The 288,358-nt window shown below is 39.0% G+C and overlaps 3 protein-coding genes across 6 annotated transcripts; 2 read left to right on the top strand and 1 right to left on the bottom strand.

Moving 5' to 3' along the window:
* Positions 1–18,418: 18,418 nt before the first annotated feature.
* Positions 18,419–19,850, top strand: LOC308558797 (C2 calcium-dependent domain-containing protein 4A-like). The gene is made up of 2 exons (XM_081140749.1): positions 18,419–18,469; positions 18,667–19,850. Exon 2 carries the CDS (start codon positions 18,707–18,709, stop codon positions 19,796–19,798), a length of 1,092 nt encoding a protein of 363 aa, XP_080996875.1. The 5' UTR covers positions 18,419–18,469; positions 18,667–18,706; the 3' UTR covers positions 19,799–19,850.
* A 55,548-nt stretch (positions 19,851–75,398) lies between these two features.
* On the bottom strand, positions 75,399–77,713 carry C2CD4A (C2 calcium dependent domain containing 4A). Its single transcript, XM_081141028.1, has one exon. It carries the CDS (start codon positions 77,118–77,120, stop codon positions 75,984–75,986), a length of 1,137 nt encoding a protein of 378 aa, XP_080997154.1. The 5' UTR covers positions 77,121–77,713; the 3' UTR covers positions 75,399–75,983.
* A 7,881-nt stretch (positions 77,714–85,594) lies between these two features.
* Positions 85,595–251,017, top strand: VPS13C (vacuolar protein sorting 13 homolog C). Of its 4 annotated transcripts, XM_081137882.1 has the most exons (85): positions 85,595–85,818; positions 96,258–96,301; positions 99,222–99,264; positions 103,903–103,998; positions 105,406–105,507; positions 110,201–110,263; positions 117,519–117,584; positions 117,862–117,971; positions 120,565–120,624; positions 123,088–123,147; positions 124,071–124,151; positions 125,395–125,452; positions 127,123–127,250; positions 128,721–128,827; positions 129,523–129,694; positions 131,557–131,619; positions 135,520–135,649; positions 136,228–136,322; positions 141,217–141,359; positions 142,205–142,397; positions 143,465–143,579; positions 144,201–144,337; positions 145,267–145,390; positions 146,784–146,901; positions 149,925–150,054; positions 150,817–150,895; positions 151,563–151,702; positions 154,646–154,799; positions 156,414–156,493; positions 157,632–157,691; positions 159,398–159,560; positions 160,544–160,660; positions 161,568–161,671; positions 161,876–162,043; positions 162,511–162,815; positions 164,443–164,590; positions 165,829–165,937; positions 169,488–169,624; positions 171,313–171,469; positions 173,256–173,335; positions 173,798–173,857; positions 174,520–174,676; positions 176,587–176,703; positions 177,980–178,083; positions 178,752–178,919; positions 180,363–180,667; positions 181,575–181,722; positions 185,663–185,813; positions 187,809–187,918; positions 189,481–189,650; positions 190,940–191,187; positions 192,335–192,564; positions 193,948–194,040; positions 196,800–197,165; positions 197,548–197,634; positions 200,070–200,225; positions 200,384–200,648; positions 201,773–201,933; positions 202,938–203,059; positions 203,838–204,132; positions 205,513–205,902; positions 207,622–207,726; positions 208,463–208,627; positions 210,265–210,393; positions 210,667–210,800; positions 212,139–212,265; positions 215,753–215,988; positions 220,701–220,842; positions 221,911–222,051; positions 223,120–223,201; positions 223,323–223,392; positions 223,995–224,106; positions 224,226–224,339; positions 226,258–226,397; positions 227,975–228,056; positions 229,010–229,123; positions 230,151–230,226; positions 230,812–230,975; positions 232,671–232,716; positions 235,034–235,157; positions 235,639–235,753; positions 240,535–240,623; positions 247,068–247,191; positions 248,712–248,795; positions 249,120–251,017. In XM_081137882.1, exons 1-85 carry the CDS (start codon positions 85,719–85,721, stop codon positions 249,219–249,221), a joined length of 11,259 nt encoding a protein of 3,752 aa, XP_080994008.1. In that variant the 5' UTR covers positions 85,595–85,718; the 3' UTR covers positions 249,222–251,017. The 4 variants fall into 4 exon arrangements, with proteins under 4 accessions (XP_080994008.1, XP_080994010.1, XP_080994009.1 ...); XM_081137883.1 differs by lacking the exons at positions 110,201–110,263; positions 117,519–117,584 and having other exon boundaries at positions 85,613–85,818; XM_081137884.1 differs by lacking the exons at positions 240,535–240,623; positions 247,068–247,191; positions 248,712–248,795; positions 249,120–251,017 and adding an exon at positions 236,489–238,803.
* Positions 251,018–288,358: the final 37,341 nt, after the last annotated feature.

The following is a 288,358-nucleotide window of genomic DNA, read 5'->3' as shown; positions in this document are numbered from 1 at the left end:
GTGCATTCCTCCAAGGGAGGCACCGTATCTCACTTTTCCTTCCTCTCCCAGTGCCCTGAAAACGCATTTGTTGAAATGTTGCAGCCATATGTATGTGTATATGTTTGTGTGTGTGTATATGCATATATGCACATTAGATGTATCTACAGATAGTTCTTATACATACCAGCTTTCATTTGTATGTATATATATATGTAGAGCAGTACAGGACAGGGATGGAGCTATGAGCCCTGGACTACAGATAGTACTCTGACTTTTCTGGCTACATCTGAGAAATTGTGAGTTTGGGCCATAGGCTGAACTCTAAGAGGATCCAAATAAGCTCTGAACTTTATATCTGAGCTGTGAAGTTTACATATTCTCTTAAAGGAATATGTCTGCTCTAGCAGCTGTAGCCAAAGAAAAACTACATTTCGTGGCAGATGTGATACCCCATGACCTTGCCCGTAGTTTCTGGTTTTTAAATTAATATTTGAATGTTGTCCAGCCAGGTGACATTTCTTTGTTTCTTTGCATGTTCTCCCATCCGAAAGAGGGAAATCTGAGCCGCGATGTACTTTGCAGTCCCTCTCGCTGGCTTCACCACTAAGCAGAGCCTTCAGCAGGGCCCGCTCTGCCCTGGCCTCTCAGCTGGCAGGGGCAGCTTCCTGCAGCTGGCGCTCAGAATCGCCCTCTCCATTCTGGCATAGCCGCGCCCTGGCTGAGTTGTCCCAAGGGCCTCCCTGGGCTCCTGGCCTTCGTTTTCAGAAGCTCTCTTGAAAAGCTTTATGCCACATCTCACGAGGCGAGAGTCCGCATTATAGTCTTCTTTACATGGGAAATTCTCTTAGCCATGTTGGACATTTACTCTCCCACATGAATACGAAGGCCATCTTATCTCATCTTGAAACAAACAAAAGAACTCATGATGAGTAGGCATCTTTAAACCTTATATTTGTATTTTAAAATCAAATTCTCCTTGCACGGCTAATGGCTTTTTGCCTCGATACACTTAGCTACTGTATTGCTCGCTATAGATAAATGTTTGACTTTTTGACAATGTATTCAACCTAGCTCGTAGTAATACTGCTATTTCTGCTTCCTGGCATATATATTTGCAAGCTTTTTATTTCCAAGCTCTTGGGAAGCATTTTAATACCATATAATAGTTTTAAAACACACACACACTAATCACATAGTCTCTCTCTTTCAATGGGAAAATTCAGCCCATTCACATTTCACAGTAACTGGGGGGAAGCGACAAGCAAAGTGGACTCAGACCTGAGAGCTGGACTCCAGGGGCCCCTTTCCGTCCATGGAGAGACTAGAGCTGACAGTTTCCAGTTACGGATACCTTAAATCTCGCTTATAAAACTGAAGAAGCCTCTTTTCAAGGCCTGAGTTTCATAAACCAGCACAAAAGACAACACAGATAGTGGTGAGCACTGCTTCCCATGAGCAGAATCCCTTTGGACCAGAAGCAAGAGCAGCCTAAAGGATACGCGGTGATTGAGACCTCGGAGGGGGAAAAGCAAGGACGGCCTAGAAAATGCCAGAAAGACCTAGGAGGGGGCAGACACATGGAATTGAAACCAGAACAAATGCCTCAGGATGCTTCAAACATGAGCCCACACGGGGGAGGCGGCAGGATGGCCACCTCTGCCCTGCCAGGGCCTTCTTGTCTCCAGTGAGGGCCAGAGGGGCGGCTGCGAGCAGGAGCAGGAGCAGGAGCAGGAGCAGGAGCAGGAGCAGGAGCAGGCGCAGGAGCAGGAGCAGGCGCAGGCCTGACAGCAGGGCCGCTGCCTGGAGGAGGGGAAGGGAGGCATCACTTCATTCCCCGGGAGGACTCAGGGGTGAGACGTGGGCGCCTGCCCACACCCCCTTGATGGGGAAAAGCCGGAGGCTGTCCAGCCCATTCAGGTTAGGAAAGCGAGGCTGGAGGGCTGGTGAGGGTAGAAGGGTGCCTAGGCTCCTCGCAGGGTCCCTTTCGGAGCTAATCTGCGCCCTCGCAGGGCCGTGTGGAAGCAGCCCTTGGGAGGCACAGCAACATCTGCGCCTGTGGCTGCCCCAGGCGAGAGTGACGGGCACAGCAACGTCTGCCCCGCGCAGCTCGGGGCAGCGCCCGCGAGGCCGCCGGGCCAACCGCAGGGCTCCCGCGCGCGCGGAGGCGGGGCTGGCCCCGGAGCCCCCGCCCCTCCCCCCGGCCCCGGTGCGCCCCCGCCCAGTTGCTCGGGAAACCGGCGCAGAAAGTCCCCTGGGTGCCGGTTGGAAAGCGTTGGCCGCTCCCCCCCCCCCCCCCCCCCCCCCGCCCTGGCTTCCTTCGGTTAGGCCCCCGGGCAGCCCAGGGGTGGCAAGAATCGAGGTCCAGGTGCCCTCACACTGCCGCAGGCCTGCTGGGAGGCTCTGTAGAGTTGGAGACCCCCAAACCTAAACTGTTGCCGAGGACTTGAACTGTAGCAGAGCCATATATTCTTGTGGTGACAGTAGCCTTAGGAAAAAAAAATCTGTCTCTAGGATGAATAGATCAGAGCTACACTAACCCTAAATAGTGTAACTGGCCCGTGGGGTGGCCTTTGAGGGGAGCTCTAGAAAATGTCAAACCTTGTCCTGGGAAGGGGGTGATACAGTGGATATTAAACTGGGTGACGTTTGTCGTTACACCCATAGATGCTGAGCTTGGGCTTCCAACTGGACAGATCACTAGCTCAAGGCCGAGGACTTTTAGCCAGACTTTCTGAGTACAGGAAAGGAGCCAACGTGCTTTGTGATGTTTGAGCCATCTCCCCGGGAGCCAACTTGTCAGTTCACTGAAGCCTACGGCAATTAGGGCTCCTCTCCACCGACTCCGCCTCTGCACCCAGCTCACAGATTCCTGTCAGCACCAGCAGGCCCAAAGGTTTCTACTATCCAGGACATAACTGTTCCTTCTGTGCCTTTTCTCTGTCAAAGCTGTCTCATCTCATCTCTTAGGATGCAGTGATGGTCCCCCCATGGTTCTTACTAGATAGGAGGAAATCTAATTCCCAAAATGACTTTGAAGTTACTTTGATGTTATTGGAAAAGTCACTTAACAGTTAAGAGTGCTGATAGGTTCAAGGGATTAAACAACAAAAATATTGCCTTCAGTGAGTTCCCTTTCTAGTGGAAGAATTCACTTTGCTCTCTAATTAGGGCAGGCATCTGACTAATAGTTTAAGCTGGGTATGTGAGCTGCATAAGGCTCTAAACTTTGTTAATGAGACTAATGTTTGTGGTGATCCTAAGTTGGAACCCAGAAATGATATTAGACTGAGTCTGGGTGTGTGCTCACCAGATTTGTCGGGCACCACGGGAGTGGGGGGCCTGTTACTGCAGATGCTGAAATCTCCGGAAGACCAACTGAGGTGGGGCACTCTTAAAATCTCTTTTAAAATAGAGTAAGTCTATATATGAATATCACATCCATGGTAGCAGTAGTAATCAGAGAAGACTTACCACAGTCATTAGGAATCCAAAGGAAAAGAGCGTGGGACGTCACTGGATAGACATTTCAAGGGACGTGTGTGGAATTACAAAATTCCTTCTTCCTTTCTCCTGAATTAGTGCCCTGTCTCTAAGTGGGCCTGGAAGAGAAATAGTATGGCAGAGATAACTAAACAGCTGATGTGTAATTTTAAGGGCTGTTAAGAATTTGGGATCCAGTCCCGAGATTAAATACCCTTCTTCTGTACTAAAGGTCTGGAGAGTAATGTCAGAGCAGATGAGTCTTAGGCAGGTAGTCCCTGTAAATGGCATCTCCAAGCTCTGTTTAAATGCTCTTCCTAATAGGAAAGATACTAGATATATAATGTCAGTTTTACATCTATGTTCTAAAATGCAAACATAAAAAAAAAAAAAAGCAAACATCTTTTTTTGGTGATTTGCTTCTTTTTGTAACTTAGCTCTCCCCTCCCTTTTAGCATCACCGAAGTGCCTAAAGTTAGCATGAGCAGTTTTATTCCCAAACTGAAAACCTGCCCTCTGGCTTGCTAACCTAGGTGTGCAGAGTGGTGGAATCTAGTGGGAACCGGGGCTGAATTTGTAAGTACCCAAGTTTTGTTCTTTTGAAACTCCAATTGTGAGATCATCTGAGGAGGCCCCAATCCTTTGGAATCCAGATTAGATCTGGGAAGAGGGAGCGTGCAGAGGCGAAGGCCCTGTGCGAGCCTGGATTATGGTCAGATGATGGGGAAGAGACGTGAGCAATGCGTGGTAAAGATGTGCCACAAGGACTCTTCCCCAGCCTTAGGGTGCTCGGCGGGGCCTGTGCTGTCACTCAAAACAGGCCTGGAGCTGCTGTTTTGGAGCAATGTGATGAAAGACAAAACACCCGGTGTTCCCAGGGTTGGGTAAAGATACACACCCTGGAGAGTGTCAGTTCCTATGTTGATGGTAATTGGAAGAACTTTTGGATGACCTTGGAGAAGCCAGAGAATAGGTTAGGAAACACATGAATGGATGCTGCTCATCCATTGGGATAAGACAAGGGGGAAAGGGAGTTAATTCTGTTTACTGGACCCATGGGCCCTGCCTCTAAGTGTGGTCAGATGATACTCTTCTTAGCTATTGCTTCGCCTTTCACTTAGCCTTAGGTCTGTTGATCCTCACATTAAAGGAAAAACAGGTGGGTCTCTGTCTGAGCTTTAGAAAGCCCCAGGACCTGAGAACAAATACCCTTCATGTAGGGGAAGAGACTACCAGTGCTTAAGGCTGGGTTAACAGTCTTTGCCAAGGCTGAGCATGGGACAGAACAAAAAGCTTCTAGTTTTTCAGCCTCTGATGAGAGAGCCTCTTTGGGGGGCTGGGTACTTTTGTGCAAGGTATTTAAAAACATCCATACCCTACAGGTGCAGCGAGTTCCCAGAGCGCGGGCCTTCTAAGGGAATTACGTTTTGTTATATATCTAGGTTTTGATGTTGTAAAACAGAATTTGAAGAAATAGTTGTTTTTCTCTAGAGTTTGAGGGGAACAAGGCTGATAGTTTAGGACTGGCTCTGGAAACCTTCTCTTTCATAGTTTCTTTCAAAGTCTTTTGTGACTGTTGAAGCAAGGTTGATGGGGAGAGATGGGGGAGAGGCGGGAGGCTTAAGGTTGCCTGGCCAGAGTCCAAAAGAACCTGGAACTAAGTCACTGGCTATATAGACACTCTAATCCGTAAGAGACAAAGCCAAGTGGAAGGGCACTGGCTCTATTTCTGTTGTTTTACCAAACATTCTGAAGAGTGTTGGGTTTGCTAAGGTGCTATCATGATCGACAGTGCTTTAAGTTGGATAAATATCTTGAAAACTTTGACAAAATTGCCAGAGTCCTTGGGTAGCATTTAAGTTTCGCTGATCTAGTCCAGCTCTCCCACCTCAAGCAGCAGTGGCATGAAGTCACCAAGCTTGCCCCTGTCCTTGTTCTTTGAGCAGATGGCCAAGGAGGGGCTCTGAGACACCAAGAATGTGGTCGGAAACTTTGTGGAGATTCTTAAACCGCTGGCTTACCAATGGATTAGGGGTTCTCGCCCTCCTTTCCTCTACTGGAGGTGTTTCTCTATGACTGCTTAACAAATCTCCCAGCATTTTAATCTTTTGTAAAGTTTAGAAGTTTGTTTTCTCCCTCTCGTATTTCCCTTTTGGTATATATGTTCTGCCATTTCCAAGATATTTTTGGCTCTCCTCCCAACGAACTTTCAGCTGGCTTTTTTGGACAAGGCCAGATAATTTACAACTATGGTGAAAACAACAACACGTCAACATTTTGAAAATGTGTGTATGTCTTTTTACTTTGGCATCTGGTTTGGTTGGTTTTCCTTTAAATGATGTCTAACTTCTGGACCCAAAGCCTGCAATTCTAATGATGTGCTTTCCGGTATCCTTGCCTGGGAGTGATGTTTGGAGAGCATGACTGTCAATAGCATGATGGGCTTCCATCCGTAGTCTCTCCTAGTCCCCTCACAAGAGAACTACTTGTTGAAAGGGCTTGCCATTGAGTTTCCCTTCGGTAAGCTAGCAAAGACCCTGATTCCAAAACCGAAACTATTAGGTGTTAAGATGTTTTGAAAAAGGAACAAAAGCCCTGTGTTCTAATTCTGGCACTGCCATTATTAGCTGTGTGAACTTCGGCAAATCTCCAGATTTCTTTGGGTTGTGGGTAAGATTGGGATATTAATTACCTACCTCCCAGGGTTGTTGTGAGGATTAAATATGCTCTGTAATCTGTCATGCTATATAAATGTTTGCAAATGTTGATTATTTAAGCACTATTTAAAAATATTCCCTGTCCACATAGCAGAGAATGCTGACATTTCTACCATCAGATCAAGGATTTTCACTGTCATGTACTACATAGTTAAATTGCTGGAGCAAAATTTTATGTTGCTATGTAAGTATTTTTGTGTAGAGACCCAGCTTTTATCATTTTCCTAAAAAGGGGTTGATTACCCTAAAAAAAGCTAAAAGTGCTCTGGAACTGAAAAGCTGGCTTTGGTAATAGGAGTAAATTTATTGCTTCCAGAAGGTCCCTCTTAACATGTCTGCAGTAGTAGTTTCAATGGTTTTAGGTAGTGAAATCGTTAATGTGGCCTGATGACTGCAGAACATCTGAAACTGGGACTGAGAATCTTGGACATATAGTCAGTCACAGTAGCCACTGGATTATCCAGTTGCCCACAGTGTGAATGTGGGTGCGAAATGATTAACTAGATGGTCCCATGAAAGTCACCTTGCCTCATGGAGTCCGTTACCTCATTTGTAAAGTGAGGCATTTGACCTTGAAGATTTCCAAAGTTACTAGTTGGAATTCTCTAGGAAAGTGAGATCAAAGCTGGACATAGATGGAGACTCTCTGTGGCCAAAACTGAACTAGGCTTTTTGTGCAGGAGGGAAAAGAGGGAGTGTCTGCGTGAGGAGGGACAGAGGACCCGAGCAGCTCCACCCTCCATGAAGAAGGGCACCGCCAGCTTGCCGAGGGGAAGAGCCAGGTTCATCACGGCAGGAAGACAACTGGCTGGCTCCTCCTTACGATCCGAGATGCTGATGGCCCAGACACACGACCTCGCTTTCCATCGTGGGGCTGACTTGCCGGACACACGCTGTCCCTCAGGGAGCAAACTCGTCGCCTTTCCTGTACGCACAGAACCTCCAGTGCCCGCAGGAGTGGCTCCTGCAGCCTTCCCTCTTCCCACATCAGGTGCTATGGCTCCTTCAAGAAAATGCGGCCCTGCAAGTTCCTCAAGACACAAGTAAGTTGTAGGCATGGTGAGGCTCCTTGGAGAAGTTACGAGAACCTATCTCTAGGGAATCTCCATCCTCACATGAGGAATTTTATTATATAAACTTTTTTTTCTTTTTAAAGAAAACTACTATTGACACATTATCATTAACTAAAGTCCATAGTTTACATTAAGGTTTGCTCTGTGTGTGTGTGTGTGTGTGTGTGTGTTTGAACTGGGATGAGGCTAGTAAGTGTTAAATGCCTTTGTGCATCCTCTGAGTTGGTTATGTGTTATTGTTGTTTCGAAAAAACAAACTAGCTCTGTGTACTAGAGAAAATGGGAACAGAATTAAATTGTTTAGAATAACAATAGCTTTATTTTGTGATTCTTTAGAATGGGGTCAATAAGCTTTTTCTGTAGTAAATATTTCTGTAGTAAATATTTTGGATAATATTTTAGGTCTTGCAGGACACATAGAGTGTTGCTTCTTTTTTTCTTCTTTTTATTTTTAATATTCCTTTAAAATATAAACTAGTCTTAGCTTACATTCAAAAATTTTGGTCTAGCCACCTGAGCTAAAAACGATTCTTTGTATTACAAAGTCGGCTATACAGTTGTAAAAATAAGTAGCAGCAGCAGCAACAAAAACATATGTGGCCAGCAAAGCTCAAATTATGTACTACTGGCCCTTTAAAAAAACAAAACAGAAAAACGTTACCAACCCTCTGTTCTAGAATATTGTTGCAAAACACTTTAAAAGGAGCATTATATTTTCATATACTGTATATAGCCCAGATTAAATTAAGCCAAGAGTGGCAGCTTCTCCTCATCTGTAGTACTACTCCCTAAACAGGGATTTTTTTATTATTATTGATTTGAGAGAGAGAGAGAGGAAGGTAGAGGGATAGAGAGAAACATCGATGAGAGAGAACATCATTGATCGGCTGCCTCCTGCTTGCCCCCTGCTGGAGATCAAGCCTGAAACCCGGGAATGTGCCCTGACCGGGAATCAAACCCGTGGCCTCTTGGTTCATGGGTTGACGCTCCACCACTGAGCCACGCAGGCCGGGCTAAACAGAATTTTTTTTTAAAGAGTGTAATTATTAAAATGTGGTATGAAGAAGGAGCTGAGGATGTCAATTTTATTATTAGTCTGGAAATTAATTGATGGTCACTATGCTTGATTTCTCAGAGATTGAAAGACTTGGCTCCTTGGCTTGGAAGCCGTGCTGGCTGAGACTTGGTTCTTCGGAAACAGACAAGGTATAGCCTTGACTGGTGTTGTCTTTAAGTCCCCACTTCAAGTGCATTTAACTGACACTTAGATAGCAGTAGTTATGGTCTGGGTATTATTCTAAAGGTTTTACCCTCTGGGTCCATCTCCTTGTCTATAAAATGGGGATGATATTGACATGAGTAATACCTTCTTCATGAGGTTGCTGAAGGGATTACATGTGGTTAATTAACCTATCGAAGATATTCATGGAGTGGTAGAGCCAGAATCTGGCTCTTAACTCTGTTATAATGCTAGTTTTCTTACACATTGAGCTCTCCTTTCTCAGCTTTCTCCCTTTCCCATCTGGTCATCTTCTCTAGGTCTTCTAGATTGCCACAATGATGGAAATGAGATATGAATGAACAGTCCCTTTTAGTGACCTATGAAATTTAGAGCACTTTTAAAAGTGGTGTTCCATTTTTAATTTGTGGTAGAAAACAATGTTTTATTAATCTTCATTTAAATCTTGGTTGATTTGTCTGGCTGGGCGTGGCTCAGGGGTTGAGCATTGACCTAGGATCCAGGAGATCACGGTTTGATTCCTGGTCAGGGCACGTACCTGGGCTACGGGATCGATCCCCAGTCGGGCGTGCAGGAGGCAGCCCATCAATGACGACTCTCATCACTGATGATTCTATCTCCCTCTCCCTCTCCCTTCCTCTTTGAAATCAATAAAGATATATTTAAATAAATACATAAATAAATATCTTGATTGATTTAATCTCTCTTTAAGAATTTAAAACTTTACGAGTGAGGAGGGCCAGCATGTTTTGGAGCGGCAAAGAAAGACAGGAAGTATAACACTAAAGAAACTAAGAATTAGGAAAGCTTCCACCTTTTTATTTTCCTGTGACCTGAAAACAGATTTGAAATTTAGAGGTAGCCAAAGAGCTTTCCCTAGTTTAGCTTCATTTGAGTCGATTTTAATCATTTTGTGTTTTTTTAAATGAACCTCTCTGGGGTAACCATTGACCACATATGAATTACAACACTGACCATTTTTAAAGCTCAAGAAACAAAATAACCAAAATCAAAATGTCACTCATTGTAAACTACTTGCCAGATTTATTTCTCATAATGTGCACATCACCAGGGACACTGATTTTCTTTGTAGGGAATGGGCACGGATGCGTCTGTCCAAGGCTCAGTTCCACGCAGACCCACACTACTGAGTCCCTCTGTTGGCTAGTTCTTGTGCACTGCCCTGGGCCAGGCCTGATTTTGTTCTCCCTGATTTGGTTCTCCTGGTTCTCGGTTTTCCCCTTTCTACATAAATGCATTACTTTCTTACCAAACCCCTAGTTGTATGGCTTTACATAGATACCAAGTAGTGTTGGTTTCTTTTTGTCTGGCCCAGTGCTTGACGTATAAGGTCACCAGGGAAAACTACAGTGTTACCAGGCTATATAGGCTTTTCGGTTTTTCTTGAGATTTTAGGGAACTTGTGTGCCCTGTGGGGTGTCTAAAGCCGTTTCTGTTTGCCCAGATATATCCTTTCCCAAGTACCCTGGCTCTGAAGTAGCAACTTTTTTATTTATTTAAATATATCTTTTATTGATTTCAGAGAGAGGAAGGGAGAGGGAGCGAGACAGAGAGAAACATCAGTGATGAGAGAGTCACTGACCGGCTGCCCCCCGCACGCCCCTGACTGGGGATCGAGCCCGCAACCCGGGCATGTGCCCTGACCGGGAATCGAATCCCGACCGTCTGGATCCTAGGTCGACGTTCAACTGCTGAGCCACGCCCGGCCGGGCTTAAGTAACAACTTTTAATACACTAGCTCCATTTAAAAGCTTCAACCTTGTGTCTTCATTTACTGATGACTCAAATTTATTGTCCACTTAAAGTAGCTCTAGTTCTCTCTCTCACCAGAAGTATCTATTTCTTGAAGGGGAGGTACTCTACAACAGAAATAACACATCTTCGTTTTGGTAAATCTGGAAAATACAAATAAAGATTAGAATCATGTATAATCCAACCATCTAGTCAACTTGCTGCTAACACTTTAGTGGAGAGCTTCACAGTGTTTGCCATGTATACATTTTTCTCCCCAGAAACGGAGTCACTTAGTACAATCCTGTCCTTATAAACTTTAAAATTTTTTCTGAGCTTATAGTCTTTTATAACATCAATTTTTATGATCTACACACAGGTATGCTTTAATTTATTCAATCTGCTGTTGTCCACAGATCCCATTCCAGGAGGATTTTAATGTAGGAGATGAGTGAACACCAACTAGAGACACTGAGATCAAGGGCCCCGTGATCTGATGTTTAACTGTCTCTTGATGGGAAGACAAATGTGCATTTGTGGTCAAGTATGGGATAGATGGGCTCTATCATGTGGAGACTTCTTTGAAATTGTTCATTTCCACTCATGGAACAAATAGTGCTGTTATTTGCCCAGTACCGAGGTATGTAAATGTTGCATTAAAACCTTCTTGAGGTATCTGCTGTTTCACAATATATATACTTCACAGTGATATTAGGGCATTATAATAAAATGTGCTTTTGATGACATGAACTGAGAAGGCATTTATTTCTATGAAACATCTTTCAAAAACAATACAAATTAAGTAATATTGAGTTCTATTTGTAACATAAGGATTTCTTCATGCTACCTGGGATTCAAAAATGTCATATTATTTGGAGACCTCACTTATAAAGGGAAGCAAGAAGAAGTGTTCTATATTAATCACTAGAGGGCCTTTCACTATTTAGACTATACCAAGGACCCCACGTCTTAACTCTTGACAAAGGGCTCAGGGGAGTGTGAGTAACTTTGTTGTTTAGTCTGCTGATTTTCTTTGAAGATGGAAATCGCAGCTATCCTGGTAGATCCAGAATCCATCTCTTATTCAATTTGGACAGTTCAGCCTTACAGCTTTGTTGGGTCTCTGTCACCCAGTCAAACACAGTGGTCAAGAAGGGGGTTCTTCAAGCTGGTTTGTCCCCACCTGGCTTGAAACATACAAATGGTGTCAACTTTCAAATGAGCAGGAAAATATGACTCAAGAAGAATGTCCAACTACACTCTATAAAGAAAGGGAACTTTTAAGGTGAAGTGGCCAGCGTAGCCCGGGGCGACTAGGCTTTGGGGACAGGTCCATGAAGTTGTTGGAGCTTCAAGTAACTTCTGAAAAGGGCGTTAACATCGCAGACTTTAGGCTTTTGCAGCAGTGTTTAGATCCTAGCCCTGTAGTTACAGTCCACGCATGTAACTTCAGGAGGAATGATTTAAACTCTCTGAGCCAAAATGTATCTTTAAAAGTTATGTAGTTATAACTATGCAGGATTGATGGCTTCCATAAGGGATATTTTGTAAAGGGCTTGGCTCAGAATAGGTGCCCACTATAGTTGTCTTTCTTCCATATTTTCCTTTTGAAGTTCTCATCTGTGTCTAAAAATTTTAACCTGATAGAGTAACAATGAGTGTGCTTACAAAATACTACTGTTACCTTACTACTACTAACAAAAAAATAGATAAGATTTACTAAGTAAATGCAAAACACTGTCTCATAGTGACTTTACATGGATTACTAATCAGCATAACCCTTGGATGTAGCTATAACTATTATCTTCACGGAATAGATGAATAGAAAAAAACTGAGGCTTAAATAAAGAAATTTGCCCAGGCTCACTACAGCTGGGTAGTGATGGAGCTGGAACAAGAACCCAGGCAGCCTGTGTTTTCTGTGACTAATAATGAAAAATCAAAATAAGTAATATTTAGTCCCCAGGGTCCACCATGAAATTGGAGCAGAGGTATGTTGCAAGTCAGATAACTATAGTTGTTTACTTCTGATTCTTCACCGTTAGCAACAGGTGACAAAGTTTGTCAATTTACAGCATTTGCTGACTTACCCATAACCTGAAATAATTTGGTAGAGTTGATTGTGGCTTTCAAATCAGGATCAGTAAGTCAAGTATAGCCAAGGGAGAGTAACCTCTGAGATGATATTTAAAATGTTGGATTATTTTCTAGCAACACTGTGTTGTACTTAGATGGCCAAACAGACGATATGGTTTATACATCCATATGGTCCTTGAATCTTTCTTACAGCATCCCCACCTCATGGTTGTCCAGACTGCTTGAATACCTCCAAAGATGGGGAGCACACAACTTCTTAAGGAAGCACTTTTCACCTTGAGAGAACACTGACTGAAAATTCTGCTCAGTGGTGTATTAAGGACCAAAATGTGAAGAAGAAACACTTTTAGTTTAAAATGACATAAGAAAATAGAGAAAAATATCTTTATGACCTTGGGGCAGGGAATTATTCCTTAAGCAAAATCACAAAGGAAAAATGGATACATCTGATTACATTAAAAATTTAAAACTTTTATTTCTCAAAAGATATCATAAAAATATGAAAAGCAAGTCACATGGAGATGATATAGCACTTAAAAATGACTAAGAAGCAGTGTCTAATGTGTGTGTATGTGTATAAGAGAACAAACAACACGAAAAGAGGAACAATTGGAAGAATCTAGACACTCCCCAGGGAAAAAAAATGGAGACTGTTTTGATTAATCTTGATTTTTGTTTGTTAGTTTCATAAGCATTTAATATTTTTATATGTTTTTGTTGATTTCAGAGAAAGGGAGAGAGAAACATCAATGATGAGAGAGTCATTGATCGGCTGCCTCCTGCATGCCCCTGACTGGGGATGGAGCCCACAACCCCGGCCTGTGCCCTGACCTCCTGGTTCATGTGTCGATGCTCAACCACTGAGCCACACCAGCCTGGAGCCTGATAAACATTTCATTGTAATAATATTAGTCTGCAATTCTTTGTAGCTCTTTCAATGTGGACAAGAACAAGTTTGGTGGGAGTGTTTTTTTTGAAGTTGTTTCATATGTTTTTTGTAAACTGTTTTCAAAAGCTATACCTTCAAATGTAAATACAGACTTAATGTGCTTTAGCAAACTTAAGCAAATTTGGAAATGTAACATGGGAAGCTTAAGCCAAGGAAATTATTTTAGTAATAATAAAAAAAATTTACTGAGTCCTATTATGTACCTTGTGCTTTCTAAGTCCAATCTCTAATCCTCACAAAATGGAAGTAATAGATACTGTTACTCTCACTTAATGGGTAACAGTGGAGCTCAGAGGGTTTTCCTAACTTGGCCAAGGTCACACACATAGCAAGTGAACCTAAACCTGAGGGACTCCAAAATCCACTGCCTTACTTGTGCCCTGAAGGAAGATCACACAAAAAGGGCACATGACCAAGCCTGGGCAGTCACAGAGGGCTTTCAGGAGGAAGTGATGTTTGAACGTAGTCCCAGCAGGATGAATAGGAGTCTTGAAGGCTGGTGTGTGTGTGTGTGTGTGTGTGTGTGTGTTGCAGGGCAGTGGGGGCTGGGAGGATCATATGGAAGGGATAGAAGTGAGGGAATATCTTGCTTTCAGAGAACAGCAAGTAAAGGATCAAGGGCACTTTATGACTTACAAAGTACTTGCCCGTGAACGTTCCCATGCTCTCTTCAGAAAGGAATTATCATCTTGCCCATTTTACCGATGAATATAAGGAACAATGGAGGTGACCTGCGCAAGGACACAGGAAAAGTAAATTGCTGAACTAGAGCTCAGTGTCAGCTTTTCTGACCCCAGATCCTGGGCTCCTTCTGTAGCGCTGTGGCAGTTACAAATCTTCACTGTATGATTTCAATTCTAACCTTACTTCTGGTTTTATCGCATCTTCCCTGCTATTGTTTTCCTTCTGTTCCAATTACTTCACCTACTTCTTTTTTATTTTATCTGATCATGTTGTATATATTTTTGTAAGCTGCTCAAACTAACTTTCAGTGACCCAGGACATAAATTGAAAGAAAAACCCTTCAATACCCACAAAATAGAGGTTGTTTCAATGTTTTATATTCCCTTCCATTTGGGCCTTAGGGAACCACATCATTACCCAGTCGTGATGCTGAGGCATATATAGTTTTGTACATTGCTAGTTTCATTGAATGCTCCATCAGACACACGTTTCTGTGTTGTTGAGTCTTCTTGATGATGATGTTCCAAGACTGTGTTTCTTTCTGTAAAGTGGCCCTGGCTATTCCCACACCACTGGACACTTAGACTGGTTCTTCGCTGGTTTTCCAAGGCTAGTGAAACTCCTGAAGGACTTCTCACTGTCCCAAGTTCCCACTGGAGCCTCTTTAAGGACCTTCACACCTTGTTCTTTCCATTCTATGTATCAATTTTTTTTTTAATGCGGTAACATTGGTTTATGACATTTAAGTTTCAAGTGTAGAATACATTATAAATTGTTATTTGTATACACTCACCACCAAGTCTAGTTCATTCAGAGTTCTTTACTCAGCTAATTACAAGTCTGATTTTTACCTGGTCAGGATCTAGCCTTTGATACAGTCCCTGGGTCTCTGTGATGTAATCACCTCCAATCCTGTTTTGGAACAAGGGATGGTTTAGATAAAGAGAATGAATACACTTCCTGGAGGGCAAGGATTCTGTTTACAAATGGTATTGAGACTGGCTGGGCCTCTCTTAGATGGATGGCAATGTCCTTTAGTTACTTCTTGAGCCTCTCCAAGATTAGGTTTTCCTTCCGGTACTCCCCAGATCAATGCCTCTGCACCTATGCCAGTCAATGCCAGCCCACAGCAGGAACCTGGGGAACAAATTGATCATCCACTGCGTGCCAGCTCCAGGAACAACCCCCAGCCCCTTCCCGCACCATATAAGCCAGATGCCAGAAGCAGTCTGGGGAGCCATATTCTCTGTAATTGTGTGCTCCTTGGTGCGTCAAGCTCCTTCCCTCTCCCCTTTCCTCTCACCCTGTATTTAGTAAACCTCCTCTGACTCTGTTTTGTCACCTCCCTTGATTTCTATCCTGGGGGTTGGGGGCAAGGACGCCTCTGCAGATGACAGCACAGCACTAATATAACTAGTGACCGCCTGCTTATGACAATTGCATGTTTTAATTGATTAGGTGCTTGTGTAAACAAGGTGTATAGTTTCAACTCAAAGCCTTGGAAAAAGGGTCTCTTTCTCTTTTATCTAGCTGCCTAGAGAGGAAACGGGTCTAGGATAAACAGCTTTGAAGGAGGCACTATAGGAAAGCGGTTATAAGCAGAGAAAATGAAGAGCCACGTGGATCTGGGTTTGAGTCCGTTTTGTTCTTACTGGATGTGAGCCTTTGGACAAGTTGTTTATCTTCTATGAGCCATAGTTTTTACATCCTGACCTTCTTTGGAGGGTTGTTTAGGGATTAAATAAGACCCAGTAATTATACAATGAGTGTTCAGGAAAAATTATTATTGGGATAGGCTTTTGTACTAACAACTTCAAAGCTTTGAATGTAAGGTGATAGTGGGCCTCGTGGTCATGAGGCACAAACAATGAAGCAAGTGAAGTGATGAGCATTTTTCCACTGAGGGGTTGCTTTCCACTCCTCCCAGTGTGACTTCAGAATCAGGAAGGAAGCCAAGCCTCTAACTATGGACACAGCCTGCCGCTATGAGTTTAAATGAATGAATGACTGGAGTGCATCCCTGGGTAAGTAAATTTTTTTTGTATTTTACTTTCTCTTCTGTAGAATATTGATTCGTGGAAAACTAACAGTTTTGGAAAACCCTCTAGATAGAGACCGTGTTAGTAGCCATGCTTATGTTGTTCTAGGAACATGGAAGTGCTCATAGCACAGTAACTCATATCCCATGTCCTGCTTTCAGTGGTATTTACCCACTGATGAAATATGTGTTCATGTCACAAGGACCTTCAGGGGGTCTAATTGGAAGTGAGCTGGCACATCGGTAGGACTTAATGCAGGTGGGCTCTGCTTTAGAGAAGACCATTCGCCCACTAATTTGCAGATTGGCCTGAGGAATCAAAGAAAAATGATTCCGTCAGAACCCTGGGGACTCCTCTGCTTCCAGGTGAGGCTTCAGCAGGAATGGTTACTGCTCTCTGGCTGCATATGGATTCAGGTTTGCCCCATCATGAACACATCTACTAGAGGAAAAGCATTAATTACTAACCCAGGGAAAACATTAATTCTCCTTAAGGATTTGGAAATAATAGTACTTATTCCAAAGCAAGGACAGTGGAAAGTATTTAATACTAGACTAAGTTGTTTTAAGAATTAATATTCTGGTGTAAAATGCAACACTAGCCACACACACAAATAGTTTGAATGATCCTAGACAAGTCTCTTAACTGTAGCCTCAGTTTCTCCTCTGATCAACAGAAGAAATGTCCACCTTACTGGCTTGTTGTAAGAAAGAAATGGAGCCCGGCCGGGCGTGGCTCAGTTGTTGAGCATCGACCTAGGATCCAGGTGATCGGGGTTCGATTCCCGGTCAGGGCACATGCCCGGGTTGCGGGCTCGATCAATGACTCTCTCATCATTGATGTTTCTGTCTCTCTCTCTCCCTCTCCTTTCCTCTCTCTGAAATCAATAATGATATATATATAAAAAAAAAAAAAAAAGAAAGAAATGGAATAACACAGAGAGAGACGTAGTTAAAAGCACCTCACAGTCATAAGACCTGGATTGTAGATCAGGTTCAACACAATATAATCCATCAAATGTTTACTGAGCACTTATTCTATGCCTGGCATTGTATCCCCAGGTGCTGAAATTGGATAAGAGATAAATAAGACAACCTCGCTTGTCCTTACATGGGGCAACTGGGCTGGCTGGAGGCAGACCCAGGTTCTGGATCGTAGCACTTGTATGTTTTACATATATTCATAATAGGTCCCCCAAACTCCACTCTGGTTGAGTTGCTCCAGTCCTTGCCCTCAAGAAACTGGTAGTCTATTAGGGAAGACAGATCTGTAAACCAAAAATGCTAAAGCAACATGCTAAATGCAGCAATGGTGGAACACAGAATGTGTAGAGAGGGAGCAAGGAGGGGCTGATGAGCTGTGGTGGGCCGTTGGGTAAAGGGTCCCGAGGGGATGACGTCTGGCTGAATTATGGAAAATAAACAGGAGTTCCCACAGAAAGGAAAAGCGGAGAAAGGGCATTTCAGGTAACAGGAAGCATCACACACAGCCAAATAAACAGGAAATTGCTAGTTCCTGGTTGTACCATTAGCTAGCTTTATGTAACTTTTATGGAATTTCCTCAAGTCCCTCTGGCGCTTCCAGTTTTCTCATTTTAGAAAATAAAGGTTGGGGGTGGAAAGAGGCAACCTAGATTTTCTGTAAGGCGCTTTCTAACTGGATACCTTCATTCGGGGCAGAGAGAAAAGGGCTAGCTTTGGAAAGATCAAGTGTTATTTTTAGGGCATGAGCCTGGAGCCCCATGTTTTGTGACAGTCAGGATGACAGGCGGAGCCTGCAGTCATTGGGGGAATTTGCATGCATTAATTCACCCACTTCACCGGCACCTAGGGCATTGTCCGAGCCAGGCCCCGTGCTGTTACGGAAGCAGAGACGGGTAAATAACTAATAGAGGAATTCCACGGAAACCATATTGGTCTATGGGGGTATATGGGGGGTGGGGGGCGGGGGACGACAGTAAAATAGAAGCCCCTGGGGCATGTAAGTCACCTTCAGGGCGCCAGGATTTAGCTCTTAGCAAAACGGGAATTTCCAGTTTCCTCCTCCCGCTGCACCCTCTCCAAGAGGCCGCCGCCTGGGGGCTGCGCCCCGTCCCTCGGCCGCACGGCGAGGCGCGCTCCTCACCCACAGCCTTCCACAGGCCTGCGGGGCTCCGGGCACGCAGAGCGGGTGCAGTTCCCGGGGCTGCCGGGCGGCGCCAGTTCCCGCACCCGCTTCGCTCACGTCCGAGCACCGGCCGCGGGGCCGACGCGCGGCTCCGGGAAGGGGCGGGGAGGCGGGCCGTCGGGGCTCCAGGGGGCGGGCTCCCGGCCAGGGGCGGGGCCCGGGCGCCGTATAAGAGACGCCGGCGCGCACTGTCCCGGACGCGGTGCTGAAACTGGCCTCCCAGCCAGGACCTGGAGGCGGCGGACACTGACCCTGCAAGTCGACCCAGAGTGACTGAGGAAGGAGAAAAGGTCTGATTCCTATTTTGTCGTTTATTTAGTACCAATGAATGGAAGGCGGGGCTGGTGTGTGGGTGCTCGAGAGCGCGGCTCACACTGGCCTGGGTGGCAGGCGCGTTGGCATCCTCGGAAGGCCCTGGGCAGGGGGTCCAGCCAAGCCTCCAGGGGCCCCAAGTGCCCAAACTCAACAGCTTCTCTCTCCCCCGCAGGAGCGCTTCTTCCCGCCGCTCCCCGCCGCGGACTCGGACAATGCGGCTGCTCGGGAAACTCCGCGCCTCGGCCGCGGGCAGCGCCGCCCCGGAGCCCGCCTTCTCCAACGTGCTCACCCCCGGCCGCATCCCCGAGTTCTGCATCCCGCCGCGGCTGCCCGCACCCTGCGCGCCCGATTCTCCGCCCCCGGCCGCCGCGGTGCCCCGGCGGTGCGCGGCTGAGCCCGACCTGTGGCCCCGAGGGGCCGACGACGGCGCGGGGCGCACGGACTGGGACCCGCGCTCGCAGGCCGCGCTCTCGCTGCCTCACCTGCCCCGCGCGCGCACCGCCTACGGCTTCTGCGCGCTGCTCGAGAGCCCGCACACCCGCCGCAAGGAGTCGCTCTTCCTCGGGGACCCCGGAGCCGCCGCGCTCCTGCAGCCGCCCGCCGCGGGTCCCGCGCTCCTCCGCCCGCGGGCCCGCACCTACAGCGGCAGCGGAGGAAGAGACGCCCCCGTCGAGCCCCCCAGCGGCGCCCCCGGAGACACCCTCCCACGCCGGAGCGCGCTCTCCCCGCGGCCCCGCGGCCACCGCCTCCTGCGCGCCCCCGAAGGGCTGCTGAGCCGCGCGCTGCGGGCCCGGAGGAGTCGCGGCCTGGCCCGCGCCCTCTCTGTGTCCAGCGAGGACCTCAGCGCCAGCTCGGGGTCGCCCGCCCGGACCCTCTCCGCGTCCCCTCCGTCGGCCCCCGGCCCGCGGCCCGAGCGCTTGGAGGCCGAGGGCACCGTGGCTCTGGGTCGCACCGGAGGCGCCCTGCGCCTGGCGGCCGAGTACAGTCCGGCCAGCGGGCGCCTGTGCCTCCGCCTGCTGCGCCCCGAGGGCCCCGCCGGAGGCCCGGCCCAGCCCCGCACCATCTGCTGCCGCGTCAGCCTCGTCCTGCAGCCGCCGGGCAAGACGCGCGCGCAGCGCAGCGCGGTGGTTCGGCGGAGCCGCAAGGCCGCGTTGGACCAGGACTTCTGCTTCGACGGGCTCCCGGAGGACCAGCTGCGCCGCCTGGCCGTGCGCGTCAAGGCGGAGGCCGCGGGCCGCGGGCTGGAGCGGGGCCGCCTGCTGGGCCAGGGCGAGCTGCTGCTGGGCGCGCTCCTGCTGCTCTGAGGGCGCCAGGCCTCAGCCCGCCCGGGCGCTCTGTGCCCGCCGGGGGCCCTCGGACACTCACAGCCGTTTTGTACAAAATAAACGTTATTTATTCATTTTTCTATTTATGATCTTGCTTTGTTGACATTTTATTTCTTGGATGTCTGCTTTTGTCATTGTTTGTTGGTAGGGAAGTAAAAAATAATGACGCCCTCCTCTATTCACACCTTCCAACCCCCTTTTCCAGGCTGGAAGAGAGAAAGGAATGACACCCAGCTGCATTGCTTTTTCTTCCTGCTTTATATCCATGCTGAATGGTTTATGGGTTTAAAAATAAAAGCTATTCCTTCAGAGTCATGCCCAACGCTAAGATTCATATGTAGCACACGCGCGCTCAGCGACAGACCTATAATGAGGTAACCTTAATGGGAAAAGAATTCCTTTCCAATTAAGAAAGAACAGAATTCTTTTGAAAGCGAATCTTCAAAAATTGTTGAGGAAAAGGAAAACCGAAGGCCCTAACTCTGGATGGTGATGTAGGGAATGTATACTCCTGCCCCCCCCCCCTTCCTTCCCCAGAAGGAGCCCTGGGGAATCTTGTTATTTCAGAACAGGAACCTTGCCTTCCTGAGCAAATTGATATTTTTGTGGCATTATTTCCACCTGGCTATGTGTCTAAATTGCATAGTATTTAATGGCTTTGCTATAGCACTTCCCAGATGAGTTGGAATTTAAACTGTTTTTTGAACACTGGGTTCTAAGAGAGAGTTTTTAAATCCAATTTCTTTTCATTTGTTGACTCAACAAACAGACCTGAGCCCACTAGAAACTGATTATGCCCAAGAGGGTTTGCCCTTCACGAGAGGCATCTATGTATGGTGCGGTGGAAAGCACAATAGGGGGTGTGGGGGTGAAGACACATAGGCCTCAGTATGTTTATGCCACATGCCCCTTGTTTGAAACAGGAAAAATCCGTTAATCTCCTCCAACTTCATTTCCTACATCAGTGAAATGGGGGCATTAATACCTACCTCACAGGGTTTTGTGAAAATATGCCTAATATTCCAGTAACCCTAAGTACATATGAACTATGACAGTGCTCAAGAATGTTCCAGAAAATGAACTCCTTCGCCTCTCCTTTATTTCCAATTATTTCTTCCTGTCCCTGCCGGGACCCTGGCCGAATGGTTGGCTTCTTGAGACTGATGGGGTGTGTGTGTGTGCAGGGGTGGGAATATAGAGCTCTGTAGGACCAGAGCGGTAACTGTCCTCCTAAAAGATAATCTGCATTCATTTGGCATCAGAAATGCCTTTAACAGTGTTATTACTGGAGTGAGATTCTGGTCAGAACAAGTAAAATAAAACCCTAGATTTTGAACATAATTTCAAAATGGACAAATTAGCTCTTAGAAATCATCTAATCAAACGGCTTCTGAACTTGAGAAAATACCGCGGAGGTGACTTGTCAGAAGCCATATAGCTAGTGACTGACTAAGCTCAGGCAAGAACCAGTGGTCCTGACTCTCCGAGGACCAGCCTACCCTTCGTTCTCTCAGTCGGCAGTTATTTGTCGAGCCCTCACTCTGGGACAGGCACAGCTCTAAGCCCGGGGCATGCCGCTATGAACAAGACCGACAAGGTCCCTGCTTTCCCAGGGCGTCGTTCTGGTGGCGAGAGCCAAACAACAGCCAAGCTTTGTTATCACAGATCGTGGTGACCAGCATGAAGACAATAAACTGAGGAGGGTGACAGACACTCTCTGGGTGGAGGAAGTGGCAGGCAGGATGCTCTCAGAGATCAGAAAAGGTCTCCCTAAGACCTGAGGAAGGAATATTCACTAGAGGAACTTACTCTATCCAAAGAGCCACTTAATGTGTCTGGTGAGTCCTTAATCAAAACCAGAATTCTTGATTTTCCCCTCCCAAACCTCCCCCTCCCTTGGTTTTCCTTATTTCTGTCAATGGCACCATCATTCTTCCTTTCGTGCAAACCAAGAACCTGGAATCATCCTTAACTTCTCTCTCGCACATTCCACTTTCCTCAGATGTAAATGTCACCTCTTTAGAGCATCTTCCCCTGGCCACCCTATCGAAAAACAGCATCATTGTCACTATCCCGGCTTTATTCTTCTTCATAGCACTTATCACTCCCTAATATTATATTATATACTTTTGTTTTTTCTTTGTTTATTTTCTCTTCTTTTGGAATGTGTACTTTATAAAAGCAGGAACTTTGTTTCTTTCTAGTGCCTAGAACAGAGTCTGGCATAGAGTAGACGCTCAATAAATATTGGTTGAGGGTTGAATGAGTATAAGAAGAGATGAAACAGATAAGAGCAGAGGACCTAGGACCAAGCCTTGAAACAAGCCAACATTTAGAAATTCAACAGAGGAGGAAAACTCAGCATGGAAGAAGTGGAAGCAGCAGCCAGTGAGGCAGGGGAAAGCCCAGGGGAGTGTGGAGTCATGGAAGCCAAGATAGAAAAGTATTCCAAGAAGGAGGGGATATTCAATTCATTTAAATCTTGCAGGGTTACTTTCTCCCCCTCCACCCACCCGCCCTCCTCCATCCCTCTGACATTCGTCAGTCTCATCTATGCTTCCATGTCATTGAATCTATTCTGCTCATCAGTTTATTAAGTTCTTTAGATTCCATGTATAAGCGAGATCATGTGATGTTTGTCTTTCTCTGCCTGGCTTATTTCACTTAGCATAATATTCTTCAGGTCCTTCCATACTGTCCCAAAGGGTATGAGATTCTTCTTCTGCATATATGCACAACCCAAGGACACGGACAATGGTGGGGAGAGGGACTGGGGAGGGGGAAGGGACAGGGTGGAACAGGTCATTGGGGAGAAAAAGGGACATCCGTAATATTTTAAACAAAAATAAAATTAAGCCCAGCCGGGTGTGGCTCAGCGGTTGAGCGTCGACCTAGTATCCAGACGATCGGGGGTTCGATTCCCGGTCAGGGCACATGCCCAGGTTGTGGGCTTGATCAATGACTCTCTCATCATTGATGTTTCTCTCTCTCTCTCTCCCTCTCCCTTCCTCTCTCTGGAATCAATAAAGATATGTTTAAAAAAACCAAAAAAACAAAAAACAAAAAAAGAACAAAAAAAAAATTAAAAAAAAAAAAATCTTGCGGGGAAGTCAAGAAAAATTGAGACTAGAGAAATGCCTAGTGGCATTGTCAAGATGAAGGTCAGCAATAAACTTATCAAGAGCAGCTCTATGAGAGTAAACTCAAGTAACCCTTATTTTACTTAATCATGGCCCCAAAGCACCAGAGTAGTGATGCTGGCAATTCGGATGTGCCAAAGAGAAGCCTTAAAGTACTTCCTTTAAGTGAAAAGGTATGTATAGGAAAAAAACATGATATATATAAAGTTCTATGCTATCCATGGTTTCAGGCTTCCACTGGGGATCTTGGAACATATCTCTCTGCAGATAAGGGGACTGCAATATTTTATTGACCCAAATTGGGTTGTAATCCCAATCATGAATCATTCCCTGCAAGGGGAACAGTGTTAGTCTTATAGTTATGGGGGCTCTCTCTAGCTGAGTGCAAGATCAGTGTCTACTCAGGCAGGAAGTCTGAGGTCAGAAGGCCCTAGCTTCAAATCTAGACTCTGCCTCCAGGTACTAGGGCACATGCTTAACTTCTTTGAACCTCAGTTTTGTCTTTTCTAAAACGCTGGGTGTGAAGATTGCAAGGGTTAAATAAGATCATTGCATTTAGTCACAGCAAGATCCATAGTAACAGGGGTAGGCAACCTTTTATTTTCAAATATAAATTGAACATCCCCTCTTTAGCTCATGCAGGTGAGTAGAATTTTGCTGAATGGCTTTTATATGCATCTGTGGTTCTAGTCTTAGGTCTGTACAAAGGGCACTCTACTGGGAACACGTTTGGGTGGCTGCACTAAATGACACAAACACAAGGAATTACATCTTTCCATTCTACTGGTTGTACAACTTCGGGCCCCATCTGCCATGTTCCAGAGAGAGAGGAACAACAGCTCAGCTGATGTGTGCTGCTAAAATCCAACCATCGCTGTGAGAAGCTTTCCATCACCTGTGAACGTCAAGGCCTTGATAAGATACCCTCATATGACCAGACACTAATATTTATCCTCATAGGGAAAATCCATATTTTATTTTATTTGGCAAAACAAATAGGATTCCTTTCCCAGACTGGTCACAGTTCCTGATTTTACAAAGGACCAATGTCTCCTGCCTCCGTCTGTCTGTCGGGAGGGGTGCTTCACTTGTCTGAACTGTCCATGCAGTGTCTGGATCTTTGTCTCTTCCTCCTGGTCACCTGGCCCAGAGCCAGCATAGCCTCCGCCTTTATTCACTCTGCTCCACACTGCCCCCTTCTAAATGCTTTAAATTTATTAAGATATTTCTTCCTCACGGCAACCTATTCCTGCTTTGTAGATGAGCAAATTGATTGACTGTGAAATCTAGTAACTTGCCCAAGGTCACAGGACCAGGAGGGGCAGAGCTTAGATTTGAAGCCAGGCAGGCTGGCAGGAGAGCTCGAGCTCCTGACACCAGTTCCCTCTGTGGAGCGCCAGACAGGAGGGCTGGGGTCCTGCAGGAGGCCGCGGCTGCTGGGCTGGGAGTTGAGGGACAGTGAGATGGTAAAGAGAGAGGATCTGAAAACAAACTTCATTCATCTCACAGTTTTGCAGGCACTAGCCCGAAAAGGTAAATCCTGCACAAATCAGGGCTTAGAGAGACTGTTCTAATGCAGTTTACCCTGCACCAGGAATCAAATAGAAATGTTTTCTGAACATGGATATCTTAAGGGCACTTTAACATCAAATAAGAAGTAGCTACATCCTTTGAAAGGGGACAAATAACATACCAATGAGCAGGAAAAGAGCATAAAAAACTTGAAGAGTCCCAAATGGAACATCTGATGTGGTTTTGTTTCCATGCAGATCACGTGACAGAAAACTCCAAACAGCTTAATCAGTTCTGTTCTTTGTGTTTCCATTCACCACAATGCGGTCATGGTCACAATGTCACTTTTGTTCCAATGAATAGAAATACAGAAAGGGAAAGGTGAGAAAAATAGGAGCGGTTGGAGGGAGGAGAGGAGGGGAGGTTTTCTGATGTTCTTGGCTTAAAAAGTGCGTTATAGCCCGTGCTCTGTTTTCCTTTCACAACAGGCCATTGCTGGGTTCCCCCTCTTCTAAGAAGAGAGAATGTTTATGGAACATGAGAGAAGGTTTATGGGGCACTTATTCTGTGCCGCCTTCGAGGAATTTAGAATCTTGGAGGCGAGGAGGCGTGTCTCCAGGGCAAGACACGTGGAAGCCAAGCCATCAACACAGGTGGAGGCAAGAGGAAGAAGGCGGGCTAGCTCTGACTTCCGAGGGCCCCCCAAGGGCCAGGCTGTTCTGCTTTCTCCCTCTTGGCTCCCTGAGTGGGACATAGCACCTGGGACTCGCCCCCATGGGTTTTGTCTCAGTTCACAGGGTGCTTCCCTTCTACACCCACTTAAGGTATCCCGATGAAGGTGATACAGGTAGGGAATCTGGTTTTCATAGGGGTTCACTGAGAGGTCTGGGTCCGCTCAGGGCATGGGGAGGCCTGGACTGACAGGATGGCCTGGGGTAACCTGTGTGTGCCTGGGGGGCTCGGTCCAGGCCGAGACCAAAGATGCAAAGAAAGAGGCCTGCATCTGGTCGGAAGGCTGGCTTTCCGGGGCTGGAGGAGGGACGTTCAGTGCCGGGGTGTGAGGAACAAGGGTAGAGAGCTTGGTGAGGATCCATCATAGATCCTACGTAGACGCCTAGTGTAGGATCTCTGCCTGCAGAGCAGTTGCGCCAGGCCCGCTTTCCAGTCTCCTCCCTCACCTCCTCACGATCTGTTCCCAGAATCTTATATGCGAATTGAATATTTGTAAAAGAGATTCTATTTTTATGCCTTCCTGAGATGTTTTATCATTTCTGCTTGGTCCTCAATTGTGTTTCCACAAACTTTAGCTTTAACAAACTCTCTATTTGTTTCGTTTTAACAAACTTTCTTTATTTCTCTACAAGTTTGCTTTTCTCTTCTTTTTAAATTTTGCTTTTCTTCTTATGGATTTTCCTACTATTTATTTGTAGGGAGGTAGGGTGATGCCAAACCATCTGAGTCTCATTAAGGCTCATCCACTTAATACCTGTGTGACCTCAGGTAATTTACTTAGATTATATCAGCCTCAATTTTCTCATTTGCAAAGTGGGGCTAATAATAATAACAATAACATCCACCTAATTTAGGATTGCACTGAGAATTAGAGTTAATACATACAAAAACCCTTCATGATGCCTGGCACATATTAAGCAGTTAGTAATGGATAGCTATTTATGTTGTCTTAAAAAAGGTTCTTTCTGCACTTTTTAGCACAATACTCAGAATTTTCAGAGCTTTGAGGAATGTCCTGTTTCAGGGTGGGAGCGGGGAGTTTAATATTTCATGGAGGGTTGTTTGGATATAAGAATCAAAATAAGGTCAGTTTTCACTGTGAAATGAGATCCTGTTTATTGTCTGTCTCAACACAGTAGAATCAAATTTCCACAAGATCAGGATTCATTTCTTGTCTTTCTGATTACTGTATCCCTACACCTAGAATGGTGCTTGGAACACAGTGGGCACTCAATAACTATTTCCTAATTAGTAAATGTACAGTCAGATTATTTCCAGTAAACTGTTTAAGGAAGCAAGGAAATGTGTCTATATCTATATATCCATTCTTTTTAGATCTCTGACAACATTGGTAATCACACTCAAGGTAAATAAACGAATGCCTCATCTTGGGGCCTGCATAGGAGGACAGAGTTGACTAGGGGAAAGCCCACTATGTGTGACATGCCCTGGGAGGCACAAGGAAGAATCATAGAATTCCCATGGCAGCCACAGAAGGGCTCAGAAGGAGCTGAGAGCCCACCCATCCACCCAGAAAAGGCCTGGTGTCAGAACCAGGAAGAAGCAGAGTGAGGGGACCCAGGGGCCAGAGGCCATAGTGAAGCATGACCATCCACAGTGAGGCCCGTTCGTGAAAATGATGACCAGATGAGGACCACTAAGCCACCGCTCAGCAGAGCCAGCTGCCCCTGACAATGGCTCTCGGCACAGACACCTCCTCATTGGAAAGAGAGATGAAAGGTAGAGAAAGGTGGAAAACCATGAACTGACGGAGTTTAAACTCTGAATTCACCATGCTTAAATATGGAATTACTTACTGAGTTACCTTAAACTCAACACACATATTCACACTTTATGTTAAGAATCCCTCCTGACAAAAAAACTTTCATGATATCTAAAGTCAAGTGTTTAAAATCATGTGATTTAAAAAAATAACATGGGTAACAAAACAAAATCTTAAAACATGTGCTCTCTAAAAATCTTGCGAATTGGTTTGGCCTGGCAGGTGCAAAGGCCACAGTTAATTCGATAACTAATTATTTATCAGAAATGCAGCTGTTTGTTGGAATTATAACCACATTGAACTTTGGTCTGAATTGGCAGTTTCTAGAGAAGCAGGTGGCGGAGGAGGTAAAAACTTGGGGTTGGGTTACATAAGCCAGTGTCTAGCTTTGTTTTCAATGGGGTATCAGGACTTTGAGGGCAACGACATGCAGCTGCTGCAGGTGTGGCTTAAGTAGGTTTCTGAAGGGTAACGTGAGACACCTGGGTCTCAATAGCTGCTGTGTCTTAACATTTTATTGCTCTTGTTTTTCTACAAGAGTACCACAAAATGTGTTGTTCACCTGTAGGCAGAGCATGTTGAGTGGGAATCTAGGTTTGGGGACATTCAGGAGGTCAGGAGGAAAGTTGGGTGCCATGAACAGGAGGCTGGGGATGGGGGAAATTTCTAGGCCTCAGAGTCGAATGGGAAATATAACGGAGATGAGACCTGAGCAAGAGTTGAGGTGTTCCAAATACAAGCAGCAACCCAGGTGTCAGACCTGGGGCTGAACTCGGTGCTAAGAGGCTTGATGCTGAACTCCACAATGTGCGGCTGGTCTGGTTAAGTTTTTTCAAATTGGATCAAGATAGGGCCTTGGAGCTGGGAGCAAGGATGACTCTGCTGGTGCAGATCCTGCAGCTTTGGCCTGGAAACAGGCCGTGTCCAAGAGTGTGGACCAGCCTCTGCAGCCTGGAATTGCAATGTAACAATGGGATAAAAATCCCACATGCTTGAGTGTCCTATCACTCCAAGACCGGTGGTCAGGGACCATGTTGCATACTTCTTTCTACCAAGTCTATCACTCATCTTTTTGTTGATGCTCAGGAAATGTATGTTGTGAATTGATGGGTCTTGGTTCCTTCAGGTTACAAAAAAGATTTTAAAAAATCACCTTCTAAGTAGTTTGCTAAAGTCATATGATTTTAAAAACTCGACTTTAGATATCATAAAAAAGAAGTTATTTTCCTGGTTTCCTGTATGTCAAATGACAAGAGAATAACCATGGAGCTGGAAGCTGGGTCTGGGAGGTCTCACTGGGAAAGGGAAGTATCTGAGACAGGGTGGCTTGTGGTCAAGTCAGGGAGCTTTAGGGATGCTTTGGAGATGCTCTTTCTCTTCCTGCCACAGACTCTCGATCTGGATTCCTCTGGAAGATGGATCTAAAGGCAGTGCTGGACTCCAGGCTCTGCACCACCTCTCAGGTCTCTGACAGAGTTATAGCACATGTGCCTTTCATTTTAGGTTTTGCTCGCCAAACACTCCATGTCCCTTATCTCCCAGAAATCTCATGCTCAAGGACCTCTCTCTCTACTGGAATTTCTGAATCCCACCAGCTTGAGTGCATAGGACAAGTCCCAGGAGTCCTTCTTAATTCCCCATGATTGTCATTGTGAGATCTAGACTTTGCCTTGTCATGATTCAGAGACAATGGGAGAGACGTAGAGTCTCCATTTGGGCCCAGCAAGGCCATTTGGACTCCATTTGGTGTAGTCCCCCTCTGAAGCCCCTGTAGCGGCCACAGCAGGAAATTCCAGAGCAGGGATGGGAGGTTCAGCGGAGCTGATGAATACCAAAGTGGAATCAGAGAGTGAGCATGGGTCCGAGGGAGAGCCTGGGTTCTGACTGGCATCTGGTGAGGATTGGAAAGGACGGTGGGATCGATCAGATGAGTTGGTCCAATTCAAAGGCCAAAGGGGACACCAAAGCTCTGCCTGACAAGATCATGGTTCACTTTTGAAATAGTTCTGTCTTTAGAAGGTGGAAAGAAACCGGATGAAAGTCCCTGTGCAGAATATGAAGAAATGGTTTAGATTTACACCTGCATCAGTTCTTTTACTGTTTGTAGCCTCCATGTTATTGTCATGGTAACATCTACCTATACCCAGTGTGCAACGTGGGGAACCCTAGCTGGGATTCAAGGGGCCTGGTCTCTTCACTGTAAAGCCGCTTATCTCTCGGATCCTGGGTCCACCTATCTGCAGAATAGAACAACAATGCTCTCAATGTACTGTGAGAATTGGATGAAATAAAATAAGCAAAGATATTTCTTAAGCCCAAGGGCCAAAATCATTGCAAGAGAAAGAGTTGTAATAATTTCTTTGCCCAGCTATGGAAATATGTGGATCTGGAGAGGTTGTTATGCACAGTGATCATGTACAAAATTATCTCACATGTTGTTTGGCTTTTCTCTTTTGTGTGAGAGAATAGAAGGGCCTCTGAGGTCAAGTTTTAAAAAGGTAAAAAAAAAAAAAATCAATGAAATGTCTGATAAACTGTGATCAGAACCCAGCCTTCTGATAAGATATTTACATTTCCACTGAATATTAATAAACATGTGTTTTAACAGAAAAAAAGGCTTTCAGGTCTTGATAACAAGTTACCAGAATCACATTTCTAAACCAACTATCTGCTTGCCCAGAGGAACAAGGTTTCCGTTGCTATTGATTACTCTTTTTATTTTATTCTAATTATCTTGATAATCCTATTAGAGTTGCACCACTTTTTGTATTTTGTAAACAGTATCTTTATAGGATATTTTGAATTACAAAGGTTTCAAAGAATTCTGATGATGTAGCTGTGCAGCCAGTGATTACAGTGTCGACCTGTATCAAAGGAATAGGGGCTTCAGGGGTTTGACCACAAATTGTCAAAAAGCTAAAGAGAATGAAAGATGATCTCTACTAATTAAAATAAAAATAGTTCTTCAAGAGGTGGGTTAACCTGGATGAGAAAAGTTTTTAAGTATGATGCTGGGGGGAGACCTGAAAAACCCACCAGGAATCCTGGTAAAATTTTTAAGAATAAAGATAGCAATAGTTGGAATGATATCTAGTAGAAAAGCTAAAGAAATAGGATCATAAGTCATGGGGTCCTCAGTTGTAAATTATCTGCCCCAGCTGTAAATAATATACCTAAAATAATATAATACTGTCTTATCAAAAATAACTTACTGAAGTTATTTCAATTTGAAGGTTATGCTAACATTTGAGAAAGTTTAAAATCTGAGGAGCTATCTGCCACGCTTCTACCTACCTTACTCCAACGGTTAGAATCCTTTTATATTCCCTCCCATCTTTGTCTATAAGCTTGCTTTTCTAAATTACAATTGTACATTCCATACAGTGTCATATCTTGTTACATCGAGGACAGTTTTAAAGGACATATTTTATCTTTTACTTTCATCACTGGTTTTTCTTCCCCTTGCCCTACAAACATATTTAGGTTTCTTCATTATAAAAAATAAGTCTTCTTTAGCTCTTTATTTTAAAGAAAAAGATTCAGTATATATTGCCAAGTGGAAAAAAAGCAAAGCTCAGGGGGAAAGAAAAAAACAAACAAACATGGAAGGCTGTTTGTTCCTTAGTAAAAAGTAAGACATCCTCTTTGGTTGTAGCAAGTATTGATTTTTGAGATTTCTCTACTTCGGATGGGTTATAAGTCTACCAACAGCAAAGCTTTTGTGCTCTTTTCGGCAATTCTTTGGCAGATTTCTCTTTCCCCTAGGAATTCTTGTCTTTCATAAAGTGCTTCTTAATCTAATGAAAAATTATTTCCATGTTCTGCCCTGGGAGCCAAATGTATAAAGTCATAGCCTCAAATTTCTAATTCAATATCTCCTAGGTACCCATTGTAAGAAGATAAACTGAGGCACATTAAAAATTTTATGAGTTGCAGTGGGAGAGAAAAAAAAAACAACACAAAAGGCAGGAGAGGTCTTATTTGACCAGCATTTATCTGATTTTAGTTTCCTCTGACTTGGCAAATGTTTAAGGGCGATTTTATCTTTTGTGGATTTTTTGGAGATGCTAAAAATCCTGTCCCTGCCACCCCCCTGTTGCGTGTGTGTGTGTGTGTGTGTGTGTGTGGATTTGTGTCTTCGGGCTGGTCAGTAGGTAGCTCCTCCCTCGGCCCCTGTCTCTCAGTACAGCTTCAGCCCCCCTTCTTCCAAGCCTTCTCCCTGGGGTGGACTCTCCAGGCCCCAGGCAAGCCCTCTCTGCCAGGGCCCCCGTCTGGACCTGGGCAAACACCCTTGGACCTCTGGCTCAGCCCACCCTGCTGCCCCAGCCTGCTCCCACCAGCCGCTCCTCTCTAGCTGTCTCTCCCACAGATGGAAGCCCTTTGAGCAAGCCTTTCACGCCCCTGAGGAGGCTTGAGAGGGAAAGAAAGCCCCCTTGGCCCCCACCCCTCCAGCCACCCCTTCCTCTTTGGAGTGAGGGCTGGGATTCAGCACCTGCAGTTCTTTAAAGAGATGCTCCAGTCTCCAATCTCCCTCCAGCTCTCCGGCTTGAGCTCTTAGGTTTGCAAGCGCTAACAGGGTTTCAGCCACTTCCTTTGATAACAAAATTGACACTTTGCCCTGCTGCTGTTTAAGTAACCTGTACACAATTTTTTCGCAGTGGGGTTTGGGGGAACCAAACCAGGCTGCACTGGGAGATAAGACAAAAAAGAAGCTCGCTATGTCTGGTTCCAGTCCCCCCATAAACAAAACCTTGAACTTCTCCAGTAAAGACAGGTTTCCAGCCTCCATAATCCCTTCCCCTCCCAATGGGGTGGGGGCTGTCATTTGACTTTTACTGGACTCTGACAAGAACTTGACCTTGACTTTTGCAATGCTGACACCTGGCCGTTTGTTATGACTTTGAGGCTATGCTACTCATGTGGGAAAGCCCCTGCTTTCTACCACGACGGGCTAATACAAACCAGGTAACCTTGCTAACACTGAGGTTTTGCTCCCTCCAGTAAACATCTACCATGAATTTAGCTTTATTTTTTATTTTTGCCAACCAGTCCTTCTGAAGTCTGACCCCCTTGAGCTCCTTTAAAAGTAAACTTCTTTCCTAAATGCTTTTGTCTCTGAATCTTCTCTTCTCAGATCTCACATAGGCTGTCTAGTATTTCACTTTGCAGTGTGGGAGTTATTCCACTGTCACTCCTGGCCACCAGTCAGGGGCAGGACTGGGATTCAAAGATGGATCATTTGAAGCCAGTGCATTTGCGACCACACGTTGGTTTTCCGGCTATCATGGAGTCAAAGTGCCGAGTTTCTCTTCTCTAACTGCGTTCAGACTTTCATCTCTCCTGGATCAATGGAAGGTGTCATCAACGCCTCCATTTCCCTTAGGGGGCCTCGGGGAAGGAGGCTGTGGGAGGTGGGTGTCCCAGTGTCTCTAAAATTCCATCCTGGAAGAACTTTAATTCTGGGGGAAAAGTAAGTCAACACGAACCTTATTTTACAAAGGAACTTTAGCTCAGTTTAAAATCATCCAGTACTGTCAGGTCCTACCTGGGTTCCCGTCACTGTAATTCATTCTCCTTCCATAGCTGGGGGGTCGCTTAATTCCTACACACAGGATTCACCCCCCCCCCCCACCAGTTACCTGGTCCAATCCAAATGGAGGCAGGTGATTTTCCACCAGCTTCAGTCCTGTGTTCTGGGCACGGAGACCCCCTTAATGAAAAAGTGCACTCCCCTTTCCCATATGCCCTGTTCTTACCACTGAGCTTTGACCTTGGTCTCTATACCTAAACCTCTCTCCTAGTAAACTGCCCAGAACTCTTCTCTTCAAGGGACTCTGACCCAGAACTGGAGGAGAGAGCTCTTCTGACTGCCTCAAATGTGAGCCCCGTTTGTCTCCTGGCTCCTCTCACTGGGTGGGATGCCCTGACGGTGCCATCCTCACCGCCTCCATTGCTACCATTGCCTGGGCCGTGCCAGATGAGGAACACACCTGCTGCTCACCAGCCGGAGCTTCCCTGGGCCCTCAGTTCTCAGGCTCTGCTTCGCTGGGCTCTGGGATCTGATAAGAAGCCTTTGTCTCAAGGACATTGCAAGGGCCTCCATCACTTCTCATTATCCAAGGGACTAGCAGAGGCATTTTTTCACAATGGGGGTTGGGAGAACCAAACCAGGTTGCCCTGGGAGATAAGACAAAAAGAAGCAGCTCACTGTGTCTGGTTCTAGTCTCCCCATAAACAAAGCCTTGAACTTCTCCGGTAGAGACAGGTGTCCAGCCTCTGTTATCCCTTCCCCCCAGTGGGGAGATGAAGAGAATGTCAGTGACTCCCCAGCTACCTGGTGAGGTAGAACTGGTTTCTTTTCCACTTTGTTCCCAACTGGGGATTTTTTAAAATTAATTGTTTAGTTTCCCACTTGTTGGTGCATAACTTCAATAAGGGGGTGGGACAGGCCACAATACAAAGAGCGATTTGAAGGGATTATTGAGAATTGCAGTGTCCTTTCTCTTCATCCCAGCCTCTCCTTCCACTTAACGGCCTCATCGCACACACACATTCATTCTTAGGGCTGCGTTCTTGGAGCAGAACACCTTCAAGATGATGTGAGTGAGAGGGGACCAGAGAGAACCGTCCCCTGATGGAAGGGCCATCCTTAAGTTTAGTGAATCGGGCAGACCTCCCAACTCTCCCTTTCCCAGGCCAGGTGCTGTCCCATCACTGCCCATCAGCTATGCCATTTTCAGTTTGTGCCTCTCCCCTGCTCACTCCAAGACTCCTCCCGTCTCGGTATTGCCTTGGCACCTGCACTTGGTACCTAGTGCCCAGGTCTACCTGACGCACCTCAGTGTGTCTCTGCATACCTGCTCAGCACACCCTGTCCTACTGAGTCTGACCTGAGGGGTCCTGAGCTTACTATTAGCTGTAGAGAATTAATATGAGCATAATGGCCCTCGCAAGGTGAGTGACGGGGCGGTTTATCTGTCCTCATGCCTCTCACACTCTTTTTAAAAAAAATATGCCCTAAGCATCAATGGTGTGCTGGGCACTATGGAGACCCGAATAGCTCACAGCCTAGTGAGGGGAGCAGACTTGGAACCAAATAATCACCATTCAGTGTGATAAACTGCAGTGAAGTTCATTCATAAAAACTGATGGTGATCTTAAAGTGGTCTCATTTCCAGGTGAGGCACTGTATGGTGTCAGGCTCTGTGCTAAGTGCTTTGGTTCATTCCAAATGAGTTTAAAGTGGAATAGGCACCATGATTGTTGTGTGTGTGTGTACGTTATGTGTGTATGCACTCACCCACACACATCGAGGGCTTATCAAAGCCAGTTTTCCTTTCTGCGATGCCAAGCATAGGGCCAAGCCCACAGGATTTAGTTAGAAGTGGTAAATTCCCTTGTGGACTCTGCCCGGTGGTCTGGGAAAGGCCATTTAAATTCTCTGAGTTTCGATTTCCTCATCTTTCCAACAAAAATCACATCCTGCCTCATGGATTGTTGTGAGGATGAAGAGAGGTAATAGATATGAAAATAGCTTTGTCAACCCTGAAGTGTGAACACGTGACTTGCAATGAAATGACTTCAGCCACGGGTTAACATGCGTATTAGAGCAGGCTTGCTCCCAGGCCAGCCTTGCAAATGCCTGTGGCTCTGGGAGAACTCGGAGGAACCCGCCACAGCGCCTCCTCCCACGCTTTGTGTCCTGCACACTCCCGAGTGGAACCCGCCTCCCTGCAGCTCGGGTTGCAGGCGATGTTGGCTGCTGCTGGGAAACCAAGAGGAGGCAGCGAAGAGGCGGGCCTCAGGCCAGGAAAAATAGGAAGTTGGTGCATTTGGACAATGATGGGGATTTGGGGGGGGGGGGAGGCTGGGAGATAAGAGTATTTTTGTTAGCTTAAGAGGGGCAGGGGGCTCATGGCAGTTATCTGAACAGGCCTTGTTTGTGGATGGCTCTAGACTTTGAGACCTGGCAAATGCTGGCACCAAGTGAAACTGAAGTGTTTTTAACACAGAGGAAAATCCCCAGTCTCCTGACTATAGCTATAGTGCTCAAGTCTACAGCGAGAACAAGCACCCAGGCCAGGGTGTACCCACTTGAGGAGGTCACAGGGGCACTGCACAGGCCCTGTCACTTCTGTTGGGCTTTTTGCTAAGATAAAATCTGGGGGGAACCCTGAGAGTCTCAGGGTAGAGGTCTGTTCCTCTTTCTGGTCTGCAGTGAACCATCCCCAACAAGTAATCAGGGGACAAGGTAAGGATTTGTTGTGGCCCCAAGGCTTCAAGGGTGAATTTTTAGACACAGACTCTGCCCCCTTTTTGTTGATTAGCTCTCCAATCCAGGGGCAAAGTCCTTTGTGAGCTAGCCCAGTCTAACCCTTTCTCAATCTCATGTCTGCCACGTGCCCTTCACTCTCCCCCATTCCCTGAGCTTGCAGGTGCCCTTTTATGTCTCTATCCCTTTGTCCCTGGTTGATATACCCTCCCCCTCGCCTAAGCCTGCTGACTTTCTCATTTGTGACCCACACATGCTATGAAGACTTCTCCATGCTCCCAGGTGGGATCTATTGGCTTAATATTCATATATTGAGACTCCTTTTAGAGGGTCACCAAAACAATCTAGAAGGATCTTAGTCTTAAAAATATGAACAATTATATGTTTACATGTTACATGAGGATGCAAGAGTGAACTCATGAGGATGATTGATTGACTGGGGTGAGGCGGAGAAGGAAGCCTGCTGCACACTTCTGGCAATAATCACAATTACGCCCAGATAAGCTCTTGACAAAGGAAGTGCTTACCTTAGCAATGCCCAGCTCTCCAGCTGTGCTAAGTGCTCTGTGGAGTGCTGCCAATTCTGGGAACTCGGGATGCAGATGCTCTAAGTCCCCTAGCAGGAAGAAGAGGCTCCTTCCCTTTAGGGGGCCTGCGGTCTGTCTAGCCGAGAACACAGCTAGATGGCTATATTGTGCAGATGTCTTCTGGCTCCCTTAGTCCTACTCCCAGCACTCTGGATCAAAGCTAGTGAAAGGCAATACTAAGTGCACTTGGGTTTTTCTTGAAACGCCTGGCATAAGTACGTGCTGTTTGTCATTAGGTCTAACTTGGCATAAATGAAAGCAAAATATATAGTGAAACTACAGAAGTGGGAAGACACAGGGAAAAAACCTTCAAAGGGGTGAATGAAACGAGAGGAGAAAAAGAGACAGGTGATAACCACAAGAGGGCTAAGAAAAAGGGAGATGCTTTGGTTTTGTTTGTCGGTTTTGTTTCAGAAGATGAGGGTGATTTGAGGCTGTTTATGCAAAGGGTTTAAACCTTTCAAAAGGACTTAACATAGACAGGAAACATTCTCCAGAATCTCATCTATGACCGCAATTTCAACAACCATTTAAACTATTTCTGGACCTCTCTTTCAAGATCCATATTTTCAGCTGCCTACTCGACTTTAGCCTTATCTGTAATATCTTAATTTCTTAAACAGAGAATCCATTAATGCAGTGAATGGCTACTTGGAAATTAATTTAAAACTATGATCCTCAGTATAGGAGAAAGCAAGTTCTTTTATTTATTTTTTAAAATATGTTTTTATTGATTTGAGAGAGAGAGAGAGGAAGGGAGAGGGACAGAGAGATAGAAACATCGATTGGCTGCTTCCCACCCACCCCCTACCGGGGATCCAGCCTGCAACGGGAACAAGTGCATGGGACAACGCTCAACCAACTGAGCCACACTGGCCGGGTGGAAACAAGTTCTTCTAAAGAATGAGGTTCAGAGCACAGGTGACGTGAGGATTAGTCTTGCATAGACAGGAGTGAGTGGGGTAATCACGGGTAGGAACAGAAGGAAATTAATGTACAAAAGACAGCATCTTCCTCTGTGAAGCAGCTTGCATGTCCTTCCACCTGCTGGGCATCCGCCTTTTCAAACCTTCGCAGATTGCGGGGAAGGGTGGGAGGGGGACTACTTCTCAGCCTTCATTGAATGGAAGTGTGACCAGGTCCCGTGCTCCAACGATTGGTCAGCTAAATGTGAAGAATTGGTCCCATGCACCATCTCTGCTAACTCCTCATGCTGAATTCTGATCCGAGCCTCTTCTGATCTGAGCCCAGCAACGCTGCCGGCAGTGAGGCTTGCCCGTGTGGACTGGCAGGGGCGTAGTGCCTGAGTGAGTCTACCTGGCCTAAAGGACTGGGGACAGAGTGGACGCGTGAGAGAGAAGGTCATCTGCCAAGTGTCAGGGAGTATGGAACAGACAGGGGCTGAGGGTGGCATGTCATGGGAGAACTTGCTGACCAGTTGACTATCTAGAATAATTGCCTATTTCATTGAGGCCCAACTGAAGTTCTTAACCATTCTCTCCACATGTACATGGGAGATAAGGAAAGTTTTTGGTTTCATTTTACCTAAAATATCAAAACTTCTTGAACTCATAGTACTACTGAAAAATGACTATATCTGACTGAATTTTCCAAGGGATGCATGCATTTCAAACAGCTTGCCTATGATATTAGTGACTCTGGAACAGTCAATATTTGTACTGTGGTACTTAAGCTTGCAAATCATTGGCAGTAAAATACTGAAAAACAAAGCAGTTTCCTAATCCCTGAATATGCTTATTTTTCTTCCATTGAAGCCTTTATCTTAGTCTTTTAGTCAAGAAAGAAGCCAAAGTGCAACAGGTACTTCATCACAGTGATTAAGAACACAGTTTCTGCAGAAAACTCTCAGAGTGTGAATCCTGATTTCACTATTACAGCCATGTGACCCTGCAAGCCATTCAAATTCTTTGGGTGTCAGTTTCCGCATCCTGTATAGTGTAAATAATAGTAGCATAGGTCCCACAGCAATGCTGTGAGGATGAAATGAGACAATCTATGCAAAGTATTTTGCAAGGTGCCAGGATCTAGTAAATACTGAGTGCATCCTGGCCACGTATAGCATGCATATTATACATGTTAAAAATGCTGGGTAGTCCTTGAACTACTGAAAAATAAATCAGTTTAGAACTTGAAAGGAATGCTTGAGGTTTATACCAGGATGGCAAACATCCAGCATATTTTCCATCATTCTTTCCCACCAGCACCACAGACATTACTAATCAATTCCAGAATTCTTTCCTAATGCAACACTGTTGATTAGTGTCAGAGACTGAACAAAAATAGTCTCTGGTTGCATTGATGACTATACCCATTGCTGTATAATTTATAACTTTATATAATATAAACTTTTAAAAGGAGCTAAAGGGCTCAGTTGGTTGGAGTGTTGTTCCATACTCCAAAAGTTTCAGGTTTAATTCCCAGTCAGGGCACATAACTAGGTTGCTGGTCCAATCCCCAATCGGAGCCCTGTGGGAGGCAACCGATCAATGTTTCTCTCTTTCTCTCCCCCTCCCTCCCTCCCTCCCTAAAGTAAAAACATATCCTCTTGCCCTGGCCAGTGTGGCAGTTGGTTGGCTGTCATTACTTGCAAAAGGGAGGTTTCTGGTTCGGTTCCCGTCAGGGCAGGTGCCTGGTAGAGGGTGTGTTGGAGGCAGCCCATCAAAGTTTCTCTTTCTCTCTCACACTAGTGTTTCTCTCTCTCCCTCTTTTTCCTCTTTATCTTAAAAAAAAAAAATCAATAAAAACACATAAAAAACATATACTTGGGTGAGGATTTTTAAAAAAACACCCTCAAGATGAAGGACCGCCCGGCCAGGCGTGGCTCAGCGGTTGAGCGTTGACCTAGCATCCAGGTGATCAGGGTTCGATTCCCAGTCAGGGCACATGCCCGGATTGTGGGCTTGATCAATGACTCTCTCATCATTGATGTTTCTATCTCTCTTTCTCCCTCTCCTTTCCTCTCTCTGAAATCAATAAAGATATATTTAAAAAAATACATTAAAAAAAAAAAAAAAAGATGAAGGACAGAGTGTGAGGTCTCCTCCCAGGAGCATGCCCACACCTTTCCCTCCCCTCCCCCTCCCCCCAAGCTCCTTACCTTTACCCTTCTCTCTCCTAAGTTCCAAGGGCCCATTTTTGGGGGTTTTTTTTTTGCCTCTATAACTTGTTCCCAGGGCCCATTTCTTCCAAGGACCCTTCTTTTGCCTCTGTAACTTTCTAAATAGACGTTCTCTTAAAAAGGAGCTAAAAAATAAATGGTCTTTGAAGGAAAAGGTTATTTGGAAGAAAAATTTGTGGTCTGAAGAAAATGGGAAGTTATTGTTGTCTATATTTTAACTCTTTTCAATTTGATTATTGGTCATGGTTTGGCTAATGGAAGAAATTAAGCTGACTGCAGAAACCATACATTCTGTACCTTTCCAAGGGACTTTGCTTACTTATTCAACAAACATATATTTGGTGTCAGCTTTGTACCGGGCATTATACTTAGCATTGAGAAGATAAGGTGATCATAATATGACCTTTACTCCCAATAAGCTCAAGAAACGGTAGGGGAGACAGACAGGGACAAAACTGGATGCACCAGCAACATGAGCACTTTGGATAGGGCACTGCAGGAAGCAAAGTGCTCAATTCTACCCAGTGGGGTGGGAATCAGGAAGGCTGCTTGATCTGAATCTTCAGGGAGAAAAGTAACCTCATACCCAAGAGATTTTGGAAAATGTTAGTAACCATTACTGGCAAACCAGAAGTTGCATTTTTGGGTGATGAAACATCTGTGGACTTGAATTTACTTTGTTCAAAATTGCTCTTAAAAGCCCATGTGGTTTTGTTGAGGGAAGACCATAGTAAATGCTGTTTCCTGGTATAAGACTGATGGCACAAAACAATGTTTGTCACAATCACATTTCAGGAGCAGATTATTTTATATATTTGCCTGTGGCGCAAATATACTTCCTAGTCTAACAGACTCTCCTTGTGTGTCTATAGGGCAGATGTCAGGGAGTTCACAGCCTGACACTGGCTGAACCAGTGCGGCTCAAACCTGCATGAAACCACATGCAAGACCAAACTGACGGTTTACCCTGTTTGACGTCATGGCCTTAAAATCAAATTTACTTACCCTCATTCTTTTATTGTTAAGCACACTCTGGTTATTGTTCTGCTGTTTAGGTAAAGGGGGAAAGATAAAGAGCCTCTATCCTGAAAACACTGGGTTATAAACTAACTTATGGTAGCTACAAACCAACCATCCAAGTGCCCTTTGGCAACTGGTGACCAATGAAACCCAGTGCCAAGCAGATTACCCAAATTGTTAGAGCTAATGTTGGTAGAACGACTTCTTAAAGTTATTTTCCACTCTCTTTGGCAGGGATAAAGGGAGATGTGTTTATTTAGAAAGATCAAGAAAATCAAGCTTGCCTGGATCTACCCCAATGTGCACCATGGCAAAATGTCATTGACCTAGATTCTGTGCTGAATCAAAATGATTAAGAAATGCTGACCCAGTTTCCATGATGTCTTTACTTTCTCTTTTTACCTTTGAATTGCCTGGGTTAGGGCAGGGGATAAGAAAGAGAGGTCCCATTGGGTAAAAGACTTGGTGTGAAATTGCCCAATGGCTCCGCGAAGAACCCTTGAAATGAAATTTGAGGTTGAGCCTGGGATATTCTTGGGTAGTATCAGACATAGATTGGACTTTTTTTCTATTTTGAGAAAATTTGTCTAAAACAAATGTCGTTGTACCTAGTGGTAGCTCTGAGTGCCTGAAACTATTATGGGGTTGGGAGCAAGACTGAAAGTTAAGATGGATTAGGAGGAATGGCTCATTGTGAGCTATAGCATGAGGGAAGGCGCAGGAATGGACTGAGGTGTATGAGCACCCTGGGCAGGATAACAGTTTAGGCCTCTTCAAAGAGTTGTTGAACATTCACTTAAAGAAGTAGCCTATGAAACTAATACAATTGAATAATAATATATTACTATTCAATAATATAATACAAACTAATACAATACGAACTAATTATATTGAATGTAAACTGTAATTGAAAAAAATTATTAATTTAAAAAAAAAAAAAAGCAGATTGCCTGGAAGAAGAGAAATGCGAAGCAGGTCCATCACCACCAAGTGCCTCTCCTCTCCGGCCTGGGCAAGTCAACTCTGGATCCAAGCCTGTAGACCTCACTGGCAAGCAAACATCCAAAGGCAGCCGAGGTACTTATTACCCATTGTTACCAGATCACACCCCTTGGGGTTTTACACCCTACATCAAGAGTCTTATTATTACACACAGTACTGAGGAAAGTTGCAGTAACTTTGATGTTCTCCACATCAGTGCATTTCTGGTGGGGCTTCAGTGCCCTTTATGGAGGCTGCCCTGGGGGAAAAACTGGCTGTCCCCTCCCTGCCGTGCTGAGCAGAGAGCCAGTAATGCCAGGGAAGAAAAGCTGGGCTGCCAGGAGGTCAAAGAGGCCAACTCTGGCCCTGAGGCTGGGCTCACCAAACAATGGCCCCACTGTGCTAGGTGCCATGAAGTACAACATTTTAAAATATAATAAAAATATAAATCTTAAAGACATGTGAGCCTTGACATTCAGAGTTTCTCACATTAGTGACAAACTCTTCTGTGTTAAATTTTGGCCTTTGACTTCATGCCACTTTTCTACTTTCCCGAGCCTCTCTCCCTCATTTATTCAATATTATTCATGTTTATAGAGTATCCACTGTTTCCACATAGTTCTAGGCACTGGAAGTGGGACAGTGAGGAGCTCTCTTGGACAGTATGTTCTAGTGAAGGCACAGACAAAAACAAAGATATAAATATGTATTATATACTGTGTATTATATTATATAATATATTGCACATTACAATACAGCATACAATATATAATATATTTTGCATTATATTTACATGTTTTTAAGGTGGTGCTGAGTCTTCCCTGGGGAAGAGGGGATGAGGGGCTAGAGAGAGGTGTCCCTTGTATGCTGCACCTCCTTGGGCTTAGGGCGTGGGCTAGAGAGCAAGTGTTCCCTTCAGCAGGAGCAACGCAGGATGCAGGACGTGTGGGTGAGATCAGAGGGAGACACTTGTACACTAGGTGAGGGTCACAGCAGTGTTCCTGATCCCTCACGCTGACCTTACATATCCTGAAGACCCATTTCTTTCTTTCTTTTTTTAGAGAGAGAGGGAGAGAGAGAGAGAAATATCAATTAGTTGTTCCACTTACTTATGCATTCATTGGTTGCTTCTTGTATGAGCCCTGACTGGGGATCAAACCCGCAGCCTTGGCATATCAGGACGATGCTCTAACCGACTGAACCACCCGGCCAGGGCCTGTCTGAAGGCCCATTTCTCGAGCGTGGTTGGGCTGCAGAGGCCATGCAGCAGGCGGGGGCAGCCCACTCAGGCTTCCTGTGCCTCTCCGACTGCGCACATTCCAGGGAACTCTGCCTATCGGTTGTAGCAACGTGGTGGGGCTTCTGTGTCGGGGATGAATGACATCGTGCTGGGTGGCAGAGTCTCCCTTACAGTTAGTGAAATGGCAATAACCCCAGCCTTGCGCTCAGCCAGAGGGACTTCGCCTCTGGTGACCTGGCTGGGGACAGCTGGGGGACTGAGGGGAAGGGGGACAGGGTGAGAAGGAACAAACATGCCCAGATGGGGTTGGCACATGGTGAAGGGGCCCAGGGAGGGGCTGCGCATCAGGATGGAGGTGCTTTTGGGGGTGATGAAAATGTTCGGGGGTTAGGGAGTGCTAATGATTGCACAGCTTTGGGAATATATAAAAACCATTGAATCACACCCTTTTCAAGGGTGAATTATGTGGAACTTGCATCACAATGAACAAAAACAGCTCCAAATTCAGCAGAAAGTGGTCACCTGACTTCAGCTCTTACATCCTTCCCATCTCAGCACAGAGGCTTCTTAATCATGCTGTTTGCCGCCTCATCTTCATCAGAGGGAAACGTAAACTCGAAACCGCCTGGCCAATTCTGCCCCAGGGTTTCCAGGGACTTTGGGTTCCACTTTTGCTGTAGGCTCTGTCATTTAATCCCAGTTCAAGTGAAAATAAGAGCTTTGCATAACAGGAAGTCAGGCCAGCGCCTGCACACAATAGCACAAGTGTGAATTATAATGAGAACAACACGTTTCCGAAGCATCCTTGTGATGAGTAAGTGGAAGGAAGGCGAGTGGGGGTCACAGGACTGATGAAGGCGAGAGCTGACTGTTTCCCAAGCTGCTGAGTTCTGCAGTGGCCTGAGACAGGCTGCGTGCGATTCAAGTCGGTAACCCCATATTCTAAGCGCAGCGCGGCAGAACCAGCTTGACAGGACAGAGGAGGGACGGAGGCACGTTGTGCAGAAGGAGAACCTTTTGCTGGGTCTTTTCACTGCTTCCTGCAGCCACAGGGATCTCTATAATCCAATGGGGTGTGGAGCCTCACAGCCATCACCCCTGCAATTACTGGGGAATTCAGGCTAAAGAATCTTCTGGTTAAGCCTGTTACCCCTCTAAGACCTTAGGGAAGCCCATCCCCTCCTTGAACCTCAGTTTCCTCATCTTTATAGTGGGGATATTGGTAGTTCCTTCCTGCTAAGGTTGTTCTGAGGATTAAATGAGCTACTACTGCACATGCACACTGAACATAGTAAGATGTCAAGACTATGGTAGCTCTCCTTGGCTGTGAGGTAGCTGGGGAAGTATTAGCCTTACTTAATAGAGAAACTGCAAACAGAAAAGTGATTCATGCTTTCTTAGAGACAAAACTGAAAAATTCCTGTTTTATGGCCTAGCCTAGTGGGCTGTCGATGTTGTCTTAAAGGTAATACATATAGGGAAGAGGTACACAAAGCAAAACAGAGGACAGAGCCTCCCAGAGCTGCTTTCCAGAGAGCCCATGCTACCAACTGTCTTGTCTTTTGAAATAGCAAGCCGATAGCATGTCAAGCCAGATCATGACAAACTACCCTGCTCACTAAACCTGCTGGTTCTGGAGAAATTCCTGGCTCCCTGCTGTGACATTGGAGGCTCTGCAGAGACTGGCCCAGTCCATTGCCCAGCCTTCCTTCTGCAGCAGCTTCCCTTGGTGGGCTCTCACCTTTCCCTTCATGTGCCGTGCGTGTTAGTCTACGTGCCTTAGCACAAGCCAGGGCCTTTGTTCAGATTGCCCTTTCTCCTAACCCATCATCTCCCACTTATCCTTTATTTGTTTGTTTTTTTGTTTATTTATTTATTTATTTATTTATTTATTTATTTATTTATTTATTTTAATGTGTTTTTATTGATTTTTAGAGAGAGAGAAACATGGATGCAAGAGAGAAACACCAATCAGCTGCCTCCTTCACGCTCCCTACTGGGGATCGAGCCCGCAAACCCAGGCATGCGCCCTGACCAGAAATCAAACCTGTGACCTTCTGGTGCATGGGACGACCCTCAACCAACTGAGCCATACCGGCTAGGGCCCCACTTATCTTTGAAGGTCTATTTGAAATGCTGCTGCCTGGAGAAGCAGCTTCACTCACCCAACCCTCATTAGTTTCTCCAACCACCATGCCCCCCGTGGCTCCCAGACATAGGTACATCAGTGAGTGCTTAAGCCCACAGACTAGATGCCTGAAACCCCATAGGATGGGAGAATTCTGCTGTTGAATAACTTAAAGCTTTGTGAGAAACAAAATTGCAGACACTGAGGTGTCAGGAAAAGAAACTTATTTTTCTTTTTGCACTTAAGTAAAATAATAGAAACAGTGCCATTACTAAACCATCAATAATATTTTTGTACACATTAGGTACTAATTCCTTAGAAATATTTTCGAATCTGCCTCCATTGCAGTTGCAATGATAGGCTTATGTATACATTCACTTTATAAGCATAACTAGAGGTATTTTGTTTTCCTTGTCTGATTTTATGACTTGAAGCTGGTGACTCTTGTCATCAGCACCCATCTTGTCCCAGAAGCCCACTTAAATGCATGCCTTAACTCCCTTCCTTCAAACGAATGGGGGAATGTGGTTAAAGGCCAGGGTTTACTCCCTCCCGTCATCTTTCTCTCTCCCCAGGAGGTGTTACAAATTCCTTTACTCCTGCAATGCCATCTGAGCTACCACCCTTTTCTCTACAGCAACCCTTTTGTTTTTCCCAACGAAGTCCAAAGAAATGATGTGATTCTCTGGTTGCTGAGAAGGTGTGTAGAAGCAAATGCCAAAATTTAGCAAAAGGAAAATGTATCACTAGGATGCAATTACCTTATCTTAATTGGGGACAAAATGGAGAAATGCTAATTGAATTATGAGCAAGTTAAACGTAAGACTCTCTCTCCCTGCTCTTTGAGAACAGGGCTGCAATGAATCCAGCTCTGTATTTCCAGCACAGGGCCCTGTTCATTGTAGACTTCCTGCTAGAAGTAACCCATAGGTGAATGAACAAATACAATTGTAAAATAGAGCCCGGATGACTAAAGTGCAGGGTGAACTTAGGCTTGAAGAGCTCTAATAATGACTGATGTTTTCTTTTGATTCAGAGCAGGGAGAACTGCAAAGCATGAGCCTATTGTTTGGGGTGGATGACGTAATGTTTACAGGTAGGAAAGAGAAAACACAACTGTTTTTTAACTTTGCCATTCTATCAAGATCACCTTGATAAAACCTTTAGACTGGAAAACATGAGACCAGGAAATGGAAGCCCAAGATAGATGAAAGGAATGGCAGAAAAACATGTGACTGTTTTGAATAAGTTCATATCCTGGTTCAGGCAAATTACATTTAAATGGACTCGAATGCCTGCCAATTATCTTTGAGGAATTATGGGAAAGAGGAAAGTCCTAAAAGATTGGAGACAGGAGAACACTGCCCTAATTGTCAAAAAAGGAAAGAAGTAGAGTCTAGAAACTGTGCAACTAATTATTAAATAAATGCTTTGTGAACTCAATCCAGTGAGTAGAAATTCACGAAGAGTCAGAAGTGGTTCACTGTAAGTAATGCCCAACGAACTTATTTCCTTTTTAAATAGGACTATGGGCAGGTCCTGAGAATGTTTAACTTCTAAAGGAGAAGACCTATGGGAAAATGAGAGGTATTTTCATGACTCTGAGTATGAAGGTCATGACCAGAGGAGAGCAAGAGGCAGCAGTCGGGGTCAGGGCAGGGAGAACTTGCTTGAGACACTGGGAATCTCACAGGGCAGGAAGATGGCCCGACAATTGTGACAGGACCAGGTTCCATGGCACTAGGGACTGGAGGATGAGAAGCATGGACCAAACTGAAGTCTGCAGTAGAACTAGGTCTGAACTCAGGGAGGTCAGTATAAACACCAAGTCTGCGGTGGGAGGGGGGGAAAAGGGGTTGTGGTACAGGATATAGAGCCAAGATTTGGGAGTCCAGTGGAGATGGGACCAGAGCAAAAGTGGGTGGGAGAAGCAGAGGGTGTTGGGTACAGTCTGGGCCACCGTTGGGCTGAATGGGTGGCGTGCTGGACTAAAGGACCAACAGTGGGACAGACATCCATAGGCAGAGAGTGACCACTGACCAGGAGATAGAAAGCAGGGCCTGCTCTGTGTTAATGTGTGGGGGTGACAGCAATTGAAAGGATGAGACTGGAGGGAGTTGCAAGTTAATTACTACTCAACAGTCAGGTAAGAGAAATGAGATAACCCCTGGGAAGGGAGACAGTGACTGGTGCTCACATGCTTCAAAGCCAGAGTGACTCAGGTTTGAATCCTGGCACTGCCACCAGTCAACTCCGTGTCCTCCGGCGAGTTTACTTAACTCCTTGAGCCTCTCTGCCTTCTGTGGTGTGAAGGGGACAGTGATACTGATTCTCATGTCAGGAGGAACTGTGGGTTCTCAGGCGCCTCGCTGCATAGTCTCCTGTCTTCTTTTTCATTTATTTTCTGCACTGGGCTAGGCTGGCTGCAGCGGAATGCAGGGCCAGGGGCAAACACTCCTATGGGAAGCTGACAAAGAGGGTGGGGACAGGGTTGACAGCTCTGTGGCGGCTGGCCTATCATGGCCACCAGCTGTCCTTTCAGGGCCATAATTTCAATAGGCTAGCCCCTTGTCCAAGAGATGGAATATAATCTCCAGCAACATGGTGGTTGTACCTAACAGCCCCCTCCCCCTCAGGGAAACTACGTAGAGTTCCAGGGAGTTAGTTCAAATGAGATTTGTCTGTCTTTCCTGTTCACAGGGCAAAGTGTCTCTAGGCACCAACCTTCTTCCTCTTATTAGCAACCATGCAGGCCGACGTTCTTGCCTTTCCCACATCCCCTTTCTTCTCAGACTATCCCCACATCCCACCATCCATGCATCCCACCCACCCAGCCCATAAGATGGCCCAGGTGGTACCCAACACCCTCTCCTGCTCCCACCCACTTTTGCTGTGATCCCATCTCTACCTGACTCCCAACCCTGGGCTCTATGGCCTGTACCACGACCTCTTGCCCCATCCGCTCCAGACTTGGTGTTTATACAGACCTCCCTGAGTTCAGACTGTTCTCCAGGCTTCAGGCATCTATTCTGTTCTCTTCCATTCATGAATATTCTTGGTTCATGTTTTTAGAAATGCCTTGGAAAAAATACACACCTCTTCCAAATAAATAAATATACTTTTGAAATGATGGAGAAACAAAACCGTAAATCCAATGCATATGGAGGTCACCCCTTCCCGCTTAAAGGAGCACACCACAGCAGCACCGGCAAGCACTGCATTAATGAAGCAAAGCTTCCTCCCCGTCCTGTGCAAGCTTTTGCTCTTCCATTTTGGGGGCAATATAGAGCAAGCCTACTGTACGTGAAGTCATAAAATCACCCCCAACAATGATTAGGCAAGGTTTTAAGAAATTATTTAGAAAAGCACAGAGAGAAGCTAACTGGATTCGAGGCAGTTTGGGCATTTCTGGAACCAAGAGGGTAGCCACAGTCTAACCCTGGGGAACACCTGCACAGCAGGAAGCCTGGCCCTGGGTGTCTGATTGTGAGCTTGGGGCCTGGCTGAGGGCAGGGCCTGAGGCACTGGTGTTTGACCACCGTCTCTACAAGTCACAGATCTGACCATTGGCGTGTCAGTTATGGGTGATTGTTAGGCACAGTGACCCCTATGTCACACTTTCTCTAACCTTCCAGCACAAGCCCTGTGATGCTCCCACCAATATGTCTCCTTAAATTGTTGAAAATGCAACTTTTTTTCTCCCCAGGCATGTCCTGTCTTCTCATGAGCTCAGCTTCCTAAGAGATATCCCAGTTCCCGTCCAATATAGTTGCCGGTTTTTGTGGAGCTGGTTGGGGGGGATTTCTGTGCTTTGCTCCCTGGCTAAGACCCCCACATTGCACAGGGACACAGTGACAGCATTTGCAGGAAGGAAGGGGAACCTGAGCAGAGAGCAAGGCGCAGAGCTGCTTCCTGAGCCGGGCAGTGAGAAGGTGCCTGCGGGAAGGAAGGGAAACTGATCTCACCGAGGCAGCAGAAGAAAGGCATTTTGAATAGTCGAGGTGTGAACGCAGGGCGAATTTATTTGTTAATTCAAAGTCTGATCATCGTTCCTTGGTTCCATGATGAGAAAATGTGAGCTTACCCTTAGAAAACAGTTTCACAGCCGCCACTGGAAAGGCTGTGTTTCATCCTCACGTTTACCACGTCTCCGCTCAGCAGAGAGAAGACAGAGCTCGGCGGTGACTTTAATATTAACACGTACAGAGGGGAACATGGATAGTGTTTGGTTCGGGCAGAGAACATACAGTAATGAGAAACTTGAGTAAATTATCCTGACAGTGACTCAGTAATCCTGATGCCCCAAATGAATCACTTGTAGAGGCCAAACAAATATTAATACACAGGACATTGTCCCAAACAGAGGGACAAATCTGACATTCTGTAATAGCTCTCTTTGTTATTTATGGTCAAAAACACAGGAGCCCTGGAACATGTAATTTTATTGCTGAAATCAATAAAGACTGGCCCCAGGCCAGTGGTTAGAATAGCTGCTGCAACTATCTGGCAGATGGAGAGATTATTGCCACAGCCTCCGGGGCTGGCCCTTCTCTTGGCCCAGGCTCCAACCGGCCCCCACCCGCCACTTCCCACCCCAGTCCTTCTCCTGACGGCAGGCATTGTCCTTTCCTTTCCCCACGTTTACAGAGGGGCTTCCCCAGCGCACACCCAGCGCCTCCCCACCTTGCTGGGATGTATTTTGGCTTCTGTCTTTGTCAAACACCAAACCAAACCAAAAAGACAAACAAAAAATCCACATTATTTTTCCATGCTCCACAGCACAGGCTGAGTGGCGGAGGCCTCCAGTCGCTTCTGGACTTTTCTCTCCCATGTGGGAAAGGATTTCATGCTTGGCTGCGTGCTGCTGATGCCCGCCGCTGCCTCCACTGCGGCGTGCGGGAGCCTCCTGGCACTGGGGGGCAGCGGTAAGAGCACTGACCGAGGAGTCGGAAGGTTCAGGTTCTCCTTGCGGTTCTGCCACTAATGGACTGTGTGAGCTGGGCAGGACCCTGTGCTTCTCTGGGCCTGATTTCTCCAGCTGTACTGGGCTGGGACAGGGTGGGGATCAGGGGCTTTCAAACCATTCTGCAGAGATGCTTCAGGGGATCTGCAAACTCAAGTGTCTTTAAACAGTAATGAGACAGCAAGAGTAATCAAATAGATTGTATTCTAATTTTAACCATAGGAGAGATGAGCACATTAATTCATAGCTCCATGTGAGCTTGGTCTGCAGCCTTGGAAAAAATCTTGTCTGGACATCTCCCATGCATATATTTAAATACCTTGTAGATGTGCCTGGAAGGTTGCCAGTGCTCACCGGTCTTATCTTAAAATCAGGGCTGGGCATGTGCCTAAGCAGAGCTCCTGTGTGCCGCCCTGGATCAAGGCCTTGCCAAGCTCAGATGCATCTCCCTGGAACACACACTCTCAGCACAGAGTAATTCTCACTTGTGCAATAATTAGTGAATGCCAAACGTTGCAATGTGAAAATATTATGTTACAGATAATTTAAGCAATTACTGTGATTTCTGGGTGCTTATTGCCACATATATATATAATCTTCAAGCTTTAAGGACAGATTTATCAAGGCATCTCCTAAGATTGACAGAAGATTATTAAAAGACTGGAACCATTAATGGTTACCTGTGTCGCAGGGTTTTCTTTAAACCGAGCAACCAAAACAAGTTATTGTAGATGCTAGAAAAGGTAACTTCCATCTCATGTCCCAATTCCAGAACAGTGTCTTGCTCATACGTTTTTCTAGGTTATAATCAACAGAAATGATAAATTTGAATTAAAATAAGTTTATATTAACAAAAGATATGTATATGTTTTACAAATATCAGGATCGAAGGTAAGATTTAGTTTGAAAGAAGAGAGATGTTTCCTACTAAACATGTTTGCAGTTCCCTGGGAGGATGGGCCTTTATACTTCTGCCATTCCAGCTGAGGCCACCCCTGTAAGGGAGATGCCTATTTGGTGTGATTTGGGACCGCCAGAAGGGTCCTTGATGATGATATGGTTTTCTTTTTTTTAATATGTTTTTATTGATTTTTTTTTTAGAGAGAGGAAGGGAGATCGATAGATAGAAACATCGATGAGAGAGAAACATGGATCAGCTGCCTCCTGAACACCCCCTACCGGGGGATTGAGCCCACAACCCAGGTATGTGCCCTGACCAGGAATCAAACCAGTGACCTCTTGGTTCATGGGTCTATGCTCAACCACTGAGCAACACCTGTCAAGCTATTGGTGTGGTTTTCTTTACCAAGAAGCAAAGCCTTTCTTTTCATGCCATGCTTTAGAAAGAAATGTCCAGAGAAGTAGAAATTCACATGAGGTGGGAAAGATTGACATTAGCGCTTTCCCAGAGAGTTGGTTTCGGCTGCTGTGGAGGCTCTGGGTACAAAAGTGGGATAGAAAAGGGCAATTTCAAGAACAATGGAAACTGGAATTTTCTGATATTCCTCCATGGTTTTGACAACAGAATTTCTGTTCTCATCCTAGAGATGATAATTTCTTGGTAATCTGGGTGAGGTGTGGGGCTCGGTATTTACAGAGTACCAACTATGAACTCACTGTGCTAGGGGACATTGTCACATGTGTGATCTCTTAATCCTTGTAACAACTTCGCAAGCTAGTTACTATTACTTCCAAATTACAGATGAGGAAAGTCAAGATGCTGAGAAATTAAACAATTTGCTCTAAGTGTTCTGCCTGGTAAAAGGCAAGTGGGATGGAAAGCCTGGTCTTGGCTTCCCACCCCACAGTAGGCACAGGAGAAAGCTCATAGCCTCTCTTCCTTTCACTCCCTAGAAGGAATTTGTGCTCGCCATGACACTTGAGGTTTGTGCTCACAGGCAAGAGGGACAGACACCCAATAAAAGTGGAGGTAGCAGGTTTGGCCTTTGCAGGGATCACACTGCATTCTGAGCTGATTCACATCTCTGGTTGACCCCTGGAGACATGTAGATTAAGCTCCTGGGAAGGAAAAATTGAGGGAGAAAGCAAGCTGAACCTGCACTTGTGGAACTTCATGTTTGTTACTGATTGATAACAGTCACACAGCTCTTTCTTGCATCCAGCTCATTCTAGTTACTGATTTAACCGGGGTGTGGCAATGCGATGTGGCTGCTGTTCCATACACGGGGCTTTGCAGATGTCACGTCCTTGTGGGCACAGGCTACCCCATTCAGCACCCTACCCACTTCCAGCACCTGACACACCAGAGCTCAAGCACAGTTACCCCCTGCAGAGAGGGGGCCCATAAAAGTGCACTAAAAAGCAAAATCTCCACTGGTAATTTGGTTATAATATAATCAGGATTGAAATGCATTTACGTAGTACCTAATAGGTGGTCAATTTATTTTTCTTGAGCAATTTAGTAAATAAAGATTGAACATACAGTGACCATGGAAATGTGCCACTCAGATCTCCTGCTGGTAGGAGGGTAATTAGCTGATGGCCCCAGCAGCAGCCTCTTCGGATCCACCACTGTGTTTGCACAAGACCACGCTTCCTGTGGGCTGCTCCCAGCCAGTGGCAGAACATGGGGATACTCGTGGAGGCCCTTTGCTGTGAGATGCAGGACTCCTCTGATGGGCAGCTTTGGCTTGCGGATACCTACCTGCCTGTTATAGGCTGAATTGTGTCCCCTGAAATTCACGTGTTGAAGTTGTAACTCCCAGTACCTTATTATGTGACTACAGTGAGAGATAGTGTCTGTAAAGAGGTAGCTTAGTTAAAATGAGGTCACTATGGTAGGCCCTAATCCAACAGGACTGGTTCCTTATAAAAAATGGAGATTAGGCCCTGCCGCGTGTGGCTCAGCGGTTGAGCATCGACCTAGGATCCAGGCGATCAGGGTTCGATTCCCGGTCAGGGCACAGGCCCCGGTTGCGGGCTCGCTCTCCAGCCAGGGGCGTGTGTGCAGGAGGCAGCCAATCAATGACTCTCATCATTGATATTTTTCTCTCTCTCCCTCTCCCTTCCTCTCTCTGAAATCAATAAGGATATATATTTTAAAAATTATTCAGATTTCATGTGAAGAGCACAAAACCAACTCTAAACATGGCTTTCATTCCCAAACCCTATAAATGCGAGTTAAATTTCTGATGACTTTAAAAAATGGAGAATAGGACACAGACCTCTTCAGAGGGTAAATGATGTGCGGACACAAGGAGCAGTCAGCCACCGATCAGCCAAAGGGGAAGACCTCAGGATGACACCAATCCTGTCAACATTGTGGTCTTAGACTTTTGAGTCTCCAAAACGGAGAGAATTTCTGTGTTAAGCCACCCAGTCCACAGCCCTTTGTCACGGCAGTGCTGGCAGAGTAATTTCAGCCTCAGGGAAACGCTCTGGGAACTGGGCTGCCCTGACACTCTGCGTCCCAGCCTTCCCGTGCGGCTCTCCTCTCACAGGCCCCCGCCCTGGGGCCTGAAGGCCTCCCCTCCTCTGGCTCCTCTTGCTCCTTTCCCTCGCAGGCGGTTCCTTATGCTGGTCTCTTGCATGTCTAAGTCCATCTTGGCATCTCCTTCTCAAAAGACCCAAGCTACCACAAATGTGAAGAAAAAATTTATTTGCAAATGCAATATCTTTCTGAAATTAAAAAAAGAAATTTTACTACTAGGTGATAGATATTTTTGGTGCTTTTGTAACATTTGGGAAAAGGAAATTCATGTTCCATTTTTAGACGGACAGATGCCAAGGTTACTGCCAAAGGAAAGAAGAGACTGAAAGGGAACCAAGGAAGATGAATAAAAAACTGACTTTTATTCTCTTAGAAAGAGGAAGACATCCAGCTTCTTGACCTTTAAAAGTAAATGATGGACCTAGCCAAGGGCAAAACAACACACTGTCTTATAGCCAAAAAGGTCTCTAAATATTAGCCAATGGCCCATCTATTTCAAGTCATAGAATGTTTAAGTTGGGAGGGCCCTTCTTAAAAACCAAGGTGCCCTGGCCAGTTAGGCTCAGTGATTAGAGTGTCGGCCCGTGGACTGGAGAGTCCCGGTTTGATTCCGGCCAAGGGCATGTACCTCGGTTGCAGGCTCGATCCCCTGCCCTGGTCCGGGCTCATACAGGAGGAAACCAATCAATGTGTCTCTCTCACGTCAATGTTTTTTTTCTCTCTCTCTCTCTTCTCTCTCCCTTCCACTCTCTCTGAAAAGCAATGGGGAAAATATCCTCAGGGTGAAGATTAAAAAAAAAAAAAAATTTTAAACCCCACAAACCCCCCCCCCCAAGGTTTAGAAATACTCAGATTTAATTACCAAAACATAAATTTCATTTTCAATGGGAGTCTGACTTGTAATTTTTATTAATCTTACTTATCAAACTCCCGTGCCATGGGGAATCCCCAGCTATATTTAGAGATCATGGAAACTCAAGACAGAATTAGTCATGCAGCCTTATGATCTCCCCTGGGACTTCCCACATTCCAATCATGACAGTCCTTTCCTCAGTCTCTGCTTGTCTGTTTGTGCATCTATCTTCCCCACTAGACTTCATGCTCCTTCAGAAAATCTTGCTTATATTGCGTTTTCGCCAACAATGCCTGGCACGTAATAGGCGCTCAAAGTGAGCTAGACAGACAGGTTTAGAATCACAGTTCTTTCACTGACCGACTGGATATCCTTGGACAACTTATTTTTTTAAGCTTGTTTCAATGTTATTTTATTTTAGTGAACTACATTAAACTTTTAATTTGGGAAAACCATCTCTGCAAATCATTAGTCTCTGAATCGGGTCCCCACGCTGCTAGCCATCTCTAACGGGGACTCTTCTTACACTTTACTAAAGTGGGGGGGTTTTGAGAAGGGGTCTTTCTCGTTTTCCAACTGCCTCACTTAAAAACATTTTCATATACCTCCTCTCTTTAGTCTCAGAAATGTGTCCCTCCGCCTTTCACAGGTTATCCTCTCTACCTGTGTTCTTCATCTCATTCCCTCATGGACACATTATTTTAACCTTAATGAAAGCTCCCAGCACACACTTGTTGCAGAATATACATTCTGAATGAATGAGAAAATTGACGATTTCCCCTCAAACTATTAAGGGTAGGTGTGAGAAGAATTGATATAATATGCCAATTTTTCTTCAGTGAAGAGGAAGCCATTGATGGAACTCGTCTCCCAAATCCAGCTTTCTCGTGTTGGACAGGAGAGCTGTAACCCACAGCAACTCCTAGCCATGGTGGATAGAAAGCAATACAGAAGGAACCCATGCACAGCTGATTAAATATTTGAGCAACTCATTTTATAATGTGACTTCACTAAGTGCCTACCTATTGCACCAAAGCTGTTGGCAATTAGAGAGCTCAGAAATTGCCTCAGAATGCAAAGGCACATCCTTCACTGCTTAAAATAGAAAAATCACTAATGCTCTTCCAAAGGACGCAAATAGAGATGTTGGGACATATGCCACTTTAAATGACTCAGCCAGAGACAAGTTCATGTCAATGGGACTCCTCCGAGGTTGCCCAAATGCTACATGACAAGCACTTGTAAAGCATGATTTAGAACTTGTGTTCTGGTAGTAAAACCCAATGAGTGTAAGGTTGGGGTTTTCATTATGTTAAGCTCCTGCAGAGCTTTTGAGTTGTCCACAGCTGTCTGACTTCCTCTGACGTCAATGAATTAGGCAGACTTCCTTCTAAACACATTTTTAAAAAGAATCTAATGAGTGAGAATTTTCCAGTCATGTGGAGCATATTGGGTCATGGCCAGAATTTTATTTTTTCAGGAAATGGGATAGAATGGAATAGAATAGAAGATATCAGCATCCATCACATGTAGTAAGGGTAAGGGATGTTCCGTGTAACATGTTTTCATTTCTTACATGAAATATATTATGATATAATTGCATTCCTTATTGTGGGTCATGATAAAAAAAAAAATAGAAAGCCACTGAATTTGAGGACTCTTCTGTTTTTAAGGTGGTTTAACCAAATGTTTGTCTTCATCTATTGCCACAAATATTTCAATGAAAATTAAATACTGTCACAGCTCATCTTAGTAATAATACCTACTATTTGTTGGATACCTATTATATCCTGACAGTGTGGAAGAGGCTTGATATCCTTATTACAGTATTGAGAAATCTAAGGTTTAAAACTGTTCATTGAAAAAAACCCACTGTTAATTGATATGTCCAACCTCACACCATTTGCAAATACTTCACTCTAGGCCCCATCTCCCTTTCCTTATGCATAGTATTTTAATGAAAAAATAATTAAGGCACTATTAAAATCTGTTGATTTGGGTTTGGAAGAGATAGGGAACCTTTGGACTTGGTTGTTGGAAATTTTCCCAGTACACACAAAGATATGGACCTATTGGGACAATGCTGGGAAACATAGGGGAAAGAACAGATGTACAACTGCCTAGAGACTGACTCAAATGATCTAAGGAAGATGAAAATAGAGACGATCTGCATCGACTCTGAAGCCAGAGAAAGGTGCCCCCTACATTGTATGCTTGGAGGAATTTTTGTCACATAAAATCGCGCAGGGCCAACTCATAGCTTTACTTACTGAGAAAGTAGCTCTACGTCATGGAGAATCCTAGCCTATCTCCCTTGCTAGCTCCTACATTCCTTAACTTAGAGCAGTGATTTTCAACTGGTGAGCCACAAGAATTTTTAAAACATGCAGTATCTAACTATTTAGTCAGGGGCACTGACCTCTTTTCCCTTAGATTGTCAAATAAAAAAATGACAACAGCCAACACAACAATAGCCATCTGGTGTGAATGAATAAAAATTATACCTATTTTTTTGTCAGATCCACAAAAAATGTATGTTCGGGTGTGCCACAGAATTTTAGTAATTAGTTTAGATGTGCCATGAGGTGAAAAAGGTTGAAAATTGATGATTTAGAGGGTTGATAAACTGCCATCTATAGTTCTAATCTCTCCCTCCTTCTCAACACATGTCAAGAGGCACCAGGTTGGGTTGGCCTAGCCTGGGCTTGCTTGCTTTTAGGGCGTTTTCCTTTGCTCTTCCCCTTCTTAGCACTGTGTCATTGGGGAGGAGGGCCATAGAGAGCAGAGTAGGGGGCCAGCAAAGGTACTGACCCCTGCAGGTTGTGTTTCTCAAGTTCTCACAGCAGCTGGTTGCTACCAATGGGAGGTACTGGTGGAAGAGGTTGGCGAGTAGAAGGGAGAAGTATGTCTCCATCTCGCTCTAACTCAGGGGACATCTCCAGCAGCAGCTCTGTTCCTCTGTGGCTCCAGCTCCTGCTGGACAGCCCACCACAGTTTCAGTTTCTCCTGTCTCTCGTCTAGAGGTCAGGGTGCTTGCCTGCTGCAGCTAATCTCCGAGGTGCCTCATCACACTTTATTGGTTCTTTGCTTTTACAACACCTGTGTAATTTGTTCCCTGCATTAAAGTCCCATGGTTTTAAATACTCGAGGTTTCTATTTTTCTGGCTGGTCCCTAACTGATACAGGGGCGTGGGTGGGGCATAGGCCCAGAGCCATATTTTGAATCCTAATGAAGTTCAGCTGGATCACCTTGCTACATGTTTACCTGCTATAAATAACTACAGCGGAGTGAGTGGGTAAACAATCAATAAAGTGTCTGAGAAACTACTGACATGCAGGCTCCATGGAGAATACAGGCTCTGGATCTTGGATGACCTAATTCTACAAGCAGCGTCGTAACTGCTCTCCAGGTCCAATTCCATGCAGGGAATGATGTCACTGCCTGGAGCACAGGGCTAGCTGGACCTTGCTAACAAAGGGGAGGGGAGGGAGGGAGCGCTCCACTATCACCTCCACTGCCCCATACACACTTAATTGCTGTCCAGTGACTGCAGGCTAAACAAAGGTCTTGCCTGATTGCAGGAAGGCAAGAATCCGGGAATCCCTGGGGTTTCCAGCCAAAGTGTATTCTTCACGTGGCCTTGGCAGTTTGTTTCTTTTGATTTTATAACAAATGAAACATATGCTAAAATAGAATTCATAGATAGTGAAACCTACCTATGCTTATAACTTAAAAAAAAAAAAGGAATGCAACACCACAACTATAATATAATGGAGAAATAAAATAAATGCAATAATGACATAACTTATTTTAACATGTAAATATAAGGTATGATTTCACTAGACAACATAATGAATTGGTCAGGTGGTTGCACCTGTGCATAATAAATAAGTTGGGCTTTAAGAGAAGGAACCGGATAAGATACCACTCAGTATTTAAGATGTAAAGGAGAGTGAAAGAGCAGTGAAGTACAGTGAAGTGGGAATATTATAATTATATTACATAATGTTATGTGTTATTAGGAAACCTAAGAATAGCAAACCAGAATTATTTTTCTGTGACAAGAGAAATCCGGAAGTCACCTTAATTGAAGTAGAGATAACATGCCAAGATAAAGTACGTACTGACACAGTAGAGAAAATGAGGAAGTCTCACTAATGAGCTGGACTTATTTATAGGTGTCATATCAGTTATTGCCTTGGTTATGAGATGCACTGAGAAGTGACACGGTTTCCTGGAAAGCACACTTCCTATCTTGAAGTCCTGCCATGTGTGGAGTTTATTTTTATTCCATCTCTAGTAAATGATAAAGACTTTGGGGACCATAAACTTCAATAAGTGATAGAGAATAAAAGATGGACTGTAAAAAAGAGCAGTGACTCAGGAGTAGACATTGAAGGTCATTACTAGGGTAAGATTAAAAAAAAAAGGCAACCCTAAAATAAAGGTATAATCTCAATACTAGATTTCTTATTATTGTTCTAAGTAATTATAAATAATGGTGGTAAAATTGTAAGTAGTAAACACTTTTAATGAAATGCCATGAGATTCTTGCCTTTTTTTTTGTTTAACCCTCACCTGAGGAATTTTTTTCCCCCATTACTTTTCAGAGAGAGTGGAAAGGAGATATAGATATAGATATAGATATAGATATATAGATATACATGTAAATAGATATATATAGAGAGAGAGAGAGGAACATCGATGTGAGAGAGACCCATGGGTTGGTTGCCTCCCACACGCACCCTGGCCGGGGAGGGGATGGAGCCTGCAAGCGGGATGCGTGCCCTTGGCTGGAATCAAACCCAGGACCCTTCAGGCCGTGGGCCGATGCTCTAACCACTGAGCCACGCCGGCTATGGCTCTTGCGTTTTATGTATACCCACATTTTAATAACATTTGGATGTAAGTCAGCTAAAGAAAGGAGTCTGAAGGTTCCTTCGGGACGTTCCGCGCGGGCGGCCGCAGGTGCCGGGTCCGGGGCGCGCAGCGCGGGCGGCGCGATTCCCGCGGTGATGAGCGTCTCCCGGGACGTTTCCAAAGGAAACGCAGGGCAGGTGTCCTCAGGTTTGCATAATAGTTGCATTCTTGGAAAAATCAGTGATTTTATGAAAACACAGCAGAAACAATTTCATGTTATATGTAAAATAGAGCTAGGTTCTAGGCCATGTAATTATAAAAAAGGTTTTCCGCCGTGCGAACACCCGCTGTAACATTAATAAAGGGAGCCGGGCTTGAGAAAATTCTTTGCCATGTGGCACTGCCCTGCCAACTGCAGGTCGTTAGCACTAGGACCCTCAGTCTGCCCACCAAGTGTGGACAGTGTTCCTCTAAGCACTGTGCGGACCCAGAACTCCTCTTCCAATTGCCCAGATGCTCCCGGAGATACATCACCCCACGGAGAACCCCTGCTTTCAGCCAAGAAATCATCCAGTCCGCCTGCTGCCCAGGTGCTCCAGGCGGAGCCGGTCTTCCCTCTGCTCTCGTCGCAGGGCCTGAGATGACAGCTGCTTCCCAGTGCCTGGCCCATGTGGCTTTCCTGGGATGGCACCCAGCTGCTGTGGGTGTGCCGGTGATTAAAGGCTTACTCTGTCACCTACTCCGTCCCTTTAGGAACAGTGGCACAGAGTCCCCTGACCGGGATGTGAATAAAGAGAATGGGAGCAGAGGTTTCCATCATGCGCCTCCCTGAGATAATGCAACATATTGGCGCCTAAACTTTTAAGTACAAATGTAATAACAGCTTATCCAGCAGGATTCTTTTCGCTGCCCCTCCCCCTTCCAGTGATTGAAGGGACTCTGAATGAAATTAATAAGCACTTATTACTCCCCTGTTATGTGTAAGGCTCTGTGCTCAGCGCTGAGAGGGAAATAGAAAGAGATCAAGACATGGCCCCTGGAGAAGCTCATAATTTAAGTTTGTGAAAAGAAAGTATACTGTACATTGCCTGGTGGCTGCTTTTGGTCAGCAATACGATGTCGGATAATGTGCTTACCCTCCCTGCAGATGGTTTTCTGACAGAGATTCAGCTGGTCTCCTACCAGTGTCACAGCCATTGTGTGAGACATGAGGATCTGGAGAAAGATAAGGCAACTTAGACATTTAAAAAACAAGAGCTTGCATGATTTCCTTCTACATAAACATAACTTCTTTAGAATCCTAGACTTGCCAGGAAAGTACAACCTCTTGCCTTTTACAAGGCTTAATTTTATGTTGGGGCAATGGAAAGATACATCTATCACTTTTTAGAGTGTCTACTAAGCATTTTCTTCTAGTAATTTCCTGATGAGCTTCTTTTCTTTTACAGCTGAGAGCATACACAGGCTGTGCCCCTCTCCAGGAAAACTACAGGCTTGTAATAAGAAAAAAATTGATGGCTTTAATTATAATTATTACTCCTTTGACATAAATGCAAGAATCATATTTTCCTTTATGTGCTCTGCAGCACTGCTCTCATGATTCAAGTGCACTAATAAAGTTGTCCCATCATAGGAAGACGAGCAACCTGTGCAAAAGTCCTTAGGAAGATGGGCATGGGATCCTTCACTGCACTAGTCAGGGTTCTCTTGGAAAATCAGTGTGCTCACCACCTGAAATCCAGTCTCCTGTCACCTTGTAATTGACCCCCCTTTCCCCTGTCCCTTCTCCCTCCACCCCCTTTCCCCTCTAGTAACCACCATTCTATTGTGTGTGTCTATGAGTTTGGTTTTTTGTTTCTTTTATTTGTTCATTTGTTGCTTTTGGTTTTATATCCCACATGAGTAAAATTATAAAATCCATTGCATTCCTATATACTAACAATAAAATATCAGAAAGAGAAGTGAAGAAAATAATCCCATGTGCAATTGCAACAAAAGAGATAAAATACCTAGTAATAAACTTAACTAAGGAAGGAAGTGAAGGACTTCTGTACTGAAAATTATAAGACTGTTGAAAGAAACTGAAGGCACAAAGACATGGAAAGATATTTGGTATTCATGGATTAGAAGAATTAACATTATTAAAATGGCCACCTTACCTATATAATTTTTTCCTTGCTTAAGAAGTCAAGTCCTGGGAATATTAATTGGTTCAGCCACTATGGAAAACAGCATGGAGGTTCCTCAAAAATTAAAAATAGAACTACAGTATGATCCAGCAATTCCTATTCTGGGTATACACCTGAAGGAAATGAAATACTATCTTGAAAATATATCTGCACTCCCATGTTCGTTGCAGCATTATTTATAATAGCCAAGACATGGAAACAACCTAAGTGTTCATCGATGGATACATGGATAAGGGAAATACCACACACACACACACACACACACACACACACACACAGGAATATTATCCAACTATTGAAAGAAGGACGTTCCACCCTGGCCAGTGTCGCTCAGGTTGGGTGTCAGTTGGTTGGGTGTCATCCTATGCACCAAGGGGTTGCCCATTCAATTGCCAGTCAGGGCACACGCCCTGGGTTGCGGGCTCAACCCCCAGTAGGGGGCATGCAGAAGGCAGCTAATTGACATTTCTCCCCCATCAGTGTTTCTATCTCTCTCTCCCTCTCCCTTCCTCTCCTCTAAAAATCAATTTTAAAAATCTTAAAAAAAAACACCTAGGCAACTGAAAAAAAGAAAGTTATAAATTTAACAATGATGTGATTAAAGTTTTAAAATGTTTTATATTGACAGAATATCTACTTTTTTGTTGCTTTTGGTTTTAAACTTCCAAGTTGATATACATAGTAATTTTTTTTCATCACAGACAACGATATTTGGTTATTAAAGTTATGTATCCAGGTGTGGCAAAGTAAGCTTGTTTTTATGTACTAAGGGTGGGTGTTGGAGGACTAACATCTGCTGTTTTCATCTCCCATCCATGCCTTCCCTTTCCTGGGACAGCCCCCCTTTCCTGAGATGAACTGCTCCTCCACTTCTTCATGTGCTGCTTGGTATCACTGCCAACTGCTGTACCCTTGGTCACAGTGATTAGCCCGGGGAGGTCACAGTCAAAGGCTTCCCTAGGGATTGTGTTGCTCTTCTTTCTTCTGGGGTCACTAGGCTAATTTGATATATGCCGGAAATGTTGACAGCCATGGCCTTCGCCCCCGTTCCCCACCAATCCATGGAAGAAGCCTGATCACAGTAGGAGAGGAGGCGATGGAGAGAGGGGGATGGGGGCAATAGACTGTGGTTGCTCTGGCCAAGCACCTTTTGAAGATCCAAGTTTCTGCCCTCCTTGGCAATACCCTTGTGTATCTCCTTGCCAGTGTGAGGTGACACTTATTCATACCCTGCCACCAACCATAAACAATAATAGTAAGAACAACAAGAGTGAATACTCACTGAACTTGTACGATGTATTAAACTATGCTAAGCCCTTTACCTTCAGTGTCATATTTCGTTCTCATAACTACTACAGAATTTTTACAGACTCAATCACTACTTCTAGTTTATAGTTGAGGAAACAGGCACAGAGAGGTTAAGAAATGTGTCCAAGGTCACAAAGCTAGTAAGAGGTGGAGCTGGATTCAAGTTGAGGAAGTCAGACCTCAGGGTCTCAGTCAGGTTTCTAAGCTTCCAATGGGAGAGAGATGCAGACACAGGAATTCATGCCTCCTCCTTGAAGTCTTCCAGAATTACACAAGTTACACTGAATTTCTGTGTCACAGCTTTATTTGTGCTTATAGCCACTTAACATGAAAGGCAGTACAAAGTTGTATTTAAGAGTCTTGGTTCAAATTCCAGCTTGGCCTCCTATTAGCAGTATGACCTCAGTGTCAGTTCACTCATTTTTAAAATGGCAATAAATATAGTACCTAATTCCTGATTAAACATGCGAATTAAGTATTAAATATGTTAATATATGTAAGATATTTAGAACAGGATCTGTCATATAAAAATAACTATGTAATATTAGCTCTTACCATCTAGATGTTCTCCAAATGTTTCTGGTATCCATGTTGCCTTCCCAGGTAGAGTTTAAGTTGTGTGAATTCTGGGTCCCTTGTTGCCCTGGCATCCTCTAAATATGCTGGTGTAGTAGGGATCACACAGTAGGCACTTGTGGGTTAAATGTTTGTGGGTGAATTCTACCATGTTAAACTCAGTGTCCCCTCTTGCAAGCATTATTAAAGATGCGTAAGGCAAGAAAGCTCATTTGGAATTTTTCTTTTTACTCCCTAAATTTATATTACCTATGTCAGTGGAAACCTACAATTAAATGTTTTTGTTTTATAAAGATAAAAAATGCAGACCTGCACATCAGGCATACTTTCTGGGGAACTTCCCACGCCTGGCTCACCATTTGGAAACCTGCCACTCTTCCCAGCAACCACTCCAACAGGAGGTAACTTGGGGAAGAGTGGGAAAGGGAGGGGGCCGGAAAGGAAATGTGAGTTCCGAGAAAACAGTCATCTCTTTCAAAATATCATGGCAGGGTGAGGCGAATCACGTCCAGCTGACATTTCCACTTTATTGAAGAGATGCAAACAAAAGGATCGGGTTAGGGCTTCAGCCTTTATTGAATCAGTGTTAATTGCCCTCAGGGCTTAGTGAAATCACAAAGATCACCAGGCTTAAGCTTCTAGAGTCATCTTTGAGATGAACAGCTTCATCATTTGTCAGCTGGTGACAGCCATTAGTAGGTAATTTCCCTCTGCAAGGGTCTGTGCATGACCTCACAGGGCCAATTCCAAATGTTTTATAAAAGGAAAGAGCAAAGTGTTAGAGGCAGGCAGAACTGGGTTCAGAACCTTTATCTACCTCCCATGGCTGTGTGAAATTCCAGAGTCTTCTATGGAAAATGGACATAGGTCACCCTTACTTTTCTGGATTGCAGTTAGAATTTGAGATAATATATGGAAAGCATACACTGAGTGCTCAAAAAGTAATTTTCATAGAAGACATGATGCCAAAAGGCAATAGACAAAACAGTAGGGCTAAATACTACCAGTTTTGCATCTAACAATTATTTCTAACTAAGCAGATTCGGGCCAGGTTATGTTATATTGACTTCATTACAGGTAAAGTTTTCTGTTCATGTTCATATTTTCACTGGTGCCTTCTGAATATAATGTAAGAGAAAGCTTTAAAATAGGGATAAAATGGCCCTGGCCAATGTGCTCAGTGGTTAGAGTGCCAGCCCATGCACCCATGGGTCGTGGGTTCGATTCCCGGTCAAGGGCCCTTAGCTGGGTGGCAGGTTCAATCCCCATCCCAGTCAGGCATGTGTGGGAGGCAACTAATATATGTGTCTCTCTCACATCGATGTTTCTCTCTCTCTTTCCCCCCCTTCCATTCTCTCTCTCTCCTCCCCTCTCTCTTTCACTCTCTCTAAAAATCAATGGAAAAAGTATCCTCGCCCAGCCAGGCGTGGCTCAGCGGTTGAGCATCAACCTAGGATCCAGGCGATCGGGGTTCAATTCCTGGCCAGAGCACATACCCGGTTGCGGGCTTCAGCCGATTAATGACTCTCTCATCATTGATGTTTCTATCTCTCTCTCTCCCTCTCCTTTCCTCTCCCTGAAGTCAATAAAGATATATTTTTAAAAAAGAAAAAAGAAAAAGTATCCTCAGGTGAGGATTAACAAAAACACAAAACAAAACATAGGGATAAAATGTGTAACAATATCTTCTAACCCTGTGCCCCTAGCAGACTTTACTAATCAATTACAGTTTTTTTGTTTTTGTTTTTTTTTGTAGCTGTTGAACTTGGATGTGGCATCTCTGCCCTTCTCAGTGCATTGCTACAGGTACCCTTAGTATTGATCACATTTGATATTTGAGATAAATACTATTTGACATCCTGGCTTAAATTTGGATCATTCCAGGAATAGTAGAAGCCTATGGGGTAGATAATTTAGGCATCTGGGCTCTCTGGGCCCCTCAGATCATATCACAAGGAGCTGCCTAGAAGGTCTGACTAAAGTGACAAAAACAAACATCCATCTACCTTGAATCTCTTTGCAATTTTGCTGCTTATAATATTGTTTTATTGTGGAACTATTCGCACAGATTTGAATCACAACAGCCTATTTCCTTTGAGAATGCACGATATGTAATAGACGGAGCTTTCAGAGATATGACAGGGCAGAAAGCACAGAGGCAGTCTGTGGAGGGTCTCGAGGTGACAAGTGGACGCTGAGCCCTTCATGTCATCATCCAGAGGAGAAGCAGGGCTGGAACATGGGCACCAGACACTGCTTGCCTGCAGGGATGTATATGAGGCTGTTCTCAAAGCCAGACTGCTGGTGTGGAGGTGGCACTGGGGTAGACTTTGGTGATGACTTATAAGCCCAAACATTTTTCATGATCCCTAATTTAAATGTTTAGGCTGGAAAAAAGTTAGGCCCATCGGATCACAGGCAGCTCCTTGAGCATTAGTGTTCTACCTCCCATGGAGGTGGGGACCAGAGCCAGTAGTCAGGGGGATTCAGGGAGGTGCCCCAGAAGCAGCAGTGGGACTGAGCAGGAGGCTGAGGGGTGGGGCCTGGGCATATCTTTTACCATTTCCACTGCTGCTGCCCTGGCCTGAGCTCCTTTCTGGCCTGAATTACGCAGGAGCCTCCTAACGATTCTCTTTGCTTTCGTCCCCATGCCACCTGGTCTGCTCTCACGCAGCAGCAAGAGCAAACCTATTAAAACAGAAGTCACATCAGGCCACCACTTCTTGGCTCAAAACCCTTCAGTGGCTCCCATTTTACTCTGTATAAAAGCCAGACTCCTGGCAGGGCTCTTCAAGGCCTTGCACAGTCAGGCCCCCCGTGGCCTCCGCAGTCTCCTCTCCCCCGGCTCCTCCTCGCTCGCTGCAGTGGTGCCGCCTCCCCTTCGCTCTCCCTCCGATGTGCAGGTTGATTCCACGTGGGACCTTAGCTCAGGCTGCCCTCTGCCTGGGATGCTCCTCTCCCAGCCTTGTGCTTTGTGGTTTCCTCGTGGCCTTTTCAAATCTTTGTTCAAACCTCACATTCTCACGAGGCTTTCATAACTTCTTTCTCTGCTTCCACCACACCAGTTGGGCACTCTGATGTCCCCTTCTGCTGGTTTACTTTTCCTTTTTCTGTTATATGTATCAACTCATAACATACCACACTAATTTGTTGATTTGCTAAGTTTCTTGTTTGTTTGCCCCTGCCTTGCTAAAAATTAAGTTCTATAAGGGCCAGGATATTTGTCTGATTTGTTCAGTGATGTTTCCCAGGCATTAAAACACTGCCTCGCACATAACAGGATTTCTAAAAACAGTTGCTGAATTAGTGAATGAATGAATGAATGAATGAATGAATGAATGAATGAATGAATGGGTTTCTGGATCCATAACCTCTTCATCAGCCAGAGCAACTTCATCTTTAAAATTTGCTTTGATGTTAGGCTTCTGCAAAGGATTCCATTTGAGAAAAGTTTCACCAGTTAAAAAGTCCATTCAGGAACCACCACTCTGGTCCAATCCTCCCTTTACATAGATGGGGGACATCCAGTTAGAGCAGAACTGGAAGACGACCCATCTCTCCCGATGCAGTGTCAGCCTCCCTCAGCGAGCTTCACACTCATCATTCCCACTTAAATGCCCTCCTGCCTAACTTGAATCTTTACATCTGCTCTTAGATAAACAGCATTTCTCAATTAGTCTAATCAAGAGTTCCCCTGCTAGGAAATAGTAACAGGAGCTGTGCTCTGAAAGTCCCTCTCTGATTACCACAAGTGACAGGTTTGTAAGTATGTGATAAGCTGAGTTTCCTATTTTCAGCTCAACCACCCCAGGTGTGATTAGGGTTATTGATGCTGTTATTATCAATAATTAGCTTTTTTTTCTTTCTGGCAACTCCCAGTTCCTAGAATTTTTGCAAGCATTGCTCACGTATGCAAAGGTGAATGAAGTGGTAAACACCACCATCTGTTCTACATTTTCCTCCCCCAAAGTTCCCCCCCTTCTTTTCTCCTCTGTGGCATCTTATGGGGAGGCAGGTGGCCCATCATCTAGCCACAGAATGAATGTTGTTCTGTTTCCAACTTTAAATTAAAAAAAGAAAAGAAAAGAAAAAGAAATTCCACAGAGGGGCAGCTAATGTTTATTTCAGTGAAATTTTGTTGTTTAGGAAACAGTAGGACAAGGAGGAAGTACATTATAACACTGCTCCCAGCGTTATGCTAGTGACCCTCCTCCTAGGTATCCCTATATGTAGGCTCAGATCTTACAGAGGAGAGGCCCTTTTATCTAGAGATCCATAAATTATATCGGTTTCTAGGGTGTTTGCTCAGTAAGGCTATTGGGACATCTATCTCCACATTAAGTAGTATTTTTTGAATCGGCAATTTAACACTTTTTTTTTTTCTTATTAAATCTCTCAATTCACATTTAAGCCTATTTACAAAAAGAGAGGAAAAATTTTCCCTTTTATTTCAGTATTAGGTTCATCCCAGAATACTGTTTGACATTATCTGAACTCTATTTTTTATCTTCAGTTAGTTTACCAATTTTTAAATTTTTATTTTTAATTGGGTTACAAACACATAAAATTGCATTGTTACTTTACAAATTTGAACCTAATTTAATCTAACCATTTAAAAAAGGGGTCATATGATCAACAACCCAGCAAGGATCTCAGATAAGGAACAAGCAAAGTGACTTTCTTTCGTAAATTGACAAGACCAGGAATGTCCACAAAAAGGTTTTGGAGGGGATACGAAGCAAAGCTTGACCACGAGCTTTTTCAGAAATTGGACCATGACCTAGAAGACTTCTGATCGTTGGTCCTCAGGGCTATCTTGGATTGGAGACTTATCGGGTCTATGCCTGCATCTCTTCTTTGTGGACCATGTTCTTATACATTTAACAGAAAAAGACAATCTAGAACAGAACAAAAACTCAGAACAAGGCTTTGTACATGTAGACAAAAAACAGCAAAAACAATGCAAACGACAGGAGAATAAGAAGATTTATAGTAAAAATGTTTATCAAATGATATATACTTTTGAAACGAAAAGATCTAACAACTATATACAAGGACATAAGCCTAATTATTTATCAATTGGTGCACCTCCAAACCAAGAAGTCTAATTATTCAACACAAGACCTAAGCCGAGTGATCGCAGCAAGTGACCTAGAGCAAGTGACAGACCTATTTGCTTATAATCAGCAACTATGAAACTAGTTAACACTTAGATTGTTGTTGAGACTGACTCACCTGGCAACAGATTCTGAAAGACAAACGGGGTTTGGGCAAAGGGGCTTAGTGATTGCCCATGTTGGTCTGATGGTTCCCTGGAACACTGCCAAGCCAGTTTTCAAAATGATCTTAGCAAAACCTCCAGAAACATAAAAGGGCCCTAAAAGAACCACTCAATATCTGAAATTAAAAAAAAAAAAAAAGCTGAATTAACTGTTTACTGTAGTAAGAGAGAGCTATGCTGAACAGGCACATTACCTCTGAGTACGGCAGCCTGCTAATAGGGTATAGGAGTTTGGAGAAACGTGGAGTTTAGGAACTGGAGGCCTTTTAGAAGCATAAATGTGTGGAAGTTATCTGCAGAAGCTTGGTTACTCATTTGAGAATGTTGTTGATTGGCTGTCACTCAGAGGAATGTTTATTGAAGTGATCATATGATCCACATGCTCCAGGTGAACGTGCTTTCGTGGGCCAGCCCAATCAGTGTCAACCCTCCCTGACCGGGTTGGCCTACGAAAGCATGTTCACCTGGAGCAAGTTGTTGATCGGTTAAACAGGTTTAATACCAGTTTTGGTGTCTTCTCATTACCATGGTTACACAACAGTCTTTTCCTAAATTAAGGGGAACTCTTTTTCTTTTTAATGCTCAACCCTAATTGATACACCTCCCTTAGTCTAGGTCTAGACTGTGAGTCTATTTCCCCACTACGTCCCTTATTAACTTTGTGATATTTCTTGAACAAGTTACTTATCATTACTAAACTGCAGGCTATGACTAATGATACCTACCTCTAGGATTATTGTGACGATTACATGTTATCATAATTGTGAACACTGTAAATTTTAAACATCCTGAAAATATAAAATACACTTGAAATCCTCTCAAAATCTGATCATATATGCCAAAATGGTGTGTTAATTCTAAAGTGCTAATCAAATATTTATAAATCCTTTTCAGTATTTGTATTATTATCATGCCCCGTTCCTCAAGACCCAATTTCAGTGTTCTTTCCTCCCAGAAAAATATCCTTGATTATCTAAGTTTTTATTGATTTTCTAATTCTCTGGATTTTGACACTTATCCATCTGTACCATTCAAATTAGCCCATTTGTTTGTCTTATTTTCCCAAGCTAGTTTAAAGTTACTTAGGGCAACAATCGTATCTTCATTAAAATGGAGGAATACCAGAGCCCAGGGTCAAGAAGCAGCAGCAAGCAGTACCCGCACTCCCGTGTGAACCTGCACAGACGTAGCTCATCAGTCAGAGCCTTTCCCCTCCCTCCCCGCAGCCCAAACCCGCATCCTTTTCACCGCAGCACTCCTGGCAGCCACGATGCTTTCAGGGTAGCTTACACTTCAGATAAAACCTACTTGCTGAAACTACTGTTAATCATGCAGTAAAATGTATTCAAAAGATGGGGAAAGAGTTATCCAAGAACAATGTGATATTATGAGTAAATCATACCTGTTGACATAGGATGAGCTGCTTGTCTTCTAGTTGTTGCAAGGCACAATGATATCTAAATTTTAGTGTTATGTGCTGAGAAGTCAGCAAGTCAAAGTTCTCAGCACGTGGCAATATGATCACCAAAAGTGTGCCCAGGAGCTGTTGGGGATCAGAGAAGCAGTGTTTCCAGAACACATTTTATGTATCTTGGATCCAAAACTTACTTGTTTTTCTAAAGCTACCATTCATTCTCTTTTCAGAACCAAATCCAACCCCCCTCCTGGGTACCCAAGGTCTAGCAGAGAGGCTCTGTGGTCATATGCACAAGGTTCCCAATCATTGTCTTCCCCTTTACCAGCTATGTGACCATGAACCTTCTCTGAGCATCAGCATTTACTTATAAAGTCCTTCCTCACACACTGTGGAACAAAGAGATCTAATCCTTAATGTGTCTCTAGTACAGTGTTAGGAATACGGTGAGTATGAAATCAATGTCAGAACATTTCTCATTTCCCAGTTCCACCTTTTTAAGAATCCTTGTCTATCGCACTGTTGTTTGTACCAAACAGAATCTGGTACTTTGTAATGTTCCTAAAATAGTTCATACATGTATAACTCATCTACTAAACCTCTTAGATATAGGATCCCAGCTACAGCATATGCGCTTATTGAACGTGCTGGAAGCTTGGGGGGAAAGTTCATTAACATCATCCATTATGAAGAAGCCCAAAATAGAACTAATATTTATTGAGTGGTTCTACATAACACGGACTGTGCTGAGGACTTTGAACACATTATCTCCTTTAATCCTTACAAAAAATCCCATGAGGTAGGTAATATTACTGCCTCTCTACTAATGAATAAGTGACATCTAGAAAGGCCGTTTAACATGACCCAGAGACACAGGAATGATAGCTGAGATCTAGAACTCACGTCCCTCTAAATTTGAAAATAAACTCTTCTTAAAAAATAAATTTACTATCAACAACCAACACTTGTAGAGTTGCTACAGAGTACCCGGGACCCATTATTCAATACCAGATTTATAGATGACATGGCTTTCTGACTAATGACTAATAGAAACTGGCTCTGCAGCACTGTTCTAGCTCTGATGTCACTAAAGAGCTCATATTTCTGCTACACCAACTGCAGGGTGACACAGAGAGGAAAGGAGGGATTGTTGACTCCTTAACAAAAGTGACCTTTATTAACCTACAGAGAAGAAAAGCAAGTGTCTACAAGCTCTATCTCCATTCAGACTTTTCTCTAATGATATAATCATTATTTTCTTTAATTGGCTCTCACAAAATTTGATCCTGCTCAAAGATAGATCTCTGTAACCTGTATTGGTTTTCAATGACAAAGTTAATGACTTTGAGAAAGAAACTCAGTGACTCTTACTGAATTTTAAAGTTATTTAATAGACACTGGAGTTGTGTGGGTGCAGGTAGTATACTTTTATGGGTTTTACCTCCAGGAACTCCACCAGGCTCTAATGGTGAAGAGCTAAGCAAAAACCTTAGTAGTACCATTTTGAAAAACTCCCAGTGCATTCTCCATAACAAAAGCCTTACTCTATAGTGGAAAAGATTTTACCAAAACCTTACTGACTTGGGGAGAAGAGCAATTCTCTCCTATCTATCCTTCCCATCTCATCTAGAGAGGAAAAAGTAAAAACCAAAACACAAAAATTAAAAAAAAAAAATTTGTGGCCCTGCTGGGTGTGGCTCAGTGGTTGAGCATCGACCTAGGATCCAGGAGATCAAGGTTCGATTCCCGGTCAGGGCACATGCCCGGGTTGCGGGGCTCGATCCCCAGTCGGGGGTGTGCAGGAGGCAGCCGATCAACAATGACTCTCTCAGCATTGATGTTTCTATCTTTCTCTCTCCCTCCCCCTTCCTTTCTCTGAAATCAATAAAGATACATTTAAATAAAAAATTTGTGAAGGTCACAACCCAGGGACAAAGGCTCATGAAAAGACTGAGATTTAATAATGGGATTATAGACTGCCTCCTCCACACCAACAGGGCTCCAATATTATATCAGTGGATAAAGCCTGGAAAAGCTGCAAGGCAGATACTCTATCTAAGAAGGTATTCTTAGGGAAACCCAAAGACTACAGATCAGACAGAAACAAGGACACTAAAAGGGAACTGAAGCCTCAGAGACCCACAGCTACAACAAATAGTAAACACAACATACTCTGCCAGATAAATATAATCTGAATGCTGAATGCTGATTTACCTCAGTTACTATTATCCAATATGTCATGTCCAGCTTTCAATATAAAATTATAAGGCACACTAAAAGCAAGAAAAATTAGTCTGAAGAGACAAAACATACCTTTAGAACCAGACTCAGATATGACACAGATTTTGGAATGATAAGACAGGGAATTTATAATAACTATGATTAATATGTTAAGGGTTCCAATGGAAAAAATAGAAAACATGCAAGAACAAGCAGAGGGATGGGAAAAAATCAAAAGGAAATGATAGAAATGAAAACCTTTTAACAGAAATGAAGGAAGCTTCTGATGGGTTCATCAGTAGACTGGATACAGCCAAATAAAGAAACGGTGAGCAATATGATGTATTCATAGAAACTTCCCAAATTGAAATGCAAGGAGAAAACAAAAAAAAAAAAAAAGGAAGAAAACCTCCCAGAATTGAATATCCAGGAACTGTGGGATGATTTCAAAGGTGTAGCTTACGAGTAATTGGAATACCAGAAGGAGAAAAAATGGAAGAAATGAAATATTTGAAATAAAAATAGATGCAATTTTCCGAAATGAATGATGGATAGCAAAGAATTGATCTAGGAAACTGAGAGAACACCAAGCAGGATAAATACAAAAAAAATCTAACGTAGGCATATCACATTCAAACTGAAAACCATCTCAACTAAATGAAGAGCAAGCTAATGCAAGAACCCAATGACCTTGAAGATGTGTGCTAATATCAGATTATATTATACCCATATACCGTATATTATTGCTTTAATATTACAGGGGTCACTTGGTACCCACTTTTTGCTCTGTCTTTTAAACATCTTTACCAAAAATAGTATTTTGACTAAATTCTGGGGGAAATGCTTATTACTTGTTCAAGTGTGTGTAAAAGAAAATTAGATTCTAAAGAAAGAATCTCCTAGCTCATGTTTGAGCCATATTAAAGCTAGTATTTTAGGTGTAGAATGCATTATCTTTGTAAAACCAAGTAACAAAGCTGTTGACTTGATTTTTAAATTTATATTTAACAAATTCCTTTTTCAACTGGTATATTGCCAGTCTGTTGTGTGGGGTTTTTCTTTGAATATGTTCATATATTTAAACCACAAAGAGGCAAGATTTTGCCATATCATTTGTGGAAAAGGTGTGCATACCTGGAGCCTGATGAGAAACATGACAACTCTTAAAACAGTTTTCTGCTACCAATATGCCATTGTCACACACTCCCAGCTTCATTATTACTGAGAAAAGTTTTTCTTCTTGTTTTTTAATATAAAATATTTTTTGGCACCTTCTATACTCAGGTAGCTGTATTTAGTTATTTTGTGATGTGAATCTTCATTATAACCTGGTATATGAATCTTCATTATAATCCGGTATTAGCCCGCAACTTCAAGACAGACCCACTTACAAAACACATGAAGCATCCACTAGAGGGCAGCAAACACAAACCAAATTTAAATTTGCCCCCCAAAAGGCTGATATTATCACAAGAAATTTAAATTGCAAATACGATTTCTTAAATGCAAATAGTTCAAATTAGTTCAGTGATGCAAAATAATTTATGTGCAAATGTCTCTCCTTTTTTGGAACTAGTGGTCCAAGATTGAAGAGCAAAATGGGAAGAGAGTTGATTATTCTAGTCCCAGCTCTTTTACTAATTGTGATTCATGCAATCTACAATTTGCTTCTCTGGTCTTTTTTTATAACATGGATTTGCACAAAATGATTCTTACTGTTCTTTCAATTTTAAAATTCGATGGTTTTGTGACTTCTGATTCTATTTCAGTCATGTTAAAATTATGTTGATTAGGTTTTTACATTATTTGACCGACCATAACTTGACATTAGTGGAAATCTGGAAATGCCCACCATTATTTCATGGAAAATTTAGGACCCTGAAAGGCATTGATTTATGGGTTTTTTTTTTTGTTGGTCTTAAAAAATATATCTTTATTGATTTGAGAGAGAGGAAAGGAGAAGGAGAGAGAGAGAAACATCTATGATGAGAGAGTCATTGATCGGCTGCCTAGCCCACAACCTAGGCATGTGCCCTGACCGGGAATCGAACCCCGATCGCCTGGATCCTAGGCCTGAGCCACGCCCGGCCAGGCTGATTTATGTTTTTAATAAAATGACACTTCTGACTTCAAATTATTACCTGTATATAATCTTGTGACAATAGTGATTGCAATGTTTTCTGGAGTAAGATTTTACTATTTAACCCATCAAAGTGATCTGCTACTTGGGGGGAAAATCCCAGAAAAATAAAAACCCATAATAATCTTGTATGTAGCCAAATGTTTTTCACTCTTCATTTATTTTCCTTTTAAAGTGCTACAAATGTAAAGTCAATATTAGTTACTCTACCAAATTTCTAAAACCATGAAGGTTAATTATTTAAAAAAATGTTGTCATGAAGGCCAAAAAATTGTGACTTAGAGAGAAGAGCACATGATCGATCTGAATTACTGTTATGTCATCATTTATTTGGTCAATCATTTCTAGCTTCTGATTGTGGATGATTTTGACAGTTAATGAAATCACATTCTTCACATTTATTCAATGATTGTCATTGTAAATACCCATCACAATAACCCATTTTCATTTTATACCTGAGTTGTGACTGAAATAGGAAGTCTTTTCTAAATAGCATTTTTCATGAGCACCAATGGATAAAACTGTCAACAGTTTGCCCAGCGGGCGTGGCCCAGCGGTTGAGCATCAACCTATGATCCAGATCTCGGTTCCATTCTCCATCAGGGCACGTGCTCGAGTTTGGGGCTTGATCCCCAGTCGGGGGCGTGCAGGAGGCAGCTGATCAATGACTCTCATCATTGATGTTTCTATCTCTTTCTCCCTCTCCCTTCCTCTCTCTGAAAGCAATACAGACATATTTTAAAAAATACACCTGTCAACGGTTTAATGAAAGCAGAAACCGATTCTAAGTCAAGACTGATTATGTAGTTATACTTAACACACCACACATTTAAATATTTTCAACCCTCACCTAGGGCACATTTCCCTCCTATATGCATAAGAAAGGAAGAAATATGGCTGGCTGGCAGTGAATGTGATGGATGAAGGAAAATCACTCTTTAAAACATAGCAAACTTATTATCAAAAGTTAGAGGTAGAACAATGTTATCCATACTCTTAACTCCCTGCCCCGGCCCATTAGTGTACATTGTGCCATTCTGGCTGCCACCCCTTTGTCTTCAGAGGCTTAGACTCAGCTCATCTCAATGCCTGAAGTCATTAGCATGAGATAAATTACTCATTTAACTGACTTGCTCTTCCACTAGAGGGTGAGGAATGCGAGGAGACCCCAATCTCAGAGTCCGCAATTTTAGATATAAGCTGCATTCTCACACTAGTAAGATGAGCTATTGAGATTCTGTGGTGTTACAGAAAGTAATGACTACAATACTGATTGCCCAGGGCAAATCTTGAATCTGCTCTTTATTCCGTGCCTCAATACCCTCATCTATAAAGTGAGATTGCAATGCCAATTTCTTAAGGGTGGTTTTAAGAATCAGAAATTAATAATTGTAAAACTATTATAGTATTAAGCTGAGAAGACAAAAACGGTTTTAATTCCTCCAATGCTTTTCCAACAAGATATTGCCAAGAATATCACCTTGGAATTCCTACTAATTCTCTGTTGACTTTGGAGAAGTCACTTCACCCCTCTTGGCCTCAATTTCTTTTCCAGGGTCTTAACAATGTTTCAAATGTAATAAATCCTTGCCCAGCCGGTGTGGCTTGGTTGGTTGAGCAGCCTCCCACGCATGAGTTGCGAGCTGGATTCCCGGTGAGAGGTAAGCGGGAGGCAGCTGATCAATGTTTCTCTCTCTCTCCTCCCTCTCTCTGAAATCAATAAAAGACTTAAAAAAAAAAACTTTATTGATTTCAGAGAGAGGAAGGGAGAGGGGGAGAGAGAGAGAAACATCAATGATGAGAATCACTGATTGGCTGCCTCCTGCACGCCCCCTACTGGGGACTGAGCCCGCAACCCAGGCATGTGCCCTGACCGGGAATCGAACCTTGATCTCCTGGATCCTAGGTCCATGCTCAACCGCTGAGCCACGCCCGGCTGGGCAAAAAAGACATATATTTTTTAAAAAACTAATAAATCCTCTAAGATGGTTTCAGTGGATGTTGTGGAATGAACAAATTGCAAAAGAAGGAGCACATCGATCGCCAAGAAGCCCTCTGGTTTTAATGCTCTATGTAATTCATTATCTCCCAATGATTGATTGTGCGGAACAAATGGAATGCACTTAATCGGCTCTCTGTACTGGGAAACCCTACTGCAGAACGTCATACTATTTGCTAAAAAGAATTTTGAAGGTATATACATAAAATATCACATCCTTTACTGTTATAATTAATCCAGTATCATCTCAGCCAATATTGGACTTAAAGGCTTCAGTAGAAGAATAAATAACGTTTATTTTGTACAAAACGGCTGTGAGGGTCCGAGGGCCCCCGGCGGGCACAGAGCGCCCGGGCGGGCTGAGGCCTGGCGCCCTCAGAGCAGCAGGAGCGCGCCCAGCAGCAGCTCGCCCTGGCCCAGCAGGCGGCCCCGCTCCAGCCCGCGGCCCGCGGCCTCCGCCTTGACGCGCACGGCCAGGCGGCGCAGCTGGTCCTCCGGGAGCCCGTCGAAGCAGAAGTCCTGGTCCAACGCGGCCTTGCGGCTCCGCCGAACCACCGCGCTGCGCTGCGCGCGCGTCTTGCCCGGCGGCTGCAGGACGAGGCTGACGCGGCAGCAGATGGTGCGGGGCTGGGCCGGGCCTCCGGCGGGGCCCTCGGGGCGCAGCAGGCGGAGGCACAGGCGCCCGCTGGCCGGACTGTACTCGGCCGCCAGGCGCAGGGCGCCTCCGGTGCGACCCAGAGCCACGGTGCCCTCGGCCTCCAAGCGCTCGGGCCGCGGGCCGGGGGTCGACGGAGGGGACGCGGAGAGGGTCCGGGGGGGCGACCCCGAGCTGGCGCTGCGACCCTCGTTCACGTCCCCGGCGGACAGAGAGCGGGCGCGGGCCAGGCCGCGACTCCTCCGGGCCCACAGCGCGCGGCTCAGCAGCCCTTCGGGGGCGCGCAGGAGGCGGGGGCCGCGGGGCCGCGGGGAGAGCGCGCTCCGGGGCGGGCGTGGGCCGCCGGATGCCTCGGTGGGGGTAGCGGGGGCTCCGCCAGGGGGCCCGAGGTGGGCGTCTCCTCCTCCGCCGCCGGCGTAGGTGCGGGCCCGCGGGCGGAGCGCAGGCGGGGCGGCGTCCGGCTGCAGGAGCGCGGCGGCTCCGGGGTCCCCGAGGAAGAGCGACTCCTTGCGGCGGGTGTGCGGGCTCTCGAGCAGCGCGCAGAAGCCGTAGGCGGTGCGCGCGCGGGGCAGGTGAGGCAGCGAGAGCGCGGCCTGCGAGCGCGGGTCGCAGTCGGTGCGCCCGGAGCCGTCGTCAGTTTCTGCTTTTTTGACCCAGGAGTCCCGGAGTGAAGCCAGGGAGCGGCAGGGCGCGAATCGCGGGGGGATGCAGAACTCGGGGATGCGGTCTGGGGTGAGCACGTTTGCACACGTGGCGGGCGTGATGGCAGCGGATCCAGCGGACCGACCCCGGAGACGTCCGTTGCCGCCCCGCAGGAGGCGCTGGGGACCTAAGCCGAGCCGTTCCAGGCACCACATCAAGGAGGCAGGGGCGGGCTCTGGGCGACCCTCCGCTGGAGCGGGTCAGCCAGCAATGCACAAGTGCGCACGTGCCGTCCGAGTGAGCCCCGCAGGGCACAGCAATTCCTATCTCCTTTCTTCTACTTTGGGGGTGCTTTCTCCTGCCTCCTTTGGGACGAGGCAAACTGCCCCCCCCCCAGCCCCCGCCGCTATTGCAAACTAAGTTCTGTCCAAGATCGTATCAGCTATGACTGACAACCATTCTTCATTTGTCCTGGCTCCATTCCTTAGTCACGAACACTTGAGGGCTTAATGGCTTTCATTTCGATCCGCCCCAGCTGGCCTAAGACGGAGATTGTCAAAATGTTGGCCTCACGCCGTCCTCGATGCTTGTGCAATGGTTTCCTGCATCCCTGGATTAGTACACTAGTCCTCAGCGAGAATTAAAATAATTACCCCTCCAGGACATTCAGCTTGGTCTCCCTTTATAGGCGCAAAGCGCCTCAGACGAGTGGCGTCGGGGTGAGGTCAGCAAGGCTTCGGGTCCCACCGAATGCGCCTGAGGTCCGGCGCCCGTGGCTCTCGCGCCGCTCTGCCTGGGGCACGGCCCGGGCGCGGCGCAGGGCGCGCAGCCTCCGCGAATTCAAAGCCCGGGGCCCGCCGCCTGCGCTTTTATACCCGCGGCCCAGAGCCTGCGGCTGGGCGGGCGGGAGCCGCGCCGCCTGGTAACCTGACTCCCGGCCTCCCCCCACCAGCGTTTCCTCTGCGACGTGGCGCGATCCGCCGCGCAAATTCAAGAGATCCAGTCCCTTTTCTCTCCTGCTTTGGGGTGGGGATGTTATCCTCAGGAACCCTGACCAAGTTTCTCTTTCCTCACGTGCAAAAGAGGGTTAAGTCTTCACTATGTCGCAGAGTCATTGTGAGGATCTAGGGACACAATGTGAATGCACAGCATTCTGCGTCTGCATCCACCACTAAGGGAAGACAAAAGTCAGGTTTGTCTAATTCTTACTTAATACCCTCTACCAAATTCGGACTTTCCGTGCCCAGCTTTCGAAGTTCCTTAACTTGCTTTATGGGTTTCTGTCCTAAGTGTTTTCTCTTTGTGGATCACTCTGGGTACAGGGAACCTTATGGGGTGCTGAAAATATTCCATATCTTGATCCGTGTGTGGTTACAGGGGTGTATCCATATGTAAAAAAATCATCTAGCATACATTAATGATTACATAGAAGATTATATGTATCATATACCTCTATATAAAAAATCTTACAACCCATTTTTTAAGCCATGTTGTGCTGATTTTTTTTTTTTTTTGGTAGTGCTAATTTTTTTTAGTTTTTTTTCTTTTTAAAATATGTCTTCATTGATTTCAGAGGGAGGAAGGGATGGGGAGAGAGAGAGAAACATCAGTGATGAGAGTCATTGATCAGCTGCCTCCTGCATGCATCCTACTGGGGACTGAGCCCTCAACCCCAGGCATGTGCCCTGACCAGATAGCGAACCTCGATCTCCTGGATCATAGGTCGATGCTCAACCTCTGAGCCACACCCGTCTGGGCAAGTTTTTTTGTGTTTTTTTTTAATCCTCACCTGAGGATATGTGTGGGATTATTATTATTATTATTATTGATTTGTGAGAAAGGGAGAGAGAAACATCAATGTGAGAGAGGAACATGGATCTGTTGCCTTCCATAGGCACCCAGACCAGGAATTGAACCCCCAATCTGGGTATGTGCCCTGACCAGGAATCAAACCTGCCACCTTTTGGTGTAAAGGATGACACTCCAACCAATGGAGCCACACCATCCAGGTCGGTGTGTGCTGATTTTTCATTGGGAAATATATTCCTGAATACAACTGGGCTGTCAGAGTCATCCTTTGGAGGGACCCTGACTACATCTGGCTGTTATAGGCTGTGCCCACCTGAGATCCTTTTCATTCCTTATGAAACTTACATGTGTTAATTCTGTAAGAGAGCTGCTTCCAGCTAGCTTAGGTTAAAAGATCTGAGGCATTTCGTTCAGTGTTTGGGTGTATGCTAACCAGTTCTCTCTAAGATTCTGCCTTGTAAATGAATTGCTTCTCCAAATAATTTTTCATAAATTAAATTGAATTCATGCATAGAAGCAGTGATCATTATTTTTAATAAAAATAGAAAGGAGGTTGTAGAATATAGTGATTAAGAAAACTGGGTCTGAAATTAGATCTGGTTCTGATGCTAGAATGGTGACTCCCTATTTGACTTTAAGCAAGCTGCTTAACTTTTGTAAGCCACAGAATCAAAGGTAAAATTAGAAGGTGGAGCCTTTGTGAGGTAATGGGATTAGTGACTTTTTAAGAGAGACCTATAATAATAATAGTATCTACCTGTAGAGTTGTGTGAGTATACAATGAGACAGTGCATATAAAGAGTTTGGCATAGAGCCTGACATACACAGTGCCAGACATCATGTTTATTATTGTAACCGAAAAGAACAAATGTTCATTCATTCATTTATTCATTCAACACAGTATTTACTGAATGCTTCCTGGTTTCCAGCCACAATGCTAGGCAGGTGCATCCGGGCTGTATGCGATCATATCAGCCATGTACGTCTTTCAGAGGAGGAATAAAATGATGAGGGTGGAATATTTGAATTCCATACGGCAAAAGCAGGAATGAGAAGAGACTATAGCACATTATTTATATATTTAGTCTGGAGGGCAGGGGCTGTAGGTCCCTGGGTTTGCCATGACCTTGACTAACTACTTAAGGTCTTTGTATAATCTCCACTCCCGGTTAAAATTCTGGAGCCAGTGCTAAACACGTGGGAGAATAATTACCAAGTTGACTTGTGGGTCACATCCATGTGTTTTGACTTAACTTTTCTCAGGAGACAAGATGCTGTTAGCTTCCCAAGTAAGAGCCCAGAGAGCCCTTAGTTAAAATGCTGAGACTCACAATCTGAGAAGCTGGCTGAGAAGTTAAGAAAGCTATGTTGTGGTGGGAGAAAGGAAAAAAAGCACCAGGGCATGAGAAATGATGTAGGGGTGAAGAAATCTATACTTTGGAGTGAATCTGTCCTAGGTTCAAATCTATTATGCAACTTTTTAGCTATAGGACTGTGGATGAGTTAATTAATCTCTTTGAGCCCACGTTCTATAATGGAGGTAATAATACCTATCACATGAGATTGTTGTGAGAGTTAAAAATGTATGAAATGCCTCTCACACAGTAAGTGCTAGCTAACAGTTCTGGTTGTTTATTACAAAGGTTTGCTTGGCCAGGGATTAGCTGATTCACACATAGATTCCTTTAAAAAACAATTTTCTTCTTGGCCAAGCAAAGCAGATCTGCTTTGTTTTTGTTAACAATGCACCTTCTTCAATAACATTTTAGAAGCATTTCCTGTATAAGATTTCTTGAAAACAGCAGAGATGTGCCCTTGCATGGCTGGTCCCTTATGACCACATTAAGCCCTATGTTTAACTTACTTTGGAAGTACGAGCCATTCGGTACTTGGGAGGATGGTGTAACAGGGTGAGGCCCTGTGCCTGGAACACACAAATCTATTCAGAGGAAGACTGTGGTCATTCTGAGCTCACAGCTATCGCCATAGGCACATCCATGGAGCTGGCAAACAATTCTCTGAAGTGATCATAAATAGGTCACCAATCATGGAGGCCAGAGGTGCTCTTAGAGTAGAATGAAACTGAACAATTTAAAGCAGACTTTAACAAAATAATATATAGGAGGCTGGATCACAAGGAAAGCAAGAAAAAGAGAGTTTACAACCAAGTAAAATGCTGCTATTCTGATTTGTCCGTCTCATTCAACAGAACTAGAGTATGGTAATGGAAAGAATGCAGAACAGAAGTCAGGACACTTGGGTTTTATATCCGACAGTCACTAACTTGTGGGACTTTGGCAAGTCCCTCAATTCTCTCTTGCACTTAGTGTTCCCATATGTCAAATAAGAAGGTGAATCAGACGATATTTGCTTTCTCCTGGCTCTAACACTTGCAGTCCACTCCCATGCTTTCTCCTACTTAACCTTCCTAACTTTTCTGACTCTCCATGGTGTTATGCTGATTCTCTAGCGTTCTCCTGTCTTTCTGTGTGTTCCCCCCCCCCCCAAATCCCTTTTGCTCTTCTTAACAAACAGTGGGTTTGGGGAATGGGGTGTGGGTAAGCAGTAGTGTGAAGTTAGAATTCCTTATTTTTCTATTTTCAAGCAAAGTTGTTATTTTTTATTTTTATTTATTTTTATTTTTAAAATGCCATTGATTTCTGGATATTGATTTTGTATACTGTAACTTTGCCGAATTCATTTATTAGACCTAGTAGTTTTTTTGGTGGAGTCTTTAGGCTTTTCTATATACAATCTCATGGCATCTGCAAATAATGACAGTTTTATTTTCTCCATTTCTTCTTCTTGTCTGATCACTGTGGCTAGAACTTCCAGTACTATGTTGAAAAGAGTGGTGAAAGCAGACATATCTATCTTGTTCCTGATCTTAAGGGAAATGCTTTTAGTTTTTGCCCATTGAGTATGATGTTGGCTGTAGGTTTTTCATATATAGCCTTTATTATGCTGAGGTATGAACCCTCTATTTCCACTTTGCTGAGAGTTTTTATCATAAATGGGTGCTGGATTTTATCAAATGCTTTTATACATGTATTGATGTGATCATGTGATTTTTATCTTTCATTTTATTTATATAATGTATTACATTTATTGATTTGCAAATATTGTACCAACCTTCTATCCCTGGAATAAATCCCACTTGATCATGGTGTATGGTTTTTTTTTAATGTATTGCTGGATCTGATTTGCTAATATTTTGTCGAGGATTTTAGCATCTATGTTCATCAGGGATATTGGCCTGTAATTTTCTTTCTTTGTTGTGTCTTTACCTGGTTTTGGTATAGGATAATGTTGCCCCCGTAAAAAGAGCTTGGAAGTCTCCCTCCTCTTGAAATTTTTGGAATAGTTTGAGGGGGATAGGTGTTAGTTCTTCTTTGAATGTTTAATAAAATTCACCTGTTGAAGCCATCAGGGCCAGGGCTTTTTTTTTTGCTGGGAATTTTTTGATTACTGCTTCAATTTTTTTTTTTTTTTTAAATATATATCTTTATTGATTTCAGAGAGAGGAAAGGGGAGGGAGAAACAGAGATAGAAACATCAATGATGAGAGAGTCATTGATCGGCTGCAGCCCGCAACCCGGGCATATGCCCTGACCGGGAATTGAACCCTGATCGCCTGGATCCTAGGTCGACACTCAACCGCTGAGCCACGCCCGGCAGGGCTGCTTCGATTTCTTTAGTTGTTATTGGTCTATTCAGGTATTATGCTTCTTCCTGATTCAGTTTTGGAAGATTGTGTGTTTCTAGAAATTTGTACATTTTGCGCAGGTTGTCTATTTTGTTGGCATATAGTTTTTTGTAATATTTTCTTACAATCATTTGTATTTCTTGTGATGTCAGTTGTTACCTCTCCTCTTTCATTTCTGATTTTATTTATTTGGGTCCTCTCTCTTTCTTTCTTGAAGAGTCTGGTTAAAGGTTCATTAATTTTGTTTATCCTTTCAAAGAACCAGCTTTTGGTTTCATTGATTTTGTATTGCTGTTTTAGTTTCTATAAGAGTTGTCATTTTTTAAAGTGTCACTAATTTTGACTTTTGTTTTTAACAGAAAAAAATAATTTGCTCACCTGTGTTTATTGCTTAATCTTTCATTGCCGTTTCGTTTCGTAATTGCCTTTTTTGTCCTCATTGTTCTTAGCCAGAATTAATTTAAGAACTATAATTACTACAATGTTCTTTTTCTTTAGATAACCTCTGTATCTAAATTCCTTTGGGTACTATTCTATACATTAAAGTGCTAGTGGTGTTTCTTGACATTATAGTTTGTTTTGGATAAGGGCTGTAATTTTTTTTTTCCAGAAGTATGGAAGATTTGCGGCATTACTGTGTGGATAAAACATACTTAAAAAGGAAAATATTAAAATTTAAAAGCTTTTATTACTATATGGTAATAGCATTATCTGTACTGACAATTTTTAGCTGAATTTTCCACCCTGAGGTTTTCTATTCTATCATTAATCTTTCAAAGTAAGATCTCTGAGTACTAGTGGTGATTTAACTGTAATTATTGAAAAAGATAAGGGTGGCAATGCTCAGGGAACTGGAGGAAATGAATACCTGCTGTGTAACTTTGGATAAATCACTTAATATTCCTGACCTTAATTTTCCTGTAAGATGGGGACAATCCTACCACCTGCATTACGTATCTTACAAATCTTTTGTGATGATTACATGAAAGTGCATACCTTGGCATAGTAATGGCATGATAGCTCATGAGGTATAACTGAAGTATTAATAAAATGGAATAATGCATATAAAAGCACCCATATGCATTATTTGTTCAAAACTATTAAGTATCATAGAAACACAAGGAATTATTATTACAGAAGGCTTAGTATTGCCCACTTCTCCAACCAGATCACACCTCTGTTCCATTTTCTTGACCCTGCTATTCTGCCTGTGGCATCTTTCATCTTTGTTATTCATACATTGTTTCTAAACTTTTTATGATGCATGAGGCTATTCCAACCAGAACTTTATATATATATGGCATTCCCCTCAGTGCATAGTTAGTGGGAGTGTACAAGGAGAGAGGGATTGTTGGAGGAGGGCACGTGGACTGGAACTGCCTGGGGACAGATTGAGGAGGGCTTTCTGAACACTGTAAAGTTATTGGGTGTTTTTGATCAGGTGACTAACCTGAGCTCCCCTGTGCCTTGGGAAAATAGCTTCCGGGCAGTGTGCAGAAAGATGAAGAAGGGAAAAACTGGACGCCAGGAAGCCAGTTAGAAGGTGATTGCATAGTCCAGGTGAGACATAAAAAGAATTTAGGAAATATGGCAAAAGCAAAATGGGCAGGTTTGGCTATTAATTGGTTGTGGATGGTGAAGGAAAGAAGTGCAAAGTGCTCCTAGGTGTTTTGTCAGGGCGATTGAGCTATGAAAAACAAATGGTTAAGAATTCACTGTCTGTGTGCTGGAATGGAGGAGGAAGGTGGGTATTGACAGTACTAGTTAGTATTGGTTTTTTCTTTGATATCCATTTTACATAAAACCAATTATAGACATTTGACTTTTTTCCCCCTTCTCCAGTAGACTTTGAACTTAAGAAATGTTTTCTTTTTGATCCTGTCTTAGTCCTTTCAAGCTGCTATAACAAAGTGTGGACCGGATGGTTTAAAAACAATGGAAATTTCTCTCTCACAGTTCTGGAGGCTGGAAGGACCAAGATCCAGGGGCCAGTCAGTTCCGTCTGGTGAGGGCCCGCTTCCCGGCTTACAGATGGTGGTCTTCTTGCTCTCTCTTCACATGGCAGATGGGGGAAGAAGGTCCCTGGGGTCTGTTTATTAGAGTACCTTCCATTCATAAGGGCTCAATTACTTCCCAAAGGCCCACCCCCTAATACCACCATACTGTGGGGTGGAACTTCAACATACGAATCCTGGGAGGACGCATTCAGTCTGTAGCCATTGTTTAAGAACAATTCACACATGGTTTTTCAGATGTAAGGTGTAGCAAAACATTTAATAAATGCTAAGGACTACAAATAGCCTATCACTTCTGAGGTTCATTCCTTCACTGTATCTCCACAGCTTTCTGAAATATATTTTTAGAAAAAACGTCCAGGTCTCTAAAGAGAATTGGCTTGTCAATGGGTAAATTTCACTAACGTAAAAAGTCCTTGAATTATAAAAGCCCCACTCTCAATGTCTTGCTACATCAGAGACAGTTCAATGATAGCATGGAAGAAAGTGATATATAAATAAGTTGTAAGCCACATATAAACTTAAAAAAAAGAAGTGCCACGTTTTTGTTATTTTCTTAATGAGGTAGTTACCTAAGAAGTGGCTCTGCGTTAATTAAAAACGAATCCAACAGAGAAGGGAGTCAAAGAGTGAGTTAAGAACAAAATGCACATTCAGTTCCCATTCCATCTGCCGTCGTTTGATGCGGTTCCGGCCCTACACCTCCCACTTCTAAATTATTAAAGCGTGTTTTCAGGAAGCAGAAAGGGCAGGGCCTTTGCCGCAGGCAGAGTCCATGTGTCTGCAGCAGAGCAAGGGTGCAGAGCCTCCGACTGCCCGCCCGCCCGCAGGGGCGGCTGCTTAGGGGGTGCTGGGGCGGGCTCCGGGCGCGGGGCCGGCGGGCTCCCCCCCGAGGCGGCTGCGCTCCCCGGCCCCGAGGGCAACGGAAGGCCGCGGGGGGCGAGCGGGCGGCCACACACGGGGCCCGGCGCTCGGTTAGCTCCTGCCCCCCTAAGGTCCTCCGCCGCGCCCGGGGCGGCTGCCGAGGCAGGCCCAGGGCCAGCTTCCCCTCCGCTGCGGGCCGTACGCTGCGCGGCGAGGAGGCGCAGGGGCCTGGGCCGCGCGCCTCGGGTCCCGGCGGCGGCGGCGGCGGCGGCGGCGGCGGCGCGCCTGCGCACACGCCCGGTCACGCGCCGCGCGGGGTGGGCCGGCGCCGGAGGGACTGTCATTCGCCGAGCCGCTCGCCGCCCAGGGCCGCGCCGGGCCGTCCCGGCTCCTCCCTCTCCCGCCGCCGCAGCCCCACCATGGTGCTGGAGTCGGTGGTCGCGGACCTGCTGAACCGCTTCCTGGGGGACTATGTGGAGAACCTGAACAAGTCCCAGCTGAAGCTGGGCATCTGGGGCGGTAAGCGAGCGGGCGCGGCCGGCGCGTGGCGGCGCGGGCGGAGGGGCCCGTGCTGCGGCTCCAGCCCGGGCCGGCTTCCTTTCGCCGCCCGAGACTCCGCCTCCGGGGACGGCGCTCTGCGGGGCCCCCACGCCCTGGGCGGCGGGTGCGAGGCCCCGAGAGGCCTGGGTTCGCCTCCGCCTCCCCTCAGTCCCGGGGACCGGCCCGGGCTGGGGACATGCGGCAGGTCGCGCTCGCGCCGCCCGGGTCCCGGAGGCTCAAGCCCCTGCCCTGCCTACTTTGGGGGGCGCCCCTTGCAGCCCTCAAGAGTGGCCCCTTTGGCTCCCCAGCATAAAAAAAACAACCTTTTCCGCTCCCGCACCGCGTGGAGTGAGGATGGTTGCGTGCTCGCACACGCTCAAATAAAGTGGCATCAGGGAAAAAAGAAAAGGGAAATTGCGTCTCGCAGCTATCTTTGGCATTTGATAGCGACCAGGAGCTGGCTTCTTTCTCTGGGATTGCAGGGTTTGGGAAGGACTGGCAGGCGAGGACCATTGCGAAAGGCGTGTCCGCAGTGTCAGTTTCAGAGAAACTGATTGCTTCCCTTCGCATTTACTTCGCCCCCCAATAAGAGGAAGACTTTCAGTTTTGTTTCGGAGCGATACGAAGGAATGCAGGCTAGCATCCCCACTAATTAGCTGCATGCCCGAGCGTTTACTCCAGTGTTTCTATCGTAGGGGTTAAGTGTATAGAAGTGGACAGTAACTACTATGCTTGCACCCTCTTCAGAAAGCTTAATTATTTGCATTAATGATGCGTCAGGCTTTGGGGGCACTGAGGATACTTTCTAAGTCTACAAAAGACTTGAGAATTTTTGTCAGGTTTGGAGGGAAATCAAAGAATTACTCAAAAGGATGGGGCTGCTTTTAATTCGGTCAGCAGAGATTGGCTATTGAGCCCTTGAAATGTGGTTAGTGCCAATTGAGACGTGCTGTAAGTGTAAAGTATACACCAAGTTTGGGAAAACACACAGGAGGAAGAATGTCATATCTCAATTTTTATGTTGATTATGTGTTGAAATGATATTTTATTATATAGCATTACATACAATACATTAAAATTTATTCCTTGTTTCTTTTTACTGAAAAAAACCCCAAAACCAAAACCAACCAACCAACCAAAAAACACCTGGCCCTTGAATATGTTTGAATTCTGTGGATCCACTTATACTCAGATTTTTTTAAACCTGCCTTGTTCAAGGGTTACTGTAATTACGTATGTGAGCCATATATTTATATTGGGCAGTGTTGTTAATAGAACCATGGAGTGCTGCCCTGAAATAAAATTTATGGATACATTGGAAGATTTCCTTTTTTTTTTCCTTTAAAATTAGGGATTGGAGTAGGTAACATTTAAGGGTCCTTCCAGTGCCAGTACTCCGTAATTCTAATGTAAACGTTTTTACTGTGCAAATTGGAACTGTACTGCCTGAGCATTTTGAACTTTTTCACAACTGATATTAAAATCCCATAATTTTATTTCTTTTGCTCCTCTTTTTGGGCAAACTATTAGAAAAGAGAGGTTCTTTTCTTTCATCTCAGTTTCTTCCTTTTAGAATAGGGTATTCTGCCAGTAGCCAACATCAACTTTATAACAGACCTGAGCAAATAAATCCCCTCCTCCCCACTTTTTTTTTCAGGCATTATATCCAGTGGTAGTCCAATTAGGGTTTCCCTCAGCTTTATCAGCCCACTTCTGTAATGTTTTGCTGCCTTTTATTTTTGTGGTTGTTATAAAGGAAAGTAGAAGTCATGGGCTTTTACAGCTATTGCTTAGAATATTTTATTTATAACACTAATTCCCCCATTAAAATAGAAAGGCAAAATATATGAGTTGATTATTTCTTGTCTTTGAAAATATTCTCGAAGAAATTTATCTTAAACTTTTTATGGTAAACAAATGGGAATATTATGTCAGTTTAATGAAATAACTAATCTTATATATCCATGGTGTAGACAAGTTTTATAAAGAATTGAAATTTTTATGTAATCTTATTTAAAAACTATATGCTTTAGCAAATAAAGTTTATATGCCATAAAGTTTGACTTTTTCAGTTTTTTTCTTTTTAAATTTTAACTTCTTGGGAAAGGGAAGAATTCAGCCTGGAAAACTTCACACAGGTAGCCAAGGCAGCGATTTTCAACCAGGGATGGCTTTGCTCCCAAGAGTGAACTAGGCAATGTCTAAGACATTTTTGGCTGTCACAATAAGGGGGGGAAGTGTGCTACTGGTATCTAGTGGGTAGACCCTAGGACAAAGATTTATCCAGTCCAAAATGTTTGTTGAGAAACCCTAGTCTAAGGAAAATATTGAGATTGTCTTCTGCATTTATAGGAGAACTTCAGGGCACTGGACAAATTGTACAAAGAAGTAAAAAAGGACTTAGAGGAAGAGTATGTCTCATGAAATTTATAACCAAGAAACATGCCTTAATTAAGAAGTGACTGAAAGATGTATTAAAAAGGCATAATCTTTGCTTGGATGATATCAGGAAGTAGTTTTATGAATCAAAATGTTGTGTTAACATAATTTGGAAAAAGATTGTGTTGTATGTACATTCATACACGTATAGGCATGTGGATTAAACAAGAAGTTGTAGAGTAATAAGGATGGGGAAATTTGTTTGAATGTTTAGAATCAGGAAGTAGTATGTGGATATTGTCTTTAAATTGGAGAAGCATTCTTTAAGTCTCAGTTTCCTTGTCTGTGAAATGGAGAAATAACACTGTGAGATAGTGTGAAAATCCTTTGTAATTTTAATTTTTTTCCAAAATGTTTTGTGTAAAGGAGGGATTTTTAAAAAAATATGTTTTTATCGATTTCAGAGAGAGGAAGGGAGAGGGAGAGAGAGATAGAAGCGTCTATGATGAGAGTCACCAATCGGCGGCCTCCCGGGGACAGGCCCTAAAGCCAGGCATGTGCCCTCACTGGGAATCAAACCACATGACCTCCCAGTTCATAGGTGGACACTCAACCACTGAGCTAAGCTGGCTGGGCTGTAATTAGAATTTTTAAGTTGTTAATACTGATAGGAATAGTGATGATAAGCAGACCTAGCTGAGTCGTGGAAAACAGCTAGGTTTTCATGAGTATGTTTCTTCTAGACTTCAGACTTGTGAGTTTCCATATTTTATAGCGTGATGATTTTGTGTAAAGCTAACTCCACATAGATAAACATTTCTTATTTTCCAAACAAACTTCTTAAAAGAAACAAAACCTACTTGCATTTGAATGCACACTTACATTATTTATACTACCTGCCAGTTAGCTTGTAAATCAGGTTTTCAGAGGTTCAGAAAAGTGCCTGGTGGGCATATTGCTGCTTAGGCTGGTAGGAAGGTTTATCTCGGTTTTGTTTCTCGCAAACTGCTACCAGGAGATAAACTGCACAGCCCCTGGGTATTTGAGCTGTGTCCAGGATAATTGTTTTAAGAATAACAAATATTTGACAAGGTATGTTGAAACGACAGATATTTTGCAATTTTACTTACGTAGTATTGCTTAGTATGTAGAACCTTTGTCAATTTGAATTTTCAAATAGATTTACTATGGAAATTCAGGAAAATCCTCCATTCAGAGTTCTGCTGCTCTCATTTCCACTTGACACATAGAACATACTTAGAGGCTGTGATGTGTTGGATGTAAGGTGTGGCTCCAGTGACCAGGAGCTGGTAGCTCAGCAAACCAGGCTGCGCCTTTGCTGGTTACTGGACTGTTCTTCACCTCACCCCTGACACTTTTCCATCAGCTGCCAGATATTGTTGGAGCAGAGCAGCATAAGGAAGGAGGAAACCTGGGATAATATTCCACCTTTGATACTGCCTAGGTTTGTGGCTTTTGGCAAGTTAATGAACAGCAACCACTAGTTTCTTATCTGTAAATGAGAGGTTATTCAGGGTCATCTTTTCCGACTTTAAACTTCTGTGATTTGAACAAGGCCAGAGCAGTGTGCTTCTTCATTAGATAAGTCATACTGGTCCTTGCTCTGCCTTTATGGTAAGAAATGGTAGTCAAATAATGTATGTTTCCCTTTTGTTCTTTACTCAATACTGGTGAGCAAAGGCCACAGTCATGAAATATGACAAGACAAATGAAGATAAATACCAGCCTTTTGTTGATGTTTGTAAATCCAAATCTAATATGTTATATTGTCTTGATAGGTAGCTGTAGGGAACTTGAGAATGCAAGAAAAAGCAGGCATCTTTGCTTCTTTTTACCTCGACACATAAAACATAGCATATCTAGATACTTCTAAACTTATAGAAGAATTTTTTATAGTCCTCTCTTCCCAGCCAACACTTGGCGTAATGAAGGCCATGTTTCTTACTAGCTTGTCTGTAGTACGTAAAATAAACAACAGAAAGTTCAGTATTGTAATATAAAATATGTTTAGGCTCAGTTATCATCAATTAAAGCAATGCCTAAAAATTTAAGTCAAAAACACCTTTCTACATATTTAAATAGCATCAAAAATTTAAAATTTATCCGTTTTAGAAATAAAACTGTAAGTTGGTACTTTGGCAACCTTTCTGCTAGGAAGCTCTGCCTGCCGCACTATTCACGACTAAGATCCCTAAAGTGTACTTGAAAGGGAGAAAGTTCAGTGGTAATGGCAGATTTCCAGCTTTCTTTGCCAAGACTTCCTGCTTCAATAGGGAAATGGAAAGAGTGTTAATTGTTTCCTACCCCCCTCTTCCACTTTCCCCTCCTAAGACAATTCACTGTGTACTCCTATTAAAAGGCATCTAGATTGGTTAATTTGGGTTGAATAGCTACAGTATTTTATTCAGTATTTACTAAAACATTAGGTATTAAAATAATTTGATTTATGCTTTAAAATAACTGATCAGTCATTTACTCTAGCTCACTTCTTTGGAAAGTGAATGTATGAATATTTTCATATACTTTAAAATAAATGAGTGTTTATATTATAGATACATAAAGGAAATCTTAAATAAAACACAAATACCAAGCACTACATATTCTTTTTTCATTATTTTACAATATGCAAATCTTGGTTCATGGAGTAAGAGATGGGATTTTTGTGTGTTGGTTCATTTTTTGTTTTTAATCACAGTTTTGGATTAATTTCTATGTTTTATATCAGGAACATTGACCAGGGAGTCAGGAGACGTAGATTCTTATTCTTAGCACTGCCACAAATTAATTGTATAACTTTAGGCTTTAATTTCTTCATGTGTAAGTGACAGGAGATTAGGTTTTAAAGATCTTTAGTGGTCCTAAATAGTTGTAGATCATAACCTGTGAATTTCTCTGTCTTTTGTTTTTGGAAAAGTGTAGATTTTGGAAAAGTGTAGATTTTAAAAAAGTACTAAAATGACCATTTTGTGTTGTCATCTCCTGCTTGTATGTTTTCTACTATGGCACTGTCCTTTTTTCTGGTAATCATCCTTATATGAACCTTGACTGTACATCGTCTCTGGCATGGTCTTGTTTGTTGTACTGATTTTAGTTACTCTTTTTGTTCTTGAATTTCTTCACATTCTTATGCAATGCCCAGATGTGGATCTACCAACTACACATGGCCTCTTAATGCTGAGTCTAATTCTTGTATGGCATTTCCCCCCCAAGGGAGATAGAATTATCTTCTGAATTAAAATCCTTTACCTTTTCTGCTCTTTTTATTTTTTTATTGTTTGTTTTTTGGTGGGGGAAGAGGGATAGTGTGATGTTCTGAACACAGCATTGGGCATCAGATTTGAGCCCTGGCTCTACCACTTAGTAGGTTGACATAGTATTCTTAGATGAGTCATTTACCTCTCTAAGCCTCAGTTTCTTTTGCTAAATATACATGTCCTGCCTCCTTTACCAGGAGGCTGTGAGGATCAAGTAATGTGATAGATTTGAGAGTGTTTTCTAAAATATAAAGGTTTATATTCTTATAGTTGTTTATATCCCGGCATAATATGCATTCTAAATCCATAAAGTCAGTATTTATTGAGCACCTACTATGAGGAGAATCAGTAAGGAGTTTGTAAATCAGGTTGGGGATTTATATAGTTAAGTGCCATAAGAAAGGTATAGCTAAACCTCTGAAAGTTCAGATAGATTATTTCTGACTGGAGGTACTTAACATCAGCACTGTATTTCTTACATTTATTTTGTAGGCTGTTACGTGTTTTAAAAGTTATTCTTGGACCTAGACAGGCTTATTCCATATTATTCCAGTACTGTTTGATTTTTTATTCATAAGTGTACTAATTTGGTTGTTTTCTATAATTTAGCAACCATTTCTTTTCCTATTATATTTTTTGAGATAATTTTAACTCTGCTTATCTTGGTATTATTTGCTAATTTAATGGATTTACTTTCATTTCCACCTTCTGGTTCATTGTAAAGATTATTAGATAAATTTTCATGCAGTATTTCCACCTTTAAAGTGTTTAAAATATTCTTCAAGAGTAGCTTTGAAACTTTATGTTTGATTCTCTAGCCATGTATGCTCATCCCAAAATGTTTCTAGTATATTACTGAGAATCATACAGGTTCAAAATCAGAAACCTTCTTTTCTGAAGCACAGACTACATTTATTGCTTACACTCAACCTTTAGGCCTTCAGTCCATCATAAAAAGAAATTACTTCATAGAACTTCCTTACTTGTTTGTTACTTTGGTCTCTTCCAGACCTCATGGAATTAGACACTTGATGGAGAGTTGGCTTTAGTGGCTGTCAGTTAAGTTTATCCATTTCCAGTTATTAGTCATTCTCCCTGCCCCCTGCCCCCCCTCCCCCCATGTTTAAAGATTAGACACAAATATTTACCCTTACTCCAGGTTTTCAGGAACTTCCCATTGCCTTTATGTATTCTTAATCCCAGGTAAAGTGGCTTGCATGTGTATGAAATTATGTTATCTTGATGTAGAAATGGAAAGCTAATCTTAATCTTTTCCTCAGAATTCAGTTAAATGAAAAATAGTTAATATTTAGGAATGGTATTTAATTTTAAGTTTATAAATTATTTTTATTTTAACAGAATTTCTGACATTCATAGGATAAACAGTGAAATTCCTACATTTGTATCTGCAGAAAACCATATACTTTAGTGGAAGAATACTTGTTAGTGCAGTGCCTTACCTAGATAAGGCACTCAACTACTGGTTGAAAGAATGAATGCACTTTTAACCTGGTGTTAATCTGAAATATGCTGCTATTCCTCCCCTTTTCTTTGTGTTAAGACTAGTGGCTCCTCCTTCAGTGCAAATAATTTTTCCAATATATCATTCTTATTTCATTGTTATATTTACAGTTTGTTAGATAACATTCACATTTTTCAGAGAGGAAGTATACATTTGCTTGCTAGGTGCTAAGTAGAAGAAATAGATTTTTTTATGTCTGTAGATAAGGTAGATATCAGATATAGAAGCAATTTATATAAAACATATTGAGGTCATATTGACATTAGAATTTACCTTTGTTTTTGTTTCCCCATTTCTTATAATTTGTATAATATTTTAACATGAGAAGTATCTGATTATTATTAAAATTAGAAAATACTGGAAAACATTAATTAAAAAAATCCTTAAATCCTCTCTAGCAGTATTATCTTTTTGTTTGACTTTCTAAATATACTTGTTTCCATATTGGTAGTTTTCAGCATTTCACATCTTAAGTACTATCTATTTATTAAAGAACCAAAGTGCCACAGCAGTAGAAGCAGCTGTCATTTTATAAGGACATTATTATTTTCATATAAATTATGTTAGTGCCTTAACAATTGTTTAAAAAATACTTCATATGTAATGCAGATTATTTCTGAGCACTCCTGGTGACACTTGACCCACTAGTTGAGTATTACTGGGTAGAACAGTAAAAATTTATGAGCAAGTTTGCAAATCTCTATATGGGTCTTAGACCTTGTTAAACTAGTTTGGATTGCTTCAAATGTGCACTAGCATCGGTGCAGATCCCTTCTTTTGATTGGAATAGAGTTCCCAACTGTAATTTTTTTGTAATTCACCATCTGAAAGAATTAAATCCAGGAATATTTTTTTATTCTATGTAGTTTTTGTACATATGATACTTCTTAAGGATTTCCCCCCCCAATTCCCAAACACGTCAGTTTTCAACAGTTACTTTATTATACCTACATTCGGTGAGTGATGACATCTTAGTCAGTTCTACTTCCAAAATAACATTTTACTCTGCCTCTGCCTCTTCAACCCTGAAGTTACTGCCTTTTTCAGGTTTTAATTTCTCTGCAGTGTATTGTAGAAGCTATCTGACTGCCTGTATTCTTTCCCTTTCCTCTTATTAGACTGCTGTAGTATTTTCTTCCCATTTCTTACTTCCTTCTGTCCTTTTTTTTGAAGTTTTCAACAATTTTAGAAAAATTTAAATATACATATACACAGAAAATGAACTTTATTGTATGGAAACAATCACTGTGATCATTATGGTGTTTAGTCTTACGTTGTTTGTTTTCTGTGTGTACATATATAATTTTTAAATTGGATTAATGTGGGCATTGTTTAACCTTTTTAAAAAACCAATATTTTGTGAACATTTTTCCATGTCTGCCTCTCTTTCTATATTATGGATTTATGATAATATATGCCTTCTTCCTGGACATTTAGTTCTTTAGGTCCTCCCTCCCTCCTCCTTATCCATCCCTCCATCCCTCATCCCATCCATCCCATCCATCCCATCCATCCCATCCATCCCATCTATCCCATCCATCCCATCCATCCCATCCATCCCATCCATCCCTCCATCCCTCTATCCCATCCATCCTTCCATCCCTCCATCTCTCCATCCCTCCATCCCATCCCTCCATCCCATCCCTCCCTCCCTCCCTCCCTCCCTCCCTCCCTCCCTCCCTCCCTCCCTCCCTCCCTCCCTCCCTCCATCCCTCCATCCCTCCATCCCTCCATCCCTCCATCCCTCCATCCCTCCATCCCTTCCTCCATCCATCCATCCTGCTTTTATAACCAATATTGCAGTATCCTTGTAGCTAAATTGTTTGGACAGTTTCTTGGTTATTTCTGAGGAGACGAGAGCTAAAACAGCTCTGATTTTATCATCTCTTTTATACATATTTCATCTCTCTGTTGTTACCTATGTGAACTTTTCATCCTAAAAATTCTGTTAGCCTGTCCTCTGCTAGCCCTTTATCTCGTATTATTTTCTCACACCCTCCAGCTACACCAAACCTTTACTTGTGGTTTCTAAAATGTGTTTTACTCATGGATGTCTGTTTGCTCGCTTTTCTTACCCACCTGGTAAATATTTCTTCAGCTTTCTAGCCTAAACTTTCTTGTGAAGTTCATGATCTCCCTAGGCAGAGTGAGGGTGCTCCTCCTTTGCATCCCGTAAACTCTTTTGTTGGAATGCGAATAGAATATTTCCAAAATTTTAGAAATGTAATCTCCTTTGTTAGGCTGTGAGCTCCTCAATAGAAGGGATGTTGTTCTAGTTACCGCTCTCTTTCTGGCATCTAACTCAGAGTACATGCTTAATAAATGTTTGTTTTGAGTAAATAAGAGGCCTGGGGAAAAGCAAATCTCTAACAATGGAATAATAAAATTAAGTATACTTTTAATTCACTCCAAAATAACTATGAGGAAAAATTACTCGATTGAAAAATATTTATGGAGAACATAGGAAGCATAGTAGTTTTAAAAAAATAAATGTGTCATAAGTGATTAAGAAAAGGTATAACTGAAGAATTTATGATTGCATTTCATCAACCCTTAGAGATTTAAATGAAATGAAAACTTTTTCTTTTGCTTAAGTTTCTATGTAAGCAAGAATATTTAAGTATCATATATGGACAAATACAGATACAGTGTTTAAAATTTGAGTAATGTAACAGTATCATTATGGCTTTAGTTTTTGTAACTTAACAGATTTAAGAAAAATTGGATTAATTAAAGTATGTTAGAACCATAAGCAATAATCATTGAAAAGGTAGGATGTTTGGAGTTTTAAAAGACTAAAACCATATTCCTGTAGAAAATATTTGTTGACAACATAATTAAAGGAAGAATCCTGAGTTACAGGATAATTGCTCTGTTCTAGTAGTTACCTCTTTATGTCCTTATTTTGAGATTTTGGCTTAATTATTTAAAATGATGGATACTTTCTTTTGTTCTAAATTTCTTCAGGCTGAAAATTTTCAAATTCTTTCTCATTGTCTATTTAAATATTAGGCAGTTTAAATATTTTGTAATTTCTTTTGCATTGGGCTAATCTAAAACTTGCTACAACTAATAATCCTTGTCCACATACAGCAAATCTTTTGTGCCAATAGTTTTTTAAGTTCTTGAATTTGCTTTGCTCACCATTGTCTTCTTAGCACTTAGTGTAGTGTTTAGTACTGCCATATGACAGGTTTTACTTCCTGGTATATTAACTTTATATTTTTCTTCTTTTTTTAAAGGTAATGTGGCTTTAGATAATCTAAAGATAAAAGAAAATGCTCTGGTAAGTTTTTTTTAACTATGTTAATTACTCATTTAATTTGGTAAGCTCTTAGAAGCCCTTGGTTAGTAAGTATCTGGTACCAGGTACCAGATAAAGTAGTTGCGTCACTCAGAGAAGGAATACTTGTTTAATTATTTGCTGTGGGAAAATCTGAGATTAAAGATTTAGAAATTTTCTTCCTGATGATCAAAATAGTATCTCTTGGAAATGGAATGTTTTTCCTTGACCCGATTTGACTATACTTTGTAGTAGGCCTTTGTCTTGGTGAAAAACTTTTCTTCAGAATTATCTTTACATATTTTTCAGGCAAATACAGGCTTGATCTTAACAGTTTATGTAATGAATAATTGTATTTTTGGAAATATATTCAAAGTCCAGCCATATAATATTATGGTAATATTAAGAGTTAAAATAGCTCTGGCCAGTGGGTTCAGTGGGTTGGAGAGTCATCCTGTACATCAAAAGGTGGTGGGTTTGATTCTTGGTCAGGGCACATGCCCAGGTGCGGGTTTGGTCCCCAGTTGGGGTGCATGCAGAAGGCAACCAATCAATGTTTCTCTCTCTCTTTTTTTTTCTCTCTCTCTCTCCTCCTCCCTCCCTCCCTCCCTCCTTCAACCTCCCTCCCTCCTTTCTTCCCTCTTTCCCCACCTTCCCTCCCTCCCTTCAAGCTCTCTCTAAGATCATTAAAAAAAAAAAGAGGTAAAATAGAATTTTTTCTGACTCTGGCTTCAGAGAGTAGTTTTTATTATTTATTATTGTGCTGAAAACCAAACAACACTCTCCCCATTCTCCCAACCCTCCACCACTTGTTAAGCTTTAGCTAACATATTAGACTTAATTTGAGTTTATGAAATCACTTAAGAATGATTTTATCCTTTAATTAATAGGTCATATTTCTAATTCATCTACCATATATTTTAAAATCCCGTCTTTGACTTCTGGTTGGATTTCTACATGATGAACTGTGTTATTAGGGAGGGCTTTAAACATAAAATGCTCCCATGACTCGTCTCAGGGAAGCCAATTTGGGATATTGAAGATCCTAGGAGTAGAACTTTCTCACAAGGAATAACATTAAATCTTGTTTAAAAGTTTGGCATAGTGGAAAGGGCATGGACCTTGAAGTCTGGAAGATCTAGATTTGAGTGTTAGCTCTGCCTTTTACCAGCTGTGTATCTTTTGGCAAGTTTCTCAGTTTTTTTGAACATTAGTTTAATCATCTTTTAAGTGGAGTTAATAATACAAAACAGTATAATATCTCTCTGCCTTTGTGGCTTGAATAAGATGGAAAGTAGAGCCTGGCAAGTAGTGGGCATTCAAAATATTTAAACTTTCTTTTCTTCCCTTTATGTAGGGTGCTATAACTCTTTAAATTTATCCCAAGATTTAGAACTTACGGTTCTATTGTTAGTGATTGGAGTAAAGCTTATTTTTCTCTATTTATTTTAGATGGAAATAAGTATAAATAGAGTTGCGGTGACAGAATATGTATTTAACATACATAGAATTGATAGGAACTCTGTGTTAGCCTAATATGAATTTTGGTTATAATGAAATATAAAGTATATTGTAATTTATATTGTTGATTATTTTAAATTGCAATTGAACCATAATGGTGAGGTTTTACTTTAATATGGGTTCTTTTTACTTATTTTGTGTGAGAAATCATTTCAGGAAGATCAATATGAGCACGAGACCACAGTTTTAGAAGTGTATATTTTACAGTTTGTATCCTGTATAATGTGAATTTGTATGAATTTATTTCCCCCTTTCCCTCTGAGGGTAGAGCTGCTCTCTTATCAGTGAGGAGTCTTTTTTTAGGGTCTAAAGAAAGACTTTTTATCAAAAGCTGTTGGTATTTTGTACAATTCCTGTTAACCTAGAATGCTTGAGCAGAGATCGGGTAAGTTGATTATTTTAGTTAGTTATCTAAAGTACTGTATTTCATCGCCAGATTTCGATAGTATTGGTATATACCAAGGTACACCTAACAGGCTACTCTGGTTCAATTTTTAATAATTTTAAGAACTCAAGTGGTCATTGTGACTCAAGTTATGTACTCTGTGCATAAAAATGTTATTTGTACTTCCTAGTGGTGTGGAGTATAGAAAATGAAAGATTATTATGGATTGGTAATCGTCAGTATTCTAAAGTAAATGCTAATTTGGCAAATAATATGTTGGGAATCTGCCTTTTAAGATTGTTTTGTTTATTCATTTACTAAGTATTTTATTTGAGAGAGAACTATTTAAGAATTATTTCAGTTTTCTTACGTGAAAGAACTCTTCCTATTCTAGTATTTCAGATAAATAGTGTTCATCTATTTTGAAAGTTTATGGGCCCTGGCTGATTTGGCTCAGTGGTTAGAATGTTGGCCTTTGGACTGAAGTGTCCTGGGTTTGATTCTGGCCAAGGGCACGTACCTAGGTTGCAGGCTTGATCCCAGCCCCAGTCGGGGCTGACCGGGGCTGGCCGGGGCTGTGCAGGAGGCAGCCAATTGATGTGTCACTCACATTGACGTTTCTTGCTCTCTCTCCCTTCCACTCTCTGAAAAGCAATGGGAAAAATATCCTGGGGTGAGGATTAAAAAAATAAAAATTAAAAAAAAATTTAGAAGTTTATGCAATTTCCATCTGGCTTGGTTTGGTTTATTAAAACAACCAGATTACCCAGTTACTTTCTTTATCTACAAATTTTTTTTCTATTGTTTCTATTTATAGTTTTTCTTTAAAGTCAAAGTTTAAGTTCATAAAAACTTTGTTTCAGCCATAAAACATCCTTTTATGAGTTATTTAAATACAGAAAATGTTTCAAGTTTTTCCTTAGAGATGATTGTGTATTTAAGTGATGATACAGAGGTGACTTTTTGGAGGGCTTACTAATTTAAGATGTCCTTTAAATTTTTTTCTTCCTTCTGCAGAGTGAATTGGATGTTCCTTTCAAAGTCAAGGCTGGCCAAATTGGTAAGTACTTCACTCTTCATTTGAGTTATCTTTAGTCATTTTAGTTTTTATTTTTCCTGTGTTATTTAATCTAAAACATCTTTTTTATCTTGAATAAAAATGTGAGAGGCTTTTGGCTTATGTTGATTAGCACTTTTGTAGTACTTAACCTAAAGTATATTATGTATAAAACATATATACTTCAAAGATTTTTTTTATTCACTCATCTCTTGATTTGGGCTGCTTTCGTATCTTGGCTATTGTAAATAATGCTGCAGTGAACATAGGGGTGCATATATTCTTTTGAATTAGTGTTTCAGTTTTCTTCAGATAAATTCCCAGAAGTGGAATTGCTGGGTCATAAGGCAGTTCCATTTTGAGTTTTTCGAGGAAACTCCATACTGTTTTCCATAGTGGCTGCCCCAGTCTGTATTTCCAACAACAGTGCACTATGGTTCCCTTGTCTCCACGTCCTCACCAACCCTTGTTGTTTGTTGATTTATTGATGGCAGCCATTCTGGCAGGTGTGAGGTGATGTCTCATTGTGGTTTTAATTTGCATCTCTCTGATGATTAGTGACATTGAGCATCTTTTCATATGTCTGTTGGTCATCTGTATGTCCTCTTTGGAGAAGTGTCTATTCAGGTCCTTTGCCCGTTTTTAAAATTGGATTGTTTGATTTTTTTTGGTGTTGAGTTGTAAAAGTTCTTTACAGATTTTGGATATTAACCCCTTATCAGATGTATCATTGGCAGAAATGTTCTTTCGTGCATTGGGTTGTTTCGTTTTGTTGATGGTTTCCTTTGCTGTGCAAAAACTTTTTAGTTTGATATAGTCCCATTTGTTTATTTTTCCTTTTGTTTCCTTTGCCTGAGGAAATATATCAGAAAAAATATTGCTATGAGAAATGTCCGAGATTTTACTGCCTATGTTTTCTTCTAGAATTTTTATGGTTTTGCGTCTAACACATAAGTCTTTAATCCATTTTGAGTTTAATCTTGTGTATGGTATAAGAAGGTGGTCTAATTTCATTTTTTTGCACTTATCTGTCACAATTTTCCCAACGGCTAAAATGGAAGGACATTTTAACTGCAATGACACTTTTCAGGCTTTGGCTCCACCACACAAATAATTTTCAGAATTAGTATCCAAATGTTGTGCTCTTTCTGTACATATGAAAGTAGTGTAATTTGTATATTCTAGTAAATAAAATTTAAATGTAGCTTATTTCCCTCATGTGTTTTTTTTTTAAATATGTTTTTTATTGATTTTAGAGAGAGGAAGGGAGAGGGAGAGAGAGATAGAAACATCAATGGTGAGAGTCATTGGTTGGCTGCCTCCTACATGCCTTCTACTGGGAATCGAGCCCACAACCTGGGCATGTGCCCTGACTGGGAATCCAACCATAATATCCTGGTTCAAAGGTCAATGCTCAACCATTGAGCCATGCTCATGTTTTGTACAACCATTTCACTTGATATATTATGTAGCAGTGTTGTATGGAAGATGTTTGGGTAAGTAGAAAGTCTTTCTTTGCAGCTAAGCCCTTCTACTAAGATCATCCATAAGTAAGCATACATCTTTGTTGAAGAAATTTTTCAATAGGAAGTTTAATCTATTAAGTTCTCTCAACTTGTTTGTACTACCTGATTTTTACTTTTAATAAAATATAAATTACAACCCTAAATGACACACTCTTACTTTAGAATTTTCACTTAAGCCACCATCCTTTCCACCTTGATCACCCTGCTACTTCATGGTATCACTTTCCTTTGTCATTTATTATTTTGTATTCAAGGAAGGTTTGGCATTCACTATTCTAACATTTCTTAGTACTTACTCAAATACTTCCGTTCGAGTCCATTTTATATCACTTATTTGTGTTCAATTAATTTTTTTACTTTATTTATTTTTAAATATGTCTATTGATTTCAGAGAGAGGAAGGGAGAGGGGGAGAGAGAGATAGAAACATCAATGATGACAGTCATTGATTGGGTGCCTCCTGCATGTCCCCTACTGGGGGTTGAGCCCACAACCTGGGCATGTGCCCTGACCAGAAATCAAACCAGGATCTCCTGGATCATAGGTTGATGCTCAACCGCTGAGCCACACCTGATGGGCTGTGTGTTCATTTTAATATGAAGTTACGTTTTCTCTTGAAAAAGGAAACACTCCCTTAGATTGAAAGCATCCCTAGGGCACATATCATGTTTAAAAAAATTTTTTTTTTATATGGAGCCTTGTGCTGTGTGAAGTGGTAATGTTTAGCAGTGTTTCAGAAGTATTGTTATAGCTCTACATGCTTAATTGAAATCCTAGAGTGAAGTTATAGCCATTCATTCATTCTTTTACCTTTGAGATATTTATGCACACATGCTATGTATGAGGGTATGCAAGTAGCTGTGGAAAGGCAGGGATAAATATATCTTTGTTCTCAAGGGAGTTAGAGAGATCTAAAATTATGACAGTATTGAAATCACATTTTCAGGGTATTGGATGAGTTATATTTGACTAAAGAATTTTGACATTATTCTTTATATTATTACAACTAGACTTAGATTTTGGAAGAGGTTTCTTAATGTTTTAAATTTTCTTTTTCTTTTCAAAGTATTACAAGAACTTAATGAATTCCTTAAGGGTTACTCATTGAATTATGAGAGCTCCTTTACATGTAAGGGTGCAAAACATACTTTCTTTATATCTTTTAAAAATTTACATAGCATTTATATTAATTATTAAATTTCTGTTAGGTTAAAATATTACACCTAACCCTAGAGTCAGTGTGGCTAAGTAAGTTCAAGGATGTTTTGTTTTTTTAAGATCTAGACATATTTGTTGGTGCTCCTGGATTATCTTTTTACTTAAAAATTAAAAAAAAATTTCCTGATCTATAAAAGGGAAGTAGTAATATAACTAGCTGAATTCCAGTGGGATTCAGGATAATGAAGGATGGGAGAATAATGGGTTAGGATGAACAGAAGAATAGGGAACAGATAGTCCCTTTTGGTATGCTAATTAAAGAGGCATTTTCCACTTTTTCAGTCTCTTGCTCACCTAGAAGGTAATCAAATCAATTTTTAGGAGTTTATGAGATAATTATAAATATAATAGTATCTGTTATAAATATAGTTGGTACTCACTATAAAATCATCAGACTTAGAAATGATCCTTAAATATATGGATCATAGAGGTAATTGGTATTATCTCTAGACTCCCTAACATGGGAGCCATTTAAGAAATTCAGCAGGTTTACAATCTGAAGAAAAATAAAATTTAAATGGAGAAGTAATTTGAGATTTTAACCCTAGGAATAGATTCCTAGGTAATACTGGCCTGCTGCCTACATAGCCATTCAGGCTAATCGAAAATATCCTCCCTTACACTGAATTATTTCCCCTTAAGCTTGTTCTACTGTTTGACGGTTGTTTGAACTTTGAGCATTTAAAAGTGCCAGTGACCCTGGTGGTGTGAGTAGCTTAGTCACTCACATGCTGGCCTGATTTAGTTGAATCAGATTCATTTCCCTGAAGAATCTTGATCAGCAACACTGGACAATTAGAGCTTTTTTAGGGTTGTTATTTTACAAATTGTGATGAGAGAAGGTATTTTATTTTGAACATGGAAAACTTTGGGGATTAGAGGTTTGGACAGACTTGCTCTGGCACTGTTGAGGGCAGATTGGGACATTGGCTGCCTGGAGACCTGGAAAGAGGGTATACTAGAGATTGGGGAAAGAGTAAAGAAAGAATTGTGGAAAGATACCAAAGACAGATTTTGCTCATTTCAAAACTTGGGTAACTATGCCCTTTTTGCCTTCTGTCTCCTGCTCTGCATAGCTTTCTCCCATAAAACCCCAAATTTGGCTTAGTGACAATTAGGGCCATAGTTCATCTATATTATGAGTTGAAAATATTTTGCAAGCTAATTTCTAAAGAACCTGATAAGAATACCATTGTTTCTGAGAGAAAAAAATGTGTTTTTTCTAGTGATTTGTAAGTAGAAATTTGGAGTATAATTTGCTTTCACTGCCTGTAACTCAATACTAATCATAAAAGGGCATACCTGGCCTTTAGAACTGGCCTCTTCCAGTTGTAGCAGCTGACATACTGTCAGAGTTCTTTTCCTTTGGTACTCTTCTCTGTGTTGCTGCTTCAGTTTCTGGGATCTTGTACAGATGATATTTTATAATTGAGCTGTAGAGATGTAGTTGTTTGTATGCGCCGCATTCAGACCATTAGCTAACTGTTGGATCAGGAAGAGTGCCAATTCTGGTTCCAGCATCCTCACTGATGACTTCAGTGGTCTTAGGCAATTAATAATTTAACCTCTCTGGGACTGAGTTTTCTTTTTTTTTAAAGAATTGAAATAATGGCTGCTTCATTCTTCTTATAATTTGGTAATATTAAATGAAATAATAGTTCTAAAAAAGTTTGAAATATATAAGTCACAATTGAATAGTCACTTCTAATAGTAATATAATATGGAAAAGATCTTTGTAAACTTTAGTGTTGAAATTTTTTCATTTTTTTTCTGAGTGATATACATTTACTACATGCATGAATTGTTTTGTTATACTTTTTCTCTTAATGGAAAGTGAGAAATGTGTATCTTTTTGAGCAGCCAAATAAGAATTTAAGGTTGAAATTATATTTCTTCAGATAAACTAACTTTGAAGATTCCTTGGAAGAATCTTTATGGAGAAGCAGTTGTTGCAACTCTGGAAGGATTATACCTGCTGGTTGTTCCTGGAGCAAGTACGTTATTTTAGGCTGTAAGCATCCAGTAATATCACAGTGAAATTGAATGGTATTTGGGTTAACTATTTTATATGTTTAGTTTACTTAAGTGATTTTCTATTTTACTAAACATATACATACATATGCACGTATCTTCATACATTTTTCATATATGCCTACATATATATTACCATATTTGTATATAAAATATTTTTATGTTGTTAGAAAGAATAATTTCAACCATTTTTTAAATTGATTGTATTCTGTATGAATAATTATTTTGCAGCTAAGGCTTTCTATTAAGTTAAGATGCATTAAGCTGATTTACCTTGGGGGAATTAAATGAAATAAGTTTTAAAAATGTACTGATGTGTTAATCTACAGATTTCAGTATTGGAAATTTACCCCCTATTTTGTTGCTTTTGATTTTGAGTGCATATCCTCTCAAAAATGTATGTAAAATAGGTAATTTTTAAATTATGAATTATAGTATTTTAATTTTTAATGAATGTTTTAAAGCAGTGATGTTCATTCAGGTAATACCTTTCCTTACTAATGTTTTTTCAGTTATAAGAACAATGTAATGTTAAGGAAAGTTTGGCTATTTTAGGGAAAATTTATTATATTTTCTCAACTATAAAACACAATTTTTCTTTTCTTCTTTTGCTTTCCAGTCTTTACCATATACATGGTTGATTTGATATAGCATTTATCACATTATATATACAACATGGATCTGTTGTTTTTACTTTATGTATTTTGATATGTTTCAGTTTTCATGGTGATAGTGACAGTTTTGAAAGGCTGTGTGATATTTTATTGTGGGCTTCCTACTGTTTTTGCTATTACAGTGAATATTATAACTACCTCATTCTTAGAGAGATATCTTTTTTATTCTTTGGTGTTATTTCCTTAGGATATATTATCAGAAATGAGATTACTAGATAAAAAGGATATATATATCTATTCGTGATTGTTGATGTTAATACATATTCTTAAATTATTTTCTAAAAGTCTTTTTTATCAATCTGTACTGATATCAGCTGATATTGGATATTACTTGTTTTTTTATAATTGCAATTTTACTGCTCAGATATAATAACTGGACATTTTCTGATGTATTTTTGGCCTTCCTGCTGTTTCTCCCTTTTACTTTTCTACTCACTTTTTTTTCCACTTAACCTTTTTCATATCTTTTTTTATCCCTTTTCATTTCATTCTTCTCTCCTTCCCTTTTTGATGGAAGCTTTGTAAATAAATAGAAATCATTTATGTTTAAACTTTTTGTAAAACTAATCTAAAGAACGCAACTGTCTTTTTCTTTACAAAAAAATGACACATTACACACACACACAATCATGAGGCTGGACTTTTCCTATTTATTTATTGATTGTATTTCTTTATTTGTGAATTAACTGTTTTTAGGTATTAAATATGATGCTGAAAAAGAAGAAAAGTGTTTGCAAGATATTAAACAGAAAGAGCTGTGCCGAATTGAGGAAGCCCTTCAAAAAGCAGCAGAGAAAGGTACAATAAGTTTATGTTTTAGATAAACTAAGGTATACCTATATTTTAGATATATTCAGTGCAATGTAAATAGGAAGCTTTCATAAACTTGCATAAACTGTAGTTTCAAAGAAAGAATCTTCTTTTAAAAACATCTCTCAAAATATTGATTATAAATATTTTAATGACACATTTTTCTGTGATTGTTTTATCTCACTTTGCTAAGGCATTTTTCTTTGGTCTGTTTTAAAAGGTATGACAAGTGTTGAGTTAGAAATAACAGAAATATTCACATGTAAAAAGATTCCTTTTCCTAGCTTAAGCTGTTGACATCTAATTGAATCATTAAGAAATCTGTCTTTAAAATAGCTTGCTCATGAAAATTATTTTTATCAATGATTCTAATTCTTTTTGCCTGAAGTGTTTTCTCTTATGCAGAATTATTGATTCTTTACACAAAACTACTAAAATATGTAAAATATAGAGGCAACCTTAATAGAAGAAATAAAAAAGCCTAAAATTTTTTCCCTTTCTTTTTTATACTTAAGCATATTTTGTATTTCTGCTAACCTTGAGAATCTGTATTTTTATGAAAGTTTTTTTTATTCCTATTACTTTTATGTGCCAGATAAAGCAAGGTGGGGATGGTTTTGTTTTATGACAATTCAGTGTGATTATTTTTATTCACTTTTTGTTAATTAGTATGTGGAAATAATGTTATAAAAAATGAGGAGAAAGACTTGAAGAGCAGTAGAATTTCACTTTTTTCCTTAATACAGTTCAAATTAAGTATATATTTTTGGATACATATTTATTTATCAATAAGTACATCAACATATACTTAGATATACTGATATAATGTAATTTATAATATATATTATTAAGTTATATTTTCTCCTTTTAGAAAGAAACAATAAAATCCTCTTTTTTATTTTTATGGAAAGAAGAGATTGCTTAAAAAATATTTTAGTGTCTCCAGTAACCTGTAAGAAAAAGCATGATATAGTAGTCTCCTATTTTAGTAGCTGACAGCTTAATTGACAAAAGGATACCTGCGATTCATTTTGTATTGAGTGCCTATGAGATTTTTACTCCTGGGTCTTCCGTACTTAGGGAACTTATATGTTTGGGTCTGCCAGAGAGGCTATTAAGGATGCTTTGATATTGCTATAGGAGATGAACATCTGTAGTGTTAAAGTTTGTGTAAATAGAATTTAGCACTGTGAGGCTTGTATAATATATAATAATTATATGATAGCTTCTTGGATGTTAAAATTTAGGTTTTATTGGGATAGAACTGAAATTTAGAAAGTGAAACTCAGTTTTAACACTATTATATTAGATTTGTCAGAGATGTTCTGAGTAGATAAGAGAGATGAGTTTAGAATTGAGGAAATATGTTGATAGAGATTGTTTTTCCTTCATGTCAAGAAATACATTTAATTAGCTTGATTGCATGTAAATATTTTTGTCTAGTTTGTATGAATATTGGTCACATCTTCTTTTATAAAGAAGATATTATTCATGTGAATGATAAAAGACAACCTGGCCCCTTGAGATGCCTTGCATTTCACCATTATTAATTATTATTACTTAATTACCATACTTTATTTTTCAGACTTATTATTGTCCCAGTTACTTCTTGATTTTAAAAGCACAAAAGCACCATCCCGTATGTATAGATACTCAGGGGAGAAGAGGAAGTGATTCAGTTCTGAACAGCAGATGATAAAAATGAAAACAAAGTGCTCATGCTGATATGCTCTGAAAAAGATTTTTACTTGATTTGTTTCATTTGGTAAAATAGAATGCTGCTCACTATCATGTGGGAAAAAAGAAAATTGAACTATAACTCTGAGTTTATTTCTGGAGAATTTGTAATTAGAGCAGGAGCCCGTGGCCAGTCACACACCTGTAGGCATGGATTCGGAGAAGCAGAGCCAGGCGACAGCAGCACCGGCTCTCCGGGGCAGTGGCGGCAGGACCAGCGTTAGGGTTTGTGGTGGCAATTTATGTCATTGTGAAAGTAAACTCCTTGATGTTTTTCTTCTTTTATTTCATTGTAGTGAGTTTATTTTCCCTGAAGGGCTGTTATAAAGTAAAGGAAAATATTATTTTCTGTATTTAAAATGTTAAATATATCAAAGTAATATATACACACACTTTATAATCTAATAGTTTTGCCAAAAAGACTTCTGATGAAAAATGTCAGTCTCCATTTCCACCCTTCTCTTCCCCTCAGACACACTCCTTAGAGGGAACTATCATTTTAGAAATGTTAACATTCTGCCATTATCTATTTTATTAATGTAAGGCATTACCTAGGACTTTGTATTATGGTAATCAAGGAATTCATGCCTCTCACCATCTCCTTTCACCCTAAATTCGCTTCCCTGTTTTTTCATAATATGGTTAGATCATAATTTTGGGGCAATTACTAGTTAAAAATTTACATTACTGTGACAGTATAATTATTGTTCACCGAATAGGTCAAATGATGTCCTATGATTATATTTTCATTTTTATTTAACTTTTTGTTTTTTCTTGAATTTGTAAGTGTTTTTTCTATTTGCTTAGCCTTTTATGTAAACTTGCGTTTAATTTTTTTCACATGCTCTTTGAAATCCGTTATATGACTGTCGTTATTTCTAATTGCCCAGACCCATCTGTTGGTTCCCTCCCTGTTCCCCTTTTTCTCATGGAGATCTTCAGTTGAACTGTTTTTTTTTTTTTTCAGTCCTGCTACACAGTTGTCCTCTTGGGACTGGTCTTCATTGCTCTTCTGTGTTTTAATTCATTGTTTCCTGGGTCTCTTGCCTTTTGTTTTTCTATTACTTTGTTTTCTTGGATCCTATTTAATAGATTTTAAGAAAGGATGCACAGGATGTAATCTTTAAAATCCTTTCAAGCCTGAAAGTCTTTGTCTTTTACTTCCACACTGGTTTGATTTGGCAGGAGATAGAAGCCCAGGTTTAAAATTAGAATTTTGAAAGCAGTACCTTTTAGCTTACAGGTACTTTTGAGAAATCTGTTGCTAATCTGCTTGACACGTTGTTGGAAACACAAAAATTAGAAAATCCTTGGATCCTACTGTCCCCAACCTTACATTTTAGTTGGGAAAATAAGACATGCATAATAGTCCCATCAAAGAAATACAGATAGAGTCTTAAGGGTGTTCAGAATGGGCATATGTTTAGCCAAAGAGATCAGGACAGACACTGAAGGTATATATTTCAGCTGGGTCTAAAGCAGGGGTGGGGAATGCCCGGCCCACAGGCTGTCAACAGCCCGTGATATCATTTGGTCTGGCCCTGCTGAGGCCTCTCCAAGGGGAAGCAGTTCCAGACATCATGTTAGGGGTGAGTAATTAAATGTTTGACCAAATATAGCAGGCTAATTTTTAAGTTGATAATTTTGTAAGACCTGAGAATGATGTTATAAATATCCATACTGCCCTTGGCAGAAAAAAGTTTCCCACCCCTGGTCTAAAGGATGAGTATGCAGAAAGGCGAGGGCGTTCTAGTAAGAGGGACAGTGATGGTGGAGAGGTCTAGAGCATGTATGGGAACAGCTAAGAATTTGAGAGTTTGATAGAGATAAGTTAGAAAGCTATGTTTAGGTAAATTTTAAGATATCTGAATGTTATGATTATAATGACAATGATGGCAGCTAACATTTAGTGAGCATTTACTGTTTGCTAGTCACAAAAACGCTTTCTAGGAATTGACTCATTTAATAGTCATAACTCTGTGATACAAAAGCCGTTATTATTCCCATTTAATATTTGAAAAAGCTGCCCGGCCGGGCGTGGCTCAGCGGTTGAGCGTCGACCTAGGATCCAGGCGATCTGGGTTTGATTCCCGGTCAGGGCACATGCCCGGTTGCAGGCTTGATCAATGACTCTCTCATCATTGATGTTTCTATCTCTCTCTCTCCCTCTCCTTTCCTCTCTCTGAAATCAATAAAGATATATTTGAAAAAAAGAAAAAGAAAAAAAGAAAAAGCTGAAAGTTAAATAACTGATAGAGCTAGAATTTGAATTCAGTCTGGCTCTAGCTCCTATATGTTTAATTATGAGTAATGGACATTCATCTAGCCAGTGGGAGAGTCAGTAACTTTTACCTTTTCTTCTTTAAAAATCCGGGCATTGACTTGATCAGAGCTGCTTTAGGAAGGATAAACTTGCTGTGTCTAGGCTGGAATTGGGGGTGAATGGAAGATGGTACTATCTAGCTATCATAGCCCAAATGGATAGAAAGGATTCAGACAGTATATCTAAAGGGAACAGATCAGACTAAAGTAAGGCGACTTCATTTTAGCTGACTCTAAAATTAGTATAAATATGAAAATATTCTGAAAATGGACAAAATGGTAGTCAAAAGGGACCAAAATAAGACTTGCTCTGTTTAAAGATTTGTCAAGTAATTTAATGAGACACTAGCCATAATTGATACTTGTCTGCCTTGCTTAATTTGAAATTATTGTTATAATTTTAATTATTAGGAATTTTTGTTTTAATATTATGAAAATAACTTGTATGTTGAAATAATTAAAATGGTGTCATTGATTTTTCCCTTAGAAATATCGTTTTGGTGTCACTGAATTTTACTTGTTCTGTTACACGACTTCTAATTCTTTGAATTAAGTTTAGACTTATTTTACATGTGAAATCAAAGGTGTTTGCATTTTGGTTATTGCTGCCATGCGGATGCAGGCGCACATTCAGGGGAGTTCATATATGGCTTGGAAAACTTTGTTTACAAGGACATCAAGCCTGGTGGGTATGCATGGTTAATTATATTCAGCTATATAAAATTATATTCTTATCCATGCATGTGCTTTTATTGGAGTCCATTTGATGATGTGCCATCCTTTTAGGAAATATGGAAATGTAATTCATGTTTTTCCCCTTTATCATCATTTCATTTTCCCTACCTTCTATAGTCATGCTGAATGTTCATGGGGTAAAACAAACACAATCCACTGCTCTTGTGAAGCTTACAGTTTGATCTATAGATAACTTAAAAAATTTTTTTCTGACTTTTTAAAAATTGAAATATAATTGAAATACAACATTCTATTAGTTTCAGGTGTACAATGTAGTAACTCAACATTTGTATACACTGCAAAGTTATCACCACAGTAAGTCTAGCCATCATCCGTTACCATACGAAGTTACAAAAATTTTATTTTTCTTGTGAAGAGAACTTTTAAGATTTACTTTCTTTGCAACTTTTAAATTTGCTGTATAGCGCTATTGACTGTGTCACCATGCTGTACATTACATCCCATGACTTACTTGTTTTACACCTGGAAGTTGGTACCTCTTGATCCACTTCATCCATTTCATCCCCAAAGCCCCCTTCCCTATGGCAACCATCAGTATATTCTCTGTATCTATGGTTTTTTTATTCTTTTATCTTTGTAAGATTCTACATATAAGTGAAATCATATTGTATTTGTCTTCCTTTGTTTGAATTTTTTCACTTAGCAAAATACCCACAAGATCTGTTCATGTGGTTGCAAATGGCAAGATTTCATTCTTTTTTTTTTTTTTTTGGTCTGAGTAGTATCCCATTGTGTCTATATACCACATTTTCTCTATCCATTCATCCAGGACATCCAGGACATTTCCTATCCATTCACCATGGATATTTAGGTTGTTCCCATATGTTGGCTATTGTAAATAATGCTACAGTGAGCATATATTGCTTCAAATTAGTGTTGCCTACCCCCCCCCCCCCCCAATAATATCCAGAAGTGGAATTGCTGGGTCTTAATGGTAGTTCTAGTTTTACTTTTTCAAGGAACCTTAATATTGTTTTTTATGTGGTTGCACCAATTTATATTCCAGCCAACTGTGCACAAGGGTTCCCTTTTTTCCACACCTTGTTATTTTTCCACAAAACTTGTTATTTCTTGTCCTTTTGATAATAGCCATTCTGACAGGTGTGAGATACCTCATTGTGGTTTTGCTTTGCATTTTCCTGTTGATTAGTGATGTTGAACATTTTTGCATATGCCTGTTGGCCATCTGTATGTTTTCTTTGGAAAAATGCCTATTCAGATTCTCTGCCCATTTTTTAATTGGATTGTTTATTTTTTTATTATTATTGAGCTGTATGAGTTCTTTAAATATTTTAGATATTAATCCCTTATCAGATAAATGATTTGCAAATGCCTTCTCCCATTTAGTAGGTTGCCTTTTTATTTTGTTGATGGTTTCCTTTGCTCTGTAGAAGCTTTTAAGTTTGATGTAGTCCCATTTATTTATTTTTGCTTTTGTTGCTATTGCCTTTGAAATCAGATTAAAAAAAAAAAAATTGTGAAGAGCAATGTCAAGGAGCTTACCACCTACATTTTCTTCAATGAGTTTTATGGTTTTTGTCTTACATTTAAGTCATTAATCCATTTTGAGATAATTTTTATATCTCAGTGTAAGATAGTGGTCTAGTTTCATTTTTTTGGCATGTGTCTGCCCAGTTTTCCCAGCAAAATTTATTGAAGAGACTGTTTTCTCCCATTGTATATTCTTGCCTTCTTTGTCATAAATTAATTGACCACATAGGTGTGGGTTTATTTCTGGGCTCTCTATTCTGTTTCATTAATCTATGTGTCTGTTTTTATGCCAATACCATATATTTTTACTATATGGCTTTGTAATACAGTTTTAAAGCAGGGAGCATGATGCCTGCAATTTTGTTTTTCTTTCTCAAGATTTCTTTGACTATTTGGGATCTTTTTTGTTTTCATTAAAATTTTAGTAGTGTTTGTTCTATTTCTGTGAAAAATGGCTTTGGAATTTTGATGGGGATTGCATGAAATCTGTAGATTGTGTTGGGTAATATGGACAGTTTTATAATACTAATTTTTCCAGTCCATGATCATGGAATATCTTTTCATTATTTATGTCTACTTCAGTTTCTTTCATCAGTGTCTTATAGTTTTCAGTGCACAGGTCTTTCACTTCCTTGGTTAAATTTATTGCTAGGTATTTTTTTCTTTTTGATGCACTTATAAATGAGATTGTTTAATATCTCTTTTTGGTAGTTCATTGTTAGTGTATAAAAGCACAATAGATTTTTACGTAATGATTTTGTATTCTGCAGCTTTACTGAAGTTGTTTATTCTAATAGTTCTTTAGGTGGAGCCATTGTTTTCTATATGTAAAAACATATCATTGCCAATTAGTGAGTTTTTCTTTTCTTTTTTACAATTTTTTATTTTATGTTATTTTATTTTATTGAATTTATTGGGTTGACACTGGTTAATAAAATTATATGGGTTTCAGGTGTACAATTCTATAATGTATCAACTGTATATTATATTGTGTGTTCACCACCGCAAGTCAAGTCCCCTTCTATCCCCATTTATCCCCCCTATGCCCTCTTCTACCTCCCCCAACCCCCTTCCCCTCTGGTCATCACCATGCTGCTGTCTGTGTCTATGAGTTTTGTTTTTTGCTTAATCCCTTCACCTTTTTCACCCAGCCCGACAACCCCCCTCCCCTCTGACAGCTGTCAGTCTGTTGTCTGTGAGTCTGTTTCTATTTTGTTCGTTAGTTTATTTTGTTCATTAGAGTCTTTATTTTCAGTGTGGATGCCTTTTATTTCTTTGTCATGCCTAATTGCTCTGACTAGGACTTCCAACACTATGCTGAATAAGAGTGAAAGTGGGCATCTTTGTCATGTCCTGGTCTCAGGGAAAAGCTTTCAGCTTTTCACCATTGAGTATGATGTTAGCTGTGGGTTTGTTATATACGGCCTTTATTATGTTGAGGTATATTCTGGCTATACTCAGTTTACTGAGAGTTTTTAAAATCATAAATGGGTGTGGAATTTTGTCGAATGCGTTTTCTGCATCTATTGAAATGATCACACGATTTTTCTCCATTTTGTTAATGTGATGGAACACGTTGATCGACTTGTGGATGTTGAACCGTCCTTTCATGTGTGTATAAATCCCGCTCAGTATGGTGTATTCTTTTAATATATCACTGAAAATGGTTTGTTAATATTTTTTTGAGGATTTTTGCATCTGTGTTCATCAGGGATATTGGTCTGTAATTTTCTTTTTTTGTGTTTGGTGTCTTTGTCTGGTGTTGGTATCAGGGTAATGCTGGCTTTGTAAAATGAGTTTGGGAGCATACGCTCCTTTAAAAATATTTTTTAAAAGAGTTCGAGCAGGATAGGTATTAAATCTTCTTTGAATATTTGGCAGAATTCACCAGTGAAGCAGTCTGGTCTTGGATTTTTGTTTGTTGGGAGTGTTTTGATTACTGATTCAATTTCCTTACAAGTAATTGGTCGATTCAGATTTTCTATTTCTTCATGATACAGTCTTGGAAGATTGTATGTTTTAGCATGAAGATATTATGACTCATTGCCTAATTTTATTGGTTATAATTGGACCATCTTTCTGTGGTCTGCCATGGGCAGTGATATCTAATCCTACTAGGAGTAGCCTGCCTCCAAGGTACAAGTGAATTCCAGTGATTCATTTAAATATATAATAAAATCATTGGACAGTATTGTTTAAAAAAACAACAAAAAACTGACAGAGGTTGCTATAAAAGAAAAGGTACATTAGCCTGGGTAAAAAACTAGACATGGAATATTGATGATTCTGAAATGGGAATAATTTTGTTGATGATGTCTTCACTCACTTGGCTAGTACACATTAGTACTTTATGATCCTTTCATCTTTTACTTTCTAAATATATATTCCTTCTTATTAGATGTCATTTTTAAAATTTTAGAACCATGGTTCTCAAAAAGCCAAAACAATTTCCGTAATAATACTAAGGCATGTTTGCTTTTTCACTGCGCTGACTGGTGCTGATGGTGCAGAGGTAATGCTGAGTAAAATTGCTGTCTGTCTTAGCATGAATCTAGGCAGTGGAACCAAACAGGCCTAGTAGCTATTGTATCGTTGATTCTGTGCACTCACAGTAAAAAACAAAATAAAACTAAACAACCCCCCCCCACCAACTTTACTTAAAAATGCCCTTGATGAAGTAGGAAAATTTTAATAAACTTTAGCTCTTGAGTACATGTGTTTTTAATATTTCATGTGACAAAAGGGGATGTATGCATATACAAACTGAAGTAGGATAATAGTTTCAAGGAAAAGTACTCGTGCAGTTGTTTGTATTGCTAGCTGAACTAGTTTCATTTTTCAAGGAAAACCAATTTACTTGGAAGAATGACTGACCGACTCTTCAGATTTGAGTGTTTGGTAGATACCTCAGTAAAACCAGTTAAAGGAAAACAACTGATAGTGTTCGTTGTCAATCAGAGCTTTGAGCAAAAATTAGAATTGTTGGGAAACTCATACTTGCTACCTTGAGCTTGACAGCTTCCTAGTACTTAAAGACTTTTCTGATGAGATTGTTAGTGATATTAACAAATGTGATTTTTGATATTAAATAATGATTTAATAATGATTTAATATTCAACATTTTGAAGATCTGCATAATTCAATGAAGTATTATTTCCATATTACCAATGCATGATAAAAAATCAGGAATGTGTAAAAGTCCATTAAAAGTGCGAAGTAGACCCTTTGATTTTAATTGGGGTGAAAAATTTATTGATAGAGTTTCAGAATCTAAGGTGAAACTAACCTTTAAGAAACTACCACTTGAGTTTGGGTGTAGTACTTGTAATTACATGAAAAGATGTTTCTTCCTTTTATTATTACATATCAGTAGTTAGATCATATTTTCTTCAAATGCTTCAAGCTAAACAATGTATTTCACCAGATCAGAGACAGAGGCATAATATCTTCTACTAAGCCAGACATTAAAGAGATTTGTAAGAATGTAAAAGCATGTCATTTTTCTCACTACAGCTTTTTGTTTGGCAAATATAGTTATTTTTGATAAATATATGTTACCCATACTGTCACATAATGGTTTTAAAAAATGAGTCAATAATGTTTTTAAAATTTCTCAGTTTTGATTTCCATTATGGAAATATCAAGAGTTATAATCCACACCAATAAAAATATCTTTAAGGTTCTCAAATTTTATGTGTGTTAAAGGGGCCCTGAAACCAAAATATTTGAGACCTGCTTTAGGGAGTGGTTGAGAATCATAAATTTATTATTCATCTGATTAAATAGAACGTTTCTCTAAAGTACTATGTAGCACTCAGACTTTTGAAACTATTCGGAGAGGTTTAAACATGGTGCATTTAAGACTGAGATCAAAGGCGGAACATGGTGCTAGAAAAATGTGAAATCAGAAATATAACAGGGAGGTCAGGTGAGAGGAACGAGTTATGGGAGAATCTAAACCCAGTCAGCTGACCCTCTATCTCTGAAAGCTGTTCTGGCCAAGTGGGATGTTTTCAGGGCTACTCTGACTTTCCTTCTTGTTCCTCTTCAAATGGTTTATCTTCGGGAACTCAGTCTCTTTCTAAATGTTTTATTTATGAATGAAAAAGATTTAGGGACCATCACTATGGCAAAAAATACTGGTAATAGCAAGTCCAGATTCTGTTATATATTTATTAAATGTTTTCTTCTTGAAATTCAGGATTTTATTCTTGTAATCCAGGATTTGGTTCTTAGCTTCTGTAATGGAAGAACAGTTTGCTTTGAAGGCCTGGGGAGCTGGGTGGAGGGGAGCAATGAGGGAAAAAAGGGGAACATCTGTAATACTCTCAACAGTAAAGATAAATTTTAAAAAATATCAAAAAAACAAATTTAAAATTTCAAGCTTAATTTCATGTATTTTTTTTTCAAATATACATAACATTAAAGGGGCTTATGTATTTCATTATAATGTTCAGATGTGCATTTTTGATTCATTTGAACAGTTATATGCTCTGTGCCCAGATATTAGGATAATTCCTATACTAATGAAGCCTGGTGGCAAGACAGTTGTAGAAACACCGCAAACACAGTGTCATCAGTACTTACTGGAAGTCTGATGCAGGGGTTTGGGCCTGGAGCTGCTTGAAATAGCTACAGAAGGCTTCACGTAGGCAGTAGCAGTGGACCTGAGGTTTGGAAGCCTCTTGGGAGTTTGCCTCGTGAAGAAGTTCAGGGAGGGCATGGGAGTTACACATGTAGAGGCATTAGGCATTAGAAAGTCTTGTCTTGGGAAGTATAAATAATATTTCTAAAGTATCCAGTGCAAGGATGAATGTCAGGAGATAGAACAGGATAGGGAGATGGGGTCAGGTCATGAAAGGACCGTTGTGTCATGAAAACACATTTTATTCCAAGGCTGCAGAGAGCTGTTAGAAGAACTTTGAGCAGGGGATTAGCAAGCTGTGTAGTGTTTTAGGAGATAGCAGTGTGGGAGTAGTATAGGACGCGTAGGAGTAGAGTGCAAACTAGAGGCCGGAGACCGTACAGAGACTGCCTCAAGCACAGACTAGAGCTCATGTCTGGTTGCATGTAAAGATTTCTAATTTGGATTATAATTTGGATAGGTTGGGTAATGGCATAAAGCGAGGCAGTGCCAAGTAAGAGGGTTAGATTTCAAAGAAAGTATTAAGCCAGTTTCAATGTATAGTTCAATGTACATTTTATGCCCTTTTTGTTTTATATCCTTAAGTCATTTTTGAGGGAGGCATTTCATCCAGAGGAAGTCATTGTCGGCAACCTGCGCATTCATTACATTTGTGTTCCTTTGTCCCTACTACATGTTCATCAAAAACTTTATCTGAAAGTTTTATATTCTGTCATTATTACATTTCCAATATTTTGGTAACATTGAAATTAAAATTAAACTTTGTGTTGTTGTGAAAAGTCATAACTATTATAAAGGGCATTGTATACAGGTATTTTTACCCAATTTTTGTATAATTGTACCTGCCAGGATATTTTCTAGATTTAAGAAGGTTATTCGTGGACTAAGGGAGGTTTGTTAATTTCCGTTTACACTGAACTAGCAGGTCAGCTTAGAGGGAACGGGGCGAGCCGCGCGGAAGTTGGATGCTCGGAGCCTCTTCTCTCTGCCCTCTTGCCTGCTAACCTGAATCTTATCCTTTTCTCACCAAAATGCTTCCACTGAGAAGGACGCAAGCGCAAAAAGCACAAAAAACATTTTAAGAAACCTTTTAAAGGTCTTGATCGCTCAAAAGGTAGGTAAAAGCGGTTTTTATGCCATGTGTTATTTATACACATTGCCACTTAATTTCTGTCTTCGAAGGTAAAATGAATGTTAGATTATAGTGTAACTTCAAAAATAAGTTTTAAGTTGGAAATGCAGATTAAAATCTAAAGTAAATCTAAAATAAAACAAGGACACTAGAAAAGGCTGTAGTTTTTATGGAGTAGTGCCTTACTATCCTTTGGTCATTGATTATGAGGTCTTTGAGAATTTCACCTCTTAATCTTGTATTTTTCTATTTTTTATAGATAAAGCAAAAGAAGCCAAAAAGGATACATTTTTGGAAAAATTGGCAGCTCAAGTAATTAAAAATGTACAAGTAAAAATCACAGATATTCACATTAAATATGAAGATGATGTAAGTAATTTTAGGTTCCTTAGCTTAGGTTTATATTTAAATGTGTATTTTATATTAATATTGATTTGTCTATATATTGATTATCTATTCCCTGTTTTAAATCCAAGATTGATTTTTTTCTGATGAGTACATTACCATTTTTCCTCTCCTGTGTTAGGCTTTTTTCATGGGACACTTATGAGTGTAAATATATCATAAACCACAATATGCCCCTTTCTACAGCTAACATAAGAGATTTTCGGGTTGTCTTCTGCATTTATTTTGAATTTTGTTTAAGACTTGTACTACTATAACTTTCAGGAACTAATTTTGTTTTTATACTGACAAAAAATTATTCCAAGAGGTGATGAATTATCGATTATAATGGTAGTTGGTAGAGAGGGGACTAAAACCCACGTCACTTGACTGCTTAGTCCCATTGTCTTTATGCTCCATCAGTTTGGATTGAACACCCACCACTACTCATGTGCATGTGCAAGAATATATTTAAAAAACCAAACTTCATTTATAACCAACAGTTTAATATTAGTTGATTAAGAACTATTTTACTGATTTTTATTAATTGATTACTTGATTTTATTAATTTTAGTAAATGTAATAAATACTGCTTTGTTTTAAAGTTTGAAACATATGTAGGAAACCTTGAATTTTTTTATTTACCTAAGAAATTGGAAATATTATTTGGTCTCGTAAAATTGAGTTTACATTCTTTTTGTTTTTAATTTGCTTTAAGTTTCAATCGAATTAAAGCAAAATTGACCTATATAGAATTTAATTCCTTTTTCTGATATGTTTGTTTTGTATCAATGTTCAGTAAAACACACATGTAGTTTTTCTGTTTTAAAATTTTTTTGTTTTTAGTTTTTCAGTATATACCATCTCTAACTTATACTGACTTCATCTTTTGCTTTTATGTAGTAATTAAACTGAATTTTGTTACCAAATAAATGTTTAAAAAACCTAACCACTCATCAGTGCCCTTGTTTAAAACAAACTTAGGAAAATAAAATCTAGTCAACCTTTCATAGAAATGAGAGAATTATTCTTGAAACTAATGGCGTATCCATGAATAAGAACCTCAGTTTGAACTTAAACTAAGCTTTTTTGCTGAGCAAGTACAATTAGAAAAGTACATTATTTCTCTCTGTACTGAAAAGAATACAGAGATGCACAGGAGTGGGATAAATAACATTTATGTTTAAATTGATGTCAGTGACAAAATATACTAAAATCTAAAAGGAAAAGAATTTAAAAATGCAAAGGAATCTCCAGCGTAGTATTCATCTTTTAATGTGATTACCTTAATTGTATCTAGGATAATGGAAAATATAGTATAGGAAGTGGGGGTAGGGAGAGTATAATAATTTATCACAAAGATGCTCATTGGATGATAATAGTTTGTGGGTAGTACATTGGCAACTGAGGGATTGTGTTTTATTGAAGTTCCTTGTGATTAGCTGCAAGTAATTTTGAGCTTGTTATCTGTAGGTATAAAAAGATGAGTGCGGGAATAAAGGAAAATATGTTGCCATAATCACAATATCTCTGATATTTAAAAAAAAGCTCAAAAAGCTATTTGTGCTTGACGGCTGTACCAGATCATGCATATTTCCTATTTGAGAAGGGTTTATGTGACTTAAACTCTGGAGTCGCTATTGGATGATTTAGAACATTGTTTTTTCTCCGTTCTCTTAGTTTCCCTAGTTTTTGTCACAACCAAAAAACTGTGACTTTTGAACATCTTTAAGATGTCTAAAACAATAACCTGGTACACATTGTGGTACAGTTTAAATATTGTGTGTAAATTTAACTTAGGTATTGAAGATCAGAAATAGAACAAAAATTTAACATTGGCAGATTTGGGGTTAAGTGACTAGGGAAAATAAATATTAAGAATCTTGGGCATTGCCTCACCAGGCATGGCTCAGCCGTTGAGTGTCGACCTAGGATCCAGGAGATCGAGGTTCGATTCGTGGTCAGGGCACATGCCCGGGTTGCAGGCTCGATCCCTGGTGGGGGGCGTGCAGGAGGCAGCCGATCAGTGACTCTCTCATCATTGATGTTTCTCTCTCTCTCCCCCCCTCTCCCTTCCTCTCTCTGAAATCAGTAAAGATATATTTAAAAAAAAAAAATGAATCTTGGGCATTTCCTAACAAAGGAAATTTTTGAAGTGTGTAAGAAATTAAAGCTTAAGGAGACAGTTCACATTTCTGTAAAAATCTTAACTGTTTAAAAATAATTTAGTGGCAGTGTTTTTATCTGTGACGCTTTGTTTTATTTATGTATGAAGACCACCTATAATGTTATACAGAAAGAGACTCTTGGTAACTAGACAAGAATCTGTTTAATTGTAGTTAGTGAGTCTTCTTTCTTCTAGTAAGAAAAGAGATTTACTGAGAAAGTATATGAGTTTAATTACTACAAAATATGAATAATCCCAGTCATGTTATTGGCTTTCTTCTCTTTCTTTTCCAGAAACCCATTTGGTTTGTTTGACTTATTTGTAAACTAACTTCCTGTGTTGCTTCTTGTAAAGAGGAACATGGATTCACTCTCACCATCATATTTTAATATCACCTTTCTTCCTTGATAGGTTACTGATCCAAAGAGGCCTCTTTCATTTGGTGTCACACTGGGAGAACTTAGTCTGTTGGTAATGTTGGACTTATTTTAAATATTTGTGGAACCTATAAAATATTATTTCCGAATCACAGGGAGAATTGCCTAAAACCAACTGTTGCTACAAATAGCTGTTTTATTTTTTTGTATAATCTTTCTACAGCTTTTCTAGAAGTTCAAAATTGTTAGTGATGCTATTACTTTCTTTAATTAATTTTGATTTGTCTTTGAATTTAACAAATATCCAATTATCAGTATCAAACATTCTGAAAGAATTAAAAGCTGTCTCTTAACATGTGAAAAAGTAGGGGAAGATAAATTTCTATAGTCATGTTTTCATTCTTGGTTAGGTAAATGGAATTTCCAAATAGTATGTGTCTATATGTATGTGTGTGTATATCACAATGATATATATATATATATATATATATATATATATATATGTAATTTATTTTGATTAAGTATTTTATAAAGCAGTTTGGTTTTTCTCTTCAAGATTTTTAAAGATAGAGAGTGTATATATCCAGGTTAGACTTTTTCCCCCCTATTATGGACGACTAAGTGGTAGGAAACATGTTTTAAAGTTAAGGACAGTGAACAGAAAATTATACTGGGTACATGTTTGCCTTATGATTAGTTATATGTAGGGCCTTAGTAGAGAGAGAAGAGAAAAAAAATGAAAGAGAAGTAGACTGCCAGAGAAACAGAGAAAGGATATGTTGCCATGGAGGCCTTAAGAACGATACATGCATGCAGAGAAGTAGAGATACATAGAGTTGGAGACCAAAGCAGAAACATTAAAGAGCTAGAGGAACAGGAAGGGGAGTCAGGAAGCTAGTGTTTAATACTAGCTTGTCCTCTGCATGTTTCCAAAATGAATTCGAAGTAGCTTTCGATAAAGAATACCTAACCTTTAAAGAGACCAGAATCTGTGTTCTGAAAGGTAGAGAGATAATTGTTCCAGAAATTTTACACTAACAGTCATAAGTGAGCACAGTATTTAACACTGAGCTTCTAGCAGACAAAACAAAAAATATGAAATAGTCCAGTACCTACCATTGACTGATAACAGGCAGGCGCACCGGAGCCTCAGAGCGATGCCTAACTTTCTTAGCATGTGCTCTTGGATTCGCTGTATCTTTGCTCAGAATCTTTATACTGTTTTCTTTGTATTATGCTCTTCCCTTTGTCTGTCTGGCAGTTTATTCAGGTTTTAGTACTTGTACGAGATGTTACTTTGTCGTCTTTCTCATTCCTTTCTTACCTTCCTCTTAGAATTTATCATTCCTTCTTTTATGCTCCTTGTTATATGTGATCAAGGCACCTGTAACGTATTACTGTACTGATTACCATGTTGGTCTCCTGCTATCTAACATTCATTCATTCACTGATGCATTATAAAATAAAATGTGGTACTGATAATATATAGTCCTATATTTTAGTGTTTTTGTGACGATTAAATAAGATAGTTTGTGTAAAGCATTTGGCACATTGGCCGGCTCAGTTGTTTCCTGCTTCAACTACTGCGTTGACTGCTATAACAACAACAAACTTACCTCTTTATGTATCCATACCGTTCCTTTCTTCCATCTTTATGGTAATCTTCCCACCTCAGATCTGGAGCCTGTTTTTCCCTATGTCCTCAGGAGCCGTCCCCCACCCCCTCTTTCCCTCTTCCTTTTTTCTTTCTATCAGTTTCGTTCTTTCCTAAATCTTCAGCTCCTCTCCCTCTTGTCCCTTCCTCCTTCTTCCACCCCACTCCTTTTTGTACGCATTTAAATACATTCAAGTATCTCCTTTACAACAAAATTAAAAAGCCTGTTTTTAACCTTCTCCCACTCCACCAAGGCCCCATCTAACTACCTGCCTTCTCTTCCTCTTCTTTCTAAGGAAACTTTTTGAGAGAATTTTCCACCTTTGCTATCTTTCTTTCCCTGCCTCCTGCTGACTCCCTACCCATTGTACTCTGACTGTTTCTCCACTGAAACTGTCCTTAACAAGTTCGTCAGTAATTCCCTGGCTACCAAATAAGTTTAATTTAGTTTATTTCGTGCCAGCATTTGGTATTGCTGACCATGCTGATTTTCTGGAAACATGGTCATGTTATGATTTCTATATTCTCCAGGTTTTCTTCCTGCTTTGAAATAATTATTTATTTGATTTTTTTTAAAGAATGTGGACCTTTTTCAATAGCTTATAAGTGAGCTCTCTGTTTTTATTCATATCCAATTCCTTCCACACTTTAGACAGATGGTAGGTCAATAATTATTTTCTGGGTGAATTAACTCATTTAAATTAGAACCTCCTCAATTCTATTTTCACTGTTCCTCCTTTGATTTCATCATAAAGATATGTAAAGAAACAGAGTGCTAACAGTAGCCAGCATTAGCTATATATGTGTTTTCTTCCTAAGGTATTTTGTTATATTTACAAATGTTAGAGTACTATTTTGAAATATATATACTTCATTTCACAGTTAATTCTTTTTTTCTTTTAGACTGCAAATGAACACTGGACTCCGTGTATATTAAATGAAGCAGAAAAAATTATATACAAGGTATTAGACTAGATTAAAAATGTCTTGATTTTCCTAGGTACAAACACTTAATGTATTTTTTTTTTAAATTTATCTTTATTGTTGAAAGTATTACAGTGTCTCCCCTGCCACTGATCCCCTCCACCCCACTCCCACCTTAATGTATTTTCTTAAAGAAACTTTGATGGAGCAGAATGTGCCATTGGCGTGTGAGTTAAATGTTTGGGGTCTAGTTTTGGCATTGCTACTTACTGTGACCTTCTAGAACCACTTACCTATTTTGAGGTTTAGATTCTTCACCTAACATGTAAAGAAACTGGATGAAATGAACACATCCCAGATTGTATTTTATGGAGCATTAAATAATTTAGATACTATTCAATTTGTAGAAAAATATTCTGTAGTCAAGTAAGGTTACTGACTAAAGTATTAAGCTATACATAGTTAAACAGGTATGTTTAATTTTGTTTTAAACTACAGAACTTCACAATACTTTAAATATACTAATAAACATTGTGAACATCCAAGAGGGATACTTAGTATGCAGCTTTCCCCACTTCGTTGGTTATAGAATCCTGTCCCCTCACTCCTCCCACAAAACGGCCATTCCTACCTACCAGAGGAATCATATTTTTTTTTTTATATAGCAGAACATATACAGGGTCTGTTAAATACCAAATTCTCAATAAATATTTGATGATTGAATGAATGAATTCCCTTGGAAATAGTGTTCCTGGAAGCAAATTTAGCAAATGCTGGGTTAATAATAAAGTCTGTGAATAACATGCATATATTTTCCCCCATTTTTGCATTATTTTCTTTCCTTTATCAGTTCAAAATGGCAATTGGATAATTTTGGGATATTGAACATGAGAATAATCTTTTAATATTGATTCATAATTTCACTCTTAGTTGCTTGACCTCTTTCAAACTTTCTTTTATAGCTTATCCGACTTGATAGCCTTAGTGCCTACTGGAATGTAAACTGCAGCATGTCTTACCAGAAATCACGGGAACAGATCTTGGTAATTTTTTTTTATCTGGAAGAGCTGACTACACCTACTATATTTGTTTAACATAAGAGATCCCTAATGAGAACAGGATGTCAGTCTTTTGTTAAAGTTGTATATAATTAAATCAGAAGTGTAAAACACAGTTTTTGGTATCCACTCTGTCTTTTAAAAAAGTACTTTTGTTTTTGAAGATCTTTGTGAACTCATTCGGTTAGTGAGATGAGAACCTATACTATTGAATCAAAACTGCACTTAGGGTTTTTTGACACTCTCATTTTGATAGCATCTGGTTACATCATGGTGTTTTATATGAGAATGATTACTTGAAGAGTACTGTAAAGAAAGATGATATCTTTCAGATCTAAAGAATATATTCTTAGCCCTGGCCAGTGTGGCTCAGTTGGTTGGGTGTTGTCCTGTGAACTGAAAGGTTACTGGTTCAATTCCCCGTCTGGGCACATGCCAATAGGGGGTGTGGGAGGCAGCCATAGGATGGATGTTTCACTCTCATATTGATGTTTCTATCTCTCTCTTCCCCTCTCTCCCCCTCTCTCCCTCTCGCCTTCTCCCTCTTCAAAGAAAATCTTAAAAAGAAATTCTTAGCTAATGTTTTAGGCATTTGTGATAATAATTTCCTGAATAGTGAAAGATTAATTTACAACTTCAGTGTGCTAAGCCAGTCTTAGTCTTGTTTACTTACTTAGAGGAGAAAAGAAGAACAGTTGAATTTTGGAACTGAATTAATTCTAAGGTTCTATCTATTATTTCTCATATGCTGTAGCACAAATAATTTGCCTTTGTCTAGAAATTGTTTGAGATCCCAGTTCATGGATGTTTATATAGATATATGTATATTTTAAAGTCACAATGTTATAATGTTTCTAGATATTTAGAATTAACAATTTTTTTCTTCTGTGTTTTATTGTAAAGGAATATATCTGGCGATAATGTTTAGTGTTTTTTTAATGGATTACTATGGAGAACACAATGTTTTAATGTTTCTAGATATTTAGAGTTTAAAAAATTATCTGCTTCTCTATTTTAGTTTAAAGAAATATAGCTGTAAATAATGTTCAGGTTTTTTTGTTGTTTTTTTTTAATGCATTAGTAATCACAAAGAGGGAAATAAAGATACTGATTTAAGACCAAGTATTTTTTTTTTTGGTATGTGTGTACAGATTTTGTACTGATTTTTTTGGCTGAATATGTGTGTATTTCATTTTTAATTTTCATATAATTCAAATTTTTTGTTTAGGATCATCTGAAAAGTGAAATTCTTACTAGTAATGATATACTCCCAAAACATCAATATAGTAAGTAATGGTTAAAGTTTATTTCATGTAATAGGAAGCCTGGAATTAAATACTTCATTGATAAAATTACTTTGACAAAGTATTAATTTTATGATATGGCATATTTGGATTATAATTATTTAGGAATAGATTATAACATGCACACTGCTGGTGAGTAAGAGAGAGAAGGACAGTGTGGCTGTAGTTCACCCCCAACAGCTAACCCCTTTTGACCTCCATATTTCCTTCTTACCTTGTTACTTTCTGTGTTTTAGGAATTAGGTTTGCTTTGCTTTGCTCTGCTTACTAACTAGCTCTCTGAGATCTTGGTTTTCAGGTCACCCCTAGCATGTCACTCATTGTTGCAGTGTTAAGACAAATCAACCACGTTAGAGACTTTTTTATATGAGTTTTTCTTGGTAGCCTTGTCTTTCTTTATTTAAAAATCGATCTCTAACAAATCTGCCTGCTTATCTATTTATCTCATCTGTTTTCTCCATTTTTGCTTAATTGTAAAGAAGCCGTTAGTTTGTTTGTACCCTTTATGTTCATCCTCAGCTGCGATGCCGTGTTCTTTGCACTCCCTGTCACCCTGGCTCACATTGGTTTCTTCTCATTCTTTTATAGCTGTTGCTGCTGTCAGAGAGTTGATACTTTCTCTTTACGTTCATTGGCCTCTCTATTCAATGCCAACAGAGTTTTCACATGCTGCTCCTTGTGAAAGAATTTTTCTCATGAAAGAACTAGTTCAGAAAGTTCTACAACTTCATTTTTAGGCATCTTTCGCTTATAAATAACCTCTAAATTAGTTGAAATTTTATATTATCATGCAAACTGTAAATACTATATAAGGTATTACAATTAATATAATTTTAATACTATTCATAGTTAAAATTTGTCACTTTACTTTGCTCTATTATCTTCCCTAATACACCTTTTCATACTGCTTCTCAACTTCACATATTTTCTTTAGTTTATTCTAAGAATATATGTAATGATGGTTTTGAAAATTGTAAAAGAATAAGCAATTTTTTTTGGGTAGTATGAATTTTATTCATGGTTCTGTTCCTAAATTCTGCCAGTGATTAAATAAGACAGAAATTAACCAAATTTTATTTCCTACCGCCCAGCCCGAGTAGCTCAGTTGGTTGTGCACCAAAAGGTTGCCAGTTTGATCCCTGGTCGGGGCATGTACAGAAGGCAACTGATTGATGTTTCTTTCTCACATCGTTTTCTCTCTCTCTCTCTCTCTCTCTCTCTCTCTCAATTTCTCTCCTCCTTCCCCTCTCTAAGCATGTCCTCAGGTGAGGATTAAACAAAATATTTGTTTCCTACCTTGTATTAGTATTTTAAATGAGTAATAAAATCATTAACTATCTTGTAGCAAGGAAGAGAAGCCTAATTTTACACAGAGTGTGACTGACCAAGAGCAGATTGTCTGTATTTTGTACATTTCTTACTTAGAAGCATAGGAACCCAATTTCCTTTTTGGGGATTCCACTTTAACCATTGAGCTTGACAATTGATATTATGCAGATAAATAGATGCTTAAATATTTCTTGGTAGTTCTTTTTAACATATTTTTAACCATTTTTCTTTACTTTCAGAGTAACAGTGTTCTTATAATTATTTACAGTTGTTCATATGTAGGAGCATATAAAGGCATCTTACTACTTCTCCTGTGTTCTCAGTTTTCCAGCCAATATCAGCTTCTGCAAAACTTTACATGAATCCTTATGCAGAAACAGAGCTCAAAACACCCAAACTTGATTGGAACATAGAAGTACAAAATATTGCTATTGAACTGAGCAAACCTCAGGTAAGATTCATTTGGACGTTTCTAACTTTGATGTACCTTGAACCTGACTGCTTTTGTCCGTTGCGATTATTTCTTTCCAGTGTTCTGATGGTGTGTTTCGTTTGTTATGTGAGATTTAACTCCTAAAACTAGATGGACTATACATGTTTTTTAGAAAGAAAGTATATATCAAATTTAAGAAATAGTTTCATTTTATCTGATTTTTTGTCTTATTGGTGGAGAATCTTACCAAATTATAGTAAATGACATTATTTCCACTTAATTCCCAATTGTTGATAGAGATTTTAATATTTTTTTCCTTCCTCAGGTTGTAATAGCAGACACTTATATTCAATATTGTTTACTTATTTTTTAGAACAGCTATGTTGGCAGCTTTTATTTTTTTACTTGTTTTCTCAAGTTTGGTTATATGCCCAGGGAGTTTGGATAACAGACCTAGAAAATTGGAAGTGAAAGGAGTACAGGGATTTATTTATAACTAATTGAGCGTTTAGCCAGTGTAGTGTATTAAAAATACAATGCAAGTTATATGTGTAACTTTAAATTTTCTAGTAGCTACATTAGCTAAGTAAGAAGAAAAGACGAAATGATTTAGCCCGGCCGGGCGTGGCTCAGCGGTTGAGCGTCGACCTAGGATCCAGGCGATCGGGGTTCGATTCCCGGTCAGGGCACATGACCGGTTGCGGGCTTGATCAATGACTCTCTCATCATTGATGTTTCTGTCTCTCTCTCTCTCTCCCTCTCCTCTCCTCTCCTCTCCTCTCTCTGAAATCAATAAAGATATATTTTTAAAAAAAAAGATGAAATGATTTAAAATTATTAACATTTTATTTAACCTATCTAGAATATTAAATTTTTTTAAAAAAACATTGTCTTTGTTGATTTTAGAGAGAGGAAGGGAGAGGCGGGGAGAGAGAGAGAGAAACATCAATGATGAGAGTCATTGATCGACTGGCTCCTGCACGCCCCCTACTGGGGATCAAGCCCGCAACCTGGGCATGTGCCTTGATAGGAATCGAACTGTGATCTCCTGTATCCTAGGTAGATGCTCAACTGCTGAGCCGCACAGGTTGGGCAAGAATATTATCGTTTTAACAGGTATTCAATATAAAAAATTGTTAAGATACTTTACATCCTTTTTTTTCCTAAGTCTTTGAAATCTGAGGTATATTTTACACTTACAATACATTTAAGTTCAGACTATCCACATTTTATTTGCTTACTAGCCATATGGTAACCCTTGGGCAGAAATGCATTGTGAAAAATAAAGAGGAAGAAGCTAGACTTCCCCCTTTCTTTATCTTACCTACAGCCATGTTACGTGTGTGGGTTTTCCTCTATTTGAGCTATAGCCAGATGCACTGATTTGTTGTATTGGTGATCAGAAGGGAGATTGAGTAGCTTTATCTTACTTTAGTGTTTATTCATGTGTGCAGTCTAATCAGTGTAACTTTGCTTTTGTCTTAATAGTACTTAAGTATGATTGACTTTTTGGAGTCAGTGGATTACATGGTTAGAAATGCCCCTTACAGGAAATATAAACCTTGTTTGCCACTTCATACCAATGGTCGACAATGGTAAGTTAGAATTTGTGTCTTGTTTTGTTTTGTTTTCAATAAGACACATCCTGCTGGATTAATTTACCTTCCTCCTGACAGTGAAAATATTTAAAGGCATGAACAACTGTCTTTTTAAATTGTAACAGTATTCTTAAAGGGAAAATATAATAATACTTTCAATAAAAAGAAACATTATTTTTTTAAAAAAGGAACATAATCATATAGTTAGGGACTGTCAGAGTTATGGTACCTTTAAAACCATGTAATGAAGCCACTTTTTTATATAAATGAGAGGGGTATCTTTTATATTATGTCCTTGTTACTTTTTTTTCAAAAACACATTCTGTTGTACTAATCCCAGATTATTTCCAAATTCTTAATTTAGTATTCAAGACTTTGAACATTTTTTGGTCTTAATGCCCTTTAGTCATCCACATGGACTCAATGTTATAACCATATTGGATGCTATTAATTTTGCACAACATGTCATTTTGTGTCTTTATGATTTTGCTTTGGTAAAGTGGTTTGTTTGTTTCATAACCTATTTAAGTCAGAGAATTATACTGGGGAATTGAAACATTATTGCTGAGCTCTTACGGGAAAACGGTTAATAACAGAAAGTGTAACAGGTTAGGTCTAAAAGTCAAAGCTATCTTCCTGCTTTTTCTTAAACCTTTATTTTCAGATGTGCATTAAAAAAAATTGATTTGCAGGTGGAAATATGCAATTGATTCTGTTCTTGAAGTCCATATAAGAAGGCATACACAGATGTGGTCATGGAGTAACATTAAAAAGCACAGGCAGTTGCTCAAGAGTTATAAAAGTGTCTACAAAAACAAGCTAACCCAGACTAAAGTCCCAGAAGAAATACAGAAACAAATTCAGGTATATCTTGCATATATTGGTGAAAGGTATTATTTGTTAAATCATCCTTTAATGTTAATTCTTCTAAATTAATTTGAATTAAAATATAATTTTAGAAAGAATAGTGCTGATCTCTTTCTGAGAGAATTTTATGGGGAAATGCACAGTACTTTTTTCCAGTTTTTTTCTTCTTTAAAAACTTTTCCCACTCATCCTAATATCAGATAAAATGAGTTTACTGTAAATTATTTGGAGAGATATGTTTGGTATTTATAATAATGTTTAGAAAATCAATATTAGAGCTGTTTATTATTAGCTAGATGTATATTATTAGGTTTGCTAGTGGCTTCTTAAAAAGAGTTCAAATTATTATCTATAAAAAACAGTTCTTATTCTCAAGATAGGAAGAGTCTTATTTATCCCCTTTTGAAATGTAGAAAACACCATACTGAATATATAATTTGCTTAATATCATCTGATCTTGATTATATAACTTTCTCCCACAAATTCATAATGTAAAGAATTGAATTCCTGTTGTTATGAAGTATAGGACAATCACCAGTATTGTATATTAGAAAGCGCATTAGGTTTCTTAACATTTCGTCTTATGTTGTCCTGTGTAAACTGGAAACAGTATCTGTTTTATGGAGTTGTGAGGTATGCATGAGACAGCTCACAGAGCACCTGCCGCAAGGGCTAGTGGGACATACTAGATTCCTCTTACATACTTTTTGTTTTTAATCCTTACCCAAGGATATATATTTTTTAAATTATGTTTTATTTTTATTGTTGATATTACAGCCGTCCCCCATTCTCTCCCTTTGCCCCCTCCACCCAGACCTGCCCTCCCCCCTCTCTGGCCCTCACCACACTGCTGTCTGGGTTCATGGTCAGTGCATGTGTGCTCTTCGGCTGTCCTCTCCACCCTCTTTCATCCTGTGCGCCCCCCCCATGTCCCCTCTGACAGCTGTCAGGCCCTGGTTCCGTTTTGTTTGGACTACTCTGCGGCTGTAAAAAGGAAGGAACTCTCACCTTTTATGACAGCATGGATGGGCCTGGAGAGTATTATGCTAAGTGGAATAAACCAGTCAGAGAAAGACTAGTACCATGTGATCTCACTTATATGTGGAATCTAATGAATCTGAGGTTATGCTTTTATTGATTTTAGAGAGCGAGGAAGGGGAAGAGAGAGAGATGGGGGAGGGGGGCGGAGGTAGAGAGGGAGGGAGGAAAAGGAAGTCAAGGGAAAGCCAAACATGGGTGTGAGAGAAACATCGATCGGTTGCCTCCCAGACTCGTCCCAGCGGATTGAACTCGAAACCTAGGTATGTGCCCTGACTGGTAATTGAACTCGTAACCTTTTTAGTGAATGGGACGATGCTCCAGCCAACTGAGCCATCCAGGCTCCTCTTACATACTTTTATGTAAATTCCCCAAATCAGCTTCTTCTTTAGATTACTTGTGATTTGCAGAGTTTTACATTTAAAAATTTTGTGTTTTATAATGGTGCCTTTAGTACAATGGTTATAAAATAATATAGATTAGAGGGAGTCAGAAGTAAGACCTATAGGATAATACATAATACAAGTCCCCTTTCTAGATAGTCTTGTTTCCATTTGCATATATGACTACCTGTGTATTGTAATGGTCTCATTAAAATTCTTATTTCCATATTTAATGATGATTCACTTTCTTGGAAAACTTATTTCTTATTTTGAAAACGTTAAAAATGTAAAAGTCAAGTGCATGTTGAAATTTATACTTAAACTTTAATTAGATCACAAATACTGTTTGTTCATGGACTAACAAGTAAGCGTGGATGTCATAGAAGAAAAAAATACTCTTTCTCTCTAGTGATCATTTTCCTTGTCTTTATTTTATAGGATTTGGAGAAGACTCTAGATGTTTTTAACATTGTTTTAGCAAGGCAGCAAGCACAAGTTGAGGTAATTATTTTTATTAGCTGATTTTATGTTTTGAACATGTTATTACTACTCCTTTAAACCTAGGATCAAGAAATCTAAGTTTCATGGGGTGTTGTTGAGATTTGTTCAGTTGAGTGAGAATAAAGGTTGAGTTTTAACAGCTTCATTTTGTCTCAGGAAAATAATTGAAATACGGGGGGTGGGGAAAGGTGACATTAAGGAGAAAAATTTTAAAATAGAAAATTTGAACTCCCCCCAAAAGAAGGTAAATAAAAGTCACCCTTTATTCTCGCAACACAGAATGCTGTTAACATTCTACCTACAGACTCCTAGGGTTTCTCCCATGCCTGTGCGCCGACCTCCTTTTGCTGCTTCTCTCCCATTTCTTTCACTTTATCTTTGCTTTGTTTTCTCTTCCCTCCATTCCTTCCTCCTTGGCTTCACTGATCTTTTTTCTTCCCTTTCTCCCTCCTCTCTCTCTCTCTTCTTCTCTTCCTTCCTTTCTTTTCTTTTTTCCAAAATGGGAATCAATCTGTTTATAATGTTTCATAATTGCTGTCTTATCCCACTTGGCACCTTGTTTGCACTGTTCCTTGTTACTTCTGTTATTCTGTAACATGACTTTGTTTTGGTATTTAAAAAACGAATTACAAGTGTAATACAACTCATTATACAAAAGTTTGAGGATATAGGTCCACAGAAAAAGAAAATAGAAATACCCATTATGTCACACAGCAAAGATAACCATCGTTAATACATTTCTGTATATTGTTTTAGACTTTTTTTATGCTGATAGAACTCTGTACACATGCTTATGTTTCTAAATGGGATTGAAGCATATATGCTTGTTAGTTCATTTACTTAGCAAAGGCTCATTGAGACCCTGTTGTACTAGCGCAGCGGTTTTCAGGTTTTTATGTTATGGCACACATAAACTAGTTACTACAATTCTGTGGCACACCAAAAAAGTACATTTTTTGCAAATCTGACAGTTTTGATTTATTCACACCCACCAGCTCTTATTGTGTATTCTGTCGTCATTTTTAATTTGACGGTCTGAGGGTAAAGAGGTCAGTTCCCCTGACAAAGTAGTTAGGTATGGCATGTTGTTTTAGAAATTCTTGCGGCTCACCAGTGTGCCATGGGACACGGGTTGAAAATCACTGTACACTAGTGTTATGGTTAAGAGTGTGGACTTGGGAGTCACGTGGTCTGGATTCTAATCCCAACTTTGCCAACTAATACTTGTTGTGCCTCAGTTTCCTCATTTGTAAAATAGGATGAATTCAAAGTACCTACATCATAGAGTTGCTATGAGAAGTATATGATATCTGATGTAAACGACTTAGACTATTATGTGCCTGGCATATAGTAATTACTAAAGAAGTGACCTTTTTTTCTTTATCATCATCATTATCAAAAACCCTTTATATTATAATTGAAGAATGATAATAAACAAAAAATAAAAATAAAGTAGAAAGTAATATAGAGAGTGCGGAGGCTAGGCTGTGATCATAATAGTGTTGCAGTTTTAAATAAGATGGTAAGGGACAGTCTCACTAAGAAGGATACATTTGAGCAAAGACCTGAAGAAAGTAAGGGAGCCCATCAGAAATATACCTGAGGGAAAGTGTACCAGTCAGAATAGAGCAAGTTGAAAGGTTTGGGGGTGGGAGCATATCTGGCTTATTGAGGGAATAATTAAGTAGTGTGGTGAGAGAGAGGAGAGACGGTGGTTAATGCGGTCAGAGAAGTAAGGTAGTGGGAGGAGTAGGAGGGGTGATTGTTGGAGTCGGGTAGGATTCTGTAGGGTATTAAAAACAATTGTGTGGATTTTGGCTTTTACTCTGAATTAGGGAGCCATTTTATAAATAGAATAATATAATATGACTTAGGTTTTAAAACTTCCTCTGGCTGCTATTTTGAAAACAGACCACGTGAAGGAGGGCAAAACCGAAAACAGATTCGTTAGGATGCTCTTGAAATATTTGAGAAATAATGTTAGCATGGCTGAGAGTGGTTGCAGTGGAGTGATCACTAAGAGTCAGATTCTGGATATGTTTTGAAGGTAGAGCCAACATTTCCCAACTGATTAGAATGGATTGTAAGTGAGAGAAATCAGAGATGACTAAGGATTTTGTCTTGGAGCAGTTGGGAAGATGGAGTTGCTATGAAATGTGATGGGAAAGATGGAACAAGCTTGGGTGAGATGGGAGATCGGGAGTTCACTTTTGGACCTATAAAGTTTTAGCCCTTTTAGACATTAATGTGGATATATTGGAGTAGGCAATTGGATACAGGAATGTGGAGTTTAGAAGAGAAGTCTGTGTTGGAGATATACATTTAGCAGGGGTCAGCACACAGGTGGCATTTAAACCTATGACATTAGATGAAATCACCTAAAAAGTTAGAGTTGCTAGGGAAGAGGTGGGCTCTAAAGACCTGCAGCAATCTATTGTTTATAGGTCAGAGAGATGGGAACTAGCAGAGATCACCATGAGGAGTTGCCAGAGATGTAGGTGGCATGGTCTATGAACATAATATCCTCAAAGCCAAGTGAAGAAAGAATTTCAAGGAAGAGGGGGGTGATCAACTGTGACAGGTGCATCTGATTGGTCAACTGACCTGAGGACTGAGACCTGACCATTAGGTTTCCCAAATATGAGATGTTTCAGCTATTATTTCTTAAAATGATTTTATGAACCCACACATAATATGTATTTTTAAAAATGATTTTATGAACACACATAAGTAAGTACATATGTATACATATATGTATATATAGATATATGTATGACTTTTTTGATATTATACCACAAGTCCCTGAGGCTTTGTTCAGACTGGAAAATTTCTATTGCTGTGTGTTCAATTTACTCTTCCCTCTATCATTTCCATTTTACTATTGAGCCCATACTAGGAGTTTCTTTTTTACCTCAGATACTGTGTTTTTCAGGTCTGAAATTCCTATTGAGTTCCTCTAAAGTTTTCATTTTATCATGTTAGTAACTTTAAGTGCATTTTCTTTTATCTCATGTAACAGGTTACAGTTTCTATGATACTTTCAACATCTAGGTTATCTAATTATTGGCATCTGCTGATTATCTTTTTCTTTGAGAATTGGTCATATTTTCCTGGGTTTTTGTTTGTTTGTTTGTTTTGTTTTTCAATACATCAGATAATTTTGGATTGTATCATGGACATGTGAATATTCTATTGTATAGTCTCTAGGTCCTGTTATCTAGAAACTTGATATTTTTGTCTCAGCAAGTGACCTAGTTAGGTTCTGATCTTAGGTTCTGTTTTGCCTTCTGTGGATAGTGGTTCAGACGCCAATTCAGTTGTTTCAACCTTTTGTATGTTGGTTTGGGCCTGTTTTGCGCATGAACAGTATAGGAGTTTGAGACTTGTGCAGATGGTTCATATCTCAGTTGAGGTCTCTGAACCTTTGTTACTTTCATTGATGTCAGGTTCATACATGCAAAGCTTAGGTTCGACTGAAATTTGTGCAGATTTATACCCAGGTATCCCGTTTTCTGGCTCTTCCCCCTCTAGGATTCTGCTCTGTACACTCTGGCTTTCATGAACTCCTTTTGCTCGTTCTGTGGCCAGACTTTCGAATGTGGAAGCATTATCCTTTCAGTTCTAGTGACTCCTTAACTTAAAAATTTGGAAGATATTGCTCAGAAAAACTTCACTTGAACCCTTGACTATATTCCCAACAAAATGCTATTAATAGGTGTAGAAAGTAAATTAATAGACAACATTAACCACGTGCTGAACACCATTTCAGAAGGAACTTTCTCTACTGTTTTTAACCCAATGTAGTGTTTAAAAGTATTAACCATTGTTCTTACCTGGCTACACCTGAAAATGAAGAGGACATTTACTCTTCAATTAAATTTTTTTATTTTTATTTTTCAGGTGATTCGGTCTGGGCAAAAATTAAGGAACAAGTCTACTGACGCAGGCGAGAAACGTGGAGGCTGGTTTAGTGGGTTTTGGAGTAAGAAGGAATGTAAGAAAAAAGATGAAGAATCTTTGATTCCCGAAAGTAAGTTCCAAGTCAAGTAATTTATTGTACACTGATAAGATAAACTATATAAATTATATTTTAGCCAGTCAGTTGAATTTTATTTCATAATACTTTTGAAATAAAAGTAGCTCAGTGTAGTTAACATAAAAACAGATACATCAGGCTGGCACATTTCTGTGTTTATCAAGTTGGAACGAAACTTTGATTTTTTTTTTGAGAAAAATTATTTGTGAAATTTAAAAAGTTGAAATTCAGAAATCACCACATTTTGCATTTCTAATTGTTACTTTTTACATGGATATTTAATTAAAAGTTTCACTTAATTTTGAAAATACTTAGAGAATTCTAAAATCCTTGTAGGAGATCTGAATTCCCTTAATGGTATTTGTTTTTTCTTGATCTAAAAAAACAGACGTGATTTTTAAAAACTAGTCAAAGTAATGTATTAGAGGAAATTATCTGGCTGCTTCTGCTTTAGCATTTGTTTCTGTTGATTTTATGGCACTTGTTAGTTTGGTTTGATTTCTTTTATTTTATTGTATCTGTAAAACTGAAGCAGTTGATTTCTTAAAATATTCTCTTTTTCTTTTTTGTAGCTATTGATGACCTTATGACTCCAGAGGAAAAAGATAAGTTCTTCACGGCTATTGGTTATAGTGAGAGCACCCACAACCTAACTTTACCCAAACAGGTAATTATTTAGGTAGTCTAAGAGGTATTTTGTTTCATTTTACTGTATTATCTTATAGTATCAAATTAATTTTTGTGAGTGGTCTAAATAGGGGTCCAGTTAATATCCAGTTTTTCTAGAATCATTTATTAAAGATACTGTCTTTTCTCCATGAGTATTCTTTGCTCTCTTGTCAAACATTAGTTGACCGCATACGCATCTGTTTATTTCTGGGTTTTTGATTCTGTTTCATTGATCTATGTATCTGTTTTTATGCCAGGACTATACTGTTTTGATTACTGTGGTTTTGTAATATTGTTAGAAATCAGGAAATGTGATGCCTCTAGCTTTGTTCTTCTTCAAGATTACTTTGGTTATTTGAGTTCTTTTGTAGTTCCATACGAATTTTAGGATTTTTTTTCTGTTTTCATAAAAAATACCATTGTAATCTTCATAGGGATTGCATTGAATCTATAGAATACTTTGAGTAGTATTGACATTTTAACAATATTAATTCTTCTAATCCATAGTTTTTCATTTATTTGTCGTCTGCAACTTTTTTTCATGAGTATTTTATAGTTTTCAGTATACATATCTTTCACCTCCTTGGTTAAATTTATTTCTAAGTATTTTATTATTTTTGATGCTATTGTAAGTGGATTGTTTTATTCATTTTTTCAGATAATTCATTTTTAGTATATGGAAACAATTGATTTTTGTATATGGATTTTGTATCCTGTAACTTTACTGAATTTATTCATTATCCTAACATTTTTCTGGTGGAGTCTAGTATTTTCTATATATAAGACCATATCATCTGCAAGCAGAGGCATTTTTACTTTTTTCTTTCTTATTTGGATCCCTTACTGCTCTGGTAAGAACTTCCAATGCTATATTGAATAGAAGTGCTGAGAGTGAGCACCCTTGTCTTGTTCCTGGTCTTAGAGGCAACGCTTTCGACCATTCACCAATTGAGTATGATGCTAGCTATGGCTTGTCAGATATGGCGATTATTATGTTGAGGTATAGTCCTTCTATACTCAATTTATTCAGAAAGGTTTTATCTTGAATGGATGTTGTATTTTGTCAAATGATTTTTCTACATCTCGAGATGATCATGTGATTTTTATCTTTCATTCTATTCATGTGATGTATCACATTTATTGATTCATATACATTGAACCATTCTTGCATCCTAGAGATGAATCCCACTTGATTATGGTGTATGACCCTTTTAATGTGCTTGTGAATTCAGTTTGCTAGTATTTTGCAGAGAACTTTTGCATCTATATTCATCAGTGGTGCTGGCCCTTAATTTTTGTTTTTGCTAGTGTCCTTTTCTAGCTTTGGTATGAGGATAATGCTGGCCTTGTAAAATGAGTTTGAGAGTGTTCCCTTCAATTCAAATTTTTGGAAGAGTATAAGAAGGATTAGAAGAATAAATTCTTCTTTAATGGTAGAATTCACCAGTGGATGCATCTGGTTGTGGGCTTTTCTTTGTTGGGAGGTTTTTGATTATTTATTGAATCTCCTTACTCATTATAGTCTGTTCAGATTTTTTATTTCTTCATGATAAAGTCTTGGTAGATTTTTTGTGTCTAGGATTTATCCATTTTTTCTAGGTTGTCCAATTTGTTTGTAAAGAGTTGTTCATAGTAGTCTCTTGTGGTATCAGTTGTAATGTCTCCTCTCTCATTTTTAAATTGTACTCATGTGTTTTCTCTCTTTTTTTCCCTTGGTCTAGCTAAAGGTTTGTCAATTTTGTTTATCTTTTCAAAGAACCAATTCACTTTTGTTAATTTTTTCTGTTGTTTTCCTGTTCTCTATTTCATTTATTTCTGCTCTAATCTTTATTAATTCCTTTTTTTTCTAACTTCAGGCTGTTTGTTTTTTTATAGTTTCTTGAGATGTAAAGTTAGGTTGTTTGTTTGAGATCTTTCTTTTTTCTTGATGTAGGTGTTTATTCCTATAAACTTTCCTGATAGAACTGCTTTTGCTGCATCCCATAAGTTTTTGGTAATTTGTGTTTTCATTTTTTTGTGTGCTCATGATATTTTTCTTTTTTGGTTTCTTCTTCCATTGATTGTTTGGGGGTGTGTTTAATTTCCACGTGTTTGTGAATTTTGTAGCTTTCTTCTATTATTGATTTCTAGTTTCATTAAATGTGGTTAGAAAAGATATTTGATATAATTTGTATCTTCTTGAATTTTTTGAGACTTGTTTCATGGCCTAATACGTGATATATTCTAGAAAGTATTTTGTGTTAGCTTGAGAAGAATGTTTATTCTGGTGCGGTTGGAGGGAATGTTCTGTCTATTAGTTTCCTTTGGCTTATAGCATTGTCCAAATCCACTGTTTATTTATTGATTTTCTGTCCAGATGATCTATCTGTTATTGAGAGTGGGCTATTAAAGTCTCCAACTAATATTGTATTACTGTCTATCTCTCCTTTTATTTTTTTTTTAATTTTTAAAAATATTCATTGAATTTATTGGGGTGACATTTTCAAATAAAATTATATAGGCTTCAGGTATACAGTTCTATAATACATGATCTATAAATTATATTGTGTGATCACACCCAAAGTCAAAACTCCTTCCGCCACCTTTTATTCCCCTTATCATCTTCTGCCGCTGCCACCCAGCTTCACTCTGGTAGGCACCCTACTGTGGTCTGAATCTATGTTGTTTTTTCTTAATCCCCTCACCTTTTTCACCCAGCCCCCGAACACCTCTCCCCTCTGACAGCTGTCAGTTCTGTTTTCTGTATCTATGAGTCTATTTCTGTTTTGTTAGCTTATTTTGTTCGTTAGATTTCACATATAAGTGAAATCATATAGCATTTGTTTTTCTCCGACTGGCTTATTTCACTTAGCTTAGTACACTCCAGTCCATCCATGCTGTCACAAAAATAAGATTTCCTTCTTTTTTTATGGCTGAGTAGTATTACATTGTGTTAATATACCAGTTTTTTTAATCCACTCATCTACTGATTTGGGCTTCTCCCATTCTTAGCTATTATAAATAATGCTGCAATGAATGTAGGGGTGCATATATTCTTTCAAATCAGTGTTTTCGGTTTTTTCGGATATAGTCCCAGAAGTGAAATCTCTGGGTCATAAAGTAATTCCATTTTTAATTTTTTGAGGAACCTCCATGCTGTTTTCCGCAGTGGCTGCATCACTCTGCATTCCCACCAACAGTGCACTATGGTTCCCTTTTCTCCACATCCTCTCCAGCACTTGTTGTTTGTTGATTTATTGATGATAGCCATTCTGACAGGTGTGAGGTGATATCTCATTGTGGTTTTAATTTGTATTTCTCTGATGATTAGTGACACTGAGGATCTTTTCATATGTCTATTGGTCATCTATATGTCCTCTTTGGAGAAGTGTCTATTCAGGTCCTTTGCCCATTTTTTAAGTTGGATTGTTTTTTTGGTGTTGAGTTGTAAAAGTTCTTTACAGATTTTGGATATTAACCCTTTATCAGATGTATTATTGGCACATATGTTCTCCCATTCAGTGGGTTGTTGTTTCGTTTTGTTGATGTTTTCCTTTGTTGTTCAAAAAGTTTTTAGTTTGATGTCCCATTTGTTTATTTTTTCTCTTGTTTCCTTTTCCTGAGGATGTATATCAGAAAAAATATTGCAGTGAGAAATATCTGAGATTTTACTCCCTTTTTTTTCCCTCTAGTATTTTTATGGTTTTGAGTCTTATATGTAATTTAAGCCTTTAATCCATTTTGAGTTTTTTCTTGTGTATGGTTTAGTTCTGTTAGTATATTTATAGATGCTCTATGGATGCCTAAGTATTTATAATTGTTATATCTTCTTGATGGATAGAATAATGACTGTCTCTTTGGAGATAAGTTAATTTTTAAGTTAAAGTCTATTTTTTTCTGATACAAATATAGCTACCCCACTGTGTTTTGTGTTTTGTTTTTTTTTGTTACTGTTTGTTTGAAATATATTTTTCTTCTCTTCACTTTTAGTTTATATATGGCCTTAAAGCTCATGGAGTCTCTTATATAGGCAGCATATTGTTGGATATTATTTTTTAATCCATTCTACCATTCTGTGTGTTTTTATTAGATAATTTAATCCATTTACATTTAAAATAATTATTGATAGGTAAGGTCTTACTATTGCCATTTTATTAGTTTTTTTCTGACTATTTCATAGGTACTTTGTTTCTTGCTTCCTCTTTTGCTGTCTTCCTGTGTAGTTTGATGAGAATCATCTCCATTTTTCTGTCCTACCTTTAGTCTTATACATTTTTGGGTCCGGATTTTTTTCTCAATGTCTTATTAACTCTCCAAAGCCATCAAGCAAATGTTCCTTATATTTTGTCCAGTTTTTTATCCCAAGGATTATTGATCTGAATTAGTTTGCTTTAGTGAAAGCTGCTGCATTAAATATTTATGCCACAAAATATTTTATTAAGTTCATTTTCATTACCCTTAAGAGAAATTAGTTTTGGATTTTGTGTCCTATTTGAGCAAGCAATTTGTATTGAATTTCCATGTATGTGTGTATACATATATACATATTTATAATATGTTTTTATTGATTTCAGAGAGAGTAAGGGAGAGGGAGAGAGAGAGAGAAACATCAGTGATGAGAGAGTCATTGATTGGCTACCTCCTACACCCTCTCCACTAGGGATCAAGCCCACAACCTGGTTATGTGCCCTGATTGGGAATCGAACAGCAATCTCCTGGATCATAGGTTGATGCTCAAGTGCTGAGCCGTGCCGGTCAGGCTCCAATATATATATATTTTTATAGTTAGCATATTGATACAGAAACCTACCATAATATTTTATAGATCACTGTATTTCAACAAATTTAAATAAGTAAATTATTAAGTAACGGTCATTTAAACTTTAACAATTTTCATTCATTCTTTTATTTAGTATGTTGCTCATATAATGACACTGAAATTAGTAAGCACCTCTGTTACATTAAGAGAAAACGCAAATATTCCAGAAATACTAAAAATTCAGATAATTGGCCTGGGCACCAAAGTATCCCAGCGACCAGGAGCACAAGCACTTAAGTAAGTATTAAAAATCTTATTTTTATTTTTTGTATGACTTTAGGCCCCCCAAATGTAGTGTTATTTAGCATTAAAAACTGATTAATAGTCGTCGTCCTCTAATTTTATTTTGTGTGTGTGTGTGTGAAGATGGTCATTGTATATTTGAGTTTGTTTTATGGAGTTATATGAGGAGCTCATCATTTGTTCTATTCCTGTTTCCTTTATTTATAAATATTTATTGGATACTATTCAATTTATAGATTTGATACTGTGAAGGCTGTAGGAACAATAAGTTTCCATTTTTAAGAACTTTATGGTGTAATATAAGAGGGGATATTTTAAAAGTTAATTTAAGATCTGTTTAGCATATTAGAGAGCTTATAAGTGAGAAGATACTGTAAAATTAAATACCTTATTGTTAATGCTGTACAAGTTAAGTTGTGGAAGAGAAAAGCTTGGCCCAGTAGAGCTCGGGCTTAAGCTAGTTGAATGGAAAGGAGTAGGAGAAGCAGGGATGAGGTAGGAGTGTTTAGGATCGAACAAAATAGGGATATGAGTCCCATGAGTGTTAAGTATGGGTTGTGTTCATGCCACAATGATAGGAACTTCTGCAGTGTTCTGGAGTTGGCTAAAGTTGGTTTTTATGGGATGACAAGAACAAAAGCCAAGCCAACAAAGGAAAAAAAAAAACCCACCTCAAGCTGAGGGTTATTGAATGCTAGGCTAAGAAGCTTGGACTTCAACTTTGAGTAATGGGCTCAGTCATGGCTCTCAGTGGAGTTATTTTAAAGAAAAATTTGTATTTTAAACCATTGTATTACAAAGAATTTTGTTTGTATCCCCTTTTCTTCATTGGATTGTAGAGTGGAAGCAAAATTAGAACACTGGTATATCACAGGTCTGAGACAGCAGGATACTGTACCATCCCTTGTGGCTTCAATTGGTGATACTGCGTCATCCTTGCTTAAAGTTGAATTTGAAACCAATCCAGAGACTAGCACTGCTGACCAGACTCTGGTTGTTCAGTCTCAGCCTGTGGAGGTCATCTATGATGCTGTAAGTGCAAAGAGAAAGTGAATTTTTATTAAACCCATCTTATACATCTGACATATGGTTTTCTTATTTTTTCTCTCTCATATTTAACATTTATATATTTAGCAGCCAAGTTTACCAGCACTTTCATTCTTACTTTAAAAGCAGTATATGATTATCAGTTTTGATTTTTTTATGTGCTACATATTTTTTTTTCTACTGTAAGGTGTATTTGTCTCTGCTTGTGTCAAATTTTAAAAAATCGAATCTAATATTTGAAAAGTCTGATCACACCAGCTACTCCCAGCCGTGACATCCCGACTGGCTGCTCCCGTGTAGTTTGCTTATTCTCTTCCCCCAGTGCTTGGAACCAACTCAGAGCCTTAGAAGTAATTGAGAGAATTTAATATATTGTTCACATGGGGCAAAGAACAGTGGCATTTAGATGTTATTGAAAGTGCTGGCTCAAGTTCTGCATCAATAGCTTCATCTAGTATTAGACTCTCAACTCATTTCAAGCTAGCCAATAGGATAGGCATGGTTCGCTACTCACCACATCACTTCAGGTCGGCTCCACCCTGTTGTGGACGTCCTCAACTTAGGTTTACTTTATAGTTTAGAGTGGATTCACATTGTGGGTGCATTCACATTGTTGTACATCCAGTCTCCAGAACTCATTCTGTCTTGCAAAATGTCTGATTTTTTATGTTCAAGTTTTGGATGTAAGTAAGGGCTCAACAGCTTCCTTATTTCCTCTCTAAATTTCAAAGCCTAGGGGAATTCAATTTCAATATAAAGAAGTGGAGTTTTACCTTCTGGCTAGTTGAAGGCGAAAACTAGAGACACCTCAGGACATATTTAAGGTTACTTAAATGATATGCACACATTTGTTGCCTCTTCAGTAAGCTTGCTTGGGCTATTGCCTGCTTTAGGTTCTCTTTCACTCTAGAGGGAGATGCAGTAGGGCAGAATATCTTTGGAGGTACCTCCTCAGTTCAAAGCCCAGTTGTTTAGAATTAAGCAAAAACTTTAAAATTTATAATGTAGAAAGTACTGTGTATGATTTATTTATATTTTAAATTGTTTTACAGAAAACCATTAATGCAGTGGTTGAATTCTTTCAATCAAGTAAAGGATTAGATCTTGAGCAAATAACATCAGCTACATTGATGAAGCTGGAAGAAATTAAAGAGAGAACAGCTACAGGTAAAGAATTTGCCTTTCTGCATAAGCATCAATTAAACACTCAAAATTTTGTGTATTCTAATGTAAATATTGTATTAAAAATAGTTTAGGTTGCTTTCTTTCTTTGTCTTAAATTCAGGCTATATTAATCAGTGGAATAGCATTGTGTATACATGGCTTACCCAAAGTCAAATACACCAGCTAAATTAGGTGAGAAAGAGAATAATAATATGGGACACAAATGAATCTGTGTGCCATTACCTGTAAGAACCTGCCCTCACAATGAGCTTGAGGTGGAAGACATCCCTCTGGCTCAGCTCTTAAGAAAACTGTATGATATGGAAAATACATATTTTTGTGCAACATTGCCTCTGAACTGAAACTAACTACTTTATCTGCTTACTTAACTAAAGAAATAATGAATTATTCTCTATCTCGATAAAGTGCTAGCTACGTTGGATTTATTGTACTGTAGGAATATATGATTGATTGTTTCCCATTGACCATATATAGTTTCACTTTACCTGCTGAATTGAAAATCCTTCATAAGACTTTTCAACTGATATTCTTGTTAATAATATGATTACACATTTCAACTTGACCCTCTGATCTTTCATTCTGTTTTTTTGTTTGTTTTTTTAGGACTTACACATATTATTGAAACTCGAAAAGTCCTTGATTTAAAGATAAATCTGAAACCTTCTTATCTAATAGTTCCACAGACTGGCTTCTATCATAAAAAGTCAGATCTTCTCATTTTAGATTTTGGTACATTTCAGGTAGGTACATATGCATTTCTGTCTGAGCATTCTTGCTCACCTTGGTACCTAGCTATGTGATAGTTTACTTTTCCCCTCTTAAAATTTTCTTAAACCTAGACTTATTTCTTCTTAGTATTTTGTCAAGCCTAGCTTAGATAGACTATTTTATATATATTTTATGGCTATTAAAAAAAACAAAGAAAAACTTAAAATTTTTTGTAATGGTAGATGATTTGACCTTGAGGACTGGATTACTGTTTTCTTTTTATAATTGGAGAGAAGCACTCTTAGGTTTCCAGAGTCTAATTTCACAGCGTTATTTGTTAATTTTTATATTTTGACAATAGGAAATGATACACAATTGAATATATGTTTGATAGAATAAGATAACTTAAAGTTTTGTTTGGGTATTTAACCTTGTAGAAATCCAAGCCTCTGAGAAAATGTGAAAATTTAAAAATGCATAGTCCTGAATTAATCCTTTCTTCTTTGAAGGATGGAAAAGGAAGTAGAAATTGGAGCTGAATTCTAATGGACTAGTTATTTTATGTATGTAGTGGGGAGAAGAAGGAATAAAATTTGCTATTTCATCTTGAAGAATTTAGGATAGGTAGTAGGGGAGCTGAGCCATAAGTGGCGATAATTCCTGAGAGCCAGGAAAAGTTGCATGTGTAGACAAGTTAATTGAGATAGACAGCTGTGTAACTGACTAGCTAGTTAGTGCAGATGTACTGAGTAATGTATTACCCAAACATAATAGAGACATATGCTGAAATGTTACATTTCTAATAAAATATTTGCAAATAATTATCAGAAAACTAAGCAAAATGTGAATTTATTCAGGGCAGTGTTTTCATTTTAGTTAGGTTTTAAGAAAACACAACTGAATTATGTTGATTTATATACTTTTCTGTTAAAAAAATGAAGTTTTTTCTTCTCCATTTTAGCTCAACAGTAAAGATCAAGGTTTGCAGAAGACTAGTAATTCATCTCTGGAGGAAATAATGGATAAGGCATATGACAAGTTTGATGTTGAAATAAAAAGCGTACAACTACTCTTTGCAAGAGCAGGTAATAGATTGCTCAGTTTTTAGAATCTTGAAATTATGTTGAGTAGTAGCTTTGGTAAATATATGTGTAAGTGTGCATGTGTATCAACTTGTAACATTTTGAACACATATCCTCTTGGTCTCTTAAGAAAACCAAACAGAAACTCATCGGTGCAAATCCTTACAGTTACAAATAGAGAAGAAAAATTTGGGTATTCATCGTAGGGTACTGGACTTAGAACCATTTTAATCTAAGTGTTGTTTTTTTTGTTTGTTTGTTTTGTTTGGTAATATGACTGTGAAACTGCCCAAAACACAAAATAGAAGTTGCTATTGGCTCAATTCCTCTGTCCCAGTGCTTTTGGGATGTCTCAATGTTGTTTTCCTTTGCTGCCTTTATTTTAAAATATTTTACTATATTAGCCTAGTTTTTATTTCAGTAGTATTACATCTTTTACTTTTGTGGATAGATATAGCCTTAAAACCTAAAAGTAATTAATTTATTTTCCAAAAGCTTTGGTGTTTTCTACTGCTTACGTAAAGATTGCTGGTTCTCTATACTTCTTTAGTTTCTAGAAGCAATAAGTATTTGCCAAATAGTCTTGAGTATATCACTTTGTAGTAGGTCATTGAAGGAAATTACAGTCTTTTTGTGTAGAATGTATACTTCTAGCATGAGTACTGAAATTTATTAAAATGTAAATATATAATGCTCTACTTAGCTTTTCTATATTAGGATTCTATTAATCCCTTAATGGGAAGTACCTATGCAGGCCATTAAAATGGCCTTTTTTGTTGCATGTACTTAATAATGATTGCTTGAATTATAAGTGATAAAAGATGTTCAGTCATTGCTTCAGTTAAGATATGTGTAGGATTCTTGTAATCATTGGGAAGTCTGTTTTTGGAACCTTCCTATTTCAAGAAAAGTGATTATTACACTTTCTCGTCATGAAAACTTTCTTGGTAAAACTTATTTTTGCTTTAGAATTGTGTGCTAAACTAGTGTAATAGCACTTAGGAATAGCAGACGCCTTTTTTCTGTTATTTATTTTTCTATTTTTCTTCTTTTTTCCCCCCTGCAACAACCACCCTGATCTCTAATTTTGTAATCAGGGCAATAAATTTCTGAGCTTTTCCCGTTGACTTTAAAAATGAAAGATGTGATATAAACATTCTCCAAATAAATATTTTGAATTATTTTTATATCACAGCCTTTAAGTCCTATCAATTTGTATTTTAAAAATAAAGGTTATTTAACTTGTATGCTAAAAGAGGTAAAAATGACATTCATTGAATATGTTTATTAACTATTTTTTAATAAGAATATTTTCCACAGAATATCTGGTGATCTAAAAATAATTATTTAATAAATTAAAAAGGTGATTTAATTTTTAAAATTATTTTTTTTAAAGAGGAAAACTGGAAAAAGTGTCGATTTCAGCATCCATCAACTATGCATATTTTGCAGCCCATGGATATTCATGTTGAGTTGGCCAAGGCAATGGTAGAAAAAGATATTAGAATGGCCAGGTAATGTATGAGTTTTCTTTATATTTTAACATCAACAAGATGAAATATATCTGTATCAGTGTCTGGATTTTAAGAAAGAAAAGCTAGATTTCTGAAGCACAGAAAAAATGATTATTTTATAGCAGAAATAAATAAGAAAATGTTTATTTGATTTATAAGTCACGTCTTTTTACATTCTGTATAAGTTGGTTATCCCTGTTTTTGAATGGATTGAATCCAAGGTCCATTATTGATGAAATAAAAATCTTTAAAAATTAAAGTTTCATTTGATTATGAAACCATATAAAATCTTGAGAATAATTTAAGGGGATGAAAAGTAGGAACTAAAATTTGAATTTAAGTAGATAATTATGAAATATGTATGTTGCCTTCTTAAAAACAGCCTTATTGGAGTATTATTGACATTCAGTAAGCTGCATCTATTTAAAGGGTACAGTTCAGTAGGTTTTGATATATTTATAAAGCCGTAAAGCCATAGAACTATCACCACAATCAAGATAATGAGCACACCCATCATCCCCTAAAGTCCTTGCGCCCCTTTGTATTTCTTCCTCCCCATTCCTACCTGCCAACTTCTCTAACCTCAATCCCTGGACAACATTGATCTATTTTCTGACACTATAAATTTGTTAATATTGTCTAGAATTTTGTATAAATTGAATCATACAATTGCAACTCTTTTGTTTGGCTTCTATCATTTATCGTAATTAATTTGAGATTCATTCATGTTGTGTATATCAGTAGTTCATTATTAGATGGATGTTAAACCAGCCTTGCATTACTGGATAAATCTCATTTGGTAATGATTATTCTTTTTTTTTTTTAATCCTCACCTGAGGATACTTTTTCCATTGCTCTTCAGAGAGAGTAGAAGGGGGGGGGGAGAAAGAAACATTCAGGGGCCGATGCTCTTAACCACTGAGCAAAACCAGCTAAGGCAGTAATGATTATTCTTTTAAAATATTGTTGACTTTAGTTTGCTAAAATTTCGTTAGGACTTTTTTTTTTTTTACTTTATCTTTATTGTTGAAAGTATTACAGATGTCCCTTTTTTCCCCCTTTACCTCTTCCACCCCGCACCCACTCCCCACCCCAGGCCTTCACCACACTATTGTCTGTGTCCATGGGTTATGCATATATGCATGTGAATTCTTTGGTTAATCTCTCCCCACCCCCACCCCCACCCCCACCCCCACCCCCCACCCCTACATTCCCCTTGAGATTCATCAGTCTGTTCCATGCTTCTATGTCATTGAATCTATTTTGTTCATCATTTTATTATGTTCTTTAGATTCCACATATAAGTGAGATTATGTGATACTTGCCTTTCTCTGCCTGACATTTTACGCCTCATTAGGGATATTGTTCTGGGCTTTTATTTACTTGTTTTGGCACCAGAGTATCCAGGTAGTCTTGGCCTCATGGAATGAGTTTTCTGGAAGAAGCTGTGTAGAATTGGCATTGTTTCTTCCAGAGAGGCCATCTGGGCCTAGAATAATTCTTTTTTGTGGGGAGGGTTTTAACTAAAAATTCCATTTCTTTAATAGATATAGAGCTATTCAGATTATCTATATTTTGAGTGATCTTCAGTAGTTGTCCTTCAAGGAAGGAATTTGTTGTTTATTGTCATAAAATTGTTCATAATATTTCTGTATTACCATTTTAATACATGTAGAATGTGTAGTGGTGCTCTCTCACTCTTGATATTAGTAATTTGTATCTTTTTCTATTTTTTTCCTGCTTAGTCTAGCTAGAGGCTTATCAGTTTTTCCCATCTTCTGAAGGAATCAGCTTTTGGTTTCAGTTGTCTGCTCTATTGTGTTTCTGTTTTTTATTTCATTGATTTCTACTCACTTTTCTTACTGCTTTTCCCCCATGCTTTCTTTGGGTTTTATTTGCTTAACTTTCTTAGTTTCTTAAGGTAGATGCTGAGACCATTGATTTGAGACCTTTTCTAATATAGGCATGTAGTGCTTTAAATTTTCCTTGAAATACTGCTTTACTGTACCCTACACATTTTGAATCTCTTCAGTCAGTAAGCTGGGGTATTTGTGGGACTTTCCTCATTTATCTCCCATCTTTTCAACTGTCCTTTGTTAACTGCTGTCCATTCTCTTTGAAATCATTGTTTGATATATTTTGTCCAGTTTTTTATGTATTTTAGTTTTAAGTAATATTTCAGAAATTATAAAGAAACATCTTACATTTTTATGGTGCTTTTCAATTTACAGAATACTTTTGTAGAAAGTTTTATCTCTTGAGGTAGGATCAGTCAGTTTGACTCTTGGAATATTAGTGATTTGTACATTGTACAGAAAAGTCATTCTTCATGTAGTAGCTGGGCATCTGTCAGCTTGAGCTGTTTGCAGCTTATTTAGGAAGTCAAAAATAAACAACATCCTGAAAGAGCTTTATGAGCAGTGAACAGTTGCCACAAAGTTATTGAGACAAACAAACCTAGGCAGTTAGGTTGAGTAGGGAAGCAGAATAGAAGTAGCTGCTGAAAAGTAAGCAACCGATGAAAGCACAGTAGTGATTCAGCAGTCAGTACAACATTTGTCCGCATGGAGCTTAAGTTTTAATCAGAGTAGACATAAAATAAACAAATATATATATTATATACCAGATGCTGAGAAATGCTATAAGAGGAAATAAAGCAAGGCAAGGATGGAGCAGATACTTTTTGATGTTTATAATGAGAAATCTTTGATATTAGAAATGTTGAAGTATATAGAGTGCTTTAGGTTTTAAAAAGTAGACAATTGTGTTTGGAAATATTTTCATAAAAACTAGTTAAGAAGGTTTGGCTACTTAAAAAGGATGCATTTAAATTATCTGGAAACAGCCTACATAGAACTCCCCATTCCCTGACAGTATTGACTAAATGAGGCATTAATGTTATTAGATTAAAACATGTCCAGAGTAACTTTGACCCCACAATGTAGGCTCTTCTCCAATCCCTTTCTCCCTCCTCATATAGAGAAACTAGACCTTAAAACCTTATCATTGAATTGTATTTTTAGATTTAAAGTATCAGGAGGGCTTCCTTTGATGCATGTGAGAATTTCTGACCAGAAGATGAAAAATGTGCAATGTTTGATTAACAGTATACCCTTGCCACAGAAATCATCTGTACAGTCTCCTGAGAAGCAGGTAAATGGATATAATAAAAATGCTAAATCTCTTTACATTTGTATTTATGATTAGTTTTTTTAGCTTTCTGTTGGTCAGTTTCATTTATTTGGTGCACTTTTGAGGATTAATTGGTTGATTCTCTACAGAACTACATATAACATTGAATAAATAAAGTTATAGCCTTTTTTCACTACTGTGTTAGAGTGGTGGTAGGAAATCAGTTTTAGGGAATAAAGAGAACAAAAATACATAAACGAAGGAAAAATGTCTTTAAAATTTATGAAATATGTTTAAAATAAACTAGATACAGCAATCTTTATAATGTTGCAAAATAAAATGATTGATGTAAAATTTACTTAAAATTTCTGGATCACAAATTGTAGTTGATCTTTACAACCTAAAATAAACGTTGTGTTTTCACTTGCTTTGAAGTGAAATTTGAGAGAGCCAACTAATGCTTATACCATTTTCCAGGAACCTGTAATAAAGATGCACAGTTTATGTTGTAATATATAGTAACTAAATGACACACAATGATAAATAGACTCATCTATTCAAGTTTGTACATTGTTCTGCCCTTATAACTGCAGGTAGTAGTCTTAATAATTGGTAAACTCAAACCAACCATTATTTAGTTGATTATATAATGTACTTTGATGGAAGAGTTGTGTAGTATGTGTCTTTCCATCTCTAGCCACTATTACTTTCTCAGTATTTGTTTATGTATTTTTAATACTGCTAAATTAGTGTGTTAAGATAACTTTTTGTATTATTTGCTAGGTATCCTCAATTCCTGTTATTTCAGATAGGACAAAAGACCTACTTGGTACATCACTGTTGCTAGATGGAGTGGAATCAGGTAAGGAAAGTATTATGTTCTTTATTAAAGCAAGCCTATAAATTAGTATGTAGAGATAAAATAGTCAGAAAATAAAGGAATTTTTTGAAAGTGTTATAGTAATTTACTGGTTTTAGTTCTAGTTGTGCTACTAACCAACAGTGCGTTTTGCGTTTTGTTTTTTTTTTAAGCCCAGTTTCTTCATTTGATTGAAAGGATTTTTGTGAATAACAATGCTGAAGATTTTAAATAAGCTCCTTTTTTTTTCTCTTCTTTTTTTGCCCCAATCACTACCTGATTTTTTTCTTTAGCTCTGGCCTGATGTCTTTTAATTTTGAAGTAGAATATAAGCTTCAAGAGGACAAGGATCATATCTGTCCTTGTCACTCTGGTGTCCTTAGTGATTGGTATAGACTGATACATGATAGATGATACCCGGTAAATATTTTATTGAATATTGAATGAGTCAACTACAGTGAAAAACATAGGGTGGTTTGATTTTATTTATGCTTATCACTTGCCAGGCTGAGTGACTTTGTAAGACTAACAAAAATAATTGAAACTATATTCTGATTCTGAAGATTATATCTAATAAATGAATTTTATTTTTGATAGATTTAAATTTGAGTGTTTTATGTAGACTTCAATGCACAGTCTCTGAAGTCAAATGAATGTCTTCTTCCTTTAGAGTCAGATGATGAGTATTTTGATGCTGAAGAGGGAGACACACAGACTGATAGAAGTATGAAAGGATCAGAACGAAAAAAAGTTGCAGAGGCCCCAAATGAGGAGCTCATTAATCTTCTACTAAAGTTTGAAATTAAAGAGGTATGCATATTTATTTCGTCTGTAAACAAATATATTCTTGTTATCACTATCCTTGTAAACTATCCAATGCTAGACCCAAACATTTAGTATATATAAAATGTAGTACTCTGTCTTCCCTAGGGCTCCCCCCTTCACATACAGCTCTAAGAAAATGGAATGTTGTTTTGTAAAATCTGATATAAGAGTGATCCATTATATATCTCATCTATTCTGGAACAGAGAGAGAGAAACATCGATTAGTTGCCTCCTGCACATGCCTTGACCCAGGGTCGAACCCGCAAACCTAGGTATGTGTTCTGACAGAGAATCGAACCCAAAACCTTTTGGTGTACAGTAGTATGCTCCAACTGAGTGACCTGGCCAGAGCTATTTAAAGTTTTTTTTTCTTCTTTTACTTTTAAGCTAAATAATATCATTCATTGTCATGTTTATAAGTTGGGAAAATGTAAAAAACCTAAATTTTCACAACGTCTTTAAAGGATTAAAAGTCATGTAATAAGAGGAAACATTGACATGGAAGATGTTCATAAGATATCTTTATTTATGGAAAAAAGGGATTATAATACAAAGGACATTATGATTCCACTTAGAAATTACACACACACTTTTTTTCTTTGACAAATGACAGTGTTCATTTTCTGTGTTGTGGGATTATAGTTTTTCATTTTTTTCCTATTTGCTTTTCCACATATTCTAGATTTTTTTACAGTGAATATGCATTGCTTTGATAATAAAACACAAAAGGTATTAAAAGATGTTTCTTATTGACGGCTCTATATTCCAACATGAGATCGTGTCCTAAAATATGTCAGAAATACCAGATTTTAATTGTTTATAAAAATCTAAGCATTATTGGCATTTATTTAAAGGAAGGTATGTTCTGAGCCTTTAGCTGCCTTTGACTTCTCTCTCTCTCTCATACTCCCCTTCAAATATAAGAAAACCCCTTGACTCTAACTTCAGAACACATTCAAGTGATTGCTCTTCTCTTGCACTGCTACTGCACTGTCCAAGTCACCATCGTCTCTTGCTTGGACTATTTCAGTAGCCTCTTAACTATTTCTCTGTGTCCCTCAGGTACTCTGCTTTCCACATAGGAGCCAGAGTAATCCTTTTTAAAAAGAAATGATTTTAGAGAGGGAGGATGGGGGCGGAGGGAGAGAAAGAGAGAGAGAGAGAGATCGATGTGAGAGAGAAGCATCAATCAGCTGCCTCTCCTACGTGACCCGACTGGATATAGAAACCAGCAACCTGGGCATGTGCCCTGACTGGGAATTGAACTGGCGACCCACTTTGGCAGGGCACAAAGCACATTCTTGGTGCATGCTGTTTTCCTTGCCTGGAATCCTCTCTTCCTGCATGACTTGATTCTTTATTTCCTTTAGATATGTACTCAGATGCCATTGTATTGGAAAGGCCTGACCACGCAACACAAGACAGCAACCTTCATTTTCCTCCACTCTCCCTAGAATATAAGAGTCGTGAAGATGAGGACTTTGTTGTTCTGGTCACTGTGATGTCTTTAGTGACATCATACATTTCTTTAGATGACCACCTCATACATGGTAGATGATGCCCAATAAATATTTTATTGAATATTGAATGAATGAACTAAAGTGATAATCAGAATCCTTTGAGAAAAAAATAGTACTGTTTAAAATATTTTCCCTAATTTGACTTTTTTTTGCCATTCTGAAGGTTTAAATGTTTCTGTAGTGAAATTTATCGAATTTCGTGTTTTTATCCCAGTTTTAGTGTATGTATAGAAAATCATTCTCCATTGCAGAAACATTTATTCATGATTTTATATTTTATGATTTCAATGCTTCATTTAAATCATCGATATATTTCAAATTTATTTTTGTATATCAGTTATATATTGAATATCTTACTGTACTATAGTTTCTGTTTCTCAGTAATGTTTCTCCTGGTTTTTCTTCAGTATATAATTTTATCACTGCCAATAATATTAATTTTTGCTTTCTTTCAGCTTTTATCGTGTTCCAGTTATTATTGCTACTTCACAGGTTACCCTAAAATATAATAGCTCAAAACAACTATTTTACTTTGCTTACAGTTCTCTGGGCTAGGAACTCTGGCAGGGTGCAGCTTAGTAATTTTTATGTATAGTCTCTCACATGCTTATAGTCAGATTTGACTGATGCTATAGTGATGTGAATTGTCAGAGGGGCTCAGAGGTGGCTCACTCCTGAGGCTGGCAGTTGATACTGGCTGTTGGCTAGGAGCTCAGCTAGGACTGTTGACTGAAATACCTACTCATTGCCTCCCAAGCCTGGCAGTCTCAGGGTACTTCACTTCTTGCATGGCAACTAGCTTCCCTCAGAGTGAGCATTCCCAGGTGGATGTTTGTGGCCTTTTTTGACATTGGAAATTATTATAGTATTACTTCTTCTGTAGTCTATTCAGGCAAATAACAAGCCTGCCCAAGTTTAAAGGGACAAAGACCTCCATCTCTTGATGAAGTGTCAAAGACTTTGCATGTTTTAAAAATTGGCACATATATGTTTTATTTTTCATTGCTAAATATATGGCTATCATTTCCAGAATAAATTTGAATAGTAGTATAATAGTGAACATCTTTATGTTACTTTTTATTTTAATGAGAATATTTTTTATATCACCCAACATGATTTCTTTTTTGAGATACAGATTTAAGAAAATCATATTAAGGAAGAATCCATACATTCTATTTTTACTAAATTGGATATAAAATTTCATCATGATTTTATATAGATATAGTTATATTCTCAGTAATAGAATTTAAGATGATAATTTGCAATCATAGTAAATAAGGGTAGTAGACAAGTGTGAGCAAAATTTCTACTGTTCTCATGATGATATGTATGAAGAAGGATTTTTTAAAAAATTTTTCAGCATGATTCAAACTACTTAACCTTTCACTGGCTCTCCTGATTCTTTTAGGTGATTTTGGAATTCACCAAACTACAGAAAGAAGAAGATACAATTCTAGTATTTAATGTTACACAGTTAGGAACAGAGGCTACAGTGAGAACATTTGACTTAACTGCAGTATCTTACCTAAAGAAAATCAGCTTGGATTACCATGAAATTCAAGGTAATAGACATAAAAATAGAAACAATAGCTAATAATAAATATGAAACCACTTTTGTATGTCTGAAATACTTTCATTTATATAATAATGTTTATAATAAAAAATAGCTAGTACTGTTTTAAGTATTTTTCAAATAACCCATTTATTTTTTACAACAGTTCTGTGAGGAAGGCAATGTCACAGTCTGTAGGTTACATATGAGGAAACTAAAGCAAAAATTGTTTATATAATTCATCCAAGGTCATTCATCCTAGTTAGTGACTGAACCCTTGAAATCTAGCCCTACAGTCTATATTCTTAAACTACTGTGGTCTACTACTTCAGAGAGTCCACGTATATCTCCTTTATAAGGGGAGTATTCTCATTTTACAAACAAAGAAAGGTTAAATAAAGAGAGATTAAGTGACTTTCTCAAGATCATACATCTTTAGAATGGCAAAACGTATAATTTTTTTCTGGGCTTAAATTATTGAAGTCCTTGTCCTTCCTATTTAATAGGGTTCATATATAAGAAGCAGCACCAAGTTATAAAAATAAAAATGGTGGGACATAAAAATTATTTTTTCAGAAGTGCTTATATTTTAGTGTACATCTGTGTCTCATGAGATATATAAAGGAATGAAAGAATGGGTGAACCCACAGTAATTAAAATTACCTAATATTTGGCTAATATTTTAGTCAAATAAAAGACCTATTTTTAATTTTTTTCAAAAATAGTTGAAACTAAAGTAAATCTCAGTTTAGGAGAAAAGTGTGTATGTGTTAATAAGTTTCTGCAAGCACTCTGTTAAGATGGAGTTTATATTACTATTTTAAGGGAAACAAATATAAATAATAAATTTGCTAGGCTATTTTTTCCTTTAGGGAAAGTTATTTCAAGAGAAAATTCTGAAATGTCTGAGAAACAGGAGTTATAGAACAAATAATAAAAGATGGATTAAGTAGTGGATAAATCACTTCTCCCTCCACAGCTTCTTGAGGCAGTTCCTTGGTACATCTATTTAAGGATATAGAAGGCATCTGGTAGTACGTGTTGTTTTTAAATGCAAAGAAATTTAATAATTCCATTTCCCTAAAAAAATCTTTTTCTATGTAAGCCTTTTCCTATTTTAAACAAAGAAAATTATTTACATTTTTTAATAAGAACGAAATATTTGTTCAAAGAATTTTAGAGTTCAACAGGATATTACATGTATTTCTAGTCCAACCTTCTTGTTATATTGTTGAGAAAACTGAAGTTAAATAGCTTTTGATAAAGGAGATGAACTAGAATTTACATTTTCCGATTCTTACAACTGTAGTTTTTCTCTTACCTTACAGATGCATAGATGGCCTTAAAATATTTAGAGAAATTTTGATGATTTTCAACATAGGTGTAAAATCAAAGAAAATAAATATGCATGTTTTTATGTTAGTTGGATGGCAGAGGTAGGGTAAGGATTTGCATTAATTTATTTCTTCACCATGATGACTTTAACATTTAATAACCATGTAAATATGTGTACATAGTCTTTTAAAACTTAATTTTTTTTTTAAAAAGAAAAAGACATCTAGACAATTCTAAATTTAAAAAAGAGCAATTTATTTGAAACACTTTTTCTTTTTCTTTAATCTAGGATCCAAAAAAAAGCCCCTTCACTTGATTAGCTCTTCTGACAAACCTGGATTAGATCTTTTAAAAGTGGAATATATTAAGGTATGGGCCATAGAATGTTTATATATTTATTGTATACTTCAAACTATCCCCTGAAAGGGAAAAGATGACAATAGATGGCTAAAGGCTCTGGATGTATATCTTAGATTTTAATAATAGGGATATCTACTGTTTCTCTTTTCATTCCTATCCCTTCTTTCATTTTCACCTAAGTACAAGACTAGACTAGGATTTTTAGCAAGCCACCAAACATCTTGTCCCTAAAGATGGAAACCTGGGTTGAAGTAGCTCCTACTCCCAGCTAATAGGGTGTTCTCACCTACCTACATTCATTGCATAGGTTGGTTGCATTTGTCTGAGTATCTTACATCAAAAGGGATAAAGTCAAATTGGATTGGGTTTAGTAGAGAACTGCCAGAACTGGGTAGAGACTCAAAAATTTACCATATGAGGAATGCTGAAGGAACTGATGATAGTTAGCTTTATTTAAGATTAGTTTGTTTAAGTATTCGACACTATTGAATGCCTTTGTGTCAGTTTCTGTTAGGTACTTGGGTTACAGAGATGAAGACTATTAGGGAAATATACAGATAAGCAACAATTAAAATATAATGCGATGATTCTCTAATAAAGAAGAGCACAAAGCGTTATGGAAGCAGGGAGGCAGGGAAACTGGCCTAACCAGTGACTTTTCACATAAGGTAAAACTTTGAATTTACTATGTATATTTCTAAGGAGTAGAACTTGAACCGATGAGTAATTATGCTGGGAAATAGATTTTTGATTTAGTGTAAAGATCTCACTAAATCAAAGTTTTCTAAAGATTGAATTTGTAAGAAAATGAGGGTTTCTCTTACTGGAGATATCGTAAAATAGACTTGCCAGAGACTTCATAAAGGGACTCAAGCATTAGGTGATAGATGGGCTAGATGTCCTTTAAACCGTCCAGCCTTCAGAGTTTATAATTCTGATCCCTAGTTGCATTTGCCACAAGAGAGTGTTGCCATGCTTTCATATGTTTGAAGAGGTAGACAAATTTTCACTATTGTAGTAAATTATTTGGATGTAACTTTACAATAATGAAAATATTAAATAAATTAACTAGAGAGCATAAATAAGTGATTTATTTACTTTGGTCTTAATTCCTTCTTCAGAACTTCTGTTTCTTTTTTTTTTTAAGGCTGATAAGAGTGGACCTAGTTTTCAAACTACTTTTGAAAAAACTGAACAAACAGTTAAGGTAAGACATTCTATTAAAAGAATATATCCTGTTTGAAAATAACCTACTCTGGAAGTTTCCAGTATCCTTGAAGGAATATTGACTGGGTAATTGATGAAATAATCAAGAACCTATAAAAGTTATGAATCAAACTCATACATACCTACCATGTTCTGTGTTCACAATTCTGCATACTAACACCTTTGGACTTACTGTATCACATCCTAATTATTTCTAAAGAAGGGAAAGCTATAGATGAGGGAACTTTGATTTATGAACAGTTTTAAATATACCTAACTAGATAACTTTTGTTTAATGCAAGGCCAAGAAAGCATGTGAATTACAAGGATAGATATTGAGTACTTGGAGCCATACTAAAGTAGTTATGTAGAGGAAGAAGAGGCAAAATGTAGTTGTAGGCTACATTGTTTTAAAGGAAATGAAAGAACTGAACTTCAGATTACACTTTTAAGAGAGATGATAATCTGTTGATTATTGTTAAGCTTTCTTTTTATAATTTTTATATCCACTTGGGTGTTTTGAAGCAGTGCAAAGAAATTTTTTTTGTAAAAGTGAAGGTTTAAAAATTTTTAAAATTTGCTATCAGAAAACCACATATTCTTGAAAACAATTTGTGTTGCCATCTTAGCTTTCTGGAGTCATTGTTTAAAAAAAAATCTAATACTTTTCTTCTATACATTATATATTCTCTGTTTCTCTCTCTTTTTTCTTTAATCCTTACCGGAGGACATTTTTTCCATTGCTTTTCAGAGAGAGTGGAAGGGAGGAGAGAGAGAGAGAGAGGGAGAGAGAGAGAAACACTGATGTGAGAGAGATACATTGTTTGGTTCCCTCCCGCATGCACCCCGACCAGGGCTTGGGATCAAGCCTGCGACAGAGGTATGTGCCCTTAGCCAGAATTGAACCACGGATCCTTCAGTCCACGGGCTGATGCTCTAACCACTGAGCAAGACTGGCTAGGGCTTTTTGTTTCTTTTTAAATATATATTTTTTCTAATATATGTTTATTGATTTCAGAGAGAGGAAAGGAGAGGGAGAGAGAAAGGTAGAAACATCAATGATGAGAGAGTCATTGATCAGCTGCCCCCTGCACACCTCCGACTGGGGATCGAGCCTGCAACCCGGGCATGTGCCCTGACTGGGAATCGAACCCCTATTGCGTGGATCCTAGGTCAACGCTCAACCGCTGAGCCACTCCGGGCTGGGCCTTCGTTTCTTTTTAAATGATAGACGCCCATTACCGTGGTTTTAAAAGATCATTTAGTGACTGAGAACTTACTTATAATTGTGCTTTTTATATTTAAATCTCATAAATGTCACATTTGAAATCATTTCTTGACTTCTGTAGTTTCATATTCTAACTTACCTGTTTTATATAATCATAATAAATAGTCAATTTCAGATCCACAAACCCATATATATGTTGCATATTGGGATGGCCGTGACAAGTAGATTATAGGCTCCATGATAATTAGGCTAGAGAAATGGAGTAAATTAGGTTACTTTGATACTCAAATGAATCCCGAAGTATGTAAATGTAATTTATTCTCCATATATCCTTGTTTAAAGAGTGTGTTGTGAATCTTCCTCTCCTATCTCTTGAAGTTTTGGAAGGCTGTGTGCAAGCTAGGAGCCTTTTGGGTGGGTCTTGGAGACTACTGGTATAATTGGCCTGGTAACTAATTTTCTCTTTTACACATTTCTAGGTGGCTTTTTCATCTTTAAATCTGTTGCTGCAAACACAGGCTCTTCTCTCTTCTATTAATTACCTGACAACCATTATTCCATCAGATGACCAAAAGATGGGTGATACCAAGGAAGTACAAATTTCAACTGAAAAGCAACAAAAAAATTCAGCTCTGCAGAAAGGTATGAAAAAGAGTTTGTTTGGTTTTTATTAGTAAGGGTTTTAGAATTCTAGAGCTACATGACGAATCTTAAGAGACCATCTAGTTCAGTCATTTACAGGTCATTTTCCTCACTTTTGTTCTTCAAACTAACTGTTTTATGGCTGGCTGATACATAAGCCAAATATAATTAATACTTTTGTTTTAAAAAATGTCTGTTTTCTTATTTTGGTGGTGGTGATAGATGATTTTGGGTGGGTAATAGAGGAAACATGTTTATTTACACTGAGCTTTACATACCCTTTTATTGTGTCCTGAAGAGGCTTCATAGAGGGTTAGCCTTCCATTCCATTTTACAAATACGGAAATCAGGATCCAGAGACATGAGGCCAGGGGTATAAGGATAGCATGTAATTGGTCAGGAGCCTAGATTTTGGACCAGAGAGAACTCAGTTCAAATCCTGCTGCTACTTAAACTATGTGACCATAGGCACATTATTGAACTTCTCTGAGTTTCAGTGTCCTTATTCAAATTCTTTCCTTTTAAATTATAAAAGTAACACATCTCACTATTAAAATTGAAAACTCTACAGAATATATAAAGCAAAAGGAAGCATTTAAAATCTTTAAGAATTTTGTTGTTGTTAAATTTATTGGAGTGACATTGGTTAATAAGATTATATAGGTTTCAAGTATACAGTTCTCTGATACATCATCTGTATATTGCATTTTGTGCCCATCACCCAAAGTCAAAATCTTTTTCCATCGCCATATATTTGACCCCCTTTTACCCTTTCTTACCCCCACTCACCTTCCCTCTGGTAACCACCATACTGGTGTCTGTGAGTTTTTGTTCGTTTTCCTTGTTTGTTCATTTGTTGCTTTCAGTTTTATATCCCACATATGAGTGAAATCATGTGGTTCTTAACTTCTGTCTAACTCTAATAAGGTTTCTCTAACTCTACTAGGATTTCACTGTGATAGAATGCTTTGTTTTATTTGTAGTGATTGTATCCCCTAAAGACAGTGACATTATTGGCTTCAGGCTGTTTGCCAAGTTGAATGCCTTCTGTGTCAATGTTTGTGAAGAGAAGAACAATATTGCTGAAATCAAGATTCAAGGTAAAGTTCTCATAGTATTAACATTTGTTCAAAAGGTAAGGTATTTTTTTGTGTGTTTTTTTTTTTTTTAATGCTAAAGAATATACAAATGGAGGGCACTGAGCTGTGAAAACTGGATACTTTTATTTTACAACATAATTAGACTGCATGCCTCCTTAACTCTTTTGGATGTAGATGTTGATCAGACTCTGACCATCAAATTGAACCACACACATTGGTCTTTTGCACCTTTCTGAGAGTTGTCTCTGAGGTGAGAAGGATTACTAATGTTAATGTAGAGATGCTACTGCCTATCTGAAATGAGTGTCAACCCAGAATTCAGGTAAAGGTCTATGAATATGCTTTATCTTGGTACATATGTAAAGAAGCTTTATCATAAAGAATAAACCTGTAAGCCCACTATGTTCTTTTAGGCAAAAGCTGCTAAAAGTAATCTAGCTTCTTTCTCTGACTCTGTCTTTATCAGCTCAGTGTGATCTGCTAAAGGTAAATATGTTTAATGAAATTCTTGAAGAATTTAAAAAGCAGAAAACGAGGATTTTTGTCTTTGTTCTTTCCAAACTGGAAGTGCATCTACTAGTCTGAATTTAATTCATGAGACTTTTATAGCTTCCATGTAAATGACTGGATATAAAGGATTAACTAAAATCCCAAGATAACCTTTTTGCACTAGATGTAGTTTTTTTTAGAAGGTGAAAAATTCAGTAATTATTTTTTAATGTTAACAGGTTCCATTGTTTATAAAACTAAAAATATCTAATATCTTGACTTGTTTATCAATTGGGAGTTCAAACATTGCTAAATTTATAAATATATCACCCCCAAAATAAAATTATGCAATGGAAAGAAGCATCTTAAGATCTTACTTTGTTAGATCTACAGCAATTATAATACTTTTTTTTTTCAGGACTCGATGCCTCTCTTCTTCTTCAGTCAAGAAAACAGTCTCTGTTTGCGAGACTGGAAAATATTATTGTCACAGATGTTGATCCTAAGACAGTTCATAAAAAAGTAGGTGACAGTAAATAGTTAATATTTTTTGATGATTGAATATGAGATGTTATTTTTAAATATATTTTATTTTTAAAATATTAATGAAATATATTTTGATCGAAAATTGTTTCTATAATGATTATAAATATAAGCCCTTTTTAAATGGGCTTTTAATTTGTTGTTATCCTCTTGGATGATTACATTCAAATCTCTGCTTTTCAGGCGGTGTCAATAATGGGAAATGAAGTTTTTCGTTTTAATTTGGATTTGTATCCAGATGCTACTGAGGGAGATTTCTATACTGACATGTCCAAAGTGGATGGTGTGGTATCACTGAATGTTGGCTGCATTCAGATTGTCTATCTTCATAAATTCCTCATGTCACTCCTGGTAAAATCACTATTTACGTATTGACTAATCAACTTAAAATTAAGTCTGATAATTATGATTGCACATATTACAAACTTTGGATTTTAGGGTATGCACTGTTTTGATAATAGATGTTATTTATGTATTAATGTAGAGGTCAGAACCTCTCTTTACAGTTGAAATCTGAATCATTTAATGATTTTTATCTAGAAGTGTAATTATTTTTACTAGAACCTACTGAAACCAAATTCTCAAGTACAAAGACTATTGCAAATATTTTTTCTCTGTTCCTCCGCCATATAAATGTAGTTATAATTACCCCTTCTCAGGTAGCTCATAAATATGGATGGATAAACTCTTGAAAAAGAGCCCTCAACTGAAAGTTATCTATTGGAAAAAAATTAGCACATAAATAAAATGAAGATGGTGTTATTAATGATGTGCTTGTCCTCCGTTTGAATTTCTCCTTTTATATTTTGTGTTCATAGAACTTCCTGAACAATTTCCAGACGGCCAAAGAGGCTCTGAGTGCTGCCACTGCCCAGGCTGCAGAAAAGGCTGCCACGAGTGTGAAAGATCTTGCCCAGAGGAGTTTTCGTGTTTCTATCACTGTTGATTTGAAAGCACCAGTTATTGTCATCCCACAGTCTTCCATTTCCACCAATGCAGTAGTGGTAGATCTTGGGTTAATCAGAGTTCAAAATCAGTTCAGTCTGGTGTCTGGTGAAGACTACTTAAACCCTCCAGTAATTGATAGAATGGATGTACAGCTAACAAAGCTTAAACTTTCTAGGTATACTCTCTCAGTAATTATGGATTTAAGTATTATTCAGTGTTTTCCATGAAATTTTATGACCATTGAAATCCATACCCAACATTGTTTACATGTGCTTTAACTTTATCTATATACATATTATTACCATTTATGACATTAAAATTTTATTTTATTTTTTTATTGAGTATAATACACATATTACATTATATGAGTTTTGGGTGTACAACATAATGATTCAGTACTTACATATAGCATAGCAAAGTGATCACCACAGTAAGTCTAGTTAACATCTTTCATCATGCATAGTTACAAAAATTTTTTTCTTATGATGAGAACTTTAAAGATCTATTCTCTTAGCATAGAGAATAGATCACCATGCTGTACATTGTGTCTTCAGGACTTACTTATTTTATAACTGAAAGTTGAAACATTTTTTGCTAAACCGCTTGAGAATAGACATCTTATATGGTGATTGCCAGAGGGAAGGGGGCAGTGGGTGGATGTAGAACAGGATAAAGGGGGGATGATAAATGGTGATGGAAGGAGGCTTGACTTGGGGTGGTGAACACACAATAAATATACAAATGATGTATTGTAGAATTGTATATCTGAAACCTATATAATTTTATTAACCAATGTCACCCCAATAAGTTCAATAAAAAGAGAAAAGAGACATCTTAAACACATTAGCATGTGTTTCCTAAGAACAAGGATATCTATCCTCTTATATAACCATAATGCAAATTCCATATTTATGCAAATAACCATAAATTCTGAAAATTTAATATTGACATAATACTGTTACCTAATATGCAGTCAGTATTCAGATTTTACTTGCTGTGCCGAGAATGTTTATTATAATTTTTCCCTGGATCCAGGATTACATATGGAATTTAATTGTATCCTATATTACTAAGGGGGATTGTGTACTAATAGACACTTATTCTGGAGTAGCTCTTCACCCTTTCTTTGTTTTTTATGATGATGACAATTCTGAAGAATAGTGTCTAGTTTTTTCATGGAATGACTCTTAATTTTATTTTGTCTGGTGATTTTTCATGATTTAATTGACCTTATACATTTTTGGCAGGAATACTGTATAAGTAGTGGTGTATTGGTGGGGCTCATACCGGAGGACACTTGAAAGTCTGTATATAATTCACTTAAAAATCATTTGCTACCCCATCCAAGGATATTTAGATATCCTGAATAAAAAAAGAATGATTACACAGCAAGTCCAGAAAATAATCCTGGTAAAGAGCTTTGTGAAACTCCTTAGGAAATGATACTTATCTTGCCATTTTTTTCTTTAATCTGTACTGATACCCATATTATTTTTTGAACAGCTGGATTTGATGATTTCCCCCCATATCTTCAACAATATGAGTTTCTTTTTAAAGTTTACTGTCACCTATCTTCTGTTTAAAGAAAAAAGTTTTCTTAATGGCTGATTATATATCATATTTTAATCTGTTCTGGCTAGTGTATTATAGATTAAGTTAATGACAGACTGAGTTTGGAAAACTCTAACAGCTCTATTTCAAAACGATGTTAGAGCAGCAACTTCTGACTTTGTATGTTTTTCACAGTATGTTGCACTTCCTCTCTCTGTTTATGCATTCATATCAATTCTATTTTTCATTAGGACAGTGATCCAGCCTGGCATTTCCCATCCTGATATTCAGCTGTTGCAGCCAATTAACTTGGAGTTTTCTATAAATCGGAATCTAGCTGCATCCTGGTACCACAAGGTGCCCGTTGTGGAAATTAAAGGACATCTTGAATCAATGAATGTAAGTTAAAAGAAATCTTTGTTACTGAAATTTTAGACTCTGAAGACTTTCTCAATGTAAATCCAAGTGAAATGTGTAATTTTTTACTGATTGATGTGAGAAAAATGTCAGCATGATGTCCAAGAAAGTCTTTATTATTCTTAGTAGAATTTAATCCTCAGTTACACGTGATTAACCTTTCCTGTTGCTTAGTCTCCATCCGAGGGTGTGTTTTCTGTGATGCTTAAGGAGAGTGGAAGGGGGAGGGAAGAAGGGGGGAGAGAGAAACACCCGCCCCAGTGGGGCTGGAATTGAACCTGCAACCCAGGCACTCGCCCTTGACTGGGAATCGAACCCTTGACCCTTTGGTGTGCGGGCTGATGCTCTAACCACTTAGGCACACTAGCCAGGGCCATCATAATTAACTTTTAAATTTGTTGTATGTACACATTAGCAGAGGTCTGTATGTATTTATTAGTAAATTATTTATATCATATTACGTGTCATTCTATATATTATATATACATATTTTTATTTTAGGGATATCTAAGTACCACTAAAGTAATTATAACATTGACAGAAATGCCTGTATTTTATATTTTAGGTGGCCTTTTTATTCCATTCAGATTGTTGTTGTTTAAAAGTTGTCTTTATGGGCCTGGATTGGGTGGCTCTGGTGCGAGCTTCAGCCCACACATTGAAGGGCTGAGGGTTCAATTGCCAGTCAAGGGCATTTTCCCAGGTTACAGGTTTGATCTCTGGCCCTGGTCAGGCACATTCAGGAGGCATGCAATCGATGTGTCTGTCTCCCATCGATGTTTCCCTCCCTCCCTCCCCCCCCTTCCCCTCTCTCCCTCATCCCTCCCTCCCTTCTACTCTCTCTAAAAAAAAAAATCAATGGGAAGAATATCCTCAGGTGAGGATTAACCAAAAAAAAAAAAATAGTGGAATTTGTTTGTTCCTTTAATTTGTCACATTTTAAAAATGATCAGATTACTTTAATCATTATTAAGTTAAGTAGATGGAACTGATATTGACTCATAAATCACATTGTTTTTCTCTAAATACTTTCCTATCTTTCAAAATAGACATTTTGACATGAAATAAGTAGTGAAATACTTGAGTGGGTAATGAATGTATAATTTTTCAGTCATTGTTAAGATTATTCTATCCTTAAAGTTTTGTTATATTCTGTATTAAATTTTTTGCATTTTAAAATGAAATATCTTTATCTCTTCTTTTAACTTCATATTTTGCAGGCTAGTCTAAATCAAGAAGATCTTAATCTTTTATTTAGAATACTAGCAGAAAATCTTGGTGAGACTACTGAAGACTTGAATAAAGTGAAACCAAGAATACAAGAGACAGGTAAGAGGCTGGCAATAGGTGGCATAATACATGTGTCTATTTATTTTACAGTTTTCCAGTGGAGACAGACAATAAAGATGAAATAAACAAGTGTATATTTACATATGCAATTTGTAGTAACAAGAAAACAAATAAGGTGGTATTGAATACAATCATAGTTTGCTTTTCAGTTAAGCAAATAGTCAGTTTTAGTTTCACACTTCTGAGTTGCGTAAGGTAGGAGAAGACCATAAATAAGGGTTTCAAATTGATAGTCAATTCTTGGAATAATTATTGTAGGAAAAAAATTTTAGGTTGGCGCTAGACTATGGCAGCATATTTGTTCTGATTTTCAAATAAGAGTAATAAAGTATCTGTAAGAATTGGAATGGTTGATACATTTCCATTCAACAAAGATACTGAAAAAATTCTTTAGTAAAAATGCAAAGAGAGTTTAGATTATTAGTTTTTAAGCTGTTTTATATGTATGTATATATACATACACACATATAATTTTTTTCAAAGAAATGGTACCATCATATATGTATGTGTGTGTGTGTGCATGTTTGTGTATTTCTATACTTTAAAAAAAATTAACAGTGTATCTTAGTGTTCATCCTATATCTGTCTATATCTATGCAATATGTATAGAAGAACTGCCGCATCCTTTTTGATGGCTTCCTGGTATTAAATTCTGTTGAAGTATTATAATTCATTTAGGAAGACCCTGTTGATGGACATTTCAGGTTGTTTTCAGTCTTTCACTTTTAACTTATTGCATTGAATATCTTTGTACATACACTTTTACAAATGCATGAATATGTGTAGGAGAAATACCAGGACTGCTGGATTAAAGGTATTTAATCGTTTTAATTTAAATTAATTTAATTAATACATTTAATAAAATAAAATTTTGACAGATCTTGCTAGTTACTTTACATAAAACTTGTACTGCCCGGCTGGGCGTGGCTCAGTGGTTGAGCATTGACCTAGGATCCAGGTGATCGGGGTTCGATTCCCGGTCAGGTCACATGGTCGGGTTGCGGGCTCGATCAGTGACTTTCTCATCATTGATGTTTCTCTCTCTCTCCCTCTTCTTTCCTCTCTTTGAAATCAATAAAGATACGTAAAAACAAAAAAAACCCTTGTACTAATTTTGCACTCCCACCAGGCTTTTTTGTATATACCTTTTCTAACAGCGCATTATCAGATTTAAAAAGTTTTGCCTGTTTCCTAAGTGAAAAAAGGTGTTTCACATTATTTTTTTCATTTTTAAAAAACTCTTTAACCTGAAAGTAATATAATGCTATATATAAATTATATCTCAAAACAAAAAACAAAAATTCCCTAAAACTAGGTAAAAAAAGCCCTTTTACTGCGTGTATATTAATACACAAAGTAAAGTGCACAAATCTTAAGTGTATAGTTCAATGAGTTTTTACACATGGCTACACCAGTATAATCACCATGATTAAGACAGAGAACATTTACAGTATAGCACCCCAGAAAGCCTCCCTATGCCCCTTCACATATAGTACCCAGTGCCCACCCTGACTTCAGATGACCCAGAATTAACTGCCATTCTAATTGGTAATGCTGTAGGTAGATTAGTTTTGTCTCCTTAAATTTCATAAGTGGAAACAGGATTACTTTGGCTTTTCACTGCCTCCATTCAGCATTTTGCTTGTGAGATGCATCCACATTGTACACAGCCGTGGCGTGTTCCTTTCTGTTCCTGTACTGTGTTCCTTATGTGAACGTGTCAGAGTTGAATTTCATCCGTCAGACATTAGTTGAACATTTGGGTTGTTTCCAGCTTTTACTGTCATGAATAAAGTTGTCATAAACGTTATTGTAAGTGCCATTTCACATAGACAAATACTTTTTTTTATTTAGATATATAGCTAGGAGTAGAATTAGTGGGTCATATGTTGTTTAGCTTGAATAATTTATGCCAGATTATACCAAATGTTTTCAAGTGGTCATACCAGTTTACTTCCCTACGAGCAGTAGGAGTATAAGAGTTACAGTTGTTTCACATTCAGGTGTTCGATATTGTCAGTCTTTCAAAATTTAGCCATGCTGATGGATATGCGTTGATATCTCTATGGATTTTTTTTGTTCCCTAATTACTAATGAAATTGAAAACCTTTTCATATGCTATTTGCTATTTGGATATCCTCTTTTGTGACATTACTATTCAAGTCTGTTGACCATTATTTTTATTAAGATGCTTGTTTTTTTTGTTTTGTTTGTTTTTTAATATATCTTTATTGATTTCAGAGAGAGGAAAGGAGAGGGAGAGAGAGAAATAGAAACATCAATGATGAGAGAGTCATTGATTGGCTGCCTCCTGCACGCCCTTGACTGGGGATCGAGCCTGCAACCTGGGCATGTGTCCTGACCGGGAATCAAACCCTGATCGCCTGGATCCTAGCTTGATGCTCAACCGCTGAGCTACGCCCGGCCGGGCAAGATGCTTGTTTTTTTCCTAATTGACATATAGAAATTTTTTATTCACTCTGGATACATGTCCTTTGCTGGTTATATGTGTTATATGTATATGTATTGGTATATGTGCAGAACTATATTCTCCCTCTCTTCGGTTTGCCTTTTCACTCTTACTGGGTCTTATTAAAAATCATCAGTGCTTTTTATTTTCTATTTAAGAAATCTTTGCTTATTCAGGAGTTGTTTTATAAAAGTAAAATAGTTGCTAGAATTATTTCCCCTGGATCACATTATGTTTGGAACAGTGCTTGGCATAGGCGATAATTAAGAAATTTTGCCCTATGCATTGCTTTCTCAAAGGTAATAATTAACAGCAGTGGTTTTTTATCTGGGTTTCTGGTACTGAATCTATAGGAACCTCAATTTTGTCACATGTGAAATGAGAGCAATGAAGTTTTATCTCATAAGGTTGTTGTAAGAACTGAATGAGATTATCCATATGTAGCCCTTATTGCAGTGTCTAGCACAGAGGTAAGCACTTAGCACAGAGATAGCTGTTACTAGTTCTGTGTATTATAGTTTAGAGAGCAATTTTATTGCATTTGAAGGTGTATAAATTTCAGGACATTATATTTACTTTACTTCTTGGTATGCATAAATGGTTCTAACCACTCCCACTTTTTTTCTAACCATATAAAACTCCATTCTGTTTGCAAAACCTATCAGGATGTTACTTCTCTATGGTTTTCCACAACCTCTTTTCTTATTCCTGGAATGTCTCCTCTGTGTGAGGAAGTCCACTTGAATGATAACTCTCCTATTAAATTTTTCTTGACCTCCCATAACAGTGTCATGCCTAGTTCTGTGCTTTCTGTGCATTTTTATACTAACATTGGCTTACTTAATGTGACTAGGTGTAGCCTGCTTATTTTGTTTGTATGTTAAAGTATATGTCTTTTCTACTACGCCATGAGTTTTCTAAGGGGTAGAGCTGTGTATTGCTAATTTATGGATTTTCAGTGCCTACACTAGGTTAAGAGTACTTATATAAGCCCTCAGTGAGTATTTGTGGAAGAAATGTGTGAATAGAAGTGAATATGTTTCTTTTAAATACCTTTAGGTGAAATTAAAGGGCCTCTTGACATCTCTTTACCACAAAAAGATGTATGTATTTCACAAGATACTTTAACAGCTGGAATGGAAGAAATTAGATCTGTAGACATCATTAATGTGCTGCTGAATTTTGAAATCAAAGAGGTATGTAATTTTCATGTGTTTTTATAAAGCAAGGTGGATAAATAATGGATATTTAGAATTACCTCTACTAAAATAAACTTGTAGATTATTGATATAAATGAAAAACTATAATTCGTATGTAGTAGTGATGTTTTAAAATTTGAGAGTTTATTTAAGATGAGTTATATTTGAGGGATATAATATTTCATAGAGAAAATGGTAGCATGCCCTCTAATGTGCTTTTCAAATGATTTTAGGATAGTTGGAAGGTGGCTTGCTTTGGATTTCATATAGGAAAGACAGGAAAGGGAAACGGTGACAGAAAAATCCTGTGCAGATTTTAGAAATCATTAATAGAATAAAACACAATATGTCTACATTTTTAAAATGTTTGATTACCACTGTCTGCTTTTCATCTGCAGATTCTTGAGGGAAGAATAACTATTTTCCTCTTCTGTATTCACACGTTTAACAAATATTCATTGCACGTGCTTAGTGCTAAGAATACAGAGGTAAAAGGCATAGACTCTGAATTCAAACGAGAAAACAAACAATTAAAATTTTGTTAGTGCTCCCATTAAAAATGTTCCAAGTGGAGCTAGTGGCAGTGATGGCAGGGAGAGGGCACCTAAGCAGTCTGGGAGGGTCAGGGAATATTTCCTGGAAGGAGTGACAGTTGAGCTGAATTTCTAAAGGAGAATAAGATATAGTCTGAGAAAAGGGGTTCAGGAAAGGGGCTAGGACAAACTAGAAAGAAAAACAGGCATAAAATTGTTAATATGTGAGACAGCATAGTGGACACAGGGACTTTTGCAAGAACTTCCTCCAAGATCCCTTCATCATTAAAGAATTGTATAGAGGTTATGTTTTTTTCTCTGAGTTAAAAATGATAAACTTTTAAACAAATCAGTTCTACTTTTTTGATCTGAAATATATGTTTTGAAACTAACTTCTTTCATGTTAAACATCTGCTGTTTTTCTGGTTAATATTTAAAGATTGTTAAGCTTTGATAATTGAAACATTGATAGATGATTCATTCTATTTCAAATGGGCTTTATTAATATATACATAGGAAATCTATAAGTCCTTTTTAGTATAATTTGTGATACATATTATTACAATTCCCTTTACTTAGGACAGTGATTGGAGTAGGGGGAAGCAGTTTGTGCACTCTCTCAGGCCGATAGCATTGTCAGAAGACATTTTTGGTTGTCACTATCTGGGGAGATGGAGCTATTGGCAACCAGTGGGTAGAGACCAGTAATGCCACTAAACATCCTACAGTGCACAGGACTGCTCCCCACTATAAAGAATTATTTAGCCTAAAATGTCAGTGGTGCCAAGTTGAAAAACCTTCCCTTAGGCGTACTATAAAAATTGACCTTTTATCTCACAGACTTTCAGATGAAAGGCCATTCATCAGACTAGGACTTCTGGGAATTAGGGAGAAATACTTTGTTGTGTTTTTTTTTTTTTATCTATACCTTGAAAACCACTAGAATATAGTGGCAGTGCTTTAAAAGTCTGAACAAGTAAATGTGCCTTCCAAAGTAAATAGCACTAGGCAATTTCCAGGCAAATAGAAGTAAACATCTTTACATTGTGTGCATTTTTGGGTTCTATCATTATGGATGGTTATTAAGTTGTTCACTTATTTTCATAGTATATTAATAAAATAGTTTGTGGTAATACTGCTACTTTTTTCTAGGTTGTGGTTACTTTGATGAAAAAAGCAGAAAAGAAAGGAAGGCCCTTACATGAACTAAATGTCCTCCATCTTGGAGTGGAAGCTCAAGTGAAAACCTATGACCTAACTGCTAAAGCTTATCTAAAAAAAATTAGTATGCAGTGCTTTGAGTTTACTGGTAAGTGTGACGTTTAGTCTGTAAATTATCCATGCAATACCTTTTTGTCAACATTAAGCGTATATATTAGTGTCATCATAAGTATTTAGTTTAAATTTATTACATTAATACAAAGGAATTTGATATTTAAAAATTTATTATCTATGTAGTTATCATAAGTAAAACTAGATCTAAATATATGTCTGTATTTACCATGAAGTAGAATATATCTAAAAGAAAAATGAAATATTTGTCTTCAGTGTCTATATGTTACACTTGAGTACTTATAAAAGGGAACATTTGTTTTTTAATCCTCATCAGAGAATATTTTTTCCACTGCTTCTCAGAGAGAGTGGAAGGGGGAGAGCGGGAGGCAGAAGGAGGAGAGAAAGAGAGAGAGAAACATCAGTGTGAGAGAGACACACTGATTGGTTGCCTCCTGCACAAGCCCCGACCAGGGCCAGGAATCGAGCCTGCCACCGAGGTGTGCCCTTGACCGGAATCAAACCTGAGACCCTTCAGTCTGCAGGCGGAAGCTCTAACCACTGAGCGAAACTGGCTGGGGCAAAGGCAGCATTTCATTATATTGCTATGAGAACTGACAAATTAGGAAATCAGAAACCAAGTACAATACCTAGGTATAGAGCACAGGGACCCTTTTTGAAAAGGGGAGTTAATTTACTAGGAAATAACTTTTTGTTTATGCTTTTATTTATTTTTAAATTATATCAGTGTTTTAAACTCATTTTTAATGACATTAACTTATAGAGGTGGGAGAAGTAGGTTTACAATTTTTTGTATGAAAAAGACATGCAGGTTATGATTATTATAATAGCTTTATTAAATAACACTGTGTTTTGCATGCTCACAACTGCAGACCTACTTTTGCCCATTCCTGTATATGTATAAAAATAAAAATTTAAAAATACAGAAATATATAGAAGAAAAACTTAACATCACTGGGTAGCCTCACTCCCTAGGGTGAGAATTTTGTTCACTATGGTTATTTGGCATAGTATTGATGGAACTGTGAAACATTTGAATTATATATTGCTCTTAGGATTAGAATAAATTTAAGAACAAGGCTAACAGCATGGCTCAGTATAGACATTGTTCACAGTCCATTTAGTGTTGATTGTCTTGGAACCCATGTGTAATGTGACTGAGGAAAAAAACAGCACATACATTTATCAAGTGTTTCTGAGAAAATGTCACACATGGTAATCATCTGATTTGAAATGAAATAAAGTAAGAAGGAAATATTAAAATACTATGGATAAGTTAACTTCCTTAAAGCCAGGATGTTAAAAAACGATAAATTCTATTTTGGGTACAAATAAAATAATTTTAAAAAATACTAAGTTATTCTTTAGTGAGTATCCTCAACCTTTCAAATTCACTTTCTAAAGTGGATCAAGCCAACTTTTAAAGTTGCTATGGGTGTTTAAAGTTTATAGTAACTCTTTGGGGTAACTTGAAGTAAAGCAAATTTACATTGAGAATAACCCCTAGTTTATGCATTTTATAGCTTTGTTTTTTAGTATATTCTGATTGGTTCAAATGAGTAATACCAGTAGTAACTAAAAAATGTTACAACATTTTTAATTGGCAGGTGCTGGTTTTTCATTTTTATGGAATTTTGTTGTTTTATTGATGTATGATTTATATACAGTAAAATTCACCCTTTTATAGTGTACAGCTTTGTGAGCTTTGGCAAACATATGTTTGTGTAACTGACTGGTCTGTTTTAACATATGTTTAAAATGTTTAAAAGACTTAATGATTTACCCCCTTTTTTCTCTTTTAGACTCTAAAGGAGAACCTCTTCATATTATTAACTCTTCTAATGTAACTGATGAACCCCTTCTGAAAATGTTATTGACAAAGGTACCTCGTTTCATTTCTAGGATTCTTTAATACATATATATGAACTTAGACATTTCCCTCATATTTAATATTTTAATTTTCTCCCTTAAAATTTTTTATCCTAGAACTGGTTGATTATAGTGAATTATGCAAGCATCTGACAACCCTGGAAATCTCAATAATCTTCTGAGTTAACCCTATGTTTTTAAATAAGTGAGAGCATATAAAGTTCCATTGTCATTTGAAGCAAAATTTGTTGTAATCTGGATATGCTAGCATTTTCCTCTAACTGTAGCATTTGACTTTTTGCTTCTGTAGAAAGCGAGAAATGCTTCCTTATGCAGTTATTTTTTTTGGCATGCTCTTTGCCTTTAAGAAATAATGTTTATAGTATTTTCACAGCATACAGTACTTTGAAAAGTAAAGAATATATCTAATTTTTAGTGTTTGCAACCCAGTGGTTTAATCCCCCACTATTTGCAGGCAGACAGTGGTGGACCGGAATTTAAAACCATTCATGACAATACCAAACAGAGACTGAAGGTAAATCTTTTCTAATTCACTATAAGGCTTAGTTACATTAATGAGTCAATCTAGCTTCATAGCCATCTTTAGTTGTGAGATTGTAAATTCTAAAGTTAAAATAGGGGTGGTAATAATAACAGCTCTAATCTTGTAGGTAAGAGAAATGCATATAGAGTTTAAATAAAATTTTTAAAAAGAGTTGATTTGATAATCTACAAGATTGTTTCCTAGATTTGAATTAATGATTACTTGTTGAGTACACAGATAGTACACTTTTTAAGGGAATTTTGTTTGCTATGGTTATTTGGCGTAGTATTGATGGAAGAGTGAAATGCTGGAATTATATATTGGTTTTAGGATTAGAATAAATTTAAGGACAAGGCTAACAGCATGACTCAGTATAGACATGGTTCACTGTCCATTTAGTGTTGACAGTCTGTCTTGGAACCAGTATGTAATGTTACTGACCTAAGTGTGTCCTGATAATACTTTCTATATCTTTACTTAAAACCCATCAAGTTCTGGTGAGGTTAGAATTATGGTAAAGACTGACATTGTAATAGTGAGAGTTTTTTTAAGGCCCTTAATTGAGTGATTCTTGTGCTACTTGTGTATGTTGAAGTGTAACATAAAAATGTTACCCTACCTGAAATCTGCCTCTCTAATGTTTATTATCGTAGGTTTCATTTTCATCCTTAGACTTAGTACTTCATTTGGAAGCTCTGTTGTCCCTCATGGGCTTTTTATCATCTGCTGTTCCATCCTCTGCACCTTCTGAGAAGGAATCTGAGCTGAAAGCACTTGTGGGGGAGTCCAGAAGTATCATTGTCAAAGCTGGTATGAACTTTTGAGTCGTAGTCTAATACTTTCTGTCTGAACTTTAATAACTTTAATAATCATATAGTAACTTACATTTTCAAGCTAAAATAAATATTTAGCACCTTAATGTTACAGTTGCTCTGACAGATTAGGTTAGTTTCAAAAGAAAGCAGCTTATGGGTAATTTAGGGAGGGATTTAAAATAAATAATATTAAAAATGTATTTATATTTGATTTCACTGTCTAGCTTTTACATAAAATAAATTTGTATATATATTTGAATTAATGTCTCTGTAGCCTTCACACCAATGAAAGTGAGAAAGGAAGAAATTAAAATATGAATATAATCATGCAGAGTAACAAAGGCCCATTTTAGTCCCTCAAGTAAATCTACTTGGTGCTCAACAGTTTTAGGTGCTTTTGCAGGACACAAAAGGAAGAATCTCATGGAAGAGTCTTACTCACTTTGGTTTCTAATCAAACTATATTTAAATCACATACTAATATGGGTACATGTTCCTCAAACATATGACTTACGCTATGAAATATTAAATATGATGTATCCTGAGTGAACACGATAATTTTAATGAGTTTTCTTTCATATCATATGATTTGAATATCTAACATCTCGCAATTTAATTTTCAGACCATTGCCAGTTTAAGTTATATGAATCTTACTGGCATCTTTCAAGTGTAAAGGTTCGGATTTTTTTTAAACCAGGGAGCAGAGCAATATTTTGCTGTAAACTAGAGTAAAAGAGTTTTACTTTAGTTGTAATTTACTTGTTACATTAACATTTGTGGACATACTTATATAAGATAGATGCATACACTGTTGAATAAATGAAAAAGCAGTGTTTATGTTCACCATAAACCACAAAAAAATTAATCCAAAGAAAGATTCTTCAGTTATGCTGTGTATTTGGTTTTTAAGGTTTGATATGGTACTTTAATTTTTTAATATATCTTTATTGATTTCAGAGAGGAAAAGAGAGGGAGAGAGAGAGAAACATCAATGATGAGAGAGTCACTGATCGGCTGCCTAGCCCACAACCTGGGCATGTGCCCTCACCGGGAATCAAACCTCGATTGCCTGGATCCTAGGTTGACGCTCAACTGCTGAGCCACGCCCGGCCGGGCGCTACTTTAAATCTTAAGTGAAAAGAGCTTATTATCTTGGTGGCTAAGAACTTATGTCCCCATGTGTTTACATTTTATAGGAAAAGGCCTGTTTCCCTCAAGCAAGACAGAGCTCCAGGAAAATATGTCCTGGATTTATCAGTCAGGACCTGGACTGAAGTGGGTTAAGGGATCCATTTGATTGTGTTCTTACACACATACAAACACTTACATCATAAAATAGTGTTTTTTTTGTATTTTTTTAAACTTCAGTCCTTTGTGTTCATTTTCATAGGATTTATTTCAGGATTTTTCATGGAGAAAAAGGATATAATGTAGAGAAATTTATCCTGTAGTGAATCACATGTATGTGTCATAGGTAACTAAATGCACTGCATCAATTATTTATTACTATTTTAATTTTTCATAAAATATTATTCTTTGATCTAACATATGATATTAAAAGGAATTCAAAATAAAAATTTAGCTTCAATAGCATTCTAGAATTTTAACATAGAGGGCTGTTTTCGCCCAGAAGAAAAATTATAGTAAAGGTTCCATTTAGCAAATTGTGCTTTCAAGGTGGTGTTAAAGGCTGCCTTTATGCTTAATTTGGAGGGCAACCTGCCAGGTTTTGTCTGATGGACATTTGGAAGTTGATTCAAAATTCATATTAATTTTATGTAATCTTAAGGCCTTTTTGGTTCTTCATAGTTCATAATGTACTTTTATTTTATTGAAGTTGAGATTATTTTGTGTTTTATTCTATGATCTTTGCACTTTGCTGATCACAAGGTTTCTATTTTCAGCATCCAGCAACACTTCTCAAGGTGATGTGTTTGACCTAAAGGTCATGGCTGAATTAAATTCGTTTAATGTCTTGGTCTGTGATCAGAAGTCTAACATTGCAGATATTAGAATACACGGTAAGTAATAATTACTTGGTGTATGTATTTCTGTTTCCTTATGTAGATCTCCAGGAAGAATGAGCATGTGCCTGGTACATTTCTCATGAGTCATCTTTTGGTTTACTTACATGGAAGACTCATGCACACTTTTCAGAGTTGTACTTTGAAATCTTAGAAGTAAATTTGTTAGATTCATGGCTGACAGATAATTCCTATGTATTTTTTTCCCCTATGTATTTTTAAAATTTCAGAATAAGTCTAAGGCTTAACCTCTTGTGTTCTGCTTGCATTTTCAGAATAATATAACTTTAAACTGTGAAATATGTATCATGATAATATCTCAGTGGGTAAAGAAAATGTCAGTATCCTTATTGTTATATTTTGTACTTATATATCATCAAAGAAAGAAGTTTTTAAAAGAAATTTTGTAACCTTTACATACCATCAGCTTGATATAGGATGAGTTCAGATTATTCCATGGGTTCTGGCGCCAGCTTGCCAAGGTTCAGTTTTGGCTGTAACACTTACTGGCTGACCTTGAGCAAATTGATTAACCTTTTTGTGCCTAACTTTCCTTTTCTATAAAATGGAGATAGCTGTGATAATTATTTATGGGGTTGTTGTAGGATTAAGTTTACATATTTAGAAAAGTACCTAATACATTATAAGCAGTTAAAAAATGGTTAAAAATCAATTTCATGAAACGAATGTTTTATGTTTGGTATGGTAATGGTTTGGGTTGATTACCGGGTCATAGCTGTAGACATTCTTTCTGTACTGAGGAACTGTTTTAGAAATCATTATGCCTTTAGAAATTATGAGGATGATAAAAAATTTTTTGGAGAGAAATCTTAGAGGATTGCATTTTAGATAGTTTATTATAGAAAGAATGGGACTTATTCATCAAATTATATTTATTTATGCATATTTATCAGACAATAGTTCTCATAATGTAATGTTTATGGAATGGCTGTTGAACAAACATCGTGTGTCTTTCTAAATGACCACTTTTGATCTTGCCAATGTACAGGGCATTTGTGTTTGGAGACCTGTAATTAATTTTCCTTGAAAAAATTTTTTTTAAATTTTCACTTTTATTTATGAGATACATGTAGCACTTAAAGATACAATCTTTCTTTGGAATCTCATACATAGAAGGAAGTTGATGCTTTTAATATGTCTAATACTAAGTAATTTTTATTCTGTATCTTGGTAGTGTATTGTTGAACTTAAATACCACTGTGTTGGTTCTCTTGGACTGGGTGAAAATTTGTAAATTTTATGTTTCCCATAGGAATGGATGCCTCTGTTTCTGTGAAGCCAAAGCAAACTGACATGTTCGCCAGACTTCAGGATATCGTAGTTACCAACGTTGATTTGATGTCCATTCACAAAAAGGTAATTTAATAAAAAAGGTTCATGTATTGAAATTTATTTTTATCCTTTGGTTTTGTGATGCCTTTATCCATTTGTTCAGTATATATTTATTGTCTGTCATGTGTTAGGTACTTTGTTAGGGGTTGGACATGAATGTGGTCATAGTCTGCTTTCACATCGTATGTGGACTAGGTGATTTGTAAAAGTTCTTTCTGACCAATTAAGTGCTTGATCTCTCCATTGATAAAACAATTTTTATAGATGTAGGAAAAAGTTATTGTCAAGTATAATGTTTTTAATTAATAATTTGTTGAAAGTTGATTTTAAATGGTGCTTCTTCGTCCTAGCCAGTTTTACTCAGTGGTTAGAGCATCGGTCCACAGACTGAAGGGTCTTGGGTGTGATTCCAGTCAAGGACAAATACCTTGGTTGCAGGCTCAATCCCTGGCCTGGGTTGTACAGGAGGCAACCAATTGATGTGTCTCGCATTGATGTTTCTCTCTCTCCCTCCTCTCCCATCCACTCTTTATGAAAAGCAATGGGAAAAAAATCTCCTCTGGTGAGGATAAATAAATAAATAAATAAATGGCGCTTCTTCATATATCAATGATTCTGTAATAAGGAAACTTATTTATAATACTGTGATACAGCTATTTTGATGTAATAACCAGTTAATTTAATACTTTTAGGCTGTCTCTATTTTGGGAGATGAAGTCTTTAGGTTCCAAATGACTCTCTATCCTGATGCCACAGAAGGAAAGTCCTATGCCGATATGTCTAAAGTAGATGGCAAACTTAGTCTCAAAGTGGGCTGTATTCAAATTGTTTATGTTCATAAATTCTTCATGTCCCTTCTGGTAAGTTTATTTTTTAATATATTTATTCCTCACTGAGGCCCAAATCTTTGCCTATATATCTGGACATAGATAGTGAACATTTTTACTAATGGGGTTGTGTGTAAACACCCAAGTGTTGAACAGAATATTATAGTTAAGGAAATCCTTTATATGATAGATAACCAAATGAATTTTTGTTATCATTGTTTTGAACATATCAACTATTATGCTTTGACATTTTCATAGTTATATATTTAAAAAGTACTTTTTAGCCCAGCTGGCGTGGCTCAGCAGTTGAGCATCGACCTCCAGGAGATTGAGGTTGGATTCCTGGTCAGGGCACATGGCCGGGTTGCGGGCTCAATCTCCAGTAGGGGGTGTGCAGGAGGCAGCCGATCAGTGACTCTCTCATCATTGATATTTCTATCTCCCTCTCTCCCTCTCCCTTCCTCTCTCTGAAATCAGTAAAAGGTGTATTAAAACAATTTTTTAAATTGTGCATGAAAAAAAAGTACTTAAAAAAAAAAATCGGGGGCTTTTAAGTGCCATTTGTTTTATGAAATACCCTTAAAGGTATTGAGCTAAAATAACTTTTTAAGGAATTCATCAGGCACTTGAAGGCCTGAAATTGGACCTTACAGCTTTTGGTTATAATTGTGATCAACAGGCCATAAAAGTCTATTTGTTTTTGAAGTTATTTATTTCCATGTAAGTTTTATAGGTTAAATCTACCTATGCCTCTTAGCAGGGCAAAAATTCAAAGCTTACAAGTTATAGATTTCTACTTAAGCCATCATGTTTTATTTTTCAGGGAAGTACTTTATTTGGCATGAGGGGTGTTTAGGTTGCTTTGTGTTATTAGTGGATGAGTGTGAAGAATATTACTTCTAGTACTGATCTTTTTTTATTGGGAAAAATCTTTGTTTTTAGTTGAAATTGAGATGAAATGCATCTTACTCTAAAAAAAGAAGTTTTGACTCTTATTAATAATAGCAAGATTGTAGACATTTAAGCATGTTTTGCCTGAATATACTTTAAAAAAATCTTCAGAAATAAGCTGACAAAACCGTAATTTCTAAGAATAACTTTATTCCTATGATTTAGAGGTATAGATTTGAACTTAATTTGGGAAAAGTAAAGTACTCTCCTTCATTTCTTTATTTAAATTTGAGTTTAAAATGATTAACATTCATGAGTATAAAGGAGATTTAAAAGAATTGTTACCAAAATTTTTCATAAGAACCAAATAACTCTGAAATACATAAATTGAAAGGACTCTACCTTCCTAGAAGTAATTATTATCTTTCTAGATTTTACTCTCTTCATAAACACAATCACAAATAACAACTCTTTTCTATTACCTTTTATTTAATTTTTCTTTTTAAAATAAATAATTTTTAAGTTTTTCCTTTTTAAAATAAATGTTGGTTTTTGGGAACTCTAAATATCAGTCTCTTCCAACAGAACTTCCTCAACAATTTCCAAACTGCCAAAGAAGCTTTGAGCGCAGCCACAATACAGGCTGCAGAGAGAGCTGCTTCCAGCATGAAAGACTTGGCTCAGAAGAGTTTCCGCCTTTTGATGGATATCAATTTGAAAGCACCAGTTATTATCATCCCTCAGTCTTCAGTATCACCTAATGCTGTGATAGCTGATCTGGGTTTAATCAGAGTTGAAAACAAATTTAGCTTAGTTCCTATGGAACATTATTCTCTTCCCCCAGTCATTGACAAAATGAACATTCAACTCACTCAGTTGAAACTCTCCAGGTATAAATATATAATCCAATTGTGTTACTTCGTATAAATAGAATTTTCATAGACTCCTTCCAGAGGTAAAATACTCTAGTTATTTGTGGTTCTCATTTCTTATTTTTTCAAATTATGAAACCTTGACTATTGGTGTTTGGTCAGTGGTTAGTAGCGGTGTACCTCATAGTATCTGCATTTTCTCAATGTGATTTTTTCCATTCTATAAAAATTTCCTAGTACCTAATAATACTTAATTCAGATTTATTTTTATTTACGTTTTTACTTTGTACATAATTATTTTCTATAGATGGGAAAAACTTCTTAAAATGTAATAAAATTTAAGATTTATTTTTCATTTCTAAACCTTGTCACATTTGGGAATTCTCAGTGAGGTTTATAAAGGATTATTGCATATAAATGGGAAAGTGTCAGCTCTGTTAAATGACAAGAGTACTTATTTGGTTGTGCAAATGGTTGTTGGCAGGCAAGCTAGAAATGACTGTTACCATATGTTTGCTTAACTTCTGGGTTTGATGAATTTCCCCTTTAGTTTGGAGAAGTACTGATAACACAAGCTGAGGGTGGAGTAACTGCTGCGTTCTTTGCCCTCCTTTTTAGGAGGGTGTAGCATTTTTTATGAAATTGCACTATTCGCTATTATTAAATAGTCCTTGCGAAAGATACTTAATAGTTCAGGAATTGTGCTCCCTGGGATTTGTGTCTTTGAAGTCAGCATAGGCTTTGTTTTAGAGAATTCTGCATGTAAGCTTGATTTATTGATTTGTGAAAAGAAACATTTTCTAAAAGAATTCTGATAGCCTTTAGTGTTTAGGAAAATGCTAGGTAGAAACATAAATAATATGATAGTCTTCATTTTAAAATATAAATTTCAAAACTATAAAATAAATTCTTGTTTATCTTTCAGAACTATCTTGCAGGCTGGCTTACCACAATATGACATTGAAATTTTAAAACCAGTCAACATGCTTTTGTCTATACAGCGAAATTTAGCAGCAGCATGGTATGTGCAGATTCCAGGGATGGAGATAAAAGGAAAACTAAAACCTATGCAGGTAAGTATATGTATAAAAATACATGAAAATTATTCTGGCCCAGTGGCTCAGTTGGTTGGAGCATCACCCCGTACACCAAAAGGATGCAGGTTTGATCCCTGGTCAGGGCCCATACAGGAAGCAACTGGTCGATGTTTCTCTCCCCTCCCCCCCCAAGTTAATAAAAAGAAAAACATATCCTTGGGTGAGGATTAAAATATTTATATACATATGTAAAAAAAAAATATATATATATATATATATGTATGAAAATTGCTAGATAGGCTTTTATCATTGATTATAGTGCAGTTCCAGTGTAATCAGAAGTGATGATACATTAAAAAGGAATACTTGAACTGCAAATGAGGTCATCCTAGTTTCCTGCACTTTTCTTTATTTCATTTTAGTCATATATTTAGTAAGGCCAGCAAGAAGTCTCAGATGTAACCTGTTGGAGTTCACTGAAAATATTACTTAGTAATTTTGGAAAATTCTATTCTAATTTTAAGGCAGTTAAATTATAAGAGTATAAAGTGATATTTAGATACTGCATTCAAAGCACCTTAGTATTTTTATGTACAAAATCACTCTTTTAGTAAGAAAAGTGGACATTTAAAACAGGTGAGTGTATTTGGTAAGCATGTAAATACAGCAATATTTTTAAAAGTGTAGTTAGCAAAACGTGTAGGCTCACGGGAAAGGATGATACTGGTCAAAGATAGTCATGGAAGTGGGAATCTTATGATTCTTGTGTGCCTGTGTGTGAAATTGTTGAAGCCCAACAGTAGGGGATAGGGTACTGGTGAGTGTGACCAAACAAATAGTGTGTGTGAAAAACAAATAAAAATTTAGTAATTTAGTGATTTCTGATATCTGTGATTATTTCAGAGTTAGTTCTAAAATCAAATAGAAAGGGTCAAAGGAGCTGAATTCTACTAAGGAAGAAATTAAAATTGAAGTTTGTTGTAGGAATGTCCTGTGTGTAGTATGAGCAGATACATTATATGAGGAACAGTGTTTAGTTATTCATAGAGAATTCTCTATTCCAAAGTGTGAGATGACTTTTTTTATTTATTTATCTTTATTGTTGAAAGTATTATAAATATCTCTCTTTTACCCCCATTGATCCCCTACACCCTGAACCCCTCCCCCAGGCCTTCATCACACTATAATCCGTATCCATGGGTTATGCATCTATGCATATAAGGTTTTAGGTTAATCTCTCTCTACTCACCCATCCACCCCTGCCTTCCCTTTAAGATTTATCAGTCTATTCCATGCTTCTATGTCTCTGGATCTGTTTTGTTCATCAGTTTATTTTGTTCATTAGATTCCACATATGGGTGAGATCATGTGATACCTGTCTTTCTCTCACTGGCTTATTTCATTTAGCATAATACTCTCCAGGTCCCATCATGCTGTCTCATAGGGTAAGGGATCCTTCATTTTTACAGCTGCATAGTATTCCACGGTGTAAATGTCTGAGAAGATGCTTGATACAATTTCATTCTTCTTGAACTTGTAAAGACTTCTTTTGTGTCGTAACATGTGGTCTATCTTTGAGAATGTCTCATGTGCACTTGAGGAAAATGCCTATGCTGCAGCTTTGGAGTGGAATGTTCTGTAAATGTCAGTTAAATCCATGTGATCTAGTGTGTCATTTGGAATCACTATTTTCTTGTTGATTTTTTTGTCTGGAAGATGTATCCAGTAAAGTCAGTGGGGTGTTAAAGTCCTCTATTATGACTGTATTGCTGTCTCCATCTCTCCTTTAAAGTCCTCCAGAAGTTGTTGGGGTTTTGTTTTGTTTTTTCAGCCTGTGTGAGTCTTTTGTTCTGAGGTGAGTCTCCTGTAGACAGCATATATTTGGGCCTTGTTTTCTTATCCATTCAGCTGCCATATGTTCTTTGATTAGAGCATTTCATCCATTTATATTTAAGGTTATTATTGACAGGTACTTATCTATTGACATTTTATTTCTTTATACTTATGTTTCTCTTTCTATTTCAACTTATTATTACAGCAGTTCCTTTAACGTTTCTTGCAATGCTGGTTTTGAGGTGATAAACTCCTTTAGCCTTTTTTGTGTGTGTCTGGGAAGCTCTTTATTTCACCATATATTTTGAATGATAGCCTTGCTGGAAAGAGTATTCTTGGTTTCAAATCCTTGTTTTACATTACCTTGAATACTTCATGCCATTCCATTCTGGCCTGTAGAGTTTCTGATGAGAAGTCAGTTGATAGCCTTATGGGAGCTCCTTTGTAGGTAACAGATTACTTTTCTCTTGCTGCCTTTAAGATTTTCTCTTTGTCATGTATTTTTGGCATTTCAATTACGATGTATCTGGGAGTACGCCTCTTTAGGTTCTTCTTGCTTAGGACTCTCTGTGCTTCCTGAACTTGTGTGATTTTTTCTTTGACTAGGTTAGGGAAGTTTTCTGCCATTATTTCTTCAAACAGGTTTTCTAATCCTTGCTTACTTTCTACCTTTTCTGGGAATCCTATGATATAAATATTGTTACACTTCAAGTTGTCCCACAGCTCCCTTAAACTGTCCTCCTGTTTTTAAATTTTTTTCTTTTTGGTTCTCTGAGTGATTTTTTTCTACCCTGTCTTCTAATTTGCTGATCCAATCTTCAGGTTCTCCTAATCTGCTGTTTATTCCTTCCAATTTTTTTTTGTTTTTGTTTTTTTCAATTTCTACTATGTCATTTTTAATTTCCTTCATAGTTCCCATTTCTTTTCTCATGCTGTTGTGTATCCTTATGATCAGTATTCTGAATGTTATATCTAATAGATTGCTTATCTCCATTTCATTTAGCTCTTCTTCTGGAAAATTCTTTTGTTCTTTCATTTGGGGCTTGTTTTTTGTCTCCCCATTTTGGCTGCCTGTTTGGATTTTTTTCTATGTATTAGGTATCTACTAGGACTCCCAGTCTTTTGGATAGTCTCTGGTACAGGCCAATGCCAGATGCTGTTTGTGACTGGCCTTGAGTATCCTGTTTGAAGCTTGTGGTTCCCTCTGCTGAGGCTGGGTGTGTTTGGACAGGACCTGGGGCGACTCTTAATTTCTCCCTTACTGTTAAGATACTAGATCTCAGGACTAATATTTGTCCAATTTCCATTTGTATGAAAGATTGAAAGCAAAAGTAAAACCTAAGTGTCTATCAGTAGGAGAATGTGGGTCAAATTATGGTATATTCATATAACGGACCTTATAAGGTAGGTAAAGTGAAGGAACTAGAACTGTACAAAGCAAAATGGGTATATCCTAAACATAAAAATGAAAAAAAGAGTTGCATTTCTATATCATTTCAAATTTTACAACAAGGAAGCCAATGGACAGTGCTCTATATTACTTATAGTGGTAAATATAAGAAAGCATAACACTTCTCAATATATTTGTACCCAGTCAGGGAGCACCGAAATATATAAAGCAACTTGTAACAGAACTAAAAGGAGACACTGACAAAAACACAATCACAGTAGTGGACCTGAATACCCCAATTAACTATAGATGGATCATCCAAACAGAAAATCAATAAAGAAATATCAGCCTTAAATGGCACATTAGACCAAATGGATGTAATTGACATTTACAGATGCTTTCTTCCCAGAACATCAGATTACACATTCTTCTCCAGTGCACATGGAACATTCTCAAGGGTAGACCATATGCTGAGACACAAAACTAGCCTCAACAAATTTAAGAAGATTGAAATTATACCAAGCATATTCTCTGACCACAGTGCTTTGAAATTAGAAATCAACTGCAAAAAGAAAGTGAAAAACCCACAAATATGTGGAGAATAAACTAACTTTATTTTTAAAGTTAAATGAAGTCAGTTAATTTGTGTAACCATAAATTAAAACAGATATGATATTCTGCTTTTTTTTATTTTAATTTTAATTTTTATTTTTTTTAACTTTATGTTAACAACAACTTATTGTTGGTTTCTAGGTTGCTCTTAGTGAAGATGATTTAACAGTTTTAATGAAAATTTTGCTGGAAAATCTTGGAGAAGCTTCTTCACAGCCAAGCCCTACACAATCTACCCAGGAGATTGTAAGAGTAAGAAAAGATGTTTTGAGTGGACCTGACCACCTCAAAGGTATAAATTGATGAAGATTTTTGCTCTGATTATGGAGAAAAATTAGCATTAATGACATATTTATATTTAGTGTTTTTTTCATTGTCTAGCATAATGTGGTATGAACGGATTCAGTATTATATTATTTACTGTGGAAAATCTCCCAGGGGAAGGAGATATGCTCAGTGTCTACTGTAAGGGAAGTAGCTACCTGTTGTTGCCTTCATGAGGTGTGTTTGCCATTTACTTGTGAAAGCTGAATTTGCTGAACTCAGAGGCACTGAGGTGGTATATCTTGAGAGAAATAGCAAATTAGGCATGCAGCATAGTAAGGTCCCTAAATAAGAGAGAAAAGGACCTTGTTATCATGTTCAGATGACTGGCCCATGAGAAAGGAAGGTATTCTTGTGTAGCAACAGCTTTATTTACCTGGCTTTATTGGAGAATGATATGGTCAGATAAATAAGGGAATTTTCCAGGTTATTAAATTGAATCTTCTAAGAGCACTGAACCTTAGTAAACTCAGCCGTTTTTAAAGGTTTATTTTTCTAAAATATAAGATTCCTTTTGCTTTATTAAATAGTTATATAGAATATAATTTCTCTCTCATCATTTTATTTTATTGATATGAACATTATGTTTTATTAGACTTTGAATGGGTTAATATTTCCATAGCTAAAAAGAGATGAAATGTTCCCTTCCCTTATCATAAATGTCCTTAGACTACTATGCTTTTATGATGCGTTTATCATCAGCTATTATACCTGTAAAACTGCCCTTTAATAATACCATACCAACACTGCTTTGGCTGTAGTTAGGACCAGTGTGTTTTGAGATAACAAAACAAAAGATTAGAACAGTGTGCAAAATAAGGTTTTTGGTTCAGGTGGAAAGGTATGAGTGCTATATGAACTTGGTGAGGTCAGCATCTTCTCCCCAGGTTGGCTTCATGCCATTGTTTAGACAAATGCTAGATGTGCAGGCTGTTGCTATGGTTAGACAAGAACTATGTACAGATGAGTAAGATATAGCAGGCAAGCGTTATGTGATTCGTGGTCTCATTATGTTCAGCTGTGGTCAGTTGTGTACAGTGTCTGTTTCTGGCTATTTGGTTAATGTACTTTGGAGAACTTGTGAGTTCAGATGAAAGCTGCAAAGATAGTGAAGATTGGAATATAAATTATTTTCAGAGAAGTAAAGGAAAAACCCCAGCGTTTTTCAACTTAGAGAAGACTTTATGTAACTAAAGTTATGCAGTGATTGCTGTTACAGTAACTTTAAGAACAGACTTTTCTATAAATGATCAAAGAATAGAATCAATCCTCAAAAGAGATTATAGAATCACTTTATAAGAGTGATTGAAAGCAATATCTAGTTGTATCTGTCTAAAAAATTTCTGCCTAAAGATGAAGGAGAAGACTAAGTTACCTCTTGAAGTCTCTTTTTGTTCCCTCAGAATTCCAATGACTCCCTGCCCCGTATTATATGTGAGCTCTTTGACTCTGCCTTTGAGTTACATTCTGTTCTCGTAAAGGTAATGGATTGGGTGATAGGCTAATTGAAGATAGTAAGAAGTGAACTATGCCAGCAGAGGATCTGTTACTATTTGTCTGTTCTAAGACAAAGTATTTTACTTTTCTATACCTCGTGTCATAATCTCTTGAAAATGGCTTGAAACCAGTTACTTGAAATGCTTTGATAATTAAAAATTACTCTATAATAAGTAGTCTTGCTCTGGAGGGGCTTTTAAAAGAATTTATCTTGATAATCTTTGCAAGACCCCTTCTTTTTTTAAAAAACAAAAAGTGGATAATCTGCCTCTGTTATTTTGCCCTGTACTAAATATAAATGGAATAAATCATAGGCATTTTTATTGTCTCACAATATGATTTAAATAATTCTAGAAAGTGTGATATAAATTTAGAATAATAAATTATCCCAGCTTTTAAAATATAATTAAAATCATACACCTACATAAAAGTTTTTTAATTTTCATATTTATGTTTGAACCATCAGAACAAGATTTGGCAAAGTCAAAGCTTTCTATGGAACAGAGTGTCACTCTGCAATTTGACTTTCACTTTGAATCTCTTTCCATTATTCTTTATAACAATGATATCAACAAGGTATGTACTGAATTTCTGTATTTAGAAACAAATCCTCAGCTCTTTATTGAATTCTAGAGTATTGGCATTTTTTGATATGTCCATTCATAAGAAAATTAGTATGTCTATGAAATTCTATTTGGACTACAGAATATACATTGGTCTTGCTGCTCTCTGACTTCACTTTGTAGTGTTTTTAATATTACTACGCAAGGGAAAATTTTTAATTTTTTTGCTAAGTAATATCAGCACTAGAACACTTAAATTTATCATTTGTAGAAGAATCTTATAGTGTCCCAAAAAAACATATACACACTTTGAAACTTTTAATAATTATTAATTCCAATGGGTTAAATCTGAAAAGAAAGAAACATCAATTGAGCTATCAAAAATTGTATGTGTATACATTTTTGGGGCATACCCTATAAATGACTAATTAATTATATGCACAATTTTATTGTATAGCTAGATACATATGCATATATAACTATTTAAGGGGAATAATTTAGTAGTGGCTTTGTAACCTTAGAGGAATATTTTTAAATTTTATGATTATTTATGATATATAAGTGTTAATTATGTTTCTATTGAGTAAATTTTATATGTAGTAGTTATGTTTTCAGGATACTCATTAATGAATTGAAGAACCAAGGTCGAGTACCATAATTATTTGAACTAAATAATGTATCAGTGGTATTTTCGAAAGCTATTTTTTTATTATGTAGTGTCTTTTAATAAGTATTTTTGGTTATGTCAATTAATTATGTCATATAATACTCATAATACATATGCTACATGATAATACCTAAAGTTTATATTGATTAATACCCATAATATGTCCTGATTATGGGTATTAAATCTGTTGTTATTGTCCATTTATATGCTATCTTACGTTTTATATTATTTTCTAAATACTATACAATATTCACATATTGTTACTGTTGAGCCTTGGCTAGTATCTATCATTTTTACAGTGAACTGCCTTAATTTCTAATGTTTAATGTTAATTAAAAGATCAAAATTACCTTCTGGAAAATGAATAGTTAAAAGTATTCTTCATTTTACTTAAGGCACCATCATTCTATTGGTTGCCCAGCTTTAGAATCTGTGTCTTCTTTTATTTGTTTTTGTTTGTTTTTTCAATTAGGGTATAAGCTCACTAACTCACTACCATGCCTTATCCTTTCCTAGTAAACCTCATAGTTCCTTTCATGGTGTTTTTTACAGAAGAGCTCATTAAACATTTATTAGTAAGAATGATTGATTGACAAAAATATTTTCTGATTATTTTTACCTGCATTGAAATGATACATTTTTATATATTAACTATTGTTGAAGATCAGCACACATATATATGTATTTATTTGTGTGTGTATATATATATATATACATATATATATATATATATATATACTCACAAACATGAATATTATTCTCTGTTCTGTTTTTTGTGTTTTAACACGCATTCTTTTAAAATTTGTGATATTGATTTGCCTTTAATTTCTTAATTAAGAAATATGTTTATAAATAATTACATAATATTTAAAGATAATTGATTCTTTTGCTTGAAAAATACACCACAGGAGTCCAAACTTTCATTTCATAATGACAGTTTCCGGCTTGGTGAACTCAGACTACATCTTATGGCCTCCTCAGGGAAGATGTTTAAGGATGGCTCCATGAATGTCGGCATTAAACTTAAGACATGCACCCTTGATGATCTCAGAGAAGGCATTGAGAGAGCAACATCAAGGTTTGTCATCTCTGAATTTTCTGTACATTATTTAAGGTTGGCGTTACACCCGACATTGCTACCAGGCATTGATTACTAGGCTTGGGGTTATCAGAAGAGGTCTTTGGTCATACTGCAATTGGAAGAGTATCAAGAGGTGGTGCTGATGTCAGATTTAATTGCTTTAAAGTTTGAATTAAAGGGCAGTTTAATAATAAAATGGAGTACTGTCTTAAAAGCAGGAACCAAGAGTATGTAAGAAATTTAATAGTAAAATCCACTGGGGTGGTCCATTGGTAATATATTTTTTAAAATTGTTCCTAGTAGGCAGAATCTTTTAAAAAAGCCTTAACATTATATGTAAATTTTCTTTGTCATATTTATTTTGTTTGTAAGTTCTGTGAAGTTTTTTTCCAAGTTTTGATAGAAATGGAATCCCTAGCATTTTCATATTATCAACCCATTTTTGAAAGATTAACTTATGTAAGCCTGCTATAAAGTGAGAAATGTGTAACTTTAATAGCTTAAGGATATTTTTATTTCTTTCCCAAATAATGAGACAGTATTTTTGTCCTTAGTTGATTTTTTTGAAAAAAAACTATGCTGTTACCTACACTCAGACTCCATTGAATACCTACTGGATTCTTCTCAGCCCTTTGTTTTTCTAAGAGATGAATAAGAAATTAATGCTATCATGCATCCAGCTTTTCTGGTTTTCACATTTTGTATTTGAGGTAGCTATCCACAGCTGTCTAGGCAACGGTGATCAAAGGCCATCATCTTTTTGGTAGTCTGCTCTTTCTAGCACATGTCCTGTGTGGGAACTGTCATTGCAGTCAATTGATGAACACTGGCTGATTTGAATTGTATTGAATACTTTTGGACCCAACTTGTCTAAGATGATCTTTGGAGATAAGGATGAGGTTTTATTTTGTAAAATAATCTAAAGAGGTGTCTCTGAAATTTTGTGGGACCACATTAATGTGTTAGTTAATTGCTGAAATTTCTTTCAACAGTTATTAATTTGTTTTTCTAGTATTGCATTATAATGATAAAATATCCTGTAATTGCCCAATAACTTGAATCTTGCTGTAGAGATAAAAAGACCATGTCTTGAATGCTAATTAGCTAATCAGACTCTAGTTAACAGTGGCCCGTTTTCTGTTCAGACTAGAAACTGTAAGGTGAAAGAAAGATTTTATATATATATACATATATATATACGTGTGTGTGTGTATATATATTTATGAAAATTTTCATCTTTTTAATTAGGTTAGCAGGAATAAAATAATGAATGCATATTTTTTCAGAATGATTGATAGGAAGAACGATCAAGATACCAACAGTTCTATGATTGATGTAAGTTACAAGCAAGGCAAAGATGGAAGAAATCATCTTGATGCTGTTCTTGACAAGCTGTATGTATGTGCCAGTGTGGAATTTCTGATGACTGTGGCAGATTTCTTTATCAAAGCTATGCCTCAAAGTCCGGAAAATATGGCAAAAGAAGTACAGATCCCACTACGACAGACTTCTGCAGCAAACAAGATAGAAAAAGGTTAGCAGAGTTTATCTGTCATAGATGACAAGTTGTATATTTTAACAAAAATTACAAGTAGGCAAAAAGAGAAGTGGAAAATTTAAGAATGTAAAATTACTCTTTCAAATTTAAACATATTTTTTAGAAAAATTTTAGTAAGCATAGATTTTTAAGAAACAGGTAAGAGCAGAAATATATATAGGATTAGGAGCCAGGAAATTTCGGCTCCCAGCTCTGCATTAACAGTTCTTTACTCATTTAGAAGTAGAGTGAGTGAATTAACTTGTGTCTGTGGTTCCCCTCATTATAAAAGGGAACTTTTATTTAAAGAAAATATTTGGAAGAATTATTGCATATTGAAGAGCAATTGAACAGATAAAAACAGAAGGTGGGGTATTGGAGAATAGCATGATGCCGCTGGACATTACCTTAGACTCCTTTAACTCAGTGAAATGTTTGCAAATGTCTGGTCTTTGTGTACAATGAAACCACTTCCTGCTGTATTCATTGTTTATTCCAGCATTACCAAGTAGATCAGTCATTTCTAAGTTACGTTATAATCATCTAAGGTCAGGCATTTTTCTTTCTAATGTGTAACTCAGTAAGATTGGAAAACTACCATTTACTGGCAGGGTCAGAATTTATTTTTCCATTTACCTTCAGTAAATAGTAATCATATCTTTGTATTCATACATACATTTAATGTATTTATGGTATAGATTGTAAGACACTATGTACTTTATGGCAAAAAACTCAATGTAAACACACATTATGTTCTGTCTGCTTTATCATAATCTCTTATCCTCTTCCTGAGATTCTTGCCTTCTGTTTTCCCCTCCTTGCCCCTGAAACATAACCTAATATACACACATATATACGTGCACACACCTTAAGTCTGACATAAAAAACTTCAAAACAAGAATATTCCTGCCAGGACAGAGTGGGAATGGTCTTCTGGTGAGAGGGATCAGCTTGCATTATTTTGCTCCATTAGCATTTGTTAATCATTTATTAGTATGCATCAGTCAATTAATTATTAATATTGTTAACTTTAGCATATCCATTAAAGTAGGATATTAGAAACAATTTAGCAACAATAAACAGTATTCAAGTGACAAGATTTACATGACTATAGCTTTTTTGGTTCCTATTGTTGTTTCTTCAGATGACTCTGTAAGACCAAATATGACTTTAAAGGCCAGGATCACAGATCCAGAAGTGGTATTTGTTGCCAACTTGACAAAGGCGGATGCTCCTGCTCTGACAACCTCATTCCAATGTGACCTCTCTCTATCAACATCCAAACTTGAACAGATAATGGAGGCTTCTGTGAGAGATCTTAAAGTGCTTGCTTGCCCTTTCCTCAGAGAAAAGAGAGGAAAAAACATTACCACAGTAAGAATTCCCTTATATTTTTAAGCTTAGATCGAAGAATGGCAGCAGTGGTTGATTCATAGAATCCTAGAATGAGAGAACTCTGTAGAACTGTGGAGATTATTGACTACAAACCTGAGATTTTACAGACAAGTATGGTAAATTCCGAAGATGTTAAATGATTTAGCCATGGCTGCTGGTGACAGAACTGGGACTACCTCCAGTCTGGTTTTCTTTTCATTATACCATCTTCTGTTGAAACTTACCTGAATTTTAGTGCAAATCGATGTTCTTTTTCAGCTGTGTCTTTTGTTCACTAAAGTAAATCCATTGAATGAATATTAAAATCTCAAAGTTTATAACAAAAAATTTCAGTTGGAGTTATGTGTGACCAGTAGAGATTATGTTTGCTGTATTAAAAGTTTTATTCAATTATATTTTCACATAATTAAAAAAATATTATTTTAGTTAATTAATTATTTTTTAATGTTAAGTTGATAATTTTATGTTAAAGAAGATTACTATATTATGTGACCCACTTACAGTGTTTTAAACTAAAACTATCTTTGGGCAAAGTGGCTTATATAAAGAAATGCAGTGCTAGGCTTAGTCTATACTTTATCATGAAACATTCTTTAGCCAGGTCATCTTCTTTTAACATGTCACAGAAAGATCTATTAATCACTCCATTAAAAGCTCATCCTAATGTTTTTAAAATGAAATTTTATGTAGTACTAATTTCCCCATTCAGTTCAGGTACAAGGCTATTTTATTTGTTTTGTTAAAGACACATGAGAAAATGGGCTTCATAGTTTTAGTAAATGAAGTTTGAAGATTTGAAATTTATTCTAGTAAAGACCTTATTATATTCAAGGCTGACCTTATATTAAGCAATCTGGAAACTGTTTACTTACCTTACCATAGTCCTTTTTTAAAGGTGTTAACAGAACTATTTGTTGAAAAAAATTTTTCAAGTGATTTAACGGTCATAAAAATTATAATGACATAATTTCATTTCCTCATGTACCTGTTTACAAATGTAAGATCTTACCATAGTCTTTAGCTCATATTTATAGATATCTTATAAGTAGCCTTTACAGTGGGCATCATTTAGAAGATATTTAAGAAAAGGAAACATTTTAATTTCTAATAGTAAATGTGCATCATTAGTTAAGAATTTATCATAAAGGAATTGATCAGAACTGCTTAAAGTTCTTTAACAATGTTCATAGACTTGCATTAGTTTAGAAGAGCTCTCATAAGAGATTCTCAGCTAATTTGCCTTTTTGCTTTTAGTAGGAGACTACAGTTAAAATCTCACATGAAGTAAGATGTTCTTGTGTGTGTTACATATATAACAGTTCTATTACTAAGAAAATGTGAATTTCATTTATTTGTTTCTAGGTATTACAGCCCTGTTCTCTATTTATGGAAAAATGTACATGGGTTTCAGGAAAACAAAATATAAATATTGTAGTTGGAGAATTTATAATTAAGGTTAGTGCCTATCATATTATTTGGGTGAAAATTAATTATTATTTTTCTAACAATATCTTTTGATGTCTCATAACTAGACCGTTATGCTAGTCATATATTCTGTAATCAATAAATATCTTTAACATTAAAATACATTTTTTGCCCTGGCCACGTGGCTCAATTGGTTGGAATAGTGTCCCATACACCAAAAGGGTTCGATTTCTGGTCAGGGCACACACCTAGGTTGAGGGTTGGATCCCCGGCCCTGGCACAGACAGGGGCAACCAATCCGTTTCTCTCATCCTCTCCCTCTCTCCCCCTCTCTTTCTCTCTCTCCCCCTCTCTTCCTCTCTCTAAACATATCCTTGGGTGAGGATTAAAAAAAAATTTAAAATAAAAAATAAAATACATTTTTCTTTAATGCAAATATTTGTTCCTACTTTCTTTGAAATAGTTTTTTCAGATATCTACAAATGATCAGGATAGTTTTTATCAATTATAGTTGATGTGTGTGTTGAGGAGATTGGGTTTGGAGGGAGAGCAGAGATGGTGTGGGACGAGAAGGGAAGGAAGGAAGGAAAAATGAGGTTTTTATTATTTTATTTGTAGTAGTTATTTTTAGGCTTTTATATATAATTTGATCGTAATAATTATGTGATTGTTTTATTTGGCTTATAAAATATTTGTAATGACAGATGTATGCTAGAAATAAATTATTAGGATTTACTTTTTTTTAAGCTCTCAAATTTAAAGCATTGGAAAAGCAATCTCTTTTCTCCATTCGCATTCATATTCTTTAAGTATGACTTCATGACCAGTTATAAATGGAAGATATAGAATAATTTCCAAAATCTATTTCTCTTTCTGTCCAAAGGACACAAAATTGAGGTGGCTAATACTAATTCTCCTAGTAATTTTGCTATATGGGTAAATAGTCAATAGTGATTAAACCAATGCTCAAACTAATGTCATTTGAATTACCATGTAAATAACAATGCAGTTTTCTCTTAATATTTTAAAATACTGGATAGTTTAGATTCTGTTTTGTTAACAGATTTACTTTTTTAAAGACTTAAAATAGTAAATGAGGGGGAAACTGAATTTGTATGCACTTTGTCTAAAATGCTAGGGGGCATTGTCTTTCCGTTTCTTTGTATATCAACTTATTTATTTAGTCAACAAACATTTTTTGAGCTCTTATTATGGTATAGAAAATCTGATAGATGGTCCCTGCCATCAAAAAGCTTAATGACAGATGAGAGAGAACGCAGTAAATCAGTGACTCCAGCTTTCAGTGCTAGAGGCATGCACAAGGAGCTGTGGGAGCACAAGTAGGGTCCTCTGACTCAGACGTGGGCATCTGGGAAAGCTGTCTGCAAGTGGGGCTACTTACCTGAGCTTTGAAAACCTGAGGGAGGTTAGATGGAGAGAGAGGGGAGGGGTTATCCATACAAAACTGACAATATACACCAAGGCAGAAGTGTGAAAAATCCTTTAAGGACTTAGAGGGGTGCCCATATGGCTAGAGAGGACGGTGTGAAGGAACTATAGGATTGAAAGCACTAGTTTTAGGTGACATTAATAAGGTATAACAACAACAAAAAAAGAATTAATTTGACAGGTAAGTTAGGGAAGCAGTACATATTAGATCCTTCTTTTGGCGAAACAGTCATATCTCTTTAGCATATTAAACAAGTAAGGGTTGTGAGAATGAACAATAAGAGAATCCACTTAACTTACTTAATCCAGTGTCCCTCAGTCTTTGGGAAATCTTGGCTAGATAATTGATTAGGTCAGCGATTTTCAGCCTTTTTCATCTCATGGCACACATAAACTAATTACTAAAATTCTACACACAGCAAAAAATGTATTTTTCACCAGTCTGACAAAAAAAACAAGTATAATTTGGTTTATTCACACTGGACAGCTATTGTTGTATTGACTGCTGTCATTTTTTTTATTTGACAATCTAAGGAAAAAGAGGTCAGTGCCCCTGACTAAATAGTCAGGTATTGCATATTTTAAAAATTCTTTCGGCACACTAGTTGAAAATTGCCAGATTAGATATAAGGTCACAAAGAACTTTGTATCCTAAGCTAAAGAGAGTTTGAATTTTATCCTGAAAGTTATGGGAAGTTATTGAAGATTTTAGGCATAGGAATGACATGCCCAGATTTGGGTTTTAGAAAAACCATGCTGATGGAAGTGTGGAGGGTGGGTTGAGAGGGTACTGGCTGGATACAGAAGACATCATTAGTGTAGAACTAAGGCACAGTGATCGGAATGAACTGGCGAGCAAATATACTATTCAAAGATAAGAGGTAGAATTTGCAAATCTTGGGGTATGGGAAAGGGGATCATGGTGATTCTCTGGCTTCCTGTTTCAATAAGACAAATGAAAACCAATTATAAATCTTGATGAGGATCACACACTTCGATTTAGTTAATGCAGCTGATTGAAAATGAAAACTTCAATTACACTTCTGCATTTTTCAGGTCACATAACACAGTTTTACTCTGAAATGATCAGTGTAACTTTAGGTTTTGACAATTGATGTATAACATTAGTTACTTAATTCCAGAGTAACGTGAGCAAAAATTATTGCTATGGGGTTAGTTGACTTGACACATGATGTTGTGTGTTCTCTCTGTTTTCTTACTAAGTTAGGAACTTAGTATATTTAAAATCTTAATTAGTTACTTTTAAACTTCTGTATTTTGTAGTAATTCTTCTTATCTTGGAGTTTATTCTAAAAATTTTTCTGTTTTCTTTTTTAAAGATTTCACCCATAATTCTTAATACCGTGATGACAATCATGGCTGCTATGTCTCCAAAGACAAAAGAAGATGAATTCAAAGATGCATCTAAGGAAACAGAAAATCTTTGGGATGTCAAATCTATTAGTGATTATAACTCTTGGTTTCTTGGTATTGACATGGCAACAGAAATAACAGAAACTTTCAAAGACGTTGACCATCCATTGATAGAGGAAAATTGTGCTGTTGCTGTAGAATCAATTCAAGTTACCTTAGAATGTGGACTTGGTCATCAAACTGTACCTTTATTATTGGCGGAATCAAAGTTTTCAGGAAATATTAAAAACTGGACTTCCCTCATGGCTGCTTCTGCTGACATGACACTAGAGGTATGACCACATCATTTAGAATCTCCAAAACCAGCTTTTCAAAAGTATAATTATGGAACTAAGATGTGAGCTTTTTTGGTTTGTGCATGGCCATAGCAAGTATATATATGAATGGATTCTAACAGTTAATTTATTGATTTGTGGTATTATTTATTTTGTCATTAGTTTTTAAAGGTGCCTTGGATAAATAATTTGTTTTTGGCAATGAAGTATTAGAGTAAAGGAAAATGCACCGTCTTTATATATATTCTTTGTGTCTTTAGGTGTGTTGTTAAAATGGTTATTGACATATAACATTGATTACTTAATATTTTTTTCTGCTGATTATAGAAGTACGAGGTTAAAGTTGAAAGACTCTCATTATAATTCTGTGCCTTTTCAGGTTCACTATTACAATGAAACCCATGCTGTTTGGGAGCCACTGATTGAGAGAGTGGAGGGGAAGAGACAATGGAATTTAAGGCTTGATGTAAGGAAAACATATCTTTGTGTAGAAAGACACTGTGTACATTTCTTTGTATGCTTTAATACAGTGATTTTCAAGATGTGCTCTAGGATCTTTGAAGTCATTTTAGGGAGTCCATGCGGGGGGTCAAAACTCTTTTCATAATTATACTCAGACATTACATACCATTGTTTTTCTCATTCTCTCATGAACATACAATGGAATTTTCCCCATACTAAATGATATCGCAACAGAATGAAAGCAGAAGGAAAAATGAGAATCCACCTGTCTTCTGGTAGGGCAGGCACTAAAGAAATTTGTCAGTGTCCTTCTTCTCACTGTATAGTTTTAATAGTTACTTTGTATTAAAATATTATTGATGTTAACTTATAATTGCTATTTTTAAGTGAATATTTAAAAATTTTCTCAGTTTTAGTTTCTATACTTGGTCTTAGCCAAAAGGTGGAGAGCAGTAAGCCTTAGTTTTTAATACAGTACATATTGATAGATATAATCCACATAAAATGAAGCTCTTTGGGATCCTAACGACTTGAGAACTGCTGTTCTAGTTCATGAAATCTTTTGTGTTATCTCCTTATGGTCCTCCTTGAGAACATTTCAGAAATCTAGAAACCAAAGTAACTTTTTCTAGATTAAGAGGATCATGAATTATTCACCCTTAAGAAATTTTACAGCACACCTCTCCAGCAGCCTGAAGTGTGAGGCACTAGAACGGACTCAACAGATTCTTATTTCATTATTTATTTATGTATTTATTTATAGTTTTATTTATTTTATTTTTATTGAATTTATTGGGATGACACTGGTTAGCAAAATTATACAGGTTTCAGGTGCACAATTCTACAACACATCATCTGTACACTGTATTATGTGTTCACCACCCCAAGTCAAGTCTCCATCCATCAGCATTTATTTCTCTTATACCCTCCTCCACCTCCCCTTCCCTGCCTCCCCCTGCAATCACCACACTATAATCTGTGTCCATGATTAAGTTTTTATTTTAATTTTATTTTTTTATTGAGTGTATAGGGGTGACATTAACAAAACCATACAGGTTTCAAGTATACAACTCAACGAAAACATCTGCACATTGCATAGTGTGTACATCATCCAAAGTAAAGCCTCTTTCTTTCTGCATTTATCCCCCCTTTACCCTCTTCCACCTCCCCCATTCCCCTTTCCCTCTGGCTGTCACCATACTGTCGTCTGTGTCTATTGGTGTTTTTTTTTTTGCTTGATTCCTTCATGTTTTTCTTAGCCCCCAAACCCTCCTCCCCTCTGACAGCTGTCAGTCTGTTCTATGTATCTATGCTTCTGTTTTTGTTTTCTTTGTTAAATTATTTTTTTCATTAGATTCCACATATAAGTGAGATCACATGGTGTTTATCTTTCCCTGACTGGCTTATTTCAGTTAGCATAACATTCTCCAGGCCCATGCATGCTGTCACAAAAGGTTATTAGCCAAGATCTGGGAACAGCCCAAGTGCCCATCAGTAGATGAGTGAATGAAAAAAAACTGTGGGCCTGCCCGGGTGTGGCTCAGTAGTTGAGCATCGATCTAGGATCCAGGAGATCACAGTTCGATTCCCAGTCAGGGCACATGCCCGGGTTGTGAGCTCGATCCCCAGTTGGGGGTGTGCAGGAGGCAGCCAGTCAATGACTCTCTCATCATTGATGTTTCTATCTCTCCCTCTCCCTTTCCCTTCCTCTCTCTGAAATCAATAAAGATATATTTAAAATAAATCAAATTTAAAAAAACCAAAAAAAACCCTGTGGTACATTTATATAATGGAATACTACTTGGCCATAAAAAAGAAGGAAATCTTACCTTTTGCAACAGATTCTTATTTTAAAGACGGGCAGTCACTTGACAGTTGTCCCAATTTCCTCTCAGTAAAGTAGAAGTAATGTTTATGACTTATCTCTCTCTGAAATAGCAGGCTAACAAAGAATGTTTTATAAGGCTTTTGAAATGCTATCAGAATAAAAGCTGTGATAAAGTCTGGTAGCTGGTTGAAAGCTTATCATATCACTTATTTGTAGGTGTTAGCGGTAAAAAAATAGAAGGAATTCCAGATATTAACTCCAAGAAGGCTGTTTAGACTTCAGGGTCATCTTAGATTGCTCAACAACCAATTAGTCAGGCAACACTGGGTAATACCTTGCTCTGGGGAGTGCACAGGAGATAAATATTGCAGCTGACTGAGTGCTTTCATGGCACAGTTCTAAACATTTCTCCCTGCACTTGACTACACACTGAAAGAAAGCAAGCTGATCTGTGCTAAGTCAAAGTGAAGCACTGAACAGTTTGAAAATGAGACTTGGGGAACCTTAATATAAAGTGATTAGTTTAGGAGAATTTAACTCTATTGAGAATATTTTAATTTTATTATTAATTGGCTAGTAACTTAAACTTGTTATGTTATTTATCCTCATAGGTAAAGAAGAATCCAGTCCAGGATAAAAGTCTGATGCCAGGAGATGATTTTATTGTTATTCCTGAGCCACAAACAGCAATTCATATTTCTTCAGGAGATACAATGAATATAACAATATCCAAAAGTTGTCTTAATGTTTTCAGTAATTTAGCAAAAGTATGTTTGTTTTTTGCTTGGAATATTTCAAGTGGAATTTTAAATTGAAATGTGGATTATTTTGTTTGTAATCAAAAGTAGTTTCTAAAGCATGTAGTCATAGTGTAATTTTTTAAAAATTTGCATCTTGCAAAAACTTTGCGTTCTTACCTTTTCAGGGTTTTTCAGAAGGCACTGCTTCTACTTTTGACTACTCTTTAAAAGACAAGGCTCCTTTTACAGTAAGAAATGCTCTGGGTGTTCTCACTCAGGTGCAGCCCAATCATAATCTCAGAGTAATGGGCTTCCCTGAGAAAAGTGGTATTTATGATGTTGATGCTGGTCAGAATTTGGAATTGGAATATGGCAGCGTGGCACCTTCACATCAAGGGAAACTATCTATATTGAGCCGTCAAGAAAGCTCCTTCTTCACTCTGACCTTTGGTATGCTGTATTTATTTATGTATTATTTTATAACTTTATTTTTATTGTTGACATTAGTACAGATGTCCCCCTTTGCCCCCCACCCTGCTTTACCCACCTCCACCCAGCCCCTGCCCCCTCTTCCCTCTGGCCATCACCACACTTGTCTGTGTCCATGGATTATGCATATATGCTCTTTGGCTAATCTCACCTTCTTTCATCCAGTCCCCCCCACCCTCTCCCCTCTGACAGCTGTCAGTCTGTTCCATGTAGCCATGCCTCTGGTTTATTCTGTTCATTAGATTCCACATTTAAGTGAGGTGATATATTAGGGGCATCTTGGAATTGTTGGTGTGGGTTTATTTTTGACAAAATATGGAAAAATTATTTTGTTGAAGATGCATTTGGAGACATTTCTAAAGGCTTGAAACAAATATTTGATAAACTTGTCTCTTGTTTTCATCCTTTAAACTTGAGAAAATTAAACTTAATTTAAAAATTACCTTAGAAACTAGATTATTTCTTGTTTTTAAACAATATAGTGTGTGGTATGTTTGAAAAAGGATGGGAGTTCAATGAGGAAAGAAAAGTGACGGTATTCAGAAGTCCTAAAATATTGATAGTGATTATCACCCTTACAAAGAAAATGCAACATAGTTTCTATATAGTTGAGGGAATTAGGAACAAACGGATTTTGTGTTTTTTTTGTTATCTTTGTTTTATATATCTTTATTGATTTCAGGGAGAGAGAGAAAGATAGAAACATCAGCGGTGAGAGTCATTATCAGCTGCCTCCTGCAGGCCCCCTCCTGGGGATTGAGCCCAAAACCCGGGCGTGTGTCCTGACCGGGAATCAAACCTCCATCTCTGGGACCATAGGTGGATGCTCAACCACTGAGCAACACCGGCTGGGTGTTGTTGGTTTAATACATTCAAAACCCCAAGAGAGATTATTTTGGGTCCAAAGTATTTATGATATCTAGTTTTCTTTCTTTGTTAGTTCCTGTGTCTTCGACAAGCATATTGCATGGTCATTTCTAGGCATGAGGGAGAATACTCGTCATTATTTTGACACTGATGATTATTCTAAGAGAAATATAGTTAAATGAATATTTGGAATGCCTCTTACTTATGCTCTGCCTTAGTACCTCATGGATACACAGAAGTTGCGAAAGTCCCTGTTGCTAGGCCTGGTCGGCAGTTGTACAATGTACGGAATCCCAGTGCCAGTCATTCTGACTCGGTCTTGGTGCAGATTGACGCGGCAGAAGGGAATAAAGTAATCACCCTTCGCTCGCCTCTTCAGGTAATGCATTAAACTGAACTGAACCATGTCCCTTCAAGTGTATTGATTAATACTAAATCATCTAGGCGAATATAGGAATATAGTAAACTTCATTAGGTTATTCCTGATTATTCAGAAGTAAACAGCAGATTAAACTGGCCGCTGTTTCCTGTCCAACTTGCTTTTGTAATAGTCTTTATTTTAAATGTCTGATGAAACAGTCTTGTTTATTTAAAGCCTATTTTCTTTGCCTTCTGGGTTTAAATGTAATGAAGCTTTTTGTCTATTCCTTTAAAGATTCAGAACTGAGCAATTTTATTTAATTTGGTTGTCAAATAGAATAACATTTCATTCTATTTGTATATCAGTTAGGATTAAATTTTTTTAAGTATGCGTCTAGGTATATTAGAATGATCTCCCTACCCCTAAAATTTCACATCTCATTCTGTATAACTGTTTATACCTTTAAAGCTTTATCCATTTTTCCATTTTCTGTAAATTATTGCAGATTTCAGCATATGGTCAGCAAAATAACTTCTTCCTACTTATGACATCAGATAAAAATGAAAGGATTTCAAAATTTGACCACTGTTAGCTTTCAGTTTGCTGTTAACTCCAGCCTAAATCATGTTGTAGTCAAGAAAAGAGAGTCGTACTCCTTTTTTCTTGTAATTCCTTTTCTGTGTAGTCACACAGTGCATTGAGAAGAGGCTTTACTGGAGGAAACATAATGGCTGAAACCTCCAGATTAATATGTATTTGAACAATAACATTATATACTAACAGTAAACATCAGCATGTAATATATAGAGTATGTGAATATCCTAATAATTTTAAACTGCCATTTAAACATCAAGTTTCATATATGTAGCACTTAAATGTTCTAAAAATTGTCAGTTACCAATAAAAATGTCTTTCAATATTGGGCTTGAAATTTTTTATATCTAAAGGTAATTGTGTGCAGTTCACATACTTCTTTTGAACTTCTGCATCTTTTTAACAGTATATGTCTTTTTATCCAACAGATTAAAAACCATTTCTCGATTGCATTCATCATCTATAAATCTGTTAAAAATGTTAAGTTATTGGAGCGCATTGGAGTAGCAAGACCTGAAGAGGAGTTCCATGTTCCTTTAGATTCATATAGGTAGATACTTTCTTGAATATATTAAGCTTTAAAAGGTTCATAATATATCTTTTTAATTCTGTGAATTGGAGACATATTTTAGAAAAGGTAACCTTATATTTTTATTATTTAAATATCTGTAAAAGTCAGCTTTAAGACATACATGGAGGTATAGAGAAATACATTTATATTATCATTGAATTTACCAGATTAAAATTTCTGTTGTATATTTGATGCTTTAGAATTTCTTAGACCTTTTTTTATTTTATTGTCTTTGTATATGAAATGAAATTTTAAAAAATTGTCATTGTTGCCCTAGCCGGTTTGGCTTAGTGGTTAGAGTGTTGGTCCGTGGACTGAACAGTCCAGGGTTCTATTCCGGCCAAGGGCATGCACCTCTGTTGCAGGGTCGATCCTCAGCCCCAGTTGAGGCGAGTGTGGGAGGCAACCAATTGATGTGTCTCTGTCACAGCAGTGTTTCTCCCTCCCCCCCCCCCTTTCTCTCTCTCTCTCCCACTCTTTCTGAAAAGCAATGGAAAAAATATCCTTGGGTGAGGATTAAAAAGAATAAGTAGTAAAAATAAAAAATTGTCATTGTTTACAGAGTATTTTTTTCCCAGAAAGTTCCTCCATCTGTTAGCATTGTGACTTGGCAAGTTTCTTAATCTTTCTTAGCCTTGGTTTTCTCACCTATAAAAAATAGGGATAATAGTGCTTACCTTGTAGAGTTAATAAGATTTAATGAGATTCTTTTTCTTACGTTCTCAATAAAAACTTTTTTCTCCACCATTTTCTGTAGATGTCAATTATTTATTCAGCCAGCTGGTATCTTAGAGAATCAGTACAGAGAATCCACCACTTACATTTCCTGGAAGGAAGAACTTCACAGGAGCAGGGAAGTCAGATGCATGCTGCAGTGCCCATCCGTAGAAGTCAACTTCTTACCTCTCATAGTCAATACCATTGCTGTGCCTGATGAATTAAGCTATATCTGTACACACGGGGAAGACTGGGATCCAGCGTACATTATTCATCTTTATCCTACCCTCACTTTGCGGAATCTTCTCCCATATTCCCTAAGATATTTACTTGAGGTATGTTTCTTGCATTTTGTTTGATTTTCATTACTGCATGGAGTGAATTCTAGTTTTTTTATAGTATTTTTAGTTGAGGTCAGTGTTTTACGTAGCATACTTATAGTGCATTAATAATATTAATAACAGCAAAAACTGATATAGTATCTGCCACTGTACTGTGTGTTGTAGATATATTAGCACATTTAATCCTTACAATAACCTCCCGAAGCAGTACTCTTATTAGACCCATTTTCCAGTCACAGTGGGGTTAGGTGACAGGCCCAGGATCCTACAGCTAATAAATTGTAGAGCTGGAATTTGAACATATGTTGTTTGGCTCCATGCTCCCTATCATCTAACTCTGCTGCATCTGTTGTAAATTAAGAACTGTAATAATCTATTTTATTTGTTTTTTATATTTATTATTTTTAAATTACAGTTGACATACAATATTATGTTTCAGGCAAACAGCATAGTGATTAGACATTTAATAGCTTACGAAGTCATCGCCCCAATAAGTCTAATTCTTATCTAACACCATTCATAGTTATTACAACATTACTGACTATAATTAAGTAAAGATCTATTAGCTAAGGGACAGAAAAAAGCCAGTGAGAAGATATTTCATCTTAATTCTAAAATTAATATGATTATTTGTTTCAAGTTTCTGTTGAACTTAAAGGTAATTACTGTCCATCTTAAATAATAGGGAACATTTTCTAGTAATGAAGTATGATAAATATTTTTAAATTTCTGCATGTCGCACATTTTAACATACAAAAGTCTGGAAAGTGTTTGGAACCTAACTTATTTGTTTTCTTTATCAGGCAATTAGCCAAACCTGATTTGTGAAGACTAAAGTTAATTAAATGAACCAAATAGTATTTATACTAGAGAAGCTTTCAATAAGAAAGCCTAATTTATTGTTATTATTCATTTTAAAAAATCCTACCTTACTTAGATACCTTGTCAGAATAGTTTGATGCCACTTTTCTTAAGACTATTTATGTGGGAACTGTTAGGCACAGTATGCGAATGGAGAGTGAAGCTGAATCCCAGGCAGTTAAATGGCTTATTCAGTGACACAGCTTTTAATGGACAGCAGCCAGCGTTCCTAAATCCAGTCTTCGATTCTTGGCCCACATCCGACTTTTCTCAAAACTTATGACCATTGGCCTACCAGTGGACAAAATACAGTTTCTGTCTTTCGCTATGGTTTAGTGTTTTCTTTTTAGTCCTTTGTGATTAGTGGATATTCATAATATGTAAACATGTTACTTTATTGAACACTTGTCAGTCTGTATCTGGTAGATTATTTAGTATTTGCATAGAATATGATGTTGCTATAGCAAGAGGGTTTTTTAAAAATCACTAAGCAAATTTTGTCTTTGTTTTTAGGGAACAGCAGAAACTCATGAGCTAGCAGAAGGCAATACTGCTGATGTTCTACATTCAAGAATCAGTGGAGAAATAATGGAACTAGTTCTGGTGAAATATCAGGGCAAAAACTGGAGTGGACATTTCCGTATATGTGATACACTTCCGGAATTCTTTCTTGTGTGTTTTTCTTCTGACTCCACAGAAGTGATGACAGTCGACCTGTCAATACATGTCAGACGAATTGGCAGTCGGATTGTGCTATCTGTCTTTAGCCCCTACTGGCTAATCAATAAGACTTCTCGGGTTCTCCAGTATCGTTCAGAAGATATTCATGTGAAACATCCAGCTGATTTTAGAGATATTATTTTATTCTCTTTCAAGAAGAAGAACATTTTTAGTAAAAATAAGGTGTGTTTTGGTTGATATAACAAGTTAAACTCCTAATTTGGAAACTAGGGAGTCATTAGCCTTCCCTAAAACCATGCTTAACCTCTTTGCTAAGTGCTGTTGGTATGAATTAGGCCCAAGGAGACTTTTAAGAAATACAGTCAAGTGGGCATTAGGAACAGCAGCCATCTCCAAGGCCGAGTTTCTCTTTTCTCTAGTGTCTCTAGAATTATTTCTGTTCTTGAAGTAGTTTTGGGTAGAAAGCTTGATTTTATGTAGTTTATCAGTGATGAAATGACATTTCAAAAGATGAACAGTTGAATTTGGTGTATATTACCCGAGTCCTATGCATGAAGATCTAAGCCAGACCTTTGGGAGAGAAACTAATTCCTAAGCCTGGTCCTTTATGCTCTGGTTCCATCTTTTTTTTTTCAGACTCATATCTTTATATATATATATATTTTATTGTTGAGGGCATTACAGATGTCCCCCCTTTCCACCCCTTACCCCTCCACTCATGACCCACTCCACGCCCCGCCTGTCCCATTGTCTGTGTCCATGGCTGTTCATATATACTTATAAGTTCTTTGGTTAATCTCTCCCCTGCCCTCCGTCCCACCTTCCCTCTTGGTATTGCTTACCATACACTTCCCAGATCCTTACCTCTAGGCCTTTGTATACTCACCCTCTGTCTAGAATACCTCTTTTCCTCTGGTTCCCTCTCTGCCTCATCTTTTCTGGTTATCTGCTCTTCATCCTTTGGCGTTCTGCTCAGGCCTGAAATATGTGAAGGATTTTCTGACCATCTAAAGTGGGCCTAGATATCCCATCCATGTTCTTAGAACAGTGGTTCTCAAATTTCAGTGTGCATTCAAATAGCCCCAGTGTGCATTTAAATAGCATTTAAAATAGATTGCTGAGCCCTCATAGTTTGATTCAGTAGGTCTGGATAGGGTCTGATAATTGCATTTCTAATACATTCTCAGGTGATGCTGATGGTGCTGGTCCATCACTACACTTTGAGAACTACTGTCTTAGAATGTTGATTAATATTAATACATGGTATTATAATAACTGTGTATGTGTCTGACCTTTGGTTGTCCTCAGGTTTTGTACATTATAGTTGGGTGGGTAGAACTTAATACAGGAACACAGTTATGTCTCTTCTATAAAACTTGATCTAAATCCCACAACCAGAAGTAAACTTTTTACTTTCTCACCTTGATAGCATTTTGTACCTTTTGTATGGCTTTTATCATATCTTGCATCATAATTATTAATATGTATTTCCTGTTTTCTCTGTTTAGTTGGAAGCTCATTGAAGATAGGAACTGTGTTTTATTGCCTTCCATTCTGCTTATCACAGTGCCTTTTACTTAAGGTTTGCTGAATGATGTTAAAGGCATAAACTCTGTGCTAAAACTTTATTTCTTAGCTCAGTATCATAAGTCTGACGCTGAAAACTATTTTACATTATAGTTCTTTTTAAAACAACACAAGGTCTCACTGGTATAAATCTTTCAAATCGCTATACTCATTGCATAGGTAAATGAGGAGGTCAGAACATTACTTTTGTATTGACCCTCAGAGTTTTGTTACCATTTGCAGTATGACTTTGATTATATTTTTCTGTTTCCCATGATACTAAGTAAATTTCTAGTGACCTAGCAACTTTTCATCAAATAAAATTAATATAGTCTTTTAGGTTTCTTATCTGATGATATGTGTTCTCTGGTGTAGGTACAATTAAAAATTTCGACTAGTGCCTGGTCCAATGGTTTTTCATTGGATACAGTGGGAAGTTATGGGTGTGTGAAGTGTCCTGCCAACAATATGGAATACCTGGTAAGATTCTGTTCACTTATTTACCTTTGACTTTATTTACATTTTCTTCAGTACAACAGCTGGATCCTAAGGGATACAGAAATTTTAATCCATAGTATTATACAAAGGACTGTTATCTCTACAAATTTCTATGGCCAGTAGTACCATAGCAAAAACAGAAGTTGTCAAACTTTATGACAGTGAGTTGAATATATCCATAAGCAACTTGGTAAATATTCAGTGTATACTAGAATTCTTCTTCCATTCCACTCCCTGCCAAACATTTCTTTAATCTTAAATTTGACTGAAAATTTGAACAATCTGATGCCAATTGAACTGTTTTAGTTCCACTTTGAAATTTTTATCTTGTTTTACTAACAACAGATAATAAATGCAGCAAAACTTGAGCCTCTACACTAATTATAAAACAGCTTATGTTTGAAATGTTAAAAAGTAAAGACTATAAATAAATTAAATCTGTTATTACAAGTCATCATTAGTTAAATTGTTAATTGATATTTCTTGAGTTGATTTCTGATGGAGCCAAACTAAGAAACCAAAATTTTTCTTAGTAGTAGATAATCATTAATGGAATATGGCTTATAGTAGTTACTTTATAGTAGTTACTTTAAGAAATAATATTTTAAAATATTTTGAGAAGTCTCTATGAAGGGGGGTGTGTGTGTGTGTGTTTGTATTTCAAAGAAGCTGTATAAAGTATTGGGAAATGATAAGCTTGTTTGTTTCCTTTCCACAGGTTGGCGTTAGCATCAAAATGAGCAGCTTTAATCTTACTCGAATAGTTACTCTGACTCCCTTTTGTACCATTGCAAATAAGTCATCATTAGAACTAGAAGTTGGTGAAATTGCATCTGATGGCTCAATGCCAACTAATAAGTGGAACTATATTGCTTCTTCAGAGGTAAATTTTCCTTTGATATAACTGGCTCCTAAAATGTACGAATAAATATAGACATATAAATAAGAATTATATATGCCTTTTTGACATACTCACTTTTCTGTCATATTTGTGTTAAAATAGGACAGCCAACTTTGAAAGACTTTTTTTTCAATGTAGTAGGAGCCCTCACGAACTTGCTCTTTTGTCCGTATGGCATGCCACTAGCATTTTTAAAAGGTTTTCTTACTGAAAGACTTTTGTTACACACTGTAAGCATATGTTAAAAAAAGTAAATTGTTGATGATATTTATCACTAGCCCAGTCTATGTGGTTAACACTAATTCTCTAGTTTTCCTATATGTGTAGAGCGTGGATATAAAGGTAATATACAGTGTATTGTCTCAGTAGTCAGTATAAAGGATTCTGTATTCAAGTCACTTATAATCTTGTTGGAGGGTTTAAAACAGATAAATTAACACATGGGGAAAAAATTTTGTATATGCCTAGTTATAGGTGGTTATAAATTTCTGAAAGGATGAGCTGGAAGTCTCCTTGAAAATTTCCTAAAATTCAACCCCCTTACTTTACAGAGAAGGAAATTTAATCTCATGCTTTTCTAAGGTTAATACAGTCATTGGAAGTTGAGATCATTGTGATTTAAATCAAAGGGGAAAATTTCATAGAAGAGGTGGGATTTGAACTAAACTTTGCAGGTGGTGAGTAAGATTTAAGGAGGTGAAGAGAATAAGGGAAAAGGGGAGGGCGGGGAGAGGACAGGTGCAAAGACAAGCTTTAGTGCTTGAATTTACCTGAGTTTTCAACCAAACCAGCTGACCTTGAAGATAGAGCCATTCTTCTATATATCTCAAAAAAATTCTAAAATCATTTTAAAAATACTTAGCAAAACTTGAAGAGGAAGGATTCCAAATATAACACAAACAGATTTAGAGCTCTAGGAGGTATGTGCCTTCCAAGGTACTTAGAATGATCTCCGCAGACTTGGCAACAAATAAATGCCCATTATCTTTTTAATCTTTTTATCTTTGATGTGAGTTTGATTAACAGTAGTATTTTTATTCAGAAGTAGAATTTACCCACTATTCTCTAACAGAGAGACATTTTGTATTAGAAGCTAAAAATGTCAGTTTTACAGATAAGAAAACTGAGGCTCAAAAAGGTATATAATTTGATTAAGGTCAGACAGCTGGGTAGGTGGTATTAGTACTTCCAGCAAGGTTTGTAGATTCTCCTCTGCCTTTATTTATCTTTCTGGTTTATTTTGGATAAGATATTCTGAAAGAATTCATAGTGCATTAGGAGTTAAAGTAAGATATGCATAAAAAGTGTTACCAAGATTTTAGTTTTTAAAGATTTGAGGTATTTGAGACATTCTTAATCATAAGCTCTTCAGTTTCTCATATTGTAATTATTTCATAAGGGTGTATGGACTAATATATCTATATTCTTCTGATAGAGTTTCTTTGATTTCATAGTCATTATATTATCAATCATCTTAATATGAGATGTGGAGGGAATATTTTAAGGAACTGAGTAGTAATTAAAACAGGATCATACTTAGAAGTGAAAACTTAATTAACCACTGTCTTATTTATAGCACAGAATTGTTTTAAGACTAATATTAACTTTTATATTTTTAGTGTCTTCCATTTTGGCCTGAAAATTTGTCAGGCAAACTTTGTGTGAGAGTAGTGGGCTGTGAAGGATCCTCCAGACCATTCTTTTATAACCGACAGGATAATGGCACTCTGTTGAGCTTAGAAGATCTGGTAGGTTTTCATGTTTTAAAATAAAATATCTTTGATTTTTAAAATTTGCTTTCAAATTACAGCATGCCTTAAAATCTACTTGTAATTATTTGAAGATACCACTGTATCAATATGTAATGCCATACATAGATTTGTAAGAGGTCAGAGACAGTGTGCTTTTCGTAAGAATTTAAGAAAACAAAGTGTTGTGTCTACATAGCTGATTAAAATTCTAAATGTAAGTACAGGTTAAAGCATTACCTCACACGTACTTTTTTCTCTCTCCTATAATAGAATGGGGGTATTTTGGTGGATGTAAACACTGCTGAACATTCAACTGTCATAACCTTCTCTGATTACCATGAGGGATCTGCACCGGCCCTAATAATAAACCATACACCATGGGACATCCTCACATATAAACAGAGGTATGAAAAAGAAGAGTTCATGCAAAATCTTATTTGCTTCAAATTTCCATCTAGGAAACACTTGAGACTAAATGTGTTCCGAGTTTAGAAGGGTAATGTGGGACACATGCTGTTTACTGCTAATACCCTCATCAGGTTTTGAGACAGTACTCTACGATCAAACACAGGAAATTGATATTTCTGCAGCAAAACTTAGGAATATTTATACTGATTGGGATAAATGAAAACTGTTAATTGTCTCACATCATTTTAGATCAGGTTTTGCTGCCAAATGACTGTCAACATCAAACTTACAGAAAAATCTTTGGACTTTTGGAGTTTTATAAATTTCAGAATTGCATCTAAGGAATTGTGAATCTGTTTAAACATTCTTCTTTTGTAACCTGATAATGCTTAGTGAACCTCTTCCTATATATTTATATCCAGGTTTTTTTTGGTAGAGGTAGTAAAAGATTAGATGGGAGGACACTGAGTATTCATGTTGAATGTATAGTACACACTGATAGGAATTTTATTGGTTTTGTTTAAAACTAATGATAGTTTTAAACCCGTACAATATATAATATTATGTATTTGCAAAGAATGATTATTATAAATCTGCAAGACATTATTATAAAATAATTCTACATATGTAACTACATATATAAATATAAAATAATGCCTTACAGATTTGTCTGTTCTTAACTCTCATGGCTTGAATCCACTGAGAGATTTAGAAGTAGAGATTGAGATAGAAACTTAATTGTGTTATTTTTTGTTGTTGTTTTTTAGTTCTCTGGAAAGTTTTTTATATTATGTGGGACAATACTTCTTAGATTTTAATTATTAATTTCAGTATCTCCTGGAAATCTTGTTAAAATGCAGATTCTGATTAGGAGGGTTTAATGGAGTCCAGGATTTCGCATTCCCGGCCCTCGCCCCAGGAAGTGCTGATGCTGCTGGTCCACGGACCACCCTTAGAGTGGCAACAGTATGGACCCAATTTTTTTCCTGCAACTCATAGTTCTTATGAATTGTATTTGATTAAAAAGTTTAAATTTAAATACTGCTACTATTCGCAGCTTTTCTACAGGTGTGTTCTCACATACCAGTCTGTTTACCTTAATGAATTCAATTGCTGTGATCTTACCTGCATCAGTTTAGAGCATACTGAAACCTCAGAAAGGGCACTGTTCTGTTACTTCAAGCTTCAAAACCATTAGTTTACTGAGCATTTTAGGGTACTTATTTTTAGGCAGAAGCAATTTTATAAGATTTTTGTGCAAATTTCTACCTCAGTAAAACACGGGTCTGGGTTTCTCAAGCTGATATTTTAATCTTCCATTGGTTGTGTTTCAGTGGGTCACAGGAAGAAGTGGTATTGCTGCCAAGACAAGCTCGACTTTTTGCCTGGGCAGATCCTACTGGTACCAGAAAACTTACATGGAGATATGCAGCAAATATTGGGGAACACGATCTGTTAAAGGTATCATTTGATGTGAATGATGGCAAAGGAAGCAAACAAGCTAGCTTCACATAGTTGTCTTCAGTTTTTGAGCTAAAAATGAATTGGAAATATTTCAAAATAAGTTACTTTTGGACTTAAGATTCCAAATAGTTCAATATTTTATCTTAGATATGTCAAAATAATTCATTTACTGGCCTACTTCATCTTGCCCAAGTGAAGATCAGCAAAGTACGTTTTTATGTACCTGTTTTTAAAAGGAAGGAATTTTAAGGCTAAGTGAAAAACAACTTTATTTTGAACATATGCATACCACTGTTGGCTGTGAGGTTTTTAGGCATGCTTTCCCAATCAAGGCCATCTTTTTTTAATTAAAGGAGTCTTATAGTATGCAAATTCTCCCATATAAATTTAATGAAATGTTTATTGAAACAATATTTAGGTAACTAAATCAAATATGTTATTTCTTAGACTCTTAGACTTTGAGAAGGGCCTAAGAATTCATCTATTAACCTTTCTCTAATATAGAAATAGCTCTTGCATAATGAGAAATCATCTAGTTTCTATAGGAATGTATTCTATTATGAACAGTTCATATAGTGTCATATTCCATTGTCTGATAATGCCAATTGTTAAAAAAAAAACTTTATTGGCTTTTGCTTTAAAATGGTAATTGGCCATCAGTGACTGAATTATCCTTTCCTATATTCCCTCTGAAATACCCGTAAAAATCAGACTGATAGTTCCCCTGTTACAAGATTCTTGGAGAGATTTTCATCATAACAATTCGTTGGAGCTCTCTTGGCTTGCTTGTGCTTTACTTTTACAACAGAGAAATTCTCAAGATTTATAAGTGGTAGAGAGAGGCTTAAATTCTCTGATACTCTTAGATACATGGCTCAGAGACATAGGACCTATACTGGGGGCCCCTGTACTCTGCGGTATTATTTCCCCTTTCCTCACATTTAGTGCCACTCAGCAACCACAACTCGCAGAAAGTAGTATACAGACATGAGAGACAGTGGGAATAGCATCCTGGAGAAGGCTGTTGAAATCTGTATATTGAGTCTGCTTCCGGAAGAATCCTGGTATAGTGTATGCAGGGGATTGCAGTTTTTAATGTTTCTCTTCTATCGGAGAACCAGGCAGTAGGAAAAGTAGCTAATTGCACCTCAGTCAAGAGGTAATCTGCCAGATTATGAAAACTGATGTAGAAGCAAGGCAGTGCCCATTTTTTTTGTCCGTTTAATTGATCTGAGAAGGGAGTTGTCAGGCCCTGGTGGACATGCCATGGGAATTCAAAGGGAATCCGTACGGTATTGGCAAGCACTAGGGCTGAGCCAGTCTTTGCTCCTCAAATATGAATAAACACAAATATTACGTGGGGCTTATGAAAAACTACTTCAGGAGCACAATGTGACATTATCCTGTATATTCTGAGGGCAGCTATACCTCTGGAAGAGTTGGTACTGCAGGAGCAGAAGAAAATTTTCAAAATATAGGCATGGCATCCTCAACTGAGTTATAAGGAAAAGACAGCTATGAAATAGGAGAAAGCCTGGTGAAATAAAAGACAAAAACAGCAAAGAAAAGTGAAAGAGTAGTGGAGAAACAGAATATTATATATTATATAATATTATATAAGTACTGTTTAACCCTACATTTCAATTTGAGAAATATAGATAAAAGATTATGGTTTTATTAAAAAACCAGTACCAATTAATAGAACTAAAATCAGTGATAAGTGAATTTTAAGACAATTGAGAAAATGAAGAAAATTTTGCCCTTAAAGTCAAAGAAGGAAACCTAAAGGAGTATATAGATGGCAAATGCCTTCTATTGATTGTATGTTATGTGTTAATGTGTTTCATATATTATCTCTAATTCTTATGATTGAAACTTATAACTGCTGGTTAGAATTCAAAACTTTCTAACTTCGTAGTAATAAGACATTTCCCACTTAAACCATGTTTCCTGTTAGTTATGTCAATAAGTGAAAATGTTTAAATTCTTTTAGTAAATGACAAAAAACACTCAGATTAAGTTAAAAAATAGTATCTAACTATAAGCTACTTGCAAGAGATCTATCTTAACCTAACTAACACAGAAAATTATAAACATGAAGAGATAGTAAAGACAACAGGCAAACAGATACAAAAAGAAATCAAAGTTGTTGAGGTTAATTTCTGAACAACTCTAATTCAAAGCAAAAACCATTAAGCAGAATATGATAATATAACATAGAAGGCCTGATAGCTGTACCTTCACACAATGAATGACATTGCATCAAAATACAAAACTTTAGGTGCGGGAAGTCAAGTGAAACACAATTACCTGAGGATATTTTAACAAACCGTGTTTAATTTTTAACAGATCCAATAGATGAAAAACAAATAGAATTAGAGAATATTGAAATAACTAAGATTGAACCAACATACATAGCAAGTTTTGTAGTTTATGAAGAAAGAATTCCTCCTCTTAATAGGTATCTTTGAAACACACAATTTGCATATTAGAGCTAAAAAATTTGATTAGGCTACTTTGAGATATGTTAAGAGCAATAGATAAATTTTATTTACTTTATTTACTTTATTTTTAATTGTTTACACTATTACAGATGTCCCCATTTCTCCCACCTTTGCCCACATCTCCCTTTCCTCACCTTGCCTCCCTTCCCTCTGGCGATCACCACACTGTTGTCTGTGTCCATGTCAGTCGTATATGTTCTTTGACTAGTCCCTTCACCTTCTTCCATCCACTGTCCCCTCCTCCCTCCCCTCTGACAGCTGTCATTCTGTTCCATGTATCCATGCCTCTGTTTCTGACAACAAAAAAATTATTTCTATACTCTTGGGGAATCCTTTATTTGTTTATTTGTGTGTGTTTTTCTAAGAAAGCATGAGATGAAAAGCACATAGGTAGGTACTTGTACTATCTGTTGAAATGAACTGTGGTTATATTTATGTTAAGCCCAGATGAAGAGGAATCATTATTTTGATCTCTGAAAAAACTAACCAAATCGAGCCTCATATTTTTTAGAGCTATATGAGACCTTCAGCCAAAAAGGCTATTCTTGGTGAAATGTAATTTATATAAATGTTTGCCCTGTTGTAAAATTTTTAAACAAAAATAAACTAGGTTAGTTTTACCTGAGGTCTAATAAGCTTCTGAACCATTCTGTTGTCCATCTTGGAGACAAGTACGCATCTTATGCATTGGTGCCATTGAAGGCTATTCTTGTTCCTGCTAAGTGCCTTTTGAGCATCAACTAGGTAACTCAAACTAAGGTATAAAAAAAAAAAAATTAAGCACTATCAATCTTTATTATTGTTTGAAAAAATTGGTGAAATGTTTTGAAATAGATTATAAGTTTATGTCATTTTGATGGTTAGAGTTTTCCAATTTATAGTCATGCTTTTTAAACTTTTCTAAACTTTCTGTTACTGTAGTTCAGATTTATGTAATAAAACTGTTTGTGGGTTTAATAGAAAGTCTCTCTTTTCCCCAGGATGAACGTGGACAGTTTCCATATGATGCAAACAACCAGATACACTGGGTGTCATTCCTGGATGGGCGCCAGAGAGTTTTGCTTTTCACTGATGATGTTGCCTTGGTTTCCAAAGCACTGCAGGCGGAAGAAATGGAGCAGGCTGATCATGAAATAACCTTTTCTCTTCTTGGTCTTGGGCTTTCACTGGTTAACAATGAAAAGAAGCAAGAAGTTTCATATATTGGGATAACCAGGTATGGAAGGAGGGAGATAAGTCATCAGAAATCTTTAAAAGACATTGAGTTCATAATATCAAATTTGATGAGTAAACATTTACCTGTTCTGAATTTGATATACTATACATTCTTTCAGGAAACTTTACGGAACAGTTGTTTTCACTGCCAGTTGGTTGAAAACCACATAGGATAGAAAGACACTGAGATAATGTCTTTGTCTTTACAATACTCATCCTCAGTTGATGGGGAAGAAAAAGGTTTGCGTCTTTCTTAGTTGTTTATATGTATTTTTATAAATGAATGATAAAAACACAGAAATGCTACAAAGAAGTATGCACACATACAATGGAAATTCAGAGGTAGAAGCAACTAATTTGTTTTGTGCATCAGAGGCTGGAGAAACTGGCAGGGGTCAGGAGAGGCCAACAACAGTGGGTCAGATAAGTTAGAAAACAGGTTCATAGAGGAGGCAGTATTTGACATGGGTACATAATTGTTAATGGGTGATTATTTAGAACTGTTTAAAAGTAATGGGACCAGTTACTTTCTCTGGTTCTGCTTATACATGTATAAGAAAAATATTTGAATTATTTATTTTTTTTCTAATCACACTAACTTTGGTAAAAGACTCGTTTTTTGGAGGCTGATGGGTGGAATGGTTAACATGTGATCATGTATAATCAGCATAAAATCTATTGGTGTTCATGTGTTTAGTGAAGTAAAAAATTTAATAAAGCCATCATGTACATAATGCACTTTGTACAACACCTGACAGATTAAGCTTTCTATAAATGCTATGACAATTAATTAATACATTATTAATGCATTTATGTATATATGAGTAATATATTCTCTTGGCTATACATTTCAGTGTATAGGGTTTTTAAGAATTTTTAATTTATTGATTTTTTTTTTTTAGAGAGAGAGGAAATGAGAGAAAGAAAAACATCCAATTATTGTTCCACTTGCTTATGCATTCGTTGGTCGTTTCTTGTAGTACCTTGACCAGAAGAAGTCCCTCTCTCTTCCTAGTTTGCTGCAGAGTTTTTACCACAAATCAGTGTTGATTTATATAATTTGAAATAGGTATTTTACTCATTACCTTCATTAACTCTTGTTCCCTAAACACATTGTATAGTGAGGACATTGTTAACACTGTCATTGTCTAATCAGTACTGACAAGCTACGTACATTAAAATACTGTGGAGTTATATTTTATCATTATGCATACTGTATAATTAGGAATTCTAACCTGCCACCTATTTTTGTGCAGCTCTTGATCTAAGAATGTTTCTTAATATTTTTAAGTGGTTGAGTAAAATCAAAAGAAAAATAATATTTTGTAACCTGAAAATTATGTGAAGTTCAAAGTTGGTCACCCCTGTGTAAAGCGTCTTTAGAACACAGCCTTGCTTATCCTTTTAAATGCCTATGCCTGTCCTTGCACTTAGTGCGCAGCAGATGTCAGTGACGTAGAACTTGAGTGTTTGAGCGCCACCATACAGTTTACACAGGAGTTAACCCTGTATCTGCAGTTTAACTTTCTGTGGCTTCAGTTACCAGTGGTTAACTGCAGTCCAAAAATATTAAATGGAAAATTCTAGGAATAAACAATTCGTAAGTTTTAAATTCCGCACCATTCTGAGCAGCTTGTTGAAATCGCTCGCCGTCCTGCTCTGCCTCACTCAGACATGAGTCACCCTTTCATCCAGAGTATCAGCGCTGGGTATGCGACCCGCCTGCTGATCACTTAGCCATCTGGGCTACCAGATCAGCTGTCACGTATTGCAGCACATGAGTTCCAGTAACCCTTATTTTACTTCATAATGGCTCCAAAATGCAAGGGTAGTGATGCCTGCAATTTGGATATGCCAAAGAGAAGCCATAAAGTGCTTCCTTTAAGTAAAAAGGTGCACGTTCTCAACTTAATAAGGAAAGAAAAGTACTGTATGTTGAGGTTGCTGAGCTCTATGGTAAGAACGAATCTTCTGTTCATGAAATTCTGAAGAAGGAAAAAGAAATCATGCTAATTTTTGCTATTGCACCTCAAACTGCAAAAGTTACAGCCACAGTATTGATAAGTGCTTAGTTAAGATGGAAAAGGCATTAAATTTGTGGGTGAGAGACATGAGCAGAAAACATGTTCTGTTGATTTTTTTGATTGACCACATTTTTCTGCAAGAAAGCATTGAGCCTATATGAAGACTTCAGCAAAATGAACCCTGAAACGAGTGATACCAAGCCATTTACTGCAAGTAAGGGATGGTTACACAGATTCAGGACTAGTTTTGGACTGAAACATATGAAATTATTGGAGAGGCTGTGTCTGCTGACGAAGAAGCTGCTGCCACATTTCCAGCAGAGCATAAGTTGATTAGGATTCATACTGTCTGTGATTTCAGGCATCCACTAAGGGTCTTGAACATTTTTCCCTGTGGATAAAGGGGGACTACTGTACTACAACTTTTGTTCATTTTTTTATTACTAATGTGTAGTCATCGTGTCAAAACAAGAAGAGAAAGATGAACTTTGAATGTCTCTGTTATAAGGTGCAGTTATCAAATGAAATGGCAAAGAGTTATGTAATGACACTATACCTGTGCTAAAAGTATACAGTATATATTGACATTTTTAAACTAAGCATGCATCACAGTATACCCAACTTCCAGGAGAGCAATGCCCAGAAAAATTAGAAAATTTAGGACTCAGTATCTAATCACAGCAGATTTTCTTTAGGAAAAAAATGAGGTTGCAACCAAAGTTAGTTTCTGAATGACTCATTTGTTAGTCAAGCAAGGAAAGCCTTTTACCATGGTGAGTTAATTGAATGATGTGATTATAACAGCTGAAGAAATGCGTCCAGAGAAAATAAACTTAGGACCATTAGCCTTTTGGTGAGAACAGTTGTTTGAGGAATTGAGGACATTCAGAGCAACATCAATAGTCAATTAAAAAACAAGGCCAGTTATTTTGAGTGTTTTTTCTTCACTCTTGATGAGTCAATGCTGCTCAGTTGTATACATATTTGAGAAGGCAGTGCTGAGTTTGAAATGACTGAAGAATTAGCCTCTGTGATAGCTGGCATAGAACAAACAGGTGAGAATATTTTCAAACAAGTTGAAGAAATATCCATTACAACCTGAAGTAGAATTTTCTAAGATACATTACAAGTGATGATGGAAAAAGTATGTGTGGAACAGAACAAGACTTAGCTGGCCTATGGTTATTCATTGTATTGTTCATCAGCAGGTACTTTGTGGAAAATATTTGAATCGATCATGTATTATCAAACCAGTAGTGTCAAATACAAGATTAACATCCTGACTTGTCTTACCACACAGCAGTTGATGGCGTAACAGCAGTGCTTTTACTGAATTCTTTTTGAGTTCTGTGCCAAGATTAAAATTTTTTTCTGAATGAAAAAAAGCACCCTCAACCACTATTATTGAAGAATGAATGGCTTTGGAAATGAGCGTTTGCTGCAGAATTGATAATGAATTCAACCTAAAAGTAGAAGACAAAACATTGTTTATGTGTAAAACTTGCATTTTAGTAAAGTCATTTTGATGACCACTAACATTTGAATCACAGGTAATGTCAGGCTGTTTTATATATATACTTCCTTTGTTGCTCAAAGTGGAAACAAGAAGTGAAATTTCCATCCCCACACCGTTTGAAGTGGGTATGTTTTATGACCTGCAACTACAGTACAGCAGCATTATTTTCTGACTTTAATGCAGGTGTAAAGGAAGTTTCCACATTTCATAATCTACTTAGCTGTGTAATAGAAGAGCTTTTGCCTAACCTTCATTTGGAAGTGATTGATCTGTAATGTACTGGCATGCTTTAAAGGCAGCTATCAAGAGAAGAATATAATAGAATAGGAAATAAAATTTTAGATTTAGAATTTTCTAATGAAAATAGAATTTTATAAATGCATTTCAAGCAATACATTTGCTCGTTTAAAATAATATTCTCATAGATCAATAGCAGTATTTTGTCAGTACCAATCTGTGGGAAAGGACAGTTTAAAAGATGCTCATTACAGATCACCATGAACAGATGACCACTTGCAGTAGATTTTGATAACAGGGAACACTAACTTGGAGCCCTAATTAAGTGAAATGTCACCCTAAAAGAGAAGTGTAAAAAATTTCTTTTGAACTGTGTATGGTGACAGATGCTAACTAGACTTATTGTGGTGATCATTTCACAGTATATACAAATATTGAATCATTAGGTTCTTTACCTTAAACTAATTTGTTTTATGTCAAGTATATTTCAGCAAATAATTAAAAAGTATAAATGTGTGTTTTTCTCATTATTAATAGACTTGTGTTTTAAAAAATTGTACACGATTGTTATTTTTATATTTTGAATTTTATCAATTAAAAAACTTGAAGAATTTTTCCCCCTTTCGTTATTTAAGTTACCTACATAATAACTTTAATTTTGTCTCAGCCCACAGCCTAAAATATTTACTATATGGTCCTTACAAAAAAGTTTGCCAGTTCTTTGATTGATGCTACTTTGTGATAGAAAAACATTTTCCATTGCCCCCTTTCCTTATGTTCTCTTATAATACAGGTATACTCTGGTGTTTAAAAAAATCTCTTGTATAAATATAATTTTCATAGAAAATTAATAGTTGTAGTAATTTTGAGTTGAATGACAGTTCCACAAACAGAAATATGTATTCCTAATTTAATTTTCTTTATGAATTAATTTAGTTCTGGTGTTGTTTGGGAGATGAAACCAAAACAGAAATGGAAGCCTTTTAGTCAAAAGCACATAATGATGCTGGAACAATCCTATAAGAAATATCAAGAAACAAGAGAACATGGCTGGATTAAACTAGACAATAATTTTGAGGTATATCAGAATTTTTTGTTTTTGTTTTTATATATGTATTTTGTTTTTGGTGGTGGTGGTGGTAAGTAAAATTTTACTGTCCAAGTAAAAATGTGGGTGTAGAAGCTAATTTATTAATAAATAAATCCTTATTTATTAGTAGGATTGGCATGGCATAATTAGTACTTATGAGTACATTTTTTATTAGTATATTTTTAATTAAAATATATTGTTATTAAGTCATATACTATGGTATATTTTTATAATTTCTTCTATTTACAAGGCAGATAGTTTCATGGAATTTGTTTTCAATAAGATTATGGAGAAATTAAGATTGCTTGAAACTTTAAAAAAATATTTTGAATAATATCAATATGTATTGCCTAATAAAGACTGTGTAAAATTATATATTTTGATCATGGGAAACCTATAGAAAACTTGTTCAATTAAATATTAATGATAGTTGGACATGGGTAGATGTTCACAAATAAAGGTATACATAGGCCCTTATAGTGTTGACTCTGGAGGTTACAAGAAGACCTCAGAATCTTGACTATAATTTCTAGCTTGTTCTGGTTTAGTCATGCAGTTTTGGTTACTCTGTCTTTGATATCCCATGGTTGAGTTTGCATTGGTTGCCAGATATGCTCCCCACCCCCAACCCCTGCCCCGTATAAATGTCAGCCATGCGAAAATGAAAATTAAAACAAAAAGTTTACAATTAGTGTCAGATATAAATAAGCTATCAACTATTCATTGTTTAACTTTGTTAAAACAGACTTTTAAAATTATCTAGGATTATCCATGACTATTGAGGTTTTTAAAAATATAAAGCATGGCTTATTTTCTAAGTACAGTTTATGTAATTGAAAAGATCCCCAGTTTTTCCCTTGTTTTCCTCATAACTTTGGTAGAAAAGTGATGATTCTGCTTCAAACATCTCAACTGTATTTCACCTTAAGGTAGATACTTTGGTGAGGGAGAGATTAAGATATTTTTTTCCCTTTCAATTTGTGAGTAAATGAATATTTAAAATTGGCGACAGTGCTAATTCCCACTTATCACAAACGCATGTTTTTTTTCTTCCAGGTCAATTTTGATAAAGTTCCAATGGAGATGCGCCTCCCTATTCGGTGCCCTATAAAGCGAGACTTTTTATCAGGAATTCAGGTTGAATTCAAGCAGTCTCCTCACCAGAGAAGTTTGCGGGCCAGGCTGTACTGGCTCCAGGTACCGTTGTCGTCCTCAGTTCAGTACCTGTACGAACAGCCCCCGACTCACGATGGCTCAGGTTACAGTCTCTCAGCTGTACAGTGGTGTGAAAGCAACAAGCATTCAGTAGGAACTGTACTCTGAATTTTGAATGCTGACATTTCCCACACTGGCGATGTGCAGTGAGTCCCCCGTGAGGCTGGGCAGAGGCCGCGGGCGCGGCTCCCAGGCGCGTGGCCACGAGGCCGCAGCTGATGCTCTGCAGTGCAGTAGTAAACGCATTTTCAATTTAATGATGTGTATCGGGTCGTAGCCCCTTCACCCCACTGTAAGTGAAGGAGCATCTGTATCTGATCACTTGGGAACCTTGGGAATGGATTTTTTTACAAAGTTCTAGCATACGTTGTAACCGATGTCTCCTTTTGTTTCTGTGCTTATTCTCCTCTCAAATATCTCGTGGATTCAGCATACTTACCAGTGAATTCCAAAGACCTTGTCCCTGCTGAGACTTTAATTTGACACGTTAGCCTGCAAGAGTGTTTCCTTGCACTGAAATTGTTATTTTTAAATACTCCTTTGAATTTGTCATCAGATCCCCCAAATAAGATTTTCTTCCATCATTCCGTGGGGATGAACAGGGCTGTCGGGGGTGCGGGGCTGCCCTTTGCTTGTCTTCTTCCTTCTCTCTCTCCCTTCCACTTATAACTGCTAGATATTATTTAGGCCATTTTATACTTTTTCTTCTTTCTGCGTATCCTTTGACTTTTATATCCAGTCTCCATTTACGTTTTATTTAAATTGTACATAAAATCTTACATGATGCATAGGTGTATTTCCATTGGTAGTGTACATGCTAAGCAACCTTGATGTAATAATGAAGATATTTATATGCTCCTTTATATAAAAAAGCTGGCCCTTGCTGAGGAATATAAGAATTTTAGATTTAAAGTGAAATTTCTGACAGTACCACATATACATACAGATACTTAATTATGATGAAATTAGTAACATCTATAATATTGTCTCTGAAACTTAAAGTTTAAATTATTTTAAATCCTGCTGAGTTCGTTTTCTGTTTTTCTTCAGGTTGATAATCAGTTACCAGGTACAATGTTCCCTGTTGTCTTTCATCCTGTGGCCCCTCCAAAATCTATTGCTTTGGATTCAGGTAAAAAACAAAAAACAAGAATTAAGTTGAGACATACTCTATTTATAAAACTTAAGTAAATATTATTTTTATCTAATATAAAGCTTGATTGCCTTTTTCTTGTTTTCTTTCTTCCTCTTAGAACCCAAACCTTTCATTGATGTGAGTGTCATCACAAGATTTAATGAGTACAGTAAAGTCTTACAGTTCAAGTAAGTAAATATTCCTCTGCCTAAAGGAATTTAAAATGAGAATCTACTTTGAAAATAAATTTTACTCTTTTGAAAGTGACTTCTACATAAAAATTATTTTCTACCTGAACATATTAATCTACCTTTGGTCAGGTAATTTTCTATGTTGAAATTTATTTTAATAATAGCCTCTATATGTTTTAAAGTACAAAATTCCTTCAACCGCCTTCTCCACTTTGTAACTCCAATTAATATATAAAATGGTCAGTGAAATATAAATGACATATGTATTAGTGAGATGTATTCTTTAAAGCAATTGCTGTGGATTCTAAAAAATGGATAGATAGTACATGCTATATCGTCTAGTTGTATTTGTCTTTTCTGTGACATGATAAATGTGGGATTTGGGACTTTAAATGCTAATTATTACCTTCGGTGAAATCGTTACTTTAATGAAAAAAAAAAATCTCAGCCTGAGTAGACTTTGATCTTGTTAACATAACACTTTTTAGGAGAGGAAGGAACAAGATCTTACTATGGCTTTTGGCCAAAATCAAAGTTTAAACATTGAAAATTACTAGGTTTGATAGAAACTCTTTCTCATTAAAATTTTTTCCCCTTAGGTATTTTATGGTCCTCATTCAGGAAATGGCCTTAAAAGTTGATCAGGGATTTCTGGGAGCTATAATTGCACTGTTTACCCCAGCAACTGACCCTGAAGCCGAAAGAAAACGGGTAACAATTTTTATTTCTTGGGAAAATTATAAAATTTGAAAAATTAAATCAGCCATTCTTTGAAATAACTGTAATAGAGAAAAAATTAAAATAGAAATTCTTGATTTAATTTTTTTCAGACAAAGTTAATCCAGCAAGATATTGATGCTCTAAACACAGAATTAATGGAGACTTCAATGACTGACATGTCAGTTCTTAGTTTCTTTGAACATTTTCATATTTCTCCTGTTAAGGTTTGTTGCAATTATTATTTTGAAAATTTGGTAGAATTGTTGTTGTACTTTTAAAGGTCTATGTATAATCATGGGCTTTAATTTGTTGTTTCAAATATTTGGTGGGAATTTCATTTGATAAATTGAAATAATTTACAGTTCTCTGTAACATGTACAACCATAATTCCCACAGAGAAATCACTAGAGCATGTTTTCTTGTCTTGAATTAATTACCCCTTTATTCAAGGAAGAAGCTGACAAAAGCATTTCTTAATTAAGCAAAGAAGTGCTCACCAACGTTTAATGTTCTGGTTGCACTTTGTAACTACTATCACTGTCTAAACAGAAAGCTATAATGGGTGCCCTCACCAGAATGTAAAAACGCTGAAGTAGGTATTACACTGTTGATGTGGTGGTTTTCACCCTTCCAACATTTGATTGTAACTAAGGGAGTAGAAAATTGGATACCTTTCACTTGTCTGATTTTGTACTTTATGAACCCATTTCCTTTTCTTCTTTTGTTGTTCTTTTTAGGTTTTATAGGGGAAGGTGACTGCTCAGGAAATTCACAAATGCTATCAACCATAATGCTCTAAACTTGTGTAATGGACCAGATTAACAATTAAGTAACTCTTTAAAATATTGATGATCCATTACATTCTCAAAAAACTGTTCACAGCACATTATTTTCAGTTGCATTCACCAATCCATTTACCTAAGTGAGGGATTTATAAAATGGAATTATTTTAAATTGATGTATTAGATTGGTGGTATCAGGCACAGCTAGTGTTGGGTTTAAAATTGATATTGTTTTATGTGGCAGTTTATACACAATTTCTTTTTCATTAATTGAAAATAAGTTATTTATGAGATTGAACAATACCTTCAAGAAATATTTATTGCATGTCTACTATCCAAGTTGCTGTGGGAGGTATAAAGTGACTTCACAGAGTTTATAATCTAGGGGATATTAAAGATTGATAATTCATGTTTTTAGACACACCGAATTATGCCATGAAGCTGAATAATTAAGATCATGAACCATAGATATTTTCTTGTTCCATCGTGACTTTGCCCTAGAGAAAGGCAGATCTCTATCCACCTAAGCTTACCTTTCCTGGATCCCAACACTGTCTTGACTCTGCAGATGGGCAAAAGTCCACATTAAAATAAAAAACCCAACAACCAGGTTTTCCTGGCCTCACCCCGTCTGCTCTATTGCACTCTATCTTGCTTAGGTACATGCCTAGGAAATGGCAGAACGAGAAAGGAGAGTCAGCTGTTCTATTTACACAGGTCTCAACTTCACCTGTGTTTCCTGACGCTGTTGCACTAATGATACATCACAAAGCAGAATAAGCTAAATGGGAATATGAAAGTCTCATGTTTAAGTCCTGAGTGGAAGGGGCCTGTGGAAGCTGAAAGCATTAATTATTACTCTTTTAAAAATTTATTCAGTGACTTGCTAGTTGTTGCCATAATTTTTACTTATTGTTATTTGTTATTGTTACTTGTAATTATAACAATTGTTATAGTTAATTGTTGCCATAAGTTATTTACCTTAATTGGATGAAAATAAATGATTCTTTTATTTTGACTGGTAGACTACTTGTGTGCCACTTGACATGTTTTCTTAAAATGAGTATGCTATTTTTGTACTTTTTTGGACCCCTCCATGTAAACACAATAGTATTTATACACTTTGAATAAAATTATAGCTCTAAATTTGGAAGAGACTATTTTATATTTTAAAAACTATGAGAATCAGGTAGGAATGAGCTATTCTATGATAATTCTATACAAAATAACAAATAATAACTTTCTTTAGGACTCTAATGAAAGATACATTTGTTTGTATCTAAAAGATCTGGTTCCTATGTATATAAATTTTTTTGTTTTGTTTTTAGCTTTTATTTATTGAGCATTATTTTTCTTTTAGTTGCATTTGAGTTTATCTTTGGGTTCTGGAGGTGAAGAATCAGACAAAGAAAAACAGGAAATGATTGCAATTCATTCCATCAATCTGCTACTGAAAAGCATAGGTGCCACTCTGACTGATGTGGATGACCTTATATTCAAGTAAGATTTATGTTAAGGTACATTGGGAGGCTTTGGTACCAAGGTTATGTTTCTGGATATTAATTTTCTTCATTTGTGCTAGAATGTTAGCTTAGAAAAACGATAATTCTTACTACTTGTACTTGAAGGGTTTGGCCCCTTTCTAATTATTCTCTTTTGGTTTGTTTATTTTACTTATAAAGATATGGTAAAAAGTCTTATGTTTTCTTCAGTTATTCATATCTTGATATAATACATTAATATAGAAAAAAATTGAATTGTTTTAACTGTATATTATATATTGACCATGTCTTAAAACAATTATATTTTAGAAATATGTAGCTACAGGATGAGATTTCAGTATAATGATAAGGCAAATTATATATAATAACTCTGTGCTACATCTAGTATTATAATACTTCCTGTGTGTCAGAGACATATATACTCAGTGAATGCTTATCCAATTGAATATTCATCAATGGTATTGAAACAAGTAGTTACCTTGGAGAAAAAAACACATAATTTATATCATTTCCACCTCACTTGTACACTATCAAATTTTGTAGGATTCAAAGAATTAAATATACAGTTCAAGTAGAAAGGATTAAGAAAAAATAGAACTTAATTGCTATCAGGTCTCTGAATAAAGGAAATCTAAGTTTAAAAGCAATGGAAACACTTTATAACAAAATCAATGAAAACAATTAAAGAATTGGGAAGATAAAATGACAAATATGACAAGTAGGATTAGGAGTCTTACTGTTTAAGGTTCATGAGAAAAAGCTAACGATTCCAGGGCCGTATTGCCAGAGGACAGTAAGCGGTAACTCACAGAAGGGAAGCTACAGCGGCTGATATAATCTGAAATACTCCATTTTATTATTTACCAAGGAATATATGAAAATTAAAGGAAATTATCAAAGACTTCAAAATATAAACAATTCTAGTAATAGGAGGGGGTGAGTCTGAGAAAAGGGTACCTTCAAAAAAAATGACTTGTATGAGTGGAAAGGGATATATATATCAAGAGTCTTAAATGTTTTTAGTCTTTCACTCAGTAATTCTTTTTGGGGGAATTCCATCAAAAAAATCTTTGAATTTAACTGAAGAGTTATATTCAGAATACACATTGCAACATTAATTATTATGCCAAAATTTGGAAATGTTCAACAGGAGAAGAATTGTTATGACACTTTCCACAAAATGATTACATAGCATTTTAAATAGCAGAGGGAAATACTTATTCACAATGTTAAGTGTAAAAATGCATACAAAATTTAAACATTTTTAAATTGCTTAAAAGAGAAAAGAAAGGTTTCAAAGTGATAATCACAAGAAGAAAGAAGGTAAAAATCTGCTGTATGGTGGGATTAGGGTTAAAACCTTTTTATTCTTTGTGTGGTTAGGAAGACTTGTATGAGAGTGGACTGTTTAGTAATAATTTTGTTACCATAATATTAAGATCTCAAGCATATATGTGGCAGATGTACAAATCTAATTGTGAAAGAATGAACATTGATTAATTTATCATTGAAATTATAATTCTCTTTTTTCAGAATATAATCGTGATACCTTTGAATCTTTCTTTCTTCCCCTAGACTTGCTTATTATGAAATTCGGTATCAGTTTTATAAAAGAGATCAGCTCATGTGGAGTGTTGTTAGACATTACAGTGAACAGGTAATTTCCTATTGTAATAATTCATAAAGAATATGCTACATAAAACGTCAAAACAAAACATTTTTGTGTGATTGTGTAGTAATTTTACCTAATTCACCTCAATTTGCAGTCTCATTACATAGTAGTTTTCCTGAATGATTAATTTCTATTTCTTTTAGTTCTTTCCCCCTAATATACCTTTTTAAAAGTTTCTTCCAGCCCCTTTTCCCTCTGCAATTTTATAGTTACTCACTTTGGGAAAGAATGGTGATTTAGGAGTCATTACACTTTATTTCTTCAACCACTACAGTTTCTAAGCATGGTCTGCTAGAAGCGCGAGAGGAATTCTGAGCCAGGTTCCTCCTCACGCCTCCGCTTCTCTGTGGGTCGGTTTGTATGCACAGACACAGTAGTTATTTCCGTGCGCGAGGGCCCTGCAGCTGTGCCGTGCTACTCCATCTCCCTCCTTCCTTTGCTGGAAGGCCCTTTCTCTGTGGTGTGTAGAGACATTGTGGCTATTGGATGTTCAAAGAAGCTTATGTTTTTACTTGTTTTCTTTTGATGATTATTCCCTATCTAGTTTCATAGTAATAGTGGTGATAATAACATTGAAATGAAGTAACAATTACTGATTTATATATTCATTTAATATGCATGCTCAGTCATGCAAGATCAGTGTAATACACCTCCCAGATGAGAAGACCGAGCCTCTAGAGACTCGGTGCTTGTCCACAGTTATGTAACCGCTAAACGCCGACGTGCCTCAGGCCTAGCTCCACCAACTTGAAAGCCCCATGTCAGGTACCAGCATGCTGCCTGCACCTTGTGAAAGATCAGTGAACATAGTGCTGCTTATTCTGAATAGTTTTCCCTCAACAACCTAATTTAATCAGTACCCCCCCTTTTTCCTATTGCATCATAATGTTTCTTCCAGCAGTTGTAAAGGACTTAAATTCCTTTTTTTTTTTTTTAAGTTCTTGAAACAGATGTATGTCCTTGTATTGGGCTTGGATGTGCTTGGAAACCCATTTGGATTACTTAGAGGTCTGTCTGAAGGAGTTGAAGCTTTGTTCTATGAGCCCTTCCAGGTATCAGTCTTTTGTTTATTTTAAGTATAGTTATGGAAAAATGGATATTCTGTTCTTTTAATGACAAATAATTTGTATTTTAACTGTATCTGAGAACTGAATAATATTCAGATAACAAAAATAAAACAGAAAGCAACAAACAAAAACTCACAGAATCCGTATGGTGGTTACCAGAGGAAAAGGAGGGAGGGAGGAGGTAGAAGAGGGTAAGATGGCCAAATATATGGTGAAAGGAGACTTGACTTGGGGTGGTAAACACGCAATAATGCAGTGTACAAATGGTGTATTATAGAATTGTACACTTGAAAACTATATAATCTTATTAACCAATGTCAACCCAATTAATTTAATAAAATTTAAAAGTATATATCAGTTTTATATTTTTTATTTAAAATTACTTGAGATAACATTAAAAGATTGTTTCAGAGTTAACTGAGCAGTTCTAGTGTCTGAGCAATAAAACATGCTCACATTTTCCAGGATTGAATTGTACCTGTGAGGAAGAGCGCTATGTGGATAGACCGTTTCAAGGCTGTTTCACCACTATGGAAGGAACTAATGGGGCATTAAAAGCTGACTTTGTTTCGTATTCAAGCTTTACTCTAGCCTGTTCTCCATTTAAAGGATCCAGGAGCCCAAACTAGTGAGGGTTTTAGAAGGACAAAGCAGAGACAATAAATAGAACAAAGGGGCCAGCACTGTGAGGGCTCTCAGTCTTGTTGCCAGCGCGGCTTGCTTTTAGTATTCTGATAGAACTCTGTGCTGAGACTGTGACTGAGCCAGAGATTTACTCCTACCCAGTTTTTGTAATCTTAAAGGGTATGCTGAGATCACAGGGGTTGAAAGTGTCTTCAAAATTAGTAGGTGTTCCCTCAATCTTTGGGTTTGAGGGCAAATATTGTGTCTTCACAACATTATGGCTCTTTGTAGATTCTGTGTTTTCATGGATACCCTGAAATACTAAATTAAAAGTCTTAAACTTGTTTAGATTTTAAATAGTTTTTTGTGTTTTTTTTTGTCCTGCCAGGGTGCTGTACAAGGCCCTGAAGAATTTGCTGAGGGATTAGTGATTGGGGTAAGAAGTCTCTTTGGACACACAGTAGGTATGCATCACATATTTTTGGATATATATTTTTTATTATTATAATATACATTGTTTATAAAAAACAAATTGTATTTTATAAAAAGTTCACTTTTCTAATAATCCCTTTTAAAAGATGTGTTTTCTTATTAAATGGGAAGTAATTTAACTTTGACTTGCTGGTTGTTTTATGTGTCTTTGTAGTGTTGAATCCATGTACTTTAGTTTTATTTCTCTTCTTGATAAATGGGAAAAATAAATGTTTGCATTCTTGTGTATGAGACAGAATTTTAACCAGCTGTTAGTTTAAAGCAGGGGTGGGGAGCATCTGGCCTGAGGACTGTATATAGCCCACAAAATCATTTGGTCTGGCCGTACCAAGGCAACTGCAGGTGGGACTCAAAATTCAATAAGTCTAGGAGCTTTTTCATAGCTAATTTTTAAGTTATTAATTTTGTATGGCCCAAGAATGATATTATAAATATCTTAATAGCCCTTGGCAGAAAAAAGGTTCCACAGCGCTGGTTTAAAGCAATCCAGTGCAATGTATAGTGGTTAATGCTCTTTGAAGAAACAGTGTGACTGACTTCTCTGGGCCTTTTAATAGGTGGTGCAGCAGGAGTTGTATCTCGAATCACTGGTTCTGTTGGAAAAGGTTTGGCAGCAATTACGTTGGACAAGGAATATCAGCAAAAAAGAAGAGAAGAGATGGGTCGACAACCTAAAGATTTTGGAGACAGCTTGGCCAGAGGAGGAAAGGGCTTCCTGCGAGTAAGTCTGCTGAGTCTTCAGGAAGCCCTCAACTTTTATATACACTTTAGAATATGTACTCTTGGAATACTACTTGTGAGTCAGGGTCTGTTAGAGTAGCAGGAGTGATAAATTGTCAACTTTTCTGTTTCCTTTTTGCTCTCCTTCCCGATTATCAACATCAGATCTATCCTCAAAATTGCAAACTTAGTTTGGCACTTGGGTTGGAGTGAAAACTCCATAATGATGGCAGGTTAGTATTAGTGTGGAAGGGGAGGAATATATAAGCAGAAAAATGTGGTAAATCATGATAACTGGGGGGAGGAGGAGCTGTTTAGGTCATCATCAATGGACCATTCTATGGAAGGGAGGTGTAGAAGTTGTGTATAAACTGGAAAGTGCCAGTCACTACTTTTCAGTACTTTAAAAATTATACAGGACCAGAGGCATGGATACAGGGAATGGACTGACAGATCTCAGAGGGAAGGAGGGGACTAGAAGAGATTAGCCAAAGAACATATGTGCATATATGCATAGCCCATGGACACAAACAATGTGGTGAAGGCCAGGTGGGAGGTAGGGTGGAGGGGGGCAAAGTGGGGGAAATGGAGGACACCTGTAATAGTGTCGTCAACAACAACAAAAAAACATGCATATCCCAAAAAACATTCACACACACACAAAAGGTGGTGGGGAGTAGTGTCTAAATACTAAGTTGAAATATAAAAAATTTTTAGGGCAAATATTAACTAAATTTTGTGATTATAGTACAATATGAATATAATTCTAATTCATAATATACTGAGAGTTAAGCAGGCCATTAATGGGAAGATGGGGGGTTATTCACATTCTGAAAGAAACAAAAAAATTATACAGGCAATATATGAATATGGTTTAATTATAGGTAACATGAATATTTTCCTTATAAGTAATTGTAAGAACTTATAACTTTTCCTTTTAATAAGTAATGAAATTATTATAGGTAAGGCTCTGAGTACTCTTTGATCACCCCTCACCTCTTTGCAAGGATATCTAATCTTTTCAATAGAGTGTATATCCTTCACTTCTTTTTCTATGTGTTTTTATAATATATAGGTAGATTTAATTATTACCACTACTTGACAATTATGAAGAATGTATAAATATGTTACTATTTTAATTTTGGAAATTTCAGGAAGTTGTAACTGCTGTGTTTGCGCCAGTGGTTTGTAATGTATGCTGTCTCCTCAAAATCTTTCAGGGGTCCCTTCATTATCAATTTTCTACACTTTCATTAAGTTGTAAAGTAATCTCATTAAAATTTATAAGTAGATATTAATTTTGCTCAACTCACTCATTTTACAGATATAGAAACTGAGATTTAACACTCAAAACTAATACAAAATAATAATTGAATGTAAACTAATTAAAAAATAAAATTAAAAAATAATAAAACAAAAAAATACCATATGAAATAACAGAAAATCTTTTCACCTGCTTTACTATTCTTTCTATTATAAAATTTTACTTCTACAAGGTGCTTTCATTTAACATTTGCTGTGATATATTTAAAAAATCAAAGTGTTCACCTCTATGTACATGTTGTTTACATTATCAAATAAGTACTTATTTTTTTCAAAAAGTTTTTTCTAGTATGTCTGTAGAGACCTCTAGTGGTTGATTTAAAATTAAGCATTTTCCATTCAAGTTTGACTTTATGATTGATTTCTCTTTCAGGGAGTTGTTGGTGGAGTGACTGGAATAATAACAAAACCTGTGGAAGGTAGGTTGAGAATCTTTCCTTCTTAATTTACTGTTTTTAAAATAGGATAAAAAAATAAGTCAGTAGCTATCAAATTTACTTACTTGATAAGTAAATTTAAATAAGTCAGCAGAAACAAGTCAGTAGCTATCAAATTTACTGTTTACCATGCAGAGGGTCTGAAGAGTTGCTGCATGGTAAACAGTAAATTTGATTGCTACTAGGTATTTGGGGGAATTTCTGACTAATTTTATGTTCATAGTCCTAAATTATTGTTTAATAAATGTGCTTTTCTCAGAAAGTAGAGAGTTAAGTAGTAGACCATAATTCAGACTTTGAATGCTATTTTCAGCAGGTCCATAAACTAGACTGCTTTGGGCCTTTGATAGCACTGACTTATTTTTTTATCCTATTTTAAAAAGCACATTACTTTATTTTGTGCAATACCTATCAAAATCCCAATTGGCTTCTTGTAGAAATTGACAAGCTGATTCCGAAATTTATACAGGAATTGTAAGGACTCCAAATAAGCAAAACAATCTTGAAAAAACAGGACAAAGTTGAGGACTTGCACCATCCAATTAAAAACTCACTACAAAGTTACAGTAGCTATGACAGTGTGGTACTAGCATATGGATAGACATATAGATAGATCCATGGGATAGAACTGAGATTCCAGAAATAAACCCTTACATTTATTGTTAATTTATTTTTGAGAAGGGTGCTAAGATATTTCCATAAAGAAAGAATAGCCTTTTCAACAAATGGACACCTGGAAATAAATATAGAGTTTATATTTTGTGACCCAGCAATTCCACTCCTACCTGTATACCCTAGAGAATTAAAAACACATGTTTGCTCAGCACCTTGTACATAAATATTCATAGAAACATTATTCATAATAGCCAGAATGTAATAGCAACCAAAATGTTCATTACCTAATGCATGGATAAATGAAATGTGGTATATTTATATAATGAGAAATTATCCAGCTATAAAAAGAAATCACATACAGATAACTCCTCAACTTATGATGTGGCTATGTCATCATAAACCCATTTTAAGTTTAAAATGTCGTAAGTCAAAGGGCATTTAATGCTACACTGTAGTATTGGTTGCTCACCCGCACGATCACATGGCTGCCTGGGGGCTGTGCCTTACTGACACTGCCCTGCATCATGAGACAGTATCATCTGCACACTGCTAGCCCAGGAAAAGATCGAAATTCGAAGCACAGTTTCTATTGAATGGGTAATGCTTTCATACCATTGTAAAGTCAAAAACAGTAATTCGAACCATTGTAAGTTGGGGACTATCTGTACTGATACAACTACAAGGTGGATGAACCTTGAAAACATGATGGCAAGTGGAAAAGACTAATTAAACATACCACATATTGTATGATTCCATTTGTAGGAAATGTCCACAATAGGCAAATCCGTAGAGATAGAAGGAAAGCAGATTAGTGTCTGCCTCTGTCTGACTGGTGGGAGGAAAGAGGTAAATTGCATAGGATTGGATGGGAAGGGCCAGGGGGAAATAGGGAATGATTGCTAATGGGCGTAGGATTTGTTTTTGAACAAATTTTTAAAAATTGATTGTGATGATGGTTACACACTCTGAATATACTAAAAACTATTTAATTTATATACATTAATGGGTAGATTATATGGTATGTGAATTATATTTCAGTAAAGTTCTTATATATATATTTTAAAGTGCACTGCTTGAAAAATTTCCTGATGGCTGACATAAAAAAGAAGATATTTTCTGGTCAGTTCTTAGACCTTTTAGTCACAAGTACTGACTAAACTTCTGAAACTAGTTATAAAAGTTGAGCATACCTCAGGGTTACCTGGAGGGTGTATTAAAACAGATTGCTGGGCCCCACTTCCAGAGTCTCTAATTCAGTAGGTCTGGGATGGGACCTAATAACTTGCATTTTTTTTTTTTTTTAATATATCTTTATTGATTTTAGAGAGAGGAAAGGAGAAGGAGAGAGAGAGATAGAAACATCAATGATGAGAGAGTCACTGATCGGCTGCCTAGCCTGCAACCCCGGCATGTGCCCTGACTGGGAATTGAACCCCGATCGCCTGGATCCTAGGTCGAGTCGATGCTCAACCACTGAGCCACGCCCAGCTGGGCTAACTTGCATTTTTAATACTCTTTGAGAAACACTGTTTATCATATTATCACTAAATTGAACTTCTTTAGAAAGCCAAATTTTAGAAACTTTTTGAGTAAAGCAGTTTAGCATTTGGCTCAGGCTTCTGTTGTGTTCAAACCTGATTATTTAAAAATATCCTTATATATTCATGTCTTTGGTTTTATGAAGGTGCCAAAAAGGAAGGAGCTGCTGGATTCTTTAAAGGAATTGGAAAAGGACTTGTGGGTGCTGTGGCTGGTCCCACTGGAGGAATCATAGATATGGCCAGCAGTACCTTCCAAGGAATTCAGAGGTAATTAAGTATATGATGTGTGCAAGGTATGCGTCTGTGTGCTAACTGTTGCTAGGAATACATAACTAGGTAAATATTTTGCCTGCTCTATGACAGGTTCACAAGGTAGAGTGCCACCAGAAAGGAGTAAGAGGAGACATTGTTTATGGCTCCATTTCTCTCTTATTCGACGAATGTTTATTGATACCTACTATGTGCTAGGCACCGTGCTACACACCAGGGACACAGAGTGGACAATCTAATCTCCGCCTTTATTTTTTGACATTTCTTTTCTTTGAAAAAAGTTGGAGGAGGTTGGAATGAGACAGACTTGGTTTTAGTGCTTGTTGAATTATTTTGGGCAGGTTATTTAAAGTTACTCTGATTGTTTTTATCAAATATTGACATAATATGGAACATAGTACAGTGTTTAATCAACATATATATTTGTATTATTTTGAAAGATTCTCACATTTTCTTATACTTATTCTGATGCCTACAGGGCAGCAGAATCAGTTGAGGAAGTGTCCAGCCTCCGTCCCCCTCGCCCGATCCATGAAGACGGCATCATTCGCCCGTATGACAGACAGGAATCCGAGGGCTATGATTTATTTGAGGTATAAATTCTGTTCTTCATGGTCATGAGTGAAATTTAATTTTAAAGATTTCTAGGATCAGAATTTCATGGGTGATTCTTAAAGTTCCTGATTCATGAACTTCTTTAGGGATTTACACAGGAAACATGGTTTGTAGAGTAGAATTTGATTATTTGTTTTATTTTAGTGTAATGCGTTAAACGGGAATAACTGATAATTTTTTTTTTCTGCACAGGAGCAAAGCTCTTTTTTACAGAAAGGATAATGTTAAAAGAAGTCGTAGGCTTTATTACTATTTGTGTGATAGCTCATTTAGTTAACATTGTTAACTTTGGTTTCCTGCTTTGTAGCTAATTATTGGAATTTTACTGCTTCCTTTTCTCCCAACCAAATTAATTTAAGTGGACTATTCTGTAAATCTAGACTTATTCAGGTAAACAGAAGCTGGAGGAGAGAATAAAAAAAGATTATATACAATTATAATATTTTCAAACCTTAAAAAACATTTAAAGGATTTTTTTGGCTTTCATTTTAGTTTTAACTTTACTGTATTATACAGGTATATTTATATATCTGTATAAATATACTTCCATGACTAGCTTTTTCCAAAAATAAATTTATTAATGTTTTTCTACTTTGACTTTAAAATAAAATCACTCCTCATTGTTATTAGCCTATGGTTTTTATTATATGTGAATATATTTTACTTATCTGCATGCTTCTAACTTTATTTTCTTTCTTTTTCTGCCTACACAGCAAGAACTGGAAATACAGGAGTAAATGTCTCCTATACTACTACTTGATTTCATCCTTAAAAATCAAAACAAACTGTGGTATTAATTGACTGTCTGATCTATTTAGATTGAGAGTCCATTTTAATGAAGTTTTCTTTATAACTCTCTATCTGAACTTTTTATTGTAATGGCTTGACTACAGATAAAAATGGTGGCATTTGTGGTAATACTGTAAAGGAGTAAGAGAGCAATATAAAAGATCAAATGATGCAGGAAATCAACTCTCTTCTCCATTTAGTTGGTGAAAGACTTTATTGAGCTCAGAAGTACACACTTGATCATTTTGAAAATTTTATCTTTTCTTATGGTATTCATGTGCATTTCAGTTAAAGTTGAAAAAAAAAGGAAATTTTGTCCAACCTTCATGTGTTCTTATGTTTGTGAGCCCTGATGATGGAATTACATAACTTTGTTTCATAAATCACCCTATACTCAGGTTATGGGAGTATTAACTGGGGCATGTTTTAATAACTGAAGTACCTGTTTCTCTGGGTCTGTCCTTAGATGTAAAGTAAGAGTTGGCACATGAATTTTGAGAATGTGTTTCCTTAATCTTGTTTTCTTTTTTAGCCTCTTGGTACTCTTGCTAGAAAAATGGGAGACATTTTATAATTATGTACATACATTCTCAGTCTTTAGCATTTATACTTTTCAAAAATTGAATCTCCTTTGTTGGTTATGCTAATTTCACAGTTATATTAGTTTTAATTAATGTAAATAGAAGTTGAACATGTAATTAGGCAAATTGCTTATGTGGCACTTGAGTTTATAGATATCTTTATTTTTAAAAACCAGTGCTTTTTGTTTTTCAGTCTTCATTATCTTAATGAGAACAAAAAATATATAAATGATGATTTTGAAAGTAATGCCCCCATAGTTAATTTTCACAGTAAGTTATCTTATCAGGCAACTACATTCTTTCCCCCAAAATTGAAACCAAGGTATAAACTTAGATTTAATGTGTTATATATTTGAAGAGAATGAAACTGCATACAGCTGGTCAGTTGGATTATATATATTTTTAAACCATAATTATCAAAAAAGTAAATGCTTTATGTTTAAAACAAGCACTTTAAAGAAAAAAGAATGCCATCTAAAGACCAGCCTAAACTATAACTGACAAACTTTTTTTGGGCCTAGATAATTGAGGGTTGGCAAAAATGTCACTGCATATAGTTTCTATAAGAATTAGGCACAATAACTAATTGAAGATGCTGTTTTACTTAAATCATCACTAATAATTACCCTTCCTTCTTAGGTAAAAGTAACGATTTTTAATTTCCCTGGATATATTGCAACTTTACTGAGACTTGACTTTTGGGAAATTGTATAACTTTGTTAAAATTATTTTTTACTTATTTACTTTTCATTTGTGTAGCTCATTATGTTATTAAACTTTTCCTTGTGATGATTCTTTTTACAGCTGTTTATGAATGACAAAACTTCAAGAAGCTTTTTATTGTTAAAGCTAAATATTGTTATCTTCTCTGATTTATTAGTTTTTGTTAAGATATCAGACAGCCTTTTAAACTTTTATATGTTATTATAGTTACTGGAAGAAATAGAATGATTGTACATTAGTGAGAGGACTTGGTAATTTTTCTCAATGAGTGTAGGCCTGGAGAATTAAGAAATTCAGGCTGTCTCATCCCTCGCCCATCTTGCTATAATCAGTTATGTACGATGTATTTATTGATTATCTAAACTGTGCTGGATATACAAAAGAAAATAGACTTCTATCCTTAAGAGACTAAGTATAACATAATGTGTAAATATTAAAGAGAACTAAAGTATAAAATTATTTCCTCCTAGCCCTTATTGTTATATAGGTACATTCTAAATAATTTATTTGGGAATATTTTGATTTTTTTCCATCTTCTTTTTCTCCTGAGTATTGCTCTGTATTCTTTAATGCTCAGCTTTGAAAGTTACTAAGTCATATACTGTGTTTTTATAGGATATATTCTTCTGCTTATTCTCTATTCTTCTAGGATAATTACTGTTTATACGTGTGTGTATGTATATGCATTTATACACATGTATATATAATATATACATATATATAGCCAGTATTTATTTAATATTCATCTTGGTTCACATACTTATGATCATATAATATTTAAAATGGTGTTTCTTGCTTTTTCATTTTAATTTTTCATGTTCATGGAAATGCTTCATTTTTAATTCTTGCATTAGCATCTCTTGGTAACCATGTATTGTGTGTTTGACCATTTCTAGCTCTTGACATTAAAGTTGGTCCTGTTATTTTAATAACAGTAATAATGAAACATTATTATATACACATTGGTTTTTCATATCTTGTATTATTTCCTTAGAATTTACTTGAAAAATAAATTGAATGCTTTTGCTAAATATTATAGATTCCTCAAGATGCATTTTGGGAAGGGAGAGTGAATATTTTATTAACTAATCTGGTATCCTGTGGCCATCAGTGACTGAATGTCTGAATCTGAATCTCAGAGTGTAGTGGATTTTAGTAGTGCTGAAAACAAGGTTTCTGTAGTGTATTATGGTGATAAATTATACTTTAAAAGCTTTCCATGGTTTAAAGATAGCAATAGATTGATAACTAATAAAAATGCATATAAGATGGAAAGTTGGTCGTATTTTTTGTATAGTGCATCTCAAATCTAAATATTTTAATATATCCTTAAATTTCAATGCTGAAAACAAATTTACTAAATTATATTTATTTTCCATTTTCTCTTTACTAAAGAAATTAAATTATAAATGTTAAAAGATTTTAGCTAATTCATACAGGCATAATGTGAAACAAGTGACTATTAAACTCCACTTTTCTGAGACTCATTCTGAAGATGAGAGCCCAGTTCTTTGGGGATTCATCTTTGTTCATGGATTTTTATAATTGTCAAAGAATGACTGGGAACAAAGGACCTTTAAAAATGTGTATTTAAGCATTGAAATAACAGCTCTGTTGTCTCTGCTTGTGATTATTATTGATTACATTATCCTTTTAATAATATTGGTGTTGTATTCTTGATTATAAAATAGTAAGGTCTTATTTATTAGGTATGTTTTGCATTTTCATATTTATTAATTATCTAATCTCTGATCATATGTTATAGATAAAATCACTAATAATATTTTATTAGCGTTCATTATAAAAAGTAACCATTTGTTGGTTTTTAATTTGTTGACTAATTCAAGTAATTTTGAGATAGTTGAAAAAGTAAATAAATGTATTTTAATGTGTTACTATTTATACTTGAATTATTTTATGTTTGTAATTGTCTTTAGCAATCAGTTGTAACAGATATTGGAAATTTTTTAATGTTTGTATTAATATTATTAAATTTTCTTCTCTATTAGGAACATAATTTGATACATATGTTTATTTCTTGTGCATACTTAATCTATAAGACTAAATACTCAAAAACATTAAATAGCAGTTATCTTGGAATTTTATTATGTGTATATCTACCTCTATGTAAAATCAGTGGTTCTTAACCTTTGAGAAGGATCACAGACATTTAAAAATCAGATGAAAAATACGAACCATCCTCTGAAAGAAGTTGCAGAACCACATTTTCAAAATGTTACATTCTATTTTAGGGAGTTTATAGCCCTCCCAGGGTGCTTCCATGAGCCCGAGATTAAGAACCCCTCTAATGTTAATGTCCCATTTTTATATTAGCATATGTGCATATTCTCGTGAATGAAAATGTGTGATTATTTCTGGTAGATATTCTAAAATTTCTAAGTTATCACAGAATGCAATGTTAATTTACCAGAAGATCACTTAGTAAGTATTTAATACATATTTGTCTTTAAAGGAACAGTGGAAGTTAATTTACAAACATGTGATAAGTATCTTTTTAGCTTCACATGTGAATATGTAGAATTGTGCTTTTGTTCCTAATAATTTTCCTAACTAGCAGTTATTAAAATTAGCTAATATACAGTAGTAGAAATACGATTTGAATGCATGTATTATCCAAATCTTGAGTCCTTTTTTTTTTCTTCCAGAATCATGTCAAGAAGTTAGAAGGAGAAACTTACCGATATCACTGTGCTATTTCTGGAAGCAAGAGGACAGTCTTTATGGTTACAAATAGGTATTAACTTCAAGTGACATTTTTCCCACTGCAAATAACATAGATCTTAAGAATTTTGAAGATGTGGAGAATTTTGTTAGAGGATGTGGAGAACTATATTCCAACTGCAAAGTGTTCATTGTCATAGAATCGTAAAGACACAGATCTGGATGGGCCGTTTGAGATAATCTGTTCAGACCCTCTCATTGTGGAAGATGCTGAAACTCACTCAGCGTGGTTTAAGGGCTTAGCCAAGTCACACACCTGAGATGGGGTCTAGAAGAGACTTCATAAGTGCTGTAGTGATACAGATATATGTGAATTACAAATCTAGTTATAGAGGCTGAATTCATGAATCGCTGCTTCTCACTAGGTTTTATTTTGGATGATTAGTATACCTTTTTTAAAGGATGGTATTATTTCTGTATGTTTATTCCAGTTTTTTCTAAGTATTTTGGGAGTTGTAAATAATTTTTCCAAATAAAAGAACTTAGACTAAACTACTGTTTATTTTCCTGAGATTTTCCCTACATCACTTATTCCAGAATGACAATTACAGATTAATAATTTTCAAAACTTTCTAAGTTATGTATTTTTGTAGGACTAAGGCAGAGTACTTATAGTAAGCAAAATCTGCATTTTGTTCCTTACTAAGACATTTAAATGTATTTGGTTGGGAAAGTCTGAAATTATGGGATTCAGACTTAAACCTACAAACTTTTTTAAAAAGAGAGTTAACCATTCATCTGATTTGCCCATTAATTAAGAAATTAAAATATTCACAAAACAATCTAAGAAGCAGTTTTGGCAGACAAGTAATCATTTATTTTTTATGCTTAAAATTTTATATCCATTAGATTAGACCAAAAACAATGTCTATTTATATTGTGTATTGTAGTTAGCTGCAACAGCTATATGTTAACTTATTTTAAAATTGTATACCAACACTGGACAATGGAAATGTTAATTTTTAAAAAAAATATATATCTTTATTGATTTCAGAGAGAGGAAGGGAGAGGGAGAGAGAGATAGAAACATCAATGATGAGAGTCATTGATCGGCTGCAGCCCGCAACCCAGACATGTGCCCTGACCAGGAATTGAACCCTGATCGCCTGGATCCTAGGTCAACGCTCAACCGCTGAGCCACGCCCGGCTGGGCTGTTTTTTGTTTTTTTTTTGGTAATACTTAGTACTTGCTTGATTAGGCATTTTGTGGGACTATTGCTGTGTATATTATTAATGAATTACACATTTAACTTCTCTTCAAGTAAATTGAAAAATCAGGGTAATTTTCAGTTTAGTCATTTACAGAACTTAGAGCTTTTCAGGAAGTAGTTCATAGTCCTCCCAACATCAGAAAAATAATATTTCTGACCAGTACAATGACTTAGTCTCCTTGTAGTAGACTCTAACAGGAATTTCTTTGATTAAGATAGTTATCATTATGCTGATTTGTTTGATCTTTAATGATTACATAAAAATAGCCTTTAATTACAAAATCATCACTTTAAAAAATAACTCTTTTTATTGCTAAAGTTATGCTTATTTATTGTAGATAATATAGATCAGGAATCAACAAAATTTCTTTAAAGGGCCAGATATTAAAAACTTAGGCTTTAAGGGCTATCTCATGTTTCCCATCTATATCCATCTCTGCCCTTCTAGTGAGAAAACAGTCATGAACAATATGAAAATGAACAGGGTGAATGTGCTCCAGTAAAATTTTATTTACTAAAACAGGCCGTGGGCTGGATTTGGCTCACAGGCCATAGTTTGCCAACTCCTGATGTAAATAATAATTAAGAAAATGAAACTAACTAAAGCTGTGATTTGCCTTGGACAGAGCTGGTTGTACTTTTTGTCCCAATTTAAGTATTAGTGGCTATCCCTTTCATTCTGAAAAGTGTCCTAATTTGAATGATAAGTTATAGGATAACCACTAAAAATAGCCTTTAACAGCAGTCCCTTCATCCAGAGATATCAGCTGGTATATCAGACTTTTGCAGTATATTTTATAAAAAACTATGTACAAAAAATGCACCGTGTACATTTAACTAACCTCGTTTTTTCACCAAAAATTATATATTGTGATCATCTTCCCAAACCATTAAATATTCTTTGACAACATGATATTTAATGGCTGCATAATGTTGTGTTTATGGATATACTATAACTTACTCAAATGCTGACTATTTGACATTCAATTTTCTCTTTCCCAGTATTTTATTATTATAAACACATCTTTGCAGCTAAGTATTTTTTTCTATGATTATTTCCTTCAGATAAATTCTTATCAGTGGGATTATTGATTTTAAAATTGTGAAGATTTTTGAGGCCCTTTCTATTTATTGCCAACTTGTTTTATCAGAAAGTCTGTATCAGTTTTTTAACACACAACTAATAGTATATGGGAATGTCCTTTCTTCTGTATTTTGCTAAGACTAGATGTTACTTAAACTTTTTTTGGTTTTGCTAATTTAATGGGTAGAAAATAATTTGTTTTATTGGCATTTCTTTGATTGCTAATGAGTATGACATTTGAATACATTCACCACCCATTTATGTTTTCTATATTATGAATTGCTTATTCATAGCCTTTCCTCATTTTTCATTAGCCTTTTTCTTACTGAATTTAAGGACATTCTATTGATTAGTGATCTTAGCCCTTTACCCAATGTCTTACTAACATTTTAATCATTACTGGAGTTTTTCAATACTTAGGGCTTTTGGTTTTTCCATATTGAAATTCGTCCAAAATTCGGTCTCAATATTTTTTTCTGATCAGTTACTAGAAACAGAGTATGAGTTCTCATGACCTGAATTTATTAGGCTGCAGTTCTATTAGTTGGTCCTAACTCCTATGTAATATTTTATATTAGAAATTACATTCAGTACAATGTCTTCATTAGGAAATTGTTCTCTGAGCAGACTTTTTTTTTTAAACCATCTGTCTTAGTCTGTTTGGGCTGCTATTGCAAAAATACCATAGACAGGTGGCTTAAACTACAAATTGTTATTTTTCACAGTTCCGGAGGCTGGGAGGTCCAAGATCAAGGGGCTGGCAGACTGTGTGTCTGGTGAGGGCCCACTTCCTGGTTCATAGATGGGTCTTCTTATTCTTTCCTCATGTAGCAGAAGGTGCAGGGGCATTTTCTCAGGCCTCTTTTATAAGGGCACTGATCCCATCCATTCCTGAGGGCTCTACCCTCATGACCTAATCACCACCCAAAGGTCCCACCTCCAGATATCATCACATTACGGGTTAGGATTCAACATACGAATTGAGGGGGGATATAAACCTTCACTCATCTCTGTATAACAGATCCAGGGACTCGGAGATGAATGCTACATCTTCTCTTCCCTCCCATCAACAGGGAGAACCTACAAATTATCAGTGACATCACAGTGTAATAGTCGCTAAGGTAAAGTGATGTACAGAGACCCTTAAGATTCTTGGTCCAGTAAGGTACTTAAGCTGAGTCTTGTAGAGTTGGAGCTGTGATACAGGGAAACGAAGCGAGCCGAGACATAAGCATTACGGCACTTTGAACAGTAAGATCGCTTTGGAATGGCTGGATAGTGGGGTGTTCGTAGGGAAGTGCTGGGCGTTGAAGTAGGAGTCATAGGTGCCTGCTCATACTGCCAGGAGGGTCGGGGCTTCATTACAGTGGTGCAAGAGTACTAATTTGTTTAAAGACTGTTATTCTATGATTCAGCATTGCAGCTTTTCATGCAGAGATATATGCACATAGGACAGGGATAAGTCTCTCTGTTCTTTCCCACTGAAGGCTTGCGAACAAGGAGTAGTGTGATGAACTTTGTAGTTTGTAAAGATGTCTGGCAGCATTTTGGATGCTGGATGGGGGAGGATCAGAATGGAGGCAAGGAGACCAGTTAGAGAGCAGTTAGAGGCTGTTCTGTTGCTGCACAACAGATTACCCTAAAATGAGAAGCTGAAAACTTCCTGCGGGTCTGGAGTACAGTGCAGCATGGCTGGTCCCTGCCAGGGTCCCTCAGGGCTGAAGTCTAGGTGTTCACTTCCTTTCTGGAAACTCCTGGGAAGAATCCCCTCCTGAGCTCATTTAATGTTGTCAGCAGAATTCAGTTTCTTGCAGTTGAAGGACCAAGATCCCTATTTCCTCAGTCTCTGTAAGGCATGGTGCTATCAGCTCCTAGAGCCTACCTGCCGTCCTTATTATGTGGTGCTCTCCATTTGCAACCAGTAATAGCTCCCTGAATCTCTGACTTCTCTGTCTCTAACCCAGATTTAAAGGGTCAGGCCCACCCAGATAAACTTTTTTCTCAAAGTCACCTGTGCCTTATAACAAACCTCATGGAGGTGAAATCCATCATATTCATAGTTCTGGGATTATACAGAGCCATATACCAGGAAGTGGGGAGCTTTGGGGACTGTCTTAGGGTTCTGTCTACCACAGAGATTGTGGTGGTTGTCCTGAGAGGAAGTGGCGAGGGGCAAAGCTAAAAGAATACAGGGGCATCCTGAAGAGACAGGGCTTGGCGACTGGTGGAATGTGGAGGAGACGGGATGCAAGGCAACGTTCTGGTTTGGGGCTTGAGAGGCGAGAGTGCTGGTCTTACCCTTTACAGTAGTTCGAGGGGAAAGATGATGACTTTTTTATTTTTGTTTTTGAATTTGACTGACTTTGATGTAGCTTTGAGATATCAAAGTGTAGATGCCTCAGTAGCAGACACACAGACCATTGAGGTTTGGATAAAGATTTGGAGTTGAGATCTTTGACTCTGAGTGTGTTGAATAGAAGATGACCGAGATTTGAGCTCTGGTAAACTCAGAGAAGGAAAATGAAGATTTAAGGTGGTAGAAAAACAGTAATATTACTGGTATGGTCAAGAGAAGAGCAAGTTTTGAGACATTCGGAATGATGGACTGCATTTGACACAGTGATTTGTAGTGATTGTCTTTAACTCTTACCTATCATCTGATCTCTACTAGGGCAGGGGGTTGGGGGAGTGGAACCCAGTTCCGAGAGACTGTTTGGAATGTGTAGGGGTATTGGAGGTTGTCACAGTGATTGGGGGGCACTTAGCAGGCTGGGGCTAAGGGTGCTGAACTCCCCAAACAAGCCCCAAATTTTAATAGCACCTCTGCTGAGAGTTATTGTACCTCCGGTCTGTTTTGGTTCCCACACTCCGTTGGTCACCAGGTTCATCTAACTCTACCTTTGTAAACATCTGGAATCTAGCTTTTGTTCCCTTCTCATGGCCACTGCTTTAATTGAGGCTCTCACTGTTTCCTGATGGAACTATTAAAATAACTTCCTGCCCTTACCTGTCCTCCATGACTACTAGAGCCATCACTCTGAAGTAAGAATTTTTCCCATTGCTTATAGGTTAAAGTCAAAATTTCTTAAAATGGCAAAAAAAAACCCCTTCAAGATCTGTCACTAAGCTAATTTTCTCACCTCTGTATATATCTGGTGCTCCAGCTACTCCTCCACATCCCTCAGATAAATCTTTCCTTCTTTGTACCCCTCTATATGTCGGTGCACAGGTCCCTTTGTCTGGACTTGAATTTCCCTTTCCCACCTAGACGACTCCTTCCTTTCAAGAATCAGCATAGTAAGTCTTCTCCTGTGCTCCAAAAACTTTTCTGCACACTCTGCTATTGCACTTATCTAACTGTGCCGTAGCATTTATTTCCATGTTGATTTTCCCTCTGGCCTCTGAGTACCTCTCAAGCAGAAACCCCGTCGTCTTTGTTTCTCCAGCACCTAGACTTCTGTGGAATTAACAGATCTTCTACTTCCCCAGTTTTGCTTTCTGTTAGAGAAACTCCAGAGTCAAGTATAGTTATATCAGTAATTAATCTGAATCACACACTGGAAAGTCAATGTGCACACCCTTTAAAGATTCTATTTTTTTTATTGCTATTGAGTAAAATGGGATACTTACTCTGTGATATAGTATATTAGTGTTAAAGTGTTCAAACCTGATATTTATTAGTAGGCCTAATGTGGCTCTTTGCTGACATTTGAGGTTTGTGACATTTCCTGCGCAATCTTTCTTGACTGGAAGGCATAAAATGATTGACAGTAAAGAGCAATTAATAATTTTCCAAGTAAGACATTTTCAGGAGTGTCTGCCTTTATTGCTTCCCAGATGAGAGTACAGCCTGTTTCTATGTGTTTAAAAGATGATTTTAGTTTTTCGCTTAATTTAAAAAAAAATGACACTTGTAAATTTTGCAAGATTAGCAGAAGCAGAATTTTTGAAAGTCTGCTTTGTTAATTGGTATGTGCCATATTTGCTCTTTGTTTGACAGTCATCTAGACTTTTTTGATGTGAAACATACTATTTTTAATGCCAGGTTATATTATTTACTGAGTACTACCTGTTCCATCCAGCAGAGTGAAATATTAGAGATAATCATTAGCAGTCTTTATCATTCATTACCTGTATATTTTTGTTTCCTTTTGCAAAATAGGCGAGTGTTGTATATAAAGGAAGTTGAAATCCTCGGCCTTATGTCCATTGACTGGCAGCATCCATTTGAAGATTTTGTATTTCCTCCTAGTGTCAGTGGAAACCAGCTAAACATTTCAGTTAAGGTAAGAAAACTTGAATCACATTTTTAGAGCCAAGAATTTGTTAAATAAGTGGAAACCGATTTTTTTAACAGTTAACTACACAAAATATTTGAAGGATTGTTATTATTTGCTGAAATGTAAGAAAAGATGTAATCGATTTATTTGTACACTGCACTTTATTTTCTGACAGTCCTTGATTGTGTTGAATGAAATATCAAGTCTGTCCACTGAAAGAATTAAGATGCTGATACTTCCTTTTTGGGAGAATAAAGCATTAGTAAATAAAAGGTCTTTTTAATATTATAGGATACCTGTTTTGCTTTAATCTTAGTTAGATACTTCTGGAAAGATTCCCTTTTTTAGGCATTTAGGATATTGTTATAAATATTGTGTCTAAAATACTCATGTTCTATAATATTTGACATTTGTAGAATGCTAAAACAATTGAAGTGTGTAAAAATACTCTCAAGTCTTTCCTCCCATCATTTTCTAAGAAAGAACTTCAATTACATAGCAAGTAATTAGTAAAAATGATAGCCCATTTTTTGCTTAGTTCTCAGACTCACTTTACTTTGCAATATATATATAATTTTTTATTATGTTATATTATAAATTTATTTTCACCTCTTTAAAAGAAACTAAAAAGTGTCATTCTAAAGATGGTAATGTCTTCATATATTTTTCCTGAACAATAATGATGTTATCTGTATTACTGAAACTATCTAAAAAACATTTATCATAAAATTTAATAGAGATGCAAGTACTATTATTTTTTAAATATGTCTTTATTGATTTCAGAGAGAGGAAGGGAGAGGGAGACAGAAACATCAGTGATGAGAGAGTCATTGATCGGCTGCCTCCTGCACTCCCCCTACTGGGGATCGAGCCCGTAACCTGGGCCTGTGCCCTGACCGGGAATCGAACCCCGATAGCCTGGATCATAGGTTGATGCTCAACCGCTGAGCCATACTAGCAGGGCAGTACTATTATTTTTCAATTTGTGTTTCCTTTCATAGAAGTTAAAGAACCACCATGAAACTATAACATTTTGTATTTCAGCTTTCCCGCACTGTAGAGTGTCAAGGTGTAAAGAGTGCGTTAGTAAATGAACATAGTTTTCAAGCTAGGAGAGACTGTGTCACTGTGCATGTATATTACAGCTTCTTCAGTTACCACTTTTCTTTCACATCAGTGGTGAGAACTGACTCAATGTATTTTACATTATATAAGAATTTTATCTATCAGCCAAGGAAATGAAGGAAAGGTTTTTTGATTTGTCAGATGTGATGATAAATATCATAGCCTGCAAAAAACCATTATTTTATACAGATAGAGGTATTTCACCCAATTTCATAAATTCTAACAACTCATATATGGAACCACTGTCTTGTACCAAAATGATTTACTTTTTATTCTACTTGATTATGTGTATTTTGTATGGTTATAAAATAGAGCTGACATTTAAGCATCCAATTAAAGGTTATGAGTTCTTTTTCTTCCCCAGAATAATTTCTTTTCTGTCATCCTTTCTTTTGAAATAGGAGCAGGGTCTGTTCCACAAAAAAGACAGTGCTAATCAAGCCTGTCTCCGGAAAATTTACCTGCAAGATGCCACCACAGCAGAGGTAAACTATTTATTTCAAAGAATGTCCCTCAGTTTTTTAGCTGAAAGATATTGTGAAAATCTGTTATAATTAACAGTACTCATTATTTCTCCCGAAAGATCTTCCAGTTATATTTGGATGGCTATATGAGCTTAAAATAATGTACTGTGGGCTGAGTAGGTCCGAAGAGCCTTATTTTAGCATTAGACGTATGGACTGTGTTTTCCTAGTCCATGGCTCTTGGACCTCATTGGAAAGCTCCAATTCTTGCTTTTGTACCTTTCTCCACCACCAGATTAGCCTGTACTTTTCTTTACCATTTATAATAAATATCTTATTTTGCAGAGAGCATGTCATGCCATTGAGGATGCCCAGTCAATGAGATACCAGCGAAAGTTGATGAAGCAGTCATCACTGAAACTTCTCAGGCCCCAAATGCCATTGTAATCGCGGATCTCCGGGGGCTGCTCCTGGGAGAAAACCAGTCATCAGTCTTGTCTATGAACCACTCTCCTTATCTTACCAAAGAGAATTTTTTAAGCAGTCCTTTAGTTGTAGAATTTTTTTCTAGAATACCTGCTTACTGGGTTTTTATGTGTTCCCTTTTAGTTTTGACTCTGATTTTGTAACCATGTTTATGTTAATAGTCCACTCTACAGTGCCACCAAATGGGTAAGACCCTTAAAGAAATACCGCCTCACACTCTGAGTGAAATTTCCATTAATGTTAAAATTGTGAAACAAAGGGTAATAGGTTTGTTTTTAATTCAAGTCCTTACTCAAGAGTAAGAAAGGAGCCTAGAATGAGTAATGCTCTTTGAGAGGTTGGGACAAATACTGGATACCTTGTTCAGTAACCGAACTAATGATTTTGGTAAACTAGGTAATTGACTGAAGAGAAACCACTGAAGGGAGAAATGATGTTTCCTGTTTTTCATGAAAACATTGTTCTCCTAATAAAAGTGTTTTACTTTGGTGCTTATTTCTCCTCCTTGCACGATAATATACAGACATATGGAAAAATCAAAACTTCAGACATCAACACTCTGCCTCTGTAATGTACCATTTACAAAATTTAGGAAATTACTTGCATGCTCTTTTAAGATGAAGTCAGATAGCACAACTATAATTTGCTGATCCATGAAAATATTGCACTTTAAGTTTTCAAGACTTAGAAGTATGAAAAATTTCATATTTTTATATCTCCAGAAATTTGTTTTTTATAATTTAAAAGATATTTAAGGGCATTATAAATTAACACTTCATTATAATGCACACCTAGAAATGTATTTTAAATACTTATTAGAGAGAATGAAAAGTCTCTAGTTGCTTTATGCATAAGTAAAATAAGGCATATAAACAACCCTGGAAAATAATTGGTCTGTGTGTGCTTTGAGGGAGCAGGCCTGTGAGGATCAGTCCATTGCAGGATTGTTTTTTTCTTTTCTGCATCTTATGCTGCCTAGTAGAGCTTTTTAAAAATTCTCAAAAGTACTTAATTTCCTCAGATGAATCTTTAAATTTGCTCTGGTTTTTAACATGGCATTTATTTCAAATCACTGAATTAATGATGAGATGGAGATGTGGACACGCTTGGTTCGTTCTGTTTTTGTTGACGTGCAGTAATGTTTCTACTACCTTTATTCATGTTTTTAAAGACTGGCCTTAAAACGTTAAAATTTTTTCTAGTTATTATTTACTGCATACTTTAAGAAGGAGGGTGTAATAACTGATTCCCTAAGTGTTTGATCTCTGATATGGTATGGTGGTCTTCGCTTTTTCAACATCATTTTTTTTTTCTGTGAAGAAAAGTATCACATATAAAACTTCTAGGGTTAAACAGAATCATCAGCGGTTAATTGCAGTTTATTAAAAGGTGCATCACAAACAGTTTCATAGCAAGTGTGCTGGTATTTTGACTTAATCAGGAATCTGAGATATCTATTTTTCATACGAATCACAGCTATTGACAATGCCCTAAATATTTAAGAAACTTTATTGTACTGGTGGCATGTACAAAACACTGAACTAAGAAAAATTTATAGAAACCTATAAACTCCTCATCTCAAATTGGCTTAAAAACAGATTTTCAAATATTGGTAACATTTTAATTTGGTTAATCCCCTGGGACAGAAATAATTTATAGGTAAAGTGTAATAATGTCTTTTGTGCTTTTAAAATGCTTTGAGAATCAGTTTTTTGCATATGAAGTACTGAGAGAAATAAAACATTTGGTACATTGTTTGCAGGTGTGAAAACTTTGTGGGTTTGTGTTGAATACTCAAGTAACATTTGCTTTTATCATTTATGTCTGTCCCCTTTCCTCTTCCAGTCCTGTACAGTGAGAAGTGAGATTAATGAGGGAGGCCTCCCACAGCTGTCAGTCTGCTCTCTGTATCTACGAGTCTGCTGCTGTTTTGTTCATTTGTTTTTATTTTGTTCACTAGGTTTCACATATAAGTGAAATCATGTGTTTGTCTTTCTCTGAATGAGGAGGGCAGGGAGGTTGGGGAGCTGGGTAAAAAGGTGAAGGGATTAAGCAAAAAACAAACAAAACAAAACAAAACTCACAGACACAGTGTGGTGATGCCCAGAGGGAAATGGGGGTGAGGGAGGTAGGAAAGGGTAAAGGGGAGGTAACTGTTGAGGGAAGGAGACTTGACTTGGGGTGGTGAACACACAATATATCACAGAATTGTATGCCTGAAACCTATATGATTGTATTAACCAATGTCACCACAATAAATTCAGTGCCAAAAGAAAAAAATAGTTATGGAGGACTTGGTAAGATGCTAAGCAGGGAAGGGTGCTCCCGAGGGGACCCTGTGATCGCAGCGGGGTTTGCACTGAGGCCGTGCCTCCTGGTGCCTGTCAGACACTGGCCGTGAATGACGGGGACCCTAGGGCAGGCCCACGCCTGGGAGACGAGCTCCTCTGACTGCTGACTTTGGCTTGAAGTAAGAAGCCTTGCAGAACCTTTCGTGGACTTCGTGGCAGGATGGGAGGCTCCTACCCAATTTGTCTTTCTGTCTCTGTCTTCTTGTCCTGCCTCCCCCTTCCTCCACTGGGAGGTCAGTGGATGGATCTCCTTACCTGTGTTTCATGATACAGTATTGCTTTTGTCCTGCACTGTGTATGAGGAGGACACTGTCATCTTTTGGGTGTTCAGGGCCTCTAAGTGTGTGGATCTGCTGCTGCCTGTATCTGTATTTTTAACAACATTCCACATGTGTTTCTAACGTAAAGCCAGGACTAAAAATTAATGTTCTAGGCTTAAAATAATCAAACTCTTGAAGAACTACAGCTATAAATGCCAGTTAAAATGTAGAATTGCAGTCACTGGTTTCCTCTTTATTGGAGAGGAAACCAAAAATCCTTAAAGGGAAGGACATTACTCATGTCAGAATTATCGTCCACAGGGACAGGCCCTTTGGTTGAGAATCACTGGCAGGCTGCCCACTGCTACCGATGAGGGGTCTCTGTGCACTTTGGCTCTGAAAGGAAAGGGAAAGTCTCTGCAGCAGAGGGAGCACGTTTCTCTCGGTAAGAATTTAGGCTTGTTCTTGAATTCATGCTTGAGAGCTCTTCAGTGGCAAGGCTGTACCATTCAAATGCTCAACATCGTGGGTCCCTGAACTGAAAAAACCTTCAGAAAGGCTGTATTGTTTTTACATAGCACAGACGCACAGTCCCTTCAAATAGCTCTGAAAACCGAAGGCTTTTCATAAGTTTGAAGCTAAAGACACCTGACAGCAAAATTCTGAACTTAACTGACATGAGGCTAATTGTGGTCTTTATTTATTTCGGTGTAAATGAGTTTGACTGTAGCAAAATTAATACATTTGATCATGGGGCGCTGCTGTAGGCTCGCGGGAGCTGTAGAAGCTATGTGGCATCTGAAGCCTATCGCTGTTCTAAAACGTGCACGGGCCATGTTCTGAAACATCTGGTCCCAAGAGTTTCAGGTAGGAGACTGTAGATCTGCATAACCTCAAATGATCAGTTTATTCAAGTTGCTTCCCAAATTTTAGAAGAATCATAAACTATAGGAGAAACCATGAGGGGCAGAATTTTCTTCCCTCTTCAGACCATGCTAATGCTCCATTTTATAGTATGCTGGCAATTATTTTGATAAAATGTTCAAAGTCATTGATGTTGACATATAGGAGACTGAAATGTCATGTGATAGTGCATCGTAAAGATTTATGGAAACGAGAAAAAATACAGAAAAAGAATGTGGTCATGATTTCTATCGGCCTGTAAATATTAAGTAAATGTTTGGTAGATTAAAGGTTTTAAGAATTGACCTCTAGGGTAAATGTAATTAGAATAGTAATGAAATAAGCCAACATGATCCTCTAGGTTGATAGCAGCCACTGAAATAATAGGGGACACTTTCAAAGGATTTAGTTTACTAGGGAACATGGCTTTTGAGGTGTAAAAATTAGGAAATAAAAACTTTGGCGGTAAGACATAAAACTAGCCTCTATTTCTAGTGCACAGCCAGGACAGAAGAACCAAATGTGTGGCATTCTCCCACAATCAAACCACCAGAGAACTCACAACCAGCTAGGGGTTCCCCAGGAGGAAATCCAGTGCATCATATCATAGAGTAATAACGTCACAGATGAGCGAGTGCTCGGAGGTTGCACTTTGAATGGAAGCTGTAATCTTTTAGCTTCACCGGAGGCTGCTGCTGCAGATCAGTCCAGCTGCACTTACGGGTGGTTAAATTAAGAAGCTGCTCTTGAACAGGGCACATTGCTCTTCCCTCTGGAGTGCCGTTAGAGGCTCTTAACCTACTTTCACACTTCCGGTCAAATCTTCCCCACTTCATTCAATTCAGGGTGATTCACACTTTCAAAAATAGTAAAAATAAAAGGGCGGGGTGGGGTTTGAATTAGCAGATTAACAGAGTTCTTAAATTTTCAAGAAAGATTTCCTGGACTATGCAGTCATTTGAATATCAGTAACTGGGTTATGCAAGTAATAGATTTGTTTTGTGTTTTAAACCAAGATAATGGAGTCATACTCCTGAGAGATTCCGGAATAGTTGTAAGGTCTATGCGACATTTTAATATACCTGAAATTACTGACCGCAAATACATTGCAGGGAGCAATTGTTTGCCCATGTAAAAGATTCCTATGGTTAAAGTTTATAAACCTAGGAAATGCTTCTTTGAGTTGACCCCAAATAAACAGAGTGGAAATCTTGCATGACTGTTATTACAATCCAGATGGTGAATGGATACTATTGAAAACGCTCTTTTATAAGGGCCATAAAGACTTATTACCCATGACTCAGACTGGTGAGTAAGACTATATTGCTCATTCTGTATAAAATTAATGACTCAATCGATTAATGTTGAATTATAATGCAGCTCTTTTAGAAGCACCAATAATGCTTATTTTTATAAGTGGATGAATTTTAATATATCACTCATTTTGGAGGGAAAATAATTCACTTAGGGGCCTTTGATTTAGTTGCATTTAAATTCATAGAATTATAATAGTCCATGGTTGGAAGGTGGTTATATTCAACATAAATCTTTTCCTGTGGCTTCCATCCATTCAGCTCAGTCTCAAATCCTTGGGCCATCAGAATAAGAATGACTCTTTCTGGATATGGGAGCCTGTATGCACAGGTGCTGCACAACAGAACTGAAGGCTGGCCTCATGTTCTACCATTCATGCAGTAAAGCATGTAAGTCCAAGGTCTCATCTTTTCTACCTAAATCATCCTTGTTTAGATATAACTTCAAATCATCCCATAATCTCAATGACTTTCCCCTAAACGTAGCAGTTGATCCAGGTCTCTCTTAGATGCGGTGCACTGATCTGAGTGAGTGTTGTAGGAACAAACTAAGGCAGAGTGGTATTTGGAGAATTCCATATTTTCCACCTATTTTCTAATAGTAAGTATGCCAACCTATTACTTATATAAAATAAATTTTCCCATTTTGTAATACTTTTCCCAGTTATTACAACCTACTAATCTGGTAACTTTTACTTACACAAGAATATTGAGTTATCCCCTTTATCTTTTTTACTAAAATTAAGAGTGAATTTGTGTGGTGCTATAAATTTAAAAATCAAAAGACCTTGAAAAAAAATTTCTTTATCCCTCAGCCTAAGTTTCTTCATTTGAAAATAAGACCTTTGGGCCAGATCTGCCTTTTTGTGATTCCTATGGATCTTACAGATATTGATAAGATATTGAGTTTTATAATTGTTATTGTGAAGTGTGAGATATGTTACTTGAAGTTTTTATTCCCTCTTTTTCACAATGTCCCCATAGACATTAAATACATATTTTAAATAATTAATGAGTTGGCCTTTTTTTAAAACCACAAAAACTTTAACAGAAAAGCATGAGGAAATGTGAGATCTTGTTGCTAGTCTTTGCATGTGAGGATGGTCCGCATGCAGAGAATGCAGGTAACTGAGAGAGTTACCTGCCAAAAGAGCCCTGTATGACCTGTGATGAGAAATGGCCAAGTCTGGGGTCTGGCTATTGCTATGCAAATGGAATCCTGCTCTTCTTTCTGAGAGGCACACCCTCAGCAGTGCCCTTGAGTGTTTGAGGACCCATCTGTGTGAGGCAGTCCTAGCTCATGCCAGGTCACCCTAGACTCCATAATATCACTGCAATGGACTGAATGTTTATGCTCCCCCCCCACCCCCGCAATTCACATAGTGCAGTTGCAACCCCCAAGTTGATGGTATTAAGAAACAGCTTTTGGGAGATGATTCGGTTATAGGGAGGGGGCCCTCATGAATGAGATTAGTGCCCTTATAAAGAAGACCCCAAAGGTCACATTTTGTATGATTCCTTTCACATTAAATATCCCTTTCCCCTTCCACCATGTGAGGACACAGCAAGAAGGCGCCGTCTTTTCTGTGAAGAAGTGGGCTCTCACCAGACACTAAAACTGCCAGCACGTTGGTCTTGGACTGCCCAGACTCCAGAACTGTGATAAATAAGTGTTTGTTGCTTATAGGCCATCTAGTAACGGTATTTTTCTTATAGCTCCCTAAATGGACTAAGACAGTCACGCTCTCTCAGAAAGCTCCCCTTCGGGCCACGCCTGTCATCTGAAATTGGACAAAGGACTGCAGTGGTTAACCATGTGGGTTAATTTGCATGGGCTAATTTACCAAGTCAGAAAAAGGTTAGGTCCCTGCCAGGATTAGATTGCTAAGAAATTAGGAAAATAAATACCCAATAAAATATATATTAAACAGATACAGTTTAAAAAGAAGAATTAACAGTAAGATATATATATATAAAAGAAGAGGAAAATTTGTATAAGAATCAAATCGATCTCCTAGAAATGAAAAATGTCATTAAATAAAATCAATGGACAGCCACAACAGTAAATTAGACATAGCCAAAGTAAGAATTAGTGAACTGGAAAACAGAACTGACTCAATACATTTTCTGGGATATGGCAGAGATAGAAGAGATGGAAAATATAAAAGAGAAGTTAAGCAATATAGAGAACAGAGTGAGAACATCCAATATACTTCTAACCAAGTCCTAGGAGGAGAGAAGAGAGAAATGACTGGTGTGTTTCAGAGTTTATGACATATGACTTCATAAATGCAGGAAACAAAGTGAGCTCAGAGCAGGATAAATAAAAATAAATCTAAACCTAACATACATTGATTAAAACTATAGCCGTGCAAACACAAAGCGAAACAACAGAAAAAAAACCAGAAGAAAACAGATTACTGACAAAGGATCAACCATTAGACTGACAGAATTCTCAATGATAGCACTGCAGAGACTATGGGGTATCTACAAATTGTTAAGAGAAAATCAACTGTCGTCCAGTTGTCTTTAATCAGAGCCTTTCTTAAAATATCACAAAAGGATGACCCTCAGGAAAAAAGATGTTGAACTCAGAAAGAAGGAATAAAATATAAGCATCAGTGGGAACAAAGAAATTGGTAAACTTTAAAATACCACTTTAAATCACTACAAATGTGCATAAGAAGTTTCTCAAAACAAGACATTTATGGAGAAAATTAAAAATCCTACTGAAACAAAGTTTAAATTTTCTCAAATGGAAACATCTACAATGTTCATAAATGGTAAGAGTCGTTAAAGACTAATGATATTCAAACTTATCTATGAACTCAATGCATTTCTAATCAACATTCCATTATATGTATTTTTTTGGTGGAACTTGGGAAGCTGTTTCAAAACTTCACATGGAAGAGTGAAAGAAAGGCCAAGACTTTTCAAATCGGTTTGAAGACTAAGACCAACTGGAGGGTATGTTTTGTTCTTTCAGATTGTAAAGCTTACTAGAAAAACTGCAGTCATTAAAACAATGTTATATTTTCAGAGAAACAGAGAGGTAGATAAATGAAACAAATTATAGAGACTAACAGCAGACCCATGTACATATGGAAATATGTAATGAAGATAATAATAATAGTAAATTAAACATATGAGTCTTACTCTCTAAATTCCAGGCACTGTTGTGATTCTCATATTCTAATTCATTTATCCTCAAAAGCGACATTAAATTTCAGTCGAGCACAGCAGCATTACTCATAAGGTGGAAACAACCCGAATGACTATCAAGGGATGAATGGATAAACAAACTGTGGTGTACACATGCACTGGAATATTATTCAGCCATGAAAAGGAATGAAGTACTGTTCCATGCTACGAGAGGGACGAACCTCAGCAGCATTACAGTCAGTGAAAGAAGCCAGACACCAACAGTCACCATTTGTATGGTTCTTTTTATATTAAATATACAGAATGGGCAGATCTACAGAAACAAGCAGATTAGTGGTTGTCAGGGGCTTGGGGAGGCACAAATGGGGAGCGATTACTTAAAGGGTATGGGCTGCTCTGGGTGATACAACATTTGTGAAACTGGAGAGAGGCTGTGGTTGCACGACACCGAATGCACTAGATGCCACTGACTGGTATGGGTTAAAATGGTTAATTGTTAATACGAATTTCACCTCAATACATTTTCAGGCGCTGAGAAATACCAGCAATCCAGGTGAGCAAGGAAACAGGTTCTGCCCCCGAGCTTGCAGAAAGGAAGGCAGGGCACCGCCATTTTAACCTGTGTTGGAGATCAGGCCTCCAGAACGATGGTGACGGTTTCCCTGTGACTTGCACGATCCACCCACCTTCACCTGCGAGTGACTTGGGGAGAGCCACGCGCCCTACAGCTGATGCCCGCGTCCCCCGGCAAGGCGGGCGCCGGCTGACTAGAAACTGAATGCCCTCGCCCACCATGTGAAAAGACGCCACCTGGCTCGGGAGGGGCAAGATAAGGCAGAAAGGAGACGTACCAAATACATCTTTATTTCATTGACTAACATAATCTGGACTTTAGAAATTAGCAGGGACAGGAACTTAGTTTCAAACTTGGATAACTATCCAGATTCGCATGTTTTCTCTTCTGTAGTAGTTTGAAAACTGGAAATAATATTTCAAATCTCTTCTTCTTGGTGGATTTTTCAGGAGCTAAACTGTTTTGCCCTTTCCACGCATAAAGATTGTTTTGCTCTTTCCACGCATACAGACTTTTTTCTTTAAATATTGCTTTGCTCTCTTTCTCCGCACTGGCTGATTTTAAATTCCCCAAACATTTTCACATTCCTATGGAGTAAAAGCCATTAGCCATCTTCTCATACTGAAAATGAGCCTTAAAAAGAAAATGTTATAGATGTTAGAAGTAAAAAAATAAAAAATGCACCCAAACACACACACACACACACACCCCAACTTCAGTCAGCAAGAATAAACTATTCAAGAAACACTTCTTGGGAAATGGATTGATTCATATGACGGGATTTTTTCTTGATACCACACACTAAAGTAAATACCAGAACTATCAGAGACCTAAATACAAAGGAGCACTTTAAAACGTATGGAAGAAAACACAGGACAATGTGTTTATGGTCTTGGGAAGCTAGAATTTTCTGTGGGAGAAAAGACCATTAAAAAGTTAATTTAAAAAAAAAGTTAAATGACAAGCTGCAAGCCAGGAAGGAATCTCGACAAACCTCCTGCATAACTGACAAAGGGTTAATATCGAAATTACCTGACAGACTCCCTCAACTCAGAAAAAGAAAACAACCCAATAGAAAACCGGGCAAAGGGTGTGAACGGACAATTCACAGGAAGGGAGATCTGAAAAGTGGTCAGGAATGCGCGCACTGAAACGACGAGGCGCCCTTTCACATCTGTCAGATTGGCGAAGACGCGTAAGTCTGGGAACGGCTGATGTTTCCCGGGATGTGGTGGCGTGCACAGCGGAACGTGGCTGATGGGATGTGAAATCGCTTGAGAGCAATTTGGCAGCACCCGCCCCAGCTGCCCGCATGCGAAGCAGCGGCTCCATTCTAGATGTCCCATCTAGAGACCCTCAAGTAAGCAAGCACAAAACAAGTAAATAGGCAGGGATGTTCACTGCAATACTTTCTATAAAAGCAAAAATGTGGAAACAACTGTATCAGGAGCAGATGAAAAACATGCAGAAGAAGACTCAGCTAGCAGCCGTAGGAAAGGAATGGCCCGGTGAGAGTGAGGCTGTGAGGCAGGGAGCTAGCGGTGGCGAGCTCTGGGCTCAGGCCCGCTGGTGGGCAGTGGGAGGTGCTGCCCTGAAAATGGGAGGCAGTTCTGGAGTCATTAACATTTTGATTATGCTGAGACCCCAGCCTCTGCCTCCCTCACACTCCCCAAACGTGGCCACCAGGCCCAGAATCACAGAGATGAAAACGGGTATATTTTTCTTGCTGGAGAAACGGATTCACCCAAAATTAAAGATTTTTGACAGTTGAGGGTCTCCCAGAAAAGTGGCGGGTTTGATTCTCACATGCGGTGGCTGCTGCAATAAGGGGGAGCCATGAACCTGGGGAACAAGGCTCTCATTTTCCCTGGGGGTGAACTCAGTCCCTGGGAAGAAAGGGGCCCGCCCAGGAGAACGCTGAACAGAAGTGGGCTCCACACTTCTGCAGAATGTGGGTGTTTTCCCCTTGAAGACAGAAATACTACGAGGTATGTAGTAAAAATATACAAAGTCAGACTATGTGGAAGGGGATTCCTAAAGAAAGTCAGTTCTATTAGCTCTGGTACAGATGGTTCAGTAACTTAAACTAGGCTCTCACCGTGTGGTCTGGCCCGGGCTCCGGGGGACGGCTTTAATGAATTAAAACTTCATTCATATCTCATATACCAAATGATTGTCAATTGCTGCTTCTCAGGTAATTGAGAATGCTCGAAAGAAAGGTAATTTAAGTGCTACTTAGCGCTATTAATTAGCTCTACCTGACTTTTTTATGTCATTGATAGACCAGAAGCTGGGCCTGAATCACCTTGACAATCCAAGGTGAAGGGGTTTTCTGGGGAGAAAATGCTTCCGGATCTAGTGTGGCCGATGGCCATCTGGTTGGGATTCAGAAAGCTTTGGACTTCTGCAGCCCGCATAGAGCCTTCACGGGCCCAGCCTTTGCAGCCCAGCCCCCGTGGCACAGCTTGTTTCGCCACAAATTCAACATTTCAATTGGAGATCTTCCCTCCCCTGGAGCAGAATCCCCCACATCTGAAACTAACATGCCTCAGGGCCGATCCAATTAATTAAGGAACCAGGGCTTTGGGCGGTCAGCTTGTTGCTTCTAGAAACATGTGCTTCTGATTCAACATCTTTGTCCAAACAAACATAAACAGGGATACTGCGGCCCCCTAGAGAAAGATAATCTCCACTCGTGCTCTCAGAGGAAGCTCGCCCCGTCTTTGACCCTTCGTGTGGCATCCAGCGCGGTCCCTCGTGCTGCGGGTTATGTTTGGACAGCCCCGCTCTGAAATTCTGACAGCTGGTGAGCCGTGTGGACAGAGGAGGTTGGTCGTTCTTTGCCTCGATGATGCCGGCTCCCCCTGAGGGCCCAGCCCAGGGGCACACAGAGGAGCCCCGGTTTGCAGTGGGAACGCCTGGGGGGGGGGAAATCTGTGAGCCCCTTCCTGGAAGGGAACTGAGCAGGTTGGTTCTGAAAGCTCTTCTAGCCCCTGAGTGGATCAAGCAGTTTGAACCTTGAGTAAGAAGCCCCGTTGCAACGAGCGTGGAGTTCTTCTAAAGAATGGCAGGTACATTTGTCCTTGGTGACATTTAGAAACTTTCCTAGCGATCAAAAGTGCACGCTGGAAGTTGTTAGCATGGGTCAACTGAAGACACATTCCGTGAGCACCTGCCATGTGCCACACACTGTGCTAGCTGGAGACACAGAGTAGCCAGTCTCTGCTTCCCGGGCCACTGGGCCTGGGGATGCACCAAGGAAGGAAGAAACAAGTAGATTGAATGAAACTTCGTAATTTCCATTGCTCTTGAAATTTGGAGAATGAAGTCTCCTTATTTTAATTCTCTTGCAATAAACTTATATATTATTATGTGCATAATTATTATTAATCTAAACACACTTGAATTGTATACTTCAGAATTAAATTATGAAGCAGAGTCTTATTAATGCAAAAACGATATGGATGGGCCTGCTGACGGATTTAGTTACCTTTTATAAACGCTGAATTGGCTTCTTGAACGAAAATAATCATCTGTGTCTCTCGAGAAGGCATTTGCACTGACAGTTTATAAATGCTAACTAAGTTCCTTCCAGACCGAGCGCCAGGCCCTGAGACCGGAGCCATTTCACTTTAGGAAAGGTGAAGTTTAAGATTAATTAATCATATTAAGTTATTTTTTTACATTATTTATAATGTTTTAGTAAGTGCGGCAAAGAAAAGCCAGCGTCTGTTTGCAGGAGCATCTCCCTGCGTTCGCAGCGCTGCGTTGAAAGCTGTGCTTCGTGGTGGGTGGGCTTGGATGCTGCGCCTCCGGGAGCGCTCCGCTGTGCCTGCGCGGTTTCATCGGGTCCTTGTGGTTCCACGTGTGTCTGTGTAGTTTGGGTTGGGCCACGTTTCCTTTATAAAGGCATCTTTATATGAAAACCTGCTGCCTGTCTCTACTACACCCTTTCCTTTTAAAGGCTAGTTGATATACAGTGTTATATTAGCAGCCCTCTGACCCTGTACGGGGTGATATACTGACTGCGCTCCCTGCTGCACAGTGTATCCCGACTTACTTTGTAACTAGACATTTCAACCTCTGATTCCCCTTCAGCTTTCTCAGCCCCGTCAGTTGTCCTCTGAGTCTGTTTCTGTTTTATTCCTTTGTTTTGTGTTTTAGATTCCACATATAAGTGAATCATATGGTATTTGTCTTTCTCTGACTGACTGATTTCACTCAACACAACACCCTCGAGGTCCATCCAGATCGTCACCAGTGGCAAGATTTCCTTCTTTTTTTTGCGGCTGCAGAGTATTCTGCTGTGTCCATGTGCCACATCTTCTTTACCTGGTCGTCTGTTGCTGGACGGCTGGGTTGCTTCCATTTCTTGGCTATTTTAAATAATGCTGCGGTGCACATACATCTTCTTCCTCTTAAGCATTTCCTTAAATTTGACCCCTTTGATCTGAAATTCTATTTGTCTTTACACTTTTTCATTCAATCAGCATCTTCTGGTTTAGGGTACTTCAGAAGTGGGTTATCCTTGCCAGCATCTACAGTATTTATAATGAAGAGGTCCTGGGCTTTTCCAACCTGTGGGCGTGAATCCCCTCACAGCTGGTTAAAGGCTGTGCTTAGTTTCCTTAACAAAGAGGTGGAGATAATATATGGCTGGATGGATCAGAGTGTTGCCCGGATACTCCGAGGCTGTGGGTCGATCCCTGGTCAGGGCACATACAAGAATCAACCAATGAATATGTAAATAAGGGGAACAACAAATCAATCTCTCTCTCTCTCTCTCTCTCTCCTCCCTCCCCCCTCCTTCTCTCTTTTTCTAAAATCAATAAATAAAAACTAAAAATATCTTCATAGATAAATATTAATAATGCTTGCATAATGCTTAATTTTTTCTTTGAATATTTTTTACTTACATGAAAATGTAGGCCCACCTCCGTGCATGCCCACAAATAGGACGGAGTGCATCTGCTGGAAGCATTACTGGACTCTAGTTCATAAGAAGGGGTGTGCACTGCAGGATGGATTTTATACTTAACGGGACTAATAAAAAGACCAAAATGCTCTGCAGATGAAGTGATGCATTTAAAAAAGAACAGTCACTATTTGTCTCTGTTTTCAGACCTCCTATTTGAAAGGGCTGCGCCTGGGTTCGGTGCCCAGACTTGAAAGTTCCCTGAACCAGGAGAACCATGTGTGAAACACATCAAGGGAGTCAGGCTTCCCCCCAAACCCAACTTCATTGTTTATTCTTGGAGGTGGAGAGAGCTGCTGTTCAGAAAAATTTCCAAGGTTTCTGTGATTTGTTATGAATTGAAGGTCGTTCCCTGAACCGGATGGCAGGAGGCACCACCGCCTGCCTGCCAGTCAACATGGAAGCAGATGTGTGGGCACTTCTACAGCAGAGGAAAGAGAATCGGGGAGCAGAGCCTCACCTCGCTTGCCTGTGGAGGTTTCATCTCACATTTCTCCAGACTGTCTTTTTTTCTGATCGTCCACTAGAGGGCGCCCAGCCACCAGCTGTGCCAGAGCTCCAGGTGGGGGTCTTTTCTGATCTTTCTCCCAGGAGGCAGTTGGGACCAGCTACAGACTCTGGAGGGTTCTGGGTCCTTCCTGGGGTTCAGGACTCCTTCAAGAAGTGACCGTCTGACTCCCTGAAGAGGGTGGGGACTGTGAAAGCCCTACACTTCAGGGCTTGGACTTCAGAAACCCCAATGACGGTTTTTCATTTTCAATCTCTTTGTTTTAAAAGGGCACTGCAGGAATGAATTGTGATGGATCTTGGGGCTTTGGGGACTATATCTCCAGAACTCCGATTGTCACATATATGTCCTCTAAGCACGTATGTCCTTATGGTAGCAATAGACTGGAATCCTGGAAACCAGAACTTCCAGAAAATCCAGAACAGATATGATTTCCCTGATCAGGGCGAGCTCTCTGTCACAGAGCTGCTGCTGGCCGCCCTGCCTCTGGCCAGCATTGCTCCTGCATTGGCATTTTATGGGTAAGGGGGGTTACGCTTGTCCTAACGTTTTAATGTGCAGGTCAGTGGCTCCTGTACTGTGGGTGGGCCCTTCTCAGCATGCGCCCTCGGCAGAGGATGTGAAGAATGCCTGCCAGGTCTGCCCTGCGGCCCCATTCTTTCCTCCTCCTGGCTCTGCGTTTGAGGACCTATTTTTGAGCAACCTGCCCTGGTATGAATTACTTCTGCCACTTTGAAACATTTGATGAGAAGGACCAGGAGCCATGTTTCATCCGCACTTGATACCTTGCAACATACTTTCACAAGCATGTTATCTGATACTTCTACAGCCGTGAGGCCTAACTCTCATCCCTCTCACTTCACAGATGAGAAAAACAAGGCTCGGAGCCAGTGAGTGCTGACACTAGGACTTGAACCGACATGATTTGAATCAAATGGGATTGCTCATGTTTTTTTCAGGTCTTTCTAGCTGTAGGAATTTTGAGGTTGACTTCAGAGAAAACCTTCTGACACCCTGACCTTCACACCGGTGTGTGTTATTGGGAGATCGTGACATTCCCTCCAGATACTCTTCAGAAAATGGCCTTGATGTATTTTTCCTGGGCAGGCTGAAGGGCATCCTTTCTTGAGGCAGGAGGATGAGCCGGACAAACCCAGAGGCGGCTTCCAGACACGTTGCTCTATAGAACAAAGCACCCAGAAACAGACAAACCGCTCCCTTTTACCGCACGATCATTGTGGATAATGGTGTGAAAACAGGCAATTTTCAGTCCAATTAATTACTGCTGTGGAGCCTTTTAGGAGGTGCTCATTTCTATTGTATATTAAAAATTGTATTTGTCTGGAGACCTCATTGTTTCCAATCACAGCTTCTGTCCCGCGTGAAAATTGCAGTTCTCCCTGTGGCCACTGGGTGGCGGAGCGACTTAAGGTTTTTACTCGCTTTTCAGTGTCAGGATGGGAACAGCTCCAAAGTGAGCGAAAGGGAGCGACTGAGTCGGCTCAAGGGTGGCGCGGGCTTCGCCTTGATGAACCTCTTTAAAAGCGAGGGGAAAGAGCTCTGTTTGCAGAACACCGGTGTCTTGTCACCTGGAGCTTCCCAAGGTCCTTTTTAATAAGTACCTGTTGGGTACCGGTGGGCCAGCTGACGGGGAGGCAGTGAGGAGAAGGGACGCTCAGCTCCAAAGCAGAGGGGGTTCCTGGAAGGAGCCCCGAGCGGCCAAGTCCAGCCCAGCCCAGCGCCTCTGTGCCTGTACCTGGCAGGTGCTGTGAAGTCTGTCCTGAGGAGCCTTACCTTCAGGAATTCCCGAGCCATTGCCTTTGCCCTCCCACCCCCCCAAAATTTCTTTCCTGAGCTCCACTTTTATAGATTGCTTGTCCCCATTTTATTTTTTTACTCATTATGTCTTTTAGGGGAAGGTTTAAGTGTTGCATACATTTTGGGGGGAGAAATAAAGCACAGTCCAGCGGGGACAACAGTCCCTTTCTGAACCCCAAATTTGGACATGTGTTTCTGACATGTGTGGCTGCACTTAGGGGAACGGGGAGAGGATATTTAAATCTGGGACTGATGTGGACCTCTGGGCTGTGCAGGCACGCACACACACACACACACACACACACACACGGCGGGCCACGGGCACCTGGGCGCATGCCTGCCTGCTGTGTGCACTGCAGTGCCGGTGTGAGCCATGGCCCAGACCCTGTGGGTCCCCCCAGCTCCCGCAGGTAGGGGCCGGGGAGGAGCCCGGCAGGTCCCACTGCTGCGCACGCGGGAGCTCTGGGCGCTCACCTCCTGCCCTTCTGCCGGCCCGATGTCGTCGGATAAGGACAGCAGAGGTTTAGTGCCATCGGCTCTAGACATTGTAGCAGGATTGGCAGAATCAGTGTTGGATTTCAGTGTGGGGAGTTTTCAAGCACGTCTTGAAGGATGGATTGGAGGGGCCTCTAACATGTTTTTGATAGAAGTGATTAATAACTCAACTTCTCAAATTTGAGATCATAGACGTGTGTGTGTGTCTGACACACACGCATACACGCAGATAACACGCACGCCACGAAATGGGGAGGCAGTGCGTCAAAGCTTCAGGACAGAGGCTTCACGTACGTGGCGTTCTCCCGCCTTCAGAGCTGGCTTTCACGCCGGCACCAGTGTCTTCGTTTATTAACCTTTTATAGGTATGCGTAGAACACCTACTGTGTGCCAGGAAAATTAACATGGAACCGAGTCATGCTTATTTTTAGGAGAGGCAGACCCCACCGAGCCCGTCCGTCCTCGCGTAGGCGGCGAGCGGAGCTGGGCAGCCGGCCGAGAAAGCGGGCTGGGCGAGGCTGCCCGCGGAGCCCTGGCCGCTCCCCCCGCGCCCTGGGCCCAGGCTCCTGGCTCCAGCGTGTGGACAGTAGTGGCACCCGACCAATGCCCTGCTCTCAGGACCAGGTAAGTGAATATAACGGCTTTTCACAGGGCACAGAGGGGAACCCAGTAAGTAATAGCCAGTGCTATTGTTCCCTTTTCTTGTCAGCGGAAGCTCCCCAAGATCTTTTTCAACAGATTCCTCTTACGTACGTTTGCGCCAGCTAACACGGGGACCAAAGGCAAACTGAACATGGGTGTTGTCTTTCAGGGAGCTGGGGAGGTGTGTCATGTTGGGCACCAGGGAGAGGGAAGGTGGGGACACAGTGAGCTAGTGACGAGCCCACTGTTGTGGGGTCAAGGTGAGGGGCACCTGCCTGGCCCCTGGCTCTGGCTGGGGCACCTGGCTGGGAGCCGAGGTCCTGAGGCATCGCCTTTGTGTCTTTTTAGAAACAGCAACCCCTCAAGGAGAGTGCGACCTTCAGAAACACAGAGGGGCGCCTCTTCTGTGGAGAGGGTTCTCGGATGTGGGGGTCGCCTTTACAGCCGCTAAGATCCCGTTTCTGGGGAGCCCAGGCCGTGCAGCCCCTCTCAGGGCCCAGCAATCAGGACACAGGTCCACACTCCTGCCTGTGGGCTAAGGTGCCCTGACGCGGTATTGTCAGCACGGGGCCCCGGAGCTGTGCCTCATCAGATCCTAACAGCGTCAGAGCTGAAGGTGTGTGGGAGGAGCCCCTGGGCTGAGGACCGGGGACCCCCAGGCTCTCCACAGCAGAGGGCAGAACAGCTCCCCCCACGGGGGCCTGGACAGCTGAGATCACCCCCGACTTGCTGCTGCCCTAAACCCAGGCCCGTGGTGGGAAGTAGGCAGGTTGGTGGCCTTGTGGGCAGCTCGGCTGGGGGAAGTGCCCGCTGGGAGAGCGGTGGGGAGGGGGCAGCAATGAGGGTGAGGGCCCGGTGCCACAGCCCAGGCCGCAGCAGGACGCAGCAGAAAGGCCGGGACTTGGGGTCCGAGACCTGAGTTCTAGGTTCCTCTCTGTCAGGTGACCTTGTGCAGACAGTTCCCCTGCGGAGCCTCAGTTTTCAAATCTGTGAAGCAGAGAGAAAAGCTGTAGTTTTTTTCTGGGCTTGGCAAGCGTCAGTGAGTTTTGCTGGGGTGCCCGGCCTCTGTGACCCTTGAAGAGAGGCCTCTCCCGGGACCGCCTGTCCGCAGTGCCCATCTGGGCGGTCCCAGGGTGTCCTTGCTCCGAGTTTCCCCATAGGTCTGGGCGGCACCCACTGGTGGCTTGTCCTCACCACTGGACCAGGACGTGCCCTTTCAGAAGCACGTCCAGGGCAGCTTTGGAGTCAGCCAGCAAGCTTCTCGCTTCCTCAGTCTCCCACCGAGTCTCCTGCTCCCATGCGGGCCCAGGGTCTCCCTCACCTGGGGTCCCTGTGGGGGCCTCACCTTTCCCGACACCCTTCCCTTCACCCAAACCCGCAGGTTCCTCATTCTCCATGAGCTGGTTGCTAGCTGACTGGACAGCGCAGGCCTCAGGGTAGAGTCACCTGAAGAGGGTCCCTGTCCCCACTGGCTCTCAACCCAAAGCTCGGTTCCTACAGTGCCTTGAACTCTAGGTTTGCACGAAGGGAAATGATTGGGTGTCATGACAGGTCCCTGGGACGATGCAGGAGCTGTTGCCCTGGCTTTGGCCTTGCTGCCTGTGGCTTACTCTCAGATACCTCCACTGAGCTCCCCAGTGAGGGACTCACAGGTCCCCTGTCCCTGCACCACTCCCCAGCCCCCCCCCAGCAGGAATCCTCCTCCTGCAGGCCCTGCTGACAGCTGCCTTCTGTGCCTAGATCCTGGCTGGGTTCAGGGGATGCAGTGGTGACTGACATGTCACTGCCTTCAGGGCCCCAGATTTGGGGGAGAGGGATGGGCTTTAGTTCCAGCCTCATTCTTGCATCTATACAATGGGTTTCCCTGGACCCCTCGGCTGAGCGGCACCAACCATCCCGGGTGTCCTCAGATCTGCTGAGCTGCCATTGATCACCCCACTGACAGGTACTGACTGGGAACCTGCTATGTCCCCGCTGGCTGGCTGCTGGGGGAACTGGCGTGAACAAGGCCCCTTTCCGCAGGGAGCTTCCAGCCCAGCAGAGAAGCTGAGGGCGCCTGAATCGACACTAATGATTATGTAGATTCCAGAGACGATCAGGGCGTCAGTGTCACTCTTGCTCTGGTCCCGTGGCTTCCTGGGAAGGCCTGGCCTCGTCTTCCATGGATGAGCCCCTGTGCTTATGTGGATGCTCCCGCACAGCCCTTCTCCACCCGGGTCCTCAACAGAACCACAGAACACCGAGCGACAATTTTCTCCGCCCTGCCAAGGATCCTTGTAACTAGGACCATCCGGATGCAGAGGAGAGAAGTGAACTCCTTGGGCACAATGGAGGCCTCGGGGCACTGGGCCCCCTCCCCCTGCTGCTCTGTGGGGCACTGGGCCCCCTCCCCCTGCTGCTCTGTGGGGCACTGGGCCCCCTCCCCCTGCTGCTCTGTGGGGCACTGGGCCCCCTCCCCCTGCCGCTCTGTGGGGCACTGGGCCCCCTCCCCCTGCTGACATGTGGGGCACTGGGCCCCCTCCCCTTGCCGCTCTGTGGGGCACTGGGCCCCCTCCCCCTGCTGCTCTGTGGGGCACTGGGCCCCCTCCCCCTGCTGCTCTGTGGCATCTCCTTCCATTTTCCATCCTTGGAACTCTGGTTTCTCTCGCCTCCTGCGTCTTCTAAACCCTTTCCTTTTAAATGTTCCTTCTCACATTATTTCTTCTCCTCTTTATGCTCCTGAGCACAGAGGGAGAAACGGAAACATGGGGTGGGGGTGGGGTGGGGGGGTGGGGTACTTTCACCTGTGGTGGGTGATGATTCTGCGTGATTTGAAAATCTGCATGTGGAAGGGGTGGGGTCTAAGATAGAGCACACGTTTCCATCTGCAGTCCAACCAGGATTTCTTTTTTTTCAGGTTAACCATTAAGAAGAAAATAAAATTCAGCAAACACCTCTTCCCCCCCGAGCCTGACTTTCCCAATAGGACGTGGCCCTCTGTCCTCTCTCCCCTAAAGGCAGCGTCTCCACACCGCCTTGAAGGGGCTCTTGGCTTGGGGTTTGGGGTAGGTAATGCGGTGCACGTGCCCCAAACCGCAACAAGATACGGGAGGCTGTGCCTGCTGGGAAGGGGGCCTTCCTCCCTCCCGGCTTCCCGAGCCACCTCGCCTCCCTCCCCGGGAAAACCCACACCCACTCCTTCCAGCCTTTCTTGACTCAGTTCTTCCGGCAACCACAGCTGAGGGGTCAGAAATGACAGGTGAGACCAAACAATTGGCTGTGCTGGGGCAGGATGGTGGCTGGGCAGAAGGGGGCATCTGGCTGATTTCGGTGGGCTTTGTGGCCTGGTTGCAGGAATAGAGGCTCTGCTCATGGGGGCCAGCCCTGGGGCCACTCTGTGCCTCCTCCTGCCTCCCTGGGCGCCCACCCACGTCTGCAGGCCCATGGGCCCTGTCGGTGTGGGCTGAGGCTGTGGGCCACCATCGCTGGAGCCCAGGAGCTCCCCGTCCCGGGTGGAGTGCTGGGAGGTCAAGGAGATGAGCAGGATTTCCTTCCAAAAATGCTTGGCCACACTCCTGCTTGGATGTTGAAAGGGGCCCACAGGTCGAAGACAATCATTTGTTATTGTTATTGTTTAATATTCATCAAGTGCCTGTAATGTGTTGGACGACATTGAAAAAGATTCGTGGCTAAAATGAAATTTGTGGTAAAATTAAACTGAGCTCAGAACTGGCCTGGTGCCTCCAGGTCTCTGGCAGGCCCAGCTCTGGCTTCTTCTGTTTGTCCACAAGAATGACCTCACACACCAGGAATGAGAAGCCCCCACCGGCACAGGCCGCTGATACTCTCCTTAGCAAAGGCACTGGTTCGCGTCATTTTACCCACTGGGTTAAAGAGAGAACAGTAATACCGTTACCCTGAGGATTGGGAGCCAAAGAGAGAAGGTGACCTGAGAAGCTGACCCGAAAAGGTGACAAAGCAAATCAGTGCCAACAACATCCTTGAGCCAAATCGATGACAACAGCAAAGCTGAAGGTGATTCCTCTCCTCCCCTCCCCTCTTCCCCGGTGGGGATGCTGTCTCCCTGAGACACACAGAGGCCTCCTTCCTCCCCCCCTTTCCGGACCACGTGCCAGGAAGAGATGATACGCTCATTTATACTAAAGAGTAAGTGACTGGCAGCTGACATTCTGGGTGCTCAGCATAACCATGCTAGTTATCTTCACCTCCACATGTATTTCATTTAACACTTCCAACCGCCCTTTGTGGCAAATGCTGTGATCAGCCACATTTTACAGGTGAGGGACACAACATCCAAAGACACCTAGCTACTAGGTGGGGGAGGAGTCAAGGTGCTCTAGGGCATTATTTTACCACACGTGGGATGTCTCACTCCTTAATGAAGCAGAACTGCTTGGGCCAGTGGGCTCAGCGCTTTGGATTTAATTGGTCTGTTGGGGGAGGGAGCGGCGTTGGTGTGTTTAAAGCACTCTCCATGTGACCTCACTGGGTTGAGAAAGGCCAGAGAGGGGCAGTGAACGCCAGGAAGAGAGGAGGGCTGCCTTTGGGAAGATTGCTCCAGGCTGGGACCCTGGTAGCTGCGACTGTGCTAACTAAGGAAAGGTGTCTGGCCCTGGCCGGGTGGCTCAGATGGTTGGAGCATAGTCCAGGACACCAAAAGGATGTGGGTTCGATTCCCAGTCAGGGCGCACACCTTGGTTGCAGGTTCTAGTCCTGGTCAGGGCCCATACTGGAGGCAACTGATCTCTCTCTCTCTCTCTCTCTCTCTGCCTCTCTCTCTTAAAATCAATAAAAACATAAAAACATATTCTCAAGTGAAGATTAAAAAAAGAAAGAAAGGTCGTCTGGAGCCCTGGGAGGTGGTGCAGGTGAACTCATTGTTCCTCCAGGGAGAGGGGAGAGGGGAGAGGGGAGAGGGGAGAGGGGAGAGGGGAGAGGCTGAGCCACTGAAATTCCAGAGCTCAGGGACCAGCTTATTGAGCAGCATCCTCACCGTGGCCCTCAGAGGAATCTATTCCAGGGAGAGACCCAGAAGTTCGGGCGTACTGCAGTGGCCCCAGGCCTGACCCTAGTTTTTCCCCTGTCCCCACCCCCACCTGGAGGCAGTGGCCAGCTTGCGGGAGGAGCCACTCTGAAGGGTCTGTAGGTGCCCTGGGAGGCGGGCCCTGGGAGCTAAGCCCGAGAGGTAGGGGTGGGAGGGGAGCAGGAGCGGTGCTGGGAGACCAGGGAGAGAGAACTGGGACCTCTGGAACTGTGCCATCAGCAGGAGCAGCTCTGCAGAGCAGGGGGACGTCAGGGCTAGAGGCCCAAAGGCAGGGTGGGTCTCTGTGCTCCCTCTCCCAGGGCCCTGGGGCAGCCACTGGACGGAATTCGCTTCTGTCCTGAGCTCCCCTAGATAAACCCCATCGGGACGGGTGGTTTTCGCCAGCCTGTCCTCGCCTTGTGAGGGGACTTGGTGGCCTGAGTGGCCGTGTTTGTCTTTGTACCCACCCCCCGTTGCTTAGCACAGAGTGTAGTAGGTGCCCCAAAAGGATGACCAGCTATCCGGTTTGCGCTGGACGGAAGGGGCGCGGGACTGTGGGGCTCTGAGGGCTGACACGGCCAGGTCCTGGGCCACCGAGAACATGTGGGTCACCCGAGCGCCCAGGGAAGCCTCAGCGAGAGCCTGCAGAGGAGCGTGGCTGGCGCCCGGAGGCTCTGGAGCTGCCTGGGTCCGACGTGCTGGCGGAGCCCGCCTGAGGGTCGGCTGTCAAAGACCGACCCCCGTTATTTCCCATTTCTCTCCTTACCCGGGAAATAAATGCCACCACCTCCAGGGGGCGGGGGGGGGAGGGAAGCAAAGGCCGGCCGAGCGTCCCCAGGCGTGGGCAGGACACTTACCCCTGCGCCCACTGGGAGGGAACACGGGCGGCTATGGGAAGGGAGCAGAATGACACTGCTGGGCACAGCACATCACAGTGCTCGAAATAATGGCGACTTTCTTTCGAACACTTGTTTGTGCCAGATGCTGTGGCAGGAAGATATTTTTAATGTTTATTTGAAAAATAAAGAAAAAAATTTAAATGTGCTCTAAGCCCCTGGTACTCCGCGGTGGAGAGGACGGTGACATGAGGTGGGGCGGGACAGTTCCCCTGCCTTCGGCCAGGCATCCAGTCTCACTCCAAAGGGACCACAGGTAGCATTTGGGGCGAGTCCTTGACCGCCTCCCACGTAATGCAGGCGAACCTGTGTCTGTGCAGATGCGTCTTCACAAGTGTCTTTGGTCTGCAACTGTTTTTATTTTGTTTTGCTTTTAGCATATGTACACATCTTCCTTCCTGAATATTGAATATTAATCTTCTTTGTACTTTTACCTCCTGCATAGTATTCCAATGTATAAATGCAACATAATTTTTCTAATCTCTCTTTTATTAGTAATTTACTTACTTCAGGCATCATAATCATTTTGCTATTACAATGCCTCATTAAATATTTTTGACATATCTTTACATCTACAAATCTTTCTGTTGAATACATTCTTAGAAGTGAAGTTACCCGGACCAGAATTTGCCTACATTTTGATCTTTGTAAGCACTGGAAAATTAACATCCAAAAGAACAGGACCAATTTATATCTTCAGTGCCATTTCTCCACATTCATACCAATACTGGATGCTATCCTTGAAAAAAAAATTTGCTGGATCTGTGGGTAAAGTGATATTTTGTTGAATATGCATTCCATTGACCGTCTTTTTGACATGAAATTGAGCATCTTTTCATTTGTTTATTGGCCATTAAAATTTCCTTTTCTGTTCCTGTCTTCTACCTATTTTTCCTAAAACATGCTTGTATTTTTCTTATAAATTTATTACATATCTTTTTGTACGAGACATATATATACTTTAAGTGTTAACCCTATTTATGTTACTGTACTTCTTACTTTTAAAATAAGGTTTTAATTTTGATTTGGTAAAATCTGTTAATTCATTTCAGTTTTCTCTCTGTTCCTTCAATTTTATGTAATGGTACCATCGTTGCTAGATTCTTTGCTCATATTCTTACACTTCAATTAAGGCTGCAGAAGGCCAGGAAAAATCTGCAGGACTCAGAGACACCTGCAAACAGGGATTGAGTGACAGTGGAAAAAAAATGTAACACAAGAGGAACATAAGTTTATTGGTGTTGCCAAGTGGAAGCCTGGCCAGATTTTCTCATGGGAGAAATTAATGCAAAAAGCCCTCCATTCTTTTCTTACCTTCTCTGTTCATCTTTGAGCTTGAAAAGACTAATTGTGGAAAATGTGGCTTGACTGTTCCAGCTGCGAGCACCCCGCCTGCCCTCCTTCAGGTTCCCCTGGCTGGGCCACGGCTGCCCAAGGCAAATAGGCCACATAGGGCGGGAGAAAGAGAGTTTCTCGTCACTGAAGGTGATCAAACCTCTTGATGAAGCTTTTATAGAGAAGATGGGGTCCCAGGGTCTGATCACCTGTAAGCCCCCTCTAACCCCGAGATTCTCAGATCCCAGGCTCGGCATGGAGTACATGAATGGGACGGAATATCATATTGTGTGTTCGGCAGTAATAGGACCGGGGAATGGGAGTGTAGCAAGTTTTCACTGGTGTGAAAATGCCAACCTGGAGGAGTTGCTGGTGGAGAGGGCAACAGGAGTCCTATTTTCGGAGCGTGTGGAGAATACTTTTTAAAGGCCTAGCACAAAGCTGGCGTAGAAGCAGGATCCAGGAGTGAAGGAAGACTCAGCCATCTGGGCATCAGCCGGAGTCTCAGGCAGCTAAAAACAGATAATGTCTTGTCTTGCTGACGATTTCATCTCCAAAGGGACAGAAAGCAAGGAGAAAAACTGGAAATTGGGACCAGAAGGAGTCTATTTGGGGTAGGAGAAGACAAGAACCCTGGACGACTGTGGCCTCTGTCTAGAAGGAAAGAGAAGCTGAGTGGGGCCCATCATTCATGAGTGAGCAGGACCAAGTCCAAAGGGTCAGAGAGAAGAGGGGTGATTCTCACCCTCCAAAGCCTTAGAAGATGATACTGGTTGTGAGGACAGGAGGCTCTACAATGCCTTTCTGCCAATGCCATTGTAAGTGACGCCAAAGGAAACCAGGACAGCCACACTAAAGAGGACAGGGGAGTGTATTAGTCAGGGTCTTCCAAAGAAACAGAACCAAAAACAGACACACATAATTCTTTTAAGGATTGGCTCCATGATCTGGGGGCTGGAAAGTCTGAAGTCCATAGAGAAAGCTGGCAGATTGGAAGTTCAGGTAAAAGTTGATTTTATAGTCTTGAGTCCAATTTCTGCAGGGCAGCAGGTTGGAAACTCAGGCAGGGTCCCTATGTTGCAGTACTGAGGAGAATTCCTTCTACTTTGGGAAAACTTAGACTTTGCCCTGTCACCTTCACCTGGTTAGATGAGGCTCACATTTTGGAAGGGAATCTGCTTTACTCAAAGTTTACCCATTTAAATGTTAATCACACCTAAAAAATACCATCCCAGCAACATCTAGACTGGTGTTTGCCAAACAACAGATCACCATACCTTAGACAAGTTGACCCTTAAGTAACCATCACAAGGAGCACATGGCCAAGGGCAGATATAAGAAAATGACCATGCTATAGATGAATCCTGGGAAGGCAAGGGTGGGAAATGGCTAAAGAGCTATCTAGAGACCATGGTGGGGACACTGGGAATTAGTGGGCAGAGGGTGGGCAGGGCACAGAATACGGCAGGGTACAGGTCACTTGTCCTCTGTGTTGGCCAAGGAGAAATCTCTCTAACCTAAGTAGATGAAAGAAGTGTCTAAGAGAGACTTGAGGCTGAGACCAGTTGCAGCTCAGGGTGCTGGAACTTCCTGGAGAGGAGACCGGTGCACTCCTGTAGGGGCCATAGAGAGACCCCGAGAGCCAGCAAGGGGCAGAAGAGGACTGCAGGCTAGTATTTGGATTTTCATAGAGGGAACACACTGGATATAAATTGATGACCGATTTCTAAAACAAATGGTGAGCCAGTCGTCTGAGTATTTAGAAAGAAGGGGTTGCAGAGTGAGAGCCAGCCTGGGGTCACCGGGTTGAGGCGGGCATGTGCAAATACCCTCCTCACCACAACCCTGGGCACGGGGGCTGCCTTCATTCATTCCCCACAAGTATCCCTTCTGGACCCTGAGCCCAGTCAGAGGGCAAGGAGCGTACCCAAGACCCCACAGCTGGAAATATGGAACTCGGGTCATCAGAAGACCTGGGCTCTTTCTCTAACTCTACAGCAGAGCAGGCAAACTGTGGCCATGAGCTGAGTCGGTCCCCCAGCTGTTTTTGTGTGTTCTGTGAGCTAAGAATGGATTTTTTAAATGGTTGGGAAAAACCCCCACAAAAATTATATTTTGCAACATGTGAAAATGATATGAAATTCAAATTCCAGTGCCCGTAAATAAAGTTTTATTGGGACACAGCCATGCCCTCTGTTTACATCCTGTCTGTGGTTGCTTTTTGTGTGAGAACAGAGTTGAGTAGTTGTGACAGAAACCTCCTGACCTTCGAAGCCTAAAATATAGGGTGTCCCCCCAAAATGTATACACACACTTTAAATTTTGAAGGCAGCATTTATTAAAATACATTTTATTTTCAAAATTGATCTATCAATTTTGTTAAAGTGTGTATACATTTTTTGGGACACTCTGTGTTTACTCTCTAGACTTTTATGTTGACTCCTGCTCAGCCTCTTGGTCAGTGTTCCTAGGGCTCCTATGTTAACAGTTACTGTCCTACCCGGAAAAGCTTACGGAAACATGTCAGAACCTGGGGAGCAAGAAGATGAGAAAGGTTTTTGATACTGGCCCAGCTTGAGTGAGGTGACACCGTGGAGCACAGGAAGAGCCATGAGATGATGGAAGTCTCTGGGATTTACTTTAATTCCACTCTGTCTCTTTGACCACAGGCCTGGCTTTTACTAGGGCCTTTGCAAAGTCTCTCATGAGATCCTACAGATCTAATAGAAAAAAATGTGGATTTAATGATAACAATTAGAAATCTCTGCAGTGGGCTGATCAACTATACCTGTTGGATTTGATGGATGAATTGCTGCCAATGTAAGGCTGTTAGTAATACACTGTGCTCAATATCTTTGAGCCTGTCCTATCTAATATTCATATTGAATGTTTGAATAAAGACACAGAGCATGAATATCCAGTCCAAGTAAAATATGCCTGGGAGCATGAGCCATTCCAGTCAGAGGACTGGGAGCATCATGTAAACCAGGAGTGTGACTGAAAAAGCAAAGGCAATGTGAAGACTAAGAAGAGACGTGTGGCCCCAGATCAAGAGAAACCACAGGACTCGCTGCACTGAATAGGTGTCTTGGGAACATCATGTCCTGTCCCAGGATCTGCATCGTAGGAGAGAACTCTGGGACTGAGGTGACCAAGGAGAGGCCCGGCCACAGTGATTATAGGTCTGGGAACAATGACACAGGAGGACTGGGAGAAAGCACTGCCAATGTTTGGCTTGGGGAGAACCTAACACCTTGCTCACTGGCTATTTCGAGGCAGAACTCGCCCGTGCAACCAGCTACTTTGGTCAGCAAGATGTTTAAAATTACTTAAATTAATGTAAGTGCAGACACAAGTTATCTCATGACCAGTTAGCAAGGCGTTCCATAGGGCCTTGTCTTAGTTGGGTTCTCCAGGCATAGACCCTGAGACAAGGGTTGGGTGCGTGTGTTTTATTTGGGAAGTACACAAAACACTGGAAAGGGCATGGGGAAGGGAGACAGGGAAGCGGACGCAGCTAGTAAAGGGCGTGCATCCAACCAGCTCCCATTGTGGGTAACTGGGCTTAATGCTGTAGAAAAACTTGGGTAAGTAGTGTAGGACAGACATTTCAGTGGTCCCACCCAACAGGTGAGGCGTCTGCGGCCTTTATATGCCAACTCTTACCTGTTATTGATTGGGGATTGTGCCCAGGGGGCTACCCAAGGCTTCCGAGAGAGCCCCAGATGGGACACTGGTCATGGGAAGGCTCGATGGGCATCAGAACCATCCAATGAGGTTTGAAGATCTGTGACTGGGTGAGAAACACAGGAAGCAAATTTCCTCCCATGCTCCCTGGCTGGGGCCAGGCCTGGAGAGTGGTGGGCCGATAGGAATTGCAAGCTAATTCCAGTCCAGGGCTTTGATCCCCAGCATCAACGTTGGTGAGCAAAGTTGAAGGGCACTTAAAACAAAGCCTGAGTTCAAAATCAGCCCCTCGAGCAGAAACATTAATGTAGGAGTCAGTGGGGATCCAAATGCCCAGCCGTCGATTGGCCCCTCGGCTTCGTGGCTTCGTTTCCGAGGCGTAGGGGCCCCAGGGCCGTGCACCCTCAGCGCCTTCTCTCGCAGGCCCTCCGAGCGGGAGCGCAGCGGCTCATGACAGAGGCAGCTCATTATTTCGCTGCAGTTGACTTGAAACCTGAAATCAATCGGGTATCACATATGCAGTCCTCAGTTTGATACCATTTTTCAAAGGTGCAATACCGTTCAGAAATGACACTGCATTTCCTAATTACGAGAGTCTGTCATTGCCGCTCAGTCTAGGATGACTTGGCTGCAGGGTTTTCTTTTCTTTTTTATAAGGTTTAGCATACGCTACGATTATTTTAAAATTGCTTTGGAAGACTGTATTTCATCAGCGAACCACGAGCGTGCTTATTACCAAGGTTTGGAGGCAATTTGAGACGAAGGATAACTTGGCACAGACTCCGGAGGCCCGGGGAGGCAGGCACCCCTTGTCCCCTCTGCTTCCTTCTTACCACAGCTCATCAAACCTCCCGCTGCCCCGGCCTCCAGACTCCTCTGCCCGCCGCTGGCCAAGACCGTGAACTATTCGGGGACTGGAAGGGGCTGCCCCAAAACCTCTGCTCCACATCACATCTGGGGAACTGCCGACAGGAAGGATGGAGGAGGGAGAGGCTAACCCAAGGCCTCCCTGGAAGCCAGGGTCCCTCGGGTCCCCCTAAGCTCCACGGCCAGAGAAGAGCTGCTGTAGATGCCGGGGATCTGGGAGGCCAAGGTTTGCTTGCTCAGGGAGCGGGTGGCCCTGCGGGCAGTGGGACTGCTCAGTGAGCTCCCCCATTTAAAAGGCCGGGAGCGAATCACTGACACACAGGAAGGCAGCTGGATCTCACACGCGTTATGTGGAGCACAAGCAGCCAAACACAAAAGGGCACATGCTGCGCGATTCCTCTGATACCACTGTTCTAGAACAGCCGAAACATTGCTGGAGATAGAGACACAATGGCGGGGCCTCTGGGGAGATGAGCAGGAAAGGGCAGGGGCACCTTCTGGGCTGATGGAAATGTTCTCTGTCCGCATCAGGGTGCTGTCACATGAGTGTACAGGGTTGCCAGCACTCATGGGACTGTACACTTAAACTAAGCGAGATAAGCCAAAGACAAGTATCACATGACCTCACGCATAAGCGGAATATAATGAACAAAATAAACTCGTGAACAAAATAGATTCAATGACACAGAAGCATGGAACAGACTGAGGGATCTCAGAGGGAAGGTGGGGGCAGGGCAGTGGGCGGGGAGAGATCAATCAAAGAACTTATACGCATATATGCATAACCCATGGACACAGGCAATGGTGTGGGGAAGGGCTGGGGGGTGGATGAAGGGTGGAGGGGTCAAGGGTGGGGAAAGGTAATGTTAGCCAAATTCCTGAATACCACCCTTCTCTCCAGGGAAGCAGCCAGGCTTTCTGAGTAATATATTCAACCTGGAGCCCACCCCACCCCTATCTCGGCAAGGAGGTGACTGGCAGGATTGGCACAAAGTCAAGTGCTGGAGGACAGATGATGGTAACTCACAGGTGCCTCCTAGGGGATGGGGTGAAGGAACCACCTCGTTCACATGAGAGAATATTTCCCAGGGAACTTTTTTCTTTCTTTTCTTTCTTACTTTTTTTTTTTTTTTTGGTAACAAAGACCTCTTCACATCGAGGAATTATGAATATGCAGAAAAGATGGTGAGAGACCACGTCTTGTCTCTGCACTGAGGCCAGTTGAATTCCTGGGACTCCACGTCGCTGGTACTTCTCCTGCATTTTCAGCAGCACCTGAAATAGATTCCACTTCATATGAAATGCAAAAGACTGCAGAGTAGGAAGCTCACCGGTCTCTGATCCAGGCAAGTGTTCTCAAGCTTGGTGCTCTTTCCCCCCCCCCTCCCTTTCTTGCAAATACTGCCAAGCTGAACCCACAGATGGGGATCATAGGATAAGCAGATGCATAATATATTACCCCAAATATTCCACCAGGCGTCTCCTTCCACAGGTCAGGAGGCCTTGCGAATGGAATCTTCCAGGTCACACATTTCCATCTGAGAGAAATTCTCCCTCATAATTAAGACCATGTCAGCATTTCCGTTACAGAACCCGGAGGTCAAATCCACTCTGAAGTGGAGCTTGGTTTTAAAGCTCTTGGTCTTGGAGAAAACTCTCTGTCTGACAATGGCCGTGCAGCCCATTCTTCTTGGAACGAGAGAGAAAAATGCACTGAAAGTCAGGAGTGGTGCTCGCTGCTGGCCGAGGGGTTGGTTGGGCAGAGGAGCCCATCTGGGCCCTCATGGTCTCCTGACAGTGGCAAGTGCAGCAGGAAGAGTCGGAGTTCAAGCTAGTGCTCCCCATATGTCCTCTGCCGACCCCTAGATCAGAATCACCAGGGCAGTGCCCGTTCTAAATGCGGATTCTTGCCCTCTTAGGGCACAGTTTACCTGCTCCACCTGCCCCACCCAATCAGGAATCCCGGGTAGGGGCTGGGAATCTGTTTTGTAAAAAAACTTTCCCAGGTAGCCGGCTCCTTTTCCCAGGAAAGATGCAGCCTCCCAATCTAGGCTTTGCTATTTGGTTGCTGGTGGCTTTGGCCAAATCTCTTTACCTCATCATGCCTTGTAGCCTCATTTATAAAACAACAGCTGACATTTATTATTGAGTGTTTATCACATCAAGTGTATTCTGAGAGAGTCCCATGAATTAGCTCATCGAAATCCTCGCAGCAGGCCTATGAGGTAGGCACCAAGATCATCTCCATTTTTAGGAAGAGTAGGAGACACAGAGAGGTTAAGTAAGTTTCCCAAATCACACAGCTAGTTGATTGCTTTGAACTCGGGGAGTCTGGCTCTGCTGTGCCGTGCTGCCTTGTGGAGGGTGGGGGTGGTAATAACTCTCCCCGCCCTGGGTCGTGAGGGCTAATGGGGGAGAGAATGCCAAACCACTCTGTGGTCTGTGTGATTACTTTTATGGAATTTTGACCTCAGGTTCTCAAAGCCTGGGTCCATGCCCCTTCCCGGTTCCCTATTTTGGATCATCCTGGCTCTTCCCAGTCCCCTGTCATCTTCCCTCTCCCTTCCCGGTGCCATTCCAATCTTTGATTTGTGAGCAGCTAATCTCTCCGGCTCATTTGCACTCCAGTGTTCGTAAATGATGATAGCCTAATACGTTTGCTTTTCTCAGATAACAGGCTTTCATTTCAGCTGAAGTTGTCACTCAGAACTTCCTAATGCGCTGACACTAGGGATCCCCTCACTGTCTTTCTCTTCCCGGGCCCCGCGTGCTATGGGGCGTTTCTGAAAGAAGCCAGCTTCATTAATTACCTGGGAATCAGTTCCTCTTATACATCCTTATATTTTATCAAACAGAAGAGAGGGCATGGACATTATTTCTGTGGCTTATTTGAAATTTGGAAACTTCACAAGAAATCTTCCTCACTGCCACCGTAACGGGTCACCGAGTGTCTGCAGATGCCTCGCAGGGACCGCAGTCTCTTCCCAAGGGCCGAGTCACCCGGCGGCCGGAGTCAGTAAGGACGGTGCGGGGGTCTGAGCGTGTGACAGGCGGGCCCGGCTCTGACCCGGGTCGGGCTGGAGCTGGTGAGAGGATGGACAGCGGTCTCGTCCAAGGGGCAGCGCTGGGGGGACCCCGGGGCGGGACGGGGCTGTGGCACCGCTGCCCAGGGGAAGGGACGGACGGACGGACGGCAGGACTGGAAGTCGCTGGGAAAGGTGAAGGCGTTGTGGCCCGCGGCCACTCCCTGACACTGTGTGTTCCCTAGTTCATGACGCATGCCTTCCCTGTGCTCGGTCCCGTGCCCACGCCCCGGGGGGGTGACCGCGCGCCCACGGGGAGGTCGGCGCGGCCCCCTCCTCTCCCCCGGCTTGCTCTCCCCCAGCGTCACTGGCCCGCTGAGCACAGCAGCCAGGCTCCCGCCTCGGGCCTTCAGCGGGTTTCTCTCAGGGTTTTAGTACCAAAAGCCTTGGTTTTCGTACTAGTTTTAGTCCCGGAAGACTAACATCCCAGGAAACAGCCCAGTGCTGGGCCAACCGAGGCGGCTGATCACCCTACATTTCTCTGGAACATTCTTCAAGATACCAGCCAGCAGCCCTCTCACTCCCATCAGGCCTTCGCTCAAATCTCGCTCTATCAGGAGACTCACCGCTTTCCACCCTCTCCAGTCCAGCTCCCCTCTCCTTGCTTTACCTTTTTTATAGCATTTAATACCTTCTTGTATACTATGTGCTTTACACACTTATTACACTTATTGTCATTCATCTGTTGCCACTAGATTTCAGCACCATGAGGGCAGACTATTTTGTTTCCTGGCGTAGCCCAAATGCCCAGAACAGCCCCTGACAGATGTAGAAGCTCCATAAATATTGAATGAATGATCATATTTTCTGTGAAGATCATACTAGAGATGCTATGGGGGGTTAAAAAAGCACAGACTATATAATCCCTGCTTTCACAGAATTTACAATCTAGTGGGGGAAAGACAGCAAGAAGAGGTAGTGGGAACTTTCTCGTCTGGAAAAGATACATCCTTCATCCCGAGGCCCCCTCGTGGTATCATCTACTTCCCTCTGCCTCTGGTCATATAAACTCTGTGGAAGGATGAGCTCCTCTGAATGCACCTGTTTCTTCACTGCCCATCTAATCCTGCACCGTCTGATGTTCCCTCCGTGCGCTCCGTTGCAGTCCCACCCCTGAAACCCATCAGTTCCCCTTTAGTGAACAGCTGCTGGTCCTTAGCCTGCGGACCCTCAGCCACGCCTGCCTGCAGGGGATGCCTCCTCCTTCAGGGAGTGCTCCCAGCTCTGGATTTTGCTCATCTCCACGTGGAAATTCTGTTTCCCCTGCAGGTTCCTGTTCTCCTTGCGCTTCCGAAATTCCGGTTTCCTAAGAGTCCTGTCCTTGGCTTGTTCTGTGTTCCCTCTTTACTCCCCCTTCACGATCTCACTCACTCTCAGGGTTTCAACAGTTTTATATTCCTGATCCTTACATCTCTGTCTCCAGCTCAAATCTCACCTCCACGCTTTAGCCTTGTTTACATGCCTGCTTAGCATCTGCCCTCGGGTGTCATCCAGGCCCCTTGTGCCGGCACATCCCAGCAGAACTAACCACCAACACGCTCTGCTTCCAGTTTCCTTTATTTTTGTTGGTGGCTTCACTGTAGAGCTAGCCTGCGGAGCTGGAAAAGTGGGCGCCACCCTTAACCTCTCTTTGCCCCTTGCCTCACGTACTCAGTAAATCATCAGGTCCTATTCATTTTACCTCCCAAAGTTTTCTCAAATAGGTCACTTTCATTCTATACCAGCCAGCAACCCCTCCCTCTCTCCCACTCAGGTTTACTCCAACAGCCTCCTCACAGATTCCTGGCCTCTGGTCTTGCCCCTTGAAACCCATCCTCGATGTAGCCGGCACTCCTTCCCTATTGAACACCTATCCTGTACCGCGCATGGTGATACGTACTTGGGACACAGCAATGAACAAGATAGACAGGGACCTATTTTTGTAAAGCAGTGGGATCTGCATAAATAATAAATCTTATACTGACCCTCCCTGGCTTACAACCTTCTAAGGTGTTTCAACTCTTATCCCAGTTACCTTTGCATGTTTGCGGTCATCAGCCCCTTGTAGAGTCTGATAAAAGCTGGATTTGTGCACAAAACTTTGTTTACAACTTCAGGGGAGAGGGCACTGGACCCTGAGGGCCAGACTTCAAGAATCCTTGACCCGCACGATCAAGTCGAAGCCTTTTTGAACAATACACACAGCTCTCCGTGGCCCAATCTGTGACCCTCTCCTGGCCTTGCCTCTAATCATGTCCACCTGGCTCACTGTGTGGTGTCACAGCAACATGGGACTTTCTGAAGTTCCTCACATATGTCATCCATTCATCCAGTGACATTTACTAAGGACTTGTTTCTTTAGATTCCAAGTCACCGAAAGTACAGAGGTGAAGAAGGATGAGGGCTTTACATTCTAACTCTGCCCTTTCTCTTGCTTAGGCTGAGCCCTCTCCTGGTGTCCCTCTGGCCCTTCCCCGTTAACTGACCATTGTCCACTCTGACATCGCTCTTCCTGAAAGATACTCCTAAATGCAACCTCCTGCTTCATGATGGTTTCTTATTGGAGTCCTTCTCTGGGTTCCCGTATTTCCTTGCAAATACCTGTTTTCTGCCCTTCATACATTATATGGCATTTTCTGTTTATGTGGCTGTTTCTTGCACTAAATTCGGAGCTTTCAAGGACAGGAAAGAGTTTTATTCTTGATTGTGTTATCCTGGGTGCCTGTTTCATTTCAGTACACAGTAAATATGTGTGGAATGAATGGGCAGGAAGGATGAAGATGGTCAGAAAGGCTGTATCAAGCTGCACCAAAGGAGATCCCTGGATGGTGGCCTGGGCATTTTGTTCTTTGTTGGTTAGCTTGTGGCAGAGCTGTTGGAGGTGTCCGGCAGAGGATGATAGGTAAAGGTGAGTCTCTGAGAGCAAATCTGGCGATGGCTTCCAGGCATAGGCCTCGCCAAGGGCAGGATCAAAGCACCAAGGGGAAGAGGCAATGTGGGCAATGGAAGGAGCCTGGGGAAAGGCTGGGCTGTAAGTCAGGCATCGGCTCTGCCACTGTCTAGCTCTGAGGTAGTCATCAAGCACTTCCCTCTCAGGGCTTTAGTCTCTTCACCTGTTAATTTAGAAGTTTAATTGAGTGTGCTCTGGGATCCTGTTTGATGTTTCTGGGTCTTCCCAGATTGATAGCACCTCTGTTGCAGGGCCAAAGCCTGAAGCTTCTTTAGGAGCCAGAAGTTTTACTGGGCACTTGCTAGAAATGGCCCCAGAGGCCATCGTAGTCCCGCCTGCCTCCCTGAATTTGGATGCCTGGATTGAGATCTCAAGCTTGGGAGGCATCAGAGGGTGTTTCAGGGTTGATGGGGATCTCCAGGGCTTTGACTGCGGGGTAATCAGGCCCCTAGGGACTGCCAGCTCCATCTCTAGCCCCCTGGTCCCGCGTCTGCTTGGCTCTAGCTCCCCTGTTTTCTCCCCTTAGCTAGAGAACCAGCTGCTCTTTGATCTTCCCGCAGGATGGGCCCCTTATGTCAGCTGGACACCGGCTGCCCTCAGAAGGACCTGCAGGGAGGCGGGCCCGTGTGTCCGCTCCGCCTATGAGAGGCGGAGTCTCACAGGTGCTGCTGCAAACGCCACATCCCAGGAGGAGGGGCGGGGACAGGCGTCTTGTAGAGGGCGGGCCAGGGATGTTGCCTGAGGGCCTCACAACAGCCCTGGCAGGTGCTGTTTCTGCTGCCCTTGAGAAATGCGGGGATGGAGGCCCAGAGCAGGTAAGCAACTCGCCCTAGTGTCTGAGCCAGCATTCATCCCAGGGCCCTTCACTCCCGTGTCCATGTTCTTTCCAATCACATGGGTGTAGAGAGTCAGCCCCACCAGCCACAGCTCACCCGCAATGGGACTTTATTGCCGAAAGGTCCAGGGAACTTGGAATGCAAGGCGGAGTTTTGAGCCATGGCTCTGCTGTTTACTGTGTGACCTTGGCAAGTGACTTCACACCTGTGAGCTTCATCTGCCTTAGGCCGCTTACTGTACAAACCTGTTGTGAGGAGGAACTGGGCTAACACAGGTGTCAAGCCTTGTCACTCTCATCCCTGGAGGTGATTTCTTTGAAGGATGGGGTGGGGTCTCCTCTTGCCAGAACTCTTGCCCGCTGGAACTGTGATCCCACCTGGGGGTGGTCCATGGCTGACCCCTCAGAGCTTGGTTACCAGGGGTGGCAGAGACTTAAGGGAACATGGGCTCCAGACTTCCCTGGAAGTGACACCACCACCTTGGGAGGAAGTGGAGGGGCATCTGGAGGGTACCCTTTGGCTCTGCCTTTGTGGAGGGCTGCTCTAGTGTTGCCAGGAAGCAGGTTGAAAGGCTTGAGGGGCTCAGGGTGGGGGTGGAGGTGAGGGTGATGAAAGCCACCTGCTGGGAGACAGCAGCCCCAGGATGGAAGTCCAGCCTCAGCACTTGTTGCCTGTGAGTCTCCGTGCAATTGACTCAACCGTGTGAACCCCAGGGGAGGTATCTGGGAGGTAACCCATCAGTTGTTGCACAGGTTTAAAAAGGAGGGGAGACTGGAGGGGGAATAAAAATATCGAAGTCACGTAGTTTCTAAAAATGTGGGTTGCTGGTTTAACTTGGAGTCTTTGTTCTGATTTGTGACTTTCTTGATATGGAAAGTTTTACAAATGGATAGAATCAAACTGTATTTTTGGTATAATTTGATGAAGAATCTTTGTGTCAAAGATTCATAGCACTTTGAATTCTGTTTAAAAAAAAAAAAAAGCCTAGGCTGTTTGATCTCTGTCGACAAGGAATCCCTTTCTGTCTTTTTCCCCCCTAATGTCAATTGCAAGAGAACCTTGGTAGAGATCATGACAAAAGCAGCCAGGAAAAACAAAACCGTCCCTGTTCCTTCTAACTATTTTCAACACGTCCAGTGGCCTGTTGAGTGAGATTACACCCACTAGCTCATCAGGGAACTGGTCCCATACCTGCTTCACCTGCTGACTCTTATGACCCAACAAGGACAAACACTCTTCCTCCCCCGAATGTCTTTTTCTTTCCATTTTCAATATTAATTCTCTCTATGGTGCCCTTTTCTAGAAACCAAAATAAGAATTTCTTTGCTAACGAGTAATGGCACAGTACGCTGCCCTGGACTAACAGCACACCGGTGCAGGCTCGGTGCTCCCTGTTGTTTATTGTGCTATGGCACAGCTTCTCAGTTGGACCCTGATCTTAAGTCAGGGATCCCATCACAGAACCTAAGGTGAAAGAACCAAATGCACCAGGAGCCTCCTTTGCTTGTCCTCTCTGGCTCGTCAAGCAGTCAGAAAACGGAGACTTGACTTTAAAAAGTATGTGCTGAATAACTGTCTGGTTGCTAATGATGCTGTGATGTGGCGAAGCACCAGCCCCTGCGGGTGCCACTCTGAGCAGATCTGTAGTCTAGAGGAGTCAGACCCAAACTCCGTTGTCTAATAAGACATTTAGCATTTAGAACGTGTAGCCAGAGCACCCTCAAGGCATTTGAAATATTATTGGAGTCTTATGGGGAATGTAAAGGGTCAGGGAACTAGGAGAGTTCTTTGAACTTCAAGGTCAACTCAGTTGGTTTGAATCTACTGGGGTGGGGGCGTTGCTCAGATGGAATACCTGGATTTGGTGTGGGACCAGTTCCCTGATGAGCTAGTGGGTGTAATCTCGCTCAACAGGCCCATCTACTGAGTGCCAACTATGTGCCAGGCACTGGGCTGTATTCTAGAGATGGAAGCAGAGGTCAAAATCCCTTGCTCCCTGCCCTAATGAACCTATACTCTCAAGAGGGCTGGACAAACAGGTGATTGCAATATCCAGGTAAGGCTCCTGCAGGGCTCCCTGTGAGGGTACCTAGAAGGCCTGTTGGACTCTGGCTTTGGGGTGTCAGTTCTGAAGAGGGTCCTGAACTCACTCTGATTTCTGTCTTCTAGAAAGGAGTGGTGACTCCAAATTCCCAGCGGAGAGAATTTCAGGTGTCTTCTGTGTTCATTCCCTCCCCATAATTAACTAAAGGGCAAGGAAAGTCATTTCAATGAAAGAAAAGAGGTACCAGGTGAGATACCTAGGCCAAAAGCCCCCAGGGGAGGGATCAGAAACTATAGCTCTTGGTAACCATTGAGTACATAATAAGCAGTTCAAAATGAATGAACACATAAGTAAATGTCGCTGCCAGTGCAGAGAATTAGTGCAGGAAGTGGGGCTGAAGAGTGAAATAGCGTAGGTGCAGGAGGCAATGCGGGGCTCTGCTCCCATTTACAGATAAGGAAACTGAGGTCGAGAGCAGTGAGTGATTGGGTTGGAGGGATAGGTTGGGTGTCCAGTTGGCAGGTCCTCAAATGCCAGGCTGAGATGTCAAATTCCAGGCAATGACATTCCTAACACCCCACCCCCACCTGCCCCCTCCAGCTTACACTGGGGAGAGATTACTCAGGGCTCTCAGGACCCTTCACTGTTCCTCCTTAGCAATGAGCCAAGACGCGGACGCCAAGGCGGAGATGAACAACCACTGGCTAACTTACTATGCTCCAAAGTTTTAATGAAAGAGCTACAATTACCAAGCTCTCTGCCTTTGGCACTTGAGAATCCATCTCAATTTCCCCTTTCTTTCGGAAGCGACAGTGATTAAGGATTCATTCTGCACATAAAACAAGTGATCAATGGCTCCTGGCAGTTGCCATTGTCTCTCTTCCACTCCCCCCACCCCCCATCAGTAGACAATGTATCTTGGGGAGCTGCCGGGGCCTGAGAAAAATGAGTTTGCCAGACACAGTTCTATTTTGATTTAGATCACAAATAGCTCAGCTCAGTTTTTACATTGATAACAAGGATATGAGTTCCATTTCCTGAGTTCTGCAATCGGAGGGTAAGTCCATCTCTGTTGAGAGAGAGAGAAAGGGAGATTGATTTTTTTGTGTTATACCCTATCCCCAGATTTTTGTGGTCAAGCGGGTACACAAGGAACCTAGGCTGACTGACCTGGCCCCTTTCCTGGGACCTCAGGTTACTAAGCCTGGAACCCTAGTAACTTCCTAGACCCCCAAACCAGTCCTCACTGGGAAGTCAGTGGTGGACATCTGCCCTAGGGAGAGGACTGAGGCAAGGGGGAGGCCAAGCTGGGAGGAGGGGCTGTTAGCCAACGGTGGCCTGGGCTTAGGTAAAGGCAGGAAACCCAGGAAGAGCTAGTGAGTGGAAAGGGAGGCCTT

This window comes from Miniopterus schreibersii (genome assembly GCF_964146895.1).
Source record: "Miniopterus schreibersii genome assembly, chromosome: 1".
Taxonomy (NCBI): Eukaryota; Metazoa; Chordata; class Mammalia; order Chiroptera; family Miniopteridae; genus Miniopterus; species Miniopterus schreibersii.
The sequence above is the reverse complement of the archived record's forward strand: the minus strand, read 5'-3'. Positions and strand labels throughout refer to the sequence as shown.

Excerpts from the sequence above, each read along its gene's own strand:
- LOC308558797 (XM_081140749.1), top strand. The coding sequence starts at position 18,707 with ATGCGGCTGCTCGGGAAACTCCGCGCCTCGGCCGCGGGCAGCGCCGCC.
- C2CD4A (XM_081141028.1), bottom strand. The coding sequence starts at position 77,120 with ATGTGGTGCCTGGAACGGCTCGGCTTAGGTCCCCAGCGCCTCCTGCGG.
- VPS13C (XM_081137882.1), top strand. The coding sequence starts at position 85,719 with ATGGTGCTGGAGTCGGTGGTCGCGGACCTGCTGAACCGCTTCCTGGGG. Across the intron at positions 143,580-144,200 it reads TAAAGAGAGAACAGCTACAG|GACTTACACATATTATTGAA; the intron begins GTAAAGAATTTG and ends TTGTTTTTTTAG. Across the intron at positions 232,717-235,033 it reads AATAACAAAACCTGTGGAAG|GTGCCAAAAAGGAAGGAGCT; the intron begins GTAGGTTGAGAA and ends GGTTTTATGAAG.